We start from the raw sequence: 288,358 nt of genomic DNA, 5'->3' as shown, positions 1-288,358 counted from the left end.
GTGGACCGATATAGCCCATCTTCGAACTTGACCTGCCTGCAGACAAAAGAGTGATCTGTGCAAAATTTTAGCTTCCTATCTTAATTCGTTTAGACTGTAGCGTGATTACAACAGACGGACGGACAGGGCTAAATCGTCTTAGAATTTTACGCTGATCAAGAATATATATACTTTGTTGGGTCTAAAATGATTATTTCGATGAGTTACAAACGGAATGACGAACTTAATATACCCTCCATACTTTTTTGGTGGAGGGTATAATAAAAGGGCAAACGCAAAATGTTCACCAATTGACATATCTATAGTAGAGAGATTGACTGACAGTGGTACAAATAACATTTGTAAGTTTCAAATGGCAAGGGACTATTAATTAGCGATCGGTATTGGCAAGAACCTCAAATTATGTATAAGGGTTAAACTTCAGTATAGGTAAAAAATTAAATTTTGCATAGGGATTAGGCTCTATTCGTGGTATTAAAATAAGAGCGACCTTTTGAAATTGTAAGGTGAAAGGTAAAAGATGATACGGCATTGTTATTGACAGATGTGTAGGAGGTAAACTTTGATAGTTTTTCTATGGGGATCTAGAGGACTAAGATAAATTTACATTTTTGGAAAATCTTTTCATAAGGGCACGAATGTACATACAGGTACAAATTGTTCAGCATTGTTAAAACGACAAATATAAGGGCTACAACTGTTGCACAGGGTTCTTTTTAGATAGATGAGATTTTCGGACTTACATATAATGGAGAGGTATAGGGGGAATTTTCGAAATTTTGCGTTTAAGGCGAACGTAAAGTACTAAGCGCTTCAAAAAGATACAATACTATTATTGCATAGACGTCACCGTTTTGTGTAAAGATGTGTGATAAGATGCTGTTGTCGGACCTTCCAATTTAATGATACGAAAATACCGAGCTGGTTCCCGCGGAATTCCAAATTCCCTATATTTTGAGTCCTGTTTTTGTATGACCACAAATGCAAATGAAAAACGCCATTCCAAAGGTGTTATGCACAATTTTAATTCAATTAAAATAAGTAAGCAAAGGCTATAGTCGTGTGGGGCTGACCATGTGATACCCTACAACACCATAGTATGTTAGAAGCCCCCTTTATGTCCAAATCCATTTCGGAAGCTTTCGCTTTTGAAATTATGTCATAGAGCATTGCCCAGATGTTACTATTACCTTTTTGACAATAGGCATTTGTCCAATATTTACGCATTCCGTCGATTGGTAGTTGTTGTGGTCCATTTTAGTTGTTGTGGTCCACTTTACAGCTGAATATAATCCAATGGTCATCCAAAATGCAAGACTTCTTCCCTGTCAATAACTCTCTTCTCATGCAAAATTTGGTGTCGATTGGTTTCAATTGTTTGATCAGGAAACATTTCCTAAATAAAAATATAAATAAATAACAAGTAAAAAAGCAGTAAGTTCGACTGGGCCGAACTTTGAATACCCTCCACCATTTGGAAGAAATTAGAAAATTTTCAAAAAAAAAAAAAATAATAAATAAATAAAATCCATTAAAAATTCTTCTACAATATTTAAAATATCTAATATAGGAAGGTGCCGATATGGGGGGATATAAGATATTGTGGACCTATAAAGACAAATCTATGTCTGCGTGTAAAGTACTCACAAGGAACTCCTTGTGTGGATTTTCAAAATACCGAATATCGCGGGGTATCGTTATATGGGAGCTATACGTTATCGTTAACCTATATAGAGAATTCTCTGTCGGGGGGTAGAGTGTTCACAAAGAACCCCTTGTGTACAAAGAACCCCTTATGACCAAATATGGCTAAAAACATCAAAATACCGAATATCGGGGTACCGTTATATGGGGGCTATACGATATTGTGGACCTATATAGATAATTCTCTGCCGAGGTATAAGGTACCCACAACGAACTACTTGTGTGGATTTTCAGACAATTCCATTGAAAAATGTGGCTAAAATCATCAAAATACCGAATATCGGGGGTACCGTTATATGGAGGCTATACGATATCGTTGACCGATATAGCCCATCTTCGAACTTGACCTGCCTGCAGACAAAAGAGAGATCTGTGCAAAATTTTAGCTTCCTTTCTTAATTCGTTTAGAGTATAGCGTGATTAAAACAGACGGACAGACGGACGGACAGGGCTAAATCGTCTTAGAATTTTACGCTGATCAAGAATATATATACTTTGTTGGGTCTAAAATGATTATTTCGATGAGTTACAAACGGAATGACGAACTTAATATACCCTCCATACTTTTTTTGGTGGAGGGTATAATAAAAGGGCAAACGCAAAATGTTCACCAATTGACATATCTATAGTAGAGAGATTGACTGACAGTGATACAAATAACATTTGTAAGTTTCAAATGGCAAGGGACTATTAATTAGCGATCGGTATTGGCAAGAACCTCAAATTATGTATAAGGGTTAAACTTCAGTATAGGTAAAAAATTAAATTTTGCATAGGGATTAGGCTTTATTCGCGGTATTAAAATAAGGACGACCTTTTGAAATTGTAAGGTGTATTGACATATGTGCAAGAGGTAAACTTTGATAGTTTTTCTATGGGGATCTAGAGGGCTAAGATAAAGTTAAATTTTTGGAAAATCTTTTCATAAGGGCACGAATGTACATAAAGGTACAAATAGTACAACATTGTTAAAACGACAAATATATGGGCCACAATTTGAATTGTTGCACAGGGTTCTTTGTAAATAGAAGAGATTTTCGGAGAGGTTGAGATAATGGAGAGGTATAGGGGGGATTTTTGAAATTTTGCGTTTAAGGGGAACCTAAATTACTAAGCGCTTCAAAAAGGTACAATACTATTATTGCATAGACGTCACCGTTTTGTGCAAAGATGTGTGATAAGATGCTGTTATCGAAACTTTCAATTCAATGATACGAAAATACCGAGCTGGTTCCCGCGGAATTCCAAATTCCCTATATTTTGGGTCCTGTTTTTGTATGACGACAAATGCAAATGAAAAACACCATTCCAAAGGTGTTATGAACAATTTTAATTCAATTAAAATATCTAAGCAAAGGCTATAGTCGTGTGGGGCTGACCATGTGATACACTACAACACCATAGTATGTTAAAAGCCCCCCTTATGTCCAAATCCATTTCGGAAGCTTTCGCTTTTGAAATTATGTCATAGAGCATTGCCCAGATGTTACTATTACCCTTTTGACAATAGCAATTTGCCCAATATTTACGCATTCCGTCGATTTGGTGTCGATTGGTTTCAATTGTGTGATCAGGAAACATTTCCTAAATAAAAATATGAATAAATAAAAGCAAGTAAAAAAACATTAAGTTCGGCCGGGCCAAACATTTAATACACTCCACCTTAGGGTAAAGGAAACATTAGAAGAAATGTGGCAAAAACCATTAAAATGTCGAATATCGGCAGGTACTGTTATATGGGGGCTATACCAAATCGTGGACCTACACATACAATGTTTCGCCAAAGGAGCTAGAACCCATTATGACCTACAAATACCAATTTTCAGAGAAATTCGAGAAAAAATGTGTCAAAAATCATCAAAATACCGAATATTGGGAGGTAGCGTTATATGGAGACTTTACCAAAACGTAGACCTATACATACAATGTTTCGCCACACGAACTAGGATCCATTATGACCCACAAATACCAATTTTTTGACAAATCCGTGAAAAATGTGGCAAAAATAATCAAAATACCGAATATCGGGAGGTACCTTTATATGGGGGCTATACCAAAACGTGGGCCTATACCTGCCATGTTTTGCCACACGCACAAGGACCCATTATGGCCTACAAATACCAATTTTCAAACAAATCAGTGAAAAAATGTGGCATAAATCATCAAAATACAGAATATCGGGTGGTACCATTATATGGGGACTATACCAGAACGCTGACCAATAAATCCCATTTTCAATACCAACCATCCTAGAAACAATACAAATTGCTCTGCTAAATTTTGCTCGCTCTGCGTCAAATAATGTGGGCTGTATCGTGATCTCAACAGACAGACAGTCGGACAGACAGACAGACGGACATCGTTAAGTCGACTTATGATATTTTTTATGCTTAGGATTTTATGCTGATTATGAATATATATACTTTATGGGGTCTACGACGAATATTTAAGGATGTTACAAATGGAATGACAAAGTTAATATACCCTCCTTTCCAAGGTGGCGGGTATAAAAATTTCAAAATACTATTATTGGAATCTTCTTATGCGATTTTTTAAAATTTTATTCTATTATGCCAAGAGGGCATTTTTAATTGATAAAATTTGGCAAAATCGGTCCAGCTATTCATGAGATATAAGCATTCTAACTAACATCACTTTACCCTGCATATTCATATTGTTTATATTTCGCTATATATATCCCATATATTAAGTATCGGTATCTACGTAACGGTCAGAATTGGCTTTTCGTCTATTTGTGATTTAATGGCGTCTATTTGAGATTTAATGGCGACCTGTAGAACAACTGCAAAATCAGGAAATTTTTCGGTTTTTGGTCCATTTCAGCCTCTAAATATTTTGCGATCATCTCCAAAAGAAATAGGTTTCTATATTCTAAATTTCGTGAAGATCGGGACATAATTGCGACCTGTAGAGTGATTACAAATTAACATGGACAGACGGACGGAAGGACATACATAGCTAGATCGACTCAGCTTGGCGAGATAGGAAGATCCATATATACTTTCCTATGTGGGAAACCAATATTTCGAGGTGTTAGATAATTTTTGGCCCAATCAAACTTATAATACCCCCAACACATAGTATTGTAGGGTATAAACACAATTCCAAAGGTGTTTTGAAAATTTTTAAATTCAACTCAAAAATATAAAAACCCATGAGGATTGGTATTTTTCTTTCGCCTTCACTTTCGTATCGTCACATAGAAACAGGCTTTTGATATTTTTACCAAACCTATATTAAGTTCGAACATGGACTATTTTATGTGGCAACATTTGTGAACAACATAAAAAATAATGTAACGTTTGCTGTTTTTTTTTCTTCCACTGAACCTCAAATTGATATTTGCAAACAATGTTGCTCTGATGATTGTTCCCGGGCTAGATTGTCAGTTGCTACTGCACTTTTTGTCGCTTATCTTCTATTCTCATTCGTTGAACAATGATGTTCTAATGCCCGGTTATTTTATGTCATACTTAACGTTTAAAGGAAAAGACAAAAGATTGAAGGAAGAAAAAAACAAAAACAAAACTGTAAAAATATAATTTTCCTAGCAGCATGGAAAAAAAAGTAAATAAAAAAAAACGACAAGAGGAAAAACTCACAACAACAATTGCCACATATTAGCTGCACTGCTAAACCGGCAAACTGTCAACTTTGTTGGTAAATAAGAAGGAAAAAAAATAACAGTCAAGCTAAACAAACATAACGCAATAGTGAATGTTTATTTCGTAACACCAGTGCAATACAATGCATCACATCCCATATGTCACGTCATTGGAAATTTTCAAGAGTAAGAGTATGGTTGGCTTGTTGGTTAGTTGGTTGGATGAATGTTGTAACAACGATTGTCATCAACAGCAATGGCAGCAACATTCACAGCAAATTCTCAACGTGTTTTGTTGGAAAGAAAGTTAGAAGCAGAGGAGTAAATGTATTGTACAGGAACTAGAACATGAATAACAAGTAATGCATGAATTTTTTTGCAAGATGTTATATATGTACGAACTTTTTCTTGAAACTTTAGAAAAATATTACATGGGACTAGATCAAAACGTGAAACTTTTTTGCAAGAATGTGGGAGAGAAAATAACTCCTTGTTTACATATTTCTCAATACTGCCTACGGAGTTTTCAGACTTTTCCTAATCTTGGTTTTTTCCTCCGAATTCGGACCTTTGGCAGAGGCTTGACTTCAATTTCAAGCGCACACTAAACAAATAATAGGTAAATGATTAAGGCCTAAATTTGTAAAATTTAAATTTGGTAAGAATTTTTCCATTTTTAAAAGTTTACATAGAAAACTATCTGAAATAGAGCGGGCAATTTACCTCTATTCTACATTTTTGAAAATTTTCGAATTAAGATTCCTTAGAATCCGTGAATTTTAGTCATAAAGTCTTTTTCTGCCATACTACAGACACATATATGAACATATTATAGTCATATATACGAACAGTTTAAACCTCAAGCGGGTCAGCAACAAAAATTTAAAAAACAACAAGTAAAAAAGCAGTAAGTTCAGCCGGGCCGAACTTTGAATACCCTCCACCATTTGGAACGAATTAAAAAATTTAAAAAAAAATAAAATTCATTAAAAGTTCTTTTAAAATCTTTAAAATATCTAATACAGGAAGGTGCCGATATGGGGGAAATACGATATTGTGGACCTATAAAGACAAATCTATGTCTGCGTATAAAGTACTCACAAGGAACTCCTTGTGTGGATTTTCAGATAATTCCATTGGAAAAAGTGGCTAAAATCATCAAAATACTGAATATAGGGGAGTACCGTTAAATGGGGGATATACGATATTGTGGACCTATATAGACAATTCCGTTTCAGGGGTAAAGTGCTCACAAAGAACTCCGTGTGTGGATTTTCAGACAATACGATTGGTAAATGTGGCCAAAATCATCAAAATATTGAATATCGCGGGGTATCGTTATATGGGGGAGATACGATATTGCGGACCTATATAGAGAATATATAGAGAATTCTCTGTCCGGGGGTAAAGTGCTCACAAAGAACCCCTTGTGACCATTCAGTTATGTGGGGGATATACGATATCATGGACATATGTAGACAATTATTTTTGAGGGGGTAAAATGCCCACAAGGGACTCCTTTTGTGGAATTTTAGACAATTCCATTGAAAAATGTGGATGAATCATCAAAATACCGAATATCGGGGGTACCGTTATAGGGGGCTATACGATATCGTAGACCGATATACCCCATCTTCGAACTTGACCTGCCTGCAGACAAAAGAGAGATCTGTGCAAAATTTTAGCTTCCTCTCTTAATTCGTTTAGACTGTAGCGTGATTACAACAGACGGACGGACAGGGCTACATCGTCTTAGAATTTTACCCTGATCAAGAATATATATACTTTGTTGGGTCTAAAATGATTATTTCGATGAGTTACAAACGGAATGACGAACTTAATATACCCTCCATACTTTTTTAGGCGGAGGGTATAAAAATATTCTCCACAAAATTTTACAACATTTACCAAAGAAAAGAAATCTCTACTGTCATTGTACAGGGTGAGATAAAAAATCTGCAACAAAGTCAAACGCCATAATTTATACACATTTTTTTATTTTATTGAATGAAAACAAAAAATGTCGGAAAGAGCATCAACTTTTAGAATAAGTTTAGATTTGTTCCTATTGGTCATCTTTGGCATGAATTATGGCCGTCAAACGGCCAAAGAAACCATCACACGCTGCCCGAATGTTGCTCTGCGGTATTTTTGCCCATTCCCGGCGAATCTTGCTTTCCAAAATACTCTAGACACAATAGACCAACGGATTGGTATCTGGAGATTTTGGTGACCATTGTGCACTGGAAATGAAGTGTGGAACCTCATTTTGTAACCATCCTCGGGTGTGCTGAGTACGATGGCGCTGAGTCCTGTTGGAATGCCCAAGGCTTTAATAGACCCTTCAGACCCTTTTTTTGCGATAATATTCGACATTTATCTTGATAGTCGATTAATACGAGCGTAGAGCAACCAACGGTTGTTATGGCGGCTCACACCATCTCCATGGCCGGCGCTTGATTTTTTTCAGTTAACCTCTGTGGCAAGTAAACAAAATCATTTTGTTTGTTTACAAACTGCTGGACAACGAATGTTTTCTCTTCGGAGAAAACCAAATTCGGCAGTTCACCACATTCGGCCAAGCGAAGCAACTCTTTACCTCATTTGAGTACATTTTCTTTCTGTTGCGGTAAACGTTCTTGCACTTTTTGGAATTTCAATGGCTCATTTTTCAATATTTGCCGAATGGAATGTTGCGATATGTTCAGCTCATAAGCAATTTTTCGGCCACTGCGATGCGGGTTTCGATCAAGTCGCTTCTTTACTTTTCGAACCATTTCTGCTGATGTTGCTGTTTTCTTCCGTCCACTTCCTTGACGTCGAGCTACGGTACCAGTATCACGGTAACAAGCGATGGTACGTGACACAAATGATTTATTCACATTTAAATGCGGAATGCTCTATAGATAGCCACTTGTGGTTTTCAAGCCAAATATAAGGAAATCACACTATCACGCTTGAATTCCATCACGAATAACTTTTTTCCTGAAAAATTCTCACCAAAATGCTTTTGTGCGCATGTAAACAATATAATGAGCTGTCACTGGAATATTTTTAACAGCTGTCGGATGAGTGGCTTAGAAATAACAGCAGTCTGAAGTTGGTCATCTCACTCTGTATAGTTTTTTTATACCCTCCAAAATTCTATGGTGGGTATATTGAATTTGTCATTCCGTTTGTAACTCCTCGAAGTACTCATGTCAGACCCAACAAAGTATATATATTCTTGATCAGCGTAAAATTCTAAGTGGATTTAGCGGTGTCCGTCTTTTTGTCTGTCTGTCTGTTGTAACGCGCTATCTTTCGAACGAATTGAGATAGAAGGCTAAAATTTAACACGCATGATTATTTTTCCAGTAGGCAGGTTAAGTTCGTAAATGGGTCATGTAGGTCCACGTTTTCATATAGCCCCCATATAGCGGTACCTCCTGATATTCGATATTTTCATGATTATAGCGAAATTATTTTCCGGAATTATTTCGTATTGGAAGATCCTAATGGATATTACAAACTATGACAAAAAAATTTCGTATGCAGAACCACGTCTTCTTATAGCCCCCATATAACGGGGGCTATACTTATTAATATATACTTATTATATTATATTTGATGATTTCAGCAACATTATTCACCGGAATTGTTTCATATTTCGTATTGGAAGATCCTAATGGATACTACAAACTATGACAAAAACTTTCGTATGCACTTCCATGTCTTCGTATAACCCCCATATGTCGGTACCTCCCGATAGTCGACATTTTCATGATTTTTGCGACATTATGCTATATTTTAATGCTTTTGCTATATTTTAATGATTCTAGCGACATGGTAGCTACACGTCTTCGTTTAGAAAATTGTCAAGTTTCTTCCACATGGCGGAGGGTATTAAAAGTTCGGCTGGCTGAAATTATTTTTTTTTTTTTGTCAATATTACAACAAAAACTTGAGGAACAGTTTGAACCTCAAGCGAGTCAGCACCAATAACCTCCCCCTCCTTCCAAAATAAAAACAAATATATTCACCATTATTTTATTTGGGCATAAGCCTAGACATTTGGATGATCATCGAATAATATTTACCGGGTGCAATAGTGCAATAATGTAAAAATATATCCAATATTTCCATTAAACCGCGAATATGTTAAAAAAAACCGCATACAACGGCCGTTCAGTCAAGTTTTCCTTGTACCTCCCTCGCAAAGGGTCAACATTTGAAAAAATCTTAACTTGCATGCAACGCAAAATGATTTCCCGATTATATCGGCAGTAACTATAAAATTTGAAAACGATTTTTTCATGTCAATACAAAATTTGTTATTAAAATTTCAATATTTTAAAATTTCTTAGTCATTAATCATCTATTGTCAAAGAGATGACTTAATACAGTTCAGGCCACAACAAGTGGTAGACAGTTATGTTTTCATGTTAAACTTGAACAAACGGCAACTAATATTATGCCGTCAACAAATTTCAAAACATATCATCAATTACTCACCGGCCTTTAAGCAACAGTTTGAATTGCTATACCACAATTCTACAACAAGCTAAGTAAATTTCTCAATTTAGGATTTTTTCTAACATAAGTCTAACAAAAAGTTAAAGTGAAAAAATATCTACGTTCTGCTCCAAAAAAACAAAAAAAAAAAAAAAATCAAACTTCCAAACTGAAAATAAATGAAGCTCATTTTTCATTATCTTAAAATATACTCCAACCTCAATGAAAACAAAAGATTTGAAAATAGAACAAAAAAATCCTTCATAGACGTTGCCCGGGAAGAGCACACGCACACAAGCGGTTAGCATAGAGAGAGTGCGAAAAAGTACCTTTTAATCTTTAGAAATCGGGTTATGCAATGCCAAGCTGATTTATGAGGAATAAAACACAACATAATAGTGTTTGTTGTATTTTCAGCTTTTCTTAAAATAACAAATTTCCAAGAAGCCGCCCATTCAAAAATCTGACATAAATCTGTTTTAGAAAGTAGTGGAAATGTAGTTTTCTTTTTTGTTTTTACTGTGTGACCAGTGAACGAGTACCCGATCTCCTTCTCCTCCCTTTTCTTTTTTAAAGCTTTGCATGTCGTTCGTTTGAAACGTGTGGAAATTGACCGTCAAGAAACACTTCATAAGGCCACACTAGAATTTGAAAGTGCACTTGACGTTCGCCTCCTACATTTGGATGCCCTCTAAATGCAGCACTCACCCATGCTGGTATTCGGGGGCCAACAACTCAAACCTGCCACTTGAATTTTTCAACAACCACATCATCCATTAAAATTGTCCAACGAGCAACATATTTGAAAACTAAACCACCAACAAACTTCACTCCCCCCCAAAAAGACTGGTTGTTGTTATGGATCTCTTTGCGGATACAATGCAGATGATGCAACTAACAATATATGTATATTGTAGTTGTTATACAATAAAATGGGATACAGTTGTTGTTTTTGTTCTAAACTTGAAAAATAAATTGGGACAGATTCAAGAACAACAGCAACAATTGATTAAGTTTCAGGTTAGATAAACTGTTGCACACAATTGTGTGCGGAGAATGTTCCCCGGTAGCTGTTAAACGGTTCTTTTATATCCTGTCGAACAATGAAAATTGTATGGTGAAACAAGTTTGGTTGAGACATTTTATAAAGTTTACACACATTTATAAAATATGTTCGAAGATAACTGATTGATTAAGCAACACCCACTCGGAACGTTTGAACAATAAAACATAGTTGGGAGGAGAGTTAGATATGGTGAAGTTTATAAAAATTTCTTTATTGATCTATGATGGACTGACCGTGCACCACTTCTGGAAACTCCCCCACAAAAAGTTAAAACTTGCAAAGAAAATAATTTACCTGGCTGGAAGAAAAAGGATCATTCGATTTTGTGCAAATTCCAAAAAAAAAAAAAACAAGTAAAAAAGCCGGGCCGAACTTTGAATACCCTTCACCATTTGGAACGAATTTGTTAATTTTCAAAATATTAAAATCCGTAAAAAAATCTGTTAAAAATAAATGTAGCCCGGCAACTTTTGTCATAAGCCATTACAATATTCAAATGCGAAACTTTGAATACCCTCCACCAGTTGGAACGAATTTGTCAATTTTCAAAACATTAAAATCCGTAAAAAAAATCTGTTAAAAATAAATGTAGCCGTCATATTAGGATCTAAACAACGACGTGGATCTGCACAGGCAACTTTTGTCATAAGCCATTACAATATTCAAATGCGAAACTTTGAATACCCTCCACCATTTGGAACGAATTTGTCAATTTTCAAAATATTAAAATCCGTAAAAAATTCTGTTAAAAATATATGTAGCCGTTATATAAGTATCTAAACAGCGACGTGGATCTGCACAGGCAACTTTTGTCGTAAGTCTCAACAATATTCAAATGCGAAACTTGAAAAAAATCGGTGAATCGGTAATGTAGCTTAAATTATCAATATAGGGAGGTACTATTATATGGGGGCTATACCAAAATTTGGACCCACACAGACATGTTTCTGTCATAGGCTGTAGTTTCTATTACGAACTTCAAATACAAAATTTGAAACAATTCCTGTGAGGAGGTACCGTTATTTGGAAGCTATACCAAAACGTGGACCTACATGGCCCATTTTCAAAACCAAAAGTCCTGCATATGGTGGGGGGTATACAAATGGACAATTTTGGCTAACTCCATCAAGTACCTCCCCCCACAAAGGGTAAACATTTGGAGAAACTAAAAATCTTATAAAATGTAAAATAAGTCCAATTGTCTTCAAATTGCACACATCTTAATATTTCTATTAACACAAGATTAGTCATGACGATTGTATTTATCGGCCCATTCTTTCAGGTACTGAAGGGTCGAAATCCGCTTTATATTACATACATCCCAATATTTCTACTAAAACATTAAATAGTTTGCAAATGAAATATAAACGACCACTCCCTCAAAATTTAGAATAACCAAAACGTTTAGAAAATACGAAACGAGCATGCAATTATCTTCAAATTTCATATGGTGTGAAAATGGAATACTACCACTCTTTTTGGTACCTCCCTCAAATGGTGCCGAAATTTAGAATAACTTATAAATCTAGGGGTCCTTGAAAACGGTTCTGTACAAAATCCACTCATAGTGCTATAAGTGTTCTTGAAATATACTCCTCCAAAATCCAAAATCCTTGAAAACATTCACGTTAATTCCACGCTTATTGCTCAAAGCATTCTTGCGAAATATGGGTAAAAAATCTACGCTAAGGGTCCTTGAATAATATTCTTTAAAAAAGCATGTCACATTGTTCTAAGGGTCCTTGAAAAATGCTCCATAAAAATCCACGCCAATTGCTCTAAGAGTCCTTGCAAAATATGTACTTCTAAAAAAATTCTCACTTATTACTATAAAAAATATTTCTTAAAAATCCACGCTTTTTGCTCCAAGGGTCCTTGAAGTATAGATTTGTTCGATTTGGTACGAATTATGACCTTCAAACGGCCAATGAAACCGTCACACGCTGCCCGAATGTTGCTCTGCGGTATCTTGGCCCATTCTCGGCGAAGCGCTTGTTTGAGGTAATAGGCACTTTGGTATTTTTAGTGCCAACCTTGCTTTCCAAAATACTGCAGACACAATAGACCAACGGATTGGTATCCGGAGATTTTGGTGGCCATTGTTGCTGAAAATGCGATGGTGGTGAGTCCTGTTGGAATCCAAGGTCCAAGTTCTGCGGCCAAAATATTTGGGTGCCCAAGGCTTTAATACACCCTCCAGAAAATTTTCGCGATAATATTCGGTATTTATTCTGATGCCACGGTCGATTAATACGAGCGGAGAGCGACCAACGGCTGTTATGGCTGCCCACACTATCACCATGGCCGCGCTTAAGTTCCGGTGGCCAATCGAAGGTGCACATTTTTAGCTGACCTCTTTGGCAAGTAAACATGATCATTTTGTTTGTTTACAAACTGCTGGACAACGAATGTTTTCTCATCGGAGAAACCCAAATTCGACAGTTCATCGCTTTCGGCCAAGCGAAGCAATTCTTCAGTTCTTTTGAGTCTATTTGCTGTATGTTACATGTAAGTTCTTGCACTTTTTGGACTTTCAATGGCTTTATCCCGAGCTCATTTTTCATTTTTTGCCGAATGGAATATTGCATTATATTCAGTTCCAGAGCCATTTTTCGGCCACTGCGACGCGGGTTTCGATCAAGTCGCTTCTTTACTTTTCGAACCATTTCTGCTGATGTTGCTTGTTTCTTCCGTCCACTTCCTTGACGTCGGGCTACGCTATCAGTATCACGGTAACGAGCGATGGTACGAGACACAAACAATTTATTCACATTTGAATGCTGGAGTGCTCTAACGATAGCCACTTGTGGTTTTCCAGCCAAATCACACTATCATGCTTGAATTCCATCACGAATAACTTTTTCTCTGGAAAATTCTCACGAAAATGCTTTTGTACGCTTGTAAACAATATAATGAGCTGTCACTGGAATAATTTTAAGGCTGGAAATACATAAAGAGCATGTTTGGCTGGCTTAAGTCATCGGCTGGCTTCTTCGTAAATGAACAAAGGAGTTTTAGGTTGACCTAGTTCGATTTTGTCCCTAGGCTCCTGTGTTCATTTTCGAAGAAGCCAGCCGATGACTTAAGCCAGCCAAATAAGCGCTTTATGTATTCCCAGCTTAACAGCTGCAGGACGAGTGGCTTAAAAATGACAGCAATCTGAAGTTGGTTGCAGTTTTTTTTTTATCTCACCCTTACAAAGATGGGGACCTGTATAGGCAATTTTCTGTTATAGGAGGTAATACAAGTCCCAACTACCAAATTTGAAGAAATTCCTCTGAAAAGGGTGATACAAATCATCATACAAAATACTGGAGGTAGAGTTATATAGGGGTTATACGAAAACGTGGACCTATGTAACCAATTTCTGCCAGATATTTCTGCAATTTCTGCTATTTGGAACTCCAAATTTGAGATAATTATCTTAGAAAGTGTAACTGAAATACGGAACATATGGAGGTACAGTTATCTGGGGTACAGTAAATCGACATAGAATTTTATGCTGACCATAGGGTTATTGCGTTACCCTGCACTGTGGTGCAGGGTATAAAAAGTGATAGTATTTTCTAATTTTTTAATCAATGTTCAACTAAAAATACGTAAATTTTTTTGATCGGGTCTATACCAAAAAGTAATCTAAAGCTCTCTTTGAATTTGCAAAGCTATAATTACGTGTTGCAAAGTATAGCTCAAACTTATTACTTATATATTGTAAGATATGTCTTCATGTTTATCTTCTTGAAAGACGCCATTAAATGAAGAAATTCGGCGTTAATATTACTTTCTTTTATGACAATAATCACAGAATTAACAACAAAGAATCTTAAAAAATGCGGATATAACAAATACATATCCGTCTGTGAGTTCCCCAAGTATTTATAATCGCGAATTATTTTTACAGCCAAATAATGTTGCCATTGTTAACATTTCTATGTTAAATTCATAAACCATTGTCATTATACAGCCTGATAACCTTTTTTCCACAACCAGCAAATGACCCATTGACAAACATGGTCATTTCAAAAAAAAAAAAAAAAAAAAAAAAAACTCAGCCATCCCATAAATCTGTCGATAAAATCTCATAGCTAAGCTACTATTTTAAGCCAAACACACACAAATAATAATGGCAAGCACTTTAATTTAACAGCAAGGCCATTAGGTTATAACCGTTGAATGAATCCAATTAAATGACCGCAAATTTCGGAATGAGCTTAACGCACCCAAAACAACATCAAAATCCCTCAACTCCAAAGTCAGAACGATACAGCTTCATCACAAGTTTCAAGTAGAGACAAAAACAACAGCAACAACAAATGACACAATTAAACAAAAATACAAGCAGACAGATGAATTTCTGGGTCCGTTTCATAATCAAACAAATAGCATGAAATGAAACCTTCCCAAAAAAAAGAAACAAAGCACAAATTATGGTTGAAAATTTATCATTTTTAATGTTATGATTTGTTTTATTATTTTTTTTTTCTTTTGTTAACCACAAATCTCAAAAAATTAAGCCCCGAACAAAAAAATCATTCGCCTTGTTGTGAACAGACAAAAATTGGCTTAAAGCAAAACCAGAAAAACACCAAAAAAATGTGTCTTAACCCAGTGCTCCAAATCTTCGGGAAATCAACAAATTAAGCACTACAGGTAAACCAAGAAATACTCAGAAAATATGTAGCAACATTATGACCGCATCATACAAAAAATACAGACAAAGTTAATACTTGGCAAAGAAAAATGTTGGTAGGGTAAAGGAGTTGTTGGTATTGTCGCTATTCGAAAACTTGGTGTCATTGTTAGCCGCAAAAGTAGAACAAATCATTGCTCTTTTTGTCTTTGTTTTTGTGTTGTTTACCCACAGCCGTTTATAGATGCTCAAGAAATAATTAATAAGTCAAGCTGTGACCATTAAATTTGTTTATATCCCCTGATACGTTACGATGTCGAAGGCAGGATATTAACATTTTAGTTATTTGTATATAACCCAGCACAAAATATTTGCAAAGTTTCAAAAGAGGTTGAGAATGCAATTTACCGCGAAGGGTATTGAACTAAGTTAAAACCCCAAATTCGCTGTCCTATTATTCGGCCGAAGAACATACAGGGTGAGATAACTTCAGACCGCAGTCATTTCTAAGTCATTCGTTCGACAGCTGCTAAAATTATTCCAGTAACAGCTCAAAACAGTTATTTTCAGCAATTTCACAGATCCAGAGAACGACTCCTCAAAAACTTAAGATTAATAATTTTTGTAATAATTGCTTCGACTTCAACGTTGCTGCCCTTGTAAAATTGCACATAATATTTTATTTATTCAACTTTCACTTGATTAAATGTTACTATACGAAAATTGCACGCAAAGGCCAGGGCGCATTAGGAAGCTTATATTCTTAATTGTAGGAAACAGTTATCTTCCTATTTATCCATAACAAAAATTAAATTCCTAAAATAAGCCTTTTTCAAAACCGATGACACCTACTGCTATATACAAGGACAAATTAGAAAGTGCACATCCTCCAATTTTATGATCAATTTTTTTCTTGTTAGAAATTTGCCCAAGAACGTCGAAGTAATTCAAATCAAGAGATATCTATATATGGACACTACTCCGAACATGAACTTACACTGAATTTGCTTTATGCTGAATAGGTGTTCCACGCCTTGAGAAACAAATATACCAAGTTAAAGCCAAAGGAATTGAAACAAGTACCCCCCACCATTTGTAACAAATTAGAAAATTTTCAAAAAAAAAAAAAAAAAAAAAAAAAATCCATTCAAAATTCTGTTAAAATCTTTAAAATACCTAATATCGGAAGGTGCCGATACGAAATTGTGGACCAATATAGACGTATCTATGTCTATGGGTAAAGTACTCACAAAGAACTCCCCCGTTATATGGGGGATATACGATATAGTGGACCTATATGGACAATTGTCTTTCAGGGGATAAAGTGCTCATAAAGAACTCCTTTTGTAGATCTTCACATAATTTATTGAAAAATGTGGCTAAAATCATCAAAATACCGAATATCGGGGGTACCGTTATATGGGGGCTATGCGATATCGTGGACCGATATAGCCCATCTTCGAACTTGACCTGCCTGCAGACAAAAGAGAGATCTGTGCAAAATTTTAGCTTCCTATCTTAATTCGTTTAGACTGTAGCGTGATTACAACAGACGGACGGACAGTGTTAAATCGTCTTAGAATTTTACGCTGATCAAGAATATATATACTTTGTTGGGTCTAAAATGATTATTTCGATGAGTTACAAACGGAATGACGAACTTAATATACCCTCCATACTATGTATGGTAGAGGGTATAATAATATCGAAAATGGAAATTCATGATCCATTATATAAGCCACAGATTCTTGAAGATACCCAAAACTCCATCTTAAATCTAGAAACTCTATATTTAAACTTCCGAAATATACCTCAAAATAGTGGGGCCTCTTTGCCTATGGTTAAGCTTATAAAAAGCACCCTAAACAAAGTTCAATATGAGAACCCAAAATCCTTTTTTATGGGGGGGATTGTTTGATCTAGAAATCTGGAACTATCAAATCAACTTGGAATTGCCTACATTCCAGACTGGCTATTGGAGTGGAATGTTTGTTTAACATAAGAAAACTCCTAGCGTTTGGGTAGAATTTTATGACAAAAAATACTGTCGAATATTTCGACTTGAACGATCACGTTTGTAGGAAATTTTTAACAATATTTTGGAAAAAGTACGAAAAAAGACGCCCTTAGTGACTCGCATGAAGATTAAACTTATCTTCCAAGATAATTCTCAATTCAAAATTGTTAAAATTTCAAACATCAAAACACTTTGCCTTCGCATACCTCAAGAGATTTACTTGTCATTACTCTTTCGCTGTGGCCATTCTATTGTGGCCATGGTGGTGGCGGTTGTGTTAGCTTTTTGTTATTGTCTATGGTTTATTTATGAGATAACTTCAGAAAAGTAAAAGAAAAGAATCTTTCTTTTTTTATTATTCCAAAAATGAAAACAAACATTACCCTTGCCCCATCGCTTCCATTTGATTCGATGGCTATGGCAACAAACGTTGCCTCACTCTTTCCTAGCTAAGCTGTTAAAACAGACATTCACTTCTACATTTTTGGGTGAAATCTTGATTTACGATGTGCTGTTAACTTTAAGAATTACACCGTTAGTGTGTTATTCCCAAAGAAGAGTGTGTGTGTGTGCGGGATGACGTCCCCTTCATCTTTCCAGTTTTTCTTGCAAAGTAATAGAAGAAGAAGAAGAATAACAAAGAAGCGACCGAAAGATAATAAGCCAAAGAAAAATGTTTGACCAGATCCAAGTATTTGGCTATCTAACGACGCTTAATGCAGAACTCTCCAGTCCAGCCAAAAGGAATGGCCTGCACAGAAATGTACACCGGCCTGGTGAAGGCATTCTAAGTTGATGACGGTGGTTTGTAACATAAACGGACATGCAAAAATATTTACCATCACCACCCGATAAAGATCAACAGCAGTGGATGTCTTGGGAATGGGGAGAGACAAAAAAACACAAACACTTCCCATGTTGATTGAATTACTGCTGTGTAGACAGCGGACATTGGCCCTTGTTGGCCCTTTATGGTTCATTGGATTTTTTTGTGGGGGTGAATTAAGTTTGTCCCAAATCAAAAAAAAAAAAAAACTCCCACAAAAAATGATAAACGATATTAAGTATACGTTTGTTGAGTTCTACTTCGTTTTTTTTTTTCTCCTTCCTTCTCACTTTTTGAGGGGAAGAAGTGGCAAAATGCTACAGATAAGTCAAGTTGATTGTGTTGAAGGAAAACAATTCAATGTTGATAAACATCACATTCATCTTTTTATTTGTTCGTTTGCTTTCTTTGACCCGTTGTCCTTTTTTTTTGTAAGCTCAAAAAAGAGAGGAAACTATTTTTCAAAATTGAAGGACCGATTTTTATTGTTTTGATAAGCTAAACAAAAAAAAAAAAAAAATACAAAAAGAATTGCTTTTCAACATGGAAATTGGTAATTGAGTGAAAAGATGGGACAAATGTTTTGGAAATGTCATTAGGAACAGCTTTCAAAATGAATTGGAAATGCACAGACACAAACTTTCATCCATACATATGTGTGTAGTAAAAATTTGAAAATTATTTAATTATGATAATTATATAATTATGACAAATGTATTTTGTTTATTTCAGATTTATTATGAACGTCAGTCTAATTGGGATACATATATACATACATATAGAGGTAAGCATTTACATTGGTTTTTCCGTGCTGGCAGTTAGCCTAATATAACTGCCATTCGGCAATAACATTTTGAGATATTAACCAGTAAAGAAAGTCCTAAAGTCGGGCGAGGCCGACTTTATGATTTGCATATTTAGTAGAGCTTCACATAACAATTAAAAGTTTTTATGGGATAATGAAATAAAATTTGGCAAAGATATTTCTGAGCTATAATTGATATATTTCCCCGAATATCGTTGTCACGGAGTGCATATTACGGCTGTGGGGAACAAATATAACAAATCGGATGAACAATATATATGGGAGCTATAGCTATATCTGAACCGATCTCGAGATTTGACATAAATGACGTAAATACCAAATTCCATCCCTTTTGGGCTAATATTACACGTTTGGTGCACAATAAAAGGTAAATCGGACGAAGTTATATATGGGAGCTATATCCAAATCTGACCCGATTTCGACAAAATTTAGCAAAGGTATTTCTGAGCTGTATTTCATATATTACCCCAAGTATTGTTGTTACAGAGTGCATATTACGGCTGCGGAGGACAAAAATAACAAATCGGATGAAAAATATATATGGGAGCTATAGCTATATCTGAACCGATCTTCACCAAATTTGACATACTGGCTTCTAGAGTCAATTCGGTCGTAAGTGCCAAATTTCATCCCATTTGGGAAATATTAGACGTTTGGTGCACAATAAAATGTTAATCGGGTGAAGATATATATTGGAGATATATCCAAATCTGACCCGATCTCGATAAAATTTAGCAAAGGTATTTCTGAGCTGTATTTCATATATTTGCCCAAATATTGTTGTTACAGAGTGCATATTACGGCTGCGGAGGACAAAAATAACAAATCGGATGAAAAATATATATGGGAGCTATAGCTATATCTGAACCGATTTCGATAACTTATTTGCAGGCTTAATTTGATCGTATGTGCAAAATTCCATACTATTTGTGTCGATATTACACGTTTGGTGTACAAAAAAGGCAAATCGGACGAAGACATATATGGGAGCTATATTTAAATGTGGACCGATTATCTGCAATTTCAATAGGGTCTAAGCAAATGATTTGTGCAAAATTTCGTCTGAATCGAGCAATAAATGTGGACTGTACTTTGTTTACAAAAATACGTGGACAGACGGACGGACATGAATAAATCGAATCAGAATATTAATCTATGCAGATCATCAAAAGGAACTATGGGTCTACCTCGTTTCCTTTTGCCTGTTACAATCAAATGCACCAAGGCATAATACCCTGACCATCTTGTGGTGTAAATTAAAAATGAAAATACCTAGAGTTGCCATATTGCTGACTTATATCATGACCCATTTCTCTAGCATACGGGATTGCAAAGCAAGTATGAGGAAAAAGTATCTTTGAAAGTCCTTCGATTAAAAGATTTCCGTCCTTGAAATCCATAAAATTTGGCATAGTTGTTTGCAGTACTCCCAAGAATTTTTGGTATTACAAACGGCCTACATCGCCGCCACACGTTTAGGTCTAGTCATACCTTATTCCTGGCATACGGCATTTCGAATGTCTCGGTCCCAATTTCTTTCGTTTAGAAGATAACTTGGCCAAACAAATATTCAACATAGGTTAGATTCATGGTAGAAATATCAGGTAGCAACATAGGCGAAAATTACAACAAAGCTCCTTTTTTCGAAACTTGATATGTCAAAATTGAAAGAAAAATTTACCTGACATATAAAATTTTAAGCAAAGTGGTTTGCACCAATCAGAACAATTTTGAAATATTGAAGAATATTGTTTATTTTTAAATTTTTATTGAAATTTTTTGAATACGATAAAAGCAAACAATAGCATATTAAGATGCGTTAAATGCCCGTGTAATGGAAATCTCAATGGAAACAAATTCAATAAGAATTCAGAGAACTTAATATATAAGGAAGGAACCATCAACAATATCACCATTAAACGGTGAATTTCCGATCTCTACCATCTATATTACAGATCTTGTGTTGATGAAAATATTCAGATGTACCAAGTCTCAATAGAAACGGATGTTAATTTCTCGTTTTATGAGCTTCATGGGTTTTCAAAATTTTGAGCCTTTGTGGGGGAGGTACCAGAAGGAGTGGACCGATATATCCCATCTTCACAGCTTATCTTGAGTTAGTAGAAATAATGGGATGTGTAAAATATAAAAAGAATGTGATGCCTGTTTCGGATTTAATAAACGTTTTGGTTATTCAAAAAATATTGGTATGTGTGAAATGTTGACCCTTTGTGGGGGAGGTACTTGATGGAACGATGTTGCCTATTTCGCACCTATCCTAGCACTGATGCAAATATTTGGATTTGCAAAACTGGAGAAAAATCGGATTATCGTTTCTCTTTCTTTGCAAAATAATTTTTTTTTTTTTGAAAATGCTGACCTTTTGTGGGAGAGGATATGTATAGTTTGAACGAAATCGGATGCTTAATAAGGTACAAATTATTTTCTTTGAACGTGTTGGCAAGAGCGATTCCCGTTTTGATCTTATTTTGATAGATGTATTACGATGCGCCAAATTTGGACAAAATCGAATACTCCTTCCTTATCGTGCGTACAGACAGACTGTAAGGCGGACATCGCTAGACGGACTCCAAATGTCTGAAACGGATTACGTCCAAAGAGACCTAGGATTCAAAACCATTATTTCGATGCCTTGTGCTTGAGTAGTATAAGGAATTCTGGGTTTATTTGTTGTTTCCGTTTGAAGTTTAAATTTATGTTATGTATCTGTAAGGTGAATTCAAATCACAACAATTTTTTGACGCATCAAATTGATACCAGCTGGCGTGAAAAGGTTACCTTGTAATTCTACCATGGTCAGATTAGATTTCGATGCGAATGAGCTGTCATGTGATATTTGAATTTTTCGAGAGTATGACGAATGTGAAACGCTGAAAAAGACAATGAGAGGTTTACAGGCGGTCTTGAGGGGTTTAGAGGAAAACCTCGCCAACTAGAAGGCCTCTTTGTTTTTTGTAGCGACTAGAAGACATCTGAGTAATCTCTGGCGACAAGAAGACCTCTGGGTCTTCTAGGTAATACCTAATAGGTATTCTAGATAATAATTAATAGTCTTTTAATAGCCAAAGAAGACCCAATGGTCTTCTAGTATATCCATAGAAGACCAAATGGTCTGCTAATCGCCAAAGAAAACCCATAGGTCTAGCCAGATGTCTTCTAATAGCCAGAGCAGACCCCAAGGTCTTCTTATCGTCAGAGAATACTCAGGGGACTTCTAGTCGTCAGATAAGATCCAGAGGTCTTCTAATTAACATATAAAAGCTAGAGGATGTTTTCGTACGCCATATTAGAACAAAAAATGTCAAATTGAAGAAAATTCGTTTGGACTTTGTAACTGAAGCTTTTGAAACACTAAATATCAAGAGGTATCGCAATATGGTGGCTATACCAAACGGGTGATCAGCATAAATTTTAAAAGTTTAAGGCATATATGTTTTAAAGTAAGTCTCGAAAGTTTTCATCTGATGAAAATAATTTTTGTACCTAAAGCTTATATATAAAAAGCTTATATTTTTACCCAGTTATAATAGGGTACTTTTTCACTCTTCTGTCCTAGCCCCATTTAAAAAAAATATATATCCGGTTTTGTCGAGTATTTTTATACACTACAACACTATGTATTGGGGGTATTATAAGTTTGATTGGGCCGAAAATTATGTAACACCTCGAAATATTGGTTTACCACATAGAAAAGTATTTATGGATATTCCTATTTCGACGAGCTGAGTCGATCTAGCTATGTGTGTCTGTCTGTCAATGTTAATTTGTAATCACACTACAAGTCGCAATTATCGTCCGATCCTCACGGAAATTTTCACAAGAGTAGTGTTAGGTTCAAAAGGGGTAGACGTATTGTTTTCAAAGTTGTCCGCAATATATATTTAGGGCTTGAAATAGACCAACAACTAAAAATATTCCTGATTTTGCAGCCATTATAAAGATCACAAATAGAAACCAAAGGACACGAAATCTCGCATGGAGTTAAAGTTTAGGACAGCGGATAGAATTAACCACTACTTTTGTGTGAAAAATACCATCATTTCCATTCTACCGAAACGTTATAAAATTATTTACAGGTGAAATCCAAAATACTGATTTCATTGACGAATGTAGCCAAATATCATAGACAAACAAATCATATAGAAGAGTCTAAATTTGGAGATACGGAGGGGCCTCTTGCTTTTGGAGATGATCGCAAAATATTTAGTGGTACAAATGAACCAAAAACAGAAAACATTTTCTGATCACACAATTGAAGCCAATCGACACACCTGAGAAGAGAGTTAAGGGCAGGGAAGAATTTTAGCATTTTGGATGACCATTGGATGACTAACAGCACGACGGAGTGCGTACATATTGGCCAAATGTCCGTGGTCGAAATGCTAAGGGTATTATCTGGGCAGTGCTCCATAACATATTTTCAAAAGCGAAATCTTACAAAATGGTTTTGGACATATTAGGGGGCTTCTAACATATTGTAGTGTTGTAGGGTATCTTATGGTCAGCCCCGTACGGCTATAGCCTTTGCTTACTTGTTATACCCTCCACCACACATAGTATGGAGGGTATATTAAGTTCGTCATTCCGTTTGTAACTCATCGAAATAATCATTTTAGACCCAACAAAGTACATATATTCTTGATCAGCATAAAATTCTAAGACAATTTAGCCCTGCCCGTCCGTCGGTCTGTCCGTCTGTTGTAATCACGCTACAGTCTAAACGAATTAAGATAGGCAGCTAAATTTTTGCACAGATCTCTCTTTTTTCTGCAGGCAGGTTAAGTTCGAAGATGGCCCATATCGGTCCATGATATCGTATAGGCCCCATATAACGGTACCCCCCCGATATTCGGTATTTTGATGATTTTAGCCACATTTTCTAATGGAATTTTCTGAAAATCCACACAAGGAGTTACTTGTGATTACTTCATCCCTTGAAAGAGAATTGTCTATAGGTTCACGATATCGTGTATCCCCCATATAACGGTACCTCCCGATGTTCGATATTTTATGATTTGACCCACATTTTTCAACGGAATTGTCTGATAATCCACACAAGGAGTTCTTTGTGAGTACTTTTGAAAATTTTCTAATTCGTTGCAAGTGGTGGAGGTATTCAAAGTTCGGCCCGGCCGAACTTACTGCTTATTTACATGTTTTTTATTCACATTTACTGTTAAAAGTTCTCTATTCACTATTTGGCATATCTGGACATTTGTAATCAACGAATGCATTCATTGGACGAATTGTAATTTTTCGCCCCGTTGTGTTTGTATTTTCTTCATTTCTTTCGGGTTTCGGTTTGTTTCGTTAACTTCCATTTGTGCTGGGATAAGTGGACAAAACCAAAGGCTCCAACCAACCAAAGGCTCCAACCAACCAACCAACACCACATCACTGGGCTCTCTATACCACAAATGAATGACTGTGGTGTCTGGTGATGGTCTAATGTTGGTCACTGTGGTCAGTATTGTTTTGTTTTGCATTGTACGCGTTTGTTTTTTTTTTTTTTTCATTCTTTCTTTAAAACGTTTTATTTGTTTTTTTTTTTCGTTTTGTTTTCTGTTTAGATTTGTGGTTTCGGTTTGTTGTACATATGTATGCCTGCATCTATTTGCATTTTAGTTGGCTTTTTCAGTTGTTTTTGTTATTTCCAGCCAGCCCGGCTGTTGGCTGTTGATGATCTTAACTATTGTGTGTCTATAGAGGAATTCATTGACACAATTGCTGGAAAATTTCATGATTATAGCGTTAATGCAAATGGACTTTATTATTATTGTTGTTATTGTTATTATCCAACATCCAACTCTGGAGATGCTGCATTCGCCGGAGTTTTACTTCATCTCTTTTTGGCGATTCAAGGAACACTGAAGATTTTATCTTGAACTAAACATTCAAGCTAAACCGTTTGACTTTTGACTGTGACATCAATGCCAAGATTATGGCCAATACGAATGCAAACAACATCGACACAGCGTCTAGAGGTAGGTAGGTGTGTCGCGGTATTCTTTGTATCTATATTCTTTATGCTGTAATTACCGGCGACATTGATTACCCCTAGTGGCTGGCGGGCTGGCTGTAACGTTTAATTTGTTGTTTGCCTATGGCTATGTTAATTTTTCCAGAATATCTTAACAAATTATTCAAGAATCAAAAAAACCCCACAAAGGCATATCAATGATCGTATGCAAAATCAATTTATAAAAAAATATATTGTAACTTAATGGTTAAACTGTAAATATTAACGGTTCAATTGGAGATATCAATGATCAAATTAACAATTTGCTTAATTATTGGCAACTTTGAACAATTCCCATGAATATATCATTGGGAATATTAGAATGAGAATCGTGGCATACTGATTTAGAAGCAATAATATTTGGGAAATTGTAGATATTATAGTTATTAATAAAATCAATAACTAAAGCGCCGATATTTAAGACTCCGCACAACAAATACAGTTTGAGATAAAAAAAATGCAACAAAGTCAAACACCACAATTTTTACATTTTTTTAATTTTATTAAATGAAAGCAAAAAATGTCGGAAATAGCATCAAATTTTAGATTAATTTAAGATTTGTTCGAATTGGTAACCTTTGGCACGAATTATTACCTTCAAAAGGGCACTGAAACCGTTACATGCAGCCCGAATGTTACTCTGCGGTATTTTTTTATTATTTAGGTATTTTGTTCCATTCCCGGCGCTTGCTTGAGGTAATCGTCACTTTGGTATTTTTTAGTGCCAACCTTGCTTTCCAAAATACTCCAGACAATAGTTCAACGGATTGGTATCCGAAAATTTTTGTGGTGGCCATTGTGCGCTGGAAATGAAGCGAGGAACTTAATTTTGTAACCATTTTTAGGTGGCGCGTGCTGAGTGAGATAGTGTTGAGTCCTGTTGGAATGTCCAAGGTCTGCGGCCAAAATGTTTGCGTGCCCAAGGCTTTAATACACAATCAAGAGTATTTTCGCGATAATATTCGGCATTTATTCTGATGCCACGGTCGATTAATACGAGCGGAGAGAGACCATCGGCTGGTATGACGGCCCACACCATTATCATGGCCGCGCTTGAGTTTGGCGGCCAACCGAAGGTGCACACATTCAGCTGACCTCTTTGGCAAGTAAACACGATCATTTTGTTTGTTTAAAAAACTGCTAGACAACAAATGTTTTCTCATCGGAGAAAACCAAATTCGGCAGTTCACTACTTTTGGCCAAGCGAAGATCCTTTGAGTCTATTTTCTTTCTGCCGCGGTGTAAGTTCTAGCACTTTTTGAAATTTCGAGCTCATTTTTTAATATTTGCCGAAAAGAATATTGCGATATGTTCAGCTACGAGCCATTTTTCGGCCACTGCGACGCGGGTATCGATCAAGTCGCTTTTTTACTTTTCGAACCATTTCTGCTGATATTGCTGTTTTCTTCCGTTCACTTTCTTGACGTCGGGCTACGCTACTAGTATCATGGTAAAGAGCGATGGTACGAGACAGAAAAGATTTATTCACATTTAAATGCTGGAATGCTCTAACGGTAGCCACTTGTGGCGTTCCAGCCAAGTATAAAAAATCACGCTATCATGCTTGATTTCCGCCACGAATAACTTTTTTCTGGAAAATTCTCACCAAAATGCTTTTGTTCGCTTTTTAACAATATAATGAGCTCTCACTGGAGCAATTTTAAAAGCTGTCGGACGAGTGGCTTAGAAATGAATTTGGTTGCAGTTTTTTCATCTCACCCTGTATACTGCAGTACGAATATTAAAGTATTAAAGCCTTGGGTACGTAAACTTGGACATACCAACAGGACACCATCGCACTCAGCACGCGCCACACTAGAATGGTTACAAAATGAGTTTCCTCGCTTCATTTCCAGCGCACAATGGCCACCAAAATCTCCGGATGTCAATCCGTTGGACTATTGTGTCTGGAGTATTTTGGAAAGCAAGGTTGGCACTAAAAAATACCAAAGTGTCGATCACCTCAAGCAAGCGCTTCGCCGGGAATGGGCCAAAATACCGCAGAACTACATTTAGACAGCGTGTAACGGTTTCATTGGCCGTTTGAAGGCCATAATTCGTGACAAAGGTAACCAATTCGAACAAATCTAAACTTTTTCTAAAATTTGATGTTATTACCGTCATTTTTTGCTTTCATTCGTTAAAATTTAAAAAAAATGTAAATATTATGGCGTTTGACTTGTTTGCCGTTTTTATACCCTCAGCCATATGGCTACAGAGGGTATATATCATTTGATACGGCCAAAACGTGCCTAGTCGAAATAACGGTTTTAGACCCTAGGTCTCTTTGGACCAAATCCGTTTCAGAACATTTGGAGTCGATCTAGCGATGTCCGTCCGTCCGTCTGTCTGTCTGGCTGGCTGGTGCGCACGATAACTCTCGAAGGGAGTATCCGATTTGGTCCAAATTGGGTGCATCGTAATATTTTTGTCAAACTTAGATCGAGTTCGGAGATGGGCAATATCGGTCTACTCCTTCTGGTACCTCCCCCACAAAAGGTCGAAATTTTCAAAAAATATATATTTGGCACAGAATGAGAAAGGATAATCCGAATTTGCTCCAACTTTGCAAATCCTAATATTTGCGTCAGTGCTAGGTCAGGTGTGAAAATGGACAATATTGGTCCACTCCATCAAGTACCTCCCCCACAAAAGGTCGAAATGTTCAAAAAATATATTTTTTGCACAGAAAGTGAATGAATAATCCGATTCTGCTCCAACTTTGCATATCCTAAAATTTGCGTCAGTACTAGGTCAGGTGTGAAAATGGACAATATCGATCTACTCCATCAAGTATCTCCCCCACAAATGGTCAAAATTTTGAATATGTACTATCTCATTAAATGTGATGTAAAAGTCCGATTGTCTTCAAATTTCACACATCCTAATATTTGTATTAACCCATGGTCTGGACCACTCCTTCTGGTACCTCCCCCACAAAATATTGAAATTTTGAGTACCCATGAAGCTCATAAAAGACCAAATTAACATCCGATTCCATTTAGACTTGGCACATCTGTCGCAATATTTATATCATATTTTTGGGTCCGATAGGAAATGGGAAATATTGGACCATTCCTTCAGGCCCTGCTCCATAGAGGGTCAAACGTTTGAATAATCTTAACACTAGTCAAAATATATTTAAATAATCAAACATAGGCTGAGGGTATATATCTGGCGGCAATACCGACTGATACTTTTTAACTTGTTTTTATCTCACCCTGTAAATGCCGAGATTTAGTATTCGAGTGGATTTTTTGGTATTGAAAATGGGGTATATACGTCCACGTTTTGATACTGACTCCATATAACTGTACCGGCAGACTTTGGGTTTTTTGGGTGTTTTAATCACAATTTTAAATTGTGTGTTTATGTCTTACAGTACGTAGAAAATATCCTTGCAGAGAACTGAATGCAAGTCCAAGTTTTGTCATAGACCCCATATAACTGTACCTCCAGATATTCGGTATTTTGATGATTTTTTGTAACACTTTTCACCAGAATTGTTTCAAATTTTATTTTGGGTTTTTTTTAAAGGGTACTACATCTATGATAGAAATTACCTATTGCACTATACTCATTTCAATATTTTATTATTTTTGAGTACTTAATACCCTATGTCACATATTCTTCAAAAAAAAGTATTCCAAAGCTAAATTAATGATGTTTCACCAAATGCTAATTAAACATGATGACATTTCAATTTCACTAAATAAATAACTATAAACTTCACAACTTTCATTTAAATCAAATACATTTAAATAGATTATTAAAACATAGCCATAGGGCAAAATTTATACCAATAATAATACTGTCAAAACCATTGAGACGACAAAGACCAACAAAAACCATGGTAATGAACTAGACACAGGAAAACGACAAAAATTCCCATGGATGGCAGATGCCAACCTCTAATATGATAATAATGATGTACAAGAGCAAGAAAAAAAACAAAAACAAAATGCCATTAGTGGCAATAAAAAATCAATCGAAATAGAAAGTTGGCACAAATTGTTTGCCTGATTAGGTTAGTAGGGGCAACAATGTACAACACATACACAAACATGTTGTATGTGTGACTGCGTTGTTGTGAAGGAGAAGAGAACCTCAAAATAGGTTGCACAAAGGTTAATTGGCAAACCCAAGTTGGCCAAATGATTAATGATTTCAACACCTTAGCTTGACGATTTGAACCCAACGTTTTTTGTTCTTTGTTCGACGTCTTGTGTGTGTTGGGCAAACAACAACAAATGTCCATTAGACATGCACAATGTAGTCGGTGAGAACAGATAAAATTACCTTAACAACAGTTTGTTCTAATTTGTAGTTCTTTCCGATAGTTCAATAACGAAAAAAATAAGAACAAGGTTATTGGGTGATGGAATGCAAGATGTGATATTCCATATAACAGATAACTTTCAGATTTTTTTATACCCCTACCATATTATGAAGGGTATATTAAGTTTGTCATTACGTTTGTAACACCTCGAAATATACATTTTAGACCCCACAAAGTATATATACATATATATATTCTTGATCAGCATAAAATTCTATGTCCGTCCGTCTGTCCGCCTATCCGTCTGTGGAAATCACTCTAGCTTCCGAACGAAATGAATTAGGTTAATAAAATTTTACTCAAACGTATATTATATCAGCAGGACTTTTGGTATAGAAAATGGGTGATGCAGGTCCACGTTTTGGTATAGCCCCCATATAACGGTACATCTCGATATTCGGTACTTTGATGATTTTAGCGACATTATTCACCGGAATTGTTTCATACTTGGAATTTGAAGTTCGTAGTGGATACTACAGCTTATGACAGAAAATTGTCTGTGCAGGTCCACGCCTTCATATAGCCCCCATATAAGGGTACCTCCCAATATTCGGTATTTTGATGATTTTAGCGTCATTATTTACCGGAATTGTTTCAAACGTGGTATTTTAAGTTCATAACAGATGCTACAGCCTAAGACAGAAAATTGTCTGTGCAGGTCCACGTCTTCGTATATCCCCCATATAACGGATTCTCCCTATGTTCGGTATTTTAATGATTTTAGTGACATCATTAACGGAATTATTTCATATTTGGTATTTGAAATCCGTAAGGGTACTACAGCCTATGACTGAAAATTGTCCGTGCAGGTCCACGCCTTCGTATAGCCTCCATATAACGGTACCTCTAGAGATTCTGAATTTTGATGATTTTACCGACATTATTCACCGGAATTTTTTCAAATTTGGTATTTAAAGTTCGTAATGAATACTACAGGGTATGACAAAAAATTGTTTGTGCAGGGCCACGTCTTCGTATAGCCCCCATATAAAAGTACAACCCGATATTCCGTACTTTGATGATTTTAGCGACATTTTTCGCCAGAATTGTTTCAAATTTGGTATTTGAAGTTCGTAATGGATACTGCAGCCTAAGACAGAAAATTATTTGTGCAGGGCCACGTCTTCGTATAGCCCCCATATAACGGTACCTCCCGATATTCGGTATTTTGATGATTTTAGGCCCATTATTCACCGAATTTTTTTCATGTTTCGCATTTGAATATTGTAATAGCTTGCGACAAAAGTTGCCTGATGCAGGTCCACGTCGTCGTATAGATCCTAATATAATGACTACAATCGGTATTTTTAAGATTTTAACAGAAATTTTAACGGACTTGATTTTTTTTTTTTTTTTTTTGAAAATTGTCAAATTCGTTCCAAATAGAGGGGGTACAGCTTTTTTCTTTTTTTTTTTAAGAAAATAATAACCATATAATTGTCCATTCATATTTTTATACCCTACACCACAAGGTGGTCAGGGTATTATGTCTTTGTGCATTTGTTTGTACCAGGCAAAAGGAAACGAGATAGACCCATAGTTCCTTTTGATGATCTGCATAGAATCACATTCTGAGTCGATTTATGCATGTCCGTCCGTCCGTCTGTCCATGTATTTTTGTAAACAAAGTACAATTCGCATTTATTGCCCTATCCAGATTAAATTTTGCACAAATCATTTGTTTGGCCCAAGGACGAACCCTACTGAAATTGGAAATAATCGGTTCAATTTTAGATATAGCTCCCATATATATCTTCGCCCGATTTGCCTTTTATTGTGCACCATACGTGTAATATCAGCCAGAAAAGTATGGAATTTTGTACATACAACCAAATTAGGCGTGAAAATACGTATGCCAAATTTGACCGAAATCGGTTCAGATATAGCTATAGCTCCCATATATATTGTTCATCCGATTTGTTATTTTTGTCCTCCGCAGCCGTAATATGCACTCTGTAACAACAATATTTGGCGAAATATATCAAATACAGCTCAGAAATACATTTGCTAAATTTTATCGAGATCGGTTCAGATTTGGATATAGCTCCCATATATAACTTCGTCCGATTTATCTTGGATTGCGCACCAAACGTCTAATATTTGTCCAAATGGGATGGAATTTGGCACTTACGACTGAATTGAGTCTAGAAGCTAGTATGTCAAATTTGGTAAAGATCGGTTCAGATATAGCTATAGCTCCCATATATATTGTTCATCCGATTTGTTGTATTTGTTACCCACAGCCGTAATATGCACTCCGTAACAACGATATTCAGGGCCCCGCCCGACTTTAAGACTTTCTTTACTGGTTTTATTTGTTCGCTAATGTTCTTGCTTATTGCATTAAAAATTCGATATTTTCATGAAAATTTCCAACCAATTTAATAACAAGAATTGTAAAATGCTTTTTAGACATTTGTCGTATTTATTTATGTACAAAGTTCTGCAATTATATTCTTTTTTTCATTATTTTGCTTTTTTGTGGCAATAATTTAAACTCAGTCAATTTGCAATTTAATTTATACAACTTTGTTTAGCTATTTTGTGTCTAAATGTCTTGAACATTTGTAATTTTATATGGTAATAAATTTTGTCATTGTTTTATCTGTCTTCGGTGTCTTGTATTTCAATCATTTCGACTAGGTTTAAGTATGGGGTGTCATTATATATTAACTTGAAACCTGTTCTATTGCAAGTACAATTGAAAATTTGTTGGCCACAACTGTCAGTTGTCAGCTGGTTTTATGCGTACTGGGGCAATAAATCTAGGGGTTTAGGTGAAATGAGATTTAAAAAATTCTTAACTGAAATTATATGGGGCTAGCTAGGCATGTTATAACTTACTCCAAAATAAGAACTAGTAAAGCAACCTTGAAAAGTTATAATTTATTATTAGTCGATCGATTTAATACATGACACCTCATAATTTTTATTTTTATTAAATATTTTATGTTTTCTGTTAAGTTTTTGTAACATCTTTAGGAAATTTTCCCTCAAGACTAGAGCCTTCGAGATATTAGCAAGACATTTTGAGACAATGTGAAGTAGAATAGGGTCTGCAGTTCTGCATCGACAATTCATGTGTGCCTTTTTTTTCTCATGAGCGTATTGCTGCCAAATGAAAGGAGTAAATCCACATTTTAATACGACCCCTATTCAGCTGCATCGGTAATTTGTGTTTGTTTGCAAAATATCACAATTTTAAATCGTATTGTGCGCTAATCTCATTTTCCTTAGCTTACATTCAGAATTAAAATAAATGTTAACTAAAATAAAGCATGTCAAATTAAAAAAAATTCATGGAATATTTAAAATTATGAAAAATTAAAAAATATATACATCACAATTTTTTTTATTTATCCTTTTCTGCCAAGAGACCATTCCGAAACATGTGTGAATTGTTAAAATCAGACCAGCCGTTCTTGAGTTATAAACATAGTAACTAACATAAACTTCCTTTATATATATATATATAGATCGCAAAATAATACTTTATTTTGTTCACAAAAAAAAAAAAAAGATTGAATTCAGTATGAGAAGTCAAATTAATAAAATATATATTCAATTGAAAAAAAAAAAAAAAATATTATGTCTTTATTATATTTTTTTTATAGGAAAGGAAGCAATGTAAACCTAAGTTTCTTTTGACGTTCAGCATAGAATAACTTTCTGATTCGATTTATGTATGTCCGTCCTCCTGTCGCATTTATTGTCCGCTAGAGATGAAATTATTTGATTGGGTCAACCTTATGCCTCCCTCGGAAACGATTCAAAGAATATACCTCTCTACCGCTGAAAAATCTTAGATATTTTATAACTTCAAAGTATTTGCGTACCAGAATCGTAGATTTTGAATAACAATTTTGAAGGTTCTGCCGTTTGATTTTTTTTTTTTTTGTATTTTTCAAGCAAAAAATCTTTCTTTTTAAATAATTTTTCAATACATTGCCAGATAATAATAATCGTTTACAAATATTTTTACAGATCATTGACAAAAAAGTCGTCGATATTTAAAAATATTTGTTTCTTATGAAAATAGTAGGTTTGTAAATTAATTTTTGAATGTATTTCTAAACAGAATCAGTGGATTTTTCATAAAGTTTTAGAGGACAAAAATCGTGATTTTTGTAAAATATATTTAAAATTTGCTGGGCAAAATTGTGAATTTCATTATTTCTATTTTTACTGGTAAACATGGTCGATTTTAATGATGTCGTTTTATACAGGGTAAGATGAAAAAACTGCAACGAAGTAAAATGTCATAACTTTTATATTTTTTAAATTTTGAATTAAAGCAAAAATCTCGCAAATAGCATCAAATTTTAGAATTCGTTTAGATTTGTTCGAATTGGTCACCTTTGGTCAAATGGCCAATGAAACCACCACACACTGCCCGAGTGTTGCTCTGTGATAGTTTGGTCCATTCCCGGTGAAGTGCTTGCTTGAGGTGATCTACACTTTGGTATTTTTAGTGCCAACCTTGTTTTCCAAAATACTCCAGAAACAATAGTCTAACGGATTAGTATCCGGAGATTTTGGTGGCCATTGTGCGCTGTAAATGAAGCGAGAAACCTCACCATTCTAGGGTGGCTCGTGCTGAGTTCGATGGTGCGGAGTCCTGTTGGAATGTTCAAGGTCTGCTCCAAAAATGTTTGCGTGCCCCAAGGCTTTGATACATCCTCCAGAATATTTTGGCGATAATATTCGGCATTTATTCCAAATCCACAATCGATTAATACGAGCAGACAGTGACCATCGGCTGTTACGGCAGCCCAAACCATCACCATGGCCGGCGCTTGGGTTCTGGTGACTAACCGAAAGTAAACATTTTCAGGTGACCTGAAGTGAAGTAAACACGATCATTTTGTTTGTTTACAAACTGCTGGACAACGAATGTTTTCTCATCGGAGAAAACCAAATTCAGCAGTTCACCACATTCGGCCAAGCGATGCAACTCTATAGCTCTTTTGAGTCTATTTTCTTTCTGTTGCGGTGAAAGTTCTTGCACTTTTTAGAATTTGAATGGCTTTACCCCGAGCTTATTTGTTAATATTTGCCGAATGGAAATTGCGATATGTTCAGCTCACGAGCCATTTTTCGACACGGGTTTCGATCAAGTCGCATCTTTACTTTTCGTACCATTTCTACTAATGTTGCTGTTTTCTTCCGTCCAATTCCTTGACGTCGGGCTACGCTACCACTATCACGGTAACGAGCGATAGTACGAGACACAAACGATTTATTCACATTTAAATGCTGGAGTGCTCTAACGAATGCCACTTGTGGTTTTCCAGCCAAATATAAAGAATTCACACTCTCACGCTTGAATTCCATCACGAATAACTTTTTTTCTGGAAAATTCTCACCAAAATGCTTTTGTACGCTTGTAAACAATATAATGAGCTGTCACTAGAATACTTTTAATAGCTGTCGGACGAGTGGCTCAGAAATGACAGCAGTTTGAAGATGCTTGCAGTGTTTTCATCTCACTCTGTACTTTCCAAGTTATTATTACAGAATACAGTGGAATTTTCATAAAGTTTTACAGGCCTTACAGGACAAAAGTCGTGAATTTTTTTTAAATATATTTAAATTTTGCCGGGCAATATTTTGAATTTCTTTATTTCTATTTCGTCGAGATAAGTCTGTCTAACTATATATGTGAGTACGCCCATCCTCAATCCATATTAATTTGTAATGAGTCTACATGTCGCAGTTATGGTCTCATCGGATACATTTAACTGGCTAAATTGACAGGAGTCGGAAATTCATGAAAATATACCCAAAAATCTAAATTTTCAATTATTACTTCTCTGGAGGGATTCTAGTCAAAACTGTTTCAGGTCTAAAGAATCTTTACAGCAAAATTATTGATAAGGGTATCAAATGATTGGTTCAGTCGGACTATACCCTTTATTTATTTGTTTTTTTTTTTTTTTTTTTTGTTCCCATTTTTTAGTTTCGTTAGTTTTCCATGCAACCAGCCATCAGCTAGTAATTATTGTTCACATTAATAAAAATAACTTGTTCTTGCTTTGCTATGTAGAACAAAACTCAATGGACAAATTCCAAAAGTGCTAAATGACTTGATGTTATGTCAATCAACAGCCTATTGACTGAGTGTCTCAATGAATGACAACCGGTTACAAATTGTTCAATCATACATTGTATTGGGTAATGATGTTGCACTTGCCGGGTATGATGTTATGTTGTATGGGCCAGCCTTAAGTTCGTTTTTGTACTCATTGTGTAAGGAAGAAATAATTTCACACCACTTATTTAACAGCTACCAAAACAAAGAGCTATAAACATTGTTAACGAGTCAAGATGCACCACAACGTACAAGTATGTTGTCTGCTGTGCACCAATAATAAAAAAAAAAATACAACCAACCACTCATTGCAACAAAACGCTCTATTAACACTTCCAACCTCAAAACATAATACGCTGTGAAATAACAACAACAGAAAATGAACAGAACATCTTGTACTAATGATTACGATGCGCACTTTACGTTCTTCGTTCAATAAATATTTTGAAAATGTTCCGAACAAAATATGTAACTCATTCGAAAAATGTTGCAAGGGTATGTTGGCTTGTGTTCTAAGCGCAACATTGTATAATAATTGGCCGAATTTTATTGTCGTTGAAAAGACTGGAATACAAATAATTTTATTTATTTTTATTTTACACAATGCGTTTTTTTTTGTCAGTCTTCTAGGCATAAGGCTTCAGAGGGGTCTTTTGTAGGTAGAAATTATTAAGAGGTCTTTACGTTTAACGACTCCTTTAAAAGCAGACGACACTTATACAGAGTGAGATAAAAAAAAACTGCAATCAACTTCATACTGCTGTCATTTCTAAGTCCGAAAGCTGTTAAATTTATTCCAGTGACAGCTCTTTATATTACTTACAAGCGTACAAAAGCATTTTGTTGAGAATTTTCCAGAAAAAAGTTATTCGTGATGGAATTCAAGCGTGATAGTGTGTTTTCTTTATATTTGGCCGAAAACCCACAAGTGGCTATCGTTAGAGCACACCAGCATTTAAATGTGAATAAATCTTTTGTGTCTTGTACCATCGTTCGTTACCGTGATACTGGTAGCGTAGCCCGACGTCAAGGATGTGGATGGAAAAAAACAGCAACATCAGCAGAAATGGTTCGAAAAGTAAACTTGGTTGAAACCCACGTCGCAGTGACCGAAATATTGCTCGTGAGCTGATCATATCGCAATATGCAATCCCGCAAATATTGAAAAATGAGCTCAGGGAAAGCCATTGAAATTTCAAAAAGTGAAGAACTTACACCGCCGCAGGAAGAAAATACACTCAAAACAGGTAAAGAGTTGGTTCGCTTGGCCGAAAGTTGTGAACTGCCGAATTTCGTTTTCCCCGATGAAAAAACATTCGTTGTCCAACAGTTTGTAAAAAAAGCAAAAAGATCGTGTTTACTTACCAAAGTTGTCAGCTGAAAATTTGCACCTTCGGTTGGCCACCAGAACTTAAGCGCCGGCCATGGTGATGGTGTTGGCCGCAGTATCAGCCGATGGTCGCTCTCCGATCGTATTAACCGACCGTGGCGTCAGAATAAATGCTGAATATTATCGCGAAAATATTCTGGAGGGTGTATTAAAGCCTTGGGCACGCAAACATTTTGGTCGCAGACCTTGTACATTGCAACAGGACTCAGCACCATCGCACTCAGAACGCGCCACCCAAGAATGGTTGCAAAATGAGGTTCCGCGCTTCATTTCCAGCGCCACCAAAATCTCCGGATACCAATCCATTGGACTCTTGTATCTGGAGTATTTTTGCTTTATTTCAATAAAATTAAAAAAAAATTGTCAAAAATGATTTCGTTTGACTTTGTTGCAGTTTTTTTTCTCTCACCCTGTATACCTAAAATGCACAGATTCCGATGAATATTAATTCGAAAATTTCCAAAAGTTTGTAAGAGTGGGGAACTTGCCCCCTCTTTTTTGGGTTACTTTGCGATATAAACTTTCAAAACGCCGATACACGTGTTTTATTCATTTCCTTTGTGTTGCATTGTGTAGTTATTAAAAATTTCTAAATATGAAAATTTGGAATTAATTTCCAATGTTTATTTACTGACCATATCTGCTCTATTTTACCACAAAATTTCCCAATAGTATTCATGACAATAAATATAATTTTTCCACGAAACTAGAGTTCATCACGTTCTAAACTTAATTATTTATTTGCAACAATACCACCACTGAGTAGACAACAAATTTATGATCGCTTCTATTCTACATGGGATTATGCCGATAGAAGGTAATAAATATTTTCAAAATCCAATTAATATTTATTTATACATATATTTTAATTAGTCCTCAGCGGCGGTGTGTATGTGTGGGCGTTGGTCTGTGTCACTTACAGAGTCACACAAATCTCCAAAAAATCGAAAACAAAAAAAAAAAAAATACAAATGACATTACCTACCGACACAGAGGGATTATCGACAATTTCATAGTCAGCACTTTCCAGATTTTGTTTTGTTGTTGGAATTAAATTTAAAATTTCCTAAAACCATTAGTGAGTGTAAAATATTTTAAGCTATTTAGTTGTCGATAGAATGCTATTAAATATTTAATGCAATTTAACTTTGACCGACACACAAAACGCAATGAACATTGCACACATGAGGTGTGTGTGTGTGTGGTGGTTCAACACAACACACACAAAGAGGCTTGCATACAATTAGGCTTTAGTTAATGCGGTGTATACTTTTAGGGGGTAACGAACTTTTAATTCACAAGCACGTTCACACGGTGACCACTAATTTGTATTCAGTGTAATATTATTAAATCGAGAACAAAAACATCAGGCAATAATAAATCAAAAAAAAAAAAAAAAAAACTGTAAAGTGTGTGAATGTAGTAGCAGCTTTCCCCCCAGCTTAATATAATAATAATGTAAATTTGAAATCACTATAATTTTCATATGTTCGTTAATGGAAAATATGCTTTTATTACGCGCTCTTTGAAATGGGAAAATAATCCAAAAATTTTGAAATAATAAAAAAATTATTGAGAAAATAAAAAAATCATTGCCAAATAATAGGTTATTCAAACATTTTAGCATCAGTGACTAGTTCCAAAAATAATTACCAGCACACTTTTTTAAACCCTCCACCATAGTATGGAGGGTATATTAAGTTTGCCATTCCTTTTGTAACACCTCGAAATATACATTTTAGACCCCATAAAGTCTATGTCGATTTATCGATGTCTGTCCGTCTGTGGAAATCACTCTAGCTTCCGATCGAAATGAAATAGGCTGATAAATTTATACTTAAATGTATATTATGTCTGCAGGACTTTTGGTATTTAAAATGGGCCATGTAGGTCCACGTTTTTGTATGGCCCCCATATAATGGTACCTCCATACTTTCGGTATTTTGGTGATTTACGCAAGATTATTCATCGGTATTGTTTCAAATTTGGTATTTGAAGTTCGTAATGGGAACTATAGCGTATGACAGAAAATTGTCTGTGCAAGTCTAACTCTTCGTATAGCCCCTATCTAACGGTACCTCACGAAATTTGTTATTTTGATGATTTTAGCGACACTATTCACTGGATTTTTTTTAAATTTGGTATTTGAAGTTCGTAATGGATACTACAGCCTAAGACAGAAAATTGTTTGTGCAGGTTCACGATTTGGTATAGCCCCCATATAATGGTGCCGCCTTATATTCGGTATTTTGATGATTTTAGCTATATTTTTCACCGAAAATTTATTTCAAGTTTCGCATTAGAATATTGTAATGGCTTATCATAAAAGTTGCCTACACATACAGGTCCATGTCGTCGTATAGACCCTAATATAACGGCTACTTTCGGTATTCTTAAGATTTTAACAGAATTTTTAACGGATTTTATTTTTTATTTTGAAAATTGCCAAATTTGTTCCAAATGGTGGAAGGTATTCCAAGTTCGGACCGGCCGAATTTACAGCCGAACTTGTTAAACATGGACATTTCATACCACATTGATCCTTATTAAGCTGCCACCAAGACTCAATAAATAAATTCAAACGTGAAAGTTCTACGTACACGTTGAGCTTTTTGATACAATAAATTTCAACTGAAACATACTCTGTTTAAGTTTTAAAATATTGTACAGTTCCCTTTGAAAATAGTGTTTTACAGATTGTCTTTTATGTTTGCAGTGCATTTCAGTATGAAGGTTTAGGTTGTACTCAGCATTATTCATTATATTTTACTGCTCAAATGTCTGCTATGTGCTAGAGCATATTAAGTTTTGGATCCAAGCATAACATGTGGAGTGTATTAGGGTGAGTAGTTGAAAATTTAAATATTTTTTTTTTTAATTCTGTGAATAATTTATGTCAACTAAAAAGATTTGAAAACTCGAAATTGTAAATCAGACTAAATTTTTGCTTTTTTTAATTTTTAATTTATTTTAAACTAGCTGGCCCGGTCCGCGTTGCCGGCCCGTAGTTTTTGTCTATTATGCATATTTGTCAAAGCATAATTATTCACAGATATGACTGATATAAGTGTTCCCGTACTGGTCGATTAAAAGTGTTTTAAAATACCTGTACCCATATTTAAGCCGTGGGCTTCAAAGGTGTGGATGTGCTATACAAATCTATTAAAAAGTATATATCAATCTTATCCCCATGTAAGGGATCAAATTAATTTTTAGTATGGTAAAAATCGTAGCAAAATCTTCCAGTGAAATGAGCAGTAATTTGGAATTTGCTATATTTTGTACACCTCATAATTGAGCGCTGAATGAATTAAGAATAGCCAAAGTTAATTACTTTTTTAAGCCATTAGCACCTCAGATTGTCCATTAGCGTTCTTATAAGTCCCCCTAACCATGTCGGTCTGTTTGTCCGCCAAAAAGTGGACTTGAGGGGGTACTATTATATGGAAAAAATTCTAAAATTTGTAGATATGTTCATATTTTTGTGTAAGTTTTCACCCACCAAATACACATTTTTAGCCAAATCCTTTGAAATATGGTAAAATCAGGAGATACTTTTACATGGGCACTACTCCGAGACATCGACCTACATTGAAAACATTCTTCTAGCCCTTATAATCCAATATGACAAATAGAGACCAAATCAAAAATTTAACAGAACAACATATCATATCAAACTGAAAAACATTCCGCGTGATTTAAATGAGTAAAAATAGTTTTATCCACCATATTATCATATAGATGTATTTCCCAAATCTACGTTTCCAACCAATATTCTCTTGAGAGTTACAAATTCAATAGAATACAAAATTTTCTTTCCTGACCACACATTATATGTGAAAGTGGACTTGGGGATACTCCAATGTGGGGACTTTACTTAAATAAATTCCTATGTGGCAATTATCTGTATGATGGTTCCCTAACCCCTTAGAGTCAAAGATGCCAAATAAGGGCCAAAATATGAAAAAAGTGGCCAAGACCCCAAAAATAGCTTAAATCATATGATGGTTATATAAATATAAAATCGGGTTGTACCCTTATCCGTGAGTTATGATCGATATCATGACCTGCAAAAGTGATTTAGGGTATCTTGAATGTTTGGGAAGAATTCCTGGAAGGATAGAAATCCTTTTCTTACTAAAAGTTCCATTCGCTCTATTATTTTGCACCCTTTAAATTTGGTATTTTACTGATTGTACTTCCAAAGAATTTTGCATTTTGAGCTCTCATTGGACGGATTATTGTCACATGAAAGAAGTAGGTCCACGCTTTGAAATGAGCTCAATTAGGCTTTTTCTGTCATTTTTGGTTGTTTAAATGTGTTTGCAAATACAAATTAAAAAAAAAATGACAAAAGAAGAATAGCAAATTAAAAAAATCTTCAACTTGTTCGCTGATTTATTACAGCAAATGTTTAAAGACCCTTACTATTATTTTAAAATTCGATTCCACTGAAAATCTTTTCGATTTTTTCCCGATTTGAGAATTTTTGCAATGAGATCTCTTTTTCGTGATTTTTTAGCGAATTTGAAAAAGTAATTATCTTTTAATTAATAATTATCTTTCTTTTGGTGTGACCGCGTTAAATTATTTCGATATCATCTATTCCGTTTCGCCACCATATAATTCGGTATTACACTTCCATGTAACCCGCCATCAATTTCAGTTCTCAAGAAATCAAGTCAATTAAATAAATTGGTATTAATATTCGAATTCAAAAATAAAAAATAAAAAACACTACAAATGTACATTAGAAAAAAGCCAGTCAAAATAGAAAAAAATCATGCAAAATAAAACATTACTATTGTACATTTGAAAAGTCAAAATGAAAATGTTAATATATCACATTTTTACGCGATTTTTTTGGATATTATCCTTTTCGGAGAGGAGACAACTCCGAATTTGTGTGGATCTTTAAAATCAGTCCAGCGGTTCTTAAGTTATAAGCGTAGTAACTAACACAACTTACATTTATATATATAGATTTTAGATTCGTTACAACAGTTTTTGTCAGGCCTTTTAGTACACAAAATGCACAATTTGTTTTGTTTGAAAACAATTTTTAATCAAAACTGCATGCATTGTACTAAATTTTCAGACTTTCAAGGTTTTACTTATTATACATTTTTTGTACTTTTCGGAAAGAATAATAGGAAAATGTTTACTTTTTCCATCCCAATTTTTCTTTAATTTTTAATTTTACCAAGGGCGATATGGACCAAAATCCCATTTTTCTGACCAAACCTATTTCATTATCTCCATATGTAAACCTTAGAAACCAACAGCTAACTCAAAATCAAGTTTCAGAATTCCAGCTCTATCCCTTCACCGAATTCCAAATTTGCTAACACATAGTACACATAGCCGGAACATTCTACATCTCACGAACCTAGACTCCAACAGTGATCCAAAATTAGTGTTATTAAGTACTTCTCGAAAACAAAGTATAGTAAGCAATTGAAAAAAAGACCAAATCATGTACAATTTAGTACTTTTTGTGCAAAAACACCTTCATATCCTCCCAGATACCAACAGGGATTCCAGTTCTGTGCCCTCACCCAATACCCAATTTACTACCACATAGTACTTTTTTTTACAAATATAGGCTATATTTCCAAACCACCTCCATATCACAATTCCAGATGACATGAGAGACCTCAGCATCAAATGGCAGCTCTATTCCTTCAATACAAAATTGTGTACTATTTAGTACAGGGTTACCCATATTCGACGGACCTTTGGGCCCTTTGAGACCATTCCAATCGACGAGGCTGGTCCACAGGCAACATTCTTTGCGTCAATTGAATTTTGTACGGGAACAAATGCAAATCAATGCGAATAATCCGTTGTAAAGTGGACCGAACCATACCCAACTGCTGAGAACGGCGTTTTTGGGATGTTCTTGGGGACCCCTCAACACTGGCTCGTACGGCAGCGATATTCCCGGCCGATCGCCTTGGTCGACTTTTATATGGCCTCTTCGGATTAGAAAGAGCCTTACCAGACAAAAATTTTTCGTATAAACGTTTAATGGTGTTCTTAGAAGGCGCACTTCTCACATTTTTTAATGTTTTAAAAGCACGTTGAGTTTTCACAATTGACTTCTTGTAAATTTCAACTATTTCAGAGTACTCTCGTGGCGTGTATTGGTTCATGGTAAAAATATGCTTGGACTGACGCTTCAAACGCGGTATGTCATTAAGCGATGTGACATCTCTGTCAAGAGTTATGGCGTTGCCAGATGGGTCCGTCGAATATGGGCAACCCTGTACTTTTCATAGAATTATTGTGCACATTTCCAAAATCACCTTAACAGCTGAATTCCAGATACCAACAGAAACTTCAATATTAAATTTGAGGAATCCAGCCTATTCCTTCACCTAATACTAAATTTAGTACTATTTAGTACTTTTTGAAAGGATATAGTACATATTTACATTAGTAAATTAAATATTATTTGCCAGCATTTCAGCTTTATCCCTTTCCCCCATTCCAAATTTAGTACTGTTCGTACAATAATAGAACAAATTTCCAAAACCGCTTCCATATCTCATTTCCAGATACCAACAGAGAACTTAATATCAAATGTGAGAGTTCCATTTTATTCCTTACACCAATACCAAATTTAGTACTTATTAGTACTTTTCGTACAATAATAGTACACACTTCCAAAACTACCTTCATATCTCAATTCTAGATGCCACCGGAGAGCTTAATATCAAATTTAAGGATTCCAGTCCTATCCCTTCACCCAATACCAAATTTTGTACCATTTATTCCATATACCACCAGAGAGCTCAATATCAAATTTGAAGATTCTAGCCCTATCCCTTACCTAATACCAAATCTAGTAACATTTAGTAATTTTCGTATAGTACGAATTTCCAAACCAACTTTCAAATCTCATCCTGATATACACACAGTTATATAAATATCAAATTTCAGAGTAATATCTCTATCCCTTTAACCAAGACCAATTTAGTACTTTTCGTACAATTATAATACGCATTTGCAATACCACCTCTTTGTCTAAATTCCAGATACAAACGGAGCCAATACCATTTTGTACTTTTCGTAAAAATATAGGACAAATTTATAAAACACGACCAAACCTCAAACACAGATAGTTCAGTAATCTAAATATCAAATTTCCGAGTTTTATCTCTATCCCTTCACTCAATACCAAATATAGTACCATTCAGTACTTTTCATACAATTATTGTACGTATTTCCGAAATCACCTCCATATATTCAGGCTACGCATGAACAGCGACCCTAATAACAAATTCAAGCACTATCGGTTCACCCAATACCAATTTGTACCAAATATAGTACTATTTAGTACTTTTCGTGTACTTGTCGAACACATTTGCAAAACCAATTCTTTATCACAAATCCACAGCAAACAGGGACACCAAAACAAAAAAAAATCAGAATTCCAGTTTTATCCTGTCTACCTAAACCAAACTGTTTACAATTTGGTACCATTTGCTCCAGTACGTACACTTAGTACCTTTATATTCCAAATTTACTTTCCAACCTTGATTCTCATACCAAATTTCAATTTGTTACCTCTATCCGTTCACATGGTGCCTTTGTTTAGTACCATTTTGGTTCTTTTCATAGCCTTGAAGTTCAGATTTCCAAAAACCCTTTATTGCATCAGTGACTCTCATTCCAATATTCAAAATTCTAAATCACTCAATTTGTCCAATAAAATGTATTTAATTTTTAGCTCATTTTAGTACCGTTCTGTTAGTATTGGGACGAATTTCCAAAAATTCAACCAAGACTGACTCTTGTGCAGAATTTCAAGAATCTAGCGCATTTTTCACTCCACCTCAATATTCAGTTCATTGTCATTGTCGGTCTCGGTCTCGTAGCATTGGATAAGAACTAAAGCGAGAAAATGATAAACTACCTCAAGCCTTTTAAGAAGTCTCATTAATCTTCTTCACTGGTGGTTGTGTTGTGCTTTCACTTTGAAAACCCTTAAACATAACCACAACATTTACAGCGAGATTTAACAAATCAACCAACGACGGTGGAATCCAACTAATCTTGGGTAGAAGTTAAGGCACAGTAGCTTGAGTTGATTAAAAAAAAACAAAAAAAAAAACAGAAATGTTGGGGAAATGAAAAGAAATTATTCAGAGGGTTATACAGGGTGAGATAAAAAAAAACGCCATAATTTTTATATTTTGTTTTTAAATTTTATTGAATGGAAGCAAAAAATGTCAGAAATAGCATCACATTTTAGAATAAGTTAGATTTGTTCGAATTAGTCGCCTATGGCACGAATTATGGCCTTCAAACGGCCAACGAAATGGTCACACGCTGCCCGAAGGTTGCACTGCGGTATTTTGGTCCATGCCCGGCGAAGCGCTTGCTTGGGGTGATCGACACTTTGGATTGACATAACGGATTGATATCCGGATTTTTTGGTGGCCATTGTGAGCTGGAGTTCTGGTGGCCAACCGAAGGTGGACATTTTCAGATGACCTCTTTGGTAAATAAACCAGGTCATTTTGTTTGTTTACAAACTGCTGGACAACAAATGTTTTCTCATCGGAGAAAACCAAATTCGATAGTTCACCACTTTCGGCCAAGCGAAGCAACTTTTAAGCTCTTTGGAGTCTATTTTCTTTCTGTTGGGATGTAAATTCTTGCACTTTTTGGAATTTCAATGGCTTTACCCCGAGCTTTTTTTCAATATTTGCCGAATGGAATATTACGATATGTTCAGCTCACTAGCAATTTTTCGGTCTCTGCGACGCTGGTTTCGATCAAGTCGCTTCTTTACTTTTCGAACCATTTCTGCTGATGTTGCTGTTTTTTCCGTCCACACTTCCTTGACGTCAGGCTACGCTACCAGTATCACGGTAACGAGCGATGGTACGAGATACAAAAGACTTATTTTGGAATTTTCAGCAAAATATAATTAAATCACGCTATCACGCTTGAATTCCATCACGAATAACTTTTTTTCTGGAAAATTCTCACCAAAATACTTTTTACGTTGGAAAACATTATAATGAGCTGTCACTGGAATAATTTTAGCAGCTGTCGGAAGAGTGGCTTAGAAATGACAGCAGTCTTAAGTTTGTTGCAGTTTTTTTATCTCACCCTATATTCCGGGACAATTTGGCGTTATTTTCACTCTTAACTAGAGATCTGCTTTCCACTGTGCACCGATGCAAACATTCTCACTCCTCCATCTGTAAGGAATTCCTCGCATAAAAACTGCTAAAGTATTTAAGAGATGAAAACATTTAACTACAACTGTCTTCTAAAAAAATTGTATGAATTGTTGCTGTAGCAAAATGTGTGTTTTTAAGGTAGACTTTTATTAGTTAAAAGACCAAACAATATCTTGGTATGGCAAACATATGTCACTTCCTCCTAGTCAGCAATGTTGTGCGGCAATGCATAGCGTCTATCACACAGAAGAGCATGGTAACTAAACAACATACACATTGTACATATATTACAACTGTAAATGTCTTAAAGCATAGAGCCACACAAAAAAACAATTTGACAGCTTTATGACCTAATGATGATACCAAAAAAAAAACACAATGTCGGAATATAGTTCCACATTAGTTTTATGGGACAGCTGTTACCATTGTCACCAATCCGTGATCATCCGTGAAAGAAATGGTATTTTCAGCACAAAAAACTGAATCATTTGGATGAGGTTTTTAAATGTTGTCACAGTACTTCGAATGCATTACAATTAGGACCATTAATAAAATGAAGAATGAAGAATGAATTCCTATGGAATTATGCAAAATAATTTAATTATAAATAATACATTATTTAAAGTAATTGTAGGATTATTTCAGTGTTAGTCTTTTCAATGACATACCCGATGGGTCATATATTTAAACAAGTAAGCAAAGGCTATAGTCGTGCGGGGCCGACTATGTTATACCCTACAACACTACAATATGTTAGAAGCCTCCTTATGTCCAAATCCATTTTGAAAGATTTCGCTTTTGAAATTATGTCACGGAGCACTGCCCAGATATTACTAACATTTTGACCAGGGTCATTTAACCAATATTTACGAACTTCGTCGTGCTGTTAGTTGTAGTGGTCCATTTTACAGCTAAATAAAATCCAATGGCCATACATAATGCTAGACTTCTTCCCCATCCGTAACTTTCTTCTCAGGCGTGTCGATTGGCTTCTATTGTGCGATCAGGAAATTTTCCATGTTTTTGAATATCATCTCCAAAATTTAGACTCATCTATACGATTTACTTGTCTAGGATATTTGGCTATATTCGTCAACGAAATCAGCAAAAAAAGGCAGAAGTTCGAATTTTGTGTATTTCGGCTATCGCCTGTAAGTAATATTGGTATTTTTCAGACAAAAGTAGTGATTCATTCTTCCCGCTATCCTAAACTCTTACTTCATGCGAGATTTCGTGTCCATTAGTTTCTATTTGTGACCTTTATAACGGCTGCAAAATCAGGAAAATTTTTAGTTGTTGGTCCATTTTAACCCCTAAATAAATTGCGGACATCTTTGAAAACAATAGGCCTAGCCCTTCTGAGACTAATCCTACCCCTTTTTGTGAGGATCGGACGATAATTGCAATCTGTATATAATATCCCAAACCTGTGTTGTAAGGTGGAAAAATATTACAAAATGTATACCTTAATATTATAAATCAAATTGAAAAATCTCATGCGATGAAAAATATGAAAAAATTTAGAAATGTCACAAAATACCACAAAATCTATATTAACATCATTTTTGACTTATTTTTATGCGATTTTTTTAGATTTTTTACTTGGTAAAAAATTGACCTGTTCCTCTATTTCTGATTTCGCCGGGACTAAAAATATTCGCGGTTTAATGGAAATTTGACTTTTATTTAACACAAATGTATAGTCTTTTTCACCCACTAAATATTACCCGATGACCATCGAAATTGGAAGGCTTCTGCCCAGCCCGAAGCTCTAGCCCCATGCAAATTTCCGCGTCGATTGGTCCATAATTGCGACCTGTAGAGCAAATGCAAAATCAAGAAATTTTTCATTTTTTGGTCCATTTCGACCCCTAAATATTTTGCGATCATCTCCAAAAGAAATAGGGTTCTATTCTGGCCTTAACCCCACCTCCATTCTAAATTTCGTGAAGATCGGGCCATAATTGCGACCTGTAGAGTGATTACAAATTAACATGGACAGACGGACAGACGGACGGACGGACATACATAGCTGGATCGACTCAGCTCGGCGAGATAGGAAGATCCATATATACTTTCCTATGTGGGAAACCAATATTTCGAGGTGTTACATAATTTTTGGCCCAATCAAACTTATAATACCCCCAACACATAGTGTTGTAGGGTATAAAAATCACATACCTTTAGAATAATTTTTAATATTGAAATATCAGAAACATAATATAAATAACTATAAATTTTTTTATGTTTTTTCTCTTTTAGGTAAGAACGCCTGATAAAATATAACTTTGAAAGGTAAAATAAATAACATATAATGCTGGCAAAATAATCGAATTTTCCTTAATTACACTGTGCAACAAAATTCAATTCGTTCAATAATTAACAGGAAAATCCAGCAGGTTATGAAAGTAAAGCTAAAAAAAAGAAGGCACGTGTAGCGTAGTTTTGAAAGTTTACATTGAAAATTAACCAAATTAGCGAGGGGGCAATTATCCCCCCCTTCTACCACACTTTAGAACATTTTCAGATTAATATTTCTCGGAATCCATGCATTTTTAGGTATGTAGTGTCTTTAGTAATATTGTAGATAAAAATACGGGGAATATTTTGATTAACATCCATCGAGCCAAGAAAGGGGCATTTTTTATTATTTTATAAATATGGATAACCAGTAAAGAAAGCCTTAAAGTCGGGCGGGGCCGACTTTATGATACCCTTCACCACTTTGCATATTAAGTAGAGCTGTGAAGCTAACAATTAAAAGTTTTTATGGGAAAATGAAATCATACAAGCTATGATAATAATTATAATTTAAAGTTCAAAGGACTAAATATGCCAAAGCATTTGTATCTTTTCAATACGGGCTTGTATTGCCCATTTGGTGCACAATTAACTTGAAATCGGATAAAGATATATGGGAGCTATATCCAAATCTGAACTGATCTCGATAAATTGGCAAAGATATTTCTGAGCTGTATTTGATTTATTTCCCTGAATATCGTTGTTACGAAGTGCATATTATGGCTGTGGGGAACAAGTTTAAATAAATCGGATGAACAATATATATGGGAGCTATAGCTATTTGACATACTAACTTCCAGATTCAATTCGGTCATATGCGCCAAATTCCATCACATTTGGGCTGATATTATACGTTTGGTGCGCAATAAAAGGCAAATCGGACGAAGAAGATAAAATTTAGCAAAGGTATTTCAGAGTGTATATTACGGCTGCGGGCTATATCTGAACCGATTTCGATCAAATTAGGCAAACTTATTTTCAGGCCTAATTTGGTCGTATGTGCCAAATTACATCACATTTGGGCTGATATTACACGTTTGCTGCACAAAAAAGGCAAATCGGGCCAAACAAATGATTTGTGCAAAATTTCATCTGGATCGGGCACACACATGTATTTGTGTGTGTGACGGACATACATAAATCGACTAAGAATGTGATTCTATGCAGATCATCAAAAGGACTATCTTGTTTACTTTTGCCTATTTGCTTATTTGCACCTTGTGGTGAAGGATATAAAAACATACTTTAAATGGGATAGGAGCAAGCCAAAATATTATTCAAAATTATTTTTCAGAAAATTCTACTATAGACGCGAAGAGTCTAAATCTTACCTACACGTCAGGAATTCTAAATATAACAAGTAAAAAAATATACCCTCCACCTTAGGGAAACCCTGACCACCTTGTGGTGAAGGGTATAAAAACTTACTTAAAATGGGATCGGAGCAAGCCAAAATATTCTTTATAATTATTTTTCAGAAAATTCTACTATAGGTCCTACAAGACGCGAAGAGTCTAAATCTTACCTGCACGTCAGGAATTCTAAATATAACCAGTAAAAAAAATTATACCCTCCACCTTAGGGTAAGGAAATATTTTTATATAAAAGTACCTGAATTCAAGCGTGTTTCACTGTAAACTTTATATACCAATAAGACCGTTTGGGTAATGCTGTTACTAAAATACCGAATATGGGTGCTATAGGAAACGTGGACTTAAATATTCAAGGTTCTGCCCCCGGGCTAGAACCCATTATGAACTAGAAATAACAATTTTTAGAAAAATCAGTTAAAAAAGGTGTCAAAAATCATTAAAATATTAAATATCGGCAGGTACTGATATATGGGGGCTATACCAAAACGTGGACTTATACATACAATATTTCGCAGCACGAGGTAGAACCCATTATGACCTACAAATACCACTTTTTATACAAATCCGTTCCAAGTTGAAGGGTATAAAAAACACACATTTTAGGGTTAAAGCCGCGCTATTTGTAATTTTTAAACCATAGTATGGAGGGTATATTAATTTTGTCATACCCTTTGTGACACCTCGAAATATACATTTTAGACCCCACAAAGTATATATATATATATATATATATATATATATATATATATATATATATATATATATTCTTGATCAGAATATGAAGTAGTAGGTTTTGGTATAACCCCTCCATTTTTTCGGTATTTGGATGATAGCGACATTATTCACCGGAATTGTTGCAAATTCGGTATTTGAAGTTCGTAATGTCAAAATGTCATATAACGGTACCTCCGGATATTCGGTTTTTTTAGTGATTTAAGCGACATCATTCCCCGGAATTGTTTCAAATTTGGCATTTAAAGTTCGTAACGGATACTACATCCTATAACAAAAAATTGTCAGTGCAGGTCCACGTGTCCATATAGCCCCCATATAACGGTACCTTCCTATATTCGGTATTGTGATGATTTTTGCTACATTATTCACCGATTACTTTTTTAAGTTTCGCATTTGAATATTGTAATGGCTAATGGCAAAAATTACCTATGCAGGGCCATGTCGTCGTATAGACCCTAATGTAACGGCTACATTCGGTATTTTTAAGATTTTAACAGAAATTTTATCAGATTTTATTGTTTTTGAGAATTGCCAAATTCGTTCCAAATGTTGGAGGGAATTCAAAGTTCGGCCTTATTTCTATTTATTAGATTTTATCCTTTTCTTCCAAGAGGCCATTCGGTTGTAAGCGGCCTAACTAACATCCCCTTCGTTGATATGTGAGATTGTATTTTTTTACCACATATGTGGTATCTTGGATAGTATCGTCAATGTAACGATCCAAAGTGGCCTTTTTGTGAATTATTGGTTTCACTGGCATAAAAAATATTCGCGGTGTATTGGAAATTTTCGTATGTTACGATCTATTCCATCCACTTAATATTCTTCGATGACCATCCAAATTGGGAGGCTTCTGCCATTTCAATCCCTAAATATTTTGCGATCATCTCCATAGACAATAGGTTTCTATTCTGACTTTAACCCCATCTCCATGCAAAATTTAGTGAGGATCGGGCCATATTTGGTCAGACGGTCATACATTGCTATCAACTCAGCTTGGCGAAATAGGAAGATCCATACATAACATCCTATGTCTTGGACCAATATTTCGAGGTGTTACAAACTTTTTGTGCCAATCAAACTTATAATACCCCTAACACGCAGTGTTATTCAGGTAATTTTTAAAGCATATCCCATATTATATTTCCTATACAAAATTATACACATTTTTTAATGTCAATATGCTATGTTACTGATATATTGATTTTTATTTTGCAAAATAATATTATTTTTGGTTTGAAATAATTTTATTACCCTCCACATCAAATAAGCCCTGCCTTTGACATGCCGATACGTCATTGAGATTACGATTTCAATTAAATCTTTGAATAATATTTCTTAATTGTCGAAAAAATGTATTAAAACGGTACTATAAAAACAGCCATTGCCTTGAAATTCTAACAAAAAAAAAAACGAATATTAAAGGCGATATTCATTGCAATCTCAATGTCTACAATTTAATGCCGTTGTTCGTTCGTTTGTCTTCCGCCTTCAAAATATATCAATTACCAGCAACAGAGCAGCAAAACACAGCTCAACAGAGGCAAAGCTCGACAGCAAAGGCAACAATGGCAACAAATACCAAATAAATCAAACAATGCCAGTAGCAATGGCAACAATCGAATTCGAATCGAACAGCCAGCCAAAGGAGCCCAGGAGCCTCTGGCAGACGTGTAACAGCAAATAACAATTGTTGCCTTACTTAGCCGTCGGTTGGTCGTCGGTCGGTATTGGAACGTTGCGAAAAAAGGAAACAAATAAATACAGGCACTCAAGGAAAAAAACGAAGAAAACAACAGCAACGAAGAATAAAAGAAAATTGCAAACATAACAACTTAACACTTTTCTTTCCTTGGTGTTGCGTAGTTTGAATTGTCGTTGTTGTCGTTCTTATTGTTATCCGGCGGGCTATGGTCTGCCCCGCTGCTCCCCAACCAATGCCAATATTTCAAGAAATCCGGAAAGAAAAGGACAAAAGCCATACAACAACAAAATAGCAACAACTTTTCAAGTAGCATTTCATTGACACTTTGTAACTGCACTTGGGGGATAGTGGGTTCTTTGGGATGTCGGGGAAGGCTGGAAGAATTTTGGCTTGGTGGGTTTTGGGATTCTTCCCCCCCAATGAAATTCTACCAAATCGTACAAACAATAACAGCAGCATCATCAAATGATGTTCGCTCTTGTTATTGTTGTTGTTATGCTTTTCTTTCTCCTGTCATTATTTACAATCGCAGCAAAAGTGTAATCAATAGCATGAATAGCGAAATGCAACAGGATAAGCAAACAATGTTGCCAATGTAAACATTTTGTCCATGGTGTAGAATGAAAAAAATAAAATAACAACAACAACAATGAGAGAAGAGACCAGTTACACCCGAGAACTTCAAGAAGAACAAGATTTGCTGAAATGTTGCATTTCACACTTTTGCCGCTATTCCGTCATACTTGACAGGTTTGAAGTGGGCGAGAATGGAGTTGGTGTGGTATGATGCGTCGTTTTACCGGGAGGTGTTGCTGGCTGATGGATAGCAAGTCTCAAGTGATTTCCTGGTTTCGTTGTTGCCTTTTCATGTTGCATGTGTGTGTGTGTGTCTTTTTTTAGTTTCCCCGTGATGGCTAGCAAATGATAAAGCAAAATCTAGAAAATGTCTTCAAAATAGAAAAAAGTATCACAAAACTAATTTTTTTCATTTGAATAGTGCTACAAATTTTTAAATTGGCTTTAAGTTCACAAATGCAATCAATACTTATTTTGGAATTAGCTGACATTGCTTTACTGGACAATACTCAATATTTGTTTCGAATCAAATCGATTTTGCAATTAATCATTGCTCCAATGGCAATTTGTGAAACAGAATTAAAAACCAGAAAAAAACCTGCTAACATTGCAGTTTGTATGCAACATTTGATTTTGATATTGCATTTCAATACTCATTGGCATTGCAATGCTCGAGCTGTTTTGAAATATTAATAATAGAGTTTACTGTTTACATAAAAAAGTGAAATAGTAGATATTGTTATGCTTATCACAAAAAATATATACTTTGTGAAGTTTAAAATGAATATTTCGAGATGTTACAAACCGAATGACAAATGTAATATAGCCTCCACTTTATGGTGGACCATAATTCTGGATCGGACAAAAATTGCACTTTGTAGAATGCTTTCAATTTAGCATGGACAAACGGGCAGACACAAAAAGCTAGTTCGACATACCTCATCGTGATTTAATGTTCGGTATGCTACATGATGGGCATGGGAGCTATATTGTGAGATGTTAAAAACTTTTTGGACTAAAGACCTTAGACCCTTATCTTGGGGTAGGGCCAGATATAAGAAATAACGTTTTTTGTTTTAGTTTTTTTTTTTTAAAGTCCACCCTAAAATTTTAGTTTCGCTTCAACAGTTTGTTTTAGACCTTTTCAGTACTCAAAATGTACAATTTCTTCAGTTTGACAAAAATTTTTAATCAAAACATCATTTCTGGTACTAAATTTTCAGACTTTTAACGTCTTATATGTTATTAGGGTTTTTTCTTTTTTTGAAAAGAATAAAGGAAAAGGTTTACGTTTGGGATTCCAGCTCTATCCCTTCTTCCAATTCAAAATTTAGTATTTTCTTTTGTACTTTTTGAAGAATTATAGTACGCGATAGCAAAATCACCTTCAGATCTCAACACCAGATATCAACAGAGATCTCAATAACAAATTTTTGGGATTCCAGTCATATCGCTCACCAATACCAAATTTAGTAAGATTTGGTACCACCTCCATCTCTGAACAACCGATAAAGCAGAGACTTCTACATCAAATTTTTGATTTTACCTCTATTTGTTCACAGAATATTAAATTTAGAACTATTTAGTACTTTTGCACAAATATTGTTAACATTTCTAAAACCACCTTCATATCACAATTCCAGATACCAACAGTTATCAAATTTCAGGACTTCACTTCACCCAATACCAAATATAGAACAATTCAGTATTTTTGTTCAATTATTGTACACATTTCCGAAACAATTTCCATATGTCCAAGCTACACATAAACTGCGTGCCAAATATAATATACTAGTACTATCCAGTACTTTTCGTGCACTTGTAGTAGACAGTTCCGAAATCACCTCTTTATCACAAACCTACCGCAAAAGGGACCCCCAATACAAAATTTTCAATTTTCTTCTCCTTCTGTTCGCACTAAACAAGACTTTTCCAAATTTAGTACAATTTATTCTGATGCCACGGTCGATTAATAAGAGCGGAGAGCGACCATCGGCTGTTATGGCGGCCCACACCATCACGATGCCCGCGCTTGAGTTCTGGTGGCCAACCGAAGGTGCACATTTTCAGCCGACCTCTTTGGCAAGTAAACACGATAATTTTGTTTGTTTACAAACTGCTGGGCAACGAATGTTTTCTCATCGGAGAAAACCAAATTCGGCAGTTCACCAATTTCGGCCAAACGAAGCAAATCTTTAGCTCTTCTGAGTCTATTTTCTTTCTGATGCGGTGTGAGTTCTTGCACTTTTTGGAAATTCAATGGCTTTACCCCGAGCTCATTTTTCAATATTTGCCGAATGGAATATTGCGATATGTTCAGCTAATGAGCCATTTTTCGGCCACTGCGACGCGGGTTTCGATCAAGTCGCTTCTTTACTTTTCGAACCATTTCTGCTGATATTGCTGTTTTCTTCAGTCCATTTCCTTGACGTTGGGCTACGCTACCATTATCACGGTAACGAGCGATGATACGACATACAAAAGATTTATTCACATTTAAATGCTGGAGTGCTCTAACGATAGTCACTTGTGGTTTTCTAGCAAAATATAAAGAAATCACGCTTGAATTCCATCACGAATATTTTTGTCTGGAAAATTCTCACCAAAATGCTTTTGTACGCTTATAAACAATATGATGAGCTGTCACTGGAATAATTTTAACAGCTGTCGGACGAGTGGCTTAGAAATGACAGCAATCTGAATTTGGTCACAGATTTTTTATCTCACCCTGTATAGTGCGAATTTCTAAAAACCTTTTGGTACATCTGTCATACATTCTATCAGTGACCCTCATTCCAAATTTAAGAGTACTAGCTGTACTGCTTCCTCAAAGCCAAAGGGTACCATATTTAGTAACTTTTAAGAGTTTTCGTAGCGTTGTAGTTCAAATATCCAAAAGCTCAGCCTGAAATAATTACACAGTCTTTATTCGTTCAAATGTTTTAGACTTTTTAATTGTAAAAACTAGTTTGATTCACCGTGCCTCTATCGCGCCCGTTTGATAAATTAATGTTCCAAATTTTTTTCATTTTCAAATTAACAAAGGAATCAACTGAACTGAATTCCCACGTACCCATATGTTCGAACCCACAATACCAATCCAAATCAATAAATGGTGATTAATATGATTTAAATATTTAACTTTGTTTCATGATTTCTGCATGGGCTTGACAACAACAAAAGTCAAACCAACACAATGTGGTTGGTATTGCTGTTGGTCGAATTCTTGTAATTAATTTCATTGCAAACATTGAGCAGGGCACGAAAAAAACCAAAAAACAATTACAAACCCAAATCGAATTGTTTTTACAGCCACGAGGTGTTCACACAGAAAATTTACAGCAAATTAAATAAAAAACAAAAATCCGCAGTATTATCAATACATAAAAATATTTATTTTTTATTTGAACACAAGAAAAAAAATATTGTACAATTTTATTTTGTGTAATTATTATGCAGTGTTGGGCTGGAGGAAAAAACACAGAACTCCGCCGCAAAAGCGGCCATATTCAACACCCACACATAAAACAATAACAACGACTTTTTGCAAATGTCCAAATAAGCCACTATATGCAAACGACAATCATAACAACAACGACAACAACTCGCACAGTTGAAGTGCTCCATGGAACACATTTTTATTGAAATTGCCAATTATTGAGACTCACCAGTCAATTGCCAAGGCACCGCAACGAACTGGGAAGTTGTTAATAAGAAGTTTAATTGCGTTATAAATTAAAAAAAACATATTTCGTTTATTATTTTTATTCGATTCTTTTTTCGTTTCATTTTGCTTGAAGCTGTATTGGCACTTATAGGCGGTTATATCAATAAAAAATTATGTTTGCCGGGGCATTTTGTACGGGCTGACGAAATGTTGAGTTTAGCCTGTGATTACGGATTTAGAAGAAGCTAATTCTCAGCTCTATGAATAATCCCACATATATTCAGATTATACATTGACATAACTACACTGTGCAACACAAAAAAAAAACAAGTTAAAAAGCAGTAAGTTCGGCCGGGCCGAACTTTGAATACCCTCCACCATTTGGAACGAATTTGGAAATTTTTAAAAAAATTAAATCCGTTAAAAGTTCTGTAAAATTCTTAAAAATACCGAATATATCCGTTATATTGGGGTCTATACGACCATATTCAAATTCGAAAGTGAAATAAACGGCGAATAATGTAGCTAAAATCATCAAAATACCGTATATACGGAGGTACGGTTTTATCGGACCTATTCGAAGACCTGGACCTGCATAGACAATTTTCTGTCACAGGCTGTAGCAACAATTACGAACTTCAAATACAACAACTCAAACAATTTCGGTGAGTATTGTACCTAAAATCGTCAAAATACCGAATATAGGGCGGTACTGATATATGGCGCCTATACAAAGACCTGGACCTGCATAGACAATTTTCCGTCACAGACTGTTCCCATTATGAACTCTAAATACGTAGTTTGAAGCAATTCCGATGAATACTGTCGCTAACATCATCAAAATACCGAATATTGGGAGGTACCGTTATATGGGGGCTATACGATATTGTGGACCTATGTAGATAATTCTCTGCCGAGGTATAAAGTACCCACAAGGAACTACTTGTGTGGATTTTCAAAATATATAAAATATTCGGTATTTTGATGATGTTGGCCACATTTTTCAATGGGATTGTCTTAAAATCCACACAAGTAGTTCCTTGTGAGTACTTTACCCCCTGAGAGAGAATTGTCTATACAGGTCCACGATATCGTATATCCCCCATGTAACGGTACCCCCCGATATTCGGTATTTTTATAATTTTACCCACATTTTTCATCGGAATTGTCTGAAAATCCACACAAGGAGTTCCTTGCGGATACTTTCTACCTTGGCAGAGATTTTTCTATATTCGTCCACGATATCGTATAGCCCTCATACAACGGTACCCCCGATATTCGGTATTTTGATGTTTTTAGCCATATTTTTCCATAATATCGTGTATCCCCCCATATATCGGCACCTTCCTATATTAGATATTTTAAAGATTTTAAAAGAATTTTTAATGGATTTTATTTTTTTGAAAATTTTCTAATTCGTTCCAAATGGTGGAGGGTATTCAAAGTTCGGCCCGGCCAAACTTACTGCTTTTTTACTTGTTACTCTTTGTGTGGGAGGTACTTGAAGAAGTGAACCGATATTGAAAATTTTTGAATTTAGTCTAGTGCTGACAAACAACATTGCACAAAATCGAATGATCCTTTCCTTTTCTATGATGTAAATTATTTTCTCTGGAAATGCTGACCTTTTGTGGGGAAGGTATCAGAAGGAGTGGACCGATATTACCTACGTTTGACAGTAGTATGACGATGTACCAAGTTTGTATCAAATCGAATACTACGTTCGAAAATTATCGTGCGTTACAACCAGCCACAAAGACATACGGAAGGGCAACCCTAGATCTTGAAACGGATTTGGTCCGAAGAGGGGTTAAAATCGTTATTTTTATGAGGAACGTTTTAGCCGTATAAAATCTTATATGCCCTCTGTAGTCATATGGCTGAGGGTATAAAACTAAGAAATTTAACAAAAAAGAGCCCTTGGGCTCATATGTACCATCTTCACAACAGACCTTGTTTTAGTAGAAATTTGGAATTGTTAAAATAATTTGATGCCCAGTTCGCATTTATTGATCTTTTTGCTTATTCAGAAATTTAACCCTATGTGGGAGTATGTAAGGAATCGGATGCTCATTTCGCGTTTTACGAGCTTTATGACTATTAAAAATTGTGAACCGTTTTGGTGGAGGAAAAAAATTGCCCCTCCCCCAGAAACTTCTCTTAAATATGAAAGATTGATTGCAATTTATTAACCAAATCCAAACCTTACATTCCCATTTAACTTTGTGAGTTGGGTGTGTCATTCCCATTGTGGGCAATTTGCCTAACATGAGGTCAATTTTATGCATAACCTAAAAATGTTTTTTGTGGTGCCGTTTTAGAATATTTTTAGCTTTCAGAATTACGTATACATTGTCTTCATCGACTTCATTTCAATTATTTATGCGTTTTTAATTGCCGTGAAGTTACTGCTGTTGTGGCTGGCAGCAAAACCATCATCATTAATATTCCACAGATTGTCCATGACCACAGGTGTGTCACATTTCTTGTAAAAATACAAAACGAGAAGGCAAGGCAAAAAAAATGAATATTGTGTTTGGCAGGAATTCTTCAATGCAATCCATAGTCGTTAAATAACAGAAGAAAACTCTACAGCAACATTAAGGAATGGCAAACACAAACTCCATGGCTGTTTGCCTGTATTTGCTGATTTATCACCAGCATATCAGCGATGAAGAGTTCGAAGAGTTCTTTTTTTTTTCCTCTTTTTGGCATGACTGACAGTGTCAGCTTGTGTTGCCTGCAACATATTGCTGTTATTATAATTTAATGATAAATGTGCGACTGTCATAAAAATTTGCTACCGTTGTGCATTTTAATGTGTCACATTGTTAGTTGTGGTGTTCGGGGCGTAGATTTTCCGCCAAGAGACAACTAGATGGGCCCAGTCAAGACCCCACACAACAAAAAAATGGGGTGAAATCAAATTCCTAAAATATGTTGTATAGCATTTTGTAATTTGCCATATTATGGGCGTGTTAGGTCTCTGTTCAATGGCCGATTTTATTTTTTTTTCTGATTTTCCAAATGACAAAGCCCAAAACGCATTTTGATGTTTCTATTAATTAATGTCGGCAATAGACCCACATAACCAATGTTAAATTAAAGTTTATATGCCAATTGTGTATACACTCAAATAATATGTAATTTCGAATGGCCAAAAATGTTTTGACGACAATCAGCAAGCCCAAAATTCTCCACATCTGTCCACCAACTCACTTTGGCCACTATTAATTAAAACAATTCTATTTTTTTTTTGGAGGAACCTTGGTGCTGGAGGAGAGAAAAAATGTAACCAAAACAAAATCAAATTGTTGTTAAACAAAAAGGTGTGGTTAGGGTGGTGGTGGTGTCTGGCGGTAGCCACTATTGTGGCGTGCAAACTGTAAGGCTGCTGAAATATTTGGAATATATTTAAACACATTTTCTCGTTTTCTGTCTGTCCGTCGTTTCGTTTCGTTTTTCTCGCTTATTTTCAACAAATCAACAGCTTATTTCAATACCCTGACATTTAGTTAGCATTTGGTGTACTGTTTTAATTATAATTTTCTGTCTTTTGGTTTTTATCAGTGCCACCCAGCAAACGGTGGCTGAGTGAGTGAGTGAGTTCTGCATAGAAGACCGACCAACAGCAGAAAGTTGTCAAAGTACCTTTTTTATGGTGCTTCCTTCATTGTGTTACGTTTTTCCAAAAACTAATTGCTATCGTTTTTCCACAAATGAACGGGAACCCCTATAATTTTGTTGGAGTTTGTGTAACAGAACGAAAAACAACCGCTAATAAAGTTTTATGTGAATGTTTGCTTCGTTAATTAATTACATTAACGGCATTAATGGAAGCCATATAGGGGGCCGGGCACACAAATTGTATATCAGAAAACAATGGCTATGCTAATTTAGTAGAACTTGGAATTAAAAAAAAAAACATTAGGGCTGCTATACAAATTTTAGAAGAATGTTCTCCTATCCTTACAGGACCATCTCAAGGTTTTCTGTAATTAAATATAACAAGCCCTTAAAGAAAACTGTCTACTCCTGTGAAAACTTGAAAAACTTGGAAGCTGTATGAGTGGAATAACCTATTAAATGGTCATGTAAATACACTATGTTCTGCATTGGCAGTTGGTTGGAAATAATTGGTAACTTCTTAAAATAGTTAAAAAGTCTCGGACGGTTTCGCCGACTGATATATATCCTCGATCAATGTCCGTTCCGAAGCAGTGGGACATTTTGTCCACTTCGTAACTGACCTAAGTCTGATATAAATATTACAAAGTGCCGGTTTTGGACTATATCGACTACTTCCTTCAATTTATATGAGACGCGTGATAATTTTTGAAATATAGGGAATTGAATGTGAGGTTTCTATGTAATAGACCGCAGTATTTCACCTTATATAATGCTGATGGGGGCCGATAAAATCCATATGCACATCAGATCTCTTGTTGAAAGTGTTATATTTGTGGGGGAGGTATCAGAAGGGGAGGGCCAGAATTAAAAAATCAGAATATAAATATAAATTTCTATAAAAAGTTCGGTTTTTTTTGCATGGAAGACTCTTTGTATTGAAAACCCTTAGAAGGTGTTTCTCTAAAAAAACCCTATGTCGCCTTTTTTCTTTCAAAAGCCTGTAGAAAATTTCCTCTTCAAACAATACCCATTAACGGATTTTCTTTTTTTTTTATAGAAATACTTCTTAGGAGTAAGATCTTAAAGAACATTTTGTTTTTTAGAAAATCTTTAGAAGATCTTCTTTTTGTAAGAGATCTGGCCTTAACTATAGTTTAGTAAAAACCGTCGGATTTTTTTTTAATTTTTTCTGATTCTGGGAAAGTATTTTTTTCTTGGGGAAACCGGATGCACGGATATTTGACTCGAAAGTCCGGGTCTTAGACTTGAATTAGGTCGAGATCTACTAAATGTACAATCACTTGAATAAAAACTATAGATGTTAAAAAATGTTCTTGAAGTCCAGATAGCCAAAAAAATATTTTTTAGAAATCTATAAGGCATAGTTCGAAAAGTAAAGAAGCGATTTGATCGAAACCCGCGTCGCAGTGGCCGAAAAATGGCCATGAGCTGAACTTATCGCAATATTCCATTCGGCAAATATTGAAAATGAGCTCGGGTAAAGCCATTGAAATTCCAAAACGTGCAAGTACATCGCAACAGAAAGGAAGGCCGAAAGTGGTGAACTGCCGAATTTGGGTTTCTCCGATGAGAAAACATTCGTTGTCCAGCAGTTTGTAAACAGACAAAATGATCGTGTTTGCTTGCCGAAGAGGTCAGCTGAAAATGTGCACCTTCGGTTGGCCACCAGAACTCAAGCGCCAGCCATGGTGATGGTGTGGGCCGCCATAACAGCCGATGGTCGCTCTCCTCTGGTACTAATCGACCGTTGCATCAAAATAAATGCCGAATATTATCGCGAAAAGATTCTGGAGGGTGTATTAAAGACTTGGGCACGCAAACAATTTGGCCGCAGACCTTGGACATTCCAACAGGATTCAGGACCATTAACTTGCACGGGCCACCCAAGAATGGTTACAAAATGAGGTTTCTCGCTTCATTTTCAGCGCACAATTGCCACCAAAATCTCCGAATGCCAATCCGTTGGACTATTGTGTCTTCGCCAGGAATGGACCAAAATACCGCAGAGCAACATTCGGGCAGCTTGTGACGGTTTCATTGGCCGGGAATGGGCCAAAATACCAAAGAGCAACATTCGGCCGTGTGACGGTTTCATTGGCCATAATTCGTGCCAAAGGTGACCAATTCGAAAAAATTTTTTTTTTTGCTTTCATTCAATAAAATTTTAAAAAAATGTAAAAATTACGGCGTTTGACTTTGTATTAGCCCAGTAACATTGTGCTCCAAAATAATTATTTATTGTTGTTCAAAAATTAGGGAAAATCCCCAGCAGGTTACGAAAGTAGAGTTAAACACGTAAGAAAGAGGTAATTTTGACCGGACCGAATTTTAAATATCCTTCAACATTTAGAAAATTTCAAAAAAAAAAAAAATAATAAAATTTGTTAAAATCTTAAAAACACAAAATATAGCCGTTTTTTGGGTCTATACGAAGACTTGGACCTGCATAGGCAATTTTCTGGCATAGACTGTAATCACAGGTTGTAGTACCTATTAGCAACTTCAAATACGAAATTTCAAACAATTTCGGTAAAATCGGTGAAAAATCATCAAAACGCCGAATATAGAGAGGTACTGATATATGGGCCCTATACGAAGACCTGGACCTGCATAGACATTATTCTGGCATAGACTGTAGTTCCCGTAACGAAATAACTGCATTGAATAATGTCATTAAAATCATCAAAATACCGAATATAGGGAGGTGTCGTTATATAGATGTTATAAAGACATTTCTCTTCCATGGGGTAATTTAATTCCATTGAAAATGTAGCTACAATCATCAAGATGCCGAATTTCGAGAGGTACTGTTATATGGGGGATATACGATATCGTGGATATATATATGGGGTAAAGTACTCAGAAGGAACTCCTTTTGTGGATTTTCAGACAATTTCGCTAAAAAGTGTGGCTACAACCATTAAAATACCCAATATGGGGGGGGGGGGGGGGGCGGTGTGGTAAAAATGAAGATAAGTGTATTGGCGTTTTGAAAATTTGAATTGCAAAGTAACAAAATAGAGCGGCTAAGCTGGAGGAGGTTTAGCACAATTTTTGAATTTTTCCGATTAAGATTCCTTGGTATCCGTGCATTTTATAATGGGGGATATTTTGATTTGAAATTTTAACCCTCGAGCGAGCCATGAAAGGGATCTTTTTGTCCTTTTTAATGATTCGGACGCTCTTAGATTGACTCCAAATCGCTTGAAACGGATTTGATCCAAGGATACCTAGGATCTAAAACCATTATTTCGACAAGGCACGTTTTGACCGTATTGAATATTCTATCATTTTAAATATTTTTCTAATTTAAACTGCACTTGGTGAGAAGCAAAGCCCAAAGACTGCTTTAGTGGCCAATAAAGAGCAATTTCTTACAATTAAATATCACCTTGTGATTTCTCAAGATTTCGCTAAAAAACACCTAAATTGTGTACTCACATCCAATTCACTTTCCAAGGAAAAGTAAATTATAATTGCAAAAGGACACTTTTCACACTCTGATAATCGGAATGTCTGAATTCAAAATCGTTTGTGTTTGTTGTTGCTGCCGCTTGCTTTTTCCATTCATTCACAAAAGAAACTTTCGTTAATACCTTTGAAATGAAGATACTTTCATTCTCTGCTTACCTTCACCTTTTCCTTTACACCACAATCATCCTTTTTGCTACTCTATAATGTGATGTTATTAATTCGCTCACCGTTTCGTTCGTGCATAAACAAATTTGCATACTTGAAATCCTTAAGGGTTCTCAGGTATTAAAGTACATCGTTAGCATACGCAAATCCTTTCACTAACCAAGAAAAACAACAGCAACAACAACACCAAGAGGAAACACCTAGCAAACGCCCAAATATGGCGAGATTATTTTAATGAATCTGTTCATATCTGTAATTATGGCATTCCCAACACTTGCCAGATTCTGAAGTAGTTCTAGGTAGCAAGTAGCTAGGAGTGATGGTGGTGGTCGCTCAGTGGGGCTGCTGTCTTCGAATGATAAAACGGCAAACAATGATTATGAATGTGAGAGCTCATTCGCTCAGTCACTCACTGGCATACAAATAGAGTCATTAACCTTTTAAAGTTATTAAACTTTGGGGGTTTTGCTCGGCACTTTGCAATGTGAGATAAGTTGATTTTTTGTTACTTCTTGGTTAATTTAAGCATATCACCGCTCATCAACGCCAGCCAGACAGCCAGCCAGCCAGCATCATCGAAATAATCAACCAACCATTCCATTCATTTCAAATGGTAGTAAAAGTGGTGGTAGCTGCCAAGAATCAAACATAAAAATTTACTTAAACTCACAAACCGCACATCCAGCGTCTGAAGAAGTGCTTGGCTTTAATGCGTAAATAAACCCTAAGAAACAATTAATTTTTGTTTGAATTCTGTAGCGTTATAAAGCTCTAGGTTTGCTCCATACACACACACACACCTTTAACCGGGCTAAAACAAAACGCACAAAAACCAATTCATGCCAGTCATCTGCTGCCTTGCGCACACACTCTTGGCCACACACTCGGTAGGCCCTACCGTTATGCTTGCCAGCTTGTAAAGTCTGGCCTGGCCCATCAGAATGAACCCCACCCTCCACATGCGTCTCATGTGCTGCCACTCTTTCATCCACATGTTTTTTTTTTCTTAATGAATTTTTACCGGTAATTATGTACGCTTAGGCAAATGTAGCATGTCATATTACCCAGCCACCACAACCACCGCCACGATTACATGCAAGGGGGTGGCCCCCCCACTTAACTTGTTTGTTTACTCTTTGAAGCCATTGTGCCTAACCACTACAAGTTGGTCGATGGTTTGATTATTAAGGCCAACATATTATTAATGCATTTGTACCACAACCTAATATTTTGATAATTGTGCCGTAAAAGAAACATTTGGTTTACGAAACTCATTGTTCTTATGATTATTAAGTGTAAAATAATATGAATTCGAAGAGATAAACTTACGCAGCAGAAGCAGCGATGTTTTTTTTGCGTAAAAATTGTAGACTCACTTCCAGACGAAAGGAAATTGATTTATAATTAATAAGTTATTGAAATTAAAGCAAAACAAGTCAGAACATTTCACTCGGTATGTGAGTGAAAATAAATTTAAATTCAAATTTCAGTAATTCTTTCGAATCTCGTTTACCAACATAGTTTTCTGTACAAAATTATATTTAACAACAGATAAATTTAAATAAAATAATTTTAAACAAAACAAAAAGTATTTACAGAAATAAAAGTTTGATCAACAAATTGTGATAGGATTTAAATAAAAAAGTTTAATTTGATGCATTTTTTAAAATGCAACTTGGTCAATTACAACACTGCCCACACAAATACATTTCAAACATGCTGGCTGGGTTCACTTTGCCTGTCCGTAATCATTCACAGATTTTCACAGAAAATTTCCTGCGAACATTCTATTCCCTTAGATACTAAGATACCAAACAGGAGCCAAATCAATTGAAAAATATTACAAAGACGCCGGAAGTAGCTGAAATCAGGGGATACTTTCATATGGGGGTTACACCAAAGCTTGAACTTACATATCTTTTTTTATACCCTACAACACTATGTGTTGGGGGTATTATAAGTTTGATTGGGCCAAAAATTATGTAACACCACGAAATATTGGTTTCCCACATAGGAAAGTATATATGGATCTTCCTATCTCGCCGACCTGAGTCGATCTAGCTATGTATGTCCGTCCGTCCGTCTGTCCGTCTGTCCATGTTAATTTGTAATCACTCTACAGGTCGCAATTATGGCCCGATCTTCACGAAATTTAGAATGCAGGTGGTGCTAGGGTCAGAATAGAACCCTATTTCTTTTGGAGATGATCGCCAAATGTTTAGGGGTTGAAATGGACCAAATACTGAAAAAATGTCGGATTTTGCAGTAGCTATACAGGTCGCATTTATAGACCAATCGACGGAATTTCGCATGTAGCTAGAGTTTAGGGCGGGAAAGAAGCCTACCAATTTGGGTGGCCATCGGATAACATTTAGCCGGTAAAATAGACCATATCTTTTGTGTTGAAAAAATTCAAATTTTTTCATTAAATCGCGAATATTTTAAATCCCGGCGAAATCACAAAGCCATGACAAGGTTACTTCTGATCTTTACATTGATGTTAACATCCAATAAATCGGATATATAGCAAAATATGTGCGATATATATGTCTATCAAAGAAGATATGCTTGAAAGATCTCTTATATGTCATAAATAAAAAATCTCTCTTAAAAATATCTCTCTAAAGATGAAAATATTGATTTTGTAACATTTTCTCATATTTTTTCAATTTTGTCATATTTTTTAAACATTTGGTAATATTTCTACAGCTAACAAAACTAAGTAGTTAGGATATCAGGATATTATATACAGATCGCATTTATGGCCCGATCTTTACGAAATTTTGCATGGGTATAAGATGAGGGTCAGAATAGAAGCCTAATTTTTTTGGAGATGATCGCCATATTTTTAGAGGTTAAAATGGACGAAAAACTGCAAATTTGTCAGCAGGTCGTAATTATCGCCCGATCCTCACGCACATTTGAAAGTGGGTTACCGCACATTGCAAAAGCCAAGCAGTTTCGGATGGCCATTCAAAAATATTCAATGTGTGAAGGAGTTTGCCAACTTTTGTAGACAAAATACGAAAATGTCCATTCCAGTGACTTTTTGGAGAATTCACAAATGCAGGAAAGACGCACTTCTGATTATTTCGTTAACGCTGATTTCGTGAAGAATATAGTCAAATGCCTGTATCTCATATAGATGCGTTTCAGTCAAAACCCAATAATAAATGTTAATCTTTTACCACTTCTGAAAGATTATAGGTCTTTGAGAAATATTGGTTCCAGATCTAGGAAGACAATTTACGTGCAACATCTACCAATAAATTGGAAATGAGCAAATTAGTTTCAGTTGCTATTATTCGAAAATTAGAGAACGAAACCTGATGGTTTTCTTTTATTATTTGTCATAATATCTTGTGGAATTCTTTCGATTATCTCGCCTATATAAACTGTATCATTTATTATAGTGTTGTAGGGTATTCAACGGTCGGTCCCGACTGTAGCCTTTGCTTACTTGTTTTCTACTTAGAACTCGAATTACCAAAAATTTCCGAAATTAGTTTTAAGCAAATAAGCAAAGACTATATTCGTGCGGCGCCGACCATGTGATACCCTACTACACTACAAAATGTTAGAAGCCCCCTTATGTCCAAATCAATTTTGGAAAATTTCGCTTTTGAAATTATGTCACGCACGGAGCACTGCCAAGATATTACCCTTAGCATTTTGACCAGGGACACTTGCCCAATATATACGCACTTCGTCGTGCTGTTAGTTGTTGTGGTCCATTCAAAAAATTCTACCACCAAATAATTATAAATTTAATTCAATATTCCGGTGCAACTCTTATATGAAGATACCCCTAATTTCACTTATGGCGATTGTCATTCCCACAAATTTTTTCGCTCAGGCTATTTTATTTTCAATATTTTCAACTTAATATATTGGAACATTTCACGAACATTAATTAAGAATTCTCAAACCATTAAATAGCCATTCATAAGCGTATTATAAAGATTTATTTATTCAATTGAATAAACTTTTCTAAATAGAATGCCAATCATAAGGCATCAATCAGCTGCTATATACATAAAATGGAGATTTATGGTCACATTCAATTTGGAGCAATTTGAAAATTTGTGAATTCATGATTTACAGATAGCACAAATATATTTATGTCTGTATGGTTGTGAATAGCTTGTATTTCATTCGAATACAAATAAAATCTCCACAGTCGTTCGACAACGCATTCAATATTGGGATTATGTCGTAAATACAACCAAATTCCAGTTTAATGGCATTATTAGCGACACACGCACACACATAATCACACATTCAGCAACGCACAGGCCTAATACATACATACATTGATAGATATTATTGTCCATTGTTTTGCTAGCCATGGGTTGCTGCTCCGTTGAGAACCACAACATATGACATAACTCTTATTTAAATTGAAATTAAGAATAAAGTTATGTAAATTAAAATATGAATTTGATCAACAATCATTTTTGAAGAACTCACACAATGTGTTTTGGACAAGGTGTCAGTGATCTCTGGCGGTTGGTTGAAATTAACGTTGGGAATTGTATAACAATGGTGGTAGTGATTTTTTCTAAAGAATATTTATTAGTTTTGTTAAGAGAAAAAAATACAATAGGATTGAAAAGCCAATAAAACCCCAATTTTAAAGTAACAGTATAGCCTTTTGTTCAAAAGTCACAATGAAATAAAAAAAATAATTTTAACTTTAAAAATAGAACGAAAATAAAATCAAATTTTGAATATCTAACAAAAAACTATCGGGATTTTTAAATCAATATTTAATTACATTTTAAACAATTTTGAAAGAAATGTTAACACAATCCGTGTTTTATGAGGGCAGCAGAATTGTGTGGTCATTACGTAAGAATGAGCCAGGTAAGTTCATCATTTCACTGCTAAAATATGTCTCATCGAAATAACGAATATATTTCAAAGAAATTTGTTTATGGGCATTTGTAGAAGACCTAGATCTCTTTCAGTCTAAATGGACTCGAACTTGGTATACGGCAATATTTGTTTTATTGGACTAAAATTGGGTTCAGAGATGGACAATATCAGTACACTCCATCTGGTACCTTCCCACAAAACTTCATACGTTTCACAAAATATTAATTTCTCGAAGAAAGTCTAGGAAGCTTTCGTTTTGGTTGAATATTTACATATGTTTTGTACAAGGTGAAGGTGAAAAAATTCGGAAAAAATCGCATATGTTAATTTACAATATGGGCCCTCTCTTTTTATACCCTCTATCATTCTGTGGAGGGTATATTAACTTTGTCATTCAATTTGTAACTCCTCGAAATGTATATAATACCCCCTACAAAGTATGTATATTATGGATCAGTGTAAAATTTTAAGACGATCTTGCGATGTCCGTCTATCTGTCTGTCCGTTTGTCTGTCTGTTCTCACTCCATCTTTCGAACGAATTGAGATAGAAGGCTAAAATTGTGCATACATGCATAGTTTACCAGTAGGCAGGTTAAGTTCGTAAATGGCCATGTCGGTCCACGTTTTCGTTTAGCACCCATATAACGGAACCCCTCCCGATATTCTGTATTTTCATGATTTTAGCAACATTATTTACCGGAATTATTTCGAATTTCGTATTTGAAGTTCGTAATGGGTAGCCCATGACAAACATTTTTGTACGTCTTTCTATAGACCCCATATAACGGTTGCTCCCAATATTCGGTATTTTGATGATTCTAGCGACATTATTCACCGGAATCGTTTCAAATTTCGTATTAGGAGATCTTAATGGTAACTACAATCTATTAAAAAAATCATATGAAGGTCCAGTATAGTCTCTATATAAAGGTAACTCCCGATATCCTGTATTTTCATTTATTCATTTGTTTACCGGAATTATTTCAAATAAGGTATTTAAAGTTCGTAATGGGTACTACAGCATATGACAAAATAAATTCGTATGTTGGTCCCCTTTGTTGTATATTCCCCATATAACGGTATTTACCGGAATTGTTTCAAATTTGGTATTTAAATTTCGTAATAGGTGCTATAGCCAATGACAAGAATTTTTGTATGCAGGTCTACGTCTTCGTATAACCCCCATATGACGGTACCTTCTAATACTCGGTATTTTTATGTTTATGAAAATTAGTGTATAAAGTTTTGATTAAAAAACTTGTCAAACTGAACAAATTGGCAATTTTTATACCCTTCAACACCATGTGTTGGGGTTATTTTAAGTTTGATTGGGCCAAAATGTATGTAACACCTCGAAATATTGGTTTCCCATATAGGAAAGTATATATGGATCTTCCTAGCTCGCCGAGCTGAGTCGATCTAGCTATGTATGTCCGTCCGTCCGTCTGTCCGTGTTAATTTGTAATCACGCTACAGGTTGCAATTATGGCCCGATCCTTACGAAATTTTGCATGAAGGTGGGGTTAGGGTCAGAATAGAAGCCTATTTATTTTGGAGATGATCGCCAAATGTTTAGTGGTTGAAATAGACCAAATACTGAAAAAATGTCGGATTTTGCATTAGCTATACAAGTCGCAATTATAGACCAATCGACGCGGAATTTTGCATGAAGCTAGAGTTTAGGGCGGGGAAGAAGCCTACCAATTTGGGTGGTCATCAGATAATATATAGCGGGTAAAATAGACCATATCTTTTGTGTTGAAAAAATTCAAAATTTTTCATTAAACCGTGAATATTTGAAATCCCGGCGAAATCACAAAGCCATGACAAGGTTACTTCTGACCTTTACATTGATGTTAACATCCAACAAATCGGATATATAGCAAAATATGTGCGATATATATGTCTATCAAAGAAGATATGCTTGTCGAGAACGGCTGAACTGATTTCGACAGTTCTCATTAATTCAGAATGGCCTCTTGGCAGGAAAGAAAAAACGTCTAAAAAATCGCATAAAAATATCTCTCTAAAGATGAAAATATTGATTTTCTAACATTTTCTTATATTTTTTTCAATTTTGTCATATTTTTGCATATTTTCATTTTGAATTAAACATTTGGTAATATTTCTACAGCTAACAAAACTAAGTAGTTAGGATATCAAGATATCATATACAGATCGCATTTATGCCCCAATCCTTTCGAAATTTAGCATGGGGATAAGATGAAGGTCAGAATAGAAGCCTACTCTTTTTGGATATGATCGCCATATATTTAGGGGTTGAAATGGACCAAAAAACTGCAAAATTATCAGCAGGTCGTAATTATCGACCGATCCTCACGCACATTTGAATGGGCGTTACCGGACATTACCAAAAATATTCAATGTGTGAAATAGTTTGCCAACTTTTGTAGACAAAATACGAAAATGTCCATTCCAGTGACTTTTTGGAGAATTCACAAATACAGGAAAGACGCACTTCTGACTATTTCGTCGAAGAATATAGTCAAATGTCTGTATCATATATAGATGCGTTTCAGTCAAAAACCAATAATAAATGTTAATCTTTTGCCACTTCTGAGAGATTATAGGTTTTTGGGAAATATTGGTTCCAGATCTAGGAAGACCATTTACGTGCAACATCTACCAACAAATTGGAAATGAGCAAATTAGTTTAAGTTGCTATTATTCGAAAATTAAAGAACGAAACCTGATGGTTTTCTTTTATTATTTGCCACAATATCTTGTGGAATTCTTTCGGGTATCTCGCCTATATAAACTGTATCATTTATTATAGTGTTGTAGGGTATTCAACGGTCGGCCCCGCTCGACTGTAGCCTTGGCTTACTTGTTAGTACTAAAAATGCCTAACACGAACGAATCAATAATTTAAAGATGTTCTTTTCGTTTAAATGTTTAAAATTGGTTTTTCATTTTCTCTTATGGTCTTGATGTACAAATGTCCAAATATAATTTTGGATAAAGAAAAAAATGTCATATTCTTCAAAAGAATTAAATAACTTTAGCTGAATTGTATATGACATGTTTTATTTTATATAATATGAAATACATACCCAAATAAATATTTTATATATTTATTATTATTATTTTTATTTTTTTGCAGGTGAGCCTGAATTTATTATCAACGAGGAAATATGTAAGTTAATAATATCTGAAATGTGATGAAATTCTTACAAATAATTTATTTTATGAAAGCTCTATAAAATATGTACCGTCTCTTGCTTTTAGAAACAGTTGTTTAATCTTAACGGTATTCTTTTTGTAACGATCTATAAAAGTGTAATTAAAATAACTTTTTAAATACCTTCTATGCGGAGAAGGCCTTAAATGAGTGTCCTACACAAAGAAGGCAAAGAATAGATCTTCAATATTTAGCAGACGTGTAAAATGTGCTATTTTTCCCTTAAAATGTCTCTATCTCAGAGCTGTAGAAGACTTTTTGAAGATCTCCTGTAACGGTCTTCTGTAAATAGAATACTTTTATTTTTCGTCCATAAATAGATTTCTTTCTTTTTTTATTAAAAAAAACCTACTTTTGAATTTTGTTCCCTAAATGTTGCGATTAAATGAAAGTTTCGAGTCGATTATATTTAAATCTATCATAACAAAATAAATAAATAACAAGTAACCAAAGGCTATAGTTGTGCGGGGCCGACCGTATGATACCCCGTAACACTACAATATGTTAGAAGCCCCCATTATGTCCAAAGATTAAGGTTTAAGATTTGGCTCTTGAAGTTATGTCATAGAGCACTGCCCAGATATTACCTTTAGCTTTTTGGCCAGGGACATTTGCCCAATATTTACGCACTCCATCGTGTGTTAGTTGTTGTGGTCCATTTTACAGTTAATATAATCCAAAGGGAATTCAAAATGCTAGACTTCTCCCCTGTCCTTAACTATATTCTCATGCAAAATTCCGTGACGATTGAGTTCAATTGTGTGATCAGGAAAATTGCTCTATTTTGGGTTCATTTGAACCCTTAAATATTTTACGATCATCTCCAAAAGCAAGAGGCCCCTCTGTATCTCCAAACTTCGACTCATTTATATGATTTTCTTGTCTACAGTATTTTGCTATAATCGTCAACGAAATCAGCATAAACAAGTAAAAAAGATGTACGTTCAGCCGGGTCGAACTTTGAATTCCCCACACCATTTGGTACAAATTTGGCAATTTTGAAAAAAATAAAATAAGTTAAAAATTCTGTTTCAATACGTGGACCTGCATAGGCAACTTTTGTCATAAGCTATTACAATATTCAAATTCGAAACTTGAAAAAAAAATCATCAAAATACCGAATATCGGAAGGTACCGTTATATGGGGCCTATACGAAGACGTGGACCTACATGGCCCATTTCAAGTCCTGCAGACATAATACAAATTTGAGTAAATTTTTATCCATCTACTTCATTTCGTTCAGAAGCTAGAGTAATTTCCACAGACGGTCAGAGGGGGGAAATAGCTAAATCGACATAGAATTTTATGCTGATCAAGAATATATATATTTTGTGGGGCCTAAAATGTATATTTCTAGGTGTTACAAACGGCATGACAAACTTAATATACCCTCCATACTATGGTGGAGGGTATAAAAAACCAGAAGTTCGCCTATTGTGTATTTTGAATTTAGCCTCTTAGTTATTTTCAGCGTTTCGGTAGAATGGAAATTATGGTATTTTTCACAAAAAGTAATGGTCCATGGTACTCGCTGTCCTAAAATTTAATTTCATGCGAGGTTTCGTTTTCATTGATTTCTGTTTGTGACCTTTATAACGGCTGAAAAATCAGGAACAATGTTTGTTGTTGGTCCATTCCAACCCCTAAATATATTGCGGACATCTTTAAAAATAATAGGCCTAGCTTTTCTGAGTCTAACCCTACCCTTGTGCAATAAAAAATTAAAAAAAAAATGTCACAAAATACTACAAAATCTATATTAGTACTATTATCTTTTTATGCGATTTTTTTTAGATTTTATACTTTAAGGCCAACAGGGCATTCTTAATTGACAAAATCGGTCCAGCCATTCTTGAGATATAGGCATTCTAACTAACATCCCCTTCCTTTGTATATACACATTGTATATATTTCGCGATATATATCCGATATATTTACTATCGGCATCTACTTAACTGTCAGAATTGACCTTTTCCTCTAGTTGTTATTTCGCCGGGATTAAAAATATTCGCGGTTTAGTGGGGGAACTTGCCCTCTTTATTTATGTTACTTTGCGATATAAACTTTGGAAGCGCTGATACACGTAACTCCTTTTTTAGCTCTACTTTCATAATCTGCTGGATTTTCCCCGTATTCATTGAAGACAAGTAAGCAAAGGCTAGAGTCGAGCGGGGCCGACCGTTGAATACCCTACAACACTATAATAAACGATACAGTTTATATAGGCGAGATACTCGAAAGAATTGCACAAGATATTGTGACAAATAATAGAAGAAAACCATCAGGTTTCGTTCTCTAATTTTCGAATAATAGCAACTTAAAATAATTTGCTCATTTCCAATTTATTGGTAGATGTTGCACGTAAATGGTCTTCCTAGATCTGGAACCAATATTTCCCAAAGACCTATAATATCTTAGAAGTGGCAAAAGATTAACATTTATTATTGGTTTTTGACTGAAACGCATCTATATGAGATACAGACATTTGACTATATTCTTCCACGAAATCTGCGTTAACGAAATAGTCAGAAGTGCGTCTTTCCTGCATTTGTGAATTCTACAAAAAGTCACTGGAATGGACATTTTCTTATTTTGTCTATAAAAGTTGGCAAACTCCTTCACACATTGAATATTTTTGGATGGCCATCCAAAACTGCTTGGCTTTTGCAATGTCCGGCAACCCCCATAATTACGACCTGTTGACAATTTTGCAGTTTTTTGATCCATTTCAACCCCTAAATATATGGCTATCATCTCCAAAAAGAATAGGCTTTTATTCTGACCCTCATCTTATCTCCATGCAAAATTTCGTAAGGATTGGGCCATAAATGCGATCTGTATCATATACTGATATCCTAACTACTTAGTTTTGTTAGCTGTAGAAATATTACCTAATGTTTAATTCAAAATGAAAATATGCCAAAAATATGACAAAATTGAAAAAAAATGTGAGAAAATTTTACAAAATCAATATTTTCATCTTTAGAGAGATATTTTTATGCGATTTTTGTAGACGTTTTTTCTTTCCTGCCAGGAGGCCATTCTGAATTAATAAGAACTGTCGAATTCAGTTCAGCCGTTCTCGACATATAAGATATTTTTCAAGCATATCTTCTTTTATAAACATATATATCGCATATATTTTCTATATATCCGTTTTGTTGGATGTTAACATCAATGTGAAGGTCAGAAGTAACCTTGTGATGGCTTTGTGATTTCGCCGGGATTTAAAACATTCGCGGTTTAATGAAAAATTTTGAATTTTTTCAACACAAAATATATGGTCTATTTTACCCGCTAAATATTATCCGATGACCACCCAAATGGGTAGGCTTCTTGTCAGCCCTAAACTCTAGCTACATGCGTCGATTGGTCTATAATTGCGACCTGTAGAGCAAGTGCAAAATCAGGAATTTTTTCAGTTTTTGGTCCATTTCAACCCCTAAATATTATGCGATCATCACCAAAAGAAATAGGGTTCTATTCTGACCCTAGCCCCACCTCCATTTTAAATTTCGTGAAGATCGGACCGTAATTGCGACCTGTAGAGTGATTACAAATTAACATGGACAGACGGACGGACGGACATACATAGCTAGATCGACTCAGCTCGGCGAGCTAGGAAGATCCATATATACTTTCCTATATGGGAAATCAATATTTCGTGGTGTTACATAATTTTTGGCCCAATCAAACTTATAATACCCCCAACACATAGTGTTGTAGGGTATAAAAATTGAAATTTGTCGCACAGTGTAATATGAATGTAGGATGGTCTCACCTCTTTGGTGTACGATTGGTTGGTTCACCAAAAAAGTAATGCAAATATAAATAACATCCCGTGGTAGTTACGTATATTTACCATGACATATAAATATTTTAATTTATATAATGTTTCCGGTACTCTTGGGAAACGCACTGTCGTTACATTTTCTTTATCATTACCATAGATATTTTTCGTATTGTAATAAACATAAATAATATTGGAGGAAAAACCCCGCCATCACATAGGCCCTCTAGAAGAACACGTTCAAATATTTTGTCCTTTACCTTATGTTACTTTTAATTTTTTTCCACACATCTTCACATATTACAATGATAAGCTGGCTAGAAAGCAAAAAAAAAATCGACAAACGATGCATAATTTCATACAAAGAGTAGAAGAGCAAAAATATATGCGTCCTCTATGAGGTATGTATTTCACCGTACCTTTAGGCTAGGTATGACCATAAAAATGTAAGTGATATCTTGAGCCCAGATGGTCGTGTTGTGGAATCCACAAGATGTTGATTTTGCTGAGGTTGGGGGGACGAGAAGAAAAAGAAGAACATATTACACACATTACATATACTTGCATAGATTTATATCACTTCCGGACAGCAATGAAGAGAAGAAGACTTCTTTCATATGTTTCAACATTCGTAGGGTGGTTTACACATATTTTTGGCCTCATAAATTTCATTGGGTTTATTATTTTACTGAAATTACAGAAATTTACAAAATTTCATCCTTTCCAGCTCACGCACACACACACACCGATATTCTTATATTCAGTCACTTATATACATACAACAATTTATGCATACATATGCAAGTTGAAATCGTTGTTTATGGCTAAGGGAATTGTTGGGTGGCGATGCTTTTGACGACAGCCAGCAAAAAAATAACGACAGAAGGTGGTGTCAGTTGAGTGACTCTGATGGAAGTAACAACCATCAACAGTCATAAGTATGTTGGCAGTGTTGCCAGGTTGTTAAGGTTATTTTGGCCAAACTGGATGTGTGTATGGATACATTCAAGAGTACGAAAGTTACTAAAAAGTACAAAATAATACAGCATTGCTATGAATCTTTAGATTTGATTGGAAAGGTGTAAGATATTGTTGGACAATCGTATTCAAATGGAATGAGATTTTTATTGCAGATCGGTTAAATCAAACTTTTGAAATCAAAGGTGCAAAATAAGTTTCGATTTTTTTAAAAATTATATTGGTGCGAAATGATACAATATTGTTATTGATCGAATGTTAAGAGTCAGTTAATCGTGATGCTCACTCAAGGGTGTAAAACTGTAGGAGTTTCGGTAAGAGTTCGTTATTGCGGTAATAGCTAGAACCATTTTTTCAGCTCTATCCGTCCACCCAATGTCAAATTTAGTACAATTTAGTACTATTCGAACAATTATACTACACATTTCCAAAGCTACCTCCATATCTCATTCCCAGATAGCAATAGAGACCTCAATAACAATTTAGAGGATTCCGGCCCTATACCTTCAACCAATACTACACTTTGTACTATTTAGTACTTTTCGTAAGAATATAGGGCGCATTTCCAAACCCCCTACAAATCCCAATCCCTGATACCAACAGAGACATTTACATTTCTGGATTCCAGATCTATCCCTTCACCCAATACCCAATTTAGTACCACTTCGTACTTTTCGAACAATTATTGTACACTTTTCCAAAACCACCTCCATATCTTAATCACACACATACACAAAGAGACATCTATATTAAATTTCGAAATTCCAACTCTATCTCTTCACCTTATTCTAAATGTAATACTACGTACAATAATAGTACACATTTCCAAAGCCACCTCCTTATCTCAACTACAGATGTCAACAGTGACATGCATATTAAATATAGGATTCATCTCTATGTCTTTACCTAATACCTAATTTAGTAATATTCGTACACATTTTCAAAACCGGCTCCATATCAACCACAGAATCCAACAGTGACACCTATATCAAATTCCGGGATTCCTGGTCTTTCCTTCGTCCAATACCTAATTTACTACTTCTCGAAAAAAAATATAGGACGCATTTCCAAGCCCCTCCATATCTCAATCCCTGATACCAACAAAGACATCTACATTAAAAATTGGGATTCGAGATCTATCGCTTCACTCAATACCCAATTTAGTAGCACTTCGTACTTTTCGAACAATCATAGAACACGTTTCCAATACCATCTCCATATCCCAATCCCAGATACCAACAGAGACATCTACAACAAATTGCGGGAATTCAGATCTATCCCTTCAACTACTTCCAAATTGAATACAATTTACTTCTTTTTGTACACCTATTCAAAACCAGCTACATATGTTAGCATCTTTCAAAAAAATTTAGTACGCATTTTCAATCTATATATCGAATTTCAGAATATTATCTATATCCAATAATACCAGATATAATATCATTCAGCACTTTTCGTACAATTATAGTTCACATTTCCGAAACCACATCCATATGTTCAGGCTGTACATGAACAGCGACCCAAATACCAAATTTCAGATTTCAAACGCTATCTGTTCCACCGATACCAATTTTTACCAAATATAATACTATTTATTACTATTATAGTACACATTTTCCAAACCACATTATCACAAACCTGCCATTTAGAGGGACTCCATTACAAAATTTCAAAGCTTCATCCGTTCACCCTAAACCAAACTGTTCCAAATTTACTACCATTTAGTACATATCGCACAGTTAGTGCACATTGCCAAAACCACTTCCATATCTGACCACTATCTATATCTAAATTCAGAATTTCAGCTTACCATGAAATTTTACAATTCCAGGCATATCCCTTCACCCAATACTAAATTTAGTACTATTTTGTACATTTCATACATTTATAGTACACATATTCAAAATCACCGTCACATATCAAACTTAATTTCCAAGCTTGATTATCATACCAAATTTAAAGTTTTTAGCTCTATCAGTTCATAAAATAAAAATGGTACCATTTTAGAATTTTAGTATAATTTTAGGTCTTTTCGTAACGTTTAAGTTCGAATTTCCAATTGTAGATCCACTCCAAATTTTAGAATTCTATCCGTCCAATAAAAAGTTTTATGTTTTTAGTACTTTTCGTACCCTTTTAGTACGTATTTCCAAAAACAATTTGGTCCATTTATTCTGCACTCCATCTGGGACTTACCAACTCATTCCGTTTGTCCAATACAAAATCTTTATTTTTTTAGTACATTTTGGCACTTTATGTACCCTTTTAGTACGAATTTCCAAAAAATCTTTGGTACCATGCTATCCATCAGTGACTCTTATTCCAAATTTCAGAATTTTAAGTCATCCGTTTCTCCAATGCTGTATTTAATTTTCAGTACATTTTGCAAGTTTTCGTACCCTTTTAGTACAAATGTCAAAAAAATCCATTTAGTACATATGTACCGCACTCAGTGACTTTCACTCAAAATTTCGTTTATTCAATACTAAGTATTCAATTTTTCGTACATTTTAATATTTTTCGTACCCTTCTCCCTCTAATACCTGCTTAAACCGATAATGAAAGCTAAAAAGTCGGGCGGTGCCGACTATATGATACCCTACACCACTACGCATATTTAGTAGTACTCTCGTAAAAGAAAGGTTTATATTGCAATTTCTGAGCTCCATGACATATCTGGTACAAAATAGAGTACATATTCCGAAAGTTGGGGATTTAAAAACCAAATCAGATGAAACATATATATAGGAGCAAATTTGGTGCACAATAAACCTGAAATCGAATAATCATATATATGGGAGCTATATCCAAATCTGAGCCGATCGACATAAAATTGAAAACAGCTATTTCTTCTTGTATCGTGCATTTTACGAATTTGAGGGATTTAAACACCAAATCGGATGAATCATATATATGGGAGCTGTAGCTATATCTGAGCTGATTTGCACCAAACTTAAAGTACTTATTTCTACACTAAATTCGGTCTGAAGTGCGAAAATTCACACCATTTTGACTGATATTAGCCATTTGGTGAACAAGAAACTTAAAATCGCATGAAGATATATATGGGAGCTATACCTAAATTTGAACCGATTTTCACCAATATCAATAGGATTCATCCGGACGTACGGACATGCATAATGCTAGGAACACAATTGGAGCGAACGACGAATTTTTTCGCGGCGTATGTTCGTCGTCAAAAATAAAACACATATGTGTATATGGAAGTGCACACAATCACGGCACCGGCGAAAATTTCGTCGGTCGCCGCGAACTCAATTAGCTTTATTTCTATTTCATACGCCGGCGACCGGCGAACAAAACAGTACAAGGTGGCCATACTTGTACGAATTTTATGTGTTTTAGTAAATAAAGTTACTTTTTACTTTAAAATTTGTTATGGTCACTCTACTATCTGTTACTCGTATAAAAAAACATAATTAATTTGTTTATTTATTTGTGTACTTGCGCCTGAGTGAAGATGGATATCAGTGAATTTATAATAGAGAAGATGGACATAAGTGAAATTATAATAGAGAACGTAAAGAATTATGTGTTCTTGTATAATTCATTGTAGTCAACAAATGAGCAAAAAGTAAACAACTTCATCAGCTGTTTTATAATTTCGTCGGTATTGTGTTCCATACGACGAATTTTCGCGGCTCATTTTGTCGCCGCGTAGGGCGAAATTCGTCGTTCGCTCCAATTGTGTTCCTAGCATAAATCGACTCAAAATGTGATTCTATGCTGATTACCAAAAGGAACTATGAGTCTATCTCGTTTTCTTCTCCATATTACAAACAAATGCACAAAGACATAATAACTTTACCACTATGTGGTGTAGGGTATAAGAATGGTCTGATAATCATAAACTTCACATATCGTGATATTCCACTGAAATTAGACCAGTCTTCCACTCCAATGACTAATTTTTGAAAAATCATGGATCTCTTTTTACACGAAAAATATATCTGATTTGAGCCAATTTTTGTGTACAACTAACTTTGTTCAAATATGCTTTTAATAATATTTTTCAAACCTTCGTACACACTTTCATTCACGCGTTGATGAACACAAGGATTTGCAGGAGAAGCATTTAAAAAAAAATAACCCAACTCACATGTGTCTGAACATCCGGGATTTCACATAACATTGTAGCCCTGAGTTCTAACAACATTGCAACGCAAACTTTAGTTCAACTGCAACAATTTATACGAGTTAAAAATAACTACAACACAAACAACCTAAACAGCAATTGCACACAAAAACACACACAAACGTGATTGTTGTTAGAAGAAAGTTGGCGCTCTTTAGCACCAGTAACAACATTCAACAGCGGCAACCAGCAGCAGCAGCACCGTCACAAGCAAATAAAACTCCCAACACAAACTAAACCAAAAAGTCAATAAACTATGAAGATGGCAAAAAAAAAAAAAAAAAAAAAAAAAAAAAAAATTGCATCACCAACAACAAAAAAGTATGACTTAAGAATGACTCTGAGATTTTGGTTTTTATATAAAAAGCGTCTTAAATATTAAAGCAAAACAAAAAGAAAAAAATCACTCCACAGACATGGCTGGCCAATGGAATTTTTAGACCAGGCCATAAAGCATCATCACATTCCACACCACTCCATTGAATTATCTGAAGGTCATTATTCATTATGGCTTTAAGTCTGCACGCCGCATGTATCCTTATCATCAGCACTATCATTTCACTAAAAATCTTTTCGGAATATTTCATCTCTTGTCTGTCTATAATTTATAGACATTTGCTTCCACAAACACACACACACACAGCCACACTCACAGATCGGTGTATGCATGTTTTATGGCTGTTACAACGTGTTACATTTTAACTCATTAAGAGAAGGCCTACTGTGATTTAAACGAGGCGAGTGCACACAATTATGGGAAGATATTTATCCTTATGGCCCTTTATGACATGACCATTGATCATTTTCTATGAGAATTTCCGGGTCTGCCTTCAGTAGGCCTTCGGGTTCTCTATGAAAAGGTCTTCAGGTCTTCCATGAGAAGGTTTTCAGGTCCTCTATGAGAAGGTCTTCAGGTCTTCTATGAGAATGCCTTCGGGTCTTCTATGATAAGGCCTTTGGGTTTTCTATGAGCAGTGTTCTTCTATGAGAAGACCTTCGGGTCTACTTTTATGGGAAGACATGAGAGAGAGAAAACCTGCCTTTTATGAGTCTGAGAAAACCTTCTGGTGTTCTATGAGAATACCTTCTGGTCTTCTATGAGAATACCTTCTGGTCTTCTATGAGAATACCTTCAGTTCTTCTATGAGAAGACCTTCTGGTCTTCCAAGAGAAGACCTTCTGGTCTTCTTCTTCTATGAGAAGACCTTCTGGTCTTTTTCTATGAGAAGACCCTCTGGTCTTCCTCTATGAGAAGACCTTCTGGTCTTTTTCTATGAGAAGACCTTCTGGTCTTCCTCTATGAGAAGACCTTCTGGTCTTCTTCTATGAGAAGACCTTCTGGTCTTCCTCTATGAGAAGATCTTCTGGTCTTTCTCTATGAGAAGACCTTCTGGTCTTCTTCTATGAGAAGATCTTTTATTCATCTTCTATGAGAAAACCTTCTGGTTTTCCAAGAGAAGACCTTCTGGTCTTCCACGAGAAAACCTTCTGGTTTTCCAAGAGAAGAACTTCTGGTCTTCCATCATACGACCTTCTGGCTTCCATGAGAATACCTTCTGGTCTTCTTCTATGAGAAGACCTTCTGGTCTTCTTCTATGAGAAGACCTACTGGTCTTCTTCTATGAGAAGACCTTCTGGTCTTTTTCTATGAGAAGGCCCTCTGGTCTTCCTCTATGAGAAGACCTTCTGGTCTTCCTCTATGAGAAGACCTTCTGGTCTTCCTCTATGAGAAGACCTTCTGGTCTTCTTCTATGAGAAGATCTTTTATTCATCTTCTATGAGAAAACCTTCTGGTTTTCTATAAGAATATCTTCTGGCCTTCTATGAGAAGACCTTCTGGTTTCTAGGAGAATACTTTCTGGTCTTCTATGAGAAGACCTTATGATCTTCTGTCTTCTATGAGAAGAACGTATGATCTTATGTCTTCTATGAACAATTTTATAGTATTCTATGCGAAGATCTTCCGGGTTTCTTTGAGAAAAACTTTTGGGCTTCCATTAGAAAACTATCTTACCTTCTATGAAAACATCTTCTGGTCCGATTTTATTAAATTAATATATTCCTTCCTTGACTTACTGGCCCTTTACACATTTCCTACATACCTATTGTTGTCATGATTATGAAGTTGTTCTGTAATCATAGACATATTTTATGTTCTGCTCTGCTGTTACATATATACTACCAATGTTATTGGCGGTTTTGCTGTTATCTTCATCTATGTTGTCTGTATCTGAACTACCAAAATAAAAAGCCTGAGGCCTGGATTTCATCGAAAATGAAACGTGTTTGTTCGTTCAGTAATAACGTGAGCCCATTAAGGCGTTGGATATGAATGTTTGTGTGTTTGTATATTTTTTTTGGCCAAAATAAAAGCCATCAATAAGGCATGATGTGTAACTCTTGGCTGAAAGTAGATGTCAGTCATTCAACGCAGACATGTGTGTTATACACCTTCAAACGTTTCTGTGAGGTGGCTTAAGGCGAAAATTCTTCATTCATTCTTTGCTGTTGTTTTTTGCCAAAAACCACACAAAAAAGCAAAAAGGAGAAAAAAGAGCGGAATACCAAAACCCTACAAGTGTGTCAAAATAATAAAAATGAGTTCAACATTTACACTTTTCCCTGTTTAACAAGTTGGTTAAGGAGTTACGGAAAACACAAATTCGTGATTTTTCCTGCTCCTCAAACGACTGCGGCAATAGGTGGCCATGTAAACCGGAGAGTGTTAGTTCATGTCGTCATGTAAATATGTGTTGCCTATAAATAAATGTGAGCCGTGAGTGGTGGTGCCAACAGCTGAATGACGAAGAAAAAAATATCACGACAAAAAATTACATGAAATATAAATTTGTTTGTTGCCTAAAAGTATGCAACATATTATGAGTATATTTTACGCCTGAATACATGCAATTTATTTGTTATTTATTGTTAAGGTTCCCCAGATTAAAAACATAAAATGTGTTTTTCCACTCAACCGGTTGGAAAGTGTAGCAAACAAATTGAAAAAAAAAATTATATGGAAAAAACCTTTCAAGGTGTAACATCTATTCAATGGATTTTCTCAATATGTATTTCCATGGCAAGCGCCAAACAATGGCACAGAAAATCGTCTGAAAGAAAAAAATAAGTATTATGTGAATGATTTCTATTTGAAGAACTTTTGATAGATTGTGATTTTATGCTCGCTTCAAATATTAATAAATGGGCGAGCTGTTTTTGGTGTGTTTGCTCAAAAGCTTGGAAATTTTAAAAATGTAACAAACACACACCCAGGCTCTTCAAGGTGACATATTGCAAGAAAAGATATGTCCTTGTGTGTATGGGTGTTTTTTATGAAAATCATAAGCTGTGAAGTATTAGAAATACGTTTTCCACTTACGCTTGACTAAACTTTTTCAATATATTGAAGAAAAGAATTTTTATGCCATTGATAAAATGCCCGTATTGAAATCTATCATAATGTCGAAAGCAGCCATCACAAAGCAGAAGGCAATCAATGACCGCTTATAAAACTGAGAAATATGGAGTGAAAAATTAATATTCTTAAATTGATATTTAATGGGAGTATTTATATAAGATTTATGTAAAGATCGAGGAACAAACATTTAATATTCTTTATTAGAAAATCTGATTTTATACACATTTTAAGAAGGTCGTCATTTTAAAGTGAGCCAAAACGTAGGTTCATTGTTGAAAACAATATTTTTATGAGATTTATATCTTAAGTATAATATGGTGTTTAAAAGTTTCCATACCTACAATGATGAGGGAAAGAACAATATTTTTATATACAAAAGGATGCGGAGACAATTTAGCAGATATTTATTTGGAGTATTATTTGGCTTTTAACTCTAGGTCTCTTTGGACCAAATTCCTTTCAGGACGTTTAGAGTCCGTCTGTCTGGCTGGCTTTGGTCCAAACTTGATGCATTATAATATTATTGTCTAATTTAGATCGAGTTCGGAAATGGGCAATATCCGTCCTCTCCTCCTGCCTCCAACACAAAAGATTAAAACTTTCACAGAAAATAATTTACCTTATTTTCCAACTTGTTAAATTCTAATGTTTTTTATCAGTACCAGGTCTGGTATACCACCCCCACAACGGGTCAACATTTTGAATAACCATAAATCTCATAATACGCGAAATGATCATCCCATTCCTTTCAAACTCGGAAAATTCCAAAATTTATCAATATAAGATCTGGTGTGTGCATGGGGTCATAATTTTGAATAATTATGTCTCTTATAAAATTGAAATAAACAGCAGATTCTCTTTCACATTTCACACATCCCCATATTTTGGATAATACAAATTCTGGTTTAAAGATGGACTACAGGGTGAGATGAATATTTTATATTTTTATATATAAAAAAATGCGGAGACAATTTACCAGATATTTATTTTGAGTAGAACGCTTGGGATGTGGATATATCTTTTGAGATACGTCTTTTGCAGGTCTTACTCTGATAAAAGACATTTCACTGATCATTTTTAATAGAAAACTATTAACCGCAGGATTATTTCGATAGAAATTCTTGGCATTGACGACTTTCAATTGCTTTTCCAAAAACAAAATACTCTTTACAGGTCTTCTGTAATCGAAAATTCTTTTACAGATTCTCTTTAGGTCCTCTATATGGAGATAACTCAGCTTTTTCTATGGAAGACTACCATCTATATGCTGACCCTTTTGTGGGGAGATACTCCATGGAGTGGACTGATAAGACTTCTAGGACAACGACGATGCTATCTTATTCTTTTAGGTCAATTAGGAAGGAGTGTACCGATATTGCCCATCTATGAACTCGATCTAAGTTTTGCAATAATATTACGATGTAACGAGTTTGGAACAAATTGGATACTCCCTTCAAGAGTTATCGTGCGCACAGACGGACGGATAAACTTTCGTAGATTGACTCCAAATGTGCTGAAACGGATTTAGTCCAAAAAGACCTAGAGTCTAACAACATTTTTTTCGATAAGGCACGTTTTGGCTGTATTAAATTATGTATTCCTTCTGTACCCATATGGCTTAGGGTTTAAAAAGGCCTTCGACGGGTCTTTTGTAGACATACGATCTTTGATAGGTCATCTTTCTATAGAGGTTTTTGCAGATATTCTATAGACACAGCAGATATTCTATTAATATGTGTTCTATAGAAAAATACCTTTGACATTTCTTCTATCGATAGAAAAACTGAGAGGTCTTCTATAAAGAAACCCTTTAAATTCTATTCTAAAAAGAGAAGACTGGAGGGTATATAAAATTTATCATTGTGTTTGCAACATATCGAAATATTCTTCAAAATATCATAAGGCACAAAGTTTTGTATTATATGTAAGCTTATCGGTATTAAAAATGGGTTATATTGGTTCACGTTTAGGTATAGCACCAACCGCCACCCCACCCTTATAATCGTACCCTCAAATTTTCGGTATTTTAAGGTTTCAGTCACAATTTTAAACTAAATCAGCTTAAACTTCGCATTTGGGGTTCTCGCTAAGTTTGTTCTATTCTTGCAAAAAATATTCACTACCGGCCCACTAATTGGTATAGCCACCATGTAATGGGACCTCCCGATTTTAAATATTTTTAAAGTTTCTGCCAACCAAATTAGATGAAACTTGACAATTGGGGCTCTCGTCAGGTCTGTTATTTCCTTTCAAAATTTGTTCGATGTAGGTCCACTAATTGGTATGGCCACCATATAACAATACCCCGTATTATTCGTAATTTTAAGGTTTTTTAATATGGAGAATAACAGGTCATTTGGTAAGACAAGACTTTCAGAGAAAGAAATTAAGAGTTTTTCAGAGAGAGAATAACTTTAACAGGTTTTCGAAATTGAGAACAGCATTAATCGATCTTATAGGAAGAGAAGTCTATCCATATTTATAGATAATTTTTTTTTTTTTTGATCTTATATTTGTAGAATGTCCATAATAAATCTTTTCCCTATTGAAGACCTCCGACATTTCTGTCAGGTCGTTTATAGAACAAGAAAATTGACAGAGCTCATATAAAAAAATATATATATTTTTTACAGAGAGTGATATATAAAACTTTTGACAGGTCTTCTACTATTAGAAGAACTCTATGGAAACGTTGGAAATGGAAGACTCCAGATATGTTATCTCATATGTCAAGGTCTTTATAAGGGCCAAGAGGGAGAAAATACATAAAAGGTCTTCGAAAGAGGAAAGATCTCTTCTAGGGAGATGAGATCTTTTACAGCGGCTCCATAGAGAATCTCGGTAAAGTGCTCTTTAAGGAGGAAACAAATCATTTTTGGATATCAGACTTTTAATTTGTTTTATGAATAGAGAAAACCTTCAACAGAACTGCTAGAAAAAAGACCATGATTAAGGATCCTTTTATATAGACAAAACCCCCTATTAGACCTTCTAAGAATACAATGAAATATTTTTTTTTTATTGAGCCAAGGCAGGTTTTCTTTGGAGAAGAGAACTTTAACATATCTGTTAGAGGGAAGACCATTTTGCAGAACCTATATAGGTTTCATAAGAGTACAAAAGTTCAGAAAAATACCTTTCTACAGCTTCGTTCAGTATTTTTATTCTCCGAAATATTTTTACAGATTTTTCATAGGGAAAAGACTACTCAAAGCTCGTTTTTTTAAATACAACATTTACAGGTCGTCTATAGCATACTGGTCTTCTGGAAGCTCTTCTGTAAGTCTTTGACGAAACTTACAGACAAAAGGACGTAACTTAACATTTTTTTATCGCAGTTTACCCATTCAACTTTTTTTTATATTTTTTTTTTTTTTGGAAACCGTTCTTAAACCCATAAAACTTGAAAACTTGTGACGAAATGATAAGAACTCAAATAATATTTACAGAATTGCTTCTTTATACCCTCAGCTATAAGGCTACAGCCAAAATGTGTATCATCGAAATAATGGCTTTAAACTCTAGGTTTCTTTCCCTGTCAGGGCGTTTAGAGTCCGTCTGTCTGGCTGGCTTTGGTCCAAACTTGATACATCATAATATTATTGTCTAATGTAGATCGAGTTCGGAGATGGGCAATATCCGTTCTCTCCTTCTAATGCCTCCAACACAAAAGGTAAAAACTTTCACAGAAAATAATTTACCTTAGATAAAAAGAAAGAATAATCCATTTTTGTTTCAACTTGTCAAATTCTAATGTTTTTATCACTCCCAGGTCTAGTGTACCTCCCCACAATGGGTCAAAATTTTGAATAACCATGAATCTCATAAAAAGCGAAATGATTATACCATTCCCTTAAAACTCGGAAGATTCCAATATTTTTATTAATACAAGATCTGGTGTGTGCATGGGGTCAAAATTTTGAATAATTATGTCTCTTATAAAATCGAAATAAACATCAGATTCTCCTTCACATTTCACACATCCCCATATTTTGGATAATACAAATTCTGTTTTGTAGAAGGACTACAGGGTGAGATAAAAAACCTGCAACCAACTTCAGACTGCTGTCATTTATAAGCCAACTCGTCCTCCGAAAAATGGATCGTGAGCTGAACATATCGCAATATTCCATTCGGCAGATATTGAAAAGTGACCTCGGGGTAAAGCCATTGAAATTTCAAAAAAAGTGCAAGAACTTACACCGCAACAGAAAGAAAGTAGACTCAAAAGAGCTAAAGATTTGCTTTCCTTGGCCGAAAGTGGTGAAGTACCGAATTAGGACTATTGTGCTTGGATTATTTTGGCAAGGAAGGTTGGCACTAAAAATACCAAAGTGTCGATCACCTCAAGCAAGCGCTTCGCCGGGAATGGGCCAAAATACCGCAGAGTAACATTTGGACAGCGTGTGACGGTTTCAATGGCCGTTTAAGGCCATAATTCGTGCCAAAGGTGACCAATTCGAACAAATGTAAACTTATTCTAAAATTTGATGCTATTTCCGAAATTTTTTGCTTTCATTTAATAAATTTAAAAAAAAATGTATGGTATAAAATTATAGCGTTTGACTTTGTTGCTTGCATCCGATTATCTTCAAATTTCAAAAATCTCAATATTTCTTTTAACAGTAGATATGGTGTGAACGTGATATATATCGGCACCTCAATTCTGGATATATAAAGTAATAATATAAGTAATAATATTGGAATATATTTTTATAATATTTTTATCTATGTTAGAAGTAGTGGAATACTTCGCTCGACTATATCTGGTACCTCATATAAAGTGAAGCTATAGTCAAAATCTGGGACGCTCTAATATCTATATCAGATAAAGGCCCTATATTTTGAAAAATAATATCGAATGAATAATCGTTCCCAAACATTCTGGGCAAAAAGTTCTCTTAAAATTAATTCAAATTTGTTTCTCCCATTTAATTGAGTCATTAAAAGCGAACGCAAGGAAGCACAGCTAACTTAAATTCCCTCAACTAAGTTTTCCATTTCTTTGAAAATCGATACCGATCTCTAAAACATTTTCATTTTCCAAGAAATAAAATTCCCTCAATGTGAAATAAACAATTTTCCCCCATATTATTTCGTAGTCACTCACTGTCAACTTATCATCGGATAGAAATCTTGCAAAAAGTTCTATTGCATGTTCACACATTGCTTGACAAAACAACAAAGAGTTGGATGAAAAAGCAAACGCAACGAACAATTAAATTGCCATAAATTATTTTCACAGACAAGGTTGCCGGACTTCAATGGCAAATAAGTTAACAATAAAAATATTCCCACCAGATAATCTATGGAAACGGAATGAACAAAAAAAAAAAAAAACAGAAAACTAGAACAAAAAACTATTTTCATTGCTTTGTGATTTACTTCCACTTTGTTTGGCTGATATAGATATGTATGAATGTATGGACATGTTTCCATGTTGGCATGGCGGTAGTAGAGTGCATGTCTTTCATGTTATGATTGTCATGGTTGTCGACAGACATGCCATTGAAAGTTGGTTGCAACTGAAAATCTACCTCCAAGCCAAACGGTAGACTCATACCCAACATTGACACTTGAACTCCAAATCTAAATCTTTGCGATTTTTCCTTTGAACATGGCAAGACAGACACTAAATTGCCTGTATTTTTGTGGTAGTGTGAAATATTCCAAGTCTCAGTGGCTTGAGGAGCATAAGAAAAACAGAAATACGAAATAAAGAAACCCCACCAAGAAATAACTCGCGCAAAAATCCACCCATGCAAAATGTTGAAATATTTAAGATTTCTTTATGGCGATATTAGAACGAATCAGCAGCAGGAGCAACATGATTTGTATGTTGTTGTTTGTTTGCTTGGTTTTCTTCGTTACGCTTGGGGGGGGAAACCAAGAACGTCAAGAACCCCACACAAGGGGGAAGTTGTAGAGCTACGCTGCCACAAATAAAAACGCAAATAGTTGGCAATGGGAGTCGTTCTACACAATTAAATAAATAATAAAAATAGCTTGAGTTGGCAAATAATAAAATATTTTCCCATCACTCCCTAGTGGCAAATAATGGAATAAATGAATTCATAAATAATATTGAGATTTATAGAAAAGGAATTTGAAAATAATTTAACATGGGGTACGGAACATTTGAAAATAATCGTGAGGGGAAATGTAAAGAATTTTTATTTTTTATTACGATTGTAAAGTTTTGAAAAAGTTCCACTGCAATTCTAAGAAATGAAAACAAAGTCGAGCCTTGGTAGGTTCAAGTTTCAATGCTTATATCCAACACCAAATAATACTAATTTTTGCACAAATACTGTCAAAATATAAGCCTATTGTTTTTGGAGATGGTCGCAAAATATTAAGGGGTTGAAATGGACCAAAAACAGAAAAATGTTCCGATTTTGTAATTTTTCTACTGGCCACAATTATGAACCAATCGACGTGGAAATTTACATGGAGTTAGAGTTTAGCACTGGGCAGAAGCTAACCAATTTGGGTGGTCATTGGACAATATTTAGCGCGTAAATTAAACTACCATTTTTATGTTAAAAATGCGAAAATTTCCACAAACCAGCGAAAATGTTTAATCCCGACGAAATAACAAATGCATCAAAAGGTCACTTTTAACCATTATAGTGATACTGATAGCCAAGATATCGGATATATAGCAAAATAGTTCAAATCTATATGTAAAATAAATTGATGTTAGTTTTTCGATAATATATCAAGAACCGCTGGACTGATTTTCGCAATTCTCATCAATTCGGAATGGTCTCTTGCCAGGAAAGTATAAAAACTAAGAAAATCGCATAAAATTTGACAATGAAAAGTGAATATTTTTTTTAAATATTTTCCATTTCTGTCATATTTTTGATCGCATGCGATTTTTTCAATTTGAATTCAAATTATTCCAATTTTTTTCTAAATACCGCAACACTATGTGTTAAAGCTATTATATATATGTCGCAATTATAGTCATATCCTCAAAAAATTTTGTATGGGCAGCGTTAGGATCAGAATTAAAGCATATTGTTACGGAAATGTAAATTTAGGCGTTCAAATGGACCTAAAAAAATATTTTATTTTATCAATTTGCAGCTAAGGGCAGGGAAGAAGTCTAGCATTTTGGATGACCATTGGATTATACAGGGTGAGATAAAAAACTGCAACAAAGTCAAACGCCAGAATTTTTAATGAAAGCACGAAGTGTTGGAAATAGCATTAAATTTTAGAATAAGTTTAGATTTGTTCAAATTGGTCACCGTTGGCACGAATTATGGCCTTCAAACGTCCAATGAAACCATCACACGCTGCCCGAATGTTGGTCTGCGGTATTTTGGCCCATTCCCGCCGAAGTGCTTCCTTGAGGTGATCGACACTTTAGTATTTTTTAGTGTCAACCTTGCCAAAATACTCCAGACACAATAATACAACGGATTGGTATCCGGAGATTTTGGTGGCCACTGTGCGCTGGAAATGAAGCGAGAACCTCATTTTATAACCATTCTTGGGTGCCGCGTGCGGAGTGCGATGGAGCTGAGTCCTTTTGGAATGCCCAAGCTCTGCGGCCAAAATGTTTGTGCCCAAGGGTTTAATACATTTATTCTGATGCCAAGGTCGATTAATAAGAGCGGAGACCGACAATCGACTATATGGCGGCCCACACCATCACCATGGCCGGCGCTTGAGTTCTGGTGGCCAACCGAAGGTGCACATTTTCAGCTGACCTCTTTGGCAAGTATACGATCAATTTGTCTGTCTACAAACTGTTGGACCACGAATGTTCTCTCATCGGAAAAATCCAAATTCGGCAGTTCAGAACTTTCGGCCAAGTGAAGCAACACTTTAGCTCTTTTGAGTCTATTTTCTTTCAGTTGTTGTGTAAGTTCTTGCACTTTTTGGAATTTCAATGGCTTTACCCCGAGCTCATTTTTCAATATTTGCCGAATGGAATATTGCGTTATGTTCAGCTCACGAGCCATTTTTCAACCACTGCGACGCTGGTTTCCATCAAGTCGCTTCTGTACTTTTCGAACCAATTCTACTGATGTTGCTGTTTTCTTCCGCCCACTTCCTTGACGGTACGAGACATAAAAAATTTATTCACATTTAAATGCTGGAGTGCTCTAACGATAGCCACTTGTTGGTTTCCAGCAAAATATAAAGAAATCACACTATCACGCTTCAATTCCATCACGAATAACTTTTTTTCTGGAAAATTCTCACCAAAATGCTTTTGTATGCTTGTAAACAATATAATGAGCTGTCACTGGAATAATTTTAACAGCTGTCGGACGAGTGGCTTAGAAATGGAGCAGTCTGAAATTGGTTGCAAATTTTCCATCTCACCCTGTTTGTGTTGGGGTATTATAAATTTGACTTGGCCAAAAATTACGTAACACCTCGAAATATTGGTTCCCACTGAGTCGATCTAGCTACGTATGTCCGTCCGTCTGTCCATGTTAATTTGTAATCAAACTACAAGTCGAAATTATGGCCCGATTCTCACGGAGGTGGGGTTATGGTCAGAATGTAAGCCTATTGCTTTTGGAGATGATCGCAAAATATTAAAGGGTTAAAATTAACCAAAACAGAAAAAAATGTGATCACACAATTTAAGCCAATCGACACGTCAGAGAAGACAGTTAAGGACAGGGAAGAGTTCTAGCATTTTAGATGATTTATCTGTAAAATGGACCAGAACAACTAACAGCACGACGGAGTGTGTAAATATTGGGCAAATGTCACTGGTCGAAATGCTAAGGGTAATACCTGGGCAGTGTTCCGTGACATAATTTCCAAAATGGATTTGTACATAAGGGAGCTTCCAACATATTGTAGTGTTGTAGGGTACCACATGGTCGGCCGCGCACGGCTATAGTCTTTGCTTACTTGTTGTTATTTATCGTGAGTTGGATTCGATTTTAGAATTGCGATGACTGCTTCATCACTGAACTCTTCTACACATAGATGAGTCCATTCTTCCACCGTGCAAAAAATACTTATAAATCTCAGATTTCTACTGTAGGCATATTATTATACTTTAGAAATATAAATTTTATTTCTTCTTCTGCGCAATTCTTAAATTCCCTTGCCAATTAAAAAAGAACAAACTATTTTTACTTTAAAATGCCTGTGCCCCAACGCCACCGTTAGAAATGGAAAAAGTATGCTGCTAACCTATTTCCCCATACATAATTCTGTTTAGCTCCAATGAAGCCAGACATTCTACTGATTTTTTATTGAGTTTTGTGTTTTTTCTCTCCCTCTTCACAGCAATGCTTCCTTCGTTTTTCATATCATTAGCCTAGAAAAAGACAATAACTACAGCAACACTTGAGTTTTATAAGCATAAACAACAACAACAACAACATATACAATAATATTAAATCCCGGAGTGTGGGAACTCATTACATGGCCATTGATGCAGCAAAACTTTATCCCACTTACCCATCGTTCTTGTCGTCGTCATCATCATCGCCATTCACAGACTGCAGCAGAAGTAGAATAAAAAAGCCAAGAATTAAATATGCACACTATCTTTATATCGTCATGACCAGCAGGCCCCCAGTCAGCCAACAAGGCAACATCATCATCACCAGCAGCATTGCATCAATTAAATGGAAATGATGCATGCCATCATCCAGTCATTCATTCATGCATCTATCCATCCATCCATTCTACCGGGTGGATAAATAACCATATCATGGAAGCTTATCAGACTATCTTCCTTGTTTGCGTTGGCCTTAGAATGAGGTGTGAGTTTTGGTGGAAAATTGTTGTTTTTTTTTTTTTTTTTGCTTTGTTTTGACGATTAGAATCCGCCACAGAGGCATGTTGTATTTCACCCACTGCCACAGAGACCCATAAGTTGCAACTACAACATGCATATCTTACCATATATTTTTCTGGGAAGGAAAGATATTAACTTATGTTTGGTACTTTCTAAATTTCATTTAACACGAAATGGGTGCATGAGCAATTAAAAGCGAACAAATAAAATTGGGAATTTCCAGGTGGATGGAGTTTTTATGTAATTTTACCATAATTCAGGAAGATTCAATATGAATCCAATAAAATCCATCGATTCATGTCCCTTGTCCTGGAGAAAATATAAATGTCGAATAGAAGACCTGTACACTGAAGCTGCGTTGGTTCAAAATTCAATTTCCGTGGGAAATCCTCAAATAACGTCGACACCGATTTCATTTTTCGGTATTGATAGTTTCAAATTTGTATGCCCTACACCACATAGTGGTAAGTGTATTATGCCTTTGTGAATTTGTTTGTAACATGGAGAAGGAAGCGGGATATACCCATAGTTACTTTTGAGGATCATCATAGAATCACTTTCTGAATCGATTTATGCATGCAGTCTGACATGCCGACCGTCCATGTATTCTTGTGAACAAAATGCAGTTCGCATTTACTCTCCGATTGAGATGAAATTTTGTAAATAATATTTGTTTGGCCCAAGGATGAACCCTATTGAATTTAATAATAATCGTATCAGATTTAGTTATAACTCCCATATTACTTCAACCGATTTCGGATTAATTGTGCACCAAATAGCCAATATTAGTCAAAATGACCTGTATTATATTACATCCCACCGATTCCATTCAAGAAGCAAGTACATCAAATTTGAAGAAAATAGGTTCAGATATAGCTATAGCCCCCGTCCGATTCATCTGATTTGGGGTTTTAAGTCCCTCAGATTCGTAATACGGAGTGCGTGAATGATATTTGGTGCCGTACATCAGATACTGCTCGAAAATACCTCTGTCAAATTTAATCGAGATCGGTTCAGATTAGGATTGGGATCAGGTTTAGTCCACAATAAATAGATAGCTAATATCAGCCCAATTTTTTATATATTTTTTTTTTTAATTTTATTGAATAAAAGCTAAAAATGTCGGAAATAGCATCAAAGTTTAGAATAAGTCCTTATTTGTTCGAATTGGTTACATTTGGCACGTAAAATGGCTTCGGAACGGTCAATGAAACCATCACACGCTGCCCGATTGTTGCTCTGCGGTACTTTGGCCCATTCCCGGCGAAGCGCTTGCTTGCGGTGATCGACACTTTGGTATTCTTTAGTGCCAACCTTGCTTTCCAAAATACTACGGAGACAATAGTCCAACGGATTGCTAACCGGAGATTTTGGTGGTCATTGTGCGCTGGAAATGAAGCGAGGAATCTTATTTTGTAACCATTCCTGTTGGAATATCCAAGGTCTGCGGCCAAAATGTTTGCGTGCCCAAGGCTTTAATACACCCTCGAGAATATTTTTGCGATTATATTCGGCATTTATTCTGATGCAACTCTCGATTAATACGAGTGGAGAGCGACAATCGGTTGTTATGGCGGCCCACACTATCACATTGGCCGGCGCTTGAGTTCTGGTAGCCAACCGAATGTGCACATATTCAGCTGACCTCTTTGGGAAGTAAACACGATCATTTTGTTTGTTTACAAACTGCAGGACAACGAATGTTTTCTCATCGGAGAAAATCAAATTCGGCTGTTCACCACTTTCGACCAAGCGAAGCATCTTTTTTACTCTTTTGAGTTTATTTTCTTTTTGTTGCGTTGTAAGTTCTTGCACTTTTTGGACTTACAATGGCTTTACCCCGAGCTCATTTTTCAATATTTGCCGAATGGAATATTTCGATATGGTCAGCCCACGAGCCAGTTTTCGGTCACTTCGACGCGGGTTTCGATCAAGTCGCTTATTGAACCATTTCTGCTGATGTTGCTGTTTTCTTCCGTCCACTTCCATGACGTCGGCCTACACTACCAGTATCACGGTAAATTTTTTTAATTTTTTTTTTTTTAATTTTTTTCTGGAAATTTCTTACCAGAATGCTTTTGTACGCTTGTAAACAATATAATGAGCTGTCACTGGAGTAATTCTAACAGCTGTCGTACGAGTTTTAGGCTTAGAAATGACAGAAGTCTGAATTTAGAAAATGTTACTTCTAATAAAAAAATGTCAAATTATTTCTAATTTGGGAGGAAGCCTTGCCCGAAACCATAAAAATATCGAAGGTTGGAAACCACAATAAAAACTTTTTGGACCACTGTGTAACGAAGAATAGGGAAAAATATTTGAAGTTATTTGTATATGGTTAAGGATATATACATAATGGGTCCTAAAAAGTTTGGCCTGGGAACCCAAACCCCTTTTGGGATTTTGATCTACTAACAAATTTACTCACCTCCACCCCAAATCATGACCCCAAAATTGTTGCACAGTGTTATTAATCATCATCACTACAGTTGTTCAGAGAAATGTTTGAAAAAATATGTTGGAACTACGATGAAACCTTATACTCACCACAGTGAAGCTTATTCATAAGAGAAATTTGTGGGAGTTATTATGCGCCTAGAGCCAAACAATAGCCCCTCTTTTCGAAAGGAAAGTTTTTCTCATTCGCATAGAAATTTACAAGTATGTGCAGCAAAAATGCTAGCAATGACTAAAATATAAGATAGAGAAAAATACAAATAATTATACTAGAATAAATAAATGGTGTCTGTGTAATAACATAATGGTGTGAATATAATACAAAAATGGACTCACGCATCTTCGGCATAGATTGTCAAAGTGAAAAAAATGTATAATTTACAATGCAATGCAGTTGCATAAATCCCTTCATTTATATTAACGAGGGTCATATGAAATGTCATTCCTAAATGTGAAGGAGTGAAGACTCTACAAAGTAAAATTCTTTTACAGTTTTATTTTTTCACTTCTTGTGGGTAAAGAAATTATCAATTTACAGCGAAAAGTAACCAAAATAGATGAGGAAACTATTGGAAATTTTCGGATTAAGATTCCTCTAAATCCGTGAATTTAAAAAAAATTGCAGAAAAAATACGAGGAATATTTTGGCGATATTTTTGGTCCTTTTATTTAAATATGATTAAAAATTTCCTTTAATCGGATCGTAGCAAGTTAAAATATTCCACAAAATTATTTGTCATAAAATCACACTATAGTATGACAAAAAAAACCGGAACAAAGTAAAACGCCATCATTTTTACATTTATTTTTTAAATTTTATTGAATGAAAATATCGAAAATAGCATCAAATTTTAGAATAAGTTTAGATTTGCTCGAATTGGTCACCTGTGGCACGAATTATGGCATTTAAACGGCCAATGAAACCGCAAAACCCTGCCCGAATATTGCTCTGTGGTATTTTGGCCCATTCCCGACGAAGCACTTGTTTGAGGTAATCGCCACTTTGGTAGTTTTTAGTGCCAACCCTGCTTTCCAAAATACTCCAGCCGCAATAGCCCAACGTATAGGTATACGTAAATTTTGGTGACCATTGTGCGCTGGAAATGAAGCCAGGAACCACATTTTGTAACCATTCTTGGGTGCTGAGTGCGATGGTGCTTATTCCTGTAGGAATATCCAAGGTCTGCGGACAAAATGTTTGCGTGCCCAATGCTTTAATACACCCTCCAGAATATTTCGCCATAATATTTGGCATTTATTCTGATGCCACGGTCGATTAAAACGAGCGGAGAGCAACCATCGCTTGAGTTCTGGTGGCCAACCGAAGATGCAAATTTTCAGCTGAACTCTTTGGCAAGTAAACACGATCATTTTGTTTGTTTACAAACTGCTGGACAACGCATGTATTCTCATCGGAAAAAACCAAATTCACTACTTTCGGCCAAGCGAGCAACTCTGTAGCTCGTTTGAGTCTATTTTCTTTCTGTTGCGGTGTAAGTTCTTTGCTCCTTTTGGAATTTCAATGGCTCATTTCTCATTTTTTAATATTTGCTAAAAGAATAGAATATTGCGATATGTTCAGCTTACGAACCATTTTTCGGCCACTGCGACTCGGGTTTCGATCAAGTAGCTTCTTTACTTTTCGAACCATTTTTGCTGATGTTTTCTTCCGTTCACTTCAGTGACGTCGGGTAACGAGCGATGGTACGGGACACAAAAGAGTTATTCACATTTTCATGCTGAAGTGCTCTAACGATAGCCACTTGTGGATTTCCAGCCAAATATAAAGAAATCGCACTATAACGTTTGAATTCCATTACGAATAACTTTTTTCTGGAAAATTCTCACCAAAATGCTTTTGTACGCTTGTAAACAATATAATGAGCTGTCATTGGAATAATTTTAATAATTGCATAATTGTTATAATAGTTATTGCTTGAACTATCTCAAAATATATTTTCAAGACAACAACTATGCAAAAAACAGATCTTATGTTTCAAAGTTTAAGATTATAGTACGAAAAGTAAGAAAACGAAAAATCTGAAAGCTTGAATATCCATTGAAAATTAAAAAAAAATAATTTAAAAAAAAAATAAAATTTTTTTAATTTAAAAAAAATTGTAATTTAAAAAAATATAGATTATAGATCAGATATCTTCAAAGAATATGTCATAAGAAATTTACTTGGAGGTTAATGTATAACCGAGCATTTTTAGTATTTATCAGGGTGAAGTTATATTATATAATTTTAATTCCTTACCAAAATTTCTTTACCCCCCTTCCTCAAAATACATTGTTTTTATATTGCAACAAAATGCATTGTGATGCATTCACTGCACATTTTTTATTTGCAGAAATTGCGTGCAATTTGGTTCGTTTTTTTCGCATACAACAATATATGCTTCTTTCCCATCATCAACAACAAGTGAAAATGATGTGGAGAAACCAAATAAAAGAAAATTCACATTACAATTGCTTGTCTTCGTAATTAAAAATTTGTAAAAGATAAACGCTGTGGCTTCCCCATCCAGGGAAGTCCATGAAAAAAAACGCCATGGATTGTCTATTCCTTTTTTTGGTATGGAACGTCATCGTATACTCTTTTTAGGTCAATGATCTTAGTCATTCATGGAATGGCTTTCTTATTCGTTTTCTTGAGGTTTGTATTTTTTTTTATCTACTTTGCCCACCACCTATGCTTGGTTCTCCGCTAAATATCCATTGTAATAGATTAAGAGCCGGACTCAGCGTAGTGTGAAAATTTAACATGATTTTTATTATTTGCGATTTCCCGTCTAGACACCAAATAAGCTTTGAATTAGTTTCAGCTTTGCTGTTGTTTTGATAATAAATCAAATTAATTAAAAACCAACAATGCTTTTATAAACAAGAAAATAAAAATTAAAGGTTAACATTGGAAAGTGGTCGGGGTGTTGCCCATTCAAACAGGGGAAAAGAGATTTGGAAAATTTTGCAAAATAACAGATGAACGGAAAGAAGGGATTTTTTTTTTGTGCAATACAAATAAAACATTTACAGAATGTAAATTAAAACAAGTAAAATAACATTAAGTTCGGCCGGGCCAAAAGAAGTGTGACAACAACCATTAAAATGCCGAATATTGGGAGGTATCGTTATATGGGGGCTATACCAAATCGTGGACCTACACATGCAAAGTTTCGCCAACGGAGCTAGAACCCATTATGACCTACAAATACCAATTTTTAGACCAATCCGCGAAAATATGTGGCAAAAATTATCAAAATACCGAATATCGGGAGGTACCGTTATATGGGGGCTATACCAAAACGTGGACCTATAATAACAATCACTCGCCACACTAACTGGGACCCATTATGATCTACAACTACCAATTTTCAGAGAAATTCGTGAAAAAATGTGTCAAAAAATCATCAAAATACCGAATATTGGGAGGTACCGTTATATGGGGACTATACCAAAACGTGGACCTATACATACAATGTTTCGCCACACGAACTAGGACCCATTACGACCCACAAATACCAATTTTTAGACAAATCAGTGCAAAAATGTGGCAAAAACCATCAAAATACCGAATATCGGGAGGTACTGTTATATGGCGGCTATACCAAATCGTGGACCCACACATGCAATGTTTCGCTACCGGAGCTGGAACCCATTAGACAAATCCGTGAAAAAATGTGGCAAAAATAATCAAAATACCGAATATCGGGAGGTACCTTTATATGGGGGCTATACCAGAACGTGGACCGATATATCTCATTTTCAATACCAACCATTCTAGTCACAATACAAATTGCTCTGCTAAATTTTGGCGCTCTACGTCAAATAATGTGGGCTGTATCGTGATTTCAACAGACAGACGGACAGACAGACGGACATCGTTAAATCGACTTAGAATTGTATGCTGATTATGAATATATATACTTTATGGGGTCTACGACGAATATTTAAGGATGTTACAAACGGAATGACAAAGTTAATATACCCTCCTTTCCAAGGTGGAGGGAGAGATTTCCACATTTCTGCAAAAATCGTAATTATTGTAACTCCAATTTGAGTATCGCAATGGCCAGACTTATCAAAATCAAACCATACTAATTATCATTGGGGGAGTTTTAAGATGTATTTCTAAATTTAATGTTTAGTATTGTTATACCTTCCACCATAGTATGGAGGGTATATTAAGATTGTCATTCCGTTTGTAACGCCTTGAAATATACATTTTAGACCCTAAAAAGCATAAAATTCGATTTAGCGATGTCCGTCCGTCTATCCGTCGGTGGAAATCACTCTAGCTTCCGAACGAAATGAAGTAGGTTGATTATATTTTAGTCAAATGCATACTATGTCTGCAGGACTTTTGGTACTGAAAATGATCGTTTTGGCATAGCCCCCATATAATGATACCTCCCTATTTTCCGTATTTTGGTGATTTAAGCGATATTATTCACCGGAAATGTTGGCATTTGAAGTTCGTTGAAGTTCGATACTACAGCCTATGACAGAAAATTGTCGGTGAAGGTTCACGCCTTTGTATAGTATAGTATTTTCACATTTTTCACCGGGATGGTTTCAAATTTGTTATTTGAAGTTCGTAATGGATATTACAGTCTATGACTGAAAATTGTCTATGGAGGTCAACGTCTTCGTATTGCCATATATAACGGTACCTCCCGATATTCGGTATTTTGATGATTTTAGCGACATTATTAACCGAAATGTTTTCAAATTTGGTATATAAAGTTCGTAATGGATACTACAGCCTATGATAGAGAATTGTCTATGCAGGTCCACGTCTTCGTATAGCCTCCCTTTATTCGTTATTTTGATTATATAAGTAACACTATTCACCAGAATTAGTTTAAATTTTGCAATGGGTTCTACAGCCTATGACAAAGAATTGCGTATGCAGTTCGACGTCATCGTATATAAAACGATACCTCCCAATATTCGGTATTTTGATGCTTTTAGCGGCATTATTCACCGGAATTACCTAAAATTTTATATTTGAAGTTCGGAATCGGTACTACAGCCTATGACAAACTATTTCTTATGAAAGACCACGTATTTGTATAGGCCCCATATATGGGTTTCATTTGAGAGATATTTTCTGCATTTTTTTATAGCCCACAACACTATGTGTTGGGGGTATTATAAGTTTGATTGGACCAAAATTTACGCAACACCTCGAAATATTGGTTTCCCACATAGGAATGTATATATTGATCTTCCTATCTCGCGGAGCTGAGTCGATTTAGCTATGTATGTTCGTCTGTCCACGTTAATTTGTAATCACTCTACAGGTTGCAATTATGGCCTGATCTTCACGAAATTTAGAATGGTGGCGGGGCTAGAGCCAGAATAAAATCATTTTGGAGATGATCGCATAGTATTTTGGGGTTGAAATGGACCAAAAACTGAAAAAAATCCTGATTTTGCTGTTGCTCTACAGGTCGCAATTATAGACCGATCAAAGTTAGCATGGGGCTAGAGATTAGGACTGAGCAGAGGCCATCCAATTTTGATGATTATCGGGTAATATTTAGTGGGTGAAATAGACCATAACATTTGTGTTAAATAAAAGACAAATTTTCAATTAAATCGCGAATGTTTTAATTCCTGGCGAAATAACAAATATACGAAGATGGCAATTCTGACCGTTACGTATATGCCAATAGTAAATATATCAAAAATATATACAATGTGTATATACAAAGGAAGGGGATGTTAGCTAGAATGCTTATATCTCAAGAATGGCTGGACCGATTTTGACAAATTTTGTGAATTCAGAATGTCCACTTGGCATAAAAGAATAAAATCTAAAAATCTCGCATAAAAATGTGCCAATAGAGATGTTAATACAGATTTCGTATTATTTTGTGACATTTTTTATTTTTTTCTATTTTTTATCGCAGCGATTTTTTCAATTTGACTTATAATATTGAAGTGTATATTTTGTAATATTTTTCACCTTACAACACAGGTTGGGGTTATTATATATAGATCTTCACGAAAATTTTCACAAGGGTAGGGTTGGGCTCAGAAGGGTTAGGCCTAACAACAACCAAAGATGTTCCTGATAAAGGTCACAAATAGAAACCAAAGGACACGAAATCTCGCATGAAATAAGAGTTTAGTACAGCGGGTAGAATGGACCACTACCTTTGTGTGAAAAAATGTAAACATTACTTACAGGTGATATCCCAAATACACAAATGGTGAACATCTGGCTTTTTTATGCTGATTTCGTTGAGGAATATACCCAAATATCGTAGACAAGCAAATCATATAGATGAATCTAAATTTGGAGATGATGGCAAAACATTTAGGGGTTCAAATAAACCACAAACCGAAAAAAAGATCAGACAATTGACGCCAATCGACACGCCTGAAAAGAGAGTTAAGGACAGGGAAGAATTCTAGCATTTTGGATGACCATTATATTGTATTCAGCTGTAAAATGGAACACAACAACTAACTGCACGACGGAGTGGGTAAATATTGGGCAAATGTCCCTGATCAAAATGTTAAGGGCAATATCTGGTCAGTGTTCCGTGACATAATTTCAAAAGCGAAATCTTCCAAAATGGGTTTGGACATAAGGAGGCTTCTAACATATTGTAGTGTTGTAGGTTATCACATGGTCGACCCCGCACGACTATATCCTTTGCTTATTTATTTTTTCAAGTTCCTTCAACATGGTAGAGCTTTTTTACTTGTTATATTTAAATTTTAGGAATTTGAAAGCTTTTCGATTTGGCTACTTTTTAAAATTTCCCACGGCGAGTGTTACGCTTTTCGTCATATTTAATTAATCAATATAAAATTGCATAAATAACATATTGAATTATTTCTTTATTTTCAGATCCATGGATAAATAAATGAATTATAATTGGGTAGAAAAAATCAACAAAGATTAAAAAGTATTAAATATCCAATTAAACGTTTATAATTTGAGTGAGAAATTAATAAATGAATAAATAGTTTAAAAAGTGCTTGGGGAATACGAGAGAGAACAACAACAAAAATATGTATGTGAAATTAATACATTACAGAATATTGAATTAATGAAAAAATAATCATTTATGTGTGATTGTGTGCCATCAGAGTTAAATTACTCTGAAATAAAGTGTCAGTGAAAAAATAAGTTTTTCAAATTCAAATACAAAAGTGAGACGACAAACAGCAGGAAAATGCATTGCCTTTGTCGACCTTCACGTATTATGCCCGTACGCATTAATCTGCTGGACGAAACGGAGTTTGTACATGAAATTAAGGTGAGTTATAAAAATGTATATAAGTATATGTTTCAAAAAAAAAAAAAAAAAAAAAAAAATGTTGTATAAGTTATGCTATGGTTTTGAAAGGATAAAACATTATTTGATGTACTTGGTCAGGTTTTAAAGGTCTGCATTTGATATGGAAGATTTTGTTTTTGTGGAAATGTATTTTTAATACGTCCTTCTCATATTGTACGCCACAGGATTTTTTAATTAAAAAAAAATAATAAAAAAATTAAACAAGTAAAAAAGCTGCCGGGCCGAACTTTGAATACCCACCACAATTTCGAACGAATTTGGCAATTTTCAAAAAAATAAAATCCGTTTAAAATTCTATTAAAATCTTAAAAGTACCAAATAAAGCCATCATATTAGGGTCTAAACGAGGACGTGGGCCTGCAACTTTTGTCATAAGCTACATTATTCACCGATTTTTTTCGAGATTCGCATTTTGTCATCACATGCGAAACTTAAAAAAAAAAAAATCGGTGAACAATGTAGCTAAAATCATCAATGTAGGGAGGTACTACTATATATGGGGGCTATACGAAGACGTGGACCTGAACAGGCAATCTCCTGTCATCGGCTGTAGTATCCATTGCGAAATTTAAACACCAAATTTGAAACAATTCCGGTGAATAATGTCGCTAAAATCATCAAAATACCGAATATCGGGAGGTACCGTTATATGGGGGCTATAGGAAGACGTGAACCTGCATAGGCCATCTCCTGTCATAGGCTATAGCAGCTATTACGAACATTAAATACCGAATTAAAATCTATAAAGTAACGAATATCGGGAGGTACCGGTATATGGGGACTATACAAAGACATGGACCTGCACAGACAATTTCTGTCGTAGGCTGTAACATCCATTTCGAACTTTAAATACCAAATTTGAAACAATTCCGGTTAATAATGTCGCTGAAATCATCAAAATGCCGAAGTGCTGTCATATGGGGCCTATACAAGGACATGGACCTGCACAGACAATTTTCTGTCTTAGGCTGTAGCATATGTTACGAACTTCAAATGCCACATTTGAAACAATTCCGGTGAATAATGCCGGTAAAATCATCTACATACAGAATATCGAGAGGTACTGTTATATTGAGGCTATACGAAGATGTGAACCTGCACGGACAATTTTCTGTCTTAGGCTGTAGTATCCATTACGAACTTCAAATACCAAATTTGAAACACTTCCGGTGAATAATGTTGCTAAAATCATCATAATTCCGCATATCGGGAGGTGCCGTTATATGGGGGCTATACCAAAACGTTAAGCCATATGGCCCATTTTCAATACCAAAAGTCCTGCAGACATAATATATATTTGAGTAAAATTTTATCAATCTACTTTGTTTCGTTCGGAAGCGAACGGACGGACAGACTTCGCTAAATCCGTCTAAATCGACATGTAATTTTACGCTGATCAAGAATATATTTACCTTGTTGGGTCTAAAATGTATATTTCGAGGTGTTACAAACGGAATAACAAACTTGATATATCCTCCATACTATTGTGGAGGGTATGAAAAAAACAAAATTATATGGAGTATCTCATATGACAAAAATAATATCTGCACAAATTGTTGCAACAAATTAGCATCATCTACACTCTAATACTAAATATTGTATGCGGTATGATTACGATTTGCTAATAAAATCTCCAAGGATTGAGACTATCACCAGGATAACCTGTGTAACCTCTACCATGATATAAATAAACACACAATACCACTTGTTAGCACAGTACACTGTTGAGTTAGCAATTTTTAGTTTTACTTCCATCCAATTTTACCGGGGTATGGTTGAATGATAGATGGTTGAAATACCTTGGAATAACTGCATATTTTCGAAATAAGATGACACTTTTGTTCATCTGCGACACATTTGAAATTTGCAGACGTAAGCGCAGGAATGGCGTCCTTTCATATGTTTCTACAACGAATGACAAATGAACCATTCGTGTCACAATGATATTATTTTCCAGGACAATTGGTATTGCTTTGGCATTTCCATTACAGTGTAAAATGAGTAGCCGGGATGCTGACACCATCATCGTAGACAAATGTGTTTAGTATTGACTTCATGGTTTCTAAACCTAAATCGGAAGAATAATGTCCAAAAAACACATATTTTATAAATCGACAGGTATTCAAAATTCAGAGGTATTTCCAAAGGACCATCAGCTATTAATATATAACAATGAAATTTTTCTTAGGAGATATTTTATACATGAAAGCTCTTTTATGAAGTTTTCCCGTATGAAAGGTCTGTAAAGCGGTCTTTGATACATAACTGACCCTCCCTCTCCTATAGAATAGGCGACCAGCTAAAAATCGAATACTATCTTCTATATCCAAATCAATGACAAATCACCATTTCCCGTACATAAATTGTTCAGATTTGTAGATTTCCATGCAGGTATGAAATATTTGAAGATGGCAACTCTGGTATTTTTTTTGGTTCTTTTCTGCTGACAAATGGTCTGATCTATCTTTTTTTGTTCTCAACATCCTGACAAACTAACTTTCTTGTTTTATTTTTACACTTCAGCACAACACTCCACGCCAAGTGATGTTCCTCCTTTTACAACATCAACATTTAGAGACTGTTATTTTAGCTATTATTCTCTTCAGAATATTGTCATCCGAATATGTATGGAACTCGGTTTACCAGCTTAACTTATTTAATTGGATTCATTTGTGCGGTTCAAGTGAAATGCAAATGCAGAGTGACGAAAAAAGGGGATACTTTGCATTTCGAAATAAATTGCAGGAGTAATTGCCCAACTCATGTGGGATGGGGGGATAAGTGTCAAATAGTTGAACTATATACGAAGTGTTTAATGACAGCAAATGAGCTGTGGTCATAGTTAAGTATTAATTGTCTGGGATGGAGCTTTTTTGTGATTAGCACAGATTGGAGTAATTTTTATACCCTACACCACAAGGTGGTGAGGGTATTATGTCTTTGTACATTTGTTTGTAACAGGCAAAAGGAAACGAGATAGACCCATAGTTCCTTTTGATGATCTGCATAGAATCACTTTCTGAGTTGATTTATGCATGTCAGTCCATCTGTCCGTCCGTCTGTCCATGTATTCTTGTGAACAAAATGCAGGTCGCATTTATTATCCGATTGAGAAGAAATTTTGCAAACAACATTTGTTTGGCCCAAGGACAAACCCTATTGAAATTGGAGATAATCGGCAAAAATTTAGATATAGCTCCCATATATATCTTCGTCCGATTTGCCTTTTATTGTGCACCAAACGTGAAATATCAGCCTGAATAGTATGGAATTTTGCACATACAACCAAATTAGGCCTGAAAATAAGTATGCCAAATTTTATCGAAATCGGTTCAGATATAGCTATAGCTCCCATACATATTGTTTATCCGATTTGTTATTTTAGTCCTCCGCAGCCGTAATATGCACTCCGTAACAACGATATTCAGAGAAATATATCAAATACAGCTAAGAAATATTTTTGCCAAATTTTATCGAGATCGGTTCAGATTTGGATATAGTTCCCATATATATCTTTATCCGATTTCAAATTAATTTCGCACCAAATTGGCAATACAAGTCCCAATTTAAAAGATACAAATGCTTCGGCATATTTAGTCCTTTGAATTTTAAATTATAATTATAATCATAGCGTGTATGATTGAATTCTCCCATAAAAACTTTTAACTATTAAGTGGAGCTCAACTAAATTAGCAAAGTGGTGTAGGGTATCATAAAATCGGCCCCGACCGACTTTAGGACTTTCTTTACTGGTTTTAGAATATAGTTGGAATGTTTCAAAAAAATGGGTACAAAAATTGTAATTTAAAAAAATGAAACATCGGTGCAAAGAAAATATATTTGGATCCTATAACTTAATCCCAATTTTGGGACATAGACATCCAGAAAGTATTTTCGTGAGGACTTCTATGTATTGAAGTCCTATTGAGGGTTTCTCTATATATTCTTCTATGCATAGAAGAAGACCTCCGTATTTTATGCATAGAAGACCTCCAGAAATTCTCCAAAGGATCTTCTATTTATAAAAGACCTCCAGACAAAAACAATGAATGAAAGCAAACAAAATGTCGGAAATAGCATCAAATTTTAGAATAAGCTTAGATTTGTTCGAATTAGTCACCTTTGGCACGAATTATGGCCTTCAAACGGCCAATGAAACCGTCACACGCTGCCCGAATGTTGCTCTGCGGTATTTTGGCCCATTCTCGACGAAACGCTTTCTTGAGGTAATCGACGCTTTGGTATTTTTTAGTGCCAACCTTGCTTTCCTTAACACTCCAGACACAATAGTCCAAGGGATTAGTATCCGGAGATTTTGGTGGCCGTTGTACGCTGAAAATGAAGCGAGGAAGCTCATTTTGTAACTATTTTTGGGTGGCGCGTGCTGAGTGCGATGGTGCTGAGTTCTATTGAGTCCTATTGGAAGGCTTTAATACACCATTCAGAATATTTTCGCGATTATATTCGGAATTTATTTATTATTAATACGAGCGGAGGGCGACCATCGGCTGTTATGGTGGCCCACACGATTATCTTGGCCTGCGCTTGAGTTCTGGTGGCCTACTGAAGGTTTAAATTTTCAGTTGACCTCTTTGGCAAATAACACGATCATTTTGTTTGTTTACAAACTGTTGGACAACGAATGTTTTCTCATCGGAGAAAACCAAATTGGGCAGTTCACAACTTTCGGCCAAGCGAAGCTAATCTTTAGCTCTTTTGAGTCGATTTTCTTTCTGTTGCGGTGGAAATTCTTGCACTTTTTGGAATTTTAATGGTTTTAACCCGAGTAGCTTAGAAATGACAGCAGTCTGAAGTTGGTTGCAGTTTTTTTTATCTCACACTGTAGAAGATCACAGAGAGCCTTCTTTTTACAGGAGATCTCCAGAAAGTCTTCTAAGACCTTCTCTAGAAGACCTTCTTTCAAATATAGAATAGTGTCTGGGGGTCAAAGAAGTGTCTCTGGAAGACTCTGGAGGTCTTGTGTAAATAGAATACCCTCTTGAGGTCTCCTATATATAGAAGACCTTCCAAAGGGTCTTCCAAACCTAGAAGGAGGTCTTCTATAGAAAGAAGACCCTCTGGAGGTGTTATTTACTTAAAAGACTATTTGGAGGTCCCTCTTGAGATCTACCATGAATAAAAGATCCTCTGGAGGTCTGATATAAATTGATTTGATTTATTATAATTTTGTTTATAGAAGACCTCCAGAGAGTCTTCTATTTATTAAAGACTTCAAGAGTGAATTATGTTTAAAGCAGTCCTCCAGAGGGTCTTCTATCTGCAGAAGATCTCAATATCTGTTCTATGTAACGAACATCTCAAGAGATTCCTATTTATGGAAAACCTCCAGGTGATCGTCTATTTATGGAAGAAATTAAAAGTGTCTCCTACATTTATATAACCTTTGAAAGTTCTCTTATAAAAAGAAGTCCTCCATAGGTCCTCGTCTATTTATTGAAGACCTCTATAAAGGCATCCTTTTTTGTTTTTATCAATTATAGTTCATTGTACCACTGTTTGACTGTCTGTTAACTACATTGGACTTGATCAAATTGACGACTTATCTCTCTAACTGGTTAACATCAGTTAAGTTCACAACATGTTTGACAACTTCAAATGTCAAGCTGTCCCAGAGACAACTTGGCTTGGCCAAGATGGTGGTGATACCCGGTTTGGTAATGTTATTGTCATTGTTGTTAACGATATTGTTTGTCAAGTACACATCTTTTGTGTGTGCGCGTGTGTGTGTGTGTGTACGAAGTGCACAAGTACATTTCAATAACTGTCACCTACACACATCACACGTGATAGACCCTCATGAACGTCTAAAGAGCTACAATGTCTTAAAGCGGTGGTTACATTCTGACGCAAGTACAAGTTAACAAACAATTTGAAGAGATGACGTGATTTGAATAATCTTTGAAGGAAAGCACAAAAGGGCGATTTCTCAAAGCAAGACTTGGTGTTGACTGACAAAGGCGAGAGTCGCACAAAGTATGGATAATTGTTTGTGCAGAAAATGTACATATTTGAGGGAGTTGTATTTGATATATAAGGTGGTGCTATTATTTTCTTGTGCTGCTTCCTGGAAAAAATAACTATGAATTGAAAAAGGGCTTGTTAATATGATGACATTTCCCTTTGTTGTGGTATAAACATTTTTATTCCCTCCACCATAGTATGGAGGGTATATTAAGTTTGTCATTCCGTTTGTAACACCTAGAAATATACATTTTAGACCCCACCCCATTTTATGCTTCATCAGCATAAAATTCTATGTCAATTTAGTAATGTCCGTCCGTCTGTCCGTCTGTGGAAATCACTTCCGAACAAATTAAAGTAGATTGATAAAATTTTGCTCAAATGTATGCTATGTCTGCAGGACATTTAGTATTGAAAATGGGCCATGTAGGTCCACGTTTTGGTATAGCCCCCATATAACGGCACCTCCCGATATTCGGTATTTTAATGATTTTAGCGACAATATTCATCGGAATTCTTTCAATTTTGGTATTTAAAGTTCATACTGGATACTACAGTCTAAGACAGAAAATTGTCTGTGCAGGTCCACGTCTTCGTAGAGCACCCATATAACGGTACCTCCCGGTACTTTTATGATTTTAGCGAATTTATTCACCAGAATTGTTTCAAATTTGGTATTTGAAGTTCGTACTACAGCCTATGACAAAAAAATTGTCTGTTCAGGTCCACGTCTTCGTATAGCCCCCATATAACAGTACCTCCCGATATTCGGTATTTTGATTTTATCGACATTATAACCTATTTTTTTTAAGTTTCGCATTTGAATATTGTAATAGATTATGACAAATGTTATCTACGCAGGTTCATGTCATCGTATAGACCCTAATATAACAGCTACATTCGGCATTTTTAAGATTTTAACAGAATTTTTAAAGGATTTTATTGTTTTTGAGAATTGCCAAATTCGTTCCAAATGGTGGAGGGCATTCAAAGTTTGGCCCGGCCGAACTTACTGTTGTTTTATATTTAAAAATGTTGTTTCGATATTAAATACTTTTTCTAAAATATCAGGCAATAAATTGATCTCTGCACATTTCCGACTTTTTTCAACTTTACTCTAAGTCTACATCCACTACACTTCTTGAGTCCGTTCATTTATCACACAACGACAACAATTGGTCTCCCACTGGCATTTCAATGCTCCCCCGTTATTTAGTCTCTGCTGAGTTAGCAAATACAACAGAAATAAAGTCAAACTGCTAACAATCCAAGAATCAATTGTTATTAGCACGCAACGATTGTTACAACAACCAACAATATATGTATGGCTAATAAATGAGAATGAGGGAGGATAAAAGGGAAATCGAAATACACAGCGACTCCAAAAATATAGCCAAGGAAGTGACAGTTGGCAAAAGTAATGTTCAATTCGAACCCTGTTCATATGTGTTACAATATATTTTATTATTTGAACAAAAATATACATACACTTATGTATTTGAACATTTCATATATATGACCAAACCCAAACCACCACCCTCCCCCATTTGGGGAGGGGGGATGGAGAATTGCTAATGCTCGAATTTGTGTTGCAATAAAATTTTATTGATTTCATTCTTCCTGCTGCTGCTGTGGCCGCTCCCTCCTCTGTCCCACAACACACATCGTGTGGCATGTCTTCGAATGCCCAGAGGCCATGAAACGCTATTATTTCGCCTTTGCTTACCACCTATTCTTGAATATTATTAAATTTTAAAGTGACGAAACAGCTTGTTGGGTTTTAAAACACGAGTTTCCAACCCAAAATGTCAATATAAATTCATTTTGATTTTTATTACGTGGAGGGCAAACACACACATACGTGGGTATATCGTGTATATCGATTTGAGGACTTTTCAATATACATACATATTTGAAAGAATTTTTATTGGAAAATTTTTTGTTTTGCCCCAGCTGATGATTGGAAAGTAATCTGTGCTAAACCATATTAAGGAAAAGTGGGTAAATCTTAAATTTTTTAGATGGGTATAAGAGGGAGCCAGCGTCAATAAGAATCTGAAATTTGAATCTGAACTTTAAGAACAGGTATAGAAATAAGCTTTAATGTGGTTCAAATGAACACATAAACGAGATATTAAATTCGCTCGACCAGAGCTTTAAATACCGTCCGCCATTGAAGATTAACAACCATACTGACAGAGCTGCCGAAAAAATGGGTAGGATAAAGCTGTTAATGTTGTTAAAAATACCGAAAGTGGGCCAGTACCTTACAAAACAGTTCATATTGTCTTACAATTTCTATAAATAAGCGAAAATACAAAAAAAAAAAAAAACATGAATGATCACTAAAGGCGAAAATATAGGCCCATATCTCATTCAGCTGGAAGACTGCGAACACTTACGATTTTAAGTGTTTTGAAGGCTTTGGTATTTTTAGTGCCAACCTTGCCAACCGGAGATTTTGGTGGCCATTGTGGAAATGAAGCGAGAAACCTCACTTTGTAACCATTCTTGGGTGGCGCGTGCTGAGTTCGATGGTGCGGAGTCCTGTTGGAATGTTCAAGGTCTACGGCCAAAATGTTTGCGTGCCCAAGGCTTTAATACACCCTCCAGAATATTTTCGAGATAATATTCGGTATTTATTCCAAATCCACAATCGATTAATACGAGCGGAGAGCGGCCATCGGCTGTTATGGTGGCCCACACCATCACCATGGCCGGCGCTTGAGTTCTGGTGGCCAACCGGAGGTGCACATTTTCAGCTGACTTCTTTGGAAAGTGAACACGATCATTTTGTTTGTTTACAAACTGCTGGACAACGAATGTTTTCGCATCGGAGAAAACCAAATTCGGCAGTTTACCACTATCGGCCAAGCGAAGCAACACTTTAGCTCTTTTGAGTCTATTTTCTTTCTGTTGCGGTGTATGTTCTTGTACTTTTTGGAAAATCAATGGCTTTACCCCGAGCACATTTTTCAATATTTGCCGAATGGAATATTGCGATATGTTCAGCTCACGAGTCATTTTTCGCCCACTGCGACGCGGGTATAGATCAAGTCACTTCTTTACTTTTCGAACCATTTCTGCTGATGTTACTGTTTTCTTCCGTATACTTCTTTAACGTCGGGCTACGCTACCCGAGTGATGGTACGAGACCCAAAAGATTTATTCACATTTAATTGCTGGAGTGCTCTAACGATAGCCACATGTGCTTTTCCAGCCAAATATAAAGAAACCACACTATCACGCTTGAATTCCAATCACGAATAACTTTTTTTGTGGAAAATTCTCACCAAAATGCTTTTGTACGCTAATAAACAATATAATGAGCTGTCGCTGGAATAATTTTAACAACTGTCGGACGAGTGGCTTAGAAATAACAGCGGTCTGAAGTTGGTTGAATTTTTTTATTTCTCCCTGTAAATTATAAGATTCTAAGAATTCTTGATTTTTTATGGGCTGTTTTCCAAGGATCGTCCAAGAACTAACCGTCGATTTTTCGAGGACTGTTTGCCAAGGAACCTCAAAGGATTGAGCATCAAATTTCTAAGGACAGTTTTCCAACGATCATCAATGTTCTAAGACTAAACGTGGAATTTTTAAGAACTATTTTCATGGATCATCCACGCAGTAAGAATCAAATTTTTAAGACCTATTTTGCTTCCATGCTCTGGGATTCGAAATGTTATGGACTGTTTTCCAAAGCCGTTTAAAACTTTAAACGCTGGATTTTTAAATACTGTGAAAGCAATTCAGTAGAAATATCAAAGCATTAAGAATAGACAATTTTTGCTAAGACCTTTTAAATCTCTGAGCGTACAAGGAGTGTTTCCTAAGGACTATCAAAGCCCTATGAGTTGACTATTAAAGCACTGCTTCCAAAGTATAATCGAAGCCCTAAGCATGGGATTGTTTCTTAAGGACTATGAAAGCGCTAAGTTTAGAGTTTCTGAACCATTATGGTCGAATCTTAGGAAATATTTCCTTAGAAATATTAAAGTCTTAAAGGATTTTTTCCTAAGGACTATCAAGGTTTTAGAAATAAAATGTTAATAATTCTCCCCCTTCGTAGCAGTCTGTAGTTGTTCACAGTTTTTACATCTCACCCTGTATGTCAAGTTTTACGATAGCCATTCTTACGTTATTTAAACAAAAATTAAATTTACCTTAATAGTCACCTATTTTCGAATACATTTTACCTCCCTTAAACATAAAAAAATCAATTTTTTTTTTTTGAGCAATTCCGCTTTTTTCTTCTTTAAAAAAAGAAATATGTAAATTATTATTACAATACATGGGCCTATTAAAATTTCATTTGCATTGACATTGTCCATATATAATACAATTGGACGCATAAAATAAAATATACATAAATTCGCATTGTAATAATACTGTCCCCTCGAGTTATATGTCGATAAAGCTATAATAAAATTAAAAAAATATTTATGTTAACATAAAAAAAAACAAACAAACAAATATCCACAAACAATGAAATTGTTCTGAAATAAAAGGAAGTAATCAAATGTGTATTGCTTTGACCAAAGTTATGAATGGCTTTGTACTTTTATTTTTAAAAATAGGGGGAATATTAAATGAAAAGTGGTGGAAAGGGGTTTATAACTTTTTTGGTTGCAACATTTAAAAAAAAAAAAAAATAATAATAATTTGAAATGTATTATTTACAATCGATGTATATCGCCAGTATTATTGCCTTTAGAAAACGTAGGATCATCAAATCAAATTTTCCCTTGAATATATTTAATTATTCCCTATGATATTTATATAACACCTTGGTTTCGCATGATGTGACTGTTTAACATACGACCCCAATAGCAATCTATCAAGATTTAACCCTCTTAATATAATTACCCTCATTAGCTGCAAATCGCTTAAATAAAAATATGATTTTCTTTTTTTTAACTTTTGAATAATTTTCCCCCTTCGTATATTAATTTAATGAACCCTTTTTTAATAAAAAAATATTGTTATTATTAAATTCAATGGCCATTATGCAAAAACTTAATGGCTTGTTATATAGCACTCTTAAATTTTGCATTATTTTTTTTTTTATTTTTTCGTCCACAATAAAATATTTATAACCACAAAACTGAGTTTGTGGTTTGTTTTTAATGCCACACAACGACAGCAACAACAACAAATACAACAACAGAAGGAAAAAAATATGAAAAGGAACGATAACAATAGACCACAGGGTCGGTATGTTTAATATGAGACATGGATTTGAAATGCTGGTAAAAATTGTTATTATATGATGCCCGCTCGCATGTGATGTTGCTAATAAAATCTCGGACAAAAATGTTTAAATTAATAATTATCATTTTATTTAATACTGTGAAACATATGTCAAAATATAGGGGTACGATTATGCATGGTCACTACTATAAAAGAGCCTTAACAACATTCAGAATTTTTATCTTAAAACGAATTCTATCAAGGACTCTTGATATTTTCCATAACCCAGACTGGCCATCCTACAGTGAATTTAAAAGAAAACAAGTTAAAAAGTATCAGTCGGTACTGCCGACAGATATATACCCTCAGCCTATGTTCGATTAAATAATCGAAATATATTTGATTAGTGTTACAATTATTCAAACGTTTTACCCTCTATGGAACAGGTTCCGAAGGAATGGGCCAATATTGTATATTTCGTATCGGACCCCAAAATATGATATAAATATTCCAACGTTCCTGGTATGAATTATATTGACTCACTCCTTCACTTTATATGAGATATGTAATAATTTTTAGAAAATGTTAAAATGTGCGTGATGTACCATATAGAGTCTACCGAAATATTCCATTTTTATACTAAAACAAAATATTGAGCGAAATATTGGGCTAAATTTCAAGAAAGGATATTTATGTCCAATTTTATGCGAAATCATGAATTCCGATAAATATCATATTCATATCAGGCTTCTTATTAAGAGAAATATTTGAGCATAGCAAGTAGTAAAGAATTGCTAAATTGTTTCGAAAGTTATGACAGATAAAATTATTAAAAATTGTGACCCTTTGTAGGTGAGGTACCAGAAGGGGTTCGCAGATATATATCAACTTCATAACAGATCTTGTGTTGCAAACATATTTTTATGTGTGAAATTTGAAGAGATTTGGATGCTTATTTCGCTTTATTTGAGCGAATCAGGCGAAATAGTTCGATCTATACCACCTTTATAACAGATCTTGTGTTGATAGAAATATTGAGCCGTGCCAAGTCTAAATGGAATCAGATCTTAATGTGGCGTTTTATGAGCTTCATGGGTATTCAAAATTTCGACACTTAGTGGGGGAGGTACCAGAAGGAGTGGACCGATACATTCCATGTTAACAGCAGATCTTGGGTTTATAAAAATATTGGAATGTGTGAAATTTGAAGACGTTCAGATCCTTACATCACATTTTATAAAAGTTATAATTATTCAAAATGTTGACCCTTTGTGGGGGATGTACTTGATGGAGTGGACCGGTACTGTACCATTTTAGCACCTGACTTTGGGCTAATAAAATTATTAGGATGAGTGAAATTTGAAGACAATCTTACTCTTATATCTCATTTTATAAGAGTTGTAATTATTCAAAAATTTGACAGTTTGTGGGGGAGGTACTTGATGGAATGAACCGATATTGTCCATTCTCGCACTTGATCTAGAACTGACGCAAATATTAGGATTTGCAAAGTTCGAACAAAATCGGATTATCGTTTCTCTTTCTGTGTAATAAATTGTTTTCTTTGAAAATTTCAACGATTTGTGGGGGAGGTACCAGAAGGAGTGAACCGATATTGCCCATCTCCGAACTCAATCTAAGTTTGAGAATAATATTACGATGTACCAAGTTTGGATCGAATCGAATACTCCCTTCGAGAGTTATCGTGCGCACCAGCCAGCCAGACAGACAGACGGACGGACGGACATCGGTAGATCGACTACAAATGTTCTGAAACGGATTTGGTCCAAAGAGACCTAGGGTCTAAAACCGTTATTTCGACTAGGCACGTTTTGACCGTACCAAATGATGTATACCCTCTTTAGCCATATGGCTGAGGGTATAATTAACAGCAAATTGAAAAAAACTGATATTCTTTTCAAAAAAAAAAAAAAAAAAAAACAAGGATTTTGTTTAAACAAAAATCGACTCTATTTTTTATGGTACGTATTAAGAATACAAACTTCTTTTGTTCAGACACTCACAATGAATTTTGATCTATAATACTTCTTCCTTTGACACTTTTCCCAAAAAAGTAAAGCATAAAGGGAGATTTTGACTAGTATTGGATATATATTAAATTAACAGCAGAAAAGGCAGACATAATTCCCACTAAAAGTACATACATTTCGAATGCATTTTTCATAAAAATTATTGAACTTAGACTTATGGTTTATTTTTATTATTATGTTACTTTTGGGCGTCAATCGGGGAATATTGTTTTTTTTTTTTTTTTTTGGAATATTAATCCAATATTTTTTGATATTCCGTGGAAAAGGAGATTTTATTTCTTTGATGGCTTTTAGTAAAATTTGATGAAGAGTATTTTTGTCTCTGTTGTCATGTTTTTAAAATGATGTTTCGTTAGAGATTTTTCAAAAAATTAAAAAGGGGCTTTAACCATAAAATATGTTTTTAATATACAGGATGAGATAAAAAACTGCAGAAAAGTCAAACGCCATCATTTTTACATCTTTTTTTTAAATGTCGGCAATGACATCAAATTTTAGATTTGTTCGGATTGGTCACCTTAGGCACGAATTATGGCCTTCAATCGTTGTTGTTGCCCTGCCGTATTTTGGCCCATTCCCGACGAAACGGTTGCTTGAGGTGGTCGACACTTTGGTATTTTTTAGTGTCAACCTTGCTTTCTAAATGCTCCAGACACAATAGTCCAACGGGTTGGTATCCGGAGATTTTGGTGGCCATTGTGAAAATGAAGAATTCTTGGGTGGCGCGGGCTGAATGCGATGGTACTGAGTCCTGTTGGAATGTCCAAGGTCTGCGTGCCCAAGGCTTTAATACACCCCTCAGAATATTTGCGCGATAATATTCGACATTTATTCTGATGCCACGGTCGATTCGGCTGTTATGGTGGCCCACACCATCACCATGGCCGGCGCTTGAGTTCTGGTGGCCAATCGAAAGTGCACATTTTCAGCAGACCTCTTTGGCAAGTAAACAAGATCATTTTGTTTGTTTATAAACTACTGGACGACGAATGTTTACCCTTCGGAGAAAACCGGATTCGGCAGTTCACTACTTTCCTCCAGGCGAATCGACTTTTTAACTCTGTTGAGTCTATTTTCTTTCTGTTGTAAGTTCTTGGACTTTTTGCATTCATTCAATAAAATTAAAAAAAAAAAAAACATTAAAGAAAGTCTTAAAGTCGGGCGGGGCCGATTTTATGATACCCTACACCACTTTGCTAATTTAGTTGAGCTCCACTTAATAATTAAAAGTTTTTATGGGAGAATTCAATAATACAAACAATGATTATAATTATAATTTAAAGTTCAAAGGACTAAATATGCCGAAGCATTTGTATCTTTTAAATTCGGACTTGTATTGCCCATTTGGTGCGAAATTAATTTGAAATCGGATAAAAATATATATGGGAATTATATCCAAATATGAACCGATCTCGATAAAATTTGGCAATGATATTTCTGAGCTGTATTTGATATATTTGCCTCAATATCGTTGTTACAGAGTGCATATTACGGCTGTGGGTAACAAATACAATAAATCGGATGAACAATATAGATGGGAGCTATAACTATATCTGAACCGATCTTCACCAAATTTGGGATACTACCTTCTAGACTAAATTAGGTCGTATGTGCCAAATTCCATCCCATTTGGACAAATATTAGACGTTTGGTGCACAATAAATGGTAAATTGGACGAAGTTATATATGTGAGCTATATCCAAATCTGAACTGATCTCGATAAAATTTAGCAAAGGTATTTCTGAACTGTATTTGATATATTTCCCCAAATATTATTGTTACAGAGTGCATATTACGGCTGCGGAGGACAAAAATAACAAATCGGATGAACAATATATATGGGAGCTATAGCTATATCTGAACCGATTTCGATAAAATTGGGCATACTCATTTTCAGGCCTAATTTGGTTGTATGTGCAAAATTATATACTATTCGGGCTGATATTACACGTTTGGTGCACAATAAAAGGCAAATCGGACGAAGATATATATGGGAGCTATATCTAAATTTTTACCGATAATCTCCAATTTCAATAGGGTTCGTCCTTGGGCCAAACAAATGTTGTTTGCAAAATTTCATCTCAATCGGATAATAAATGCGACCTGCATTTTGTTCACAAGAATACATGGACAGACGGATGGACGGACGGACGGACAGACGGACTGACATGCATAAATCAACTCAGAAAGTGATTCTATGCAGATCATCAAAAGGAACTATGGGTCTATCTCGTTTCCTTTTGCCTGTTGCAAATAAATGCATAAAGACATAATACCCTGACCACCTTGTGGTGTAGGGTATAAAAATGTAAAAATTATGGCGATTGACTTTGTAGCAGTTTTTTTATCTCACGCTGTATACCTCTGAAAAAGATTAAAACAAAATCTTTCAACAATTCCATAAAATAATAAATCTGATTCTATCATTAGCGTACTCTGCTGTCTGTTTGACTCGATATGCTATCTAGTCACCTATTGAAGAAGTAACGATTACGAAACACTAAAAAAGCGAAATAAAGCAACGAAATAAATTTGAAACCATAAAAATTAAAATGGAAACTTAAATGTTTACTACCATGAATTCATTTGAAGGATTAAATTATTTTTGATGTGCATGCGGAATTTAGTTGGAAGAAATATGTTTTATCATAAAAAGAAATACCCCTATTTGTTGTCATTAGATGCAGAGACGAAAATTCATTCCAGTTCATAAAAATTTTAGATTCTACCATCAGTTTTACCATTAAACAATATTGAATAGAAAACTGTTTTTGCTAAAATTGGAAACTAAATTCCAATTAAATTTAACTACAATTGAAACTACACTGCTGCTGGTATGAAAACATGGCGTTTAAATAAAAGACAAAAACAGCTTCACAACCAACTTTGAAAAAAGGCAAGAAATCAAAAATTAAAACAAACAATGGCGATAGTTTTTACTTTTTTCAAAACTTTTGTCTCTGTTGTGGATCTTGTCAACAAAGTTGCTGTTTGCATTTCCACCCGCTATTCGCTGTTGCTTTGATATAAATGTAGGCGTTCGAGCAGTTGCTGTTGAGGTGTTGCCCACTGCTGCTGCTTGATACAAGTACACACTCCGACCAGACATGCTGGTAGACAAACGTGCAAATAATCATGTTTTTGTCCCTTTATTTTTCTCTCTCTTTTAAATTGTCCCAACATTTCAAACAGTTTGTGTTGTTTTTTGTTATTGTCTTCTTGTTTTCATTCTTCTCGCCTTTTCCACTTTTATCTTTTCTAAATAAGCGAGTAAAGGAAATTCAACTTTTCAGTTATTTAATTTTAATAAATGCGTTTGCTACTGCTGGTAAGGTTTGATGCTGTTAGAAGCGGCGACGACTATATTCTCGGGCTTACCATAGCGGAAAATAACAACTGTCTGGTTTTGTTCCAGTGTTGAAAAAAAAAAAATAGTTCAAAGAAAATAAAAAAGCTAAAAACCCCAACTCAAAACAAAAATCCTTTTGCAACTGTTAGTGTTATTTGAATTAGGTACGAGGGGTACGTTAGGAAAATTGGAAAATAATCGTGAAATTTTAATGTATATTTTTCTCAGGGATCAAATGACCAATGATCGTCGATTTTTAATTGAAATTTTTCAATTTTTAAAGATTATTTTTTTTTTCAAATTACCAATAATTGTTGATTTTTAAAAAGTACGTTTTCAAGGACCAGATGATAATATTTTCTCAAGGAACAAATGAAAATATTTTTTTAAAGACCAAATTACCAATAATTGCGGATTTTTCATGAATATTTTTTTCAAAGACCAAATGATCGAAAATTTTAATTTATAAAAAAATATTTTTCAAGGGCAGAATCACCAACAATTGTCAATTGTTAGGAAATATTTTTGCCAGGACCAAATGATTAACAATCGTGGATTTTTGAAGATAATTTTTTCAAGGATCAATAATCGCAGACTTTTATATAGTATTTTTTCAAGGATCAATAATATTAAATTTTTAGACAATATTTTTTTAAGGACCAAATCGTGATTTTTTAAGGAATTTGTTTCAAGGACCAAATCGTGGATTTCCAAAGAATAATTTTTCAAGGACTATATGACCAATAATTATGGCTTTTTAAAGTATATTTTTTCCAGGACCAAATGGAATTTTTAAATAATATTTTTTAAGGACCAAATCAACAGTAATAGTGGATATTTAAAGAATATTTTTTTTCAAAGACCAATTGGCAATATTTTTCAAAGACTAAATGACTAATAATCGTGGATTTATAAAAAATATTTTTTTTTCAAGGATCAAATGACCGAAAAATTTGATTTATAAAAAGTATTTTTCAAGGACAGAATCACCAACAACCAAATAATTGTCAATTGTTAGGTAATATTTTTGCCAGGACCAAATGATTAACAATGGTGGATTTTTGAAGATAATTTTTTTCAAGGATGAATAATCGCAGACTTTTATACATTATTTTTTCAAGGTTCAATAATATTACATTTTTAGGCAATATTTTCTAAAGGACCAAATTGTGAATTTTTAAAGAGTTTGTCTTCAAGGACCAAATCATGGATTTTTATATTTTCTAGGACCAATAATTGTTAATTTTTTATGAATATGTTTTATCTAAGGAATGTGTCTTCAAGAACCAAATCGTGAATTTTCAATGAATAATTATTCAAGGACTATATGACATATAAACATGGCTTTCTAAAGAATATTTTTTCCAGGACCAAATTGAAATTTTAAAGAATATTTTTTAAGGACCAAATCAACAGTAATTGTGGGTATTTAAAGAATATTTTTTTCAAGGACTAAATGGCCAATAATCGCGAATTTTTAAAGACTATTTTTCCAAGGACCGAACGATCAATGAATGACAAATAATCTTGAATGACTAAAAACCGTGGATTTTTAAGGAACATTTTTTCAGGGGCCATGTGGACCATCCTGTATTTTTAAAAAAAAAATTCAAGGTCCCAATGAACATTATTTTTTAAGGACCAATAATCTTGGATTTTTAAAGATTTTTTTCAAGGATCAATAATCTTTGATTTTAGACAATATTTTTGAAAGGACCAACTGGTTAATTTCACGGACAAAATGGCGTGTTTTTAAAAATATTGTCTTCAAGGACCAAATCGTGGACTTTTAAAGATAATTTTTCAAGTATCAATCTTGGATTTTTAGAAATAATTTTTTAAAGGACCAATTAGTGAATTATTAAAGAATTTTTCTTCAAGGAAAAAATCGTGGATTTTCAAAGAATTTGTCTCAAGGACCAAATCATGGATTTTTCATGAATATGTCTTTAAGGACCAAATCGTGGGTTTTAAGAATGTGTCATCAAGGACCAATTCATATATTTTTAAAGAAGAATTTGTCAATGACCAAATAGTGGATTTTTAAGGAGTATGTCTTCAAGGACCATTGATTTTCAAGGATAACATTAACATTAATTATCGTCGATTTTTAAAGAATACCTTTTCCAGGGACCAAATGACCACAAATGTGCGTTTTGTGGAAATTTGTTATAAAAGGGTACCAAAAGCACCTAAAATTTAATACTAATACAAACTGAACGAGCTAGAACTCTAAAAGTTGGAATGAGAGTCACTAGGGTGCAGAATAGATGTACCAAAGGGTTCTTAAAAATTCGAACTTAAAGGTTACAATAAGTTCTTAAAATAATACCATTAGGTATTATGTGAACGGATGGAGCAAAAAACGGAGAATTAAGTATAAAAATCAAGGTTGATATGTTTGATATCCTTTTGGAAATGTGTACTAAGTGTATGAACGATACTAAACTGTACTACATTCGGAACAGTTTGAGGTTTAGGGTGAACCGATGAACTGGAATTTTGAAATTTTCTTTTGGGGTCCACGTTAGTGGTAGGTTTGAGATAAAGGGATGGTTTTACTACAAACGCACGCATAAAGTTCTAATGTGATACAATTTGGGTGATCAGATAGTGCTTGAAAAATTTGGTATTAGGATCGCTGTTCATGTGTAGCCTAGACATATGGAGGTGGTTTTAGGAATGTGTACGAAAAGTACTAAGTGGTACTATATTTGGTATTGGGTGAAGGGATAGGTATAACATTTTTAAATTTTATATCGAAGTCTCTGTTGGTATCTGAAATTGAGATTTGGCGGTGGTTTGATAATGGGTCCAATGTTTGTACGAGAAGTAGTAAATGGTACTAAATTTCGTATTGGGTAAAAGGATAGAGCTAGAATCCTCAAATTTGATATTGAGTTCTCTGCTGGTATCTGGGATTGAGATATGGAGGAGGGTTTGCAAATATGTGCAATAAATATTCGAAAAGTGCTAAGTGCTAATAAATTGCGTATTGAGTGAAATGATGCAGCTGGAATCCCGAAATTTTATTCTGAGATTGAGATATTGAGATAGGTGGTTTTAGAAATGCATACTATAATTGTATGAAAAGTACTAAATAGTACTTAATTTGGTTCTGGGGGGAAGGGTAGAGCGGAAATCTTGATATGAATATCACTGTTGGTGTCTGTGATTATGATGTGGAGGTGGTATTGGAAATGTGTACTATAATTTTTCGAAAAGTCCTAAGTGCTACTAAATTGGGTATCTGATAATTGGTCATAGCTGGAATGCCGAAATTCGATATATGGATAACTGATTAGGCCCATGTCTTTTTATAGCCCTCATTAGGAGCTATTCGCTGGTTTCAAATTCAGATTCAAACCAAAATAGTCCTCTTTATATAATATACATAATGGCCTTAAAACGGCCAATGAAACCGACACACGCTGCCCGAAAGTTGCTGTGCGATATTTTGACCGATTTTGAAGCGCTTGCTTGAGATAATCGACACTTTGGTATTTTTTAGTGCCAACCTTGCTTTTCAAAATACTCCAGACACAATAGTCCAACGGATTGGTATCCGGAGATTTTGGTGGACATTGTGCTCTGGAAATGAAGCGAGGAAGCTAATTTGGTACCATTCTTGGATGTCGCGTGTTGAGTGCTATGGTACTGAGTCTTGTTGGAATGTCCAAGGTCTGCGACCAAAATTTTTGCGTGCCCAAGGCTTTAATACATTCTCCAGAATATTTTCGCGATAATATACGACATTTATTCTGATGCCATGGTCGATTAATACGAGCGGAGAGTGACCATTGGCTGTTATGGCGGCCCACACCACCACCATGACCGGTGCTTAAGTTCTGGTGGCCAACCGAAGGTGCACATTTTAAGCTAACCTCTTTGGCAAGTAAACACGATCATTTTGTTTGTTTACAAACTGCTGGACAACGAATGTTTTCTCATCGGAGAAACCCAAATTCAGCAGTTCACCACTTTCGGCCAAGCGAAGTAACTCTTTTGAGTCTATTTTCTTTCTGTTGCGGTGTAAGTTCTTGCACTTTTTGGAATTTCAATGACTTTACCCCGAGCTCATTTTTCAATATATGCCGAAGGGAATACCATTTCTGCTGATGTTGCTGTTTTCTTCCGTCCACTTCCTTGACGTCGGGCTACGCTACCAGTATCACGGTAACGAGCGATGGTACGAGACACAAACGATTTATTCACATTTAAATACTGGAGTACTCTAACGATAGCCACTTGTATAAAGAAAATAAATCGCACTATCACGCTTGAATTTCATCACGAATAGCTCTTTTTCTGGAAAATTCTCACCAAAATGCTGTAGTACGTTTGTAAACAATGAAATGAGCTGTAACTGGACTAATTTTGACAGCTGTAGGACGAGTGGCTTAGACCTGACTGAAGTTTATTGCCGTTTTTTTCATCTTACCCTGTATATAGATCTACTTCACATTATTTCCCAATATATATATATATGTTTTTTTTTTTTTTTTTTTTTTTTGAAAAACGAATGGATGTTTGTTTTTTTGCATTGTGTTATTAACATAAATTATTAAGTTTTTCTCTTTGAAAAAAATCATGTGCAATATACTACGCCTTCTGCATGTTTTGGGGATATATTCCTAGGTATGCCATTTCTACAAACTCAAATTTTTTAGACGAGTCAATTTAAAATTTCCATTTCCAACCTTCGTTTGTCAAAGACAAACAACAATCAACAACAGCAAAGACAGTCGAAGGAAAGACAAACAAATAACCCAACATTTGAATAACTTTTTTCCACATCCCAGTGGTTGCTGTTGATGGTGGTGTCGTCCAAACGCAGCTTTATTCAGATGTTGTGTGTAAATTGTGTTTTACTTTTTTTAATATTTTCATATTTGTTATTGTTCTGCTCAGTGTTTCAATGTTTTGTGCGACAAAACGCTTTAATATATCCCTTCTCCTTTTTAATTTTTGTTTATTCATTTTAGAAGCGTTTTAATTCTGCACACATAACCTTCGCTTTGCTGGATCTTTTTCCAGGGTTGTTGGTTGCTATTGCAACAAGAACAGACAACAAAGCTTTCAACATTTGTTTGTTTGTTTGTCGTATGATGACAACATTTGTGTCAGTAAGTGTTTTTGTTCTTCGAGGGATTTTAAAAGGATAAAAATATGATTTTTTTCTTCTAAACAAAACGAACACGTATTATGAGTAGAAAATATAACAGAAATACCAGAAAAGGGTCCACCCGTCCATGTGTCTGGTTGTATGGCAAACAAATGCCGTTTATGTTTGCAAATGTTGTCCGCTTGCTGTTTGTTTGAACCACACCAAAAACACTTGGTCACGTTTCCATGTGTCTTTCACAAGTTAACACCAATGCTACCACAATTCCAGATGGTTGAAATTCTTTTATCGGGGCAGGGTTGCCATTTTGGAAATATTTGAGGACACCCAAGTATTTAAAATATTTTTTTCTTTGATATTTTTTTAAAGAAAATCTTGCTGGGGAATCAAACCTAAACATAAAATTTGGCTTAATTTAAAATCAGTTGAGACTGATTATCTATATGGGCCCACGATTTTCTCTTTCTCTAATTGAACATTATTTTTATTTATTTAATTATTTTTTTTTTTTTTTGGAATTGCAACAGGATCTGTTATTTGAAAATCATGTATATAATGGCAACCCTCTTTTTGTTGCAAGACACATTCCCCCATGTTAACCTCCTACATGGCAAGGCAAAGTGGTGTCAGTTTTTAATCTCTGTATCAAAATAGAGCAGAAATGTAAAGTATTTGTTGGATACGTTTAAAATTTGTGTTTTAGAGGACAATAACAGTTTAAACCATTCAGTTTTTTTTTTTTTTTTTTTGTTTTGGAATATTACACATAAAAATGTATTTTACGACAATTATTGTCTTTATGAGTTTTACCATTTCAAATCAAGCGAATAGAGTTTGTCTCTTTGAATGAAGATAGTGAACACAAATAATGGTATCATCAGTTATAAATAGCAAAAAAAAAAAGAAACGCAAAACTAAAGCATTTAATTTTACTTTTTTGACTGGAAGCAATTCAATGTTGGAAAGAAATTTTGTGGAAAGATTATCGATGGAGACCGTATATATCTCTTCAAAAAATTATGTAAAACTACTTTTAGAGATGCAAGGTCTTTCAAAAGGTCAAAAGATTTAAAGAACAACCAATTAAAAGACCTTCTATGGAGAGAAAACCTCTCTATATAAAATCCATAGAGAGATAACCATCCATTAAAAGAAAATTTTTAGGAATAGAGAATACTAACACAAACGTTTTTTTTTATAGATTAAATACCCCTAAAAAGTTTTGCATATAAATAAAATATTTCAAAGGTCTTTCCTTCTATGAACAGAAGGTCTGGGTGAAGGACTTGTACACAGAGAAGACCTTTAAACATGTCTTATATTAAGAAAACCCCCCTCCAAATGTCTTTCCAATCTATGAAAAATTCTGCTTTAAAATGAATACCTTTTAAAATATTTTCTGCAGGAGGATTTTTAAAAACTCGTCTATACAGGGTAAAATAAAAAAAACCTCCAACAAAGTCAAACACCATATTTTTTTTTTTGTTTCATTTTATTGAATGATAGCGAAAAATGTCGGAAATAGCATCAAATTTTAGAATAAGATTAGATTTGTTCGAATTATGGCCTTTAAATGGCCAATGAAACCGTCACACGCTGCCCGAATGTTGCTCTGCGGTATTTTGGCCCATTCCCGGCAAAGCGCTTGCTTGAGGTGATCGAAACTTTGGTATTTTTCCAACCTTGGAAAAAGTTACTAAATAGTACCAAAAACAGTATATTTTAGTACAAAATTCTAAAACGTTGTTTTTTACGCTAATCTCTATGCTCTTAAAGATGGAATCTTTTTTGTGTTTCAATGTTGAGAATCATCAGATGTGGTATCGTTATTGTGAATCTGTACTAAAAAGGTACTAAATATCGCACATTATTGTGATGCAATGTTTTTTGCTTATTTCGCATTTTTGAGACTTGAATTGATTAAACGTGTTGACTCTTTGTGGGGGTGGTACATAATGGAGCTGGCCGATATTGTCCATTTTCGCACTTGATATATTACTGATGCAAATATTGCCGTTTGAAAAGTTTGCATAAAATTTGTTCATTCTTTCCTTTCTCTATATGCGGGGGTGGTATCAGAAGGAGTGGACCGATAATGCCTATCTTCGAACTTGACTCCAAATGTCCTGAAACGAATTTGGTCCAAAGAGAACTTGGATCTAAAACCGTTATTTCGATGAGACATATTTTGATTGCATCAAATGATGTATAACCTCTGTAGCCATATGGCTACATAGAAAAAATAATAAAATATAAGATCAATACTAATGAAATTTTGAGTGAGAGACAATTAGGCGGGATTTTCGGAAACTGAAATATTAAAGAATAGAAAATTGTGAGTAGTTATTTTAGACAGAGCTAATACTTTGAAATTTTGAAAATGGTGGTTCTTAGAAGCTTTTTTATAGGGCGCGAAATCACTCATTCAATATTGAGTGATAGGTGCTGGCATGTTGTAAGTTTGCTGAGGCTAGCTCTTTATGCATGAAGCGCACTACGGAGAAACCTCACACTTTTAAGATAAACAAGTAAAAACACATTAAGTTCGGCCGGGCCAAACTTTTAATACCCTCCACCTTAGGGTAGAGGAAACATTAGAAGAAATGTGGCAAAAACCATTAAAATGCCGAATATCGGGATGTATGGGGGCTATACCAAATAGTGGACCTACACATGCAATGTTTCGCCAAAGGAGCTAGAACCCATTATGACCTAAAAATACCAATTTTCAGACAAATCCGTAAAAAAATGTGGCAAAAACCATCAAAATACCGAATATCGGGAGGTACCGTTATATGGGGCTATACCAAATCGTGGACCCATACATGCAATGTTTTGCCACACGCACAGGGACCCGTTATGACCTACAAATACGAATTTTCAAACAAATCAGTGAAAAAATGTGGCATAAATCATCAAAATACCGAATATCGGGAGGTACCGTTATATGGGGACTATACCAGAACGTGGACCGATATATCTCATTTTCAATACCAACCATCCTAGACACAATACAAATTGCTCTGCTAAATTTTGGCGTTCTACGTCAAATAATGTGGGCTGTATTGTGATTTCAACAGACAGACAGACGGACAGACAGACGGACAGACAGACGGACAGACAGACAGACCGACATCGTTAAATCGACTTAGAATTTTATGCTGATTATGAATACTTATATACTTTCTACCACTAATATTTAAGGATGTTACAAACGGAATGACAAAGTTAATATACCCTCCTGTCCAAGGTGGAGGGTATAAAAAGTACCCAATGGTACAATAAGAAAATGAGTAAGATCGGAGTTACATGTTTTGTGGACATGAACAGTACCAAGCGGTACAATATTCAAAATCACTCCACCGATGAATTTCTACTCAAAATTGGTTTTTGGAGTTCGAAATAGGTGCCATTTTTTTGGCAGAAAACTGTACAGGTCCACAATTTCGTGAAGCCACCATATGACAGCAACATCTCGAAACTCAGTATGTGAATGATATTAGCCACATTTTCAATAAAATTATTTAAAATTTCGTGTTTGAGGATCCATCTCCACTGGTAAGATATTATCTACATCAATCGTAAAATTTCAAAGTATTCGGTTCGGAGGTAACTGGTAACTGATTTTCATATCGCCCTCATATAACAGTAACTCCCTATATTTAGTATTTTGCCGTTTGTGCCCTCAAACCGGTTTAATACTCGACTTATAAACATTTTTAACCAAATGGTATAAAAAGAACCCGCAAAACATGTTCGGTCGAACCTTATATCCTTTTTCTTTTTTAATAATCAATTTTTAATTTAGAAATTGAAATAAAACTATATTGGCCCATAAATTTCTGTCAGTGAAATCCTTTAAGAAAAGAAGTAAGCATTCATTATCTTTTCCCGAATCCTGTAATTCCTTCCTTTTTTGCAAAACAAAACCATAATTGCCAATTTTTCAACTCGCTGTAGGTATAGCTGTTCAGATTTTACAAATTGTTTTTACATCATCTAATGTGTCTGTGTCATTTATTGATAACTATGCTGATATCACGTTATGACCATGGAGGCAGAGGATTAACCAGCCATTCGGCAGTCAGTCAGTTCATCCGTCAGCCAATGGTAGCTCTTCGAGTGGCATGTAAATTGATGAACCGCTGTGCTTTGCGCTTGCGTACATGCGTAGCATTTGCTATGTGTTCTCGAATCACGCACTCACATCCCCAGTTGCTATATCCTCGTACTGTCATTTATTATTACAGTCATTGTCAGGGTTAGGGGTCTGTTGCCATTACCTCTTCAATGTTTTGTTATTATTGTTATATTTTAATATGCGGTTAGCCTTAAGTACCCCCCAAGACAAAAGACATTAAACCTCGTCAGACAACGATGCGATAATTGTAATGGCAATAAGCCTTCAAGACAAGCCAATCTAACATAAAACGAACTGAAATTGACTTCAGTTTCAGTCTCAGCGTCGCTGTTGATGGCTTTACCAATGCTTCTGTTCTACACTCGATACGAAGATGACAAGACAGGCGGTTTGTAGTGGAACAAAACCTAAGCCGATCAAATCAAAGCATTCGCATCATTAGGGGCTACAATGGCAACAACAGTCACCGCAATGGCCACAACAGCAGCGGAGTTAGCCAGCAACCCGGTGAGGCATGTGGATAAATACGTGTTATCATGAGGGGCAGGCAACTAGTCAACCAGCCACAGTCTCATCAACCTACCGCAAGCCAAAACAGTCATGAAGTAGCAGCAAAAGATGCACACGAACCAACAAAGATTTTTGGTAGGAAGAGGCATAGACAGAGCTCAAAGAAGAACGATATTAATGAGTGACCCCAGGGGGTTAACAATGATGTGAATGGCTAAAATAGAGTGGTATTTGGCCAATAGGTAGCTTTAAGATTTCCCAGACTTTAAGTGCTACGTTCACATTTTATGGAGTTTCAAATATAACGAATTTCTAATACATTCTTCCCATATACGAGTAATGTGAGTGTGTGTGTGCCTGCATGCAATGCTGTAAAAATTTTAAAACGGCTAGTCATGTCGCATAAGCCTAAGCTGAGCAGAACATCACATCCAAGCAGAGAAGTCATTTAATGTGGCGTCACTATAATGGACCAGTTTCCGGCTTTTTGCCTTAAGGCTAAAACGATTTGTTGCCATAAAGTGTCATCTAAGCTTAACAAGAAATGTGTTCGTCTTGAGCACTGAACTTGACTAGCACTGGACACGTTCGAAATTAAGCGTTACACGGTTAACTAGCAAGGATGGCCGTTTGGCAGATTGAGAGCAATTAAAAAATTCCTATGAAATAAAATAATTAGATTGGTTAGAAAGAAAGAAAGAAAGAAAGGGAAAAAGGGGGAAGCTATTAGTAAATTGATGTAATGAAGAGACAGAGATAAAATAGTTCCTGAATGGACTGTCCAGATTTTCCGATTTGGTTCGTTGTATCTAAGAGGGTTTATTTCTTAGGTTTGTAAAATTTAAAAGATTAGGGGAAAATTGCAGTTATAATAATGAAAGAATTGAAATTTTAAGAAATATTTATATATCCACGTTTACTTTTACTTCCTTCGCACAGAAGAGCAGAAGGTCTTCGCATAGAAGAGCAGAAGGCCTTCGCATAGAAGATCAGAAGAAGGTCTTCTCATAGAAGATCAGAAGAAGGTCTTCTCATAGAAGAGCAGAAGGCCTTCGCATAGAAGAGCAGAAGGCCTTCGCATAGAAGAGCAGAAGGCCTTCGCATAGAAGAGCAGAAGGCCTTCGCATAGAAGAGCAGAAGGCCTTCGCATAGAAGAGCAGAAGGCCTTCGCATAGAAGAGCAGAAGGCCTTCGCATAGAAGAGCAGAAGGCCTTCGCATAGAAGAGCAGAAGGCCTTCGCATAGAAGACCAGAAGGCCTTCGCATAGAAGACCAGAAGGCCATCGCATAGAAGAGCAAAAGGTCTTCTCATAGAAGACCAGTAGTTGTTCTTGAAGAACAGTATAGTTGGTCTTCTCATTGAAGAACAGTAGTTGGTCTTCTAAGAGAATACCAGGACGAGGTCTTCTCATAGAAGACCTCTGGTCTGTCTGTCTTCTCATAGACGATCAGGACGAGGTCTCATAGACGACAAGGACGAGATCTTCTCACAGAAGACCCGTAGTTGGTCTTCTCATAGAAAACCCGCAGTTGGTCTTCTCATAGAAGACCCGTAATTGGTCTTCTCATAGAAGACCCGTAGTTGGTCTTCTCATAAAGACCCGTAGTTGGTCTTCTCATAGAAGACCCGTAGTTGGTCTTCTCATAGAAGACCCGTAGTTGGTCTTCTCATAGATCTTCTCATAGAAGACGATTAGTTGGTCTGTTCATAGAAGACCAGTAGTTGGTCTGTTTATAGAAGAAACCCAGTTGGTCTTCTCATAGATGACCAGTAGTTGGTCTTCTCATAGAAGACCAGTAGTTGGTCTTCTCATAGATGACCAGTAGTTGGTCTTCTCATAGATGACCAGTAGTTGGTCTTCTCATAGATGACCAGTAGTTGGTCTTCTCATAGAAGACCAGTAGTTGGTTTTCTTTTTTTTTTTTTTTTATTAATTTTATTTATTCATATAAAATCATGTACAATTCAGAAGTCCCGCGAAGCCATAAGCTTGTCTGCAGGATTAACTTAAATGTAATTTGACTATATACAAATTTTAATAACTATTCAAAGTTCATATAAAAAATATAAATGTATGTTAATTCTTTCATAATCAAAAAATATTAAGAATTTATAAGAAATTGTTTTATCAGTTTTTTCCTTTTCGGCTTGTTTCTTATATTTAGTATAGATATTGGTATTGAATTCATTGTTGTTGGGACGCTTACATTAAGCGATCGTTTGCCGTAATCGTTTTTGAAGCATGGTATCTTGAATCTTCCTTCAGCACGTCTTCTGGTGTTTTGAGTGTGATCTATCTGCTGCAGGTAATTTGATTCATCGTAAAATTCATTCAATATTGTTGTCTTATATAAGTTTTCTATGTTCAGTACTCCCAGACGTTTGTGTAGATTTTCATTGTGATCTGATCGATTGTTATTTGTTGAGGTAGTGTTTGAATTAGCATCGTTTGACTGTTGTTGATTCCTATTAGAGCGATGTAAACTTTTAAGAAGAATTTTAAGCAGGCTGTTCTGTGCTGCTTGAAGGGTTCTGCAGTTCGAGGCGTTTCCCCAGGCTGATATTCCATGACGTAAATAAGATTCGACAAGGGAAAAATATGCTTGCCTTAGCACTGTATATGGGGCGCATGTACTCAGATGATATAGAGCGTATGAAGACTTGCGTAGTTTGCCTCTAATGTTATCTATTTGAGGTTTCCATTTCATGTTGCAGTCTAAAAGTATTCCAAGATATTTAAAAACATCTACTGATTCAATTTTTGAGGTGCAAATTTCATTGCTTTGTAGATTATCGTATTTATTTTGATGAAGACATTCGTAGTTGTGAAATAGTATGGAAATTTCTGTGTGGGGAATGTGTTTCGGTCGAAAATGCATGATTTTAGTTTTTTTAGCGTTTATAACCAGCCCATTGTCATGACACCATCTTAGCAGTTTATTCATTTCGTTTTGCATTCGGATTTCGGCTGAACGTATAGATTTGTCTGAAACGATTATGGCTGTGTCGTCTGCATATGAAAAAGTAATGCTGTCATTTAAAGTTTTTATCATATCATTGGCATATATTATAAATAAAATGGGTCCGAGTTTAGAGCCCTGTGGCACTCCGTAATCTGACTGGTATTCTTGGCTTGTAACATTGTCAATTTTAACTTTAAATTTTCGACAATTTAGGTATTGTTCAAACCATTTTAAACAATGTCCTCTTATTCCATGTTTTTCCAGTATATTTAAAAGTTTTGGATGTGACAGGGTATCAAACGCTTTGCTGAAATCGATAAACATTACTAGGCATTGTTTTTGTTCAGATAAGTTTTGATATATTGTGTTTGTGAAGTTTCCCAGGAGTTGATTAATGTTCTTTCCTTTTTGGAATCCATATTGGTTACTGTTTATCAAACTGTATTTCGCTAGGAAATTATTCAGTCTTCTAACAATAATTTCTTCTAAAACTTTCTCGATGGCTGGTAGAATAGATATAGGTCTGTAGTTTTCGCAGTTAGATTTATTACCACTCTTATGAATTGGGCGAATAATAGATATTTTTAGCAGATCGGGAATAATTGACTCGTTTAAGCTTCTATTTATAAGCTCTGTCAGGATTGGAGAAATTAATTCAGCGTTGTTTTTGATATCAATTGCACGAATGTCATCTATGCCTGCGCTTTTCCTGGTATTTAAGCTTTTCAAAATATTTTTGACTTCTACAACATTTGTGCCTTCAAGAAAAATTGAGTTTGGAAAGTTGTTTTGGATATTTTCCATAGTTTCCTTTTCGCATGAATGTATTATCTTTTCAACATTCGTTTTAAATTTTTGTGCGAAAGTTTCTGCGACTTCAACAATATTCCGATTTGTAAAGTTTTGTTTCACCGTTTCGTCTATACTTTTGCATTTTTTACCAATAATTTCATTAATTGTTGCCCATGTTTCGCGAATATTACTTCTGCATTGGATAAACTTACTGTGGTAGAAAGTGTTTTTTGCAAAAATGATTTTCTTATTTAGTTGATTGTTGAAAGTTTTATATAGCCTTTCATTTGCGGCATTTTTACAACTGCGGTACATTTTATACAACCGATCTCTTGTATTACAATCACTAATTATTTCTTTAGTAAGCCATGGTTGACCACTTCTATTTCTCGTTTTAATTTTCTTAATATCAGTTGATTTTTCATATATTTTACTAAAAGTATTGCATATTTTGTTAAAAAGTTCATTTGTACCATTAGTTTCGCTAACAATCCTGCACCAATCTACCTCTTTTATAAGATTGTTTACTTTTTTATTATTAAGAATGCGTTTTTCGGAGATTACATTTAGTGGATTTACAGTTGTGTCCATTTCAATAGATCCAAATATTGAGTAATGATCTGAGATAGTAGTGGCGATTATGGCTGACTTAATATTGTTTCTCGAATTATGCCTTATGAACAGATGATCAATGCACGTTCTGCTTCCATTGCGTTCACATTCTCTAGTAATACCGCTTACAGCACACTCAAGACCATTACAGGCGCACATATCCAAATAATTCTTTGATGACATGTTATTTGAGATAATATCGAGGTTCATATCACCAGTTAATATGATATCTTGTCTTTTGTTTATGTTATTTATGCAATTATCCAATTCTTTAATAAAGTTTTTAACATTTAAATTAGGTGGCCGATAGCATGCCAATATGGTTATTATTTTGTCAATACTTATTGATAGTTCAACTTGAAGCGATTCCATAAATTGGGTGTTCGTATTGATTGTTTTAAACGAGACTGTATCTTTTATGTATACTGCGATTCCTCCACCTCTATTTATTCTATTCAAAAATATAGAATTGTAGCCGTTTATTTCATAAAATTTATTTTCGTCATCGCATATGTTGGTTTCTGTGAGAATTATCGCAGTTATTTTATTTATTATATTATTAGTCCTAGTTAGGAATTCTGTGAAATTTTTCCTAATAGACCGAATGTTCATGCATATTAAAGAGATGTTTTTCGTATTTAAGTGTTCTTCAAGTTCATTAAAGCTATTAAGAATTTTATTTGTAGAATTCATTTTATTTATTTTTTTTTAATATATTTTAATTTGTTTTGATATTGTATCTTTTTTCGAAGAAAAAAAGTGTAAAAAATCGGCTTGTTTTATTGTTTTTATTAACTTTAAAAGAGTTCGAAAATGAGGAAGAAAAAAAAAAACGGATTAGTATGGCGGGGTTTTATTGGGTTGATGTGATCATATCGATATCTGCTGAGCTGTTTATTATTATTTGTGATGAACTTTCATTCTTCCTTGCATAAATACGACCATTTTTCACCCACACAAACTTCCACCCATTTTCTTTAGCCTTTACTTTTGCCATCCATAGGACACGCCTATTGTCTCCGGTAAGTTCATCGTTTACAAAGATGTATTTGTATGTTGGGTTGTTGTTTGTGTCATCGAGTACATTTTCATCTAATCTATGGCTTTTTAGTTTATCCATTATCTCCTTTTTCTTTTTTGATGAAGAGAACTCAACTATCACCTTGTTTTTGTTTTTTATGCAGTATGCCTTTTCAATATGTTCCTCATTAATATTGACGCCAACAGAGGCAGCAATTTTTTTAACTACTGTCTCTGCATCCATTGTTACTGCAGTCGCACTGTTTATTTCAATATTTTTTTCTAACAGCTTTTGCTCCATTTGTTTCATCCTTATTTCCATTTCTTTAATTTGTTTACTTCTCTCCTCGTCTTTATTTTTGAGTTCAATGACCTGAGTGGTGATTTTTGTAAGTGTCTCATTTATTTTGTTTATGCTTACATCAAATTTCTCTGTCATGTAACTGTTAGACGCAGTCAGAGCATTCATATTGTTGATCATTTCTCTCACTGCCGTTTTAATCTCACTCATATCAGATCTAAGCTCACCATATTCTCTACTGTTCGAGTTGATGTTGTGGTTTGTAGGTGTTGTTGTTGCTTCTTCTCTGAATCTCTTTCTATTGCTATTGAGTGCATCATCAGCATCGCCGTTCACTTGGTCTTTCTGTTGTTGTGAACTGTTGTGTGGTTGTTGTGATGTTTCCTCAACGGCCATGGTATGTTGAGAAGATTGATACACTATCATATGATAGCTGTTGTTGCTTTTATGCCGTGGTTTGCAAACTTCACATTTCCACTCTTGTTTTTTTTGATTGCTCATTGTTTTATAACTAGCCTCAGAGAGGACAGAGCATGGTTGAAAATGGAATTTTCTGTCGCAGCTGCGACACCATACGTACGTCGAGGTAGTTATTGTTGTTTTGCATTTATAGCACTCGAGTTTTGATACGTGTTCCATTTTAATATGCAGAAAAAGCGAAGAAAAACTTAGAAAAATTGAAAAAAACGACTTAATGCGGTCTTCTCATAGAAGACCAGTAGTTGGTTTTCTCATTGAAGAAGACCAGTCGGTCTTCTCATAGAGGGAGACTACAAAGTATTCTCTTATAAGATGACCAGAATGCCAGAAGCAGTTCTACTCACAGGATACCAGAAGGTCTTCTCACAAAGAAAACCAAAAGGTTTGCTCAGACAGAAGACTAGAGGATATTTTCACAGAAGTCAGCCGGTATCCTCATAGAAGACCAAAAGTTTTTCTCATAGAAGACCCATAGGTCTTCTCAAAGCAAACCCAAAGGCCTAATAACAGGAGATGAAATGATCAAAAAATCTTTACATAGACGACCAGAAGATCTTCTCATAAAAGTATCTCGTTTCTAGATACGCCTCGTATAAGGGGTCCAGACAAATATGATTATTTTGAAAACTCTTGCCGAAATATGAACAGGGACTTGACTATTTTGAAATAATAATACTCTGAACACATACTTGCAAAAAATAGACAATGTATGTAGCGGTTTTGGAAGAATTTTCTTATAGCGTTAGACTCTAAATTATAGCCAAGATATGCCAAGGATATATCACTTATTTAACAGAATAAATAATATCAAGACCGCAACAATGCCCAAGTCAGAAAAATAATTTAAATTCATATTTATAGAAATATATTAAAATTGTTTCGACGGTGTTATTCAGTTAAATTTAACTTCGCAGAAAAATTTAATTTTTTTTCACACACATACTTTGTCACATACATGTTTAAACCTATTAGTTAATATTTTGTTTTGGTATTGCATTTAATTCCTTAAATTAATTTTGCATAGATTTTCATTTCATTAATTATTTAATTATTCAATTGATCTGGTACTTGGCTTTCTTATTTGATATTTATTTTTTCTCTATTTTGCCTCTTTAGTTACCTCCTGGTTTTAGATGTTATCATCGGTTTCCTTCCAGTAGATGTCACACTTAATTTCATCTTATGAATTTTCCATAGCTCTTGACTGTCTACCAGGCAGGCATGTAGTCAGGCCAGACTCTAACATCCAAGTAGACTGCTGTCTTTAAGAAGTGCAACGAACACTTTTTATAGCTAAGGACAAATTTCTAGTGTCTCTGCATCACGTACCACGGGCAGCAGCAGCAATCAAGACGCTCGTTCGCTCTCCAACTCTCTCTCTCTCTATATATTCATTCATTTGCCCTGCCATTACTACCGTAAGACGAATGACAAGGAATTCTTTATTAAAGAATTGTTCTCTATTTTTGTTTTTTTTTTTTTTATTTATTTGTATAAAGCGAATAAAAAATACTGCGCCCACCTTTATCTAACTACCAATGAATATTACCCACCCGAACTCGTTATTGTTGTCTTGACTTGTTTGGCATTTTTGTTGTTTTTTTCTACATCTTCTTGGGTCTGTTAACAATGCGGAAGATAATTAAATTTGCATTTGCGGTCAAGATGACCGTTGTATGTCTTTTGGGTGTTGGTGTCTCACCTCTTACTTACCTGGGGTGTCTTGACTTGATTTTCTATCGGTCGTCGGTATGGTCCGTCCAAAGAAGCATTGGCCCAGATGCCAAGCGGGCACCATGGACATGGGCCTCAACACGCTTAGCTGTTGTTGCCCTTTTTAGCCTGTCGTCAGTCTTTTCCGTTTCCATACAATTTGTAAGGAATTTGCTTGTCATGCCAAACAACCAAATGGCAGAGCTCCACAGAAGAGACCATAGTCTGGCATGAGAGAGAAGAACCTAAAGAAATCTCTACAAAATACCTGAAAATTTGTATTTGCATTTTTCAATGAACGAAGACAACGGTGAATATGATGAATGTTAATTATGGAAAAAGCTGGATAAAGGCAAAGAAGAATGTTAATATTTATGAATGGATGTGTGTGTGTTTGAAATTTGTTGTTGATTTATAATTTATATATGAATAATAAAATATGCATTTTTAATATCCATATTTTAATTAGTATTCACATTAAGGCTTATTGCTGTCAATTTTTTTCAGCAACGGACAACCCTCCCGGCTAACTGGGAGGTCCTCGTTCGGACATTGAACAACTGGAGGCTTTTCAAGTGAATTTTATATTTAAATAATAATTTATTAATACACATTTAATAAACTACAAGTTAGATGTTAGTAAATGCATTTTAATTTGCAATAAATCTTTAAAAGTAGAAAATATCAGAAGATATGTGTTTGTGACTGGGAGTGTGTGTGTGTGTGTGTCTGTGTGACAGAATATCCAAATGTGTTTGACTTGCTTTGCTGCAAGCATACGTAGGCACATTATTTTGAAATGTACAATTGCAGCAAAATTAATTCAGCTATGGGTAAATATTTCTGAAAAAGGGTTATAAAATTGGAATTTCACCTTTGAAAAAACCTCACACAAAGGGGAGGGTTTCCAAACCGATTTCAGAAATAAAATTTTAATTTTGGAGAAAAAAACTGTTTCGACCATCAAATCTCTTAGATAGTTTTGAGTGATAGGATGGCATGTGCATTAAAAGGATAAACCAGATGGAATGAACCGATTTATTCCATATTAGATCGGGACCAATATTGGATAACAATATTGCACTAATTTAAAATGTTACCCTGGAAGAGGTCCAAAAGTAAGGTATCGATACTGCCAATTTTAAACATAGTCTTTAATCGATACAGATATTATTAAGTAGGATGTGTTTCGATACAGATATTATTAAGTAGGATGTATTTGATCATGAAGTCATGGTGCATAAATCATTATTTTACACAAATATTTTTTTGATTTGATGTATAACAAGTAAAAAACTGTAAGTTCGGTCTGGCCGATCTTTGAATACCTTCCACCATATAGAACGAATTTAGCAATTTTCAAAAACAAAAAAATATATTTAAAATTCTGTTAAAATCGTCTATTCGACGACATGGACCTGCATAGGTAACTTTTGTCATAAGCCATTACAATATTCAAATACGAAACTTAAAACAAACAAGTAAAAAAGCAGTAAGTTCGGCCGGGCCGAACTTTGAATACCCTCCATCATTTGGAACGAACTAGAAAATTTTCAAAAAAAAAATAAAATCCATTAAAAATTCTTTTAAAATCTTTAAAATATCTGATATAGGAAGGTGCCGATATATGGATGGATATACGATATTGTGGGCCTATAAAGACAATCTATGTCTGCGTGTAAAGTACTCACAAGGAACTACTTGTGTGAATTTTCAGATAATTCCATTGGAAAAAGTGGCTAACATAATCGAAATACCGAATATCGCGGGGTACAGTTATATAGGGGATATACGATATCGTGGACCTATATAGACAATTCCTTTTGAGGGGTAAAATGCCCACAAGGGACTCCTTTTGTGGAATTTCAGACAATTCCATTGAAAAATGTGGCTAAAATCATCAAAATACCGTGGGGGTACCGTTATATGGGGGCTATACGATATCGTGGGCCTATATAGATAATTCTCTGCCGAGGTATAAAGTACCCACAAGGAACTTCTTGTGGATTTTCAGACAATTCCGATGAAAAATGTGGGTAAATTATATGGGGGCTATACGATATCGTGGACCGATATAGCCTATCTTCGAACTTGACCTGCCTGCAGACAAAAGAGAGATCTGAGCAAAATTTTAGTTTCCTATCTTAATTCGTGTAGACTGTAGCGTGATTACCACAGACATACAGACGGACGGACAGGGCTAAATCGTCTTAAAATTTTACGCTGATCTAGAATATATATACTTTGTTGGGTCTAAAATGATTATTTCGATGAGTTACAAACGGAATGACGAACTTAATATAACCTCCATACTTTTTTTGGTGGAGGGTATTAAAAAACGGTGAATAATGTCGCTAAAATCATAAAAATACCGAATATCGGGAGGTACCGTTATATGAGGGCTATACGAAGAGGTGGACAAACACAGACAATTTGCTGTCTTAGGCTGTAGTACCATTGCGAACTTCTAATATCAAATTTGAAGCATTTCCGGTGAATAAGGTCACTAAAATCCTCAAAATACCAAATATCGGGAGTTACCGTTATATGAAAGCTAAAATAAGGAGGTACCATTGCATGGTTGCTATAACAAAACGAGGACCTGCATGGCCCATTATCAATACCAAAAGTCCTGCAGACATAATACACATTTGAGTAAAATATTATCAACCTACTTCAATTCGTTCGAAAGCTAGAGTGATTTCTACAGAGGCATAGACAGAGAACATCGATAAATCGAAATGGAATTTTATACAGATCAAGAATATATATATACTTTGTGGGGTCTAAAATGTATATTTCGAGGTAATACAAACGGAATGACAAACTTAATATACTCTCCATACTATGGTAGAGGGTATAAAAATGGAATGTGATTAGTTTAGTAGACTAAAGGATAATTCATCTGTATGTATCTTTCTAAAAAAAATCGCTTTAAAATATTGATAAAAATATTGTCAGTTGCAAAGTTTGGAATCCATCCGTATTAGATTTGATTTTTATTCAATAGTACCAGAGTGAGTAAACCGATATATCTCATCTTCGAATTCAATCGAACCCGATCTAAGTTAGGTACAAATGTTTCGATGTAGTCTGGATATTCTTCACTCTAGCCAGACGCCGAATTATGATACATCGATTAAAACTTCCTTAAATATATTTCGTCCAAAGAGACATCAGGTCAAAACCATTATTTCGATCAGGCGAATTTCGGACTGTATCAAATAATATCTACATTTTGTAGGTATAATGCAGAGGGCATAAATATCGAAGTCTTAGAATTTTAAATTCTTTTAACAAATTCCTCAACATTGACATCTTTAATAACCCTATCAACCAAAAGAAACATTCTTCAACAGGAATTCAATCAAACTATAAATATATCAAATTCCTTAAAACTGAACAGATGTCAGACACAAAAGAAATTCTCGTAGATTTGTACCAAAGGAAAATATATACGAAACCACACGTCGACATTTCTTACAGATGGACAAGCAAACAGACTGACATACACACATATCTACATGGCAAACAAATATATATGTACACATGTGCATTTGTGTAATACAAATAACATATGAAAATATAGGTAGACAGACAGCGGTGAGACAGCCACTGCCACACATAAAGACACCTTTACGGATGTGGATAGTGAGGTAGAGAAGACAAAAAAAACGAAAACACCAGACAATGAAAACCAAATCCTAAACAGAATAAAAAATGGATGGGACAACAGCCATACAAGAAGATAAAATGTGGTTCTTTTTTTCCTTTAAGCCATTTATCTTTCCTTCTCCAATATTTTCAAACATCAGAATAACCACCAGGGTGTCCACGTTTAAGTAAATGTTTCGAAGGATTCCAATAGAAAAAGTTCAGCTCCACTCAGCTACCATCGGCTAAGGGATATAAATAAATAAATGTTGTTGCATTTTGGATTTCTTTATGACATTGGACCCCATGTTCAGTGTTCGTTGGCTTGTTTTGTTTATTCGCCGTCTTGGTCAAATGGAAAGTTGTGAATATATGTTTAAAAGGATTTAGAACTTTTTTAAAAAAAAATACATAACATTTTGTTAAAGTTTTTTTTCTTTATTCGGAAAAAGGTATGTCTGCTGCGTGCCTTTCACTGAATGTCTGACAGCATGTTTTTGGTTTTGATTTTATAATATCTGGCAATATTTAGTGCCATGGTGAGGATATGGTAAATGTAGAGGTATTTTATGATTCAATAAAACTTTAAAGACGTTATTTGATGGTATGGAATAAAAAAACTATATAATATCTTAATATATAAACTTTGAGAGATTTTCAAAAAAAAAAAAAAAATCAACACAAAAAAAAGGAGACTCAAGTTGCAAAGCTCAGTAATCGAGTGAGGGGTTAATAGCAATATACAACGACGATATATAAAGGGTGAGATAAAAAAAAACTGCAACTAAGTCAAACGCTTAATTTTTTAAATTTTATTGAATGAAAACAAAAAATGTCCAAAATATCATCAAATTTTAGATTTAGTTTAGATTTGAATTGGTCACCTTTGGCACGTATTTTGGCCTTCAAACGGCCAATGAAACCGTCACACGCTGCCCGAATGTTGCTCTGCGGTATTTTGGCCCATTCCCTGGGAAGCGCTTTCTTAAGTTGATCGACACTTTGGTATTTTTTCCAAAATAGTCCAGACACATTAGTCCACCGGATTGGTATCCGGAGATTTTGGTGGCCATTGTACGCTGGAAATGAAGCGAGAAACCTCATTTTGTAACCATTCTTGGATGGCGAGTGCTGAGTCCTGTTGGAATTTCCAAGGTCTGTGGCCAAAATGCCCAAGGCTGTAATACACCCTCCAGAATATTTCGGGATATCGCGATAATATTCGGCATTTATTCTGATTCCACGGTCAATTAATACGAGCGAAGAGCGACCATTGGCTGTTATGACGGCCCACATCATCACCATGGCCGGCGCTTAAGTTCTGGTGGCCAACCGAAGGTGCACATTTTCAGCTGACCACTTTGGCAAATAAACACGATCATTTTGTTTGTTTACAAACTGCTGGACAACGAATGTTTTCTCATCGGAGAAATCCAAATTCGGCAGTTCACCACTTTCAGCCAAGCGAGGCAACTCTTTAGCTCTTTTGAGTCTATTTTATTTCTGTTGCCGTGTAAATTCTTGCACTCTTTGGAATTTCAATGGCTCATTTTTCAATATTTTCCAAATGGAATATTGCGATGTGTTCAGGTCACCAGCCATTTTTCGGCCACAGCGACGCAGTTTTCGACCAAGTCGCTTCTTTACTTTTCGAACCATTTCTGCTTATGATACTGTTTTCTTCCGTCCACTTCCTTGACGTCGGGCTACGCTACCAGTATTACGGTAAAGAGCGAAGGTGAGAGACACAAAAAATTTATTCACTTTAAAATGCTGCAGTGTTCTAACGATAGCCAATTGTGGTTTTCCAGTCAAATATAAAGAAATCACACTATCACGCTTGAATTCCATCACGAATATCTTATTTTCTGGAAAATTCTCACTAAAATGCTTTTGTACGCTTGTAAACAATATAATGAGCTGTCACTGGAATAATTTTAACAGCTGTCGGACGAATGGCTTAGAAATGACAGCAGTTGCAGTTTTTTCATCTCACCCTTTATCGTTCATACGATTTGTTATTTTAGCCACTCACTGCCGTATTATGCACTACATAACAACGATATTCGGGAAAATATTGTTTGATATATCAGAAATTCGTGTTCAAAATTTTATCGCAATCGATTTGGATATAGCTCCCATATATATCCTTATGCGAATTCAAGTTTATTGTGCACCAAATGATTAATGTAAGCCCGAATTCAATAGATTCAGTCTGGAAGATTATATGCCATTCAGTCTGGAAGATTATATGCCAAATTTGGTGAATATCTGTTCAGATATAGCTATAGCTCCCCACATACTGTTCATCCGATTTGGTATTTTTGTCCCCCACGGTCGTAATCTACACTCTGAAACAGCGATATTTGGCGTGAGCTATCAGATACAGCATATACATATCTCTAATACATTTTGATATCCTCCACCATACTATGGTGGGTATATTAACTTTGTCATTACGTTTGTAACTCCTCAAAAATCTCATGTCAGACCCAATAAAGTATATATATTCTTGATCAGCGTAAAATTCTAAGTCGATTTAGCCATGACCGTCTGTCTGTCCGTCTGTCTGTTGTAATCACGCTATCTTTCGAAGGAATTGAGATAGAAGGCTAAAATTGTGCACACGTGTTTACTTTTCCAGTAGGCAGGTTAAGTTCGTAAATGGGCCATGTAGGTCCACGTTTTCATATAGCCCCCATATAACGGTACCTCCCGATATTCGGTATTTTGATGATTTTAGCGACATTATTCACCGGAATTGTTTCAAATTTGGTATTTGAGATTCGTAATGGATACTACAGCCTATGACAGAAAATTAACTGTGCAGGTCCACGTCTTCGTATAGCCCCCATACAACGGTATCTCCCGATATTCGGTATTTTGATGATTTTAGCGACATTTTTTACCGGAATTGTTTCAAATTTGGTATTTGAGATTCGTAATGGATACTACAGCCTATGACAGAAAATTGTCTGTGCAGGTCCACGTCTTCGTATAGCCGCCATATAAGGGTACCTCCCAATATTCAGTATTTTGATGATTTTAGCGTCAATATTTAACGGAATTGTTTCAAATTACGTATTTAGAGTTCGTAATGGAAACTACAATCTGTGACAGAAAATTGTCTATGCTGGTCCAGGTCTTCGCACAGCTTCGATATAACGGTACCTCCCTATATACGATATTTTGATGATTTTAGCTACATTATTCACCGTTTATTTCAAGTTTCGAATTTGAATATGGTAATGGCTTATGACAAACAAGGCCTATGTAGGTAAACGTCGTATAAACCTTATATTGAGGCTATATTCGGTATTTTTAAAATGTTTACAGAATTTTTTAAGGACTTTATTTTTTGAAATTTTCCAAAGTCGTTCCAAATGGTGGAGGGTATTCAAAGTTCGGCCCGGCCGAACTTACTGCTTTTTAACTTGTTCAAATTTAAATAAAGTTCCCATATGTTTGTTCGTCCGATTCCACGTATATCGTGTATAAATAGTGTAATCTCAGCTCAAATTGTGAATATCGATCCAGACAAAAAATGCCTTCACAAATTTATTCGAAATCGATTTAGAGGAGTATATACCTGTCATATATTAGTTCCTTTCGACTTTAAATAATAACTCTAGTTGGTGTGCATGTATACTCAAAAATTCCCCATAAAAACGTTTATTTGCTATGGGTACCTTTACTTAATATGCAAAAGGGTGTATGTTATCATAAAGTCGGCCCGCCCGACTTTTGGCCTTTCTTTACCAGTTTTCTTGTAAAATCTTATCTCATCAACAAATTACCAACATTAAATAAAATTGAAATAATAGCGCAAAATTTAAATTTTTGACCCTAACAATGAGCTTGACCCCTTAAATGAAAGCTTAACATTTTACCTATTAAATATTAAATAATTGCAGATCGTTCAAGTAGATCTCAATTTTTGGCATATATTTATTTTGAGCTGATCATTTTTTTCTGAATAAATGTTTCGAAATAACTTGCTTTTTAAGAAAAAAATATAAAAAGCTAACTGGTCCAAAGTCCTTTGCTGGTTCATGGGTAAATATTCCCTTCATATGTCATAGATGAGTTAACACCAATAATCAGTATCAAAGCTGTATGTCATACATTTGGTAGAATAATGCTTAAGCTGCTAAACAAATACCTCATAACTTTAACTAGCATCCTTAAGAACTCATATGAATCTTAAACACGTTTTATATCAATAAACCTTAGGCCTTTGCCTTTAATTATAGATTTAACCAGAAAAAAATGGTTTCTTTATTTATTCTACTAGAATAAATATTACATATTTATTATGGGTATACTTTTAAAAAACTCCCAGCACCAATCATCTCTTCCGATGGCGATGGAATGAAAAATTCAATAATTTCAACTTGAGGCGCTTTTCCTACAATTGATAATTGGTGTTATTTTTCAATTGTTTTATTTACATGGCTATCGTATGTATTCAATGTAATACGAATGTTATTGGCCATGGAAACGCATACATACACACATGTATAATATCCTATAAAGCACATGGAAACCGCCAGCAGTAGCTGGCAAAAATGAAAATTATTAAGAAGTCCAGAAAATAATAGGTTATCGGCAATGTAGGTTTTCTCTGCCAAGTTAAGCTCTATACTCTGCCCGAGTATGTTTGTTGGTTTCTTTGTGCAGTCATTCGAAGGAAATTTTTAAACTAACAACATTTTAGCCTTAGGTCAAGTTTTAATTTATACCTACGACCGACCGAAGATAAGTAGCAATATCCCCAGAGCCACCAATGACCGCAGTAACGCCAACAACTACTGGTCTTGTTTGTTTGTCGGTCGGTCTATCAAGATTGTTGTCCAGGCAATTTAGCCTCCACCAAAAGGGTGGTACTCTAAATAAACATTGCAATCTATAGTTAGCTGCAAGGGGCATAAATTGCCTTAGCCCCCCATATTAAAGATGCTTAATTACAAAATATGAAATGTTAATTTAAAACATAAAATTATAGCATTTGCGAGGAACCATTTTTGTTTGCTGCAAATTTTTGTAGCATTGCAATGGGTATATTTTCAAGTTTATTTTCGTTCTTAAAAGTTTCTTGAACTTTGACATCAACTTGCCGGGATAGCAGCAACTGTTTATTTGCCACCATTTAACGTTACAATTGCGCCGTTCGCCGTTCGGAATACGACAGGCAGTGAAAAAACAAACTTCCACAAGAGCACAGTATGTATTTTATTGTACCTAAAAGTATGCAATGGATGCATTTTACGGCTCCAATTTAAAGGTTAGTTAAAGTGAAGTACGATGGGTCTTTAATTATTTTGGTGAAAATATGATAATACATATTTCTTGAAATATACATTTGTAATAATGAGGCAATATTTTGCCAACTGTGCTCTATTTAATATGTCTTCAATTAGAAGACAGGACGATATATTATTTATATTATTCGACTAACAGTATTCTTTTAATTATTTTGAGGGACTACCCAACTTACTATCGGTTTTTATACCCTACACCACAATATGGTCAGGTTTTCAACATGGAGAAGAAAACGAGATACACCCATATTTTCTTTTGAGGATCCTCATAGAATCACCTTTTGAGTCGATCTATGGATGTCTGTTCGTCCGTCCGTCTGTCTATGCATGTTTGTGAACAAAGTATAGGTCTTATGTATCGCCCGACCGAGATGCAATTTTGCACAAAACTAAAATAAGAGATAATAAAATAAATTAGATATAGCTCCTATATATCTTCATCCGATTTGTTTTGTATTGTGTAAATCTGTAATATTAGCCAAAACAGTAGCTCTCATACATATTGTTCATTCGATTTGGAATTTAAGTACCTCACTTTCGTAATATGCACTCTACAACAATGATATTTAGTACCAGATGTAGCTCAGAAATACCCCTGCCAATTGTTCTTCCGATTTCTCCTTTACTGTGCACTAAAAGAGATTTTGGGGAAAATCGCTTAAGATATAGCTATAGGACCGATATAGCTAAAGCACAAAGTCGAGAGACACGAACGTTCCGTCAACTTTCCTTTCGGTTTCTAATTATCATGATGTATGATCTGCTTTACATAAATTGAGTATTGAAGTGTATTATGAGGTCGGTCCGTCCGACTTTTAAATGCTTTAATATACTTTTTTGTTATAAAGGTGTATTTTTAAAATTATTTTTGGAATAATATCCGGCCTTTAGTATTTTTTAAATAGTATCCCAACTGCAATCGTGGATTCTTAAGAAATATTTCATGAAGTACTGTCCTTATAGCAGTGGATATCTTAAGAACATTATTTGAAGGGCTATCCGAACTTTTATATTTTGGCATAGACATATCACAGAAAGTAAGTAGTTCCCAAAAGGCCACCAAGAGCCAATAAATAAGTACAGACAAGAAACAAAAAACCAAGTTCGGTCGGCCCCAACTTTTAATACCATTTACCATTGGAAAGAACCGTGCAAAAATAAAAAACAAAATTTGAAAAATGTCTCCAAATGTATTAAAAATCCGAATAATTACAGTTGTGCGGGAGCTATGGACAATTAACTTCCAGAAAAATTTGGAGATAATTCCGATAAAAAATATGTCTTAAATCAGTAAAATACCGAATATCCAATACATAGGAGCTACACCAAGGTGTTGACCCGTACATATCGGTAATTTTTCCATAATTAATAATTAGATTATGAAGTGTGTTGAAAATGTGACACAAATCATTAAAAAACGAGTAATTTTCAGGCTATAAGAACATGTGAACTTATTTTCTGTCAGAGAAGATAGTGAATACTATCAACACCAAACTACCAAATGACTCTATTAAACAATATCGCTAAAATAATCAAAATGGAGTATTTACGGAGGTTATTTAGGAAGGTAACGTTATATCGGAACTATTTCCTTCACTCAATACCAAATTTAATAACATTTAGTTCGCATATCTAAAACAATTTAGATTTCTCCAACTTAGACAATCTCAAATTAGTACCTTTTAGTATTTTTGGGACAATTATAGCACACAGGTGCAAAAACCATCACCAGATTTCAAAACCATATATCTAGACAGACCTCAATATGAAATTTTGGGAATACAGCCCTATCCTTTCACCCAATACCAAATTCCGTAACTTTTGGTACGCATATCTACATCTCGCCTTTCCAGACCCCAGAAGTGATCCAAATTTTGTACTTTTTGTACCATTATAGTACACATTCCTTAAACCACCTCCATATCTCAATTTCAGACATCAACTGAGACCTTAATATCAAATTTGAAGATTTCAACCATATCCCTTCACCCACTACCAAATTTAGCACAATTTACTACTTCTTGTACAACGCATTGCCAAACCACCGCCAAATCTCAAACACAAATACCATCAGTAATATAAATATCAAATTTCAGAATGTTACATCTATCGCCAATTTCAAATAAAGTACCATTCGGTACTTTTCATACAATTATAGTACACATATCTGAAACCATCTTTATATGTCAAGCCTACACATGAACAACGACGCTTATATCAAATTTCAGATTTCAAGCATTATCTGTGCACCCAATACCAAATTGTACAGAATAAAATTCTATTTAGTACTTTTCGTGCATTTGTGGTACCCATCTCATAAAAAACGCCTTTATACCACAAACCAACACCAACAGGAATCCCAATACAACATTTCAAAATTCCAGCTTCATCCGTCCAAACTGTTCTAAAATTAGTACTGTTCCAAAATTAGTACCGTTTAGTTCACACTCTTAGTACACATTTCCAAAATGAACTTTATATACCAAACTTAAATTCCAATATTGATTCCCATACCAAATTGCAAGTTTTAGCTGTCTCTTATCCGAAATTTCAGAATTCTAGTTCATTTTAGTACTCTGTTAGACCGAATTTCCCAAAACCCTGCGTTACACACGTCCACTATCTCATTCCGTATATTCAATATAAAAAAAATATTTTTCGTACTTTTCGTACAACTTTAGTTCAAATTTTAAAAAACCATAAACTACGCACCAAGACTGACTCTTGTGCAAATTTTCAACATTCAAGTTTCGTCTGAGCGTCGATTCTAGGCCAGTCAGTTATTTCACTACTCTATTATACATACCATTCCCCGCGAAGCGCTTGCTTGAGGTGATCGACACTTTGGAATATTTTAGTATCAACATTGCTTTCCAAAATACTCCAGACACAATAGTCCAACGAATAGGTATCCGGAGATTTTGGTGGCCATTGTGCGCTGGAAATGAAGCGAGGAACCTCATTTTGTAACCATTCTTGGATGGCGCGTGCTGAGTGCGATGGCGCTGAGTCCTGTTGGAATGTCCAAAGTCTACGGCCCTCCAGCCACCATCCAGAATATTTTCGCGATAATATACGGCATTTATTCTGATGTCACGTCCGATTAATACGAGCGGAGAGCGACCATCGGCTGTTATGGCGGCCCTCACCATCACTAAGGCCGACGCTTGAGTTCTGGTGGCCAACAGAAGGTTCACATTTTCAGCTGACCTCTTTGGCAAGTAAACACGATCATTTTGTTCGTTTACAAACTGCTGGAAAACGAATGTTTTCTCATCGGATAAAACCAATTTCGGCAGTTCACCACTTTCGACCAAGCGAAGCAACTCTTTAGCATCTCTCGGCCACTGCGACGCGGGTTTCGATCAAGTCGCTTCTTTACATTTCGAACCATTTCTGTTGATGTTGCTGTTTTCTTCCGTCCACTTCCTTGACGTCGAGCTACGCTACACAAAAGATTTATTCACATTTAAATGCTGGAGTGCTCTAACGATAGCCACTTGTGGATTGAACGTGGCTTGAATTCCATCACGAATAACTTTTTTTTTGTACGCTTGTAATCAATATAGTCAGTTGTCACTGGAATAATTTTAACAGCTGTCGGAAGAGTGTCTTAGAAATGAAACGGATTTCATCTCACCTGAAGTTGGTTGCAGTTTTTTCATCTCACCCCGTGTATAACACGCAGGTCCGACGTGAAAATTTACAATACTGGTTTCCAAATTACTGTACCTCCCCCCAAAAGAAGTCAAAAGATTTATCAAAAAATAACTCTCGATTTCCTTCAAATATTTAATATTCATGTATTTATACCCTACAATACTATGTGTTGGGGGTATTATAAGTTTGATTGGGCCAAAAATTATGTAACACCTCGAAATATTGGTTTTCCATATAGGAAAGTATATATGGATCTTCCTAGCTCGCCGAGCTGAGTCGATCTAGCTATGTATGTCCGTCCGTCCGTCTGTCCATGTTAATTTGTAATCACTCTACAGGTCGCAATTATGGCCCGATCCTTACGAAATTTTGCACGAAGGTGGGGTTAGGGTCAGAATAGAACCCTATTTCTTTCGGAGATGATCCCCAAATGTTTAGGGTTTGAAATAGACCAAATATTGAAAAAATGTCGGATTTTGCAGTAGCTATACAGGTCGAAATTATACACCAATCGACGCGGAATTTCGCATGTAGCTAGAGTTTAGGGCGGGGAAGAAGCCTACCAATTTGGGTGGTCATCGGATAATATTTAGCGGGTAAAATAGACCATGTCCTTTGTGTTGAAAAAATTCAAAATTTTTCATCAAACCGTGAATTTTTTAAATCCCGGAGAAATCACAAGGTTACTTCTGACCTTTACATTGATGTTAACATCCAACAAATCGGATATATAGCAAAATATGTGCGATATATATGTCTATCAAAGAAGATATGCTTGAAAGATATCTTATATGTCGAGAACGGCTGAACTGATTTCGACAGTTCTCATTAATTCAGAATGGCCTCTTGGCAGGAAAGAAAAAACGTCTAAAACATCGCATAAAAATATATCTCTAAAGATGAAAATATTGGTTTTGTAACATTTTCTCATATTTTTTCAATTTTGTCATATTTTTGGCATATTTTCATTTTGAATTAAATATTTGGTAATATTTCTACAGCTAATAAAACTAAGTAGTTAGGATATCAGGATATCATATACAGATCGCATTTATGGCCCGATCCTTACGAAATTTTGCATGGGGATAAGATGAGGGTCAGAATAGATGCCTACTCTTTTTGGAGATGATCGCTATATATTTAGGGGTTGAAATGGACCAAAAAACTGCCAAATTGTCAGCAGGTCGTAATTATCGCCCGATCCTCACCCACATTTGAATGGGGGTTACCGCACATTGCAAAAGACAAGCAGTTTCGGATGACCATCCAAAAATATTCATTGTGTGAAATAGTTTGCCAACTTTTGTAGACTAAATACGAAAATGTCCATTCCAGCGACATCTACCAATAAATTGGAAATGAGCATGATGGTTTTCTTTTATCATTTGTCACAATATCTTGTGGAGTTCATTCGAGTATCTCGCCTATATAAACTGTATGGTTTATTATAGTGTTGTAGGGTATTCAACGGTCGGCCCCGCTCGACTGTAGCATTTGCTTACTTGTTTTTTCTAAAGTCAATTTTTTGATTTACAAAAAGTGTGAAAAGGTTAGCTTTGTACTTTCCTCAAAAATTTTGTTGTCGGCATACCATCCGAAGCCTCTGTACCTATTCAATAGAGCGTCATTTTCTCACACAACATTTCTAATTTCTAACAACTCAACCTCGTATTAGACTTTCTCAGGTTGCCCTTTCAATGTCATCCCAACTGCTGCTGTCCGTAGCATCTTTGTGTATTTATTAAGAAGATTCTGGCTTTTAGAAAACATTAACAACAACTTTATTTACAATAAATGCCAGCATACTGTGACATTTGTAAGGCCATCAACTGCTGACATAAATGGTTCTGCAGCAAACGTTGTTACCATTTTCTTCCTACTTTTCTCTCTTGCTTTGGAAGTATTTACACAGTAATTTTCTTTTCATGCAAACGTCACCAAATGCATCCCGCCACTGTATGCTGCTGACAGTCACGTTTATTTATCTATGAAAACGATTTGCATCATCATTTCTTTCTTAAACTCAGTCAGGTTCATGGCGACGAATGGTAGAAAATGCTAAAGAAATTCATAAACTTGGAAACTGTGGCTACTCTAAATATTCATAACGGTTCTTGGTGTTCTTGTTGTTGATTTGACGACTTTTTTTGTATGAATCTCTTGTGGAAAAAATGCAATCTACAGTTTTATTTTGCATAAAATGTATGCACATAATATGTGTTTTTTTGTTCAAAATAAGAACAATACAAACAACTCTTTATGTGGAAAACATCTATGCGGGGCACAGTGGGTTGTGGTTTTACATAAAAATATTTCAAGTTTCAAAATATTTCAGAATTAAAATTATTAAATGTCAATTTTCTGGGATTTTTAAAACTTTTAATAAAATCAAATAAAAATCCTAAATATTTCAAAAAAAAAAATATATTTCAAAATCCCACCTCCAACCAATGTATTCACCACAAAAAAAAGGAAACAAAATACCACTTCTCTGTGTAAATAGTTAATGAAACTTCTCTCAATGTCACCTTTTAATGGGTTCTTTCTTTCTTCATTTCCAAGCTTCTTAGACATACGAATATGAAATTTACATCCTGTTTATATGCTTAAATGATTCATTCATTTCGTTCTAAAGCACAACAAGAACAACAGCAACTACAAAAGCGAATAAGAAGAAGCAGCTACATGAATGCACCTTAGTCCTGAGAGTTAACGATGTGTGATTTCAAAGCCAAGTCCTTTTGTTATGAAATGCGTATGGCAAGCATTCGACAGCCAAGAGAATTACAAAAAACAAGTAAATGACTTCTAAAGGGTCCAAGGTAGACTAGGCAGAAAAAAAAAGAATGCAAATGCAACAAACACAAAAACAACAACATCAAAACAACACTTATTATTTATAATGTTAAATAAAAGAAATTTACTCAGACAGACGGCAGACAGAAAAGCGAGCATTAAATTCTCTTCCCTCAGCTTTGTGCAAACAGAGTGTGTAGACAAGTAGTCGTAGCAGTAGCAGATGATGAAAGGTGTAAAACAGTTTAAAATTCTGTTTTTCTCTAGCCGTCTAAGATGTTAATTTTTATGTAGTTTTCAAAAAAAGAAGTAATTTAAAAATTTAATAGTGTTTATTTATTTACTAGCAAGTAGCCGATTCCTCGTTAGCGGAAGTTAACAATAACAAGAAATTATTAAAGAACAGACGTCTAAATGGACTCAAATATACATTCTAATTCAAACAGTTTAAATTAAGAACTATTTGGGTATTTTTATACCCTCGACAATAGTATGGAGGGTATATTAAGTTTAACATTTCAGACCCCACAAAGTACATATATTCTTGATCAGCATAAAATTCTATGTCGATTTAGCGATGTCCCTCCGTCATCTATCCGTCGAAAGCTAGAGTGATTTCCACAGACTCGTGTCCGTAAGTTGATAAAATTTTAAAAGTTGTCATTCCGTTTGTAACTCCTCGAAATACTCATATCAGACCCAACAAAGTATATATATTCTTGATCAACGTAAAATTCTAAGTCGATTTAGCGATGTCCGCCTGTCTGTCCGTCTGTCTGTTGTAATCACGCTATCTTTCGAACGAATTGAGATGGAAGGCTAAAATTGTGCACACGTGTTTACTTTTCCAGTAGGCAGGTTAAGTTCATAAGTGGGCCATGTAGGTCCACGTTTTCATATAGCCCCCATATAAAGGTACCTCCCTATATTCGGTATTTTGATGATTTTAGAGACATTATTCACGGGAATTGTTTCAAATTTGGTATTTAATGGATACTACACCCTAAGACGGATAATTGTCTGTGCAGGTCCACGTCTTCGTATAGCCCCCATATAACGGTACATCCTGATATTCGGTATTTTGATGATTTTAGCGATATTATTCACGGGAATTGTTTCAAAATGGATACTACACCCTAAGACAGAAAATTGTCTGTGCTGGTCCACGTCTTCATATAGCCCCCATATAACGGTACCTCCCTATATTCGGTATTTTGATGATTTTAGCGACATTATTCACCGAAATTGTTTCAAAATTGGTATTTGTAGTTCGTTATGGGAACTACAGTCTGTGACAGAAAATTGTCTGTGTGGGTCCAGGTCTTCGTATAGGCCCATATATCAGTACCTCCATATATTCGGTATTTTGACGATTTTAGGTACAATACCCACCGAAATTGTTTGAGATGTGGTATTTGAAGTTTGAAATAGATACTACAGCCTGTGACAGAAAATTGTCCAGCTCCAATTTACCGGCACCTCCTTATATACGATATTTTGATGATTTTAGCTACATTATTCACCGTTTATTTCAAGTTTCGAATTTGAATATGGTAATGGCTTATGACGAACAATGCCTATGTATGTCCACGTTGTATAGACCCCAATATAACGGCTATATTCGGTATTTTTAAAATTTTAACAGAATTTTTTTAAGGATTTTATTTTTTAAAAATTTCCAAATTCGTTGCAAATGGTGGAGGGTATTAAAAGTTCGGCCCGGCCGAACTTACTGCTTTTTAACTTGTTTTTTTCAAGTTTCGCATTTGGATATTGTAATGGCTTATGTCGTCGACCCTAATATAACGGCTACATTCGGTAATTTTAAGATTTTAAGCGTATTTTAACGGATTTTTTTGAAATTTTCAAATTCGTTCCAAATGGTGGAGGTTATGCATAGTTCGGCCCGGTCGAACATAGATTTTTTTTTACTTGTTGGAAAAAAATGTTTACATAACGTTATAATTTAAATTATTCTTTGAGCAAAATATCGACCATTTGGACAATATAATAACACATCAAAGTACTGTTCGATATCTTAAAGTAAGTATTTTTGAAAATCTTTCCTTGCCTCATCCAAGAGAGGCCCTCATATTTCCGAAGCTATAGTTAGTTTTATTGCTTTTAGTACTTTGAACCTTAAAATATGTCAGCGAGGATAAATTGTATTAGCAAAGACACAAACCATTCGCAATTTGTGTTGGTGCACAAAGGGTTAATCAAATAATAGACATTTACAATTTTAATGACAAATTGCTGAAAATTGCTGACAAGTTTGAAAATCTTAAAAAATTACTGAGATGAAAATACTTTGCCTAAATATATTAAAAACAAGTAGGGTTGGCGTTAGGGAAAATGAAATACAAAAATTTTGGTAGATGCCCTACTTTGGTTAAAAAAAAAACGAAAAAAATCAATTATCTGAAATCATTCCCATATAAATCATATATATTCTTAAATTACTAATCGAGGGCTTTTATTTGAACCGGACCCTATCGCCAATTCTTCTTTGATTATTCATCTATATCTAGAAATTATGCTATTTTATGCAAAAATGTATACAGTAGAATCATTTTTATCTCAGTAATTTATTAAGATAAGTATATGTATAAACAATTTGGTAAAAAAAATCATTAAAACTCTAAAAGTCTATAATTCGTTTATGCCTTTGCTACCACAATTTTTATACCCTCAGCCATATGCCTACAAAGGGTTAATATCATTAGATACAGTCAAAATGTGCCTCAACGAAATAACGGCCTTAGAACCTAGACGTCTTTGGACAAAATTCGTTTCAGGAGTCGATCTAGGGTTGTCCGTCCGCCAGTCTGTAGTATCCGATTTGGTCCAAACTTGTTACAACGTAATATTATTTTCCAACTTAGATCGAGTTCGGAAATGGACAATATCGTTCCACATCTTCTGGTACCTCCCCTAAAAAAGATCAAAAATTTTAAGGAAAATACTTTACCTCATAGAAAGAGAGGGGATCATTCGACCTTGGCCCAATATTTTTGTTAGTGCTAGGTCAGGTGCGAAAATCTAGTACCTCCCCCACAAAGGGTCAAAATTTAGAATAATTTTAACTCTTATAAAATGAGAACTAAGATTCCGATTGTCTTCAAATTTCGCTCATCCCAATATTTTACCAACACAAGATCTGGTAAGAAGACGGAACATATCGTATCGCTCCATTCCGTACCACGAAGGGTAAAATTTTAAAATAAATATATCTCTCATAAAATGTGAAATAAGCTTCAGATTTCATGTATCCCAACACAATTTAATAAACTGACATAGGCTGAGGGCATACAGGGTGAGATAAAAAAAAACTGCATCAAAGTCAAACGCCGTAATTTTAATTTTTTTTTTAATATTCTTGAATGAAAGCAAAAAATGTCGGAAATAGCATCAAATTTTAGAATAAGTTTAGATTTGTTCGAGTTGGTTACCTTTGACACGAATTATGGCCTTAAAACGGCCAATGAAACCGTCACACGCTGCAGTATTTTGGGCCATTCCCGGCGAAGCGCTTGCTTGAGGTGATCGACACTTTGGTATTTTTTAGTGCCAACTTTGCTTTCCAAAATACTCCAAACACAATAGTCCAACGGATTAGTATCCGAAGATTTTGATGACCATTGTGAGCTGGAAATGAAACGAGGAACATCATTTTGTAACCATTCTTAAGTGGGCGAGCTGAGTGCGATGGTTCTGAGTCCTTTTAGAGTGTCCAAGGTCTGCGGCCAAAATGTTTTTGAGCCCAATGCTTTAATACACCCTCAAGAATATTTTCGCTATAATATTCTGCATTTATTCTGCTACAACCTTCGATTAATACGATCGGAGAGCGACCATGGGCTGCTATGGCGGCCCACACCACCATGGCCGGCGCTTGAGTTCTGGTGATCAACCGAAGGTGCATATTTTCAGTTGACCTTTTTGGCAAGTAAACACGATCATTTTGTTTGATTACAAACTGCTGGACAACGAATGTTTTCACATCGGAGAAAAGCAAATTCGGCAGTTCATCACTTTCGGTCAAGCGAAGCAACTCTTTAGCTCTTTTGAGTCTATTTTCCTTCTGTTGCGATGTAAGTTCTTGCACTCTTTGGAATTTCAATGGCTTTACGCCGAGCACATTTTTCAATACTTGCCGAATGGAATATTGCGACATGTTCAGCTCACGAGCCAATCGTCGACCACTTAGTCGCTTCTTTACTTTTTCGAATCATTTCTGCTGATGTTGCTGTTTTCTTCCGTCCACTTCCTTGACGTCGGGCTACGCTACCAGCATCACGGTAACGAGCGATGGTACGATACACAAACGATTTATTCACATTTAAATGTTGGAGTGCTGTAACGATAGCCACTTGTGGTTTTCCAGCCAAATACAAAGAAATCACTATCAGATGCCCCATACCATTATGATTTCTGTAGACCTGAAACAATTTTGAACAGAATACACGATTCTTTGGGGTACGTGATTGATATACTCGTACTTAAAAAATTATTCGATGTATTAGATTTTTAGGGGTAATACAATCCATTAATTTCAAATTTTAAATTCGGATCTTGTCTTTATTAAATTCTTTCCTGCGGACAATATGCACAGATCTTAAATCAATATTTCCAAAAAAATTTTGTTTATTAGAATAACATCTCACCTATTTCATACTATTTTATGTCTAAAAGTCAAGTAAACGGTCCATGCAAAATCACCCAATTTTCTGTCGTAATGATAGGAATTAAAAAGATATTTGAAAATATAGATTGCAGAGTGTGACTGTCATCATTGAATCTATTCGCTCATGAACGGAACATTTTGAATTTTTCACACAAAAAATTTCAACCCTCCCCCAAATTATATCTGATGACCATTCAAAATTATAGGCTACTTTCCTTTTCTTAACCCTAACCCTATAATTCCGTCATTTGTCTATAGTTGTGAAAGGAAGAGCGCCTGCAAAATCAGGCTTCTGTTGTGACCCTAAATCCGTTCATTACCTTAGGATCGGGTGATAATTGCGACCTGTGAGTGAATAGGAATTCACAAGGAAGGACACATATACTTACATCGACTCAACTCACCGAGATAGGACAATCAATATGTAGCATCAAGGGTCCTCATAACATAGTGTGTTAGAGTATAAATATATTCAATTTAACTAAAGATCTTTTCATTAAAGATGAACTGAATTATCTTCAATTTGCTATTTCTATTTCCTAATGGGTGACAAATCCTCTCCCTTAAGTCACGCTCGATTTTATTGGATTCATTAACGTTTTTGTTGTAATATCCCCCTTTTAAATTCACAAATGGAAGAAAACGTCCTTTAACTCTGTAAACACATTCACCTTGACATAGTTCTCCTCTTCTGACAATTTTTAATTGAATAAAATTTCCTAAATACTTAATCAAAGAAACCATTAATCGCAACATTTTTTTTTGTCTCTAACGACCCAATAAACATGGAAACATTAAAACATTTTTGTTAATCCTGTTTTATAAAACTTTTTAATTTCTCTTTCTACTTACTTTCCGTTGGTTCGGCCTAGTAGGTAGGTATGACATTAAAAAATCATTACTATATTATCAATTCCTTTTATTGATTGCCTCTTTAATGTGTTTTCTTTTTCTTTTTCTCTTTTTTCCGTTTCATTGCAGGACGATTTACCCGGCCAGGCACTGTTGGATGTTGTCTTTGCCCGACTGAATTTAATTGAAACATCATTCTTTGGCATTCGTTACATCGATGAAGAAAATCAAACGGTAAATATTTTACAACTACATGTACATCATCATTAAGGAAAATAAACATCATCAATACAAATAAACGTCCATAGGCAAACAAACCCCATCGCTGCTCTTCTCTCTCTCTCTGTTTTCGCCTTTCCTCTTGGCCACGTCTTGGCATGAGTTAAACGCTGTCCAAGGCCCAACATGTGGTCGAGGGTGGGTAAAAGGGTTGTCGCTATGGCATGGAATGCCTTGCAAAAGGGATATTTGTAATTATGCCATCCTACCATCACTGACAGAGAAGTTTTATTTTTCTATTTTAAATGTATTTCGCTTTTTTCTCAAACCTGCAGACCTTCTCGGCCGTGCAGATATTCGACCGGTTATCGTCCCATTGAACAAACTCCATGGAAAAGAAGGGGAATGTGATCAGGCGTAATTAATGGAAATGAAAAGTAAACTTTTGCTTTGGCAAAACTTTGTTTTGTCTCGTTTTACTAACTGGACCCAAAGTGTTGTTGCTAAACTCGTGGCTCTCAACAACGACCCTGATAAAAAATAATATTTATTTAGAAAACATATTAAACAGTATTTAACAGACAGCAAAACAAACTTTCTCTTTGCCTCTGCCTTTACAACTTGGTCGATACTTCAGTAATGAGATGAAATGGAAACTAGGTGGCACAGTTATCACTCGAAAGCATGATTTGGAATTTGAAGGACTATTATGAAAAGGGTTCTTATAAAAATGATATTGCTCAGATTGTTTTAAGTTCTTTATGAAGGTAGTGATAAATAAACTATAGAATAAGAAAATATATGTACACATCTTCTAAGTTTTTAAGGTATATATGCGCAGCATTTCTTATATCTCATGTTTAAGTTCTACCTGTTTAATTTCAGGTCCGGAGCTTGTAGTGAATTGTTTTTATAAAACTAGTTTATAATGTCATGAAATAAAAACGATGAAAATCGCCTTGAAGGCAGATATACACCCTCTGTATTTGAAAACAAGTAAGCAAAGGCTATAGTCGTGCGGGGCCGACCATGTGATACTCTACAACACTGCAATATGTTCGAAGTCCCCTTATATCCAAATCCATTTTGTAAGATTTCGTTTTTTCCGATGCGAAATTCCGTGTCGATTAGTTTCAATTGTGGCCTATAGAGCGACAACAAAATTAGAATTTTTAGTCCATTTGCGCCTAAAAATGTACATCTTAAGAACAATAGGCTTTAATTCTGACAATAACCCTACCTACATGCCAAATTTCGTGAGGATCGGACGATAATTTCGACATGCATATAATACCCTCAAAATGTAGTGTTGAAGGGTGTAAACATTTAGAAAAATTACAATTCAAAATTGTAAGTCAAATTGAAAAAATCGCATGGGATAAAAAATATGACAAGAATTGAAAAAAATGGAACAAAAAATATTCACTTCTTTATTTATATATATTTCCGCAATTTTCTTAGATTTTCTGCTTTTCTGTCAAAAGAACATTCCGATTTGATGGGAATTGTGAAAATCGGCCCAGCGGTTTTTGATTTATAAGCAAAATAAATAAGATCAATTCTTTTACATATATATTGTACCTATTTTGCTATATACCCGATTTCTTGGCTATTAGTATCACTGTAATGGTCAAAAGTGATATTTTAATGTATTAGTGATTTGGCTGGGGTTGAAAATATTCGCGGTTTAGTGGAAATTTTCATATTTTCTTACATAAAAGTTAGGGTCTATTTTACCCGCTAATTATTGTCCGGTGCCCGCCCAAATTGGCAAGCTTCTGCCCACTCCTAAACTCTAACTCCATGTAAATTTTCACGGCGATTGGTTGATAATTGTGACCTATAGAGCAACTGCAAAATCAGGAATTTTGTTTTTGGTCCATTTCAACCCCTAAATATCGTGCGATCATCTCCAAAAACAATAGGGTTCTATTCTGACCATAACCCCACCTCCATTTTCAATTTCGTGAGGATCGGTTCATAATTGCGACCTGTAGAGTGATTACAAATTAACATGGACAGACGGACGGATGGACATACATAGCTAGATCGACTCATATCGGCGACATAAGAAGATCCATATATACTTTCCTATGTGGGAAACCAATATTTCGAGGTGTTACATAATTTTTGGCCCAAACATTTGTGTATTTGTTTGTAACATGGAGAAGGAAACGAGATAGATCCATAGTTACTTTTGAGGATCTCCACAGAATCACTTTCTGAGCTGATTTATGCATGTCAGTCCGTCTGTCCGTCCGTCTGTCCATGTATTCTTGTGAATAAAATGCAGGTCGCATTAATTATCCGATTGAGATGAAATTTGCCAAACAACATTTGTTTGGCCCAAGGTACAAAATATAATCGGTACAAATTTAGATATAGCTCCCATATATATCTTCGTCCGATTTGCCTTTTATTGTGCACCAAATGTGTAATATCAGCTCGAATAGTATGGAATTTTGCACATTAGGTTTGGAAATAAGTATGCCAAATTTGATCGAAATCGGTTCAGATATAGCTATAGCTCCCATATATATTGTTCATCCGATTTGTTGTATTTGTTACCCACAGCCGTAATATGCACTCCGTAACAACGATATTCAGGGAAATATATCAAATACAGCTAAGAAATATTTTTGCCAAATTTTATCGAGATAGGTTCAGATTTGGATATAGCACCGAATGGGCAATACAAGTCCGAATTTAAAAGATGCAAATGCTTCGGCATATTTAGTCTTTTGAACTTTAAATTATAATTGTAATCATAGCGTGTATGATTGAATTCTCCCATAAAAACTTTTAATTGTTATGTGGAGCTCTACTAAATTAGCAAAGTGGTGTAGGGTATCATAAAGTCGGCCCCGCCCGACTTTAGGACTTTCCGCACTGGTTTTCATTCATACTTTGCAGAGCCCCCATATAACTATTATTTATGTCTTTCGATATTTCCAAGGTTGTAATCCCGATTTTCAACAAAATCTGAAGTAATTTCATATTTCGGGTTCGTGGTGTGTTCCCTTTAGTGGAACCTTGACCTTTTGACGATTACTAGAATAGCCGATGTGATCATAAGTCAAATTTACACATGGAGAGAGTATAAAAATTTGCGCTTTATTTGGCCAAAAGGTTTGTAACACTTCGAAGTATTGGTCTTTCAATATTAAATGATAATCACTCTACAGGTCGTCCAATCCCTGCGAAATGTTATATTCGGTCAAGGCTTGAATTTAAGCCTTTTTTTTGGGTAATCGCAAAATATATAGGGTATGAAATGTACCGAAAATGAATTTTTCCTCCTGGTTTAGCATAGTGTTAGAATTTAGGAAAACCTTCCATAATGCATGGCATCGGATGATATTTAGATAGTGAAAATCGAGCCAGTCGAACATATATATAAATTTTGATTCCGATTTCCTTGAAAAATTTCCACAATTTACGATTGTTATCTGTTGATTTGACAGAAGAAGAACGAAGGGAGAACATATTTTATGAAATTTAAAGAAAAACAGCAAAAGTTTTTTTTCTTATCTGCCCTCAGAGACACACACACTTTGCCTTCCTCGAGGAAGGAAGGAAGTAAAACTTTTCAAATTGTCCCTTTATAAATGACTTTGGTTTCAAACGGCTCCCTTGTTTTAAAACACTACAGGACGCAGTGTGTTTGCTGAAAACATGGTGTGTTGAAGGTCATATTATATGGGTAAGAATCATTTAACCCTCCTCACACACCCCCTCCGAAAACCCTAACCATTCTCAATATTTTTGTTACGGCTGAGTGATGGCATTGTGTCCTCGCCCAACCAAAGTGGCGACGTTGAACATAAACCAGAGATTAAGTTTGGTTTTGCTGTCTTGGAGAAATGTTGCGGAAGAGGGTGAGGGGGTTGGCGGCTGGGCATCGAATTCAAGTTGTAGTGAATTGAATTCGTTGGCATGGTATATTCTCTTTCTGGAGTTTTCATTGCGGATGTTCACAATTTATTGCCAGGGATTTTCACCATAACTTTACAGAATTTTAAACAGTCCTGCAATGAAGTGTTGGCGACCGAGGAAGAGAGTAAGAACGAGCGAGAGAGTGAGAAGGTTTGTTCCGGCGACCCTGAGTTATCTTAAAATAAACATTCACAAGTTTTATTCAATTTACATTCAATTTTATTTTTTCCTTTTCTTCTTTCTTTCGGTTCTCCTCCTTCTGCGTTACATCTTGGAATTTTATTGTTTTACATTGCCATCGTCGTCTGGAATGTTTTATCAATTGTTGCCATTTGGTCGGTGTTGCCCGCACGTGTCATTTCGTCATGGCATTGCTGGTTTTTGGTGTTTCCCACAGCATTGGCTGGATCCAGCCTCACGAATTTCCCGCCAATTAAAACCCAAAGCAGATCCATACGATTTATATTTTGGTGTTAAATTTTATGCTGCCGATCCCTGTAAATTAGTGGAGGAAATTACAAGGTAAGTTAAGCCAACCATAAAATATTTCATTCACACAGACATGCACACTAACACACACAATGATATACACGTTTTTGAAAATTGTTGAGCATTTGTAGAGGGGAATTGCAAACTTTTTGAGAGCGTAACGTAATTAATCAGCTTTTGAATGGATTAGAATGGCATCATATGCATTTGATATCTTTTAAATTGGTCTCCAAGGACTTTTTTAGAAACATATTTTTTATTGGGAGAATAACAGTGATTTTTTTTTTTTTTTTTTTTGAAAATCGATTCCTTTTGGCGGAAAATGTAAAGGGATACATTTTAATACTCATCATCAAAATAATAATAAAAGGGCTTATCTTCCTCAATATTGTTATATTTTCACCTCCTTAAATAAAATAATATCCTTTAATGTTAATTTGCGACTCACAGAACTGGTTTATTAATGCCCATTCAAAACCAGAATTATACTGCCACACATTGAATTAAATTGTGGTCAATCACTATATGAACGAACCCGTTTCTCTGAAATCAATTCATTTCCCCATCCAAATTCCCGATTGCAATTTTTGCACACCATAAAACAAATGGGATAGAGTCGCGTGCTGGCATACTAATATTTATCAATGATGATATTTATGCGGCGACAACAGATGTTAAATGAAATGTTTGCAGTTGCAATTGAAAATGATGATGCACTCGTTTTAGAGAGCAAACATACGCTCGCTCACTCCCTCGCCAGAAACCAACCAACAAACGACTCGAATGGATGGACCACAACAAAATCAAATGAAAATCTGGAAAATTGCATTTGACACGTCACGGCATGAATAAGACCAAAAATTGCATCAATGAGAAAAAAGCAAATGTACACATGATATTCGACAAATGCTTTCAAAACTATGCCAGCCGTTTGAAAATCCTGTCGCCATGAATAGAGATTTTGATTTTTTTCCATTTTGCGTGGCAATTACCATTGCTTGATATTCAATAAAGGATATTTCTGGTCAGCCAAATGATTACAGGAAAAATACACAGAGAGAGACAAAAATAAGAGAAATAAAAAGATCAACTTGTGTTCTATAAGAAGGTCTATAGAATTCCGGTCTTCCATGAGAAGACCTATTAATCCGGTTTTTAAGAGAAGACCTTCCGCTTTTCTAAAAGAAGACATTCCGGTCTTCTATGAGAAGACCATCCGGTCTCTATGAGAAGACCATCCGGTCTTCTATGAGAAGACCATTCGGTCTTCTATGAGAAGACCATCCGGTCTTCTATGAGAAGACCATCCGGTCTTCTATGAGAAGACCATCCGGTCTTCTATGAGAAGACCTTCCAGTTTTGTATGGGAAGACCTGGGGGTCTTCTATGGGAAGACCTACGTGTCTTATATAAAAAGACCTTCTGGCTGCCAATAAAAAGACCTTCTGATCTTCTATGAGAAGACCTTCTGATCTTCTATGAGACGACCTTCTAGTCTTCTATTGGGAAATCCTTCCGGTCTCTTATAAGAAGACCTTCTGGTCTTCTATAAGAAGACCATTTGGTCTTCTACAAGAACACTTACTTGTCTTCTACAAGAAAGCCTTAAACTTTTTGGTCTTTTATAAGATGTCCTATTGGAATACATAATGGTCTTCTATAAAAATACCGATTGGTTTTCTGTAGGAATAACTGTAGTTCTACTACAAAATGACACATAGGTCTTCTACAAGAATGTTCGTCAGAAACAAACATTTTCTACATCGAATATCATTATCAGTCACAAAAAAAATATTTTTTATATACCAGCAATTTCCAGCTACTTCGTCAGCGGAAAATCGACATTACACTTTCAGATACGTTTCAATACTAAATTAGTTCACACGAAAGTTGTGGTCCATTTTACAGCTAAATACAGGGTGAGATGAAAAAACTACAACCAATTTCAGACTACTGTCATTTCTAAGCCACTGGTCCGACAGCTGTTCAGATTATTCCAGTGACAGCTCATTATATTGTTTATAAGCGTACGAAAGCATTTCGGTTAAAAAATCTCCAGAAAAAAGTTATTCGTGATGGAAAGCAAGCGCGATAGTGTGATTTCTTTATATTTGGCTGGAAAACCACAAGTACGATAGAGCACTTCAGCATTTAAATTTGAATAAATCTTTTGTGTCTTGAAACATCGCTCGTTTCCTGATACTGGTAGCATAGCCCGACGTCAAGGAAGTGGATGGAAGAAAACAGCAACATCAGCAGAAATTGTCCGAAAAGTAAAGAAGTGACTTGATTGAAACCCGCGACGCAATGACCGAAAAATGGCCCATGAACTGAACACATCGAAATATTCCATTCGGCAATTTTTTAAAAATGAGCTCGGGGTAAATCCATTGAAATTTCAAAAAAGTACAAGAACTTACACCGCAACAGAAAGAAAATACACTCAAAAGACCTAAAGAATTGCTTCGCTTGGCTGAAAGTGGTGAACTGCCGAATTTAGTTTTCTCCGATGAGAAAATATTCGTTGTCTAGCAGTTTGTATACTAACAAAATGATCGTGTTTACTTGCCAAAGAGGTCAGCTGAAAATGTGGACCTTCGTTTGGCCACCAGAACTCAAGCGCCAGCCATGGTGATGGTATGGGCTGCCGAAACAGCAAATGGTGGCTCTCCGCTCGTATTAATCTATAATGGCATCAGAATAAATGCCGAATATTATAGCGAAAATATTAAAGCCTTGGGCACGCAAACATTTTGGCCGCAAACCTTGGACTATCCAACAGGACTCAGCACCATCGCACTCAGCACGCGCCAACCAAGAATGGTTGCAAAATGAAGTTCCTCGCTTCATTTCCAGCGCTCAATGGCCACCAAAATCTCCGGAAACCAATCCGTTGGACTATTGTGTCTGGTGTAAAAAATTCCAAAGTGTCGATCACCTCAAGCAATCGCTTCGGACAGCGTGTGACGGTTTCATTGGCCGTTTGAAGGCCATAATTCGTGTCAAAGGTGACCAATTCGAACATATATAAACTTATTCTAACATTTGATGCTATACCCGACATGTTTTGCTTTTATTCAATAACATTTAAAAAAGAATAACAAGTTAAAAAGCAGTAAGTTCGGCCGGGCTGAACTTTTAATACCCTCCACCATTTGCAACGAATTTAGAAATTTTCAAAAAATAAAATCCTTAAAAAATTCTGTTAAAATTTTAAAAATACCGAATATAGCCGTTATTTTGGGGTCTATACGACGTGGACATACATAGGCATTGTTTGTCATAAGCCATTACCATATTCAAATTCGAAACTTGGAATAAACGGTGAATAATGTAGCTAAAATCATCAAAATACCGAATATAGGGAGGTACCGTTATATGGGGGCTATACGAAGACCTGGACCCGCACAAACAATTTTCTGTCACAGACTGTAGTTCCCATAACGAACTTCAAATATCAATTTTAAAACAATTCCGGTGAATAATGTCGCTAAAATCATCAAAATACCGAATATAGGGAGGTACCGTTATATGGGGGCTATATGAAGACGTAGACCTGCACAGACAATTTTCTGTCTTACGGTGTAGTATCCATTTTGAACTTCAAATACCAAATTTGAAACAATTCCCGTGAATAATGTCGCTAAAATCATCAAAATGAAAACGTGGACCTACATGGCCCATTTACGAAAAATAAACATGTGTGCAAAATTTTAGCCAACTATCTCAATTCATTCGAAAGATAGCGTGATTAAAACAGACGGACGGACAGACAGACAGACGGACAGACAGACAGACGGACAGACAGACGGACAGACAGACAGACAGACAGACGGACATCACTAAATCGACTTAGAATTTTACGCTGATCAAGAATATATATACTTTGTTGGGTCTGATATGAGTATTTCGAGGAGTTACAAACGGAATGACAAAGTTAATATACCCTCCATAGTATGGTGGAGGGTATAAAAAGTATAAAGTATGACTTTGTTGCAGTTTTTATCACTCCCTATAATGATATTCGCCAAGTTTTCCAATAGAATTTCAAATACGTATCTGTTAAAACATTATCTTGAAAGGCAGAGACTTAAAACCCTCTAAACCCATTTTCCCGCATATTTCCGAATACACTATAGTATCGCTTGGAAATAAAATAGGCTTTATAATTTCTTAAATAAAAAAAATAAAATTTTACTTAGAACTGAAAATTTATCATTAGAGCCTCCAAAAATTAGATTTTATATCAATATTTTTTTTTCACACAGTGTTTCCGCTATCGATATTGTAATTATATTTATATTATTATTGTTTTTATTATATTCATGTAATTCTAATAATTGTTACTTAATATTAATCTTATTATGTTGTACTCTCTTCAATCGTTTATATTTTCTTGTGTAATCTTCTATCCTGATTTATCTCCCAGTGTAACATTTGTAACCAATACTCGGATTTGTGTTCTACTTTATCTTCTTTCAAATTTGGTTGGCTTTTATGTCAATTTTGCTTGTTCAATGTCTGCTGCGGTCATTAACAAAACCATTCAAAAAAATGAAATGGGAGCAGAGACAAACCAAATATGATATTGAAATCGAATTGACAAAAAGATAATTTTACTCTTTGATTTAGCCATGACAGCATTCAGTCACAACTGCCAAGGAAATGAAGCTGACAAATTAGCTTAGTTTAACAACTTCTTTATGTAACTGCAAAGCCAGAGAGAGATTTCCATTTTTTGATGTGGAAATTGAAGTTTTGTAGAAAAGCATTGAATTAAAAGTTTAATGTTTAAAAAGTTAAAAAAAAAGAAAATAAAACCAGTAAAGAAAGTCCTAAAGTCGGGAGGGGCCGATTTTATGATACCCTACACCACTTTGCTAATTTAGTTGAGTTCCACATAACAAGTAAAAGTTTTTATGGGAGAATTCAATCATACACCCTATGATTATAATTATAATTTAAAATTTAAAGGACTAAATACGCCGAAGCATTTGTATCTTTTAAATTCGGACTTGTTTGCCCATTTGGTGCTAAATTAATTCTAAATCAGATAAAGATATATATGGGAGCTAAATCCAAATCTGAACCGATCTCGATAAAATTTGGCAAAGATATTTCTGAGTTGTATTTGATATATTTCCCTGAATATCGTTGTTACGGAGTGCATATTACGGCTGTGGGTAACAAATACAACAAATCGGATGAACAATATATATGGGAGCTATAGCTATATCTGAACCGATCTTCACCAAATTTTGCATACTACCTTCTAAACTCAATTCGGTCATATGTGCCAAATTCCATCCCATTTGGGCAAATATTAGACGTTTGGTGCGCAATCAAAAGTAAATCGGAGGAAGTTATATATGGGAGCTATATCCAAATCTGAACCGATCTCGATAAAATTTAGCAAATGTATTTCTGAGCTGTATTTGATATATTTCCCCAAATATTGTTGTTGCATAGTGCATATTACGGCTGCGGAGGACAAAAATAACAAATCGGATGAACAATATATATGGTAGCTACAGCTATATCTGAACCGATTTTGATAAAATTTGGCATACTTATTTTCAGGGCTTAATTTGGTTGTATGTGCAAAATTCCATTCTGTTCGGGCTGATATTTCACCTTTGGTGCACAATAAAAGACAAATCGAACGAAGATATATTTGGGAGCTAAATCTTAATTTTTACCGATTATCTCCAATTTCCATAGGGTTCGTCCTTGGGCCAAACAAATGTTGTTTGGAAAATTTCATCTCAATCGGATAATAAATGCGACCTGCATTTTGTTCACAAAAATACATGGACAGACGGACTGACATGCATAAATCAACTCAGAAAGTGATTCTATGCAGATGGAACTATGGGTCTATCTCGTTTCCTTTTGCCTGTTACAAACAAATGCACAAAGACATAATACCCTGACCACCTTGTGGTGTAGGGTATAAAAATAAATTGTAATAATAACCATAACTTTCCATAATTTTCTCTTTTGAATTTATCTTAAAAGGACCTAAGGGGATAGAATTGAAAATTGGAATCTAGCCATATCCCACGCCTTAACCAGTATGCGATGGCTATTAGATGCTATTTTTGAGAGCTAATTTTCACTTAGAGATTTATTGGTATTTTAAGCGTCATATTTCTATATGGTTGAGTAAAACAGATTTTTAGTCCTCCAAAAATAATATTTTTATACTGGAATTAGCATGATTTCAGTTCAGTCATTTAAACATTATTAAAATTATCTCATAGTCATATTAAACCAAACTGAGATAGCTACTCTCATTCGTATTCCTATACTCATCCTTTACCCAACCCTTGAAGTCACGGACACAATTCAATGTTGACAGTAACTGGTTGTTGGACTCCAAGTAATAATTTAGGTAAATATAAACGTTTAGCAAAATATTAAACACATAGAACATCAATGTGAGAGTGTTTGGTCAAAAGTCTGATAAACACAAGTCCATTGATATCAAAATGGGGTTTACACAAAATCACTGAGGAACTGTTGTGTGGAGATTTCAAAAGCTGTCCTCATTTATAGTCCTGCAGAGAGTGTTGTCCACTGGTCCAAAATGTAAATTTGTTTATTTTGTTTAAAGGATTATGGAAATGTTGTTGTATAGACTGCAAATATATGTTTGCTTTTACCCAGCAAACCAAATGTCGGACGTCCGACACATCGGCTCAAAGTCGGAAGTTTTTTCCGACGCACAGAGGTGAAATTACCAAAAACAAAGATTAATTTAAAGAAAATAAATTAGTTTTATGAACTAAAAGTTTTTAAACTATTATAGAATACCAAATTCTATTTCAGTAGAGAAAATTTCAAAGTCGTTTTTTCGCAAGAAGAAGATAATCGACACTTTGGTGTTTTTTAGTGCCAACCTTGCTTTCCAAAATACTCCAGACACAATAGTCCAACGGATTCGTATTGGGAGATTTTGGTGGTCATTGTGCGTTGGAAATTCTTGGGTAGCGCGTGCTGAGTGCGATGGTGCTGAGACCTGTTGGAATGTCCAAAGTCTGCAGCCAAAATATTTGCGTGCCCAAGGCTTTAATACACCCTCCAGAATATTTTCGCGATAATATTACGCATTTATTCCGATGCTACACCACCCACGCCATCACCATGACCGGCGCTTGAGTTCTGGTGGCCAACCGCATGTGCACATTTTCAGCTGACCTCTTTGGCAAGTAACCACGATTATTTTGTTTGTTTACAAACTGCTGGACAACGAATGTTTTCTTATCGTAGAAAACCAAATTCGGCAGTTAACCACCTTGGGCCAAGCGAAGCAACTCTTTAGCTCTTTTAAGTCTATTTTCTTTCTGTTGCGGTGTAAGTTCTTGCACTTTTTGGAATTTCAATGGCTTTACCCCTAGCTCATTTTTCGGCGGGTTTCGATCACTTATTTTCAAACCATTTCTGCTGATGTTGCTGTTTTCTTCCGTCCACTACTTTGAAGTCGGGCTACGCTACCAGTATCATGATAACGAACGATGGTACGAGACACAAAAGATTTATTAACAATTAAATGCTGAAGTACTCTAATGATAGCCACTTGTGGTTTTTTCAGCCAAATATAAAGAAATCACACTATCACGCTTGAATTCCATCACGAATAACTTTTTTTCTGGAAAATTCTCACCAAAATGCTTTCGTACGCTTGTAAACAATACATTGAGCTGTCACTGGAATAATTTTAACAGCTGTCGGACGAGTGGCTTAAAAATGACAGCAGTCTGAAATTGGTTGCAGTTTTTTTATCTCACCCTGTATAAATCATTTGATACGGCCAAAACGTGCCTCATCGAAAACGGTTTTGGACCAAATCCGTTTAAAGACATTTGGAGTCGATCTATCGATGTCCGTCCGTCCGTACGTCTGTCTGATATGCACGATATCCGATTTGATTCAAACTTGGCACATAGTGATATTATTGTCAAACTAGACTGATACCTCCCCCACATAAGGTCGAAATTTAATAAAACATATATTTTACTGCACAGAAAAGGAAATGATAATCAAATTTTGCTCCAACTTTGCAAACCCTAATATTTTCATTAAAAAAAAAAATGGAAAATGGATTGCAAAAATATCGGTCCATTCCATAAAGTACCTCTCCAACAAAGGATCAAAATTTTAAATAATTATAGCTAATAATAAATGTGATGTAAGAGTTCGATTGTCTTCAAATTACACATATCACAATATTTTTTTTATTAACCCAAGGTCTGGTGTGAAGATGGAATAGATCGATCCACTCCTTCTGGTACCTCCCTCACAAAGGGTCAAAATTTTGAATATATATTGAGCTCATAAAACGTAAAATTAACATCCGATTTCATTCAGACTTGATATGTTATAAAGATGCTAGAGATCGGACCATTCCTTCTAGTACCTCCACCGCGAAGGGTCAATGTTTTGAATAAACAAATCTATTATAAAAACCGAAAGATGCATCCGGTTCTCTTCAAAGTTCACACATCCCATTACTTCTACTAACACAAGATCTTCTGTAAAGATGGGATATATCGGCGTACTCCTTCTGCAATTCCCCCACATAGCGTCAAAATTGAATGTCAATGGAGCTCATAAAACGCAAAGTTAAGCTCCAATTCTATTCAGGTCTTGGTACATCTCAATTTCGAAAAATAAAACGCTCTAAGATAGTGAAATAAGCATCCAACTCTCTTCAAATTTCACACATACGAACACTTTTGCTAACACAAGATCTGTTCTGAAGATGATATATACCTCTGAACCCTACTGGTACCTAACCCCCGAAGGGTCACAATTTAACAAATATTTTATCTGCCATAACTTGCGAAAATGTGTCTTTTCCGACTTTCGGTCCGAAGTCAGATCGAACTCGGTCAGTTCGGTGGGACTTCGTTTCGAAATTCGTCTAAATCTTCCGATTTTCATTCGACCCTTCGGTTCGACAACACCTCAACCACTCCATATAACTTTCGGTCAGAAGTCGCAAAGAATACGTATCCCAAATCGGAATTTTCTTCTGATTTTTGGTTCAAAGACACATCGAACTCGTGTAATTTAGTTCGCTGGGTATATACACATAAAATATTTGTGTATTAGTTATACGAATGTTCCACAGTCTACAAATGTTATCTTATGATTACACATCTACACTTTTGTTTGTTTACTTTTACAAATGATATTTTAACTTTCACATCTAGGCTCTGTAATGTCCATGTAATTGTTGTTGTTGTTTATTGTTGATATTTACATAATGTCTCAATTTTCAGATATCAATTGTTTCTGCAAGTCAAACAGGATGTCCTGCAAGGAAGGCTACCAGTTGCCTTTGAATTGGCTGCCGAATTGGGAGCATTTGTTGTGCAGTGTAAGTGTAACAATTTTGCAAATTATTAATAAATTAGGAAGATGTATAACAAACGGGGTAGAATTCAGGATTATTAAATATGTCCTCTATTTTCCAGCTGAACTGGGTGATTATGACCAAAGACGCCACTCCAAAGGTTATGTCTCCGAATTTCGTTTACTACCCAATCAAAGTAGTGAATTGGAAAATCGGGTTGCTGAACTACATCAACAGCTCAAGGGTATGTCACCGGCCGCGGCGGAGCTCAATTATTTAGACAAAGTCAAATGGCATGATATGTATGGGGTGGATCTGCATCCAGTTTTGGTAAGTATTCTATGCTACGGCTTAAATTTTAGAATTTCTCCTTTCTTCTTTTGTTTGGGCAACAATAAATGGTCACTTACACCACACGACATCATTTTATTGTCACATGGTAAAAGAGTTAATTTAATCTATTACAAAGTTCGTCCGCAATTTCTAAAAGCACATTAGTCGAAGAGCGTACAATGAGTAAACATTTATTGACATTTATTTTTCGGGGGTTAATTTAAATTCTTTTATGGTCGTCCGAAATATTGCATTTGTACGACCACATCAAATAAATCAAAATGGGTTGGTTTCCTTTTGAATGTGTTGCTTTAGCCATCTTACAAAGGTCACTGGAGGGTAAGGATTTTTCCTGTCTATTGCACCCTTTTTCAGTTACACGCATTGGCAATGGTAATAGTATTAGTATTTGCATACGTCGTACAAGTTGCGAGTAGTAGAAGCCATCCCTCTACTCATCGATAATGGTCCAAGTTTTGGTGTAGCTGACATTACCGTGAGTTCGGCCGGTTTGGAAAGAATTTCCAAATTTTCAAAGTATACGGGGTGAGATAAAAAAACAGCAACAAAGTCAAACGCATTTATTCTGATACCACGGTCGATTAATACGAGCCGAGATCTATGGTCGCTGTTATGGCGGCCCACACCATCACCATGGCCGGCACTTGAGTTCTGGTGGCCAACCGAAGGTTCACATTTTCAGCTGATCTCTTTGACAAGTAAACACGATCATTTTGTTTGTTTACAAACTGCTGGACAACGAATGTGTTCTCATCGGAGAAAACCCAAATTCGGCAGTTCACCACTTTCGGTCAATCGAAGCAACTCTTTAGCTCTTTTGAGTCTATTTTCTTTCCTTCTCTCTTGGGGTGTAATTTTTGGAATTTCAATGGCTTTATCCCTAGCTCATTTTTCAATATTTGCCGAATGGATATGTTCAGCTCACAAGCCACTGCGACGCGGATTTCGATCAAGTCTCTTTACTTTTCCAACCATTTCTGCTGATGTTGGTGGTTTCTTCCGTCCACTTCCTTGACATCGGCCTATGCTACCAGTATCACGGTAACGAGCGATGGTACGAGACACAAAAGATTTATTCACATTTAAATGCTGGAGTGCTCTAACGATAGCCACTTGTGGTTTTAGAGCCAAATATAAAGAAATCACACTATCACGATTGAATACCATTACGAATAACTTTTTTTCTTTTCTTTTACTTCTGGAAAATATAATGAACTGTCACTCGAATAATTTTAACAGCTGTCAGACGAGTGTCTTAGAAATGACAGCAGTCTGAAGTTTGTTGCAGTTTCTTCATCTGACCCTGTATGCAAACTTCTGTCACAGGCTTTAGTACCCATTAGTAACTCCAAATACAAATTTTGATACAATTCTGGCAAAAACAAGTAAGCAAAGGCTATAGTCATGCGGGGCCGACCATGTGATACCCTACAACACTACAATATGTGAGAAGCCCCTTCATGTCCAAATCCATTTTGGAAGATTTCGCTTTTGAAATTATGTCACGGAGCACTGCCCAGATATTACCAGGGACATTTTCCTGATATTTATGCACTCCGTCGTGCTGTTAGTTTTTGTGGTCCATTTTACGGCTAAACATAATCCAATAGTCTTCCAAAAGGCTAGAATTCTTTAGTGTGCTTAACTATCTTTTGAGGCGTGTCGATTGGCTTCAATTGTGTGATCAGGATTTTTTTTTCTGTTTTTGGTTCATTTGAACCCCTAAATATTTTGCGATTATCTCCAAGAGCAATTTGGCTATATTCGTCAACGAAATCAGCATAAAAAGCTAGAAGTTCGCCTATTGTGTATTTCGGATATCACATGTAAGTAATGTTGGTATTTTTTCACACAAAAGTAGTGGTCCATTCTACCCGCTGTCTTAAATTCTAACTTCATGCAATATTTCATGTCCTTTGGTTTGTATTTGAGACCTTTATAACGGCTGCAAAATCAGGAACATTTTGAGTTGCTGGTCCATTTCATCCCTTAAATATATTGCGGACATCTTTGAAGCCCTTCTGAGCCTTACCCTACCTTTGCCAAAAATTTCGTGAGGATCGAACAATAATTGCAATCTGTAAATAAATAATAACCCCAACCTCTATTGTAAAGTGCAAAAATATAAAATGTAAAAATAAAAAAATGTCACAAAATACTACGAAATCTATATTAACATCATAATTGGTATCTTTTTATGCGATTTTTTTAGATTTTATACTTTTATCCCAAAAGGGCATTCTAATTTTACAAAATTTGTCAAAATTGCTCCAGCCATTCTGGAAATATAAGCATTCTAGCTAACATCTTCTTCCTTTGTATATATACATTATATATATTTCGCTAAATATATCCGATATTTTTTCTATCGGCATCGACGTAAGGGTCAGAATTGACCTGTTCGTCTATTTGTGATTTCGTCGGCGCTAAAAATATTCGCGGTTTAATGGTAAATTTTACTTTTATTTATCACAAATGTTATGGTCTATTTCAACCACTAAATGTTACCCGATGACCAAAATCAAAATTGGAAGGCTCCTGCCCAGCCCAAAGCTCTAGCCCCATGCTAACTTTCCCTTCGATTGGTCTATAATTGTGACCTGCAGAGCAACTGCAAAATCAGGAAATTTTTCAGTTTTTGGTCCATTTCAACCCCTAAATATTATGCGATCATCTCCAAAAGAAATAGGGTTCTATTCTGACCCTAGCCCCACCTCCATTCTAAATTTCGTGAAGATCGGGCCATAATTGCGACCTGTAGAGTGATTACAAATTAACATGGACAGACGGACAGACGGACGGACGGACATACATAGCTAGATCGACTCAGCTCGGCGAGATAGGAAGATCCATATATACTTTCCTATGTGGGAAACCAATATTTCGTGGTGTTACATAATTTTTGGCCCAATCAAACTTATAATACCCCCAACACATAGTGTTGCATAATACCGAATATAGGGAGTTACCGTTATATGGGGGCTATACAAAGACATGCACCTGCACGGGCAATTTTCTCTCACAGCTTGTAGTACCCATTAAGAACTTCAAATATAAACATAAAATCATCAAAATACCAGTCGCGAGACAAATCATCAAAATATCGAATATCTGGAGGTACAGTTATGTGGGACTATACCAAAACTAAAACATATATTGACAGCTCTATGCACCGAGTTTCTTATATAATGGGAACACATACTGTTACAGCAATACCCAAACGTGGACCAATATAGCCTATTTTCAATACAAAAAGTCCTGCAGACCAAACACACATCTGAGTAAAATGTTATCAACCTAGTTCATTTCATTTGGAATCTAGAGTGGTTTCCACAGTCGAACAGACGGACATCGTTAAATTTTATGCAGATCAGTACTTTTTGGGGTCTAAAATGTACATAACATGTACAAAGGGAATGACATACTTAATATACTTTCTATACTATGGTGGAGTGTATAAAAATAAAACACGGGTATCGACGTTTTGAATGTTTACATCCCAAGATAACAGTATATAGTGTTTTTAAAAGAGTCGACAAAGGCGTCTTTTTGCTCCTTGTGTCTTCTTTATACCCTACACCACATGGTGGTAAGGGTATTATGTCTTTGTGCATTTGTTTGTAACAGGCAAAAGGAAACGAGATAGACCCATAGTTCCTTTTGATGATCTGCATAGAATCACTTTCTGAGTTGATTTATGCATGTCAGTCCGTCTGTCCGTCCGTCCGTCCGTCTGTCCATGTATTCTTGTGAACAAAATGCAGGTCGCATTTATTATCCGATTGAGATGAAATTTTGCAAACAACATTTGTTTGGACCAAGGACGAACCCTCTTGAAATTGGAGATAATCGGTAAAATTTTAGATATAGCTCCCATATATATCTTCGTCCGATTTGCCTTTTATTGTGCACCAAACGTGTAATATCAGCCCGAACAGTATGGAATTTTGCACATACATCCAAATTAGGCCTGAAAATAAGTATGCCAAATTTGATCGAAATCGGTTCAGATATAGCTATAGCTCCGATATATATTGTTCATCCGATTTGTTATTTGTGTCCTCCGCAGCCGTAATATGCACTCTGTAACAACAATATTTGGGGAAATATATCAAATGCAGCTCAGAAATACCATTGCTAAATTTTATCGAGATCGGTTCAGATTTGGATATAGCTCCCATATATAACTTCGTCCGATTTACATTTTATTGTGCACCAAACGTCTAATATTTGTCCAAATGGCATGAAATTTGGCACTTATGACTGAATTGAGTATAGAAGCTCTTATGCCAAATTTGGTGAAGATCGCTTCTGATATAGCTATAGCTCCCATATATATTGTTCATCCGATTTCTAGTATTTGTTACCCACAGCCGTAATATGCACTCTGTAACAACGATATTTCAGGAAATATTTTATATACAGCTTAGAAATATATTTGCAAATTTTTTTCGAGATCGGTTCAGATTTGGATATAGCTCCCATATATATATTTTTCCGATTTTAAAATAATTTTGCACCAAATGGGCAATACAAGTCCGAATTTAAAAGATACAAATGCTTCGGCATATTTGGTCCTTTGAACTTTAAATTATAATTGTAATCATAGCGTGTATGATTGAGTTCTCCCATAAAAACTTTTAATTGTTATGCGCAGCTCTACTAAATTAGCAAAGTGGTGTAGGGTATCATAAAGTCGGCACCGCCCGACTTTAGGACTTTCTTTACTGGTTTTTTTAGCTTTACGTTTGTCTTTTTTAGTTATTTTTTTGCAAATGGGACTAAATTCAGGGTTACAATTTTCGAAAAGAAAATAATAGTAATAATACTCGTATTGTTATTAGGAATATTGTCGAAGACTCTATGTACCTAAAAGCACAAATCACGAGGAATCTAAATCCGAACATCTAAAAAAATGGAATAGGGAAACTTGCCTCTATTGCTTCAAATGTCGTCTATTTAGAGCAGTAATAAGATTTCAATAACGATAATAGTTGTTTTGATTTACTTTGCAGAAATTCCTAATATAAACGTGTTTTTACGATAAGCTTTGCTAAATATGCATAGTTGTTTAGGGTATCATGTAGCCGGCACCGTTCGATTTTTGACATTTTCTTACTGGTTTCTTGCTCGATAACCCATCAAAGTAGTTTGTTGTACTTTTTCAAAACAATCTCATATCCTTGAGAATCTTATACCAGTTGTCGATATCTCATAGATTCCTTCCGTAATTCATTTTCTTAACATTTCATAAATTATTAGTTCTCAGTTAACAATAAATATGTTATTCAACTGCTGTAATAGTTTCTTGTCATCAGTTGAAAATAATGAACCCAAGATTAAAACACTTCAACAGTACTTGACTTGACAAACAATCATTTCTCAAGAAATTAATTATGCTTTAATAGACTTTGCTGTCTATACAGTCTATGCTATGGAGGGACAGACAGACGGGCACAGGGCAAAAAGACTCTACATTACAACCATTATATGGCCATAAATATGGCCTATGGCTATTCATTTTTACTTCTTCTTCTACTTTCAGTTGTGTTCCTCACATCTCTCGCTTAACTGTTCCGTAAATCAAATTAATTGCCTTTTTCCATTAACAAACAACTTTGATCTTTGTTTTTCACAAAAAAGAACTTTAACTGTCATTAAATCTCGATGAACAAACATAATTCTTTCTTATGTTCGTTCGTGTGGTCCTATTTCCACGTTGCCACATTCCAGGAAACTAAGAACAGGCTTCGTTCGGGCAAATTTCAGGGTGGAACTCGTCGACACGGGGTGTGAGTGTGTAAAATATAATTTATATTTTATTATAGTACTTAATCTCATAGAGAATAAATATGTATGTATGTATGAGGCAAATATAAAATAAACCTCATTTCCTGGGGCCGTTAGCGGGGGAGGGTCATAAAAATTAACATAAATTTACTCAACAATGTCCTTTTTTTGTTGGTTTCATTGCTAACCATGATATCGCTGTTGTCGTCCTTCTATTTGCTGGTCGGTATTTCAGTTTTTTATTGTCGTGTCGTCGTTGTTGGAATATTTTCTTGTCTCCTTTTTACTAATTTATGAAAATTGTAAAACTAATAAATTTCGATGGCAACAGGAAGATAACAGTCATGTGATGATATGTGTGAGTTGTATTAGCATTCGGGTGTTGGTTGGTGTTGGTGGTGGTACCTTTTATAATATTTCTATATACAGGAATTAATAATTGTGTGTACATAGGACCGTTATTTACATATTTGTATACTTTATGTTATTGCTGAGATTGTTGTTGGTATATTTTATTATTCAATAACAAATCAACAAACAACAGTCTGCTTATTAAAAGAATGTCCATAACGTTGGAGACATATTTGGTTAGGTAAGACATGAAACAGCCATTAAAATATCCTCCGGTTTGCAGCGTAAATTGGTAATAAATTCTTAAGAAAAGCATATAGTTTGCCTTCTCACGGACTGGTGGATATACAAAAGAACATCTTCTACACAACATCTATATCTTTTTCAGTTGTAATTCGAATAATATTTGATAAAATTCGTAACATTTAATTATTTCAGTTATAATTCGAGAATTCCTATTATAATTCGAATTATTCCAAATGTATTTCGAATTATTCCAATTGAAAGTTAAATAAAATGTTCACCGAACTCGCCCCTCATATGGTACCGTCTACTGGAGACCACACGACAAGCTCTTTAATTTTCAGCAAAAAAATGGATGTAGCTCAATGTCAGCTCAATGTAATGTGAATGATGTCCACTGATTACTTTTTTTCCATGTATTGCTAGCCTTTGCAATGATTTTGGCTGATCTTCACTCTAAAATCAACAATATTCTTTTTTACCTGTCCATTGAGCCAAAAAATATACTCATTTTCTGTGCCGATGATTCAAGATGTAATCCCAAGATCTTTACCAAATTTCCTAAATATTGCGAAATATATGTAGGTTTGCCATTATATATTGCCAAAACTATAAATGAACTAATACAACATTTAGTCTTAATATTCAGAATTGCTTCGGAATTGTGACCTGAAAAGTGTTTAAGTAAAGCCATATGAAATTTTCCATTTTCTATTGTACTTCGAAATTATTAGAAAATTTGACGTGGATGAGAGAAAGTACTAAATATTTCAGAAAAGAGTTTATTATTTATAACAAGTAAGCAAAGGCTATAGTCGTGCGGGGCCGACCATGTGATACCCTACAACACTACAATATGTTCGAAGTCCCCTTATATCTAAATCCATTTTGGAAGATTTCGTTTTTGATATAACGTCAAAGAGCCCTGCCCAGAGGTCACCCTTAGTTTTTTGGCCCGGAGAATTTGGCAAAAGTTGTGGTCCATTTTACAGCTAAATGTAATCCAATGGTCATCCAAAATGCTAGACTTCTTCCCTGTGTTTAACTCTCTTCCGATGCGAAATACCGTGTCGATTAGTTTTAATTGTGGCCTATAGAGCGACTACAAAATTGGAAAAATTAATTTTTTTAGTTCATTTGAACGAACATTTTAAAAACAATAGGCTTTAATTCTGACCCTAACCCTAATATGTGACATGCATATAATACCCTCAAAACGTAGTGTTGAAGGATGTAAACATTTAGAAAATTTACAATTCCAAATTGTAAGTCGAATTGAAAAAATCGCATGCGATAAAAAATATGACAAGAATTGAAAAAAATGAAACAAAAACTATTCACTTTTTTATTGGAATATTTTTCCGCGATTTTCTTAGATTTTCTGCTTTTCTGGCAAAAAACCATTCCGAATTGATGGGAATTGTGAAAATGGGCCCAGCGGTTCTTGATTTATAAGAAGAATAAATAAGATCATTTCTTTTACATATATATTGTACCTATTTTGCTATATCCCCGATTTCTTGGCCATTAACATCACTGTAATGGTCAGAAGTGATCTTTTAACGTATTTGTGATTTGGCTGGGGTTGAAAATCTTCTTACATCTTCTTACATAAAAGTTAGGGTCTAATTTACCCGCTAATTGTTGTCTGATGGCTGCCCAAATTGGTAGGTTTATGCCCACTCCTAAACTCAAACTAACTGTAAATTTTCGGGTCGATTGGTTCATAATTGTGACCTATAGAGCAACTGCAAAATCAGGAAATTTTTCAGTTTTTGGTCCATTTCAACCCCTAAATATCGTTGCGATCATCTCCAAAAACAATAGGGTTCTATTCTGACCATAACCCCACCTCCATTTTCAATTTCGTGAGGATCGGTTTATAATTGCGACCTGTAGCTTGATTACAAATTAACATGGACAGACGGACAGACGGACGGACGGACATACATAGCTAGATCGACTCATCTCGGCGAGATAGGAAGATCCATATATACTTTCCTATGTGGGAAACCAATATTTCGAGGTGTTACATAATTTTTGGCCCAATCAAACTTATAATACCCCCAACACATAGTGTTGTAGGGTATAAAAATGGTACAATATTTTTATGGCACGTTTAACAATTTTCTTTTGTTCGGAGACTCACAACTGAATTTTCTATAAAATATTTCTTACTTTAACAGTTCCTACAAAAAAGTATATATAATTTGACAAATGTACAGGGTGACATGAAAAAACTGCCAACTTTAAAATTATTCCAGTGACAGCTCATTATATTGTTTACAAGCGTACAAAAGCATTTAGGTGAGAATTTTCCAGAAAAAAGTTATTCGTGATGGAATAGAAGCGTGATAATGTGATTTCTTTACTACAAGAGGCTATCGTTAGATCACTCCAGCATTTAAATGTGAATAAATCTTTTGTGTTTTCTACTATCACTCGTTACCGTGATACTGGAATCGTAACCCGACGTCAAGGAAGTGGACGAAAGAAAACAGCAACATCAACAGATATGATTCGAAAATGTAAAGAAGCGACGTGGCGAATGGGTCGTGAGCTGAATATATCGCAATATTCCATGCGGCAAATATTGAAAAAATGAGCTCGGGGTACAGCCATTGAAATTCCAAAAAGTACAAGAAATTACACCGCAACTGAAAGAAAATAGACTCAAAAGACCTAAAGAGTTGCTTCAATTGGGCGAAAGTGGTGAACTGCAGAATTTGGTTTTCTCCGATGAGAAAACATTCGTTGACCAGCAATTTGTAAAAAAATGATGGTGTTTACTTGCCAAAGAAGTCAGCTCAAAATGTGTACCTTTGTTTGGCCACCAGAACTCAAGCGCCGGCCATGGTGATGGTGTGGGCCGCCATAACAGCTGATTGTCGCTCTCCGCTCGTATTAATCGATCGGCATCAGAATAAATGCCGAATATTATTGCCGCTGTAGAACTTGGACATTGCAACAGAACTCAGCACCATCACACTCAGCACGCGCCAATTTCGAGCGCACAATAGCCACGAAAATCTTCGGATACCAACCCGTTGGACTATTGTGTTTGGCACTAAAAAATACCAGTGTTTCGATCACATCAAGCAAGCGCTTCGTCGGGAATGGGCCAAAATACCGCAGAGCAACATTTGGGCAGCGTGTGACGGTTTCATTGACCGTTTAATGGCCATAATTCGTGCCAAAAATTTAATGCTATGTCCGACATTTTTAGCTTTCATTCAATAAAATTAAAAAAAAAAAAAATGTAAAAATTATGGCGTTTGACTTTGTTGCAGTTTTTTATATCCCCTGTATAGACTAAAGGCCTGCACAAGACGAATTATTTGAATTATGTTTTTTTCGACACACTGACTTTGTCTACTCAATCATGCGCTATGTATTTGAAAAGCAATGACAACCAACAACATCCCCCATTTTGATTCATGTGTGCCATTGTCTAAGGTTCGATCGTGGCATGGCTGACTCGAATATTTGCATGGTGTTCTCCATAAATGCAGGGTGTCAACGATGACATCGAACCGTGTCATCGTCAAATTGTGTGTCATTTGTGTGCGTGTGCTTAAATTGAGAGAGCGTGTGTGTTACCGCGTAAATATACAATTGAATTCAATAACAAAATGTGCATAGACATAAGCAAATGAATAGAAAAAATGAAATATATACTGAACAATCCCAATTTATTGGTGATTATCACAAAATTTTGGTCATAAAAAAGAGGTAGATATTGTTTGCCTATTTTCTATCTACATAAAGTGTTCTTTTAAAATTAAAGTTTGTGGACAGAGATTTGACTATCATTCAAAAACAGAATATGCACAGAATTGATCAATGGAAGTATATAGTGTTGTTACGTGAATTACAGTAGCATTCATTCTCAATTACACCTCACTACCTGAGGCAAACATAAGAAAAATTTTCAGGAGATTATTGTTTTTTATAAGAATTTACATTTTAGATTGTTTCGTCAATAACCACGAAATGTGAAAAATTTGTGTGGACCAATTAGAAGTACCTTTAATATTTTAGTATTCGCCAAGAAATTCTTTATTACAATTTTTTTCACATATCCGAAAAGCAGGTAGCGATTGCACTTTGCCTTCATCACGTGTATGTCTTTTTCGTTGGTAATTGTTTCATAATTGTTGTTGTTTTTTTTATAGAACATTTCTGATGACACACTATTCAACATTCCCTTTTTTGGTCATTACATGTTATGACGATGGGTTTGAGAGTGACCGACATGACGAGACATCGAGCATTTAGTTGGATGTCGCGTACTGTTATGCGTTTGATCAAACAGGGCACAACATGACGAGCGTTTTCTCTCCATGGCATGAACAGAGAAAATTGTCACATTTGCAGCCCTTTAGTATAGACTGAACTTTGGTTTCCGAGGAATTTTAATCGGAATATTTCCAAAACGTGGGGAAGGGGGAGGATTTGCTCTACCTATTTTAGTTATTTTTAGATTTAATTTTTCAACATGTCGATACACGTGTCTTCTTTTTATATCCTCCACCATGGTATGGAGGGTATATTAAGTTTGCCATTTCGTTTGTAACACAACGAAATATACATTTTATACCCCACAAAGCATATATTCTTGATCAACATAAAATTCCATATCGATTTAACGATTTCCGTCTGCCTGCCTGTATGTGTGTGTGTGAACGAAATGAAATAGGTTGATAAAGTTGTACCCAGAAGAGTGTTAGAAATTTCGGCTATATAGGTCTACGTTTTGACATTTGAATTTGCAGTAAATTGCCAGCATGTGGTCTCATTAAGTAAGAAATATCCTGGCAGAGAACTGACAATATAGATCTAAGATTTGGTATAGTTCTCATATTACTGCACTATTTGTGTCACATTTATCACCGGAAAGTTTTCAACTTTGGAATTTGAAGTTTCGAATGGGTACTACGTTCCATAACAGAATATTGATCTTACAGGTCCAAGTTTTCGTATAAGTTCCATATAACAGTAACTCCCTATATTCGGTATTTTGATGATTTTAGCGACGTTTTTCACCGTAATTTCTTCAATTTTCTATTGTAAGATCGTAATGGGTGCTGGAGCCTGTGACCAAAAAACTGCTTGTGCAGGACCAGGTCTTCGTACCTTCGAACGAATAGATTTTGTAAAAATGTATATTAAAGATATTTAGTTAAGTTCGGCCTAGTTAAGTAAATACCCTCCCCTATCTTGAAACAAATATTTTGTGACAATTTGTCTATAGGTTCTGAGTTTCATTATTCGGAGCTACATGTTATTTCTGAGTAAGTGGCTTCTTTGGACAATTTTCTGCAATAAAAGATGGTGCTCACTGCAACCTCTAAATATTAAATAAAAATAACTTCGAATAAATAATACCCAATATCGGGATGTACCATTGTATGGAGACTATGCGAAAATATGGACCTGTATTAGCCAAAGAACGTGGTATGCATTGCGTACTTCAAATACCAAATGTAATCACGCTGTCTTTGGAACGTATTGAGATAGAAGGCTAAAATTTTGCATACATGCATAGTTTGGCAGGTTAAGTTCGTAAATGGGCCTACAACAAAATTGTTTTTATGCAGGTTCACGTCTTCGTATAGCCCCCATATAACGGTACCTACTGATAGTCGCTATCTTGATGATTTCAGCAACATTATTCACCGTAATTGTAACAAATTTCGTATTTAAGGTTCGTAATGGGTACTATAGCCTAATTTCGTATGCAGGTCCAAGTCTTCGTCTAGTCTTCGCCTAGTGTAGTTTTCGGAATTTTTTTTGAAAATTTTCAAGTTCCTTCCATATGTGGAGGGTATTAAAAGTTTGGCCGGCCGAACTTAGCTGCTTTTTTACTAGATATATCCTAACTTATTCCATTCGGAGTACTGATTGATTCTGATTCATTTTGATAATGTTATGCTAATAACGAATATAAACATTGTGGGGCGTAAATTAATACACCCTCCATAACATGGGGAAGGTATTATACTTGTAATTAGAGGTGTCCAGAAAAATAGATAGGTTTATTTCATGGTTTTATAGAACTTGTCCATAAATCAAAATATTTATTTTATTGAAATCAATAACTAATATACGAAATGAAGGTAATAACCAAATATAGCGTTATAAGTAAGATTTTGAAATTCAAATATGGGAAATCAGTACTTTCCTTGAATTCTTTTTCAAAGTCTTTTCCCTATTTTATATATTACTTGTAGCAAGTCACGATTTAGGAACTACTCGTTTTTAATTTTAGATAATCTTCGACTTTTAAAAATTAATAAATTAGTTTACGTATTTTTTTATAACGGACCTTCAATTTCTCGTAAGGAAAGACCAATAGCTGGAATTTTGTTCTATAAAAATATTAAATAAGAAGTATTTCCATTATAAAACTTTTCTTTTGACATTTGTTCTTTATAAACTTTTTTTCATATACCAAACATTGAGGCCCAGGACATTTTTAATAGGAATGTTTTCTCATAGCCCATGATAATTCAACAATTCCTATTAATCCTTTTATTAATATATTTATATATTCAAATTAACTGAAAACGTTTTTGTTTCCAAAACCTGCATATTCGCTTTATATTTTTTGATTTTTTTTTAACTTAAGATAAAGTTTAAAATGTACCAGGTACAAATTGATTCGTTGACTATTAGGAACTATTCGTTTATAATTCTAAATAGTCTTCAATTCCCAATAAGAACATTGGTCTCTGAATCAATTAATTAATAATTTATTTTACGTCTTTTTTATAAAGGACCTTCAATTTATTCTAAGTAAAAGACCAGGTGTTGTATTCTTGTTCTATAAATATTTGAAATAAAAAGAATTTCCATTATAAAACTTTTCTTTCGACATTTTGTTCTTTACAAAATTAAAACATATAACAAACATTGAGGCCCAGGACATTATTCAAGGGAATGCTTTGTCATAGCCCATGTAAATTCAACACTTCCTATTAATCCTTTTATTAATACATTTATATAATCAAATAACTGAAAAACGTTTTTGTTTCCAAAACCTGCAGTATTCGTTTTATATTTTTTGATTTTTTTTATCTTAAGATAAAGTTGTGCTCCTTACATTCCTGGAATGCCCTAAATATTATCCAAGAAAATTTCATTGTCTTCAAAACACTTTGTGTGTGTCGTACGCCCACGCCTCGTTCATATGCATGAGATGCGGCAGAAAATCTTTCTTCCTAACTTAATTACACACTATGAACACTATTTACATAAATTCATTTTCCGAGCAACTACTACTTCAGTAGTTTGACTGACGGTAATAGTTTGTTAACAACATCAAAAGAAAACTCACAGCTTCCAAGGCAGCAACAACTACTACTACGATGCAATTCCCGCTTTGTGTCTTTGGCGAAAATAAAGAGGAAATTATGAAACATTACTCGTTCTCGTAAAATGTTCAGTTTAGTTTTTTCGCTGTTGTTTTGCATAGTTTTAAGTTTTTTTCTTCATCTTTAGCAGAGCTAAGTTTTCTCGTCTTTTCGACTCAAAGCAATTTGTAAAATTTGCCTTTATCTTACAATTTTTTTCTGATTTTATTCTCTTTCCAGGGTGAAGACAGCGTGGAATATTTTCTTGGTCTAACGCCGAGCGGTATTGTGGTGCTGCGCAACAAAACAACCGTGGCTCATTATTATTGGCCACGCATAGCTAAAGTCTATTACAAAGGACGCTATTTTATGCTAAGGATAAGTGATAAAAATGTATGTAAATAAATTGTATTTTAGTTTTTTTTTGTATCTTAATGTAACTTAAACAAGTTTTTACCATACATTGTGTAATAGTTGATGGTTGAGTGTGTTTCTGATGATGATGGTTAACATTTTTGCATTTTAAAAAAGGAGGGTCATTGGAAGCGTGTTTCTTTTAAAAATAAAGCAATTTTCAATTTTGAAAGGCATTTTTCAATGGTCCAATATTTAATGGAAGAAAACAAAATGTCAGATTTTTTCAAGAGACAATTTTTGTATTTAGCTTACGATTGCCACGTGGCGTTGACTCATATTTATACCCTACACCACAAGGGGGTCAGGGTATTATGAATTTATGCACTTGTTTGTAACATGGAGAAGGAAGCGAGATAGACCCATAGTTACTTTTGAGGATCTCCATAGAATCACTTTCTGAGTTGATTTATGCATGTCAGTCCGTCTGTCCATATATTCTTGTGAACAAAATGCTGGTCGCATTTATTATCCGATTAAGATGAAATTTTGCACAAATCATTTGTTTGGCCCAAGGACGAACCCTATTGAAATTGGAGATAATCGGTCAAAATTTAGATATAGCTCCCAAATATATCTTCGTCCGATTTACCTTTTATTGTTCACCAAACGTGTAATAACAGCCCGAATATTATGGAATTTTGCACGTACGATCAGATTGAACCTGAAAATAAGTATCCCGAATTTGATGGAAATCGGTTCAGATATAGCTATAGCTCCCATATATATTGTTCATCCGATTTGTTATATTTGTTACCCACAGCCGTAATATGAACTCTGTAACAACAATATTTGGGGAGATATAGCAAATACAGTTCAGAAATACATTTGCTAAATTTTATGGAGATCGGTTCAGATTTGGATATAGCTCCCATATATAACTTCGTCCGATTTACCTTTGATTGTGCACCAAACGTCTAATATTTGCCCAAAAGGGATGAAATTTGGCACTTATGACCGAATTGAGTCTAGAAGCTCTTATGTCAAATTTGGTGGAGATCGGTTCAGATATAGCTATAGCTCCCATATATACTGTTCATCCGATTTGTTTTATTTCTGTCACCCACAGCCGTAATATGCACTCCGTAACAACGATATGCAGGGAAATATATCAACTACAACTCAGAAATATCTTTGCCAAATTTTATCGAGATCGGTTCAGATTTGGATATAGCTCCCATATATATCTTGCACCAAATGGGCAATACAAGTCCGAATTTAAAAGATACAAATTCTTCGGCATATTTTGTCCCTTGAACTTTAAATTACAATTATAATCATAGCGTGTATGATTAAATTCTCCCATAAAAACTTTTAATTGTTATGCGCAGCTCTACTAAATTAGCAAAGTGGTGTAGGGTATCATAAAGTCGGCCCCGCCCGACTGTAAGACTTTCTTTACTGGTTCTTTATTGTTTTTTTTTTTTTTTTTTTTTTTTTTTGTAAACTCACGGCAATTACATGGAAGCTGTATGAGTCGCCTGATCCATTAAAGAGTAGTGTAAACAAACTGCCACCTGCGTAAATGGTTGAAAAGAGTATGTTATTCTGATGAACTGATGTTTAGAGTTTTAGGCTCGGCTTCGGCAAACGGCAAGAACATGCTCCTTGTAAAAATAATTGATAAGTAGGTTAATTTGTCAGTAGTTACTTCTGCCCAAAATTGGTTAGGAAATCCCATTGGATTATGAAGACCAAGTTTCCTTATAGAACTTCTAGATGAATTATCATCAAAAGAGAAATAATTGTGACACCTCTGTAATGCGATCTCTGCCTTGACCTTCAAGAGGTGTTTTAATTTTATAAAAATTTAAATAACCAAACTTCTGAATAAGCTGCAACATTTTACAACAAGTAAAGCAATAACTGGTGCCAAAGTTTTCAGTTAAATATACCTCTCACAAGTCTCTGGAATGAAAATCTGGATAATTATGTACAGGAAAAGGGTATATAAGGAAGAAATCCATTGCAAGGCTTCTGGGAGTTTTCATATGACGCTATATACTTATATATTTGCTCATTCTACAGACATCCCTCAGTTAGATTGTTGGGACTCCTTAGCTTTTGTATGAAGCCTGACGTCAATAATTCCAACCTAATTTGTAGTATATGCGTCCAACTTAATTATAAAGTTTCCATGCTTCTAAAACTCGATTAAAAATTTCCTGCCTACACAGCTCGACTAAAATCTACCTGGCTTAACGTCTTGTCTGTAAAATAACTCCTTCATCATAGCTTCCAAATGTCTGCAGGTTGTCTCTGGCTTCCAAACGTCTGTAGAGAATGATTTCAGCTCGTCTACATAGACGAGCCTGACAGTCAAGCCATCTAAGACGTCCTGGCATCAGCCTTGACTTCAAGCTCTCTATTGAGACGTCCTGGCTTCAGCCTTGACTTCAAGCTCTCTATTGAGACGCCCTGACTTCAAGCCGTCTATTGAGACGCCCTGTCTTACGCCTTGATAGTCAGTTCGTCTATAGAGATTTCCTGACCTCAGTACTGACTTCCGGCCCTCTATTGAGACGCCCTGACTTCAGCTCTTCTATAGAGATGCGATGACTTCAAGTCGTCCCTGACTTCAGCGCATCACCGCTGGGAATTCAGGTCGTTTTCTAAGACCTCTACAATCACTGGCCATCTATAAATACCCTTAAACTCACTGCTCGCTTTGTATGTTCTGGCTATACTCTCTGTCTTCAGAGGTTGTCTATAAAATCTCCCTGTCCACACAGTTTATCTGTATTGTCTCCTCATGTAAAGAATCATTTCCCTCACAGCTCATTTATAAGGTCTCTATCAGGGCTTATATATTAATTGTCTGTCCCCACATCTTAAAAAAGGGCTGGCCCGCCTATGTCTACGGAAAGTAGACTCACTGGTCTTTATCGGGTCCATGGAAGGAAGATTCGTTGCCTAAAAAGGCTTCTTCCCAGAGAAAACCCACTGGAGGAAAATCGCTCGCTTTTTTTGTCGTCTATAAAGAGTAGATTCACTGGCCCTTAATCTCATCAATGGATAGGAAATTTACATACATTTCCGCTGGTCCTTCAGCTGATCAATGAAGAGTAGACTAACAGGACCTTCATCGGGTCCATGGAAGGGCGACCCCATGGCCCTTTAACGCAAGTGTGGAGTACAGACTGTAAGCCCGTCTATTTAGAGGAGACTCACTGACCTTTCAGCCCCCGTCTATTTAAAGTAAATCTTCAGTTCGCCTAGGTATAAGAGACTCACTGGCTGTTCAGCTCACATATAGGGACTTTTGGCTCATCAACTCGCCTATGGAAGATTCTCATTAATTCTTCAGCGCGTTTATGCAAAGGAGACCATTCCATAGCTGAGCATTCAATTTGTGTATTGAAGGGAGACTCGCTGGTCCTTCAGGTGGTCACTGATGGGAAGACTTACTGGCTTAAAGACTTCTTGTCATTATAGCGGCTGTATTAATACTCCATAGTCTGTACATGCCCCACGCGTTTACAAGTAGACTTTAGGCACTTTCTGCTTGCGCATATTTTCCAGGACTTACTGCGTTGGCAGTTTTTCTAAGAAGCTCCCAGGTCATCCATAAGGCCTCCTTGACTTCACATTTTGCGTAAAAGGACTCCCTGCCTTTAGCTCCTCAACTTCTCGACTTATTTAATTTTGAGACAAATCTGTGAGCAAATTAGGGTTGTAGCACTGTGCAATCTTCCAATACCAGTAATATGACCTCTAGGAACATTTAGTCCGAAATTCATAATCTAAATTTAAGGAACATTAATGTGCTCAGCGGTTATGCTTCAAACGTACTTTCTTTTATATTCCGTCACATTTATACAATGCTGTGTTAATGTCTTAAACTCCATAAATGGATAAAGACTGATAATCATCATAAGTTCTGTTGGCGGTTATTAGCGTCAATGTGTCTTCTATAAAGGACCATAAAAATAGTATTTTCTTTTGTTGCAAATTCCTTCATCTGACGACAAAATAAACTATAAAAAGTTTCACATTTTATGACGCGCCTTTCTTCGTTAAACCACTTTTCAAGGGTGAGTAGAAATGCTTTTAGAAATTTCCCATACATTTCTCTTATAAAGTTTTCCATGTTGCATTGTTGTTGCAAAGAAAACTTTCTTAACGCGTTTTTCTCAATATGCTAACAATATTCAGTTATTTGACAGGAGTGGAGGAGTTCTTTAACCATCATCATCGTTTGATATCTTGTTATTTTGTCAAGTAGATAAAGTCTAAAGACATTTTTTTTTTTCGAAAAAAAAAAATAGTTTCATACTTAAATTGTTTCTTTTTTCTGATTCTTTTTTTTCTCATCTTTTATCCTTTAGAACGAGTTGAGCACTTATGGTTTTGAGACACCTCGCAAATCGGCTTGCAAACATCTATGGCGCTGCTGTGTCGAACATCATGCATTTTTTCGTTTAATGCGTGTACCGCCATCGTTGCCAAATTCACCGACAAACACTTCAGATATTTTTCAATTGGGCTCGAGACTGAAATGCAGGTAAGTTTATCTATCCATTTCTTTTTTGTTTGGTGTTAACTCTTAAGATATTCAATGAAAAGCTGCTGTGGTAAGACATCTTCAAATATTTCGCATACTTTGTGACAAATTTTGCGCTTTAGACAAAACCATTTTCAAAAGTTTTGCTTGAATGCAAGCCTTTGTATATGATGTCAAGCTTAAGTAAAGAATAGCAAGTGGAATGAGGGAGGTTGATTCTTTTGGAGGTATATGAGTATTGAACATCTAAGTCATTATTGAATTTTTAAAAAGAAATAACTTTTGAATAAATAACAATTTATAAAAACCACAAGGAAAACTTAATGGTAGCGGCCATCCAGGAGACGAGACCTTGGAGGTACCATGATATGGGCCTCAGTATGTTAATTTATACATTTCCTGCATGGTAGATACATATTCTGATAATCTGCCGGTTATTCAATAACTATATGGACCTAAAATGTATAAATGTAAATGTAAAATTTTTTCGACCTTTTTTATTTCATTCGGAAGCTATAGATGAACAGAAAGATAGATGCAAGGACATGACTAAATCTACACTGATCAAAAATGTGTTGCAAGGATGATCAGACATCGCCCTGTGATTCAGAGTTTAATTTTCCGAACCAAATCCTCATTTTTTGTAATCACCAATATCTGAAATCGGTGCAAAAATATCAAAACTAAATAGAAAAAAATATGTCTTCAAAAGACACCTTCGTCATGGCTTCAGAATATATGCAGTTAGTCTCATGCTTGCGGACGTCTGTAGAAAATCCTTGACTCCCACTTGTCTGCAGAAACTTCTTACAAACCCCCCCCTTTTATTTGAGACTCTCTGACTTCGGATCTTCTATAGAGACTCCTGATTTCAGCTAATTCTAGAGACGTCCCGACTTATGTTCGTCCACAGTGTAGTCTTAATTTTAGGTCGTTCCTGTCTTCGGCTTTTTCGTTGAGACTCTCTGACTTCATTTCCTAGAGACCACAGCGCATCTCTAAAGACCTAATTTCAGGTCGTCCCTAAAGATGGCCCGAGACACAGTGACATCTGGTCAACGCAGGCCTTCCCTTAAACTCACAGCGCGCCTTATAAGATTCTCTTTTACAGAATGTCTATAAAGACTCCTAGACCACATTGTTCGTCAGTATTGTCCTTACCTACCCTAAAGAATCCTTTCCCTCATGACTCGTATATAATGTCTGCCAGTCCCCACTGCTTTCTAATAAGGTTCCCACTTTTGGGGTAGGTTCACTGGGCCTTCTGCCAAGGAAGGGAGAATCGCTGGTCGATTTCACAAGTCGTATATGGAGAGTAGATTCGCTAGCCCTTCAGCATGTTTATGGAGAGTAGGCTCACTGGCGCTTCAAGCCGCTTATAAATGTGGCTCTTCAGGTCGCCTATGGAGAGTCGTCACTGATCCTTTAATCGTCAATAGAGAGGAAACTCACAGGGCCTTCATTAGGTTTGTGGTTGGGAGACTCGTTGGCCTTTCAGCGCGTCTACTAAACGGAAACTCATTGTCCCTTAGCAGAAATGGTTCGAAAAGTAAAGAAGCGACTTGATCGAAACTCGCGTCGCAGTGGCCGAAAAATGGCTCGTGAGCTGAACATATTGCAATATTTCATTCGGTAATTATTGAAAAATGAGCTCGGGGTAAAGCCATTGAAATTCCAAAAAGTGCAATAAGTTACACCGCAATAGAAAGAAAATAGGCTCAAAAGAGCTAAAGTGTTGCTTCACTTGGCCGAAAGTGGTGAACTGCCGTATTGGGTTTTCTCCGATGAGAAAACATTCGTTGTCTAGCAATTTGTAAACAAACCAAAAAAATCGTGTTTACTTGCCAAAGAGGTCAGCTGAAAATATGCACCTTCGGTTGGCCACCAGAACTCAAGCGCCGGCCATGGTGATGGTGTGGGTCTCCATAACAGCCGATGGTCGCTTTCGGCTCGTATGAATCGACCGTAACATCAGAATAAATGCCGAATATTATCGCGAAAATATTCGGAGGGTGTACGCAAACATTTTGGCCGCAGACCTTGGACATTCCAACAGGACTCAGCACGCGCCACCTAAGAATGGTTACAGAATAAGGATCCTCGCTTCATTTCCAGCGCACAGAGGCCACCAAAATCTTCGGATACCAATCCGTTGGACTATTGTGTCTGGAGTATTTTTTGAAAGCAAGGTTGGCACTAAAAAATGCCAAAGTGTCGATCAAGCAAGCGCATTTGCCGGGAATGAGCCAAAATACCGCAGAGCAACATGCGGGCAGCGTGTGACGGTTTCATTCGCCGTTTGTGGGCCATAATTCGTGCCAAAGGTGAACAATTCTAAACAATCTAAACTTATTCTAAAATGTGACTATATTTCCGACATTTTAGCTTTCATTCAATAAAATTGAAAAAAAAACTGTAAAAACTATGGCGTTTGACTTTGTTGCAGTTTTTTATATCACCCTGTACATCTCACTATTTCTATTTCCATTAATTTTCAGGTACTACTGGCTACAATTTTGATTATTAATAAATCACATATATTGCGAAAAGTGCCCACACTATTCACGCTTAATTCAGGAACGAAAATGTACAGTATCGGTCTACTCCTTCTTGTACCTCCAACTGAAAGTACAATTAATCGTCGATTTTCTCCAAACTTCGACAATTCAATATGTTGTCCAACATAAGTAAATAATGTATAATTTGTGCTTAATTTTCTGAAAACTTTGAAAGTCTCAATATTTCTGTTTATATTACACCCAGTCTGAAAATTAAATCATTCTTTTCAATATGTTTCTATACCCTCCACCATATTTAGTATGGAGGGTATATTAAGTTCGTCATTCCGTTTGTAACTCATCGAAATAATCATTTTAGACCCAACAAAGTATATATATTCTTGATCAGCGTAAAATTCTAAGACGATTTAGCCCTGTCCGTCCGTCTGTCCGTCTGTTGTAATCACGCTAAAGTCTAAACGAATTAAGATAGGAAGCTAAAATTTTGCACAGATCTCTCTTTTGTCTGCAGACAGGTCAAGTTCGAAGATGGTCCAATATCCAATTTTTCAATGGAATTGTCTTAAAATCCACACAAGTAGTTCCTTGTGAGCACTTTACCCCCGACAGAGATTTCTCTATATAGGTCCACAATATCGTATATCCCCCATATAACGGTACTCCTCTATATTCGGTATTTTGATGATGTTAGCCACTTTTTCCAATGGAAATATCTAAAAATCCACATAAGGAGTTCCATGTGAGTACTTTACACCTAGACATAGATTTGTCATTATAGGTCCACAATATCGTGGCATATATCGGCACCTTCCTATATTAGATATTTTAAAGATTTTAAAAGAATTTTTATTGGATTTATTTTTTTTTGTGAAAATTTTCTAATTCGTTCCAAATGGTGGAGGGTATTCAAAGTTCGGTCCGGCCGAACTTACTGCTTTTTACTTGTTATTTCATAAAAAGTGAAACTTTAAATTGATGTCGCTGTGTTCTTATCGCTTCTAATTCGGCATTTCATAACGGTACATTTATAATATTGCCTGCTACCATACGATGGACTTCATTAACTTGACAATTTTAACATAGACTTGAAATATTATCCCAAACTTTTTCTACGATTCCCACATGTCCTCTAAATAACCTTAGAACATCTAATCTATTTAGTTGTCCAAATTTCGTTATACACCCCCAACTCTTCTTTCATTTCCAACTATTGAAAGTTTTACACTTAAGCTCTCATATTTGCCTGATCTGAAACATGATTCGGTTTTTTTTCTGCCCCAATATTAGCCAGTTAATTATTTTAATGATATATTTAAGGAATACCAAGTCGAAAACTTTCAAACATAATTTGTTGGACAAACTTTTGATAATTGAAATGAAAACTTTGCTACGAATACAGGGGATGCTTGCGAGTGGTATATGTGTTGTTGTCTGTTTTCCTCGACTTGACTTCATGCATGAAGTTTGACTTCACCATGTATGGTGTGTACATGCAGATGAAGGATGTAAATCCTGGAAACATGACAACTCGAGTAACAACAAAAACAGAAACATGTGCATTTTCTAATTAAATTACTTAAGGAAGAACGAAGAACAAAGTTTATTTTCACAGTTTTTTTCTCCATTTTTGTTTGAAAGGAAAGTGTGTGGTTGGAACTTCGTGTAGAGAAAGTTTGTGTATATTGCACATTGGCAATGCATTTACAATAGGGTAGGTCGAATTTCCATAAACAAGTATAGGCAAGTAGATATATTCCCCAAAAGGGTGCAAATTTTGTCTCGATAAGCCGCCTGTCCGTCTGCCACATCTATATGAATTAAATTGTAAAAGACGAACGACTGATTGTCTTTTTAACACCCAAAAGATGGACTAGGCTAAAATTTTTCAAAATTGCTAGTTGGCAGCTACAAGTACTTTTTTAACCTGGTATGGGGGGAAAAGACGAGGTTTTTTGAAATTCGTACTAAAAATTTTATTTTGGATCAAAAATTGTATACTTTCAATTCTAGAACCATCAAATTGGAAATTTAAACTGCAAAATGTACAAAAAAGTTCTAAAAATGTTTGTCGCTAAATTCCAAACATTTAGAGTTAGAATCATCAATTTACATAAGTTATAGTCATCCGATATGGGTACAGATTACCATTTAAAAGTACTAAATAATGTACTATGAGGAGAATAAAAAAACTAAAATTGTCTGTGAAAATAAGTTTCAACAATTGTTTTTTTATACAAAAAATCAAAAATGAAGGGAAATGTAAACTAGTAAAGAAAGTCCTAAAATCGGGCTGGGCCGACTTTATGATACCCTACACCTACACCACGCTAATTTAATAGAGCTCCACATAACAATTAAATTTATGGGAGAAATCAATCACGCCATGATTATAATTATAATTTAAAGTTCAATAGACTAAATGTGCCGAAGCATTTGTATCTTTTAAATTCGGACCTGTATTGCCGTGCAAAATTAATTTGAAATCATATAAAGATATATATGGGAGCTATATCCAACTCGGAACCGATCTCGATAAAATTTGGCAAAGATATTTCTGAACTGTATTTGATATATTTCCCTGAATATCGTTGTTACGGAGTGCATATTATGGCTGTGGGTAACAAATACAAAAAAAATCGGATGAACAATATATAAGGGAGCTATAGCTATATCTGAACCGATCTTCATCAAATTTGGCATACTAGCTTCTGGACTCAATTCGGTCGTAAGTGCCAAATTCCATCCCATTTGGACAAATAATAGACGTTTGGTGCACAATAAAATGTAAATCGGACGAAGTTATATATGGGAGATATATCCAAATCTGAACCGATCTCGATAAAATTTAGCAAAGGTATTTCTGAGCTGCATTTGATATAATTCCCCAAATATTGTTGTTACAGAGCGCATATTACGGCTGCGGAGGACAAAAATAACAAATCGGATGAACAATATGTATGGGAGCTATAGCTATATCTGAACCGATTTCGATTTCAAATTTGGCATACTTATTTTCAGTTTCAATCTGATCGTACGTGCAAAATTCCATACTATTCGGACTGATATTACACGTTTGGTGCACAATAAAAGGCAAACCCGACGAAGATATATATGGGAGCTATATCTAAATTTTGACCGATTATCTCCAATTTTAATAGGGTTAATTCTTGAGCCAAACAAATGATTTGTGCAAACTTTCATCTTAATCGGATAATAAATGCGACCTGCATTTTGTTCACAAGAATACATGGACAGACAGACGGACGGACGGACATGCATAAATCGACTCAGAATGTGATTCTATGCAGATCATCAAAAGGAACTATGGGTCTTTCTCGTTTTCTTTTGCCTGTTACAAACAAATGCACAAAGACATAATACCCTGACCACCTTGTGGTGTAAGGTATAAAAACGTGAAGGAGGCGAGAAATTTAACTTGGTATCACTTTTGGTGTTAGGAGTCGAAAACTTCTACACTTACAAAATTTAAATAAAAAAGCTGTGAGTTCGGTTGGGCCGATCTTTGAATACCCTCCACCATTTGGAACGAATTTGACAATTTTCAAAAAAATAAAATCCGTGATCCGTGCAATTCTGTTAAAATCTTAAAAATACAAAATGTAGCCGTCATATTAGGGTATAAACGACGACGTGGACCTGCATAGGCAACAACATTCAAATGCGAAACTTGAAAAAAATCGGTGAATAATGTAGCTATGATCATCAAAATACCGAATAACTCTGTCATAGGCTGTAGTATCCATTACGAACTTCAAATACCAAATTTAAAACAATTTCGGTAAATAATGTCACTAAAATCATAAAAATACTGAATATCGGGAGGTACCGTTGTATGGGGGCTATACGAAGACGACAAGACGAAGACAGACAATTTTCTGTCATAGGCTGTAATACCCATGACGAACTTCAAGTACCAAATTTGAAACATTTCCGGGATATAATGTCCCTTAAATCACCAAAATGCCGAAAAAGGGAGGTGCTATTATATGGGGGCTATACCAAAACGTGGACCCACATGACCCATTTTCAATACCAAAATTCGTGCAGACATAATACAAATTTGAGTAAAATTTTTTGAACCTACTTCATTTCGTTCGGAAGCTACAGCGATTTCCACAGGCGGATGGACATCGCTAAATCGACATCGAATATATACACTTAGTGGGGTCTAAAATGCATATTTCGAGGTGTTACAAACGATGGAGGGTATAAAAATTCTTCGTACAAATTATAATTATTTAAATAAATTATAAATTATGAACCAATGATTAAAGTTGACATATCTCTCTCTGTTTTGTTGTTTTTTTCCTTCTCTCCCACAGCAAAGAAAAATCCTCGAAGGAAGCACTTTTTATTAATCGTACACCTCCAACATTTGTGCGGGTTCCCTCAAAGCGGCAGCCACGTCGCATAATGGATGACTTTCTGAGCGGTGGAAAGAAACCCGAATTTGGAAGTTCAGCATTTCTAAATGCCAAAAATGTCAGGTAAGTATTACCACACGGCCTTTCCATAGAAAGTGGGAGTGGTGTGTGCAACAGTAATGCCAAAAACAATAACGATTACATTATTGCAAATCATTTTCATTTTTCATCATAGGTAACATGCAAACAAAGCCACGTGTATCCTTGTAGACAACGTCATATCGTCAAAGCAGAGGAAATTATAAGCTTATCGTTATTGCCCTTTTTGTTCGTTGTCAGTCATTTTGTTTGGGTTTTGATTGTGTTTTGGTGAAATTTGGTTACATTTATTTTTGTTACTTTAGGGTTTTGTTTACTCCCGGTCTACGGATATTTGTTTGAGAATTGCCTCATAATTTTTGTCTTTTATGGTTAGCCTTGTACGTTTTCTATGCTCGCGTTAGTAGTGTGGAGGAGGAGAAGGAATTCAATTGTTACAGTGCCATGACAAATTGCTGTCATGTCTAGACAGTACAAAAATTCAATTCGTTTTCAATGCGGAGAAAGGTATGGGATTTTCCTGGGTTTCTTTTTCGTAGAATAAATATATCAACATGAACGCAATATTTCTAAGAAGAACGAAAAGATGATGAAATGCAGAATAATGATTTATTTTTTAAATACTTTATTTTTAAAGCCATTTTTAAGAAGATCGCCATTTATACTGTGCAATACAAAAAATAATTACGGGAAAATCCAGCAGATTATGAAAGTAGAGTTAAAAAACATCGCAAAGTAACATAATAAAGGTGGCAAGTTCCGAAAACGAAAAATATTTTGGTCGAAAATGTTAACCCTCGAGCAAATCAACAACAGAGTAAAAAAGAGAGTATATATTTCCAATGCATTCTGCAATATTTTTGCATCACCTGTCGGCAGATGTCACTATGGTTGGTTTTGGGACAGTAAAGTCACTCAGGGCTAGTGAAGTCACTCGACTTCGAAAACAATTTATTCATTTTCATGCTATTTAAGTTCTATATTTTAATATTTCACGACACAGTTGTGCAATGTCAATGTCAACAAAGCCACTGTTTCGTTTTCAATTGATAAATAATAATAAGCCCAAAAAATATTCAATATTTTGTTTTTTGAAAGAATGTAGTGAATAAACTTATGAACTCTCACAGCATGAACGACATCTATTGAAGCACTTTCTTCGAAGATAACAGATGAGACAACTTTTTAGTCTACACATTTATTAATGTTAATGATCCGAAAAAAAAAAAAAAAAAACGAAAATATCTCTTAATTTTTTTAACAAATTTTCTTCGGATTTTTTCGACTTAACGCTGGAAAGTTTCATATAAGAAATATTCTGCCCAAAATTTTACCATAAAACTCAAAATAAACTATATACAGGTTGAGATAAAAAAACTGCAAGAAAGTCAAACGCCATAATTTTGACATGTTTTTTTAATGTCATTGAATGAAAGCAAAAATTTTGGTGGCCATTGTGCGCTGGAAAACCGGATATCCGTGATACTGAAATCTTATCCGATCAATACCAACTTTTTAGAAATGATAGATTAAATAAAGTTGGTGGAGGGGTACTCATAGCAGTTCACAATTCCATTTCCTCTGAGCGTGTTATGCTTACTGATAGTCAAGATGTTGAATTTGTATGTGTGAAATTATCTTACATTAACCAAACTATTTACATAACATGTTCGTATATTCCTCCAAATTCTGATTCAAACATTTATTTAAAACATTCTGAATTAATTAAAAACGTTTCACATATTCACTCGCCAAATTCTGAATTAATTTGTCTTGGAGATTTTAACTTACCAAATACATCGTGGATCCTTGATGATGACACGGCACATTATGTACCTGTTTCGTCAACAGTACGGTCTAACGATATGGAAAATTTTTGGCAAAATATTTTTGACCAAGGTCTATATCAACTCAATAATATTTATAATTTTAAAGGTAAAATATTAGACTTAGTGTTTTCTTCATCCGTTAATACTTCATTAAGTAAATGTTCACCTTTTGTAGAACCGGAAGATAAATATCACCCAACACTTGTCATAGACCTTGAACTTAATATTCAAACAAATTATGCAAAACCACAAACTAAGCCTCACAAATTAAATTTTTCTAAGACTAATATTAATCTCCTTCGTTCTATATTGTCCAATTCAAGTTGGTCTCATGAAGGTGACATTGAATTGCAAATTTCAAATTTTTATATCGTACTTAAAAATGCGTTAACTATATCAGTTCCATTATTGAAGTTCTATTCTGACTCAGGACCAGTTTGGTTTACCCCACATCTTAGGCGCTTGCGCAACATAAAAAGTAGGTTATTTAAAAAATTTAAAGAATGTAATACCACTTTAAATTATACAAAATATTCACAAGCTCGAAGTAAATATAACATTGAAAATTTAAAGTCTTATTCGATTTATTTAAGAAAAATGAAAAATAACTTTCAGAAGAGTCCTAAAAGCTTTTATAAATTTGTAAATTCAAAACGTAAAGTCCGCGAATTTCCTAGTAGCATGAAACTTGGTTGCAGGGAATCAGGGGACCACCTTGAAATAGCAAATTTGTTTGCTGACTTTTTTCAAAATACTTACTCTAAGCCTTCATCCAATCATAATGACAATTATGCTTATAATATTAGTAGATTAAATTATTTCCCCCAAATTATTCTGTCTGAGGAGGAGGTTTTAAATGGTCTTCTATCGTTAAAAAGTAGTAATTCCCCTGGTCCTGATGGAGTACCTGCTTACATTTTAAAGTCATGCGCATATGAGCTTTATTTACCTCTAACCACTATATTCAATTATTCTTTGACATCTGGTTATTTTCCTCAAGTATGGCGATCTAGTTTTATTATTCCTTTGCATAAAGCTGATAATAGAAGTGTCGTCGAAAATTATAGGGGTATTGCAAAATTAAGTGCAATACCGAAATTATTTGAGTTTTTAGTCTCGCGTAGACTAACGCACTTTGTTTCGTCTATAATATCGCCTTACCAACATGGATTTGTAAAGGGTAGGTCAACTGTAACTAATTTATTAGAACTTATATGTTATGTACACAGGGGGTTTTCAATAAAATGCCAAACTGATATTATATATACTGATTTCAGTAAGGCTTTTGACAAAGTGGATCACTTATTATTATTACATAAACTTGACAAAATGGGTTTCGCAACATTATTTTTATCATGGATATCATCTTATTTGCAAGGGCGTACACAGAGAGTTTCTTTCAATAATGTTCTTTCTAAACAGATAACTGTGTACTCTGGTGTCCCCCAGGGTAGCCATTTAGGTCCTCTACTTTTTGTATTGTATCTAAATGACCTTCCAACGGTTATACGTTACTCTAAGATCCTAATGTTTGCTGATGATGTCAAACTTTTTTGTAATATGAACTCTCACATTAGTTCCCTTAACTTGCAACATGATATCTACTGCCTTGTTAATTGGTGCAGTGCTAATGGTATGACGCTAAATCTCAAGAAATGTAAAAAACTGTCTTTGTTTAGAACACAACCTTTTAAAAGTGATTACCTCATTGGTTCTTACAAATTGGACAATGTAGACTCATTCGTTGATCTTGGTGTAATTTTAGACAATAAATTGCGTTTTAATTTGCATATTGATTCATGTGTAAATAAAGCCAAGTCATTGCTGGGTTTTATAAAAAGATGGTCAAAAGAATTTCACCATGGCCGGCGCTTGAGCTCCAGTGAACAACCGAAGGTGCACATTTTCCGCTGACCACTTTGGCAAGTAAACACGATCATTTTGTTTGATTACTGCTGGACAAATTTTCGGCAGTTCACCACTTTCGGCCAAACGAAGAAACTCTTTAGCACTTTTCAGTCTATTTTCTCTCTGTTGCGGTGTAAGTTCTTGCACTGTTTGGCATTTCAATGGCTTTCCCCGAGCTCATGTTTAATATTTGCCGAATGGAATATTGCGATATGTTCAGCTCACGAGAAATTTTTCGGCCACTGCGAAGCGAGTTTCGATCAAGTCGGTTCTTTATTTTTCGAACCATATCTGCTGATGTTGCTGTTTTCTTCCGTCCACTTCCTTCACGTCGGGCTGCGCTACCAGTATCACGATAACGAGCGATGGTGTGAGGCACAAAAGATTTATTCACATTTAAATGTTGGATAGCTCTAACGATATCCACTTGTGGTTTTCCAGCCAAATATAAAGAAATCACACTATCACGCTTGAATTCCATCACAAATAACTTTTTTTCTGGAAAATTCTCACCAAAATGCTTTGGTATGCTTGTAAACAAGCTGTCACCGGACGAGTGGCTTAGAGATGACAGCAGTCTTAAGTTAGTTGAAGTTTTTTCATCTCACCCTGTATATGCCCAAATAATATTAAGCATTTTTAAAATAAAGGCTAAACCCAAATTTGAAGTTAGTTTCCCAATAAAATCAGTTCGATCCCAATTAATTTGAAATTTCACACATGAAGATTAAAAAAAATGTAGATATATGTCTCAGACAAATATTTGAAGGAGAAATTACGCTACTAAACTTTCAAGTTTTTTAAAAAAAGACACACACAACATGAACCATTTCCACCACATTTCAGCTGCAAAGGAATTCTTGCTGCAATGTAATGTAAATTGGCCATAACCTAAATACCAATAACATTAAATCACCAACTGTGGCCAAGGGAAGCGGACGCAAGGGCAATACCTACAATCAAAAAACTTTTTGACTTATTTCTCTTGAGTAACTTCCTGATACATAGTTGAGGTGTTTTTTCAATTGTTGCCAAAAATTCGCGGCTCAAGCCAACCAAAAATGACCAACAAATTAAGGTATATAAATCATACGAATATGTACAAAATGTAGGAAAAACACCAGTGAAGAAAAATATTCCTCTGAAATGAGCAGCACAGAATTGAACGATGAAAATGGTCTGAATCTGACTGTCGATCGCTCTACATTATATCATCATCCATACATTTCAACAACATGCCAATCGTTGAAAAATTACAAATATTTAACAACTGAACTCAAGACGAAAGAAAACAGAAAAAACATGAATTATCTGTTGCTCCACAGCTCTCCACACATCAGTGTGGCCAAAAGGAAACTGGAAAAAAATCAAAGCTGAAATTTGCTAACCACAATTATGGCGGAACCAAACAAATAATCGTTATTTATGTGTCCAGCATGGAACAACAAAACGAAGTCGTTCCCAAATACTTTAACATTCATAGACAGTGGTTGGATAAAAGAAAAGTCCATTTTTCCCACGTGAAGGAAAATTGTCTGAAAACAAAGTAAATCAGAAGGAAAATCATTTGATCACAGAAAATCTGTAAAATATCAAATATCTACCATATCTATCTAGCATAGTGTAAAGTAAAACTAATATACGGAAATTGAAGAGAAATAAGGCAAGTGGAGCTCCCTATCAACGATAAGCGACACTTCGACACAAAAGAAACTATGTGCTTATTATCCATACTGATTAGACACCTAACGTTTATTGGTTTGCGGAAATACCTGTATCTGCCAACATGCCATGATTATGAAAGAATGTAGGTGAAATTATTGTCTTTTGAAGATGTAAAAATAAATAACTATGACGTTTATACGTCATGAACTATTTGTCCTCAGGTACTATATTTTAGTCAACATCGAAATTTAGTAGATTGTAACCATTTCTACAGGGTGAGATGAAAAAACTGCCACCAACTTCAAACTGCTGTCATTTTTAAGCCACTCATCTCTTAAAATGTTAAAATTATTAAAAAACTGTAAAAATTATTCCAGTGACAGCTCATTATATTGTTTACAAGCGTACAAAAGCATTTTAGTAAGAATTTTCCACTCACTAACTCGTGATGGAATTCAAGCGTGATAGTATGATTTCTTTATATTAGGTTGGAAAACTACAAGTGGCTATCGTTATAGCACTCCAGCATTTAAATGTGAATAAAACTTTTGTGTCTCGTACCATCGCTCGTTACCGTGCTACTGGTAGCGTAACCCGATGTCAAGGAAGTGGACGGAAGAAAACAGCACCATCAGCAGAAATGATTAAAAAAGTAAAGAAGCGACTTGATCGAAGCCCGCGTCGCAGTATCGCAATATTCCATTCGGCAAATATTGAAAATTGAGCACGGGGTAACGCCATTGAAATTCCAAAAAACTGTATGCACTTACACCGCAACAGCAAGAAAATATACTCAAAAGAGGTAAAGAGTTGCTTCACTTGGCCGAAAGTGAAGAGTTGCCGAATTTGGTTCTCCGATTAGACAACCTACGTTGTCCAGCAGTTTGTAAACAAACAAAATTATTGTGTTTACTTGGAAATGTGCACTTTCGGTTGGCCACCAGAACTCAAGCGCCGGCCATTGGGATGGTTTGGGCCGCCGTAACAGCCGATGGTCGCTAACCGCTCGTATTAATCGACGATGGCATTAGAATAAATGCCGAATATTATAGCAAAAATATTCTGGAGGGTGTATTAAAGCCTTAGGCACGCAAACATTTTGGCCGCAGATCTTGGATATTCCAACAGGACTCAGCACCATCCCACTCAGCACGCACCACCTAAGAATGGTTACAAAATGAGGTTACTCGGTTCATTTCCAGCGCACAATGTCCACCAAAATCTCCGGATAACAATCCGTTGGACTATTATGTTTGAAGTATTTTGAAAAGCAAGGTTGGCACTAAAAAATACCAAAGGGTCGATCACCTCAAGCAAGCGCTTCGCCGGGAATGGGCTAAAATATCGCAGAGCAACATTCGGACATCGTGTGACGGGTTCATTGACCGTTTGAAGCCCATAATTCGTGCCAAAGGTGACCAATTCGAACAAATCTAAACTTATTCTAAAATTTGATGATATATCCGACAATTTTTGCATTCATTCAAAAAAATTAAAAATAAAATGCAAAAATTATGGCGTTTGACTTTGTTTCAGTTTTTTTTTATCTCACCCTGTATATATGTCGATTTATAAATGCCCGTCCGTCTGCATTTCACTCTAGATTCCGAACGAAATGAAATTGTACACAGATGTTTTTAATTCTGGAGAACTTTTGGTATTGAAATGGGCACCATATGACTGTGCCTCCATATATTCGTTATTGTAAGGATATTTGCTATATTTTTCAGCAGAATTGTCTCAAACTTGGTATTTGGAATCGGCGATAAGAAGACGTTTTTGTAAAAACCCCATATAACTGTAAAATATTCGGTATTTTGATGATTCATGGCATACTTTTCACCGGAATTGTTTCAAAATTGGTGTTTCAAATTCGCGATAGGCACCACCTTCTTTGCCAGATAATTGCCTGTAAAGGTCCACGTTTTCGTATATTCCCATATAACAGTAACAACTGATGTTCATATTTTTTTAAAGTTATAGCAGAATTTTGAAGAGATTTTTTTACCGTTTGCAAGTTCCTTCCAATTTGTGGAGGACATTCAAAGTTCGGCCTAGTCGAACTAAGCTGCCTTTTTATACCTTCATACCTTCTTTGGGCCAAATCCGTTTGAGGACATTTGGAGTCGATGTAGGGGTGTCCGTCAGTTCGACTGTTTGGCTGGTAGGTGGGCACGATAACTCTCGAAGGGAGTATCCGATTTGGTCCAAACTTGTTATATTGTAATATTATTTGGCAGTTAACGTTTTTATTGAGCTCTATGATCTTTGGCAGAAAGGTTTTTTCTTGGGTCCATGTTATTTGTAGACATTTTTCAAAAAGTGACGTCGGCAAACTCTTCGTACTTTCTTTTTATACTTAGTATAGTGGAGGATATACAGGGTGAGAAAAAAAATTCAACAAAATCAAACGCCATAATTTGTATTTTTTTTTTTCAATTTTATTGAATGAAAGCAAAAAATGTCGGAAATAACATCAAATTTTAGAATAAGTTTAGATTTGTTCGAATTGGTCACCTTTGGAAAGAATTATGGCCTTCAAACGGACAATGAAACCGTCACACGCTGCCCGAAAGTTGCTTTGCGGTATTTTGGTCCATTCCCGGCGAAGCGCTTGCTTGAGGTGATCGACACTTTGGTATTTTTTGTGCCAATCTTGCTTTCCAAAATAGTCCAGACACAATAGTCCAACGGATTGGTATCCGGAGATTCTGGTGGCCATTGTGCGCTGGAAATGAAGCGAGAAACCTCATTTTGTAAGCATTCTTGGGTGGCGCGTGCTGAGTGCGATGGTGCTATGTCCTGTTGGAATCCAAGGTCCTAGTTCTGCGGCCAAAATGTTTGCGTGCCCAAGACTTTAATACACCCACCAGAATATTTTCGTGATAATATTCGGAATATATTCTGGGTCGATTAACACGAGCGGAGAGCGACTATCGGCTGTTATGGCGGCCCAAACCATCACCACGGCCGTTGCTTGAGTTCTGGTGGCCAACCGAGGGTGCACAATTTCACCTGACCTCTTTGGCAAGTAAACACGATCATTTTGTTTGTTTACACACTGCTGGACAACGAAAGCTTTCTCATCGGAGAAAACCAAATTCGGCAGTTCACCACTTTCGGCCAAGTGAAGCAACTCTTTAGCTCTTTTGAGTCTATATACTTTCTGTTGCGGTATAAGTTCTTGCACTTTTTGGCATTTCAATGCATTACCTCGAGCTCATTTTTCAACATAGCCACCTGTGGTTTTCCAGCCAAATATAAAGTATTCACATTAACACGCTTGAATTCTATAACTAATAACTTTTTACTGGAAAATTCTCACCAAAATGCTTTTGTGCGCTTGTAAACAATACAATGAGCTGTCGCTGCAATAATTTTAAAAGTTGTTGGACGAGTGTCTTTGAAATGACAGCAGTCTGAAGTTGGTTGCTGTTTTTTTCATCTCACCCTGTATAGGTCGATGAAATCCTATAGCCCCCTTACAACGGTACCTTCCTTTATTCGTTATTTTGAAAATATACATATTTTACCGAAATTCTTTCCAATTTCGTATTTAAAGTTCGTAATGGGCACTACAGGCGATGTCAAATAATTACTTATGAAGAATGATATTGAGTGGCTATTTGAACCACTAACGTAGCCTGGGTATGATAATATTTTTACAGAATTTTGTTTGAAAAGGCATTCTTTCGAAAGTTATTTCTGGCTGCGTCGGTGGTCCCAACCTAGTGGATAGCTGGTTGATCAGTACGGATTCTTTCATTGAAAATTCCCTCAAGTTGTTTATTCTCAACGTAATTTTAAAAATTCCTCCACTTATGTCGATCGAAAATCTGCTGCAGTAACTGACTGCTCTCCTATAGGGGGTTTTGTCCTTTCTGTTTCGAATTTTCCCAATCTTAGTGCTTTTCCATCCCATCCTATACTCCCGCTCTCATACAGTAAAATTCTAATCAATCCGGAAAAAACGCTTTGGTACATAAATTATCCTCTTTAGGTAATGCCGTTCGTACATTAGTTTTAATCTAAGGACTGTCCCCAGTTTTTCTTCACTCTGTATTCGAGATTGAGAGGAAACGAATTAGTGAATCCTGAGAGCAGAGTTTTATAAGCCGTTAAGCTCTTAGTTGTCATATAGCCCCATGGCTTCAGTTCTATTAGCGCATATTATAATGTCTCTCATTTACGTAGACGATGTCTAATTCATTTAGGTTATTGGGAGGTAAAAATGCGTAATCTCATAATTTCAAAATATTTTTTAGGTATTTTCTATTTATAAGAAAATGAACTTTTCGAACACTGTGCCATTTGCAAATTGAGCGAAACAAATCGCTGAGGTAATTACTCAATTACAAACACATAACATTTCTTCATTTTTCATTCCGGCTATTTTCCGATTTTCTTTGCAATATCTTCGTATTTCGATTTTTTTCATCTTCTTCTTCGTATTGCCAATTGTTCAGCTATTGGTTACGAAAATTGATCATATGTTGATCTTTAAGGTGGAGCAAATCTGCAAGTTGTTTAAACATAGGAGGTCCATGTGTCCAAGATGTTGTAACGTCTAACCGACATAAAATAATTTACGTTTGTGTGTGTGTGTGGCGTTGCATGTAACTACCTTTAATTTAGATTTATGATTAAACAATTTATATTTATGGCAATGTAATTGATCAATTTTTATTGGGTAAATACAAACCCTCATCAGTATTGTCGTCATGCAACCAACCAAAACGAGTGGTTGCGTGGTGGCTGACTGGCTGGTTGGTTACCCAGAAAAATTGCGTGTCTTCTTTCTCACCATCTATCTCAATTTTGTTCTTTATCCATTTGCAGCAACTATGAGAGTCCCTATCGATCCACATACAGTATACCGACTAGTCTGGGCATTAATCCCTATCACCATCAGCCATCACAGCACACTATGCCGCACAGTCAAAGCAATTACAATAACAATGGTGGCAACAACAACAATTCCGTGCAGGCACCTGATTCTCCGCGTAGTACTCGTAGTGCACCCTGGCCAAGGACTCAACAGCGTTCGTTGTTTGGCAATAAACCTTCAAGTCCACGTTCAGTGAGATCGGCCAGCACCACAGGTGGCGGCGGTGGTGGTGTTGGAGGCGGAGGAGGTGGTGGCGGAGGCGGCGGTAGTCTCGGCCACAACGGTAGTGGCCATCATCATCATCAGCATTCACATCATACGCATTCACGTTCCTCGCAACGTGATCACGTATCTTCGGCAGCATCGGGAACCCATAGTCATCAACAGCAACGCTATCGATCTAGTTCAGTGGAAAGTCATTCCTCAAATGATTCACGTTCTACGCGAAGGTAATTGAATTTGTCAGAGATAATGAATATCAAAATTATCATTTTTTACGAGATAAGATTAAACCAAAAGAAAATGGGTGTAGGGGGGATTTTATGAAGAGGGAAAATAACCGGGTAACAGTTGTAAAGTGAATAGAGCGTGTGGGCTCAATTAAACGACTATGAAAAACTTTGGTGTCGTTTTGAGGAAAATTGGAAATTTGCAATTTTCTCAATTTTTTTATTTTTTTTAGAACTGTCGCTTTATTTTTAAATTTCCAACTTCCAGATTAAGATTACTCTAAATCCGTGAATTTAAGTTGTCAAAAGAAGAAATATTCTACACAAAATTTCACTATAATTCGGCTTTACTACAATTCGAGTAAAAATCTTCCTTAATACTTCATTTTTGGAAAAGTCTCAAACTAAGAATTATTCTAGATGAAATTTCATTATGAGTCTCATAGCTGATCTTGTTTTAGTAAAAATATCGGGATTTATGCAAAGTGAAGAAAATCGGACCCTTATTTCACATTTTATAGGAGTTATAAATACTCAAAATATTGACCCTTTGTGAGGGAGGTACTCGATGGAGTGGTTCAATATTATTATTTCGCTCCTGACCTAGTGCTGACAAGAATATTGGGATTTGTAAAGTTTGAACGAAAATAATAAAATAAAAGAAAGAAAAAATAAATAAAATAATTATTTTCTATGGAAACTTGATTTTTTTGGGAGATGTATCAGAAGGAGTGGACAGATTTTGCCCATCTCCGAAATCGATCTAAATTTGATTATAATATTACCAGGTACCAAGTTTGAAACAAATCGGATACTCCCGCGCACCAGCCAGAAACACAGACGGACGGATACCCCTAGATCGACTTCAAATGTCCTGAAACGGATTTGGCCCAAAGAGACCTAGAGCCTTAAATCGTTATTTCGATGATGCATGTTTTGGCCGTGTAAAAAGATTTATACCCTCTGTAGCTGAGGGAATTAAAATAAACATTTTAGCTGTATTGCTCAAACCAATTCCCAACTCTAAGAAAATAATGATTGGTACTACTTAGTATCTTTTAGTACGAGTTTCCAGAACTCTGTCTTTTTACATAAGAAATTGAAAATAAATTAACCCTGGAAATACAGAGTTTCAACACCAAAATGCAGATGTTATTACTTTTCAGTATTTAGTACTTTATTGGTATAATTTTCCGCACATTCCGTCATTTTCGACGCCCTTCACAGCGGAGATGACCCTTCTGCATAATTTTATGATTTTACCTCTGCTTCTTTGTACCTAGCTTTATTGGTACGTACATATCAAACATATCATAGTCCAGAAGTCTAACTCTTTCAATACACTATTTAATACTTCTTGGTACCTTTTGCAAACTCTTCGCTACATAAGTGTTCTTCATTGCATATTTCTGAATTTTTAGTATATACTCCACCATATTTAGTATATTCAGTACTTTTTTAAACTCAATGTCGTACCATTTGTCTAATCGGAATCCTCTGAAAATATAAATTCGTTAAACACTTCTACATACCCAAATTCAAAACTCGATATTAAGAACTTATAGATATCTTCTTCTTAATATTTCACTGATTTGTATCATTTGTAAAATTTTGAAAACACGGGCTTTAGCACATTTCATGTTTAGTACATTTTTTTGTAGAATTTCCCTTGCACTTTGTCGTTCTCAGCCCCCTAATAACAAGCTTCAGAGCTCCACATACACGCATAAAAAAATTCCAAGATTCTAGCTCTTAAATCACATAGTGTAAGGCATTTCTAGATTTAGTACCTTTTTATACCCCTTCACGCTTAAAGTGTCCATAATTCCACATTTCTTTGAAAAAAGCTAGGGTGTATAGTGACCTTCACCGAATACCAATTTTAGTAGCATTTAGTTTTTTACATACAGTTGAAGTGCGGATTTTTAAAACAATCTCCCTATCTCAGCCTTAGATCACAACAGTGAACTTTATGTAACATTTCAAGTTTTCAGTTCAATAATAACCCCAATTACCAAATTCAGTACCTTTTAGTACAACTATAGTATGCTTATCTAAAATTAGCTCCTTCAAGCAACGGAAAAACCAATTCATATCACATTTCACTATATCGGATGAAGATCAGATTCCTTCAATCCATACCAAATTTATTACTATTTAGTCTTTCGTTCATACAATTATAGCAAACATTTCCAAAACAACCTCCATATCTCAATTCCATACCTGATATCAAATTTGAAGATTCCAGACCTATCCCTTTATCCAATGTCGAATTTAGTACCAATTAATACTTTTCGTACAAATATAGAACACATTTCCAAACCACTGGCAAATCTCAAGCACAGATACCATCAGTAATCTAAATAACAAATTTCAGAATTGTATATACCAAATTTCGTATTTTTCGTAGTACACATTTTCGAAACCACCTCCATATTAGTTAGGATACATATGAACAGCGAACCTAATACCAACGTTTCCTATTTCAAGCACTATCTGTTCACCCAATATCAAATGTAGTACCAAATATAGTACTATTAAGTACTTTTCGTACACTTGTAGTACACATTTCCAAAACTACCAATGTATCACAAACGTACCACCCAATACAAAATATTACAATTTCAGCTTCATCCGTTTACCCTAAGCCAAACTGTTCAAAATTGAGTACCATTTAGTACAGATCGCACACTTAGTACACATTTCCCAAACCATCTTCATATATCAAATTTACTTTAAAACCTTGATTCCAAATTTCCAGTTTCTAGTTCTATTCGTTCACATAATACCAGATTGTACCATTTTAGAAGATTAGTACCAATTTAGAATGAATTTTTGACAACATATCTTATGCCTTGAACCACCTGCGAATATTGATTATCTGAATCTCAAAAGAATCAAAATTTTTACTAAAACTCATTATTCTAAAAAATACTTTGGAGGATAAGGTTTCTTTTTTACATTTTTTATACAAATTTCCATTCTCTCCATATCGTTCTGACTGTCTTCACACCAGAAGAGAGCTTCTTGCCGAACTAAGGGATTCTATCTCAAGTATTTCGCACCTTGTACTATTTGTACCTTTTTTAGTACAAACAAGTAAAAAACATTAAGTTCGGCCGGGCCAAACTTTTAATACCCTCCACCTTAGGGTAAAAGAAACATTAGAAGAAATGTGTCAAAAACCATAAAAATGTCGAATATCGGGAGGTACCGTTATATGGGGGCTATATCAAATCATGGAGCCATAAATGCAATGTTTCGCCACCGAAGCTGGAACCCATTATAACCAACAAATACCAATTTTCAGACAAATCCGTGAAAAAATGTGGCAAAAATCATCAAAATACCGAATATCGGGAGGTACCTTTATATGGGGGCTATACCACAACGTGGACCTATACATGCAATGTTTTGCCACATGCTCAGGGACCCGTTATGACCTACAAATACCAATTTCCAGACAAATCCGTGAAAAAATGTGGCATAAATCATCAAAATACCGAATATCGGGGGGTACCTTTATATGGGGGCTATACCACAACGTGGACCTATACATGCAATGTTTTGCCACACGAACTAGGACCCATTATGACCCACAAATACCAATTTCCAGACAAATCCGTGAAAAAATGTGGCATAAATCATCAAAATACCGAATATCGGGAGGTACCTTTATATGGGGGCTATACCACAACGTGGACCTACACATGCAATGTTTTGCCACACGCTCAGGGACCCGTTATGACCTACAAATACCAATTTCCAGACAAATCCGTGAAAAAATGTGGCATAAATCATCAAAATACCGAATATCGGGAGGTACCGTTATATGGGGACTATACCAGAACGTGGACCGATATATCTCATTTTCAATACCAACCATCCTAGACACAATGCAAATAGCTCTGCTAAATTTTGGCGCTCTACGTCAAATAATGTGGGCTGTATCGTGATTTCAACAGACAGACGGACAGACAGACGGACATCGTTAAATCGACTTAGAATTTTATGCTGATCATGAATATATATACTTTATGGGGTCAAAGACGAATATTTAAGGATGTTACAAACGGAATGACAAAGTTAATATACCCTCCTTTCCAAGGTGGAGGGTTAAAAATACTCTTTTCTAATTAATCTATCACTGGATCTCTTTATTTACGTAAGACAAATCTACATACCGAAGTTCAAAATTCTCCACCTAAAAGTAATATATAAGGTACTCCTTAGTAGCTCTTGGTACATATTTCCAAACTTTGTACATATTTCCTTACCTCGGGTACAACAAAAATAGTGACCCACAAGATTCTACCGCTATACAAAGGTACAAAGTATTAATTTCAAAAACACAGAATTTAACACCACGAATTTAGAACCATTTTCTGACAATTTTTCTATAATCCCCATTTTTTATAATAACTTGGATTTTGATTATAAAACCAGTATTTTTATACCCTGCAACACTATGTGTTGGGGGTATTATAAGTTTGATTGGGCCAAAAATTATGTAACACCACGAAATATTCGTTTCCCACATAGGAAAGTATATATGGATCTTCCTATCTCGCCGAGCTGAGTCGATTTAGCTATGTATGTCCGTCCGTCCGTCTGTCCATGTTAATTTGTAATCACTCTACAGGTCGCAATTATGGCCCGATCTTCACGAAAATTAGAATGAAGATAGGGCTAGGGTCAGAATAGAACGGAGATGATAGCATAATATTTAGGGGTTGAAATGGACCAAATACTGAAAAATTGTCTGATTTTGCAGTTGTTCTACAGGTCGCAATTATAGACCAATCGACGCAGAAGTTAGCATGGGGCTAGAGCTTAGAGCTGGGCAGAAGCCGTCCAATTTTGAGGGTCATCGGGTAATATTTGGTGGGTGAAATAGACCATAACATTTGTGTTAAATAAAAGTCAAATTTTCCATTAAATCGCGAATATGTTTACTCCCGGTGAAATCAAAAATTGACGAACAGGTCAATTCTGACCGTTACGTAGATGCCGATAGTAAATATATCGGTTATATATAGCGAAATATACACAATGTATATATAGAAGGAAGGGGATTTTAGCTAGAATGCTTATATCTCAAGAATGGCTAGACCGATTTCGACAAATGTTATCAATTCAGAATGCCCTCTTGGCATAAAAGAATAAAACCTAAGAAAATTGCATAAAATGATACCAATAATGATGTTAATATAAATTTTGTAGTATTTTGTGACATATTTTTTATTTTTTCATATTTTTTATCGCATGCGATTTTTTCAATTTTATTTATAATATTTTGTAATTTTTTTCCACCTTAAAACACAGGTTGGGGAAATTATATAAGTATTGCAAATATCGTCCGATCCTCACGAAAATTTTGACAAGGGTGGGGTTAGGCTCAGAGGGGCTAGGCTTATTCTTTTCAAAGATGTCCGTAATGTCCGTAATGTTCCTGATTTTGAAGCCGTTATAATAGTCACAAATAGAAACCAAAGGACACCAAATTTCACATGGACCACTAATTTTGTGTGGAAAAATACCAGCATTACTTACAGGCGATATCCGAAATACACAAAAGCCGAACTTCTGGCTTTTTTATGCTGATTTCGTTGACGAAATATCGTAGACAAGCAAATCATATAGATTAGTCTAAATTTGGAGATACTGAGGGGCTTCTTGCTCTTGGAGATTATTGCAAAATATTTAGAGGTTCAAATTAACCAAAAACAGAAATGTTTTTCCGATCACACAATTGAAGCCAATCGAGTGTTGTAGGGTATAACATAGTCGGCCCCGCACGACTATAGCCTTTGCTTACTTGTTTGAAATGGCAGTGGTTTTTATATAATCATTTAATATCGGTCCGTATTTTCTTTTAAAAATATTGTTAATTCATTTCATGTTTTTTTTTAGACACAAACATCGCCACAGGCGAACTTCCGACAACGAAAGTGAGCTGTCGCGAGGATCTGGTCGCTCGGGACGTTCACATCATCGAAAACATCGCAGATCACGTCATCGACGTGACTCCGGTGGCTCAGATCATGAAAGTACTCGGGGACGTAGCTACTCAGGTCATCGTTCATCGACAGCACGCAGTGCCAGTGCCATTGGATCTCACTCAGAGCTGGTTGATTCAAGTACACAATGGCGTGAGGCTCAACGGCGCCAGCAAGAAGCTAGTCTAGGCCAAAGTTCGGTGCAACAGGCATCGGTATCGAAGAGCAGTATGGTGGCGCGTAGCCTGCACAGCAACGATTCGCATTCGGATACGCATTCGCATCACAAGTCAAGGAGACACAAAAAGAATAAGTGAGTTCTCTTCAATAGTAATAAATAATGATGGAAATTAAATAACTGTACTTCTTTCCCCTACCTCTCCTCCTCATAGATCCCCCTCGGATTCACGCAATCGCATTTGGAACAGTGAATTAGCCAAACATTTGCAATTTGATTTGGTCGATACGGCCGGTATGACCGAAGATCAGTTGCGCGAGATTCCCTACACCGTTGTGGAGACAACATCCAAACGTTCCAATTCCAATATACGCATCCACAAGAGTAACAGTAAAAATAGTGTAGGCGGTAAGAGTACCGGTTCGGGTAATACCATAACCAATGGTAGTGGCGGTTCAATAAGTGGCCATGGTAAAAATCGTGTCGATCGCATTAGAGGGTAAGTATTTGTTTTGAGGATGGTTGGTGTTTTGAATGTCAATGATACAATGGCCTTTGGCGGTCATTGTCTATTTTTGTTGTGTTATTATCGTATTTGTGTATACCGTAGCTTATGTTACCAAAATTCTAATCCCAATGATAGTAATGGTGCCAAAAATGGTTCAATACGTTCAGCCAGTACAATATCATCAAGGGAGTGCGATCGAAATAGCGGTCTAGTACGGTGAGTATTTTTCAATGGATATATATTTTGATTGTGTTGAGAATTTAAAAGTTTAATTGATATGTATGTATTCTTAAGTTTCTGCTTCGAAAATAAATTTCTACAAATCATTAGGGAAAGGACAAAAATAGTAAGGGTTAATTATTTAATATCTTACACATTTCTACATGTATTGGACTTTATGCGAAATAATGTATATGTGAAATAGGACTAATACATACAGGGTGAGATAAAAAAACTGTAACAAAGGCAAACGCCATAATTTTTACATTTTTTTTTAACTTTATTGAATCAAAGCAAAAAATGTCAGAAATAGCATCAACTTTCAAAATAAGTTTGGATTTGTTCGAATCGGTCACCTTTGGCACGAATTATGGTCTTCAAACGGCCAATGAATCCGTCACATGTTGTCCGAATGTTGCTCTGCGGCATTTTGGTCCATTCCCGGCGAAGCGCTTGCTTGAGGTGATCGACACTTTGGTATTTTTTAGTGCCAACCTTGCATTCCAAAAAACTCCAGACACAACAGTCCAAGGGATTGGTATCCGGAGATTCTGAAAATGAAGTGAGGAACCTCATTTTGTAACCATACTTGGGTGGCGCGTGCTGAGTGCGATGGTGTTGAGTCCTGTTGGAATGTCCAAGGTCTGCGTCCAAAATATTTGCGGGCCCAAGGCTTCAATACACCCTCCAGAATATTTCCGCTATAATACTCGGCATTTCTTCGGATGCCACGGTCGATTAATAATAGTGGAGAGCGACCATCGGTTGCCATGGCGGCCCACACCATCACCATGCCGGCGCTTGAGTTCTTGCCAACCGAAGGTGCACATTTTCAGCTGACCTCTTTGACAAGTAAACACGATAATTTTGTTTGTTTACAAACTGCTGGACAACGAATGTTTTCTCATCGGAGAAAAGCAAATGCGGCAATTCACCACATTTGGCCAAGCGAAGCAACTATTTAGCTCTTTTGAGTCTATTTTCTTTATGTTGCGGTGTAAGTTTCTGTACTTTTTGGAATTTCAATGGATTTACCCCGAGCTCATTTTTCAATAATTACCGAATGAAATATTGCAATATGTTCAGCTCACGAGCCATTTTTCGGTCACTGCGAAGCGAGTTTCGATCAAGTCGCTTCTTTACTTTTCGAACCATTTCTGCTGATGTTGCTGTTTACTTCTGTCCACTTCCTTGAGGTCGGGCTACGCTTCCAGTATCACGGTAACGAGCGATGGTACGAGACACAAAAGATTTATTCACATTTAAATGCTAGAGTGCTCTAACGATAGCCACTTGTGGTTTTCCAGCCAAATACAAATAAAACGTACTATCACACTTGGATTCTATCACGAATAACTTTTTTAACGAAAAATTCTCACGAAAATGCTTTTGTACGCTTGTAAACAATATAATGAAATGTCACTGGAATAATTTTAACAGCTGTCGGACGATTGGCTTAGAAGTTGGGTGCAGTTTTTCCATCACACCCTGAATAGTTCCTGTGGAAAGCACATTTTTAAATTGTTTCCCTAGAACTTTTATGCACTATTTTTGATATCTATTAATGTTATTGTACTTCTAAACTCAGAATCTATCTCTATGCAGAAAATGATGAATCTATTTTTCACGTTGTGATTTACATCTCTGAAATACGTATATTCAATTGAAACAGTTCCCTTTTTCGGTACAACTTCCCAAGCAAAGAGAGAAATTTATTGAACATTTTAAGGCTAATATTTCTTCACTTTTCTTATCTTTGAGACTATTATTTTACAACTATTACTCTCTTCGAAAATAAGAGAATAATCCATTTATATACAGTTAATTCAAATAATTCGTCTACACTCTCTCTCTCTCTCCTTTACAGCATGATGTCCAGCATGAGTATGGGTGATTTCATTTCACCCACCGGTTCAAATCTCAGTCCCATGGAAAATTCAGCACTGCGAGTATCACATGAACATACCGATTCTGGTTTGGGAGCCGATCAGGATTATGCTTATTCATCCGAAAGGTAAAAGCTTGTTTGTATAAATTCCATTACTAATAAAATCTAAAACAATGGCAAGCAACTCTATAAGCTTAATTGCTATTTAGAAACGAGTGCACAATTATGTGTGTGTGTGTTATAAACTTGTTTCCTGCCTTTTGTGATAAAAAAAGAACGCCATTACTAATGTTTGTCCTTTTTCCACCTTTTTTACATCTCCCCCCATACACACACTCACAATAAAAAAAAAAAAAACCCGACATGTTTATATGCAACTGTGACCCTGCATCCCAATGGCATATGGTACTTGGCTGATGACCCTCACACCAACAACCCACGCATACATGTGAAAAACTTGTTTCCTGTTTGTTTTATATACAAATATTAACAAAAAAAACACCGCGTCTAGATCAAGTGATAGTACACGGTATGGTACTAACAAGTCCTCTGGGGCCTCTAGCGGTAGCCATCGTAAATCCTCCATTAATGGAGGTGGTAATTCCCAAGCTTACAATAGCCTTATGCAACAGACTGTGAGTAATCAAAAACATCATCATCAGCAACAACAACAGCAGCAGCAACAACAACAACAACATCGACAAAACTCATTTTATGGCAATAGACGCCATGACCAAACGCCAAACCCAACCAAGCCAAATTACAGCAAATACCCAACCACTAACCAGCAACAACAGCATCAGTCACATCACCAACATCAATCCGTTAATACATCCTGTGGTGCAGCAGTTAATAGTCATCTAGTAACGGTAAATGATTCCTTATTTTAGAACACAATTCGTTGTTTTTTTTCAGTTTTTGGTTTATGTTAGTCGTTGTAGCCTTAATGCCATTAACACCAAATGTTGTGGAATTGACGAGCTCCTCAACTTTAGGTTTTTTGCTCTTAGAAAAATAAAATAAAAAAAAAAATTAACATTTCCATATGCCAACCTTTGTTTCATGCCTCCCTCTCAAACACACAACCAACAAACCAACCAACTCTCTACTAACTAACAACCAATGAACCATCCTGTCACGCACAATTTCCCAAACTGCATCTGGCAGCCCACAACCCAGACAACTGCATCATCACAGCAACAACGTACAGATAAGGATGGTGGCGGAGCAACTGGCGGCGGAGAGAAATCAATGCCCAGCCATCGTTTGCTGAATTATACCACATTTGAGAACAATCAATATAAATTCAGTCTGAACAATGCAACACGGCCTGTGGCGGGGGGCAGTAATGGTAGTATTAGTGCCAATAGTAGTAATAGTGGTATAGCTGGTGGCGGAAGTGGTGGTGGTTCCCTTACTAATACTCCCCATCATGTTGATCATTTTGTAGAATGGCCAAATACCCCAGCTGCCCCCTACTATTATCAGGGACCCTCTTCGGTGGCCGTACATGCCAAGAAGCGTGATGCCAAATCCGATTTGGGGGTACCCACGCGACGTCTGTCCGGCCAAGCCATTACCAAGACTCAACTCTTGACCGGAGGCAGTGCTGGTAATTATCCACCATTGGGCAGTATAGGTTATCCTTTGATAAGTGCCCAATATCCGGGCATTGGTTTTAATTCTCGCTTACATCCGGCCAAATCGGATCTATTCCTGGCCTATCCATCATCGGCGGCGGCAGCAAATCAAAATGAATATGAGCCACCATTTATTTACAATTATAAAATGCCACACATGCCAGAGTTTGTCAGCAGGAACAGCAACAAGATGTCAACACAATCTGCCGGACAGCAGCAACAACACCAACAACAATCCGGAACACAACCATCCCAACAACCAACCGCCTATCATATTTCCGGGGCCCAGACAGCAGATCCATTACCTCCGAATTGTTACAAAGCGAATAGCAACACAGCAAGTAGCAGTAATCTGTATGCCGGTGCTGCACCAGCAACCGATGTCATGTATTATCAATTCGATAATAGTTGTGTGGCTTCTTCGGCTTCCACGTCCTCAACCAAAGCTCCAGCCATTGTCCAGCAACCCAAGTCGTTGATGGTTCACGGCAAGGCTGCAGTAATTTCGGGTGGAAATTCAACAGGATCGCCTGCCCACAATCTTGTTGGGCCATTGGTTTTCTTGCAACATCCCCAGTCTCAGCAGCAACAGCAACATAATCAAAACACCGGATCTTCTTCCGTTAACAACTCCATGCCACAGACTGTGAGTACCTTCCTCCAAGTAACTTGCCTCACAGCAGGGCAGTAGTTAATGGATATACAAACTTGTCTACATGTGCATGATGTTGCACGACGTTTTACAACTGTGTTTGTTGCTCGTTTGTTTACTTATGTTTTGTTGCATCTTTTTTTTTTGTGTTAACTGCGTTTTGTTTACCCGAAATCTATTTGTTTAGCATGTTTTATTTGTTTTTATTTTATTTTTTGTTTCGTTTAATTTGTATCGGATGTGGAAATTGCATCTGGAAGATTTTCAAATTACAAATAAATATATGGTAAAATTTTAAAAATGATACTCTAAATTCGACAAATAACATACAATCCTTGTGAAGGGATTAAAATATTATGGTCGATTTAAGGGAAAACCAAACTTGGAAATTTTTAATTAATTTTAATATAGCACTTCGATTACTTTATGAAGAATGAAAATTTGCTTTGCAAAACTGAATTCGTTAAATCTTATGAGACAAATAGTGGTATTCTAAATTGATTTTAGAGAGCTGCTCAAAAAATTATTATCGTGCTACTTCTAATTAATTAGAAACAAGTAAGCAAGGCTACAGTCGAGCGGGGCCGACCGTTGAATACCCTACAACACTATAATAAACGATACAGTTTATATAGGCGAGATACTCGCCTATTGTGACAAATAATAAAAGAAAACCATCAGGTTCCGTTCTCTAATTTTCGAATAATAGCAACTTAAACTAATTTGCTCATTTCCAATTTATTGGTAGATGTTGCACGTAAATGGTCTTCCTAGATCTGGAACCAATATTTCCCAAAGACCTATAATCTCTCAGAAGTGGCAAAATATTAACATTTATTATTGGTTTTTGACTGAAACGCATCTATATGAGATACAGGCATTTGACTATATTCTTCAACGAAATCAGCGTTAACGAAATAGTCAGAAGTGCGTCTTTCCTGTATTTGTGAATTCTCCAAAAAGTCACTGGAATGGACATTTTCGTATTTTGTCTACAAAAGTTTGCAAACTATTTCACACATTGAATATTTTTGGATGGCCATCCAAAACTGCTTGGCTTTTGCAATGTCCGGTAACCCCCATTCAAATGTGCGTGAGGATCGGGCGATAATTACGACCTGCAGACAATTTTGCAGTTTTTTGGTCCATTTCAACCCCTAAATATATGGCGATCATCTCCAAAAAGAGTATGCTATTCTGACCCTCATCTTAGCTCCATACAAAATTTCGTAAGGATCGGGCCATAAATGCGATCTGTATATGATATCCTGATACCCTAACTACTTAGTTTTGTTAGCTGTAGAAATATTACCAAATGTTTAATTCAAAATGAAAATATGCCAAAAATATGACAAAATTGAGAAAATATGAGAAAATTTACAAAATCAATATTTTCATCTTTAGAGAGATATTTTTATGCGATTTTTTAGACGTTTTTTCTTTCCTGCCAAGAGGCCATTCTGAATTAATGAGAACTGTCGAAATCAGTTCAGCCGTTCTCCACATATAAGAGATCTTTCAAGCATATCTTCTTTGATAGACATATATATCGCACATATTTTGCTATATATCCGTTTTGTTGGATGTTAACATTAATGTAAAGATCAGAAGTAACCTTGTCATGGATTTGTGATTTCGCCGGGATTTAAAATATTCGCGGTTTAATGAAAAATTTTGAATTTTTTCAACACAAAAGATATGGTCTATTTTGCCCGCTAAATATTATCCGATGACCCAAATTGGTAGGCTTCTTCCCCGCCCTAAACTCTAGCTACATGCGAAATTCCGCGTCGATTGGTCTATAATTGCGAACTGTATAGCTACTGCAAAATCCGACATTTTTTCAGTATTTGGTCCATTTCAACCCCTAAACATTTGGCGATCATCTCCAAAAGCAATAGGCTTCTATTCTGACCCTAACCCCACCTTCGTAAGGATCGGGCCATAATTGCGACCTGTAGCGTGATTACAAATTAACGTGGACAGACGGACGGACATACATAGCTAGGTCGACTCAGCTCGGGTAGCTAGGAAGATCCATATATACTTTCCTATATGGGAAACCAATATTTCGAGGTGTTACATAAATTCTGGCCCAATCAAACTTATAACACCCCCAACACATAGTGTTGTAGGATATAAAAACAGAGATAGAATTTGAAACTATTTCAAAACTAAAGTTTAAATTTCAGTAAGGCAGATATGAAAGAAATAGAGATGCTCACAATTGGAAACTCACTACGAAATATCTAAAAAAACGTATATTGGAATTAAGTTTTGTAGGTGATTAAAAGGACTCTCAACAGCGACAGCTTTTGAACTGACGGCAATTATATCAATCGAGAAATCCTTATTAGAAATACACTTACTGCATGCAACAGATGACAAGAAGTATCCGATCATATTCAAATTCCCTCTATCAAACTTCTCCCCCCTCCCCTCTCTTCACCATCTTCATATTTGAGGCTATATCATCCTCATTTGTAGCCTGTCTATTTTTACTTGTATCACCTTTATCGTGATTTCCTTTGGTCAGCTTGCATTTCAGGCGTCGATTTCAGAAACAATTTTTTGTCTCTTATCTTTGGCTCACATATCTTCTAATTATTTCACTGTTTATTATATTGACGGGAAACATAAAACTTCAACTTAAGCCAATTTCAGAAGTACAGAGTGAGATAAAAAAACTGCAACAAAGGCAAACGCCATAAATTTTACATTTTTTTAAATTTTATTGAATGAAAGCAAAACATGTCGGAAATAGCATCAAATTTTAGAATAAATTTAGGTTTGCTCGAATTGGTCACCATTGGCCCGAATTACGGCTTTCGAACGGAAAATGAAACCGTCACACGTTATCAGCAAAAAATGTCGGAAATATCATCAAATTTTAGAATAAATTTAGATTTGCTCGAATAGGTCACCTTTGGCACGAATTATGACCTTCAAACGGCCAATGAAACCGTCACACGTTGTCAGCAAAAATGTCGGAAACATCATCAAATTTTAGAATAAATTTAGATTTGCTCGAATAGGTCACCTTTGGCACGAATTATGGCCTTCAAACGGCCTATGAAACCGTCTCACGCTGCCCGAATGGTGCTCTGCAATATTTTGGCCCATTCCCGGCGAAGCGCTTGCTTGAGGTGATCGACACTTTGGTATTTTTTAGTGCCAACCTTGCTTTCCAAAATACTCCAGACACAACAATCCAACAGAGTGCGATGGTGCTGAGTCCTGTTGGATGTCCAAGATCTGAGGCCAAAATGTTAGCGTGCCCAAGGCTTTAGTACTCTCTCCAGAATATTTTCGTGATAATATTCGGCATTTATTCTGATGCCATTGTCGATTAATGCGAGCGGAGAGCGACCATCGGCCCATACCATCCCCGTAGCCGGCACTTGAGTTCTGGTGGCCAACCGAAAATGCACATTTTCAGCTGACCTCTTCGCAAGTAAACACGATCATTTTGTTTGTTTACAAACTGTTGGGCAACGAGTGTTTCCTCATCGGAGAAAAATAAATTCGGCAGTTCACCACTTTCGACCAAGCGAAGCAACTTTTTAGCTCTTTTAAGTCTATTTTCTTTCCGTTGTGGTGTAAGTTCTTGCACTTCTTGCACCGAACTCATTTTTCAATATTTGGCGAATGGAATATTGCAATACGTTCAGCTCGGGTTTTGATCAAGTCACTTCTTCACTTTTCGAACCGATATTGTCCATCTTAACACCAGACCTTTAGTTAATATAAATATTGGGATGTCTGAAATTTGTAGACAATCGGACTCTTACATCACATTTTATGAGAGTTTTTATTATTCAAAATTGTGTCCATTTGTGGGGGAGGTACTTGATGGAGTGGACCGATATTGTCCATTTTCACGCCTGACCTAGCACTGACGCAAATATTAGGGTTTGCAAAGTTGGAGCAAAATTATACTTTCTCTTTCTGTGCAAAAAATATATTTTTTGAAAAGTTCGACCTTTTGTGGGGGAGGTACCAAAAGGAGTGGACCGATATTGCCCATCTCCGAACCCGATCTAAGTTTGACAAAATTTTTACGATGTACTCAGTTTGGACAAAATCGGATACTCCTTTCGAGAGTTATCCTGCGCACCAGCCAGACAGACAGACGGACGGACGGACTTCGCTAGATCGACTCCAAATGTTCTGAAACGGATTTGGTCCAAGGAGACCTAGGCACGTTTTGACCGTATCAAATTTTATATACCCTCGTTAGCCATACGGCTGAGGGTATAAAAAATCGACAAAAATCTGAATTTGATTAGACAAAAATTATAGCTCCCATAGCGTTTCTAAAATACATTTGCAGCTGGATACGATACTCTTCGATTGGAATATTTTAAATAAGTATGGATTTTAACTTAAGTGTAATATAGAAAGTATTTTTTTTGTACAAAAAATATATCCTCTAACGAATTAAAAAAATGTTTTTCTTGATCAGTACACAATTAGAACAATTTCGATTTATTGAAATCTTCCATTTGCTATATTATTCCACATCCGGTCATCTTTAATTTTGTTCGACTAAATTTTCTATGTGTTTTGTGTGTGTGTGTGACCATTTACTATGTTTGTGGTCACTACTACTACAACAGCAATCAGTAAGTATAGAGTCGAGTCTAGATGTACTCAAATTTCTAATTACCACAAATTGTTGATGATGTTGATTATGATAAGCACGTACCATTCATTTGTACATATCCGTTTGGGATTATTATTATTTTTTTTTTCATATTTTCTTCGTTTGATTATTGTTTCCGAGACGCAGGAAGCCAGCATGTGTGCATTCTTAATAACAGATATGAAATAATAGAGAACTTTATTGGAAATGTATTCATTTGTCGAAGCATGTTGTGAAATGGCTGAAATATTGAATTATTGGCTGAAATATTGAATTGTGTGTATCTGAAATTAATTTTAAGTAAATACCACAAGTTGTTTTTGTGTTATTTAAAAAAAGTGCATGCTATAATTTTCTTCCTATAATTTTTGTGGTACATTATTTATGTTTTACCCATATTGGAACATGATTTTCAAAATTTTGCAAAGATGTGAATTAAAAATATATGGAAATATTTAAAGTAAAACTACATAGTTTTATTATTATTACAGTATTATTATTATTTTATTATTTAACATTATATTGGAAATTGATGTGAAAACATTTGCCAATTTATGAGATTTAAAATTTATGGAAATATTCAAAATTAAACTACATAGTAGAGTATGATATACCTAATATACAGGGTGAGATGAAAAAACTGCAACCAAATTCAGACTTCTGTCATTTCTAAGCCACTCGTCCGACAGCTGTTTAAATTATTCCAGTGACAGCTCATTATATTTTTTACAAGCGTACAAAAGCATTTTGGTGAGAATTTTCAGGAAAAAAAAGTTATTCATGATGGAATTCAAACGTGATAGTGTGATTTCTTTGTATTTGGCTGGAAAACCATATGTGGCTATCGTTAGAGCACTCCAGCATTTAAATGTAAATAAATCTTTTGTTTCTCGGAAGTGGACAGAAGAAAACAGCAACATCAGCAGAAATGGTTCGAAAAGTAAAGAAGCGACTTGATCGAGATCCGCGTCGCTGTGGCCGAAAAATGGCTCGTGAGCTGAACATATCGTAATATTCCATTCGGTAATTATTAAAAAATGAGCTCGGGGTAAAGCCATTGAAATTCCAAGAAGTGCAAGAACTTACACTGCAACAAAGAGTCTATTTTGCAACTTACACTGCAAAACAAAATAGATTCAAAAGAGCTAACGAGTTGCTTCCCTTGGCCGAAAGTAGTGAACTGCCGATTTTTTTTCTCCGATGAGAAAACATTTATTGTCCTGCGGTTTGTAAACAAACAAAATTATCGTGTTTACTTGCCGAATAGGTAAGCTGAAAATGTGCACCTTCGGTTGGCCACCAGAACTCAAGCGCCGGCCATAGGGATGGTGTGGGCCGTGGCAACAGAATAAATGCTGAATATTATCGGAGGGTGAATTAAAGCCTTGGGCACGCAAACTTTTTGTCCGCAGACCTTGGACATTCCAACAGGACTCAGCACCATCGCACTTAGCATACGCCACCCAAGAATGGTTAAAAATGAGGTTCCTCGCTTCATTTTTAGCGCACAATAGCCACCGAAATCTCTGGATACCAATCCGTTGGGCTATTGTGTGTGGAGTATTTTGGAAAACAAGGTTGGCACTAAAATATACCAAACTGTCGATCACCTCAAGCAAAAGCTTCGCCGGGAATTGACCAAAATACCGCAGAGCAACATTCGGGCAGCGTGACGGTGACCAATTCGAACAAGTCTAAACTTATTCTAAAATTTAATGCTATAACCGACATTTTTGTTTTCATTCAATAAAATTTAAAAAAAATGTAAAAATGATGGCGTTTGACTTTGTTGCAGTTTTTTTATCCCACCCTGTATTTGTATCCCCCTGTCAGGAGAAAAAGTCAACCATCACAATGTGTTGATAATTTATTTGCCAGAAAATCCAGTTCCTTATTATATAGTTTAATAGTATCAATAAAGTGGGCTCCTATAGGACTCTATAATCGGTGGAATAGCAATTCAATCTTAAAGAATTTCTACTTTAAATAACTATATCTTAAAGACTCATTTTGCACGTAGTCTTGGGAATTGTTTTTCATGTTTTTTTTTTTTTTTTTTTTTTTTGTTTTCATATTTTGATTTTAATACAAATTCACTAATGATTATTTATGTTTATTAGTTATATACGAAATATAATTCATGTCTATGATATATAAGCGTATGTGTGTGTTATCTACGAGTATACGATTCTACAGATTGTCTATGAGATATATACATGTTTTTTTTTCAAAGAAATTTCGTATGAATTATTACAAGCGGAAACTCAAGTACAAATAAAACTATGATATTCTATGTAAACATGAATAACACAATAATGGCGAAAACTCACACATACACACACACATACGTACAACTGTAAAAAGAAAGCAAATAATGAATGAATGAATTGTGAAAGAACATAATTGCTTTGAACAAAAACTCCCGCTCCTCAAGAAAATCTGTTACAATTCCATGGCATTGTAGTGGGCCACATTTGCCTGAGAGGAAGTAATTTCTACAATGAAATATAATGACTTAAGCTTTTTATTTGTATTTACATTTAAGCAAGCAATTTATGTAACTAACAATATAAATATGTATGTGTGTGTAAGTTATGAGTGAGTAAGTATAAATTATGATATAATAATTGGGATATATTTTTTATTATTTATTAACATGATGTTTGTCGGTGAGTTGGGGAATTTCTTTTCACAGAAGGGATATACATCTGTAGTAAAATATAAAACTATATAAATAATGAAATATGTTCAATGTAACGTGATAATAAAAAAAATTGCATATTTACTATATTCAGTAGAAATACGCTTGACTTCATATGGGTTATTAAGGTAGGTGAAATTTTACTTAGATATGTGAGTAAAATGATGATGATTTTGGCATTTTTCAACAAAATTGTTTCGAGTTTCGTATTTGAATATCGTAATGGCCTATGGCAAAAAGTGCTTATACAGGTCCACGACATTTTTATGATTTTTTTATTTATTTATTTATTTATTATTATTATTATTTTTTTTTTTGAAAATTGCCATATGGTGGAGAATATTTAAAGTTTGGCCTAGCCAAACTTATTGCTTATTTACCTGTTTTAAATTCAGCTTCGCTGGAAAAACCACCAGTGGATCCCTGATTTCATTGATGACTATGACCGATCTACTTATTTGAAGGTGTGTATGAAAAGCGCTCTTCAGGACGAAGATACAAGGTGGGATTAAAAAACTGCAACAAAAATAAAAGCCATAATTTTCACATTTTTTTAAATTTTATTGTATAAAAGCAAAAAATGTCGAAAATAGCATCAAATTTTAGAATAAGTTTATATTTGTTCGAATTGGTCACCTTTGGCACAAATTATGGCCTTAAAACGGCTAATGAAACCGTCACACGCTGCCCAAATGTTGCTCAGCGGTATTTTGGCCCATTCCCGGCGAAGCGCTAACTTGAGGTGATAAAAACTTTGGTATATTTCCGCGATAATATTCGGCATTTATTATGATGCCACGGTCGATTAATACGAGCAGCCCACACCATCACCATGGCCGTCGCTTGTGTTCTGGTGGCCAACTGAAGGTACACATTTTCAGCTTATATCTTTGACAAGTAAGCACAATAATTTTGTCTGTTTACAAACTGCTGGACAACGGAGAAAACCAAATTCGGCATTTCACAACTTTCGACCAAGCGAAGCAACTCTTTAGTTCTTTTCAGTCTATTTTATTTCTGTTGCGGTGTAGGTTCCTGCACTTTTAGGAATTTCAATGGCTCTACCCCGAGCTCATTTTCCAATATTTGCCGAATGGAATATTGCGATATGTTCAGCTCACGAGCCATTTTTTGGCCACTGCGGCGCGGGCTTCGATAAAGTCGCTTCATTACTTTCCGAAACATTTCTGCTGATGTTGCTGTTTTCTTCCGTCTACTTTCTTGACGTCAGGCTACGCTACCAGCGATGGTTCAAATTTAAATGCTGCAGTGCTCTAACGATGGCCCTTTGTGGTTTTCCAGCCAAATATAAAGAAATCACACTATCACATTTGAATTCCATTACGAATAACTTTTTTCTGGAAAATTCTCACCAAAATGCTTTTGTACGCTTGTAAACAATATAATGATCTCTCACTGGAATAATTTTAACAGCTGTCAGACCAGTGGCTTAAAAATAGCAGCAATCTGAAGTTGGTTGCAGTTTTTTCATCTCACCCTGTATGTATTTTTACGGCCAAATTAAACGAAACGAATAACTATCCCTTCACCCAATATGATACCATTCAGTACTTTCCGTACAATTATAGTACACATATCTGAAACCACTCCCATAAATCCAGGCTATACATGAACAGCGACCCTAATACAAATTTCAGATTTTTGCCACTATCTGTTCTCGCAATACTAAAATAGTACTATTTAGTACAAAAATAATACTATTTAGTACTTTTCGTGATATTGTGGTACACATTTCCAAATCAACCTCTTTATCTCAAATCTACCACCATCCGTTCACCCTAAAACAAATTGTATACAATTTCAATTCAAAAACTTTCTACAGACACCAATCATTCACGCCAACAGTTATCATAATTCCAGATTTCAGCATTCCAGCTCTATACATTCAACCAAATACAAATGTCCATAATTACATACATCAATAGAAATTTTACTTCTAAATTTCAGGATTCCAACTGTACCGGTTATCCATCAGTGACCCTCAATTCAAATTTAACAGTTCTAGCCCGTTCTAGTACGAATTTCCAGCTTTATACCGCTGTGTACTTCGTACATTTTAACATAGTGCTTTGAAATTTAATAGATACCTTCAGATTTCATCTGGACCCATTGATTCATAATATGGGTTATGTTGGCCCAATTTTTGGCCCCCACACAATAGTATATCCTGATTCGCAACCGAAAAAAATAGAAAAATTCAATGGCCAGAGTTACCATTAAATATTCCTTTATATTTTATCATTATCTTAAAATATTCATGAAATCTTTGCCCCCTGGAATATGATTAATAGAGGGTGAGATGTAAAAACTGCAACCAACTTCAGACTGCTGCCATTTCTAAGCCACTCGTCCGTCAGCTGTTAAAATTATTCCAGTGACAGCTCATTATATTGTTTACAATCGTACAAAAGCATTTTGGTGAGGATTTTCCAGAAAAAAAGTTATTCGTGATGGAATTCAAGCGTGATAATGTGATTTCATTGTATTTGGCTGGAAAACCACAAGTGGCTGTCGTTAGAGCACTCCAGCATTTAAATGTGAATTAATCTTATGTGTGTTCGTACTATCACTCACTACCGTGATACTGGTAGCGTAGCCCTCGTCAATATAGTGGACGGAATAAAACAGCAACATCAGCAGAAATGATTCAAAAAGTAAAGAAGCGACTTCATCGAAACTTGGGTCGCAGTGACCGAATAAAATGGCTCGTGAGCTGAACTCTCTTATTTGGTAATAAAATATGGATATTATATCAACAAGTCGTTCATTTAGGCACAAGACACAGATGCCTTTAATATCCGGAATTTAAAAGATTAATACATTATTTCTTCTGTTATCACTGCAAACTTCAATCTTTTTCATATTTCGAATAGCTTTCATTGGATCCGAAATAAACCAGAAATTTATTGACAACTTCTCTGCTTCATTTGCAAGGGAATTATTGAAAGTCCTGGGAGGTAGTTTTTTTTCGTTTCTAATCTTCATAATGTTGTGCTTTAGTACTTTGTTTCATCATAATTTGTCTATTTTTGCCATTATCTTCTGTATTCAGGACATAACTTTATCTTTTATTGGCACAATGAACTTTCATTTTTGTGGGAGGGACTTTCATATTTTCTATACACCTCCCCACCCCACCCTACTTGACCATTCCCATCCAGATATATTTGTTGGTTAGAATGTTTGTTTTGTATGGTAAACAATCATAGAATAGTTTTTTTTTTTTTGTTTTGGGCAAGAAGACTCAGGGAAGCCTCTGTACTTCGACAGTCATTTTGTAAGTAAAACTATGTGTATGTATGTAGATTGAACCAGTGCAAAAAAAAATCACAACAAAATTTCATATTTTGCTACAATTTATTTTATGGCAATATTATGCCAATGATTTGTAAGCACTTTAGATATGAAAACCATAAAGAAAACATTAAATATTTCTTTCCATTTCATTTCATTCCAGTTCGGTTCATTTGTTTGCTATTCATTGAATTTTTGTTTTTGTGGGTGCTGGAAGGGTGGAGGTTTTTCCTTTCCTGTTTGTATTTATGGAATGGTTACCGCAATTGTTAGTTGTTATTACTGTAGTCATAACTAGGATTTACTTATACATTGAAAATCCAGAAGAAAAAAAATTCTTTAGATGGTTTAGCAAGTAAAGTAAAATACAGTATGTTTATTTCCGGCACTAAATGAGTCTTTCTTTTTTTATTTAATGTCAATAAAATCGGGTTTAAAATTTCATTTTAGGATTGGTGGTATTCGTAGTTTAAAACCAATTTTGACTTTTTCTTTTTTTTAATCAACGACAATTGATTTCCATCCCAATTTTTAAAACCACGACGACTTTTTGAAAGCAAAAATCATTTTAAAACAAGTAAACAACGGCTATAGTCGTGCGGGGCCGACCATGTGATACCCTACAACACTACAATATGTTATGTCCAAATCCATTTTGAAAAATTTCGCTTTTGAAATCATGTCACCAGGGACATTTGCACCGTCGTGCTTTTAGTTGTGTGTTCCATTTTACAGGTAAATATAATCCAATGGTCATCCAAAATACTAGAATTCTTCTCTGTCCTTAACTCTATTCTCAGACGTGTCGATTGGCTTCAATTGTGTAATCACGAATTTTTTTCTGCGAAAATAAGAGGCTCCTCTATACCTCCAAATTTAGACTCATCTATATGATATGCTTACCTACAATATTTGGCTATATTCGTTAACGAAGTCAGCATAAAAAAGCCAGAAGTTCGCCTATTGTGTATTGCGGATATCGCCTGTAATTAATATTGGTACTTTTACACACAAAAGTAGTGGTCCATCTACCCGCTGTCCTTCACTCTAACTTCATAAGAGATTTTGTGTCCATTAGTTTCAATTTTTAACCTTTATAACGGCCGCAAAATCAGGAACATTTTTAGTTGTTGGTCAATTTTAACCCCTAAATATATTGCGGACATCTTTGAACAAGATAGGCCTAGCCCTTCTGAGTCTAACCCTACCCTTATGAAAGTTTTCGTGAGGATCAAATGTAAGGTTATTTATACACTTCAATATTATTAGTCAAATTGAAAAAAACGCATGCGATAAAAAATATGAAAATAAAAAAATGTCACAAAATACTACAAAATCTATATAAACATCATTATTGGCACATTTTTATGCAATTTTTTTTTAGATTTTATACTTTCACACCAAAATCAGGAAAATTTTCAGTTTTTGGTCCATTTCAACCATTAAATATTATGCGATCATCTCCAAAAGAAATAGGGTTCTATTCTGGCCCTAGCCCCACCTCCATTTTAAATTTCGTGAAGATCGGGCCATAATTGCGACCGGTAGAGTGATTACAATTTAACATGGACAGACAGACAGACGGCCGGACGGACATACATAGCTAGATCGACTCAGCTCAACGAGATAGGAAGATCCATATATACTTTCCTATGTGGGGAAACCAATATTTCGAGGTGTTACATAATTTTTGGCCCAATCAAACTTATAATACCCCCAACACATAGTGTTGTAAGGTATAAAAAATAAGTTTCCGAATAACATTTAAATCACAAATGTAAATATTTCTAAAATAGCCTAGGGTGAAGTTAGGTCCACCTTCTCTGGTACTTCCCCATACATTGTCAATACTAGAAAAAGTCTCATAGATTATTGAAAGCGAGGGGATTATTTGGTTTGAGGAATCCTCGCATATCGTCATAATTGCATCACACTAGTGTGAAGAGCGAAAATAAACAATAGAAGTCAACCCGACACAGAATCTTTATATAAGGGGTTAACATTATAAAAAGATTAAAACTCGCATAAACTGTAAAATTTATAGTTGATTTTCTTCAAACTTCGCCAACGTCCACATGGAATAAACCAACTCCACTCTTTCTTCTATCGTCACCCTGTCCAGTACTTCCCCATGAATGCTTAAAATTTAATGAAAAATAATAAAAACTCAAATAAAATATATTAAAAGAATCCATAATGTCATCTTAAAACTTGGTGAATAATATATAATAACGCTAAAGTGAAAAATAGGATGGAAAATATGAAAAAAGTTAAATCGGGGTACACCCTTATATAAAGGTCATATCAAAAAGTAAAAAAGCTGTATCGGCCGGGCCGATCTTTGAATACCCTCCACCATTTAGAACAAATTTTTCAATTTTCAAAAAAAAAAAAATAATAATAAAGTCCGTTCAAAATTTTGTTAAATCCTAAAAATACCGAATGTAGCCGTTATATTAGTGTCTATACGATGATACCAAAACCTGCATAGGTAACTTTTGCAATAAGACATTACAATATTCAAATGCGAAACTTAAAAAAAAAATAGTGAATAATGTAGCTAAAATCATGAATATACTGAATATAAGGAGGTAACGTTATATGGGGGCTATACGAAGATGTGGACCTGTACCGGCAATTTTCTATCATAGACAGTAATATTCATTACTAATTTAAAATTACAAACTTAAAACAATTCTGGTATATAATGTCGCTAAAACAACCAAAATACCAAAAAAAAAGAGGTACCATTACATGGGTCCTATACCAAAACGTGGATCCACATACCAAAAGTCCTGCAGACATAATAAACATTTGAGTAAAATTTTATCAACGTACCTCATTTCGTTCGGAAGCTAGAGTGATTTCCACAGACGGACATCGCTTAATCGACATAGAATCTTATGCTGATCAAGAATATATATACTTTGTGGGGTCTAAAATGTATATTTCGAGGTGTTACATATGGAATGACAAACTTAATATACCCTCCATACTATGGCGAAGGGTATAAAAAGTGGATCGAGGTGAACCATTTCCGAACCAATGATTTTTTGAAGTAATCTGAAGCTCTCTATAAATTTTAAACTCTTATAATAAAAGTTTGCGAAATATATTACCCTAATGGGATTTTGATTTATAGAGAGTACTATAAAAGCCTCATGGAACTTTTCACAATACAATGGCAATGAAAATATAAAAAAATTAGCAGAGAATGAAAAAAAGTTCAAATTTTTTCAAAAATATAGAATTTTTTTCAGAGTCACAAACAACAATTCTTCCTTTATGCTTTCCCCAAAATAAGAAGTACAGGGTGAGATAAAAAACCTGAATAAAGTCAAACACCATAATTATACCCTACAACACTATGTGTTGGGGGTATTATAAGTTTGATTGGGCCAAAAATTATGTAACACCTCGAAATATTGGTTTCCCACATAGGAAAGTATATATGGATCTTCCTAGCTCGCCGAGCTGAGTCGATCTAGCTATGTATGTCCGTCCGTCCGTCTGTCCATGTTAATTTGTAATCACGCTACAGGTCGCAATTATGGCCCGATCCTTACGAAATTTTGCACGAAGGTGGGATTAGGGTCAGAATAGAAGCCTATTTCTTTTGGAGATGTTCGCCAAATGTTTAGATGTTGAAATGGACCAAATACTGAAAAAATGTCGGATTTTGCAGTAGCTATACAGGTCGCAATTATATACCAATCGACGCGGAATTTCGCATGTAGCTAGAGCTTAGGGCGGGGAAGAAGCCTACCAATTTGGGTGGTCTTCGGATAATATTTAGCGGGTAAAATAGACCATATCTTTTTTGTTGAAAAAATTCAAAAATTTTCATTAAACCGCGAATATTTTCAATCCCGGCGAAATCACAAAGCCATGACAAGGTTACTTCTGATCTTTACATTGATGTTAAGAACCAACAAATCGGATATATAGCAAAATATGTTCGATATATATGTCTATCAAAGAAGATATGCTTGAAGATATATGTCGAAAATGGCTGAACTGATTTCGATAGTTCTCATTAATTCAGAATGGCCTCTTCGCAGGAAAGAAAAAACGCCTAAAAATCGCATAAAAATATCTCTCTAAAGATGAAAATATTGATTTTGTAACATTTTCTAATATTTTTTCAATTTTGTCATATTTTTGGCATATTTTCATTTTGAATTAAACATTTGGTAATATTTCTACAGCTAACAAAACTAAGTAGTTAGGATATCAGGATATCATATACAGATCGCATTTATGGCCCGATCCTTACGAAATTTTGCATGGGGATAAGATGAGGGTCAGAATAGAAGCCTACTCTTTTTGGAGATGATCGCCATATATTTAGGGGTTGAAATGGACAAAAAAACTGCAAAATTGTCAGCAGGTCGTAATTATCGCCCGGTCCTCACGCACATTTGAATGGGGGTTACCGGACATTGCAAAAGCCAAGCAGTTTTGGATGGCCATCTAAAAATATTCAATGTGTGAAGGAGTTTGCCAACTTTTGTAGACAAAATACGAAAATGTCCATTCCAGTGACTTTTTGGAGAATTCACAAATACAGGAAAGACGCACTTCTGACTATTTCGTTAAGGCTGATTTCGTTGAAGAATATTGTCAAATGTCTGTATCTCATATAGATGCGTTTTAGTCAAAAACCAATAATAAATGTTAATCTTTTGCCACTTCTGAGAGATTATAGGTCTTTGGGAAATATTGGTTCCAGATCTTGGAAGGCCATTTAAGTGCAACATCTACCAATAAATTGGAAATGAGCAAATTAGTTTAAGTTACTATTATTCGAAAATTAGAGAACGGAACCTGATGGTTTTCTTTTATTATTTGTCACAATATCTTGTGTAATTCTTTCGAGTATCTCGCCTATATAAACTGTATCGTTTATTATAGTGTTGTAGGGTATTCAACGGTCGGCCCCGCTCGACTGTAGCCTTTGCTTACTTGTTTTTTTATTTAATTGGATGAAAGCAAAAAAATGTCTGAAATATCATCACATTTTAGAATAAGTTTAGATTTGTTCGAATTGATCACTTTTGGCACGAATTATCGCCTTCAAACGGCCAATGAAATGGTCACACGCTGCCCGAATATTGCTCGGCATGTTTTTGGCCATTCCCGACAAAGCGCTTGCTTTCCAAAATACTCCAGACACAATAGTCCAACGGATTGGTATCCGGAGATTTTGGTGGTCATTGTGCGCTGCAAATGAAGCGATGAACCTCATTTTCTAACAATTCTTGGGTGGCGCGTGCTGAGTGGGATTTTGCTGAGCTTTAATACTAATACTAATATTTCGCGATAATAATCGGTATTTATTCTGATGTCTCGATCGATTAATACGAGCGGAGAGCGACCATCGGCTGTTATGGCGGCCCACACCATCACCATGGCCTGCACTTGAGTTCTGGTGGCCAGCCGAAGGTGCACATTTTCAGCTGACCTCTTTGGCAAGTAAACACGATCATTTTGTTTGTTTACAAACTGCTGGACAACGAATGTTTTCTCATGGGAGAAAACCAAATTCGGCAGTTCACCACTTTCGGCCAAGCGAAGCAAATCTTTAGCTCTTTTGAGCCTACTTTTTTGCTGTTGCGGTGTAAGATTTCGTATTCTTTGTAATTTCAATGGCTTTACCCCGAACTCATTTTTCAATATTTGCCTGATATGTTCAGCTCACAAGCCATTTTTCAGTCACTGCGACGCGGGTTTCGATCAAGTCGCTTCTTTACTTTTGGAACCATTTCTGCTGTAACGAGCGATGGTACGAGGTATAAAATATTAATTCGCATTTAAATGCTGGAGTACTCTAAATATAAAGATATCATACTATCACGCTTTAATTCCATCACGAATAATTTTTTTTCTGGAAAATTCTCACCAAAATGCTTTTATACGCTTGTAAACAATATAATGAGCTGTCACTGGAATAATTTTAACAGCTGTCGGACGAGTGGTTTAGAAATGACAGCAGTCTGAAGTTGGTTGCATTTTATCATCTCACCCTGTACAGCCTGTGACAAACAATTGTCTATACAATTCCACGCCTTTGTATAGCTCCCATTTAACGGTACCTCCCTATGTTCGGAATTTTGATTATCTTAGCCACATCTTTCACCCGAATTATTTCAAGTTTCGTATTATAATATCGTAATTACCTATGACAAAAATTGCATATACAGGTCCACGTTTTCGTATAGGACCCAATATAACGGTAACTCTCTATATTTAGTATTTTTGTGATTTTAGCAATATTTTGTAACGATTTGTTTGTTTTTTCTGAAAATTTGCAAATTTATTGCATTTGGTAGGGATATTCTATGGTTGCGAAAAAGTAAACAATAATATTCTAAAGTTTGATTTCATTAAATTTCACTTTATAAAACCAAAAGTATGCAACATAAACATTATTGAGTTCTACCAAGTACCGAAATCAAACGAATATTTAAATTCATCAATCAACACAAACTATTACCCATTGATCATTTCCTTTGCAAACATAAAATGCATATTTATTTATGAATCTAATCGAAATTGACTTTTTGTTAAATCAAATGAAATAAATTAAAAATCATAACAGTTGGTCTTTTTTCATTTTGGCGAAGAAAAAACATTGACGTTGTTTGTGGGATAAGGTTGGAGAATGTTATTTCAGAAATATTCTAAAACAATATTTTTCAATTTTCAATTGGATGCCAACACATCAATATTTCATGTGCATGGTATACAATGCTCAGCAGGGATCCAACTATACGAACATACATGCAATAAATATATTTTACAATATTTGCTTTGATTTGGATCGTTTCAAATGTGTGTTTGCCATTCACATTCGCATAAATATTCCAGAAAGAATTTGATTTATTAAAAGGGAGAAAACAAATTAAAGTGAACAATTGACATAAAGTGCAATGAGTTTATATTTGAAAATATTTCTATTCGATAAACATGGTATGTTCACATGTAGACATATACAGGGTGAGATAAAAACAACTGCAACAAAGTCAAACGCCATAATTATTACATTTTTTTAAATTTTATTGAGTCAAAGTTTAGATTTGTTCAAATTGGTCACCTTTTGCACGAATTATGGCCTTCACACGCTGCCCGAATGCTGCTCTGCAGTATTTTGGCCCATTCCCGGCGAAGCGTTTGCTTGAGGTGATCGGCAGTTTGGTATTTTTTTAGTGGCAACCTTGCTTTCCACAATACTCCAGATACAATAGTCCAATGAATTGGTATCCAAAAATTTAGGTGGCCTTTGTGAGGTGGAAATGAAGCGAGGAGCCTCAGTTTGTAACCATTATTGGGTGGCGCGGGCTGAGTTCGATGGTGCTGAGTCCTGTTGGAATATCCAAGGTCTGCGTATGAAATGTTTGCGTGCCCAAGGCTTTAATATACCCTCCAGAATATTTTCGCGATAATATTCGGCATTTATTCTGAGTCGATTAACACGAGCGGAGAGCGACCATCGGCTGTTATGACGGTCCACACCATCACCGTGGCCGGCGCTTGAGTTCTGGGGGCCAACCGAAGGCTGACCTCTTTGGCAAGTAAACACGATCATTTTGTTCGTTTACAAACTGCTAAAAAACGAATGGTTTCTCATCGGAGAAAACTAAATTCGGCTGTTCACTACTTTCGGCCAAGCGAAGCAAATCTTTAGCTCTTTTGAGTCTATTTTCTTTCTGTTGCGGTGTAAGTTCTTGCACTTTTTAGAATTTCAATGGCTTTATTTGCCGAATGGATTATTACGATATGTTCAGCTCACGAGCCATTTTTCGCCCACTGCGTCGTGGGTTTCGAACAAGTCGCTTCTTTACTTTTCGAACCATTTCTACTGATGTTGCTGCTTTCTTCAGTCCACTACCTTGACGTCGGGCTACGCTACCAGCATTACGGTAACGAGCGATGGTATGAGACACAAAAGATTTATTCACATTTAAATGCTGGAATGCTCTAACTATAGCCACTTGTGGTTTTCCAGCCAAATATAAAAAAAATTGACGAATAACTTTTTTCTGTAAAATTCTCACTAAAATACTTTTACGCTTTAAAACAATGTAATGAGCTGTCACTGGATTAATTTTAACTGCTGTCGGACGAGTGGCTTAGAAATGGCAGCAGTCTGAAGTTGGTTGCAGTTTGTTCATCTCACCCTGTATTTTAGAAAAATTGTTTGTTTATGTATTCCAAACAAAAAATTAATATTCTTTTGATTTTTTTTGCTAGCTGTAAAAATATGAATTTTAGAAATTGGTTACCTTTATTAGTTCATCGAAATTGCCATTTATTTTGGCAAATTATCAATAAAGTAATTATATTTTTTTATATCTTCCCCCCTGTCATACTTTCTTTATCTCCTCTAATTTCAACAGCCAAGTTGTCAAGGAATTACAGATTTCTTCCTCTGATGATTTGTAATTAAACTTTCATTACATAGCATTTTAGTATGCTGCCTGTGTTGAAAATGTCTTCATGCCATTAATTGTGTAATTTGTCCATCACACAATGATGCAGATGGATAGTCGATAATGAAGTTATCAACCAACGTCAAAATGATGTTGCTCTTCTTTCTTATTTTTTTGTATTTTTTTCTTTGGTTTTCTAGAAATTCATCACCATTCTGTTGTTTATTTTCATTTTTCCGACTTTTTTTTTTTGAAATTATGTTTTTGATAATGACAGAAAAAATATATAATTTTCCTCTGTTTGCAATGGAGGAGGACATGGATGGATGGATGGTCTGATGAAATTTGAAAAGTTTATTATGTCGACACTCCTTCATAAGTTCTAAAACATGGCCAGAGACATTCATTTCAGCCATAAAAACAGTATCAAATTTATACACAATTTTTTATTATTATTTCCTTTTTTGACAAATGACAGCCAGTCTCTGTTGATTTAACGAGGGCGTATCTGTCTGGCTGTATGGATGGCTGAATTGAAACATTCCTCCCCCATTTTGGACAAATTGTTTATTAAAAGAGAGACACGATGTGTCAGAATAAAATTTTAAAACAGCAGAGGTGATTTTGTATTTGCAATTATCATGAATATTTTTAATTAAAAGTGTACAATGTTGCAAAATTAATTGATTCTACTTTAATAGTATTTGTAATGTGACTTAAAACCTTTACATTGTTTAATATACAGGGTGAGATAAAAAAAACTGCAACAAAATCAAACGTCATTTTTTTAAAATTTTATTGAATGAAAACAAAAAATGTCGGAAATAGCATCCAATTTTAGAATAATTTTAGATTTGTTCGAATTGATCACCTTTGGCACGAATTTGACCTTCAAACGGCCAATGAAACTGTCACACGCTGCCCGAATGTTGCTCTGCGGTATTTTGGCCCATTCCCGGCGAAGCGTTTGCTTGAGGTGATCGACACTTTGATATTTTTAGTGCCAACCTTGCTTTCCAAAATACTCCAGTCGATCAAGTCGCTTCTTTACTTTTCGAACCATTTCTGTGCTGTATGAAGTATACAGCGTACTAAATTTTCAGGTTTTATATATTATTCAATTTATCCTTCTTCGGAGAGAATAATGGGAAGATTTTTAGCTGTAACAACAAAAATTCTTCGAATTCTTATATTTGGGAGGAATTAGTAAAACCATTGCACAATGAACCGGTCTCAAATTTTTCTACCCAAATTTATATCAACGTCTCCATATTCATACCCTAGCAACCAACAGTGACATCGATACAAAATTTTAGGATTCAAACTCTATCCATTCTCTCAACTGTAAATTTGGTATGCAGACCCAAAATAATCTACACATCTAAATTCAAGACACCGACAGTGAACCAAAATTAGTACTATTTTGTACTTTTTTTGGAAAATTAAAGTACACATTACCAAAACCATCTCCATATCTCAATTCCAGATATCAACAAAGACCTAAATATCAATTTTTGGCATTTCACACCTATCCATAAACCCAATACCCAAATTTATACCGCTTATTACTTTTCGTACAAATTTTAACCACAGACACAAACAGTGACTTGCACATCACATTTAACGATTTTAGCTCTATTCCTTCACCCAATTACAAATTACTTTTCGCATTATTTTAGTACACATTCCCAAAATCACCTCCATATCTGAATTTCAGATATCAGCAGAGAATTCAATACCAAATTTCGGGATTCCAGCTCTATCCCTTCACCAAATACAGATGTGGTTATTAGTACAAAACCATATCTTAATCTTAACCACAGACACCAACAGTGACATCCATATTAAATATTAGGATTTCATCTCTATTCCCTCACTAAAAACCAATTTTTATACCATTTGGTACTTTTCGTACCAATATAGAACGCATTTCCATACTACCACCATTTTTTTTTAGAATTTTCAGAATTTAATCTCTATCCCTTCACCCAATACCAAATATAGTACCATTCACTACTTTTCATACAACTGAAGTACACATTTGTGATTTAAATCTGAAATTTGGTATTAATTTAAATCCATAGAATAAAAAATCCATCCTAAGTAGCTGAAAATTTTTTTCTATAGAAAAACATCGATCCTCAGTAACTGATGATTTTTCTCTATAAAACACATCGATCCTCAGTAGCTGAGGATTCTACTCCAAAAAAAAAAAAAAATTGATCCTCAGCAGCTGAGGATTCTACTCTACAGAAAAAAATTGATCCTCAGCAGCTGAGGATTTTTCTCTATAGCTGAGTATTTTCTTCGTAATAAAATTGATTATATAAATAATGACGTATATTTATCTTATCGAAATGAGTCCATTTTCCGCAGCTGAGAATTTCTTATAGAAAAAAATTTGATATTAGGTTGCTGAGAACTTTTTTTCTATTGAAAAAATTACCTTCTGTAGTTAAGGATTTTTTGTATAGCAGAAAAAAATTATTGAATTCTCAATATTTGAACTTCAATTTGTGAGCAGTATGGGCAAAATTTACATTTTCTTTTTTAAGTCAGCACTAAATTCGTTTCGATAGAGTTTATAGTTTGTTTATTCACTAATTAATTTGATAGGTTCGGTTGTTAACAGATCCAATTAAATTTTTAAACCCCTCTAATCTTTTTACAATTTTGTCTTTTATGAAATAAAAATTATTTTCCATTTTTTTCCTTCTTTTCTATTTTCTCAATACCGAACTAATTTTTAACAAAAAACCTCTTGAATGGGTAAATTCGCTAATCAATCCGTGTGAAATTGTAAAATAAAAAATCGAAGTTTCCATTGCCAGCTGGAATTTTTCAACTTCTGGAATTCCATGCTCTAAGCATTTTTTAAACAACTTCAATAAACTACTAGAAATTTACTGAAAAACTCTACTTTCATTACAAAATATTTGAAATATTAACTCATATATGAAATTCTATTTGCAAAAGTTCATTAATTGCTTCCACTAAATTCGGTTTTTGTGGAATTTGTTCATTGGTAAAAGTTTCCCTTTTCTATTAAAGGCAAAGGGAACACATTCCATTCCTGTTTCTTTTTTTATTTCATTTTTGCCCAACTAACCAACCTAGAAAAGGAAAAAAAACAGGAAAAAAATATTTCGGCCCTTTTGTCAAAAAAAAAAAAAAAAACAAAATTTTGCAGACATAAAGACGTCCACTGCTCATCCTTCTCAATTTGGATACTTTTATTTTCTATGGCTGGCTTTCATTTGCCTAAGGGTTTGAGTTAGTGTCCTTTATTATTGCTCTGTTTTCTCTGCCAAACATAAACATTGTTTTGTAAAAAGTAATGTGCGTTCGTTTATTCGTTTATTCGTTTTTTTTTTTTTTTTTTTTTTGAAAACTGAAAATAAATTAAAGTTAATTAAATTCTTGCCAGCATGTCTGCTTACATATTTTGTGCCTTATCTATCTGGATGTTTGTGCGTGTGTATATATTTTGTTGTTGAGCCGTTTTGGGCTTCTCTATGAATGTTGAAGAGTTGTGGTATTAGTATTTCTAATGTAGTATGGCGGCAATAAACATACATTTAACAGAAAGTAACATTTCAAAACAACAACGACAACTACATCAACATTAGCACCGAAAATCCAAACATGGAACTTTTACTTTGAATGTTTCTCACTGGCACACAGGCACACTCACATACCCAGAAAAGCCGCACCACGCAAGAGTAGAGATAATAGTCTGCAGAAAGTCTATTTTTGCCACAAAACATTCACGGTTAGAATTAAATATTCGAGGCACAGTGGATCGGTATCAAGAGTGAGCTATTTTTGAAATTTGTAGATTTAAGCACCAAAAGTGTGGAATTGTAATTAACAAAAATCAAATTTTTAGTACGAATATCCAAACGATTCTTAAATTTCTCAAAACAATATCCATTCGAAATATTAAGACAATTCCTTAAACAAATCCCACATTTCACTGTTCCTTTGTTGGTGGGTGGGTGTAAATTCGGTAGTGTTGTACGGGTAATTGAATGAATGTACACAAGTAAGTATGTTTGTGTGTACGTTTAATGTTTATTTGGTCTTTTTTTCTAACTTAGGATTGAAACTGCTATACGAGTGTGAGTAATGTATTTAAATCCAAAAATTACTAAATCAGCATAAAAGCTTCATATTTATGTTGTGAAAGTATTGTGTGGATACACAAAGTACTCGTGAGAGCTCTCACTTCGATGTGGTGCACACAGCACTCTCTCATCACACACACACATGCAGAAAACAAAACACATTTACTGGTAATCTATGGGTGTTTTAACTTCAAAGTCCTTAAACGTTACCATGGAGTCATCATCACCATCATCGTCATCCTCGTGCTCGTCGTCACCGTCAGTAACCAGTGAATTTTTCACAGAAACATAGAGAGTGAGCGACTGTGGCCATCATCACCATTATCCTAACATGCCTAGAAACACAATCTGGCAAACGAAACTCGCAGGCATTTTTGCCTTTGGCATGCCATGGTTGCTGGTGCTGATATCCTTTAAGATATCCCTGAGAGGAGTGAGAGTGGTGAAGAGTTTTCAAAATTTTTAACTTTGAAAATGAAATCATTGGCAGTTGTTTTTCTTTTTTTTTTGGAAAATTCGCAAATGTGTTTTGTTAGTTTGTATGTATGTGTGTGTGTCTATGATTCAAAGACTCATGTATCTATGATTTTCAGTTTTGTTCTGTATTCAGCCGGTATGATGATAATTACTTACCGGATGCAGTAATGCGCCTTAATTCAAACAAAAGAAACAATAGATATTACTTCCTACTTTTTAAACCTTTGAGGGCTGAAGGTTGAATTTCGTTCGGGTAACTCTTTAAAGCGTTGTGTTAATGGGACAATGTGTTTAGCTTCTGATTTTGTCTCTAATATTTTTTTCTTTTTATTGATTCTGTTTTCGCATTGATTTCAAATTTTACCACAAATATATTTACAACAGATCGACAAAATAATTATCTTTTTTAGTCATAGAAAATATCCTTCGTGTAGTTCAACTAATGTTTTCTTCTGAGTTAACTGAAGTTGATATTTTCTAGGTTTTATCATAACAAACAAATTTTTGCCCAATAACATCACTAAAAGAACAGGACAAAATTCCGAAATATTAATTCGTTTAGCCTGATTCTATTTTAGCACCATATTATGGGACTAAATTATTATTTTCAACCAGTGGTAAAAGGTCTTGCATAATTTATATTTTAAAAACTATTGGACTACATATATCGATTTTTAAGTACCATCAGGACTATAAATATAGGTCAAGGTTATTCTCTTCCGGGCACTGAAAAAAATGTCTTAAAATGTTCCGGTATTGCAGAAAATTTGGTAAAAACTTTTAACCCACTATGTCATATATTAAGAGTGTTTAAAAATGAACATGGGCAGAGGGATGAACACCCATGACTAGATCGACTCAACTCGGCGGTATATATATATATATATATATATATATATATATATATATATATGTCCCGCAGTCCTGGTCCTCACGCAGAAACAAATAAAACCTAGAAAAATTGCACAAAAATAAGCTAATAAGCATTTGAATAGCTTTTTGTAACATTTTGTGATACATATGGCTAGAGAGGGTCAAACGCCATAATTTTTACATTTTTATACCCTCCACCATACATAGTACGGAGGGTATATTAAGTTCGTCATTCCGTTGGTAACTCAATGAAATAATCATTTTAGACATAACAGAGTATATATATTCTTAATCAGCGTAAAATTTTAAGACGATTTAGCCCTGTTCGTCCGTCCGTCTGTTATAATCACGCTTGAGTCCAAACGCAAAAAGATAGGAGTTAAAAGTTTCCACAGTTCAGTATTTTGTCTGCAGACAGGTCAAGTTCGAAGATGGGCTACAGCGGTCCACGATATCATATAGCCCGCCTACAACGGTACCCCCCCCCCCCCCCCCCCCCCGCCTATATTCGGTATTTTGATAATTTTATCCACATTTCCCAATGGAATTGTCTGAAAATCCACACAAGGAGTTCTTTACTCTCTGGAAGAGAATTGTTTATATAGGTCCACGACATCATCTAGCCCCCCTAACAACGGTATCCCCGATATCCAGTATTTTGATAATTTTAGCCACATTTTCCAAAAAAAATTGTCTGAAAATCTACATTCTGAGTACTTAATCTCCTGGAAGATTATTCTCTATATAGGTCCACGATATCATATAGCCCCCATACAACGGTACCCCTCCTATTCTGTATTTTGATGATTTTAGCTACATTTTCCAATTAAATTGTCTAAAAACTCATACTAGAACTTCTTTCCAAGCGCTTCACTCTCAGGAAGAGAAATATCTATATATAGTTTCAAGATATCGTATAGCCCACATACAACGGTATCTCCCAATATTCGATATTTGGCGATTTTAGGGACGTTATTCAACGGAGTTGTTTCAAATTGCCTACCTAGAAATCATAATGGGTACTATAGGGTATGACTATAGGGTATGATTGTCTATGCATACCTATATAGGTTCAATATATCGTATAGTCCACATACAACGGTATCTCCCGACATTCGATATTTGGCGATTTTAGGGACGTTATTCAACGAAGTTGTTTCAAATTGCCTACCTAGAAATCGTAATGGGTACTATAGGGTATGACTATAGGGTATGATAGAGTATGATTGTCTATGCAGGTCCAGTATGATTGTCTATTATGTATTTGATGATTTTAGCTACACTTTTCACGGATTTTTTTTTTAAGTTTCGTCCAATGTCAATTGGACCAATTTCGGCGAAGCGCTTGCTTTAGGTGATCGACACTTTGGTATTTTTTAGTGCCAACCTTCGGAGATTTTAGGGCATAATTTTGTAACCATTCTTGTGTGGCGCGTGCTGAGTACGATGGTTCTGAGTCCTGTTGGAATGTCCAAGGCTTTAATAGACCCTCCAGAATATTTTTGCGATAATATTCGGCAATTATTCTGATGCCACGGTCGATTAAGGGGGGAGCGAAAATCGACTATAATGGCTGCCCACACCATCACCATGGCCGGCGCTTGAGTTCTGGTGGCTAACCGAAGGTGCACATTTTCAGCTGACCTCTTTGGCAAGTAAACACGATCATTTTGTTTGTTTACAAACTGCAGGACAACAAATGTTTTCTCATGGCAGAAAAATAATTTCGGCAGTTCACCACTTTCGGCCAAGCGAACCTACTCTTTCTTTAGCTCTTTTGAGTCTATTTCTTTCTGTTGCCGTGTAAGTTCTTTCACTTTTTGGAATTTCTATGCTCTTCTCATAGAAGAGCTGAAGACCAGAAGGTCTTCTCGTAGAAGACCAGAAGGTCTTCCCATAGAAGGCCACAAGGTCTTCCTATAGAAGGGCAGTAGGTCTTCCTATAGAAGGGCAGTTGGTCTTCCTATAGAAGGCCAGTAGGTCTTCCTATAGAAGGCCAGTAGGTCTTCTTATAGAAGGCCAGTAGGTATTTCTATAGAAGGCCAGTGGGTGTTCCTACCCGTATCACGGTAGCTAGCGATGGCACTTGTGGTTTTTCAGCTAAATATAAAGAATTCACACTACCACGCTTAAACGAAGAACTTTTTTCTGGAAAATTCTCATCAAAATGCTTTTGTACGCTTGTATAAAAGATTTTGAGCTGTCACTGGAATAATTTTAACAGCTGTCGGACGAGGGGCTTAGAAATGACAGCAGTCTGAAATTGGTTGCAGTTTTTCCATCTCACCAAGTATATATATTGTGGGGTCGAAAATGCATATTTCGAGGTGTTACAAATGGAATGCCAAACTTAATATACCCTCCATGCTATGACGAAGGGTATAAAATTAAATAAATAACGAAAACAGAGATTTATTTGCATTGGTAACTTATAGTGAAATTTGATAAAGCTTAAGCTTTATTTTTAAAATTATTATTTCTGGGAGAATTTGGCATTAACTAATGTAAAGTACAGTTGCAACTATAAAAAATACAAATAATTTTATGAAATGAGCTACGTTCCCGTTTAAGAGAAGATTTTAGCATTATTTCGAAAAAAAGGCCACATTTGTGATTCACTTTTGGATTTCAATTTTCAACAAAATAAATTTTGTATTGTTACCGGTAATATTGTCGGAGACACCATATACCTAATGTGTATGAGTTCCAAGGAATTTTTGATTCGAAAATGTCAAAAATGTGGAAAATTACCTCCTCTACTTTGGTTACTCTACGTTGTAAACTTTCAAATCGCTCTTAAGAGTATCTTCTTCTTTTATAATCGTTTTTGGTTATTATGTAGTTATTTTTTGTCTGCACTATGTTTTTAGGATTTTTGCCCACATTTTCAAAAATATTAGGCTGTTATTTGGAGTTCGTTTTCCCTAACCCTCGGTACTGGTTATAGAAGGATATCGCATAATATCGAATATCATCTTGTTTAAAAATTATGAATGTCTACACTCTTTACGAATAAACTTTCAAGATACACAATTTTCTAAAATATTCAAATTTCACTTATATGAAAAAGAAACGGGTGTTCTTTGCATGTAAACTGTTCCCTCGAAATCATTCCCTTAAACATTTCTTTTGTGTTTGCACTTCCTTATAATATTCTGGAAATTCTTTGATGTCCAAAAAATAACAAATTAATTAAAACCTGATTCGATTAAATACATTTTCATAAAGAAATACATCAAGTGTTGATAAACTTTAATAAGGATCTACTTAGGAAACTACTACTATTCAATCAAAATCATCACTCAATGGATCGATGTTTTCATTGTTCGCCCCCAAAACAAAGACTGAAAAGGCTGGCATGTGAATTGTATCTCCAAGTTTGCACACATACTTCGATGAATAGGCCACAAAACAGACGAATACACACAAACACAATATCCACAAGTCGTCAATATAATGAACATACATGTATAGTGCACAGACAGACACACATTGAAAGAAAAGTGTTTGGTATACAAAGTAATTTTCAAGATGAATGCAATTTTAATTAATGGAAAATCAAACTTCACAACAACAGCAACAACATTGGAGTACAAACTCTTTACTTTTACAAAAGGATACCATTATCCTTTAAAAATAAACAAACTAAGACCCGGCAGACAGCTAGAAAGACACAAACATAGCCAGGACCACAGAAAGCCAAACACACAACGAGCCGCTTTGTAAAGTTTCCCTTTGATGAAATGAAAGTGGTGAATATATTCCGAAAAACAAAAAATGGAAAGAACAGTCTTTCCGAAGATTAATATCTGAAATAAATTGAGCATATTGCATATATCAGCAGCAAAAAAAAAAAATAAACTCTGTCACGTCTTCAGAGACTGACTGATGGACCGAAATATTGATGATGTTAATGTTAGTGGCAATATTTTGCATGAATTCCATTGAACATGACTTCATCACAACATTTTCCTAGTCTTCTCAATTGACAGTCATTCAGTCGTTTCATATTGCCATAAATATGCATTTTGGAGTTGTTGTTATTTTCTATTATATATTTTTTTCGAATGCTTAATCAAAATGTGAATACTTCATTAAGTTGCTATGCAGATGTTTTCATCTGCTGATAAAGGGAAATATTTTTTGGCATACAGCCTCTGGGCACTGAAAGATAACTCATTAGGATGGCTAACAAAAAATAAGATAATAATAATAATACTAATAATAATAATAATAATAATAATAATAATAATAATAATAATAATAATAATAATAATAATAATAATAATAATAATAATAATAATAATAATAATAATAATAATAATAATAATAATAATAATAATAATAATAATAATAATAATAATAATAATAATAATAATAATAATAATAATAATAATAATAATAATAATAGAAGAAGAAGAAGAAGAAAAAATTGTAGCACGGTTACATAAATGCCAATTTCATAGCATCAACTGACTTTAAGGTAGAAATAGAATCTGTTTCTCATTTCGGAAGGTCTCAATATAGCGTTTAATTATCAAACTAATTGAAAAAATATTTCAACTCTATACTGAAAAAAACTAGCCAAAAAAAGTAAACAAGCAGTAAGTTCGGCCGGGCCGAACTTTGAATACCCTCCACCATTTGAACCGAATTAGAAAATTTTCAAAAAAAATTAAATCCATTAAAAATTCTTCTAAAATCTTTAAAATATCTAATATAGGAAGGTGCCGTTATGTGGGGATATACGATATTGTGGACCTATAAAGACAAATCTATGTCTGCGTGTAATGTACTCACAAGGGACTCCTTTTGTGGAATTTCAGACAATTCCATTGAAAATTTTTGAAAAAATCATCAAAATACCAAATAATGGGGGGTACCGTTATATGGGCGCTATACGATATGGTGGACCTCTATATATAATTCTCTGCCGAGGCATAAAGTACCCACAAGGAACTCCTTGTGTGGATTTTCAGACAATTCCGATGAAAAATTTGGGTAAAATCATCAAAATACCGAATATGGGGGGTACCGTTGTATGGGGGATATACGATATCGTGGACCTGTATAGACAATTCTCTCTCAGGGGGTAAAGTACTCACAAGGAACTACTTGTGTGGAATTTAAGACAATTCCATTGAAAAATGTGGCTAACATCATTAAAATACCGAATATCGGGGGGGTACAGTTATATGGGGGATATACAATATCGTGGACCTATGTAGACAATTCTTTTTGAGGGGTTAAAATGTCCACAAGGGACTCCTTTTGTGGATTTTCAGACAATTCCCTTGAAAAATGTTGCTAAAATCATCAAAATACCGAATACCGTGTGGGTACCGTTATATAGGGGCTATACGATATTGTAGACCTATATAGATTATTCTCTGCCGAGGTATAAGTACCCACAAGTAACTACTTGTGTGGATTTTCAGACAATTCCATTGAAAAATGTGGCTAAAATCATCAAAATACCGAATATCGGGGGTACCGTTATATGGGGGCTATACAATATCTTGGACCGATATAGCCCATCTTCGAACTTGACCTGCCTGCAGACAGAAGAGAGATCTGTGCAAAATTTAAGCTTCCTATCTTAATTAGTTTTGACTGTAGCGTGATTACAACAGACGGACAGACGGACGGACAGGGCTAAATCGTCTTAGAATTTTACGCTGATCAAGAATATATATACTTTGTTGGGTCTAAAATTATTATTTCGATGAGTTACAAACGGAATGACGAACTTAATATACCCTCCATACTTTTTAGGTGGAGGGTATAAAAAAAGAAGTAAAAACCCTGTAAGTTCGGCCGGGCTTACAAATATAAAATCCGTTAAAAATTCTCTTAATTCTTAAAAAATACCGAATGTAGCCGTTATATTATGGCTTATACAAAGTCGTGGACCTGCATAGGCAAATTTTATCATAAGCCATTAAAATATTCAAATGCGAAACTTGAAAAAATTGGCGAATAAAGAAACTAAAATCATCAAAAAATATATATACAGGGAGGTACCATTATATGGTTGCTATACTAAAACATTGACCTGCACAGACAACTTTTTGTCGTAGGCAGTAGTATCCATTTCTTATTATTAATGTCGTTAAAATCATTAAAATACCGAATATCGGGGGGTTACGTTATATGGCGGCTAAACGAAGACGTGGACCTGCACAGACAATTTTCTGTCTTTGTCTGTAATATCCATTACGAACTTCAAATACCAACTTTGAAACAATTCCGGTGAATAATATCGCTAAAATGACCAAAATACCGAATATCGGGAGGTTACGTTATATGGGGGCTATACGAAGACGTGAACCTGCACAGACAATTTTCTGTATTAGGCTGGAGTATCTATTACGAACTTCAAATACCAAATTTGAAACGATTCCGGTGAATAATGTCGCTAAAATCATCAAAATACAAAATATCGGGAGGTACCGTTTATACGATGACGTGGACCTGAACTCACAATTTTTTGTCTTTAGCTGTAGTATCCATTACGAACTTCAAATACAAAATTTGAAAACAATCGGATAAATAATGTCGCTAAGATCATCAAAATAATGGGTATCGGGAGGTACCGTTGTATGGGGACTATACGAAGGCGTGGACCTGTACAGACAATTCTTTTCTTAGGCTTCAAATGCCAAATTTGACATTTCTTGAACATTTCCGGTGAATAATGTCGCTAAAATCATCAAAATAACGAACTTCGGGAAGTACCGTTATATGGGGGCTATACGAAGACGTGGATTTGAACAGACAATTTTCTGTTACGAACTTCCATTCCATTAAGAACTTCAAATACCAAATTTGAAGTATTTGCGGTAAATAATATCGCTTAAATCACCAAAATACCGAATATAGGGAGGTACCATTAAATGGAGGCTATACGTGGACCTACATGGCCCATTTTCAATACCAAATGTCCTGCAGAAATATACATATACATTTGAGTAAAATAAAAAATAATTCAATGACCCAATCATTGTAAATTATAACTTATTTTCTCAATGATTTCCTGTTGTCCTTCTTCGTCCCCTGCCAGCACATCATATGACGAACAACAATTTAGATAGAGAATCATATTCAATCTCAATCGAGCTGTTATTTTGTAAGAAATAAGTACAATAGCACATAGAGCAAAGGAATTCATCTACTTCCACATATCAAGCAAAAAAATCACATTCTCTGTTCTTTCTATACATATATCGAAATTCCATTCAATTTCATATGAATTCCAACTCATTAATTCTTGCTGAAATACGTGACATTGTTTTCGTTTGACTTGAACATCTTTAGTCAAATGAATGGAATTTTTCGTCCGAAAATATTTAATGGGAATAATTTTTATTTTTCATTTGATTTGATTAATTAAGATATTATGGAAATAATACAAAATAAATATTTAATTAACTTTCTCACAATGAAAATACTTTGATAAATAATATACTTTTTTATTTAATTAGAAAAAAGCTTGGTGACTATAATAAAAACTGTGGCGTATACGTTACTTGAATTAACTTAAATTTGACTCAATCATACGCACCGTAGTTCAGTTTTAGAATAAATGGAGAAATGCTGGGGAAAAACTGAACATAATCCCTTTAAACTTTAATATTTAATATAGCTTTTAATACAACGCCGATCGTTATGATGGGCATATTGAGTTTGTTATTCCATTTGTATCTTATCGAAACAAGCATTTAATATATTTTTCAGTGTTAAATTCTTACCATCTGTGTTAAAGCACGACTCAAATTTTGTTTAGAATTTTTATGGTTTCGCATAGCCCCATATAAGGGTACTTCTCAATATTCGTTATTTTGATTATTGTAGATACATATTCCAAACACACAAAAAAATGGTTTGAAATATAATATTCAAAGTTCTAAGTACATAAAAATTTCTCAAAGAGGAAGAGATCTTTATAGGACTTCACATAATGCACCACATAACGGTACCTTTTGATATTCGGTATTTTCATGATGTAGACCACTTATTTTGAAAAAATGTGATATTTAATACTTGTAATGTGATATTTATGTGATATTTAATACTAACCCCTGTAATAGCAAATAATCTTGTTAGGTTTTGGTACAGTACCATGAAACGGTACAAGCACATTCTATGATATGTTGAAGACTCGTTCGAATTTTGAATCCCGACAGTATAATTTTAAAGGCTTTCTTTAAATTTGTGGTAGAGGGTGCTCAAAAAACCTCCGAACTTAATTTTTTACTTGTTTTCTTTTTTTAAATAAAAACATATAATAACACTATTCTTTAAAAGACAATATAGAATTTTCATAAAAGAACTATAATTCTTCTTATAGAAAGGCAGATGTTCTTCCTACAGAATATAAGGTAAACTAGGCAAGAGATCAGATAAGAACAGAAGATCTTGTCATAGAATCTTCCTATAGAGGACCATAGGATTTTTTCATAGAATACTATAGGATCTTCTCATAGAAGACAATAGGATCTTCTCATAGAAGACAATAGGATCTTCTCATAGAAGACCATAGGATCCTCTTATATAAGACCATAGGATCGTCTCATAGAAAATCATAGGGTGCTGTCATAGAAGACCATAGGGTCTTCCTATAGAAGACAAAAGGTCTTCGAAGGATTTCATATAAAAGATAAGAAGGTATTTTTATGCATTAATATTCCTTTAAATATCCACGTACACAGGGTGAGATAAAAAACTGCAACAAAGTCAACGCCATATTTAATTTTTACATTTTTTTAACTTTTATCGAATGAAAGCAAACATGTCGGAAATAGCATCAAATTTTAGAATTAGTTTAGATTTGTTCGAATTGGTCACCTTTGGTTCGAATTATGCCCTTCAAACGGCCAATGAAACCATCCCACGCTGCCCGAATGTTGCTCTGCGGCATTTTGACCCATTCCCGGCGAAGCGCTAGCTTGAGGTGATCGACACTTTGTAATTTTTAAGTGTTAACCTTGCTTTCCAAAATACTCCAGACACAATGGTCCAACGGATTGTTATCCGGAGATTTTGTTGGCCACTGAGCGCTGGAAATAAAACGAGGAACCTCATTTTGTAACCATTCTTGGGTGGCGCTGAGTGCGATGGTGCTATTTTCTTCCGTCCACTTCCTTGACGTCGGGCTACGCTACTAGTATCACGGTAACGAGCGATGGTACGACACAAAAGATTTATTCACATTTGAATGCTGGAGAACTCTAACGATAGCCACTTACAAGGTAAACTAGGAAAGAGATCTCCGTATAAAATAGAAGGTCTTTCCATAAAAGATCAAAAGGTCTTATCATAGAAGACCATAGATACTTCTCATAGAAGACCATAAGTCTTCTCATAGAAGACCATAGGATCTTCTCATAGAAGACCATAGGGTGCTCTCATACAAGACCATTGGGTCCTCTCATAGAAGACCATAGGATCCTCTCATAGAAGACAAGAGGGTCTTCAAAGTTTTTCATATATAAGACCAGAAGGTCCTTTTGTAAATATTCCTTTAAAAATCCCTAAAAATTGCTTGATAAAAAATCAACCTTTATGGGTCTTAAAGTCCCTCAGAAATTGTTCCATATAAAAAAATCTTTTAGAAATCCATTTTTGTGGGTCTTGAAGTCGCATAGGAATGGATCCATCAAAATTCCTTTAAAAATCCATATTTATGGGTCTTGGATATCTTCAGAAAATGCTTCATAAAAAATATTTAAAAAATCCACTCTTCGAAAAACTAATTTAAAAGTCGATGAATTTAGCTCAGAAAATTACTATAAAACTGTTTTTTTAGAAATCCACGCTAATAGCTCTAAGAGTCTTTCAGAAAAAATTAGCTAGAATTCGTTAGAAAAATGCCATCAAATTATCCTTAGAAAAACGAAAATTGAAGGATTGGGATTTTCTCGGTAAAATATTATGAGTCTGGAAGTCAGTTACAAATCGGTATCAAAGAGTTTACGTATTGCCATAAAGTATACATCATGGCAATTGCGTTTCCAATTCCAACGTATCATGGCGTATACGTGTTATCATAAAGTATACGCCTGTTTAAATTTATTCATATTACATGTGGCCCTGTCTCTGAAATATCTTAAGTGGCGCTATATGTTTTTTGTATGAAAACATAAAATTGTAGATATAAATTAAAGAGACGTTTTTTGTGTATTGTATACATTAATTAGTTTTTCCCTAAAATATTAATATATTTGAATAAAATATATATTTAATTTCGAAAAAAATATTTATTTACAAATTTAAGCAATAAAAAAAATTAAATCAATATATTAATAGATTTGTGTGCACGATAAATATATATAAATAAATAAAATATGTTAATAATTTTATTTTAGTATGTTGTGTGTTAAACTATTTGTAATTTATGAACAGTGTCTTAATAGAATTAAGAACATTTTCTATAAATAGCATGATTGTCCATGACCCTAAGAATGTTGTCCTAATTTTTTTAAAGTCCAGAATGTGCATGTCATATTTTTTTCATTGACCTCTTGATGTTGTTTATTGTCCATGTAAAAAAAATACAATACATATCTATTTCAAACATTTCAATGACAGTTTGGTAAATCCCAATTTCTTATGTGTTCTTGTTTCTTCCCCCCATTATACATTATATTGTTCTTGTTTTGTTCTTCTTTTGTATTTGAATTTGAAAAAAAAAAACTATATACCATATTTGCAAATCAAAAACCCTGTAGTCTATCACAACCACCAACACAACCACCTGTAGCACCACAACCAATACAATTGGCAATGATAGGCTTCAGGCAAACGGAACAAACAATTCAACATCCCATTCAATGTCGACAACCTGTAGTGAAGATGACTTAGAGGAGATTGATGAGGAGCCCAGTCACACAGAAGATGATTGTGATGATCACCATCAAATTGGACAGCATCAGCGGCACGATAATCTTCTAAATGATAGCTATGATGATAAGAGTGATGAAGTCTCCTATGATGAATATGATGATGGCACTTCAACTACCAACAATAATAATAATTACAATAACAACAACAGTCCCGAAATTCAAACACCCGAAAGTGTCGACAGAGATCAGGTAGAGGAATTTGGCCACTCATCGATGTCTGTGGCCCATCGTATTAATTTAGATAATTGCAATGCCAACAACAACACTCAATGGCAATATCCATCGCCAACAAATGCAAATGCACAGCAACCCGACTTATTATCCCCCAATGCTAATACTGTCATGCATCATCATAATAGTAGCATGAATCCGCCCCATACCATAAGCACCAATATTGTCCCAATCACAACCAACAATCCTGCTGCCACATCCACGTCCATGAATAGCAATAATATAGTTATTACGACACAGCCCTTATCATCATTTACCGGCACCACAAATTGCAATAATACAGCCACACTTCCGACCAATGCCACAGATCCAGCCACCACTAACACACAGCATCAGCATAATAATTCCCCCATGCAGGACATGCAGAAAATTGAAAATTTACATAGCAATTCCAATTCAAATTCCAATTTAAATTCTCCCCAAATCCCTAAAACCAGCAATGCATTTGGTAGTTCCCCCAGTGGCGGCAAAGTGGCATCCAGTGCCGGCGTGAATGTGTTGTCGACAGTATCGTCAATGCCATCATCAGCATCATCTTCAATATCATCATCGTCATCATCGAATGCGGCGTCCGGAACAACAACAGCATCCAATGATATGCAAACCCCACAAAATCAGTTACAAAATCAAAATCAAAATATTTCCTCCAGTTTAGAGATAATCCTTTCACCAATTATACTAAGTAGTCGACGGTAAGTTTTGGTTTTTAATTTGGTATTTTCGGTTCAATACAGTCAGTAATTTTCGTTACTCCGATTCCAAAAACAAGAAAAAATTACTTTTGTATACGTTTTTGTATAAGTGTTTTGTATTTATTTTATCATTGAATGAAAGACGTTGTTGAGTCTTTCATATTTTTCCATTATGTTCTTAAAAAAAAAATAATTTGCGTGAATCGGATCCGTTTTCATTACTATTTTTACGTGACACTTAAATTGTGAATTGACATTTTTTTGTTTATGTTCAACGATTTGCTATATAAGAGCCCTTCATTGAGTTCAAGGCCCCAAGTTTTAAGGCCGTAACAGCAAAAGTTGATAAGATAAGAAAAAACCGCAAGGCATTTTTAAATTGATTTGACTTATAGTTGTTTTAAGAAATTACTTGTCTTTGAACGTGGTTTTAATTAAATTATATCTGCAAATAAAATAAAAGAAAATAAATTATTTATTTTGAAATATTTACTCATATTGACATTTTGAAAACACGTACAATAATAAACCATTAAGGTAATGTCAAAAGTCGGGCAGGACCGACTATATGATACCCTACACTACTATGCATATTTAGTAGAGCTCCCGTAACAAAATAATTTATTTGAAGTAGATCACATTTGGCTTTAGACCAGCTATAATTTGGTTTCAGAGGAAACTAATATATGGGAGGCAAATCCAATTCTGAATCGATAATCACTAAATTTATTATTTTTTATATTTTCCACCAAATACCATTGCTATAGAGAGCATTTATTCACTTATGTTATAAAAATATATATCGGAACCGAGTTACGCCAAATGGAAACGTAAGTTCTGATGTTCACTCCATTTGGGCTGATATTAGCCATTATTTACACAATAAACTTGAAATCCGATTAAGAATATATATATAGGACTTATATGCAAATCTTTGCCGATTTCGAAATTTGGCAAAGTTATTTCCAAGCTCTATAAGATATCTGGTACCAAATATCATTGTTGTCGAATGCATATTACGAGTGCGAGAGACTTAAACCCTGAATCAGATAAAACATATATATATGAGAGTTATAACCATACCTGAACCGATATTTTCAAATTTGATGTACTTCTAAACTGAATTCGGTCGGATATACCAAAATTCTGGTCATTGCGACCGATATTGGTCGTTTGTTGCTCAATTAACCCGAAATCGGTTGAAGATATTTATGGGAGCTATATCCAAATCTGAACCGATCTTTATAGAATTTTGTAGAGGTATTTCTGGGCTGTATCTGATATCAGGTACTAAATACCATTCTTGTGGAGTGCATGTAACGAATGTTAGGGACTAAAACCCCAAATCGGATGAAATATACAGGGAGAGATAAAAAAAATTGCAACAGTGTCAAACGCTATAATTTTTACATTTATTTTATTATTTTATTGAATGAAAGCAAAAAATGTCGGAAAAAACATCAAATTTCAAAAAAGTTTAGATTTCTTCGAATTGGTCACCTTTGGCACGAATTATGGCCTTCTAAGGGCCTATGAAACCGTAACACGCTTCTCTACGGCATTTTGGCCCATTCCGCTTGCTTGAGGTGATCGACACTTTGATATTTTTCAGTGTCAACCATACTTTCTAAAATACTCCAGACACAATAGTCCATTGTTGTTGCTACCATAATATCAGTTAATCCTTTTTTGTAAAGTCTTCTATACTTGCGAAATCACCAATGGGTGTTGGCTTAGGTTTTGGCATTGCCTGTCCATAGGACGACGATGCTCTATCTGCTGAATCCGACGCCATAACTCATAAAATATATATGGTGCTGACTCCTGTTGGAATGTCCAGGTATACCGCCAAAATGTTTGCTTGCTCAAGGCTTTAATACACCCTCCAGAATATTATTCCGTAATAATATTCGGCATTTATTTTGATGCCATAATCGATTAAAACGAGCGGAGAGCGACCATCGGCTATTATGGCGGTCCACACCATCACCATGGCCGGCGCTTGAGTTCTGGTGGCCAACCGAAGGTGTACATTTTCAGCTGACCTCTTTGGCAAGTAAGCACGATCATTTTGTTTGTTTACAAACTGAGAAAACCAAATTCGGCAGTTCACCACTTTCGCCCAAGCGAAGCAACTCGTTACCTCTTTTGAGTCTATTTTCTTTCTGAACTTCTGTTTTGGAGTTCAATGGCTTTACCCCGAGCTCATTTTTCAATATTTGCCGTATGTAATATTGCGATATGTTCAGCTCAAGAGACATTTTTTCGGTCACTACGACCCGGGTTTCGATGAAGTCGCTTTTTTACTTTTTGAACCATTTCTGCTGATGTTGCTGTTTTATTCCGTCCACTATCTTGATGTCGGGCTACGCTAGCAGTATAACGGTAATGAGCGATGGAACGAGACACAAAAGATTAATTCACATTTAAATGCTCGAGTGTTCTAACGATAGCCACTTGTAATTTTCCAGCCAAATATAAAGAGATCACACTATCACGCTTAAATTCCATCACGAATAACTTTTTTTCTGGAAAATTCTTACCAAAATGCTTTTGTACGCTTGTAAGCAATATAATGAGCTGTCACTGGAATAATTTTAACAGCTGTCAGACGAGCGGTTTAGAAATGACAGTAGTCTGAAGTTGGTTGTAGTTTTTTATCTCACCCTGTAGGTTTATCTCGCTTCCTTCTCCATGTTACAAACAAATGAACAAAGACATAACAACCTTACCACTATATGGTGTTGGGTATAGAAAAAAAATTCAGTGGAGGGTATAAATCTTCACAGTATCGTATTCAGTATTCGGAATTATATGTATTTAGGTGTTTATAGATCGTTTTACGCACCTTATTTTCCATAAAAAATAAAGGTTAATATAGGTACACGGTGTGACTTTTACCGATTTAAGGTATCTCTTACGAATATTGTTTACAATGTAATATTTCGACTTTTAAGTAAATATTCAAAGTCATAGTGTTTGATACCGGCCACGCTATGATGCCACAGCATATTCGGTATTTTGATGGTTTTAACCATCCAACATAATGAAAAACTGAACGGACGAACCTAACGCCTTCTTTACCTATAACCCTCAAAGCTCATTTCGCCTTGTGTTTATTTTTAAATTTTAAAAAAATGAAATTTTATTTATATACCCCTCAAATACTTTTATTGCATATTTCAACGATAAATGTTAGTATTACATAGTAAAAAATCATTATTTAAAAAAAAATCATGTTACACAAATGCTTTGTTAATGGCAAAATACTTTCAGCAATAGAATATCTACATTTATCAAATTAAATATAAAAATTTATTATTATGCCGCTTAAAAAGCGAAATCACTTACCTTGCTGTGATGCCAAACTTCCTCCCCTATCAATTTTTTTTCCCCAGGCCAGCCAGATATGCTCTTCGTTCTTTCGATAATAATTCGCTAAATTTAATGCTTTAATGTGAGCACAAAACAATGTAACAGATAAAGAATCATCATTATAAATAATAGATGAAGAAGAATGCATGAATTGTTGCCAACATGAGGACATAAATGTCATCCTCTTAGGGGAAGCAGCACCACATCATTGTAGCATTGATAGTGCTTGTTTTGTGTCTGTCTTTGTGTTGGAGGAGGAAATTCAATAGCTTTCCCCGAATTTAGTAACGTACAACCTCAGGAGTATTGTTTATCTCACTTCGCCCGCTCCCCACTTTTTCGCAAACAAGGCATGGTAACAGGAATATTTCTGGCGTTCAGTTGAAAAGTGAAATAAAATAATGTCTGTTGAAATATGCGCATTATTTTACATTTTGCAATGGCTTTCAAACAACACGTGTTGTTCGCTGGAGATTTTTTCTCATTGTTTTTGTGTTCGAATTCACCCTCCTCGCAAGTACGTAAGAAGGATGTTGTTAATTTGATAGCTTTCAAAAATTGAACATAATTTCCTGACTTTTGCCCTTAAAAATTGTTGCATCATTAAATTTGTATTTTGTTGGTGTATGGAGAGTTATAAAAGATAATAATTGTATAATCAAATAATATTGTTTCAATCTAAATATGAGGTTTTAAATTGTAGAATATATTTATGCGGTTTTGAAGATGCATTACACTGTTAGATAAATTTAATTTTTCTTTATAATTATAGGGAAAATCTGGCAGATTATAAAAGTCGATTTACAGAAAGAAGAAACGTGTATCGGTATTTTGAAGGTCTACATAGAAAAGTAATCGAAATAGAGGCGTTAAGTTCACCCCTCTTCTACACTTTTTTTTCATTTAAGCATAAAGATTCCTCGGAATCCGTATATTTTAACCCTATAGTGTATTCAACAATATTGCAGATAAAAATACGAGAAATATTTTGGGCCTCAAGCGAGGATCCTTTTAGCCCTTCTCTTAAATATGGTTAAAAACTCCCTTTAAACAGCAGGTCAAACTAATCTATGAAATTATTAGTTATTAACTTCTACTATGGGCCCTAGAAGACGTCAAAAGTCTAAATCTTACCTAAACGAGAGGAATTCATATATATTAAATTTTAGTATATATTAAAAGTAGTACTTTTTGTGAGTTTGTGAAAAAATCTCCAACAAAACTTCATTCTAGAACGATGCCTATAAAATCACAAAAGTTCTTCACAAAATTTCACTATAAGTCACCACACAATAGAAATATCTATATTTATTTTATACCAATAAAAATATTTGCATCAATTTTCTTTAACTTTTTTAACATTTAACAGTAAAATCTTTAGTACATAATTTTTTTTTAATGTAATTTTCATAAAAACCGTTATAAATAGATACATGATTTATTCTGAAATTTATAGTAAAATGTTGTGCAGAATATTTCTTCCTTTGACAACTTCCACCTCAAATGAAACTTAATGATACTTTCAGGCGCCTAGTCGAAAAAAGTCCGAGGAAAATTTTTTCAAAAAAAAAAGTAGGGAATTTTTTTTTTTTTTTTTTTTTTTTGTGGAAACAGTGGTGCAAAAATTTTTGTGACCTACAGTGAAAATAGAGATTACTTTTCTTTGATGACTTATAGCAACCTTTGATGAAGAATATTTTTGTCTTTGAAGTCTAGAATAAAGTTTTGTTGGAGATTTTTGCTCAACTCACATAAGGTACGGCTTCAAACCTAAAATGCCTTTTTAATATATACAGGGTGAAATGTAAAAACTGCAACCAACTTCAGACTGCTGTCACTTCGAGTCACTTGTCCGACAGCTGTTAAAATTATTCCAGTGACAACTCATTATATTGTTTACAAGCATACAAAAGCATTTTGGTTAGAATTTTTCCAGAAAAAAGTTATTCGTGATGGAATTCAAGAGTGATAGTGTGATTTCTTTATATTTGGCTAGAAAACCACAAGTGGCTATCGTTAGAGCACTCCAGCATTTAAATGTGTATAAATCTTGTGTGTCTCGTACCATCGCTCGTCACCGTGATACTGGTAGCGTAGCCCGACGAAAGAAAAGAGCAACATCAGCAGAAATGAAGGAGCGACTTAATCGAAACCCGGGTCGCAATGGCCGAAAAATGGCTCGCAAGCTGAACATATCGCAATATATTGAAAAATGAGCTCGGTTAGAAGCTATTGAAATTCCAAAAAGTGCAAGAACATACACCGCAACAGAAAGAAAATAGACTCAAAAGAGCTAAAGAGTAGCTTCGTTTGACCGAAAGTGGTGAATTTAGTTTTCTCCGAATTTAGTTTTCTCCGATGAGAAAACTTTCGTTGTCCAGCAGGTCAGCTGAAAATGTGCACCTTCGGATGGCCACTCAAGGGCCGGCCATAGTGATGGTATGGACGGCCATAACAGCCGATGGTCGCTCTCCGCTCGTAATAATTGACCGGGGCATCAGACTAAATGACGAATATTATCGCGAAAATATTCTGGAGGGTGTATTAAAGCCTTGGGCACGCAAACATTTTGTCCGCAGACCTTGGACATTCCAACAGGACTCAGCACCATCACACTCAGCACGCGCCACCCAAGAATGGTTACAAAATGAAGTTCCTCGCCTCATTTCCAGCGCACAATGGTCACCAAAATCTCCGGATACCAATCCGTTGGACTATTGCGTCTAGAATATTTTGGAAAGCAAGGTTGGCACTAAAAAATACCAAAGTGTCGATCTCCTCAAGCAAGCGCTTCGCCGGGATTGAACCAAAATATAGCAGAGCAACATTTATGGCGTTTGACTTTGTTGTCGTTTTTTTTTTTTTGTATATATGAATTCCTTACGTTTAAGTATTTAAGAATAAGTATTTCAGTACTTATAGTAGACAAATGTTTTTGTAGAATATTTTGACTTGCTACTATTTTGTTTAAAAGATGATTTAAAAAAAAAAAAACAGTAAAGAATGTCCTAAAGTCGGGCGGGGCCGATTTTATGATACCCTACACCACTTTGCTAATTTAGTTGAGCTCCACTTAATAATTAAAAGTTTTTATGGGAGAATTAATCATACACGTTATGATTATAATTATAATTTAAAATTCAAAGGACTAAATATGCCGAAGCATTTGTATCTTTTAAATTCGGACTTGTATTGCCCATTTGGTGCGAAATTAGTTTGAAATCGGATAAAAATATTTGGCATACTACCTTCTAGACTCAATTCGGTCGTATGTGCCAAATTCCATCCCATTTGGACAAATATTAGACGTTTGGTGCACAATAAATGGTAAATCGGACAAAGTTATATATGGGAGCTATATCCAAATCTGAACCATAAAATTTAGCAAAGGTATTTCTGAGCTGCATTTGATATATTTCCCCAAATATTGTTGTTACAGAGTGCATATTACGGCTGCGGATGGTAAAAATAACAAATCGGATGAACAATATATATGGGAGCTATAGCTATATCTGAACCGATTTCGATAAAATTTGGCATACTTATTTTCAGGCCTAATTTGGTTGTATGTGCAAAATTCCATACTATTCGGGCTGATATTACACGTTTGGTGCACAATAAAAGGCAAATCGGACGAAGATATATATGGGAGCTATATCTCAATTTTTACCGATTATCTCCAATTTCTATAGGGTTCGTCCTTGGGCCAAACAAATGTTGTTTGCAAAATTTCATCTCAATCGGATAATAAATGCGACCTGCTTTTTTTTCACAAGAATACATGGACAGACGGACGGACTGACATGCATAAATCAACTCAGAAAGTGATTCTATGCAGATCATCAAAAGGAACTATGGGTCTATCTCGTTTCCTTTTGCCTGTTACAAACAAATGCACAAAGACATAATACCCTGACCACCTTGTGGTGTAGGGTATAAAAACAGAAAAAACCCCTTTGTTGACTCAAGTTTCCGACCAAAATATTTATCGTATTTCTATCTGCTGTATTGCCGAATACACTGTATACCTAAAATTCACAGGTTTCAAGGAACTTGCCGCCAATATTTTGGTTACGTTTAGATATAAACTTGCAAAATACCGATGCACCTGTCTTCTCTTTAGCTCTATTTTCATAATCTGCTGAATTTTTCCCCGTAATTTTTTTTCGCATAGTGTTGCTAAATTGATTTTAAGAATGTTTAACAAAAAATATTTTCTTTGAGAAAAACACAAAATAACAAGTGGCCTCCACACTGTGAATAGTAAAGTAGCATTCATAATATTAAGATATCCCACCTTATCCTATTCCATTTCTTTTATGTATAACAGAAAATACTTATACTCTAATTCTGTTATGAATGGTATAAATTGTCCTGTTAAAGTCATTTTTATGCAATTTTACACAAATAATGTAACCTTCGTATTAAATTAATGCCAGTATCAATAAAACACAGTCCTCCCCTACGTTTTTTTATATTAGGTCCTCCAATATTATGCTTCGAATTTAAAATAGGACACTATAATTTCACCAGAACTGTTTTAAAATCCATTAAATCTAATCCATGATAAATTATTATTAAAACCACATAATTTAAATTGCTTTATAGAAAACACATTAGCTTATTATTCACACCTCTACCTTGCCACATCCCAAGCAGCACACAAATGTTAGTAGATCCTTAGAAAAAACCATTAATATTTTTTTTAATTTGTATTTGTTTTCGTTTTTTCTTCCATTAACAAAGAATTAATCTTTTCAGCAAATTATTAAAATAAATACTAACAACATAAACAAATAATATTTCAGCATAAATTAAATTCCATTTATTTATGCAGCAAAAACATTTATTAATTATGTATTTCAACATTTCTCATTTCCATTTTTTCTTCTTTTTTTCTTTTCTCTTCTTTCCTTGCTCTAATTTGGTCCATGGTACAGAGCACAATCGTAGGTGAAATGAGTACAGAATTGTGAGAATTAATGAATTTTAATTTGCAACAACCGGCCCCACAATTGGTACTTCCACCGCCTAAGCCGCCGCCCTTACTAAGGCCTCTTCAGCAGCAGCAGCAGCATCAGCCGCCGCCGCCACAACAGCAGCAGCATTATCATCAGCAACAACAGCACCCACCAGCAACGATGCTCCACATACCCATACAGGTGGCCACCATTAGCATACCAGATGTGGAGCAACAACAACAACAACCATCCCAACTACAGCCGAGCCAAATGCCACAGCATTTGTCGACCTATCAACTTCAAATTCAGCATGAAAATCAAGAAACATTGGCCGGCGTGCCCCCTCCCACGGTGTTTTGTAAGCGCTGGCTGCAACAGCATCAACAGTAATGAAATGGAAAATGAAGAAAAAAAAAATAGAAAATATCGTAAGAAACATGTAAATATTATCAAATGAAAAGAAAAAGAAAAATAAAATATACAGAAAAGGAAACAGGAAAGGAAACGTAAACTATTAGTCAGCAGGACGCAATACGATGTAAACACAAACGTTTTATTTTCATTTAAATGAATATCTTTTTTTCCTTCTGTAATGATGTTCTTTTCATCACTTGCTGCATTGGATGGAGGATATGCCAAGTCTGATATTTGGTTTGTAACTATTCGAAGAAAACAAAAGGGAAATATTTACTTCAAGTGTTCTTTGGTGAGCTCAATGTTTCAGTAAAGCTTAATGTTCACTCAGAGGAGAGATTTAAACTGACCTGTGAATATTGCGAATATTGAAGGGGTGTACCGGTATTACCCATCTCCAAACTCCATCTAAGTTTGATAATAACATAACGACGCCAAATCTGGACCAAATCGGTCGAAAGAGACATAGGGTCTAAAAGAGTTATTCCGATGAAGCACGTTTTGCCGATATCAAATGATATATAACCTCTGGTAGCTACATGGCTGAGAGTATAAAAAGTAAGCACAGGCTATAGTGGGGCGGGGCCAACCATTCGATATCCTACAACATTGAATGGAGATTCACTAAGAAGCATCCAGATATCTATAGCAAGTGTTGTACCTAATTGCTACTCTTTTCAAATGTTCATATATCTGGAACAATCGGTATTTGACAAATCCGACGTTCACATTGTCATGCACAAGTTTTAACTTGGATTTAGACCAAACCCACCCCCATGTCGTGTAAATGGGTATTCAAAGCAATATTTGAAAAATTAGGTTCCTCTATATGATGTCTGTGCCTCCAATATTTGGCTATTTTCACCAATAAAATCATCATCAATGTGAAGGTCAGATTTGCTCCTCTCATGTATTTGTGATCTCTGTAATTTTCGTATGTTTCCACACAAAACTGTGGAAAACAATTATCCGATAGCCATTTAAAATGCTTCAGCGCTATCCTAAACTATAACCTCAAAAACAATCCCACATCTGTTCGACCTTAGTCAAGAACACTAGGGCAACTGGAAAATCAAGACATTTTTTAGGTTTTTGGTCCATTTTAAATCTTAAATATAAGTTCGAACAATAATTGCGACCTGTACAGGGTGGGTTAAAAAAAACTGCAACAAAGTCAAACGCCATAATTATTACATTTTTTTAAATGTTATTGAATGAAAGCAAAAAAAGGTTCGGAAATAGCATCATTTTAGAATATGTATAGATTTGTTCGAATTGGTCAACTTTGGCACGAATTATGGCCTTCAAACGGCCAATGAAACCGTCACACGCTGCACAAATGTTTCTCTGCGGTATTTTGGCCCATTCCGGGCGAAGCGCTTGCTTGACGTGGTCGACACTTTGGCATTTTTTAGTGTCAACTTTGCTTTTCAAAATTCTCCAGACACAATAGTCCAACGGGTTGGTATCCAGTGATTTTGGTGGCCATTTTGCGCTGGAAATGAATTCAGGAACCTCATTTTGTAAACATTAATGGGTGCGCGCCCTGAGTACTGTTGGAATGCCCAAGGTCTACCGCCAAAATGTTTGCTTGCTCAAGGCTTTAATACACCCTCAGAATATTTTCGCGATATTATTCGGTATGTATTCTGATGCCACGGTCTATTAATACGAGCGGAGAGCGACCAACGGCTGCTATGGCGGCCCACACCATCACCATGGCCGGCGCTTGAGTTCTGATGGCCAACCGAAGGTGCATATTTTCAGCTGACCTCTTCGGCAAGTAAACACTATCATTTGTTTGTTTACAAACTGCTGGAAAACGAGTGTTTTTTCATCGGAGAAAACAAAATTCGGCAGTTCACCACTTTCGGCCAAGCGAAGCAACTCCTTAGCTCTTTTGAGTTTATTTTCTTTCTTTTGCGGAATAAATTCTTTCACTTTTTGGAATTTCAATGGCTTTACTCCGAGCTCGTTTTTCAATATTTGCCGTATGGAATATTGGAATATTGCGAATCAGCTCACTAACCATTTTTTCGGTCACTGCCACCCGAGTTTCGATGAAGTCGCTTCTTTACTTTTTGAACCATTTCTGTTTTATTCCGTCCACTACCGTGATGTCGGGCTACGCTACCAGTATCATGGTAATGAGCGATGGTACGATACACAAAAAGATTAATTCACATTTAAATGTTGGAGTGCTCTAACGATAGCCAAATTTAATTGGCTAATTGTAATGTTATTTTCCAGCCAAATTTAAAGAGATCACACTATCACACTTAAATTCCAGCACGAATAACTTTTTTTCTGGAAAATTCTTACCAAAAATGGATTACCCTATATCTTCAAAATTAAAATCTACTGACCGGTCAGAACGATTATCGCGAGCTATATTGTTTTGTTGTTTCAAACTGCTATTATTCGATTTCCTTGTTGGCGAATGCTTCATTAAGGCCAACATCACATTCAGTGCGTATAACATAAAAACTGAACAAAGAAAGCTACACACCGAATGAAACAAAAAAAAAGAACGTTTTAAGCGGAAGCAAATCTTTGTGTAGTAAGCGCAGAATTAAAATGAATGTAATGAACATTACTTGCAAACATCACGTTCTATGCTTTGTCTTCTAGTTTTTTTCTTTCTCTGTAAGAAATTAAAATATTTATTTGGTCTTAATGAAACATTTCTGGAGGAAATTTCTTTTGCTGGTGCTTTTTAATACTTTGAAAAAAAATGTTCAGTAGAGGATTTTGAACATTTTATTAAAGTTTGCAAGCAGTAGAAAGTCAAATAAGTTCTTAACATTTAAAATTGGGAATATATTCTTAAAATGAATAAAAGGAAATACTGTATTAAGAATAGTTTATAGGAGGTGTTCTAACTGTGTGGTAGACATAAATTATGACTATTATGATTTTCGAAATCAAATTTCGAGTTTCGAATTTAGTTTTTTTTTACAAAAATCTCGTCACATTCCTTTATACCGCAGCTGAATTTACATTATTTCACTTTGTTCCCGAGTACCCTCTATGTCTGAAAAGCCTGATTTTTTAATTTTACAGGAACTTTTAGGGTCATATTGCCATACATCAAAAGATACCAGTAAACCAAGAAAATGACACCCACATACCCACTACATTGCCAGTAGCAAAAAATAATAAAGTAATCCTATTCGATTTTATAAGTGTATTTATCACAGGCAAGTACCCGCTACTCCGTTAGTGAAAAGTCCATCTTAAAATGAACAATTTGTTCATTATTTGATGGACAAATTTTCCAAACAAAAGTTTATGCATCGTACTAATTATACCCTACACCACGAGGTGGTCAGGGTATTATGTCTTTGTGCATTTGTTTGTAACAGGTAAAAGGAAACGAGATAGACCCATAGTTCCCTTTGATGATCTGCATAGAATCACATTCTGAGTCGATTTATGCATGTCCGCATTTATTGTCCTATCCAGATGAAATTTTGCAAACATCATTTGTTTGGCCGAAGGACGAACCCTATTGAAATTGGAGATAATCGGTCAAAATTTAGGTATAGCTCTCATATATATCTTCGTCCTATTTGCCTTTTATTGTGCACCAAACGTGTAATATTAGCCCGGATCGTATGAAATTTTGCACATACAACCAAATTAGGCCTGAAAATAAGTATGCCAAATTTGATCGAAATCGGTTCAGATATAGCTATAGCTCCCATTTATATTGTTCATCCGATATGTTATTTTTGTCCTTCGCAGCCGTAATATGCACTCTGTTACAACAATATTTTGGGAAATATATCAAATACAGGCCAGAAATACATGTGCCAAATTTTATCGAGATCGGTTCAGATTTGGATATAGCACCCATATATAACTTCGTCCGATTTACCTTATATTGTGCACCAAACGTCTAATATTTGTCCAAATGGGATTAAATTTGGTACCTAGGATCGAATTTAGTCTAGAAGGTAGTATGTCAAATTTAGTGGAGATCGGTTCAGATATAGCTATAGCTTCCATATATACTGTTCATCCGATTTGTATTTGTTACCCACAGCCGTAATATGCCCTCCGTAGCATCAATATTTGGGGAAATATATCAAAAACAGCTCAGAAATATCTTTGCCAAATTTTATCGAGATCGGTTCAGATTTGGATATAGCTCCCATATATATCTTTATCGGATTTCAAATTAATTTTGCACCAAATGGGCAATACAACTCCGAATTTAAAAGATACAAATGTTTCGGCATATTTAGTCCTTTGAACTTTAAATTATAATTATAATCATAGCGTGTATGATTAAAATCTCCCATAAAAACTTTTAATTTTTATGCGGAGCTCTACTAAATTAGCAAAATGGTGTAGGGTATCATAAAGTCGGCCCCGCCCGTCTTTAAGACTTTCTTTACTTGTTTTTCAGCTGCACCAGTGCAATAACATTTTATTCATATTCAAGTTGTGCATTTTTGGAAAAGGTCTTTCGTTTTGAAGTTTCCCGAAGAGTATATTCCACTTCCAATTTTTCTGGCCAGAACTATTTCAAAGTCTTTACACAATAAAAAAAAGCCACAGCCATATCTAAATCGTAGAAACAAATAGTGACCTCAAGATCAGAGTTTAGGATTCAAGCTCTGCCCATTCACTCAATGGCTAATTTAATACCATTTAGTTCTTTTCGAAAAATTTAGTGCACATTCCAAAATCAACCTATTTCTCACACAACTATGCACAATGCAACATAGGACTCCATATCAAACTTCAGAATTCCAGTTCTAAACCAAGACCCAATCCCAAATTTATTACCATATCTTTCGTACAGTCATACAACGCATGTTTAAACTCATCTTTTCACTCCTCCCTAGACACCAATACTAACCCCAATACCAAATTTCAGAATTTCGGCCCTATCCCTTCACTCAATATCAAATTTATTACTATTTAGTACTTTTCGTACAAATATTGTCTAAAATTCCTAAACCACCTTCAGATTTCAATTTCGGATACCGTCATAGTCTTCGATACAAAAATTTCAGAATTTCATTACCAAATTTAGTACAATTTAATGCAATTATAAAAATCAGCACCTTCTCTCAACCATTAATACCAAAAGAGACTTCAATATCAAATTGCAGAATACTAAATTTTGTACCACTTAGTACTCTTCGAATAATTACAAATTTCCAAAACCACTTCCATATTTTAATCACAGACACCAACAGTGACATATATATCAAATTTTGGGATTCCAAGTCCATTCACGTTTTGGTACCATTTAGTACTTTTCGTACAATTTTAGTGTACTTTTCCAAACCACCGCCGAATCTCAAACACAGATACCAGCAAAATGCCAAATATAGTACCACTTAGGTACGAAAAATACACATAGCACATATTTCCAAAACCACCTCCATATCTCTGCTAAAGATCCAACTGTAATCTCAATATAACATTTTAATAAAAAAACTCTTTTCCATCATCCAATATTAAATTTTGTACAATTTAATACTTTTCGTACAAATATAGGAAGCATTAATCTAAGTATTAAATTTCTAAATTTTATCTCTATCCCATTACCTAGTACCAAATATAGTACCATTCAGTACTATTCCTATTCCTTCACATGAACAGCGACCCTAATACCAAATTTCGGATTTCAAAAACTATCTCTTCACCCAATACCAAATGTTTCCAAGTATAGAACTATTTTGTATTTTTCGTGCACATGTAGTACCCATTTACAAAACAACCTTTTTATCACAAACCTACCAGCAATAGGGACCCCAATATAAAATTCTAGCTTCATCCATTCACACTAATCAACAAACTGTTCCAAATCTAGTACCATTTAGTACAGTTCGCACACCTAGTACACATTTCCAAATCCACATTCACATATCAAACTTATTTTCCAGTGCACATAATACCAAATGGTACCATTTTAGAAATTTAGTACCGTTTCAGGACTTTTCGTAACCTTATAGTTCGAATTTTCAAAAACCCTTTCCGTTTGTACAATGCAAAGTATTAATTTTTAAGTAAATTTTGGTACTTGTCGTACTCTTTTAGTGCGAATTTCCGGAAAACACGGTCTTATTATCCTCCTACGCACCAAGGCTGACCTTCATGCAAAATTTCAAGATTCTAGCTTTGGCCGTTTCGTTTGGGCGTTGATTCTAGATCAGTCGGTCAGTTCATTATATTTGTCATTCCGTTTGTAACTCCTCGCAATATTCATACTAGACCCTACAAAGTATATATATTCTGGATCAGCGTAAAATTCTAAGACGATCTAAAGATGTCCGCCTGTCTGTCTTTTGTAATCACGCTATCTTTCGAACGAATTGAGATAGAATTTTGCATAAATGCTTAGTTTACCAGTAGGCAGGTTAAGTTCGTAAATGAGCCATGTCGGTTCACAATTTCGTATAGCCCCCATATAACAGTACCTCCCGATATCCGGAATTATTTCAAATTTCATATTTAAAATTCGTAATAGGTACTACAGCCTATGACAAACATTTTTGTATGCAGTTCCACGACTTCGTATAGCACCCCATATAACAGTAGCTCCCGGTATTTTGATGATTTCAGCAACATTATTCGCCGCAATCGTTTCAAATTTCGTATTGGGAGATCTTAATGGTTACTACAACCTATGGAAAAAATCGTATGCAGATCCACGTCTTCGTATAGCCCCTATATAACGGTACCTACCAATATTCAGTATTTTCATGATTTTTACGACATTATTTATCGGAATCATTTTAAATTTCATATTCAAAGTTCGAAATGGGTACTACAGCCTATGACAAAAACGTTTTCGTATAGTCAGTTTTCATTTAAGTGGTAGATTCCGGAAGTTTTTTGAAAATTTTCAAGGTCTTTCCAATTGGTGGAGGGTGTTAAAAGTTCGGCCCGGACGAAATTAACTGCTTTTTTACTTGTTCATTATTTTAGCCGTTCTTCTCAATTCTTCCGGGTTATAGGCGTGATTATTTCAAAGAGAGTATAACCTCCATCCCAATATAAAAGGTGTAAAATGTAAAAATACCGAAAACAAATTATTTTATTTAAAATTTAAGAGGCTTTTAAATAATTCACACTAATGATAAGATAAAAAATCAATGGTTGTATATAACTTTTAACTAAAAACACATTAAAAAAACGAATCAAAAAATATTAACTTAACAAACGTCCAAAGTATTGATATTTTTAGTAAGTAATAATTGAAAGCAAAATTAATGTATTTAATACTCAATTAAAAAATTAAGAAAATAAAATAAAATAATAACAAATAATATGTATTAATAGATTTAAGTAACAATAACAACATCAAAATTCACAGTATTTAAAACAAAATGAAGAAAAACTACTACATACTATGATTCATGAATATAATTTAAATTAATTATTATTACCACACTATATAGCATTAACGACAACAATAAATAATTTAACATTTTCACTTGATTCCTATTTAGAAACTCGGCAAGAAAAAAAAAATCACTCTATGTTGCATTGTACATACACATTAATCATATTAATTAATTATTAAACAAAAAACATCAACTATATTTAAAACAAAACCAAATTACATGTACGAAAGGTGTACGATTTGTGTGTGTATAGCAATTTCTTTTTTCAATTAAATCACATAAATATATTATTTATTATGCTTACAAAAGGAAAACTGCCATTTTTATTAATTTTTGATATAAATCAGCACAATATCTATGCAAAACATAATAATATTTGTATGTAACTGTTGTACTGCCACAGACACACACGATTTTACTGAGAGAAAAAATTCAATTCAACCAATAACGAATAGATTACATAAAAAATCACCTCCCTTTGGGAGATGACATCAATACATGTATTAATACCGATATAGCGTTTTACAAAATTTTTAAAATTTCAATTACATTATCCATCTATTTGTATGAACGTACATGTTTATTACATATACATATAAATAATAATTATTTATAAAAACAAAAAAAAAAACGAAACCAACAACCATGATAAGATTTTATGATATTTAAATGTCATTTTTATTAAATGAGAACCGCTATTGTAAGTCAGCTGAAAATAAAACGGATAATTAATTAACATTAACGATTATTAAATAAAAACAAACATTCATTTTTTATACGAAAAAAAAACTACTTTATTTTATTTATTTAAAGGGAAGCAAATGAACTGTTTAGTAAGTATAATTGAAATCCAATTATGTGATAGCGAAATATAATATGACACTAGCTACAGGAACCATTTAATGAGGAAAAAATTTGAGAATATGCGGTAAAACACGAAGACATTCTTTAATTAAAAGTAAAAACAAGTTAAAAAGTATCAGCCGGTTTAGCCGACAGATACCCTCAGCCAATTTTCGATTATTTAAATATATTTTGACTTCTGTTATGTTTAATTAAATTTTCGCCCTTCTATGGAAAGAAATGGCCCAATATTGTCCATTTCGTATCGGACATAAAAAGTCTATATATATATAAATCAATTGTTGTTTGTTGGTAACGGAATCAGTTGAAAACGGCTGGACCGTTTTGCATAATGTTTTGTACAAACGTTCGTCATACCCCGAGTTAGGTTTTTAAAGAAAAAAATATTGACCACGCCTCCTTTTACGCCCACTATTACGATTTATCTAAAATCTTTATATTTGCCAAAATAGTGAAGAAATCGGTTTGAGAATTATTACACGAGACGCTGTTGGCTTTCCATCCAACCCTAAGTACTTATTTAGGGGCTGAAGAACGTGCCTACTTTTAAATCTATCTCTCTATATGTAAAAGAAAGTTGTGTTAGTTACTACTCTTATAACATAAAGACCGCCGGTCTGATTTTAACGATTTAGACAAATTCGGAATTGCCTCTTGGCAGAAAAGAATAAAATCAAAAAAAAAAAACAGTAAAGAAAGTCTTCAAGTCGGGCGGGGCCGACTTTATGACACCCTACTCCACTCTGCTAATTAAGTAGAGCTCCACATAACAATTAAAAGTTTTTATGGGAGAATTCAATCATACACGCTATGATTATAATTATAATTTAAAGTTCAAAGGACTAAATATGCCGAAGCATTTGTATCTTTTATATTCGGAATTGTATTGCCCATTTGGTGCACAATTAATTTGAAATCGGATAAAGATATATATGGGAGCTATATCCAAATCTGAACCGATCTCGATAAAATTTGGCAAAGATATTTCTGAGCTGTATTTGATATATTTTCCTGAATATCATTGTTACGGAGTGCATATTACGGTTGTGGGTAACAAATGTAACAAATCGGATGAATAATATATATGGAAGCTATAGCTATATCTGAACCGATCTTCACCAAATTTGACATACTAGCTTCTGGACTCAATTCGGTCGTAAGTGCCAAATTCCATCCCATTTGGACAAATATTAGACGTTTGGTGCAAAATAAAAGGTAAATCGGACGAAGTTATATATGGTATATATATCCAAATCTGAACCGATCTCGATAAAATTTAGCAAAGGTATTTCTGAGCTGCATTTGATATATTTCCCCAAATATTGTTGTTACAGAGTGCATATTACGGCGGCGGTGGACAAAAATAACAAATCGGATGAAAAATATATATGGGAGCTATAGCTATATCTGAACCGATTTCGATCAAATTTGGCACACATATTTTCAGGCCTAATTTGGGTGTATATGCAAAATTCCATACAATTCGGGCTGATATTACACGTTTGGTGCACAATAAAAGGCAAATCGGACGAAGATATATATGGGAGCTATATCTAAATTTTTACCGATTATCTCCAATTTCAATAGGGTTCGTCCTTGGGCCAAACAAATGATTTGTGCCAAATTTCATCTGGGTAGGGCAATAAATGCGACCTGTACTTTGTTTACAAAAATACATGGACAGACGGACGGACGGACAGACGGACAGATGGACGGACGGACATGCATAAATCGACTTAGAATGTGATTCTATGCAGATCATCAAAAGGAACTATGGGTCTATCTCGTTTCCTTCTGCCTGTTACAAACAAATGCAAAAAGACATAATACCCTAACCACCTTGTGGTGTAGGGTATAAAAATAGCGTAAAAATGTGAAATTTGAACATTCTCATTTTGACTTTTAAAATGTACAATAGTAATGTTTTATATTGCATATTTTTTCCATTTTGACTTACTATTTTTTTTTTTTTGAATTCTAATATGATGTGTAGGTTTTTTGGGTTATATAAAGCCACAACGGATAAAACTGTTTCTTATAGATTTTATGTATTTATTCGTAATACACAATAAATACATAAAATCTATAAATAACAATTTTATCCGTTGTCGTTTATATGAAAATTCTAAAATCGGGAAAAATCGACAATTTTTCAATGGAATCGAATTGCAAAATAATAGTGCATTCTACCGACAAACATCGGTAATCACCTTTAAAAATTTGCCGCAAAAAAATCAGCGAACCAGTTGAAGATTCTTTTTCTTTTTTCTATATTGAAGTGTACATTTTTTATTGTTTTGAATTCTGAATGAATAATATTAAAAATGAAATGAGGGCGCAATACGATGTTAAATGCATTCTACTCCAGGACCTACATCGTGCTTCAGCTGGAAGATGCGAACACATTTAAACAAACAAAAATGACCGAAGAAGCGTTATGGGGTTAATTTCAAAAAGTGGACCTGCTTCTTTCATATGACAATAAATTGTCAAATGAGAACACAAAATGCAAAATACATTGGGACTGCAATCAGTCTATAAAGACTATAAAGAACGCAAAATAGAAATTCTACCTAAACATTCAAGATACCTTTAATCCCTATGGCAGGTCATGATATGGATCATAACTCCTGATAACGGAACAACACGATTTCAAGTATATTCTACATTTTAACCATATTTTTCGTACTAATTTTAGCTTATGTTAATAATTTAAGAAGAAACCATCTTTGAAAAAAATTATCACGTTTTGGTATATGATTTGAGGTATTTTCGGGGTCTTGGCCACTTTTTTCATTTTTTGGCCCTTTGTTTTTTAAGGGGGAAGAAAACCTCTTCTTATAAATTTTTATTTTTCGGAAAAGTGCGCATCTTAGTCTTGAGGCTACCTGGGGTAAAAAACCCTGGGGTAGAAAATCATCTTACAGATAATTATCCTCATATGAATTTATTTAAGTATAGTCCCCACATTAGTATATCCCCAAGTCCACTTTCCCAACCAATGTGTGGTCAGAAAAGAAAATTTGGTATTCTATTGAATTTGTAACCCCCAAGAGAATATTGGTTGGGAACGTAGATTTGGGATGTACGTCTATATGAAATAAACTCCGAAATGTCAATCTGGGACTCATTCAGTCGGAAATTGTGGCAGAAACATGAAAAAATACGAAATAATAATGTAACTTTATTGGATCTCCGCCGCACAATTTAACTGACAAACAATTAATGCCCATCTTACGGTAATCGGAGCAAAAGAGAAATTTTTTTGGCCATTCTGACAACATTCTGCCTTCAAGTATGAGGTGGACAAAACTGAATACCACGCAGTACGGGATTTCAAACGTTGGAAATACAAATTTCAAATTACAGCTCATTTGAATGCTTTTTACAATATCAAAAATTGAGCTGAATTTTCACATGGGGCTATTATAGATGTTCTTTATCATATAGGTATTTAACACTCAAATTAAAGCATATAGCTGAAAAATCAGATCAGGCTATTCAAAATATTTAAAACCGACGGTAATTATAATTTTTGCCATGAATATCAAGTCATTACTTATAATCAAAATTGGAGTAATTATAATGGCGTCATTACTTATAATCAAAAATGTCCCGTTTATATAAGTCAGATCTGTGATTTATTATGCATCAAAAAATACGCATCAAAGATTAAAAGCCATCTAGCCATCAAATGGCCATCTAGTATCATATAAATATTACTATGTGTCAGGTTTCGACTACATTGGTTACTTCCTTCACTTTGTGTCCACTTCTTTGAGCGTTTTATTTTTCAAAATCTTGAACCCTATGTGGGGCAGGTAGCAAAAGAAATGGTCCGATCTCTACCATTTTTACAACAGATCTTGTGTTGTTGGAAATATTGAGATGTACCAAGTCTTGAATGGAATCGGATGCTAATTTCGCTTTTCATGAGCTTCATGGATATTCAAAATTTTGAACCAGAAGGAGTGGACCGATATAGCCCATCTTCACAACAGATCTTGTGGATATTCAAAATGTTGACCCTTTATGGGGGAGGTATCAGAAGGAATGGTCCGATCTTTACCATTTTTATAACATATCCTGTGTTGATGGAAATATTTAGATGTGCCAAGTCTAAATGAAATCGGAAATTAACATTTTATGAACTATGTATATTCAAAAGTTTCATGGAGTGGACCGATATTATCCATTTTGGTACCAGAAGGAGTGGTCCTATGTATTCCATTTGAACACCAGACCTTGGGTTATTAAAATTATTGTGATGTGTGAAATTTAAAGAGAATCGGACCTTACATCACATTTTATAAAAGTTGTAATTATTTAAAATTTTAACCCTTTGTGGGTGAGGTACTTAGTGGAGTGGACCGATATTGTCCATTTTCGCACCTGACCTAGCATTGACACAAATATTAGAATTTGCAAAGTTGGAGCAATATCGGATTATCGTTTCTATTTCAGTGCAGAAAATATATTTTTTGAAATTTTCAACCTTTTGTGGGGGAGATACCAGAAGGAGTGGACCGATATATTCCATCTAAACACCAGATCTTGGGTTTATAAAAATATTGGGATATGTGAAGTTTTAAGACAATCGGACTCTAAGATTATATTTTATAAGAATTGTAATTATTCAATATTTTGACCCTTTGATGAAGTGAACTGATATTGTCCGTTTTAGCACATGACCTAGCACTGATGCAAATATTAGTATTAGCAAAGTTGGAACAAAATCGGATTATCGTTTCTCTTTCTATGCAGAAAATATATTTTTTGAGAATTTCGATCTTTTGTGGGGGAGGTACCAGAAGGAGTGGACCGATATTGCCCATCTCCGAACTCGATCTAAATTTGATATTAATATTTCGATGTACCAAGACAGACCGACAGACAGACATCGCTAGATCGCCTCCAAGTATCCTGAAACGGTTTTGGTTGGTCTATAACCGTTATTTCGATAAGTCATATGGGCAAAGATATAAAAACGTTATCGCTTACCTACATACCAAGAGTCACATTTTAAACCTTCATGTCAAATTCTAGTTGTGTCTGCAAGGCGTTGATGAGGCAATCACTCATTCATCCATTACAATTTTGAATTAAAATGTCTCACAACTAATCTTGATATTTTCATTTAAGATTCCATTTAAATGGTTGTCCTTAAATAATAGTGACTCATAAGACGTTTATCTTTGAACGACACTGACTTTAGTTTTCATTCTTACAGAAATTTCTAATGTATTTGCCAACTATACCCAAGGTCATAGCGAGGAAAGTCTAACACAAATGTGAATATATGTATATCCAAATACACAAAAAATACAAATTCCCTTCAATACAATTTGAATGTCCCACAGGGCATATAAGTAACAAACAAACAGTTCATATGAATAAATTACTCATACGACAACCCGCACAAACCCTTTAAATAACTCATTCTCCCTGGAGTATAGACCGAACAAAGGAAAAGGCACACAGATTAAATTTAGGCATGATATCAGCAATAAAATCAAATACGATTTCCAACAATTCACACCCTCCCCCAACCACTTAAACATTATAAAGACAAAATAATGAAGAAAACGTAACCCTTCACATTTCTGGGCGCGTTTTATGTTATTGTTGTTGTTTGATTGTGAACAATGATAAAAATTTATGAAAATCCAACTACACACCACTACTGCCACCAGCACGACTACATAAAGAATAAATTCACAAAACTATGTGGTGGGTAAACAACTTGACTGGCACCCCGAAATGAGAACAAGGCCAAAACTGTGACAATAAGAAATTTAGGTTTATCTTTGAAAGTCATATTTTCTTTTATTTGCAAAGTGTTGTACTATAATATCGTATTTGTTGTAAGTGTTTACATCTAACTCGAAATAAACAAAAACACAATCTACGAAGAAGAGAAAAAGGCGAGAATGTTGTAGACCTCAATTTTGTCATCTTCAAAATGAAAGGCAAAACGAAGAGAAGAATGCTGATTCGGAATATTGGAATGGTAATGATATCCCTTCGGAGCAATTTCATATATTTTACATTTCTTTGCTGTTCAGATTTGAACTTTTCATATTATTTATTTTCTTCCTTGCTGTAGCAGTGCGTACATCTTGGAAAGAGGTTACAATGATAATGTCAGTTAGGTTTTCAGTCTGATTTATTAAGCAAGCGATTTTGAAATAATCTGATTTGTTAAAGGGTGCAAATCTACAAGTTCCATAGAAAATGTGCCAGATAAGGATAGATACATTTATTGAGTTTTATTCTCAGACATATGGCTTATAGGGTATACGGGCAAACATGTTCCTCATCGAAACAAGGTTTGTAAAGCTAATATCTCTTTGAACGAAATCTATTTGAGGATATTTAGAGTCAATATGGTGATGTCCTCTTTCTCTCTCTCTGGCAATGCATCTGGAAAAGAGAGGGAGGTTTGATCTGAACTTGGCATATGACAATATTTTTATTAGAACTAGATTTAGTGGACAGTGCATGTCCACTACTCTGGTATCTCATCCACAATTGGTCATCATTTTGAAAATATTCCTCGATTTATCTCGTTATTTTAACCAATACGTGTGATATTTTAATATTTTAAAAATAGGAAATCCAGTTTAACGATTGAATTCTTAAATATACATTTTGAAACACTTCACTCTCGGAAAATAAGATTTGTTTCCCCGGAATTTATCAGAACTCAGCCTTTCCCAAAATTCTTACAAAAAGTTGGAAATTTTTATTCTGACTATTCATGGGTGTGTACCACTATAATTGGATCTATATACTCTATATAGCACGAAAGCTAGTAGTCCATTATATTTCATATTCGCTCTTAATTCGGTATACATTTTATTACGGACCATATTTAGACTATATCGTGTATTTGAATCGATTTAAATGTGATAAATAATAATTGTGATGTAAAAAAATCGAACATTCCATTTTATGAGAGAGAGAACTTGCAAGACAGGTACAGGAATGAGTGGATATCAGAGATGGGCATAATGCACTGTATTTTTAGTGCACTAATAATTTCACTACCACTATTCATTTAGTGGTAGTGCAATTTTTAATTCCACTACCACTAAAGGGTTAGTGGTAGTGAAAAATAAATTGCACTACCACTAACGCTTTAGTGATATTTAAAAAAGAATTGCACTACCACTAAATTTTAGTGGTAGTGAAATTTCAATAGCACTACCACTAAATTTAGTGGTATTTGAAAAAACTTGCACTAAATTAGTGGTATTTCATAAAAAATAGCACTAAATTAGTGCTATTTAGAAAAGTAATCAAATTGTATGAATATGTACTATATATTCTGGATTGTTGTTCCCTACTCACTTCAATAAACTTCATTATAGCTGGTAAAATATTTATATACATAGAGCTTTTTTTGGCTTCGTCAAATTTTAGTGGTAGTGCAAATTTTTTTTGAAAAATCACTAAATTTAGTGGTAGTGCTATTAAAATTTCACTACCACTAAAATTTAGTGGTAGTGCAATTTTTTTTTAAATATCACTAAAGGGTTAGTGGTAGTGCAATTTATTTTTCACTACCACTACCCTTTAGTGGTAGTGGAGTTAAAAATTGCACTACCACTAATTATTTGATTCTTAGTGCACTAAAAATTTAGTGCAATATGCCCAACCCTTGTGGATATAAACAGGGTGAGATAAAAAAAATGCAAAGTCAAACGCCATAATTTTTACATTTTTTTAATTATATTGAATGAAAGCAAAAATGTCGGAAGTAGCATCAAATTTTAGAATAAGTTTAGATTTGTTCGAATTGGTCACCTTTGGCACGAATTGTGGCCTTCAAATGGCCAATCAAACCGTGATACGCTACCCGAAAGTTGCTGTGCGGTATTTTATCCCAAAGCGCTAGCTTGAGGTGATCGACGCTTTGGTATTTTTTAGTGTCAACCTTGCTTTCCAAAATACTCCAGACACAATAGTCCAACGGATTGGTATCCGGAAATTTGGGTGGAATCCTCATTTTGTAACCATTCTTAGGGGGCGCATCGTGAGTGCGATGGTGCTGAGTGCTGTTGGAATGTCCAAGGTCTGCGGACAAAATGTTGCGGTGCTAAAGGCTTTAATACACCCTGCAGAATGTTTTCGCGATAATATTCGGCATTTATTCTGATGCCAGAATCGATTATTCTGATGCCAGAGCGACCATCGGCTGTTATGATAAGCGGGTAGAAAACCGCTTTGCAGAAAATGTTCAGTGTAGATCAATGTTTCAAAGTAGCGCCCATATAAAGGTACTTCCTGGTTTTACCTATTTCGAGGGTCTTGACCATGTTTCCTAATCGATTTAACTTGAAATGTGTAGAAATAGAGTTTTTTTTTTTTCAACGATTTTTACAAATTTAAATAACTTTTCATTCAACATTTAAGACGTTCTTTGAAGATACCAATTTGGATTCAAAAGTTCCATTCAGATAATACCTGATTTCGTTAATGTGTAATTTTTTTATTAACTTGCGACATATTTCCAATTTACGATATATCCATTTTAAATATTTATTAAGCCATCTTCGTTAAGCAGCGCCTTTTTGAAGAACATAATTCTGTAATTCTATTGTTGAATTGATCTGCAAACTACTAAGAGCAGGTTCTATTTTGAGGTAATTGATACATTGGGCTTATTCCAAAAGGATTTCCATATAGAGCTTATACTGTTTTTGTATATGCTTTTTCAAAGAGAGGTTTGGTGTTAATAACATCCCAAGATAGGTAAATTCCGAAGTAGTTATTGTTGGTTCATTTTTGTAAAGCCATTATTAATTTCGCGAGATTTTTCCACCTTTTCTGAATACTTTTGACTTCTCCAAGTTGACAGTAAAATTCCACATATCGCAATACTCTTCTAATCTATCACTCATTTATTGTATTACTTTCACTCCATTTGCCGGGATTACTATATCATCTGCATAAGGCAGTATTCTTATATTTTGGTCATAAATATCGATATCGCCGCCGATGAATTCATGTAAGTCGCCTAAGTATAAGGCAAATAGTAATTGGGACAGTAAACATCCTTGATTTGCTCCTGCTGACGTCGAAAATCTATCAGAGAAATCATGTCCTGTCCATACTATGGAGTTTGTTTCATTATATACATTTTCTATAAATCGTATTACGTTCGTTGATACACGAAGAATATTTAGTTTATATTGCATAGATTTTCTGCACACATTGTCGAATGCCGCTTTAAAATCTACGAAGAATGTATATGTTTTTTAATTTCATGCCAGTAAATATGGACCACCGAAGTGAGACTAGTACCGTGAGTATTAATTTCGAAAACCGGATTGATATTCGTTGATCTCTGTGTATTTCTATACCCAATTGGACAACCTTTCCGTAATTATTTACATCATAATTTTTGGCAAGCAGTTCGTAAATGATATCCCTTAATAATTCTGAGGTTGTGTAATATCTCCCTTTTTATACCCTACAACACTATGTGTTTGGGGGTATTATAAGTTTGATTGGGCCAAAAATTATGTAACACCTCGAAATATTCGTTTCCCACATAGGAAAGTATATATGGATCTTCCTATCTCGCCGAGCTGAGTCGATCTAGCTATGTATGTCCGTCCGTCCGTCTGTCCATGTTAATTTGTAATCACTCTACAGGTCGCAATTATGGTCCGATCCTCACGAAATTCAGAATGAAGGTAGGGATAGGGTCAGAATAGAACCCTATTTCTTTTGGAGATGATCGCATAATATTTAGGGGTTGAAATGGACCAAAAACTGAAAAAATCCTGATTTTGCACTTGGTCTACAGGTCGCAATTATAGACCAATCGACGCGGAAGTTAGCATGGGGCTAGAGCTTAGGGCTGGGCAGAAGCCTTCCAATTTTAATGGTCATCGGGTAATATTTAGTGGATGAAAATGGCTATGACAATTGTGTTAAATACAAGTCGAATTTTCCATTAAACCGCGAATATTTGAAATCCTGGCGAAAGCACAAATAGACTAACAGGTCAATTCTGACCACTACGTAGATACCGATAGTAAATATATCGGATATATATAGCAAATATATACAATGTATATATTCAAAGGAAGGGGATGTTAGCTAGAATGCTTATATCTCAAGAATGACTGGACCGATTTTGACAAATTTTGTCAATCCAGAATGACCTCATGACATAAAAGAATAAAATCTAAAAAAACGTATAAAAAACGCCTATAATGATGTTAATATAGATTTTGTAGTATTTTGTGACACATTTTTATTTTTTCATATATTTTATCGCATGCGATTTTTTCAATTTGACTTATAATATTAAAGTGTATATTTTGTAATATTTTTTCACCTTACAACACAGGTTGGGGATATTGTATATATATTGCAATTATCGTCCGATCCTCTCGAAAGGAGTAAGGTTAGGCTCAGAATGGCTAGGCCTATTGTTTTCAAAGGCCTATTGTTTTCATTGCGTATCGTCATTGAATTTAACTATAATCAAAACCACAGTCTTTATAGGGAATCTACGCACGCACATTTAAGGTGCTGATGGGTGTCAAACAGTAGTTAACTTTGACTATTCTGAAATCATTCTGCCCCTAATTATGTTGTGGACAAAACCAAATATCATGCAGTATTGTCTTCTTAACGTCGCAAATACAAAGTCCCAAATTACAGCTCATTTCCATGGAAAATGCTGATAAAATATTTACAATAGTAAAATAGAATAGAATACTAGAATTGTGCTAGTCTAGTTTGATCGAACGAGATAGTACCTTATCTAGTTCTATGTACTCCTGTCGCTTGTATAGGAAATCTGCGTATGAGTGATATGAAATTCATTAAATTACTCATACGTTTAGGAACTAGTGTACTGAGACATGAACCAGATTCACACAAATCTACATAGGTTTGAGAGTATTTAAGAGTTTCAAACTTTCAATCGCGGTTCCAACGGGAAAGACAAAAAACAGCAAACAACTTCAGACTGCTGTCATTTCTAAGCCACTCGTCCGACAGCTGTTAAAATTATTCCAGTACCAGTTCATTATATTGTTTACAAGCGTACAAAAGCATTTTGGTGAGAATTTTCCAGAAAAAATGTTATTCGTGATGGAATTCAAGCGTGATAGTGTGATTTCCTTATATTTGGCTTGAAAACCACAAGTGTCTATCGTTAAAGCACTCCAGCATTTAAATGTGAATAAATCCTGTGTGTCTCGTACCATCGCTTGTTACCGACGTCAAGGAAGTGGACGGAAAATATTCGCAAATTTGGACATTCTACTTATCAGGCACTTTTTTATTTTTGTTAAATTTAGGTGAAAAAAAAAATGAAGCTTGCATAATCATAACGAAAGTCAATACATAAGTAAACAACAGACACTGGCTGGGGGTATACATGTGTCGGCAAAACCGACTGATTCATAATTTATGTGTGTACTAAATGATAAGTAACCTCTGTAGCCACACGGATGAGATGTGTCTATGTCCTGTCAGAACACATTCAGGAATTTAGCTAGGTAAATAAGACAAGTTGTCAAAACTTAACAATGTTAACTGCAAATCTCTAGTACCCAGTACATTCTATTTCGATTCAGCAAGTTAAATTTTGCGTTTTCGAAAAAAATTTTGGAGTTCAGCTAGCTGAATACGACAAGTTGTCAAAATTTAAAAATGTTAATTGCAAATCCCTATTACTGAGAATGTCAAAGACATAGAAGTATAAAGATAGGACATGACAGAGTAAAATATGGCAACCCTTTGAAAATAACTCTGTTGTCATGATATCGTAACAACATAGTTACCAATGTTAAGTGATTTAAACCGCTAAGGCAATATGCAATTAACTGGAAAAGTTTATGGAATACAATTTTGAAACCAAAATTTTGGATTCTTCAAATTTTTATTTGTTATTCCTTTCTGTAATTGTGGTTTTTATATTAACATGTCTCTGCCATGAGCTGTTACTCTTTGTATTGTAGACACAAACCATTTGCTCAAAATGCATTTTGTCTAGTCTTTACCATTTTAGGTCTTTGAGAATGTTCTACTTCAATGCAGTAAGCTCAAGTTGTCAAAATTTAAAAATGTTAATTGCAAATCCCAAATACTGAGAATATTATATTTCAATTCAGCAAGTTAAATTTTGAGTTTTCGAAAAAATTTTATTATTCAGCTAGCTGAATACGACAAGTTGTTAAAATTTTGAAAATGTTAATTACAAATCCCTAATACTAAGAATATTATATTTCAATTCAGCAAGTTAAATTTTAAGTTTTCGAAAATTCTGAGAATATTCGATTTCAATTCAGCAAGTTAAATTTTGAAATTTCTAAAAAAAATTGGAATTCAGCTAGCTGAATACGACAAGTTGTCAAAATTTAAAAATATTAATTGCAAACCCCTAATACTGAGAATATTCTACTTCAATTCAACAAATTAAATTTTTAGTTTTCGAAAAAATTTCGGAATTCAGCTAGGTGAATACGACAAGTTGTCAAAATTTTAAAAATGTTAATTGCAAATCCCTAATACCGAGAATATTATATTGCAATTCAGCAAGTTAAATTTGGAGTTTTCGAAAAAGTTTTGGAATTCAGCTAGTTGAATACGACAAGTTGTCAAAATTTAAAAATGTTGTTCGAATTTACTAATTGGTAATAATGTTGGATCACTCTTGGTGTCTAGGAGGGAGAGATGAAGATTATTTTGGATATGCGTACTGCACAGATTTAGCCAAAATTCTGAATTTTTATATTGAGGTCGCTATTGGTTTCAACGGTTTACATATGGTGACGTTGAAATAATTTTGGACAAAAAGAATGGATGTGGATTCATTGTGTTATGGTTTTTCTAATATTCTTTTGAGCAAACCTCAAAATAAAATATTTTGAAGGCATTTTGGTATAAAAGCTTAATGTTTTCCTATTATTCCTTCCGAGAGGAAGAACTTAAATAATATATAAAACCTTGAAAGTGTGGAAATTTAGTACGATATATGATGTTTATGCTAACAAATTGTGTATTTTGAGAACTAAAAAAACCTTACACGAAATGTTGGAACGGGTTTACAGTTTAAAGGTTTTACTTCTTCAAAAGTGTAAATTTCTTAAATACAAATCTGGTGATAAAATATTGGAAGAACACAAAACTTCGTCATTAATGTGTATCCTTTAATTTTCCTCTTGTGCACTGAGATGGCCATTTTATTTTTAAATCAGTAATTTGGATAAAACATATCGGTGGGTAATGTTTCTAAAATCATCAATATAGGGAGGTACTGTTATATGGGGGCTATACCATTACGAAATTTAAATACCAAATAATAAACAATTCCGGTGAATAATGTCGAGCAAAGTGTTGAGCACAATTTTATCAATCTACCTCAATTTGTGATCTGCATAAAATGTCGATTTAGCGGTGCCCATCCGTCTATCCGCCTGTGGAAATCACTTAGCTTCCGAACGAAATGAAGTAGACTGATAAAATTTTACTTATATGGATACTATGTCTGCAGGACTTTTTGTGTTGACAATGGGTGATGCAGGTCCACGTTTTGGTACAGCCCCCATATAATGGTACTTCCCTATATTCGGTATTTTGATGATTTTAGCTGCATTTTTACCAAATTTTTATACCCTACAACACTATATGTTGGGGATATTATAAGTTTGATTGGGCCAAAAATTATGTAACACCTCGAAATATTGGTTTCCCACATAGGAAAGTATATATGGATCTTCCTATCTCGCCGAGCTGAGTCGATCCGTCTGTCCATGTTAATTTGTAATCACTCTACAGGTCGCAATTATAGCCCATTCGTCACGAAATTGAAAATGGAGGTTGGGATAGGGTCAGAATAGAACCCTGTTGTTTTTGGAGATGATCGCATAACACTTAGGGGTTGAAATGGACCAAAAACTGAAAAATTTCCTGATTTTGCAGTTTCTCTACAGTTCACAATTATAGACCAATCGACGCCGAAGTTAGCATGGGGCTAGAGCATAGTGCTGCGCAGAAGCCCTTCAATTTG

General features: G+C 35.1%; 1 protein-coding gene across 1 annotated transcript; it reads left to right on the top strand.

Annotated features, from left to right (window-relative positions):
• Positions 1-71,897: 71,897 nt before the first annotated feature.
• Positions 71,898-273,141, top strand: LOC101892710 (hornerin). The gene is made up of 18 exons (XM_059128598.1): positions 71,898-71,932; positions 103,439-103,850; positions 159,224-159,328; positions 163,647-163,771; positions 173,026-173,123; positions 173,221-173,429; positions 187,433-187,585; positions 191,935-192,110; positions 198,973-199,137; positions 209,355-209,852; positions 215,766-216,164; positions 216,244-216,528; positions 216,640-216,753; positions 218,624-218,770; positions 219,156-219,513; positions 219,812-220,930; positions 256,237-257,333; positions 265,649-273,141. Exons 2-18 carry the CDS (start codon positions 103,767-103,769, stop codon positions 265,659-265,661), a joined length of 5,145 nt encoding a protein of 1,714 aa, XP_058984581.1. The 5' UTR covers positions 71,898-71,932; positions 103,439-103,766; the 3' UTR covers positions 265,662-273,141.
• Positions 273,142-288,358: the final 15,217 nt, after the last annotated feature.

Source organism: Musca domestica, unplaced genomic scaffold (genome assembly GCF_030504385.1).
Source record: "Musca domestica strain aabys unplaced genomic scaffold, Musca_domestica.polishedcontigs.V.1.1 56, whole genome shotgun sequence".
NCBI classification, from domain to species: Eukaryota; Metazoa; Arthropoda; class Insecta; order Diptera; family Muscidae; genus Musca; species Musca domestica.
Note: the sequence above shows the minus strand (reverse complement) of the source record. Positions and strands in the feature narration are given on the sequence as shown.

Coding starts and splice junctions, on each gene's coding strand:
- LOC101892710 (XM_059128598.1), top strand. CDS start 103,767: ATGCATTGCCTTTGTCGACCTTCACGTATTATGCCCGTACGCATTAAT. Junction 192,111..198,972: donor GGCTCGAGACTGAAATGCAG/GTAAGTTTATCT, acceptor TCTCTCCCACAG/CAAAGAAAAATCCTCGAAGG. Junction 216,754..218,623: donor CGAAATAGCGGTCTAGTACG/GTGAGTATTTTT, acceptor TCTCCTTTACAG/CATGATGTCCAGCATGAGTA.